Source organism: Pongo pygmaeus, chromosome 6, assembly GCF_028885625.2.
Source record: "Pongo pygmaeus isolate AG05252 chromosome 6, NHGRI_mPonPyg2-v2.0_pri, whole genome shotgun sequence".
Classification (NCBI taxonomy): domain Eukaryota; kingdom Metazoa; phylum Chordata; class Mammalia; order Primates; family Hominidae; genus Pongo; species Pongo pygmaeus.
The window spans coordinates 111,489,697-111,747,703 of record NC_072379.2 but is presented as its reverse complement, the minus strand read 5'-3'; the positions used below and the strand labels follow the sequence as shown (position 1 = coordinate 111,747,703).

Here is a 258,007-nt window from a genome sequence, read left to right as displayed (position 1 = left end):
ACAAATTATGGGACAATGCGATAAGTGCCATAAAGAAGATATGTGAGATAAGTGTTAAAGGAACTCTTGTGTCAAGGTAGTTCCAACTTCTAAAATAATAGCTGCTATCTTCCTCCCATGCCAGCTTGGTGTTTTCTGTGGTCTCAGTAAACATAGCTTCTATTTAATTACCTTACGCAGTCAAGAAAAGCATGTCAGCCTGGATGTTAGGCAGTGAGCTGCTGATCAGCTACAGGGCAAGGTCAATTCACTTGACCTCTTAGTCCCTTCAACTGTATAATGAAGGGGTTGATCTCTAAAATTCCACTGGCTTGAAAAAAATCTATGATTTGCCCATCTGGGTCACTGATATTCCCCGGATATAAGTGACATGGCTACTCTGAATCAACATAGCTTCCCACAGCTAACACTGGTCCACTGAAAGCCACTTCCTATGTATAGTACTCCAGCTAACTAGGTTTCTACCTAAGCAGTTGTACGCCCAAAGTGATCCCTGCTTGTTGATATCAGCACTGGAGAATATCTACAGCACATTAAAATATTCTTTCACTGGTATTCTGCTTTATTCATGTGCCAACTTCATAACAGAGCTTTTAATTTTAATAAGACAGACTTGATGCTCTGCTTCCATTTCAGATGACTAAATTATGGATATTTGTGCCCCATTATTTCTTTGTATTCTATTCCTTGTATTTTTTTATGTTCTATCTCCAATTATAAATATGTTATAAATAGTTCATGGATTTCTTTTAGAGGGTAGCAAACCTGTTTCAAGATTCTGTTTCAAACATACAAACCATAAAATTTAGGAATATGTTTTAATATCACCACAGTTTTCGATTACAGAAGGACCTATTTTTGAATGGATACTTATTAGGCACTTACTATATACAAGGAGTTCTACAGGGTTGTTAATAAATCATTTGATCAAACCTGCTACTGGCTTGGGTTTTAGTCTTAGAGACTTGCAAACTGAACATAAATCTAGTTTTCTTTTTATAGACTTTTTTGCTATGCCTAACATGCATTAAAAATGGCTTTTAAATTTAACCCAGTGCAAAAGTGTATACTATTTTTAATTACACACAAGGTTTAGATTTAAATGTCTATAATTAATAGTACATTTTTATTGACACTTTCTGATTTATACTTTAAAATGATTTATTGTGAAACATCCTTTTTATATTTTGAATCCAGTGGCTTGCTGACTTTTAATTAGAAAAGATAGTCTTATCATGGTAGTAACTTTTTAGCTACTATTAAAAATAAGGAAGTTGGTAGGTAATATAGTAGAGAAAATAGTCATGCATCCTAGAATTTATAATTCAAAGAAACAAGTGTTCCTATTTTTAGATGGTCCTGATACACCCACAGAGCATTGGAAATTTGGAACAATAATTGCCATCAATGTTTCTAGATAAAATGCAACTGAGTTTCTCGATGCAGAAAGAACCTGTATTCTTCTCTGTGGTGCTATTATTTGTTATGCCTGGAAGGTCTTGAGCATTTTCTGTAGTACATGAGCTCCAGTGCTTTGTGTTTCCATCATGGGCATAAAAAACTGTCATTTTCAGGAAAAAAAAAAAAGAAGAGAGAAACACATTTTCTACTGTAGTGAGTCTTACTGAGAAAGATTTGCTCTCTGTTACAATTTTAAAACCAATTTAAATTGTATGTACATGAAAAAATAGATTCTTATAAATATTCAACTGAGAAACATTCTATTTTAAACCAACTAAAACTATACTTATATTGATAATCATGATCAATTATAATGTGTTCATCATAAGGATGAGGAGGAATATAATAAAGGAAATAGGAGACCCAGCTTCTTGCCTTAGATGCTTCTCCATGACAGAAGGCAGAAAAACATAGTTAAATGTATTTCACCATTAGCAGCAGAAACCAGGATGTACCACATACATAATCACCAAAGAGAAGCTACATAAGGAAATAAGAGAATGGTAGGAACCAGTGACACTTGAAAAAAAATTATGAGTAGGAAAGTTTGAAAAGTTTGAAAGTAATTTTTAACAAAGGATGAGGCCAATTTTTTAAGTGGTTTAGAATTTGACCCCACTGTTTAAGAACCTTCAATGTCTCTCTATTATATATCTGGGACCAAATTCAAGGCCCATTGGTAAGATCCTTTATGATACAGCTTTATTTTCATCTATCCAGATCATTCTCTCATTCTTTTCTGTTTTCCATTCTTTATCACCATTCCATAAATACACATACACACACACACACACACACACACACACACACCTCTATCGGCATACAAATACATACTTCTCCTTCTCTCCCAAGCTATCCAACTCAATCTATAGGCCCATTCGTCTTTAATCACTTTGACCCACAAATTAATTTCTCAATTTTCTGCATGCCAAAATTATATGTAATCAGTATGTGGCTTTACATGATGAGATGGAGTTCTCTAATTGCTTCAGATTTCTCTAGTAAGATTGTAAGCTCACGGGCCTTGTCTTCTACCTATTTTCTATTCCCACAAAGTATACTAGCTTAATACTAAGAAATAAGTAAATGTTTAATAAGGAGAAATATTATTTACATATGATAGAAGAGAAAAAATACTACTTCAAAAAATTGTCCTATCTTTCTATCTCTTTTACTAGCACTCTCTTTGTCCTTGTCCCAGTTGGGATGCTAATTCAAATATTATGTCCAGAACAGGTGAGGTCAGTAAAGGAGGAGAGAGAAGGAGAGAAAATCTGTAATTACAATCTACATAAGCCTCCCCTCTCCCCTTTATAAATGAATATACTATAATATTTTAATGAAAAATGAACTTTAAAGTTTTCTTTAATGATGATGAATTCTGAACTATTCATACTTTGTCACCTCACTCCCTTATGATTGGTTTCTGACAAATGGCCTACAGAATCAGAAAGGCTATATGACATTTTCTTTATAGCTGCAATTTTCATATAAACACACTAAGCAATATTGAAGCAATATGTTCAACTTTTAAAAGACATATTTTTATTTTAGAACATTTTTCACATTGAACGATATTCACAGATGGGGCACATTTTATTAATCAAGGATATCTCTTAATCTGTGCTTCAATAAGGACCTAAATTAGACTCTATTTAATAGATAATTCATTGCAACTTCAAAAATGTCATCATTTAGAAATCAGTTAAGCTGTAGTAGAAATTTTTTAAACCACACTAGCACATTTAGATTACTGAGAACAAGATCAAGAACAAGAGTTAATGCTTATCAAGTATAAAATACTGCCTTAAGATCCATATATGTTCCCAATAATTGAAATAAATTTGTAAAATGTATTATAGAATAACCCAATTTTTATCAGATGTTTCAAATAGAGTGATTGAAAAATCCCTCTGAAACATCATTAAGAATATGAGCCCATAATTTCATATTCCATTTCATGTGCTAAGAATATTAACCTAATAGCAACTGAATTTTTAATAAATATCTAAGCATACTTTAGAATAATTTTGTTTCATCTCAAATAGATTACAGGCTGTTAACATAAATGCTGCTGAGTTTGGTGTATAATGGCACTTGTTATTTTTATTGAATTATTGTTATCATGATCATAGTTATTTTAAGTCATAATAAATGGGGACAATTTGGGTGTCAGTTGGACATAGGAGTAAGGCTTATAATCTCAGTTTATCTGAGACATGAACACCCTGGGTATTTATCAGTGATAAAACCGGATATTTGAGTTTCTTGATTTCATAATTATTTTTTTCAAAAGCAAATGTTCTAAGTTCTAGGTGGACATAAGCCCATTTTTAAAGCTAATGCCTTTTTTATACTAAAACCTTCCATTTAAAATTTCTTCAGATAATTAAATAATTGTTAGAGCCAGGGACAAGTAATTACAACCTTTTATTTTGTTAAAGGGTTATAAACTCAATGTCTTTCTCTATTCAGTTAGCTGAACTTGGCTGTGGTTTGGAATACTGAAGAAGGGATCATAAAGAAGATTTTTCAATTGTTGTAAATCACTTTTCATTCATTCATTCAACAAATATTTACGCACCACCTACATATGTATCTTATATTATACATATTAACCTGGACAGCTGATTATCTCAACTCCAAAAACAATTTTACCTTTTTAAAAAGTATTTTTGTAACTAATGTTCCAACTCTCACTTTCAGATTTTAATCATTAAAGAAGATAAAAATCATCCTACATATTCATACCTAAAACACCTTGTTTCTCAAATCAGGAAAGCAAGTGCTCTATTCTATTAAAAATGACTGGATTCTGGGCATCTTAACTTAAGCAAAAGACCAGTTATATCATAAAAGTGCATTTTACAGAAAAATGTAAATAGGGGAAAAAGACCTTTGGTTTCTAAGCCTACAGCGGTTTCCAACGACGTGGGGATGTGGTTTTGTGCAGTGATACAATGAAGTGATTTGGCTGACCAGCTCCCCAAGCTTCCAGATAGAAGTCAAGTTTCAGCAACATAGCAAGAGTATTCATCTATTAGGACTGTGTTATTTGGTATATTCCAAATTTGGTAAAAAGAAAATGAATTATTATTGATTTGATTTGCATTGGTTTTTAAATCACAAGGAAAGGTCCCAAAAAACGGACAGCAGGGATTTATTTTTTAGCTTAGGAATACCTACCCTGAAGCTAAAGCCACATTTTCCATAAATACAGTCAGTGCTGGAGAAGCATATGAGAAGAGCAGACTTGTGGCTGGACTGGATTCTTGTGCTGGTCACTGAGCATAGTACAACACTGTGGATCCAGGAGGACTGAGAGTCACCCACTGGTAGCATCAATCCCCTTCAATAGTCAAGTAACTTTTAAGTTTTGCAACTTTAACAAGCTGACACTGAAGTAGAGATAAGATGAGAGACAGATTGGGCTCATTGGAAAGCAGAAGAAATTTATGAACACCTTTTATTTCTCTGGGGCTACTTCTATCTCTCCGGACCGCAATTCACCTGCCTTCCTTTTATAAAAGGGCTAAAGGCTAATATCAGCCTACCTCCATCATGTCACTGCCAAACACATCAGCAATTGTTTTTTAGGTCAAGAGATTCAAATGGCTGTTTTGAATGACCATTGCCAATATAAGCATTTCTCTACTGAATTTACTTTAAACTATTCTTCTGTTTTGCACAAATTGATACTGCTTTTACTTTGAATTTCTGTATTTCAAAACTTTTCATGAACATCTTTTTTTAAGAAATTCAGCTCCAATTACACTGCATTCACTTTTGAAGAAGGCACATTGAAAAAATGCAATTTCCTATTTCTTTTTCTTTGTCACCATTATACAGACTTGAAATTGTTAGGCGCCTCTTCTTTGTAAAGAATTTACCATAAAATTAAGATTTTTCCAGGCTATTGTGGCATAAGGGATTTAGATAAATCCATGTGTGAATGGAAGCCCACAGAAGGGCACATCAGTGGCCACAAAAGCAAGGCCACCCACCCCACACGGCCCTCAGGAACTCAATGACTAGGTCTCACACATCACCCAAAGTAACAGAAGAGAAAACACAAAATGAAGGTTATGATTCTTGTTGATGAAATAAATGGCACCATGGGAAGAATAATAAAAACAGCTCTTTTAACTCTATCAAAATAGAAAGTAATTTCTAAGGTATAAATGCCACAATAGGGATGAGTTAATAGGAAAATGGAGTCTGAAAGGCTCTGAAGAGAATGGACTTAATCGTGTCTAAGCTTATGAATCTGATGAATATTCCTATGCAATAATATCACAACAGATTGAATTCTTAATATAGAACATCACATTGGTTCAGTAAAATAAAAGGAATTACAAAGTCATTACATAGAGTGAAATTTCAGGAGCACACAAGTATTGTTTTCCTAGCCATCCTGAAAGCCTTCTCTGAAAGTATTTACGTCTCCCAGTTTCTATATGTTACTAATTAATGGGTCACTTTGGTTTGTTTATTAGCATGGAACAAATAAGTTCCATGGGGGAAAAAAATGTTATTTAAACTCTTCGTAGGTTTTGTGTGTCCAAAAATGTATGTGTATTATTTATATTTTTACTTTTAAATGGATTACACCAGTGATATGGTTTGGCTGTGTACCCACACAAATCTCATTTTGAATGCCTACATATTGTGGGAGGGACCTAGTGGGACGTAATTGAATCATAGGGGCAGGTCTTTCCTGTGCTGTTCTCGTGATAGCAAATAAGTCTCCCGAGGTCTGATGGTTTTATAAAGAGGAGTTCCCGTGCACAAGCTCTCTCTCTTTGCCTGCTGCCATCCATGTAAGACAGGACTTGCTCCTCCTTGCCTTCCACCATGATTGTGAGGCTTCTCCAGCCATGTGGAACTATAAGTACAATTAAACCTCTTTCCTTTATCAATTACCCAGTCTCAGGTATATCTTATCAGCAGCATGAAAATGGACTAATACAACTGGCATATTTTAGAAATATGTCTTTTCACATATCATAACAGGACAAAGAATACAGTTCTATCCAAGAGCCAGAAGACCTGAATTCTAATTCTGATGCTGCCGCTAACTCACTGAGTGACCCTGCCAATGTCAGCTAATCTTTCAGGACCTCAGTTTCATTATTCTCAAAATAACCTCTGAGAAAAACTCTCCTCTCATCCTCAGCCAGTTTCTTTCATTGTTTCAATTACGCCTTTTAAATCTAAGATTAATATAATGAAATTTTCATTTATATTCACTGCACAATTTCTTTTAACTAGATTTTTAATGGACCCATATAATAACAATAATCCCTACTTTCATTAATAGTTTGAAAAAATGGTCTGAATAAAGTTACAGAAGTTCTAAATGTGTATAAAGGACCTACTTTATGTACAGAAAGCCTTCATTGTATGGGAAGCAACTTTAAACAAGTGTGTGTGTGTGTGTGTGTGTGTGTATGTGTGTGTATGTGTACTTAAATATGTTCATATATCCTGAAAGCTATACAAGACATAAAATGATTAAAGAGAATTTTTTTTCATTGGGAATAAAAATAATGAATCACGTAATTATTTTAAGAGAGTTAAAGAATGACTGAAATAACAAATTAGATGGATGGAATATGTGATGCTTCCAGATTCAGACCCAATGGGGACTTCGGAAGAAGAAGCCACATATTGTTTTATTTATGGTTATAGGAATCAAATACCTATAGAGACAGAAACTAAAAGCTAACAGCATAAAATAAAAGCAAGGAAAACTTTGATAATGTAGAAATAATTACAGCTTTATAAGACTTGCACCTCAAAACCTATCATCTCTAGCAAAAAGGTACGTTCTTGATCTAGGCATAGAGAGTAGAACCATTACAGGTAAGGGGTCAGCTTGTAATATGGACAACTGCTAGTTAAGGCTAACCTTAAAAAGAGTAGATAACCACCTGCAGTGTATTACTTGAAGGACCATAAAATTCTTTCTCCTAAAATATATATTACCTCCTATATGGCCTGAAATTCCTGTCCAGCAAGAGAAGTAACCTCCAGACGGACACTGTGAAATCGTATATGTGTAACATCACCGATTTGAGAAGGTCCCACTGCCCAACTCATCCTCTTTCAAACTACAGAGAGACCTTGTCCTATCAATTGTCCCCACCCCACTCCTGGAAGTTGAACCCCTCCTCTTCTGCTGGCTTTTGCTTTCTTGTATTTGGCATTTGAACATGTTCATGATTCTCTTGCCTCAAATAAACGATGAAAAACTCCTCAATCCTACATCTCCCTCCAGCTGTAATGCCTTCTCACCTCTTCCCAGTCAAGCAGCATCTTCTAGTCACTCTTCCATCCATGGCAGCCCTGTTTCCTTCACCACTTCTATTTCAAAGGTCACCAAGAATATCAGGGCTGGTAAATCTAATGACACTTCTTTTTTTTGAGATGGAGTTTCGCTCTTGTTGCCCAGGCTGGAGTGCAATGGCACGATGTCGGCTCACTGCAACCTCCACCTCCTGGATTCAAGCGATTCTCCTGCTTCAGCTTCCCAAGTAGCTGGGATTACAGGCACCCACCACCACACCCAACTAATTTTTCATATTTTTAGTAGAGATGGAGTTTCACCATGTTGGCCAGGCTAGTCTTGAACTCCTGACCTCAGCTGATCCACCCACCTTGACCTCCCAAAATGCTGGGATTACAGGTGTGAGCCACGGTGACAGGCCTCCTCCTTTCTTTCCTGAAAATGTGAATTTGTGTGCTCACTTTCTTTCTTTCTCCCTCCCTGTCTCTCTTTGTTCAGTTTGATTAGAGGTTTATCAATGATACTGGTATTTTCAAAGAACCAGCTTTCAGTTTCATTGGCTTTCTTTATTGTTCTTCTGTTTCCTACTTCATTGATTCCTACTCCTATCTTTATTAGTTCGTTACTTCTGCTTACTTTGGGTTTAATTTGTTCTTCTTTTTTAAATTTTCTTTAGGTAGAGGTTTACATAACTGATTGTGACCTTTCTTCTTTACTAATATAAGAATTTAATGTATACTTTTACCCATAAGCACTTGAAAAAATATATTCTTCTAATTTTGGGGATAGGCTGGGCTGTCTTTGCCATTCACCATATAATCCCTAAAATCCAGCACAGTGCTTGGCACAGAGTCCATTCACATTTGTTGAACAAATGAATAAATGAATGCATGAATGATTGCAGATTTCCTCCCCTTCTCTGGCTCATGCCATTTCATTGCTCACTTGAATCACTGCAGAAGCCTTCTAACTGAAGGGACTGTGTCTGCTGTTGCCCTCCTTCCAAACTGTTTTATGTACTTCCTCCAGATGAGCTTTCTGAAACCAAACTTGATGATGTTTCTGCCCAATTAAAAATCCTTGAACTAGCTGGGCGCAGTGACTTATGCCTGTAATCCCAGCACTTTGGGAGGCCAAGGTGGGTGGATCAACTGAGGTCAGGAGTTCGAGACCAGGCTGGCCAACATGGTGAAACCCCATCTCTACTAAAAGTATGAAAAATTAGCTGGGCGTGGTAGCAGGCACCTGTAATCCCAGTTACTTGGAAGGCTGAGGCACGAGAATTGCTTGAACCCAGGAGGCAGAGGTTGCAGTGAGCCGAGATCGCTCCACTGTACTCCAGCCTGGGCAACAGAGTGAGACTCAGTCTCAAAAAAAAAAAAAAAAACAAACAAACAAAAAAAACAAAAAAACTTGAATGGCTTTCTAATGTTCTTAGGATAAAATCTAAACTCCTTGATATTGCTTATAAAACTACTTGTAACCTGGGCGCTGTGTACTTCTGTCACCTAATCTATTTTCAATCCCTGTTTATACTCCATTCTCCAGCCATGCTAAATGTTTCCCATTACCGTGAACAAGTGATGCCCTTCCCTCACTGAGAGCTTTTGTACTTGCTTTGGTCTGGAAGACTGACTTCCAACCACCTGTTTCTCTAGGTTAAGACATAGCTCTTCCAGGAAGCCATTCCTAACCCCTCAATTCTGGATTCTGGTGCACATCCTATGTTCTTTCCCTGCCATAGAAATTATTAGCATACAGTACTTCATTAGTCTACATCTTCTCTTCACTGTAAGGCCTCTGGAGACAAACGCCGCATCCATCTCATTCATCACTGATTTCCACAAAAACTGTTACAGTGCCTGGCAACTTGTACGTCCTCAGAATACACTGGTTGGATAAATATTCTCTAGCATTTTCCCATCCACTTAGAACACTTTCATTGTCACGTTGGATGGCATAGGAACTTGGACTTGAAAGAAGAAAATAGGGGAGAAATAAGTTTGGAAGATGGGGTTGAGTGTTAAAGGCAAAAAGTTCTGCACTAAAATTAGTGAATTAGGTTCACGTGGAGAGGAAAAGCTCAGGAGTTCAGTGGCCTTAGGATATGACACCAGTAACCATAACAGGACAGGGAAGACTGAAAATTTCTGGGACTTTAAGCTTGCTCAATGAGAGTCAGGAGTCTTTCAAGACAGGCTTGACTGTCAGTTCTGAGAATCCAACACACAGAAGTCAAGGAAAGGATGACAACAGCTAACTACATATATATATATGTATGTATATAGTTAGATATATATATGTATGTATATAGTTAGATATATATATGTATGTATATAGTTAGATATATATAGTTAGATATATATGTATATAGTTAGGTATATATATCTGCACTCATTCATCCATCAACTTATATATGAAATAAATATATATAATTATATATAATAAATAATACATAAATAATTTTTATATATAATTATATATAATAAATAAGTGGATGGATGAATGAGTGCAGAATTATATATAAAAATATATTATTATATATAAAATATTATTTATTTATTATATAAAAATATGTATTTATTTTATATATAATAAATAAGTTGACGGATGAATGAGTGCAGATTTCCTCCAATTCTCCAATAGTGCACTTGGCTTCTGGGAGGTTCGCAAGTTCTGCTGGAAGAGCAGACAATGGCAGTGAAGAATCCAGAGGGAGGCAATATAGTGCAGTGTGAACTTGCCTTCTTCCTTCCTCTCCCCAGATATACCATAAAGTTCCAAGTGAGTTAAAGCTATTATCTCACTAAATCCTCTGTGAAGAAAGCACTATTATTAATCTCATTTGGCAGAGGAAAACATCAAGGCTCTGAAAAGAAAATAACTCGTTAATGATAGATGGTGTCAGGATTCAAATATATGTCTGCCTGCCTGGTAAGCCCAAGCTCCTGCTCACCATGCTGTCCGGCCTCACCCCATAATAAACATCATATTTTGGTGCTTACTCTCTGCCAAATTAGTTGCATTAATTACCTAAATTATCCACTCCCTACTCTAAGATACATAAACTGAGACTTAGAAAGGAAAAGTATTTTGCCTACTGTCAGGCAGATAATAAGAATTGAAGCTGGATTTTAAACCTAGATCTGCCCGTCTCCAAAGCCCAAATGCATATCCTCTGGATTGTTACCTCTGTTTTGAAAAATTAATTTTTATTAAAAGAGGGGTCTTTGGTTAGGGCCACATGATTAGTCAGGGTCAACTGGGGCTAGAGTCTGCCAACACTGAGCTAGAAGAAAAGGGCTTGAATCCTGCCTGGAGACAGCTCTGACCATGATGCATCTTAATGTAACCCAGTCAGGTTGGGATAAGTGATGAAGGCGTGAGGGAGAGGCCTAGGAAAAGAAAGGACAGGAAGTTGAGGCAATCTGGACAGAGCCTGTCCAGAGGACCAAATGGTTCCAATAACGCAGAATTGAGAACAAGTCTGGCTAAGATATCAAGCCAAGAATGAGTGGCTGTTGATAGAAATAATTCAGGGGAAAGCAGGGATAACAAACCTATATTAACCACTTAAAATTTGTCTAGCAAAAGCTCTGGCTATAAACCAAGACACATTTCCATACTTATGCATATTTCCCTTTCTGTTCATTTTACATCCTATAGTTTGGTCATTCTGCAATGTTGCAATGAGACAGAATTTTTACTGCTCTAATCATTAATATAGAGCATTTCTTTTAGGTTATAGAGACACTGCTGTATATGCTACCATACCACCTAAATGAGGAAACTAGAGGAATGTCTTTTTTCAATCCAGGAAAGTAGCCACAATATGGAGTGATCTAGAAGAGATCAACAGTGTGATAACTGTGACAGATTTTTTTCTTTCTCTCAGTTTGCCTTAATTGTTTTTGCCAATGTTTGTAATGCAATTGAATTATATTAAAAATAATGACTGTTAATTAGAATATTTAAATTAGGCTGCAAATATTTTTCCTTTCTAATATGCTAATTGCCAAAGAAGAAAGTCTATGTAGAAACCCAAGTAGAGGATCTACCAAATAAGGAAGAGCTGCTTTAGATGCAAAAGTGCCAACGGCAGCTAATTTCTTTGTTTGTTTGTTTGTTTCACAAGTTCATACGTGGAGGTGGTGGGTAGTTAACAAATGATATGTTAACAGATGATATTTGTTAAGAGTCTGACAATACAGTGTGATGGCACCAGTGATAAAGTCAAGAATCTGGAGTCAGGTTGTACATGTCCCATTAATTAGCCTCGCAGCTTTAGGCAAATTTCCCTTCTGTAGGCTTCTTTTGTCTCATTTGTAAAAACAAGGTATTGGGGATACAGGGTTGTTAAGATCCCTTTCTATTCTAAGATACAGTGATGCTAAGTGAATTGATTCTAACAGCTCTAGTAGTTTAAGTAGCTGAGTATTAAAATCCTGATGGTGAGCCTAGCAACATGACAGTAACAGTTAATAGTAGTAATTCATATCACAGGAATTCCCATCTGGTGGTCATTCACCCCTCTTCCTTCAACCCCTAGTCCTTAGCTGTTTCCAAACAAAAAAATAAGTCTAGAATGGAAATGGGAGCCAAATTCCCTGCAGCACCCTGAGAGTAGTCCTGTAGCACCTGCTTCTCTATTCTGTCCATTAAAATAAAAAATAAAACCTCCTATGTCCATCTGGCATCATTCAAAGGTTGCCAACCTGGCTTCATTCATGGGTACTAAATCCACTGACTCTTATCTAATACAAATTTTATACTTCCTATTCATAGACCCAGCATGAATGGAATCAGCAGATTGTGCTATAACTAGTTAGCTGCATTTAATTCCAATAAGCAAACCACAAATTTCATGTAACCAATTTTGCTCTATGTGCTTCAAAACAGATTTAAGAAAGCAATTTAAATTATTGTAGAAGATAAGACAATTCCAGCAGTGCCTAGAGTTTATTTTAAAATAACTAATAATTTGAAATCTAAGGTCATGTTAAATGACAGAAAATAATAGATAAGTATTCAATAACAAAAATGGAAATTATCATTTAATTGGATATACATAAATATAATTCTATAAAATAATGGCTATTAATCTTTTTAAAATAAAAAGTGACTGAGCTATTTACACAACCTTGGGAAAGTTTGCAATTAAAGAGGCAATAAGGAAACAGGAAAACACTGCACATGCATTCCATAAAAATAGTACCATAAGTATGAGGGGACTTCAAAAAGTTTGTGGAAAAATTGAATTAAAATACAAAAACAAGAATATAAGCTTTACTTCTCAACATAAGCTCCATCATGTTTAAGACACTTATAAGTTATTATATCAGCCATGTAGTCCATTTTGAAAGAACTGTGGGTCCTGGGAAGTTAATCATGTCAATAAAGTCTTTTTTACATTATTAACTGAAAAAAATGGGTGTCCTTTAAAGATTTTTTAGTACTAGAAAACAAAAGGAAGTCAGAAGGAGCCATATCAGGATGGTAAGGTGGATGCTAATGATTGAAACTCTTGCGAAATTGTCCTTATTTGACAAGGAGAATGAGCAGGAGCATTGTTGGACGTGGAAACTTCCTAGCGAAGCTTTACTGGGTGTTTTTCTGCTAAAATTTTAGCTGTGTCAACACATTCTCATAATAAGCAGATAACATCATTCTTTATCCCTCCAGAAAGTCAACCAGCAAAATGCCTTGAGTATCCCCAAAAAACTGTTGTCATTACCTTTGCTCTTGACCAGCCTGCTTTTGCTTTGCCTGGACCACCTTCACCTCTTGGTAGACATTGCTTTGATTGTGCTCTATCTTCAGAATCATACTGGTAAAGCCATGTTTCATTTCCTGTTACGATTCTTTGAAGAAAGGCTTCAGGCTCTTGATGCCACTTGTTTGAAACTTCCCTGGAAAGCTCCGCTCTTGTCTGCAGCTGATCCAGGCACCATGGCCTTGGCACCCATCAAATGGAAAGTTTCCTCAACTGTGATTTTGCAGTCAGGATCGTGTAAGCTGAACCAAATGAGATATCTACGGTGTTGACTGCCGTTTGTGCTGTTAATCATCAGTCTGCTTCAAACTGGACACAAATTAGATTCATTTTCTCTTCCCAAATTGATGTGGATGATCAGCCACTACAGGCTACATCTTTAATGTCATCTCATCTCTTCCTAAAATGAGTTATCCATTTGTAAACTGCTGACTTCACTGGGGCATTGTCCTCACAAAATTTTTGTAAAGCATCAATGATTTTGCCATTTTTACATCCAAGCTTCACCATAAATGTAATGTTTGTTCTTGCCTCAATTTTAGCATAATAATGTTGCTCTGATAGGGGGCTCTTTTCAAACTGATGTCTTATTTACCTTAGTGCCTCAAACTCGATTCTGTTCAGATACGGTATAATACATTATAAGAGTAAGAGTTTATTTTGATGCAAGAAAATGAAACCTATGCCTAGTTTTTTCATAACATGCATTTTCTATGAACTTTGTGAAGACATCTCATATACATAAACAACCTAATGGTCTAATGAAATTTCTGTTTGTTATGAAAATATCAAATATCCATTTTGGCTCTTTTCCATAATATTTTGCTGGAAAGTAAAAGTGAAATAAGTCACTAAATCTTTTGATGCTAAGTTATAAATATATAAAGGTAAAAACTGAAGAGTTGGCCAATTGGACAAAAATAAATTCTGGTCTTCTGCTGTTTTTCTTTCTAGTTTATGTACATTATCATTTTAGGATACATAATTATGCAAAGACCATAAAGGTATGTCATATTCCTTAGCCAAGGACAAGACGCTTTAATGGCAATTTTTGCATTTATTCTTCCTAATCTTGTAAGAACTGTCAAAGCCAAGAAAAAGTGTTACCATACTTCACTCTGACCACTTGCTTGAGCTTAATTTCCACTCTGTTACATATGAACTCTTGAAGCACTTTATGTAACTAAATGAGGGTATTACAGCAAAACAGGAGAAAGGACGATCAACCAGTAGCTATAAGAAGGTGATAGAGATTTGGAGAGAGCTGAGATTGTTGAAACTAAATGGTATGATGCACTGACAGAGGATAAGGTAAAATGAGGGAGAACATGTGGTCTGGGTTCTAGCCTTAACTCCAGTTCACCTCTAATGAGGCTCAAAATCTGTTGAAGACATTTGGACCCTCTTACCCCCGGTTTCAATAATGTATCTGGCTGTCTTACCCATTCACCTCCCCAGCTCTCTCCTCCTCACTGCTGAGCTCACTGGACACTCATCTGCAGTCTCAGCTTCTGAGATTCATCTCACTTAGGTGATTTGGCACTAATTCATTCTGGCACAGTGGTTCTAAATGTAGGCTGAATAATAGAGACTTCTAGGTAAGCCCCACACCCAGCTTACACCCCAGACAGACTAAATCTGAATCTGGGGTGGGAATCTGAACTTACGGGTGTCAAAGCTTCCCATGTGATTCCAATTTGCATCCAAGATTGGGAAACACAGGAGCTACCTCCTGATTCTGATCACAAAATTTTTACCCTAATAATAAATTTGCATCAGTAACTGGGTTTCTGAAAAATTTCTAAAGACAAATTTTACCCATTTGTACTCTAGCTGCAGTAACTAGTTGTATGCCTCATCCTGTGGACTAGAGTTCCTGCTTTAATATTCTGTCCAGTAATGCAGCTCTTCTAAGATGAGGTTCTTCTCTTCTCTAGTTAGCACCATCAAAGCTGGACTCCAACACAGCTGCCACAAAACTTCTGATATTCCAGAAGCCTTTTTTTTTTTTTTTTTTTTTGAGATGGAGTTTCACTCTTGTTACCCAGGCTGGAGTGCAATGGCATGATCTGGGCTCACTGCCACCTCTGCCTCCGGCGTTAAAGTGATTCTCCTGCCTCAGCACCTGAGTAGCTGGGATTACAGGCCCCCACCACCACATCTGGCTAATTTTTGGTATTTTTTCGTAGAGATGAGGTTTCACCATGTTGGTCAGGCTGGTCTCAAACTCCCTACATCAGGTGATCTAACCACCTCGGCCTCCCAATGTGTTGGTATTACAGGCATGAGCCACTGCACCCTGCCCAGAAGCCTCTTCTTATGTTTCACTTTCCACGAAACTATTCATAACCTTTCTATTTAAAAATATGTTTTTATTATTAGAGGTAATACTTATCTATTGTCTAAGAAAATACTTAATAAGCCACTTAAAGAAGATGAGATCTGAAGTTGGGTCAATCCTACTCAAATAGAGAAAGAGAGAGAGAGGTAAACTGTTCTACATTAGGGGGCAAAAAAGAAATTTTGTAAACAAAAGTGAATGAGCCACAAAGAAAGAGAGGGAGAAAGAAACCAGGGTGACACGTGCAGCAAAAGCATTGTATAGTCTGAAATATCCCACAGGGTAGGGTAAGTGAAGACTTTGAATAACAGGGATACATAATATATATGATGTTTGCTTTGAATTTATTTATGCTACAGACCATATTATGTACATAATTTTCATAAACTAGTGTATACTTGTATGTGTATATATTCAGGGACAGAGTAAGAATTCAAACAATACAAGAGTATAAAATAAAAAGTAAAATTCTCTTTTTTAGCCAAACCCCAATGGAAATCATTCTTAAGAGTTTCTTGGTTACCTTTCAAACATTTTCTGTACATATATAAGAATATATATGGATAGTATTTGTTTTTAAATGATTAATTACACATAGGTTCAAACAGTGGTTTTTAAAAAGATATGCCATTTAAATTAACATAACACGACGATCTGATAATTTTAATGTATTTTATGATATTTATCCAGTGCTTGGTAAGGACTTGGAGCCCAACCTTTCTTGTCAGATTCCTTGGATAATGAGTTGAGGTTTGGAGGCCACATTCTACTCCTATAAAACGTGATGGGAAGTTCTATTGGAAAGCTGGGTTTTTGAAATTCCGTTCCAAAATCATATCTACTTGAGATATGTTCAAACCATGGCAGGTACAGCAGGTGTGACTAGAAGGCCCAGAAGAGAACAAAGGTATTTTTAATTTGGTTTACCCCCACGCTGGGTAATTTGAAACTATACCCCTTACCCCAAAATCTTTCAAATTTTGTTCTCAATTCCTCTATGTCTTTAATCACAAAACCTTTTACCAGGCTGAGACTTCTTTTGGCCTTCAGATTCTGACTTTTAATCTGTATAAAACTCTATAGTGCCCCCTTAAGTGATTTGAAGAATAGTTGTCCTGCAAAAACTTTATTTCTAACAAATGAAAAAGAAAATCTTCTCCTGAAAATTTTATAGAGTCAATCACCTCATAAAACAGATTAGGGTACCTGAGATTTTTCTCAAGAGAGTTACTAAGTAGCTCTTCTCCTCTTCCAAGGAGGTAAGCCTATGATGATGCCCAATCCTGAGTGGAACCAAGGCTTTGGTGTGGGAGAAATTATATTTTTCTTTGTCCTGAACTTTATAGTTGATGCTGTTTCTGTGTGTGGCACTAAAGTTAGTTTTTTCTCAGCATTAATATCCTGGGGAGATAGAAGACAAAAAGACAGTGGAAAATTGGCAAGTTGTATAAGAACTGCTAAGAACACAAAGATTTTTGTCCCCTCCCCACTCTACTTGCAGTGGCCATGAAACTCAAAAGCACATCCCCATCTTCCCAAAGAAAGCATCTTCCAAAAGTAAGTTGGAGTTGGAGGGCAAAGTGGTGGAGGAGACATTGGGTAAGCTTGGTTCATAGCTATGAACCGTCGCTATTATGAAAATAGACTTTATGGTCAATTAAAATTGCAGTATTTAAATGAAAATTGTTATCATATGTTCCCTATGTAGAAGCAAAATAATATCCACCAATTGTTAAGCACCAACTATGTCCCAGGCACTGTGCTGTGTGCTTTACATACACAATTTTATCTAAAACTCCCAACAACCCCCCTGTAAAACAAATGTTATTGTCTCCTTTTTAAAGATAAGAAAATTGAAGTTGAGAGAGGTTGATCAATTTGCTCAAAGTCACTGGGGATAAATGGTGGAACCAGAATTCAAATTTAGGTTTCTGGAATTCAAAAAGCACATGCTGTATTCATTAACAACAGAAGTCGTTATCATGTCAACAATGTATGGCTCGAAGACTACAAAAAAATAAAAAGTATTACAACCCAAACAAACTTCTTCATAGGTCCTCTAATTCCATCTTTCAACCCAGTTAGGCAGCAAGAATAAGAGAGAAGTTATAAGCAGAAGGATTAAAAGACATAAGGAGAGCTAGGATGAAGTGGGGAGAGGTACACTAGCAATTCTCAGGCCTACCTCAGAAAAGATACTTAAAGCAGTAGATACAGCAGCCATTACTGTGTTTTAAAAAAAGTAGAACAGAATGCTAAGCATGAATCTCTTTTTGCGTTCCCAAGTGACAGCATTTTATGCATTGTTGCTTTTTTGAGGTTACAGAACAGAGAAGTACAGAATTTATCCTCCTGGCTTTGTATTTGCATTTTTCAGAATTATGGGAGCGCATCTAGATGCAGACAGAATAAAGGCAAAGAATGCCTACACTGAAAATCGTCTGGGAAACAATAAATGGTATTCAGAGTAAATCTACAAAACGTATCCTAGAAAAACACATCAAAAGAGTACACACTTTTGGCAGATTTGTGCACCTTTACTCACCTACATACAGAGAAAGACACAGACCTGTTTTCTCATTTATCCTCAAAATTTTCCTTTGAATTAGGAAATCCTTTACAGTAAGGAAAACTAAAGCACAATAGTTATAAAATGTTGAGCTGCATGCGTTAGATTCCATAGTGTTTTTGTGTTTGCTTGGTTTGGGTTTGGGTTTTGCTTTGTTTTAAAAGATTATTCTATCATCTCTTTTTTTAAAAATGACATTTCAATGCTGAGATTACTATGCTTAAATATCTCCAGATACCTGAATGAAAAATTAAGTATGCACATACTTATTTGGCTATAATTACTCAAAAGTCATTCTAAAATTATTTATTTATTTAACCCATTTATTTTATATCTATTATATATAAGGAACATAGAAGAATAGGAGATAGAAAGAATAATAAGATTGTATGCCTTCCACAAAGAAGCTTAGAATCAATTAACATAGCAAAGGTGAATGTGTACATTATAATAATAATATAATTGTTATAGTACTTACAGGAACTATGTCATAAAAGTGAAAAAAAATTACAACCAGCCAGGAGATCAGGAGTAGCTTGATGGAAAAGTAGCATTTGAGTTGGGTCTAGGAAATTATTTGATATAGGCAAAATTGGGAGTAAAAAATAGCAGCATTCCGAAGAATGAAATAGTAGAGGCATGAAGCTGGGAAAATTTAAAGCATATTTGGGGTATGGCTTATATTCTACTTAAATTGTAGTCCAATATATATGTTGAAAATATTTTCAGAAAAGTAAATTTGGGTTCAAATTTGAAGGCTTGCAAGGGCTGACTGCATAGATAATTATAAGGAATACAAAGAGTAGAGGTGGGGTTTTTTTGTTGTTGTTGTTGTGGAAGGAATGCAATGATTTCCATCTTTAGACACTAAGGGCACTATGTCATGTAGGCTCAATTTCACCAGTCTGGAAGAAAAAATAATCTACCAGGACCTAAGTCATATTTGGTAGACAGGAAAACAGAACTGAATAGAAATGCCATAACAGCTCTGCAATAGCAAGGGCCCAGCTGAGACTGATAACATGAGAGGATATGGGATCCAACAGTGCCATTTTGTCACTTTATTCAACAAAGTTGGAACAGAGAAATAGGCAATGTGATTAAAGTTATCATTAATTAAAACATGTCACAAAGTCAAGACTGCAAAGAATTTTAGGATGCCACAAAAAAATATTGAAGAGACATACCAAGAAGTCTGGCATGGTTAAGAATGCAAGTGAATGCACAAAGTCACATAACACAAGTCACATGGATGGCCTAGAGAACAGTGGGAAGTCTATGACTTGGAGATCATGAAAGAGAGGAACAGAAGCAGTAGGCATGAGGGAAAAGAAGAAAGTGGAGAAAGACCCTCCAGACCCACAGAACATTATTTCATGCTAATGGATTTCAAAATATATATATTCCAATAGTGAGGATAAAAATGCCAGTATTTATTTAAAGTGGAAAAAGCAGAAGAAATACTCAGAGAAGATTGAAGGGCTTTTGCAAAGTATAATGCAGAAACTCGCAGAGAACAAGAAGGAGAAGTAATAGGATAGAGCAGGTGTGGAAAGAGCTGAAGTGGCATAAATACAGGTACCATAAGAGGAAGAGGAGGTACCAAGTGTCACAGGCAAGAGAGAAGCTGAAAATTCCAATCAGGGAGCTGTTATGTGGGTGAATTTTTCTTAATTAAAAGGTTTGGAGACTTGATTAGTCCTGGTGGACCAACTGAAATGGGGGTCATTGAAATTAGGTCATATAACAAAGGATCACAAACTGGGTGGCTTAAATAAAAGCAAGGTATTATCTCACTGGTCTAGAGCATATAAGTCTGACAGATCAAGGTGTTGGCCAGGTTGGTTTCTTCTAAAAACTGTGAGGGAAAGGCTGTTCCACACTTCTTGCCTAGCTTCTGGTGGTCTATTGGCAATCTTTGGCATTCTTTGTCCTGTAAAAGCATTACCCCATCTCTGCCTCTGCCTTCATCTTCACATGGTGTTCTCCGTGTGTGTGTGTGTGTGTGTGTGTGTGTGTGTGTGTGTGTGTGTGGCGTGTGTGTCCAAATTTCCCCATTTTATAAGGACATGAGTCATATTAGAGCTCCACCCTATCCCACCATGACCTCATCTCAACTAGTTACATCTGCAAGGACACTTTTTCCAAATAAGGTCATATTGTGAAGTACTGGGGTACTTCAACATACAAACCTTGAGAGAATATGCTTCAATCTATAACAGTTCCCGCATAATGTTGGTGGACTGGAGCTATGAGATTCAGTCTCCCTAAGAACTGTGTGGTCTTGATATTGCCTCACAGTTTCAAACACTGGGGAAGAAGTAGTAATGGTGAACTACTGCATGTTTGGCCTCATGCAGACAAAGCCTCTGGATAACTGACTGCAGTTTTTGTATTTTGTATGGATGCTTAGGCATTCATATATGCATAAATACAACCTGTGTGCATATAACTGTCTGCTAAAATGACCGTATACAAGTCACTCAAGTGTGAAGTGTAGAAGTGGGAATAATGCAAAGGAAGGCAAATTTGTAATATGACAATCCACAAGACAAGTATTACCATTCCATGCTGAATTCCTGAGATCTTCTCTCTGCAAGGCTGATAGAGGAGTTCAGCCTTAGACCATAAGACAATCAATGCAAGGTTGATGAACTGCAATTAAAACATGTCAAGATCTAAAAGTTATTGAAGACAAATGGTTCTTTATTGAAGACGTTTCTCAAAGATAGGATATGTGATAGTCCTAGGAGACAAGAAATCAGTTCTAGAAAAGTCTTCACCTAATAATCCTTCAAGAAAAGTTGACAACATTCAAAATGTCAAGGTTTTTAACAATCCAGAAAAATACTCACCGTTTATGCCTTTGATTTTCCAAAGAAGTCCTCAAAATAAGTTCTAAGAATTTAATGATAAAAAGACTTGCCCTTTAGAATACCACAAAATAATAAAAATGTGATAGATAAAACTCCCATCACCCTAGGACACAGCACCTGGGGGAAGGGGTGGCTGTGGGTACAGCTTCAGCAGAGTTAAACGTTCCTGCCTGCTGGCTCTGAAGAGAGTAGCAGATCTCCCAGCGCAGCACTTGAGCTCTGCTAAGGGACAGACTGCCTCCTCAAATGGGTCCCTGATCCCTGTGCCTCCTGACTGGGAGACAGCTCCAAGCAGGGGTCGACAGACACCTCATACAGGAGAGCTCTGGCTTGCATCTGGCAGGTGCCCTGCTGGGACAAAGCTTCCAGAGGAAGGAACAGCCAGCAATCTTTGCTGTTCTGAAGCCTCCGCTGGTGATACCCAGTCAAACAGGGTCTGGAGTGGACCACCAGCAAACTGCAGCAGATCTGCAGCAGAGGGGCCTGACTGTTAGAAGGAAAACTAACAAACAGAAAGGAATAGCATCAACATCAACAAAAAGGATATCCACACAAAAACCCCATCCAAAAGTCAACTACATCAAAGACCAAAGGTAAATAAATCCACGAAGATGAGGAAAAACCAGCACAAAAAGGCTGAAAATTCCAAAAACCAGAATGCCTCTTCTCCAAAGGATCACAACTCCTCCCCAGCAAGGAACAAAACTGGACAAAGAGTGAATTTGATGAATTGACAGAAGTAGGCTTCAGAAGGTGGGTAATAACAAACTCCTCCGAGCGAAAGGAGCATGTTCTAACCCAATGCAAGGAAGCTAAGAACCTTGAAAAAAGGTTAGAGGAATTGCTAACTAGAATAACCAGTTTAAAGAAGAACATAAATGACCTGGTGAAGCTGAAAAACACAGCACGAGAAATTTGTGAAGCACACACAAGTATCAATAGCTGAACTGATCAAGCGGAAGAAAGGATACCAGAGATTGAAGATCAACTTAATGATATAAAGCATGAAAACAAGGTTAGAGAAAAAAGAATGAAAAGGAACAAACAAAGCCTCCAAGAAACATAGGACTGTGTGAAAAGACCAAACCTACGTTTGATTGCTGCACCTGAAAGTGATGGGGAGAATGGAACCAAGTTGGAAAACACTCTTTGGGATATTATCCAGAACTTCCCCAACCTAGCAAGACAGGCCAACATCCAAATTCAGGAAATACAGAGAACACCACAAAGATACTCCTCAAGAAGAGTAACACCAAGACACATAATTATCAGATTCACCAAGGTTGAAATGAAGGAAAAAATGTTAAGGGCAGCCAGAGAGAAAGGTCGAGTTACCCACAAAGGGAAGCCCATCAGACTAACAGTGAGTATCTCTGCAGAAACCCTATAAGCCAGAAGAGAGTGAGGGACAATATTCAACATTCTTAAGGAAAAGATTTAACCCAGAATTTCATATCCAGTCAAACTAAGCTTCATAAGCAAAAGAGAAATAAAATCCTTTACAGACAAGCAAATGCTGAGACATTTTGTCACCACCAGGCCTGCCTTACAAGAGCTCTTGAAGGAAGCACTAAATATGGAAAGGAAAAACCGGTACCAACCACTGCAAAAACATACCAAATTGTAAAGACCATCGACACTATAAAGAAACTGCATCGACTAACCGGCAAAATAACCAGCTAGCATCAAATTGACGGGATCAAATTCACACATAACAATACTAACCTTAAATGTAAACAGGCTAAATGACCCAATTAAAAAATACAGACTGGCAAATTGGATAAAGAGTCAAGACCCATCATTGTGCTATATTCAAGAGACCCATCTCACATGCAAAGACACACATAAACTCAAAATAAAGGGATGAAGGAAAATTTACCAAGCAAATGGAAAGCAAAAAAAAAGCTGGGTTTGCAATCCTAGTCTCTGATAAAACAGATTTTAAACCAACAAAGATCAAAAAAGACAAGAAGGGCATTACATAATGGTAAAGTGACCAATGCAACAGGAAGAGCTAACTATCCTAAATATATATGCATCCAGTACAGGAGCACCCAGATTCATAAATCAAGTTCTTAGACAAAGAGATTTAGACTCCCACACAATAATAGTGGGAGACTTTAACACCCCACTGTCAATATTAGACAGATCAACAAGACAGAAAATTAGCAAGGATATTCAGGACTTGAACTCAGCTTGGGACCAAGAGGACCTAATAGACATCTACAGAACTCTCCACCTCAAATCAACAGAATATACATTCTTCTCAGCACCACATCACACTTTTTCTAAAATTGAACACATAATTGAAAGTAAAACACTCCTCAGCAAATGCAAAAGAATGAAAATCATAACAAACAGTCTCTCAGACCACAGTGTAATCAAATTAGAACTCAGGATTAAGAAACTCACTCAAAACTGCACAACTAGATGGAAACTGAATGACCTGCTCCTGGATGACTACTGGGTACATAACGAAATGAAGGCAGAAATAAATAAGTTATTTGAAACCAATGAGAACAAAGACACAACATACTAGAATCTCTGGGACACAGGTAACGCAGTGTTTAGAGGGAAATTTATAGCACTAAATGCCCACTGGAGAAAGTAGGAAGGATCTAAAATTGACCCCCTAACATTGCAATTAAAAGAACTAGAGAAGCAAGAGCAAACAAATTCAAAAGTTAGCAGAAGACAAGAAATCACTAAGATCAGAGCAGCACTGAAAGAAATAGAGACACGAAAAACCCTTCAAAAAATCAATGAATCCAGGAGGTGGGTTTTTGAAAAGATTAACAAAATAGATAGACCACTAGCCAGACTAATAAAGAAGAAAAGAGAGAAGAATCAAATAGCCACAATAAAAAATAATAAAGGAGATTTCACCACTGATCCCACATAAATACAAACTACCATCAGAGAATATTATAATCACCTCTATGCAAACAAACTAGAAAATCTAGAAGAAATGGATAATTCCTGGACACCTACACCATCCCAAGACTAAACCAGGAAGAAGCTGAGTCACTGAGTAGACCAATAACAAGTTCTGAAATTGAGGCAGTAATTAATAGCCTACCACCCAAAAAAAGCCCAAGACCAGACGAATTCACAGCCGAATTCTACCAGAGGTACAAAGAGGAGCTGGTACCATTCCTTCTGAAACTATTCCAAACAATAGAAAAAGAGGGACTCCTCCCTAACTCATTTTATGAGGCCAGCATCATCCTGATACCAAAATCTGGCAGAGACACAACGACCAAGGAAAATTTCAGGCCAATATCCCTGATGAACATTGATGTGAAAATCCTCAATAAAATACTGGCAAACCGAATCCAGCAGCACGTCAAAAAGCTTATCCACCACAATCAAGTCGGCTTCATCCCTGGGATGCAAGGCTGGTTCAAAATATGCAAACCAAGAAATGTAATCCATCAAATTAACAGAACCAATGACAAAAACCACATGTTTATCTCCATAGATGCAGAAAAGGCCTTCAATAAAATTCAACACCCCTTCATGCTAAAAACTCTCAATAAACTAGGTAGTGATGGAACATATCTCAAAATAATAAGAGCTATTTATGACAAACCCACAGCCAATATGACACCGAATGGGCAAAAACTGGAAACATTCCCTTTGAAAACCAGCACAAGAAAAGGATGCCCTCTCTCACCACTCCTATTTAACATAGTATTGGAAGTTCTGGCCAGGGCAACTGGGCAAGAGAAAGAAATAAAGAGTATTCAAGTAGGAAAAGAGGAAGTCAAACTGTCTCTGTTTGCAGATGACATGATCCTATATCTAGAAAACCCCATCATCTCAGCCCAAGAAAAGCTTCTTAAGCTGCTAAGCAACTTCAGCAAAGTCTCAGGATACAAAATCAATGTACAAAAATCACAAGCATTCCTGTACACCAATAACAGACAGAGAGCCAAATCATGAGTGAAAGCCCATTCACAATTTCTACAAACAGAATAAAATACCTAGGAATACAACTTACAAGGGATGTGAAGAATCTCTTCAAGGAGAACTACAAATCACTGCTCAAGGAAATAAGAGAGGACACAAATAAATGGGAAAACTTTCCATGCTCATGGATAGGAAGAATCAATATTGTGAAAATGGCCATACTGCCCAAAGTAATTTGTAGATTCAACGCTATCCCTATAAAGCTACCATTGACTTTCTTCACAGAATTAGAAAGTACTACTTTAAATTTCATATGGAACCAAAAAAAGAGCCTGTATAGCCAAGATAATCCTAAGGAAAAAGAACAAAGCTGGAGGCATCATGCTACCTGATTTCAAACTATACTACAAGGCTACAGTAACAAAACCAGCATGGTACTGATACCAAAACAGATATATAGACCAATGGAACAGAACAGAGCCCTCAGAAATAATGCCACACATCTACAGCCATCTGATCTTTGACACAGCTGACAAAAACAAGAAATGGGGAAAGGATTCCCTATTTAATAAGTGGTGTTGGGGAAACTGGCTAGCCATAGGCAGAAAACTGAAACTGGACCCCTTCCTTACATCTTATACAAAAATTAGCTCAAGATGGATTAAAGACTTAAACATAAGACCTAAAACCACAAAAACTCTAGAAGAAAACCTAGGAAATACCATTCAGGACATAGGCATAGGCAAAGACTTCATGACTAAAAAAAAACACTAAAAGCAATGGCAACAAAAGCCAAAATTGACAAATTGGATCTAATTATACTAAAGAGCTTCTGCACAGCAAAAGAAACTATCATCAGAGTGAACAGGCAACCTACAGAATGGGAGAAAATTTTTGCAATCTATCCATCTGACAAAGGGCTAATACCCAGAATCTACAAGGAACTTAAACAAATTTACAAGAAAAAAACAACCCCATCAAAAAGTGGGCAAAGGATATCAACAGACACTTCTCAAAAGAAGGCATTTATGCAGCCAACAAACATATGGAAAAAAGCTCATCATCACTGGTCATTAGAGAAACGCAAATCACAACCACAATAAGATACCATCTCACCCCAGTTAGAATGGCGATCATCAAAATGTCAGGAAACAACAGGTGCTGGAGAGGATGTGGAGAAATAGGAATGCTTTTACACTGTTGGTGGGAGTGTAAATTGGTTCAGCCATTGTGGAAGACAGTGTGGTGACTCCTCAAGGATCTAGAATCAGAAATACCATTTGACCCAGCAATCCCATTACTGGGTATATACCCAAAGGATTATAAAGCATGCTGCTGTAAAGACACATGCACACATATGTTTATTACAGCACCATTCACAATAGCAAAGACTTGCAACCAACCCAAATGCCCATCAATGATAGACTGGATAAAGAAAATGTGGCACATATTTGCCATGGAATACTATGCAGCCATAAAAAAGGATGAGTTCATGTCCTTTGCAGGGACATGGATGAAGCTGGAAACCATCATTCTCAGCAAACTAACACAGGAACAGAAAACCAAACACTGCATGTTCTCACTCATAAGTGGGAGTTGAACAATGAGAACACATGGACACATGGAAGGGAACATCACACACTGGGACCTGCTGGTAGCTGGGGGGATAGGGAAGGGATAGTATTAGGAGAAATACCTAATGTAGATGATGGGTTGATGGGTGCAGCAAATGACCATGGCACGTGTATACCTATGTAACAAACCTGCATGTTCTGCACATGTATCCCAGAACTTAAAGTATAATTAAAAAAACAAAAAGATTAAAGTAAATATTAGACATAAAATATCATCACCTTTGAAACTATTGCTACAAGTACAATAGAGGGTGATATGAAAAATTTTATTTTTACTTTCATTTTAGTAAATAATTTTTCATTTTGCCATCTTCGTGGTAATTTGAAAGGTGCTCCTTACATGGCATTCAGTAAAAGAGATTATTAAGTCCAAGCACAATGAGCCTAAAATGCTCTCCCTCACTTCTCACCTACTCACCTTCATGTTTGAGCTAACTTCCCACTACCACCTTTGCACCCAATTTATGTAGGGTTCCTGGAACTTTCAAACTATCACACTTCTGACCCACATATGTATTTGTAAAAATTGTTTAATTCCTGCTTCTCTGCATTAGACTCTAATGTTCACCATAGCAAGTGAAGGGGAAAATGTCTTTTTTGTTCACCATTGCATCCCCAGTGCAAATAGGTATTCCACAAATATTTATGGAAAAACGTGAATAAACAAAGACTTTAAGGCAGAAGGACTAAATAGCAAACCGTATTCACTCTAAGCTGCTTGATTAGTTCCAATAAGAAAAAGGAAGATAATGTATATCTATTTTATAATATTCTGTGTAGATCTATTTTTTCTTAAATCTCCCACCATTTCCAGGCCTTTGGTTTCTACAGGAAATGTTGGAGTCAATACCAGGACTTCAAAAAGAACACTTTGGCACCATAATCACTCCATCAGTAGGATCCAAGGATCCCGCTCAAGCAGCCAATTGCATGCTTTTCACACAACCGCAGAATGTTGCAATCCCCCATTAGAGGACCAAAGTGGGAGAAAAAATCTCTTTTCCCAGATTTTAGCACCTAATTATATCAAAACAAGCTGCCCACTCTGTGAATACACAGAGATGGTATTCACCAACAGTTAGAGTAATGAAAAACACGCTTTTACTCCACTATTTTGGAATATCAATTAGAAAATACTCTCTTAACAGGTTCCTGTCTGGATAGGTTTTTGACTTGTAAAATGCCTTTCACTGTAATTGAAATGAATCATTCATTTCCTATGGAAATGTTCTACACTTGAGATTGCATACAACAGTGAATTGCAAAAATTTATTTCCCCTGAAGAGGGAAATTTAATATTTATATACATGTGCACACACACACACACATACACACACACCCTTGTTTTCTGTCCAGTGAAATTTGGAAACTTACGAAAACATTTTTCTGCATCACATTTCTGTTATAAACTTTCCCTGTGCACGATGAAAACCACTTTCCCCTGGTTTATCCCTGAGGAGAAAAGCAAATGTTTAAGGGACATATCTGCTCTAGGGTAAGCAGTCTATGTGCAAAGGAGGCATACAGAACCTTTGTAACTCAAGCACACCAATCTATGGTGATGATGGTGGCCAGTGAGAAGTGGGGAGAGAGAATGATCTAATATGTAAAATGAAACAGTATTAACCAAAGATCTATAGCAATATTTGCATTCAAACAATGAACAAGTTAGTTGAAATTATAGATGGGTCATATTTGACAAGGCATTTGTAAGATTCTCTATGACAGCTTAAATTATCACTTGTAATATATACTCCATTTAATTGTCAAAAGATTTAGGACAGCTTACAATAAAAGTAGATCATAAGCAAACAGGTGATTAAATATGAAAATAGAGATCACAACCATGAAATAGAAAGATATTTGCAGGATAGTGGTTGAAAAATAAGATAATTACTAAAAATTGAGCACTGAATTTGACTCTGAGTGTCCTCATAGACAATGCAAAAATGGAAACTTAATGGATGTTTGGCTCTTCTTGATTAAAAAATCTCATGTCAATTGCACGAGGGGGAAAAATCTTTTTCTCATCCTAAATTCCATGAGAAATTTTCTACATGCCTTCTTATACAAATGAGAGATTAGATAATAACATAATAGACCCGTGCAAAGTGATTCTGAAAAAATGTAAAAATGTTTTTCATTAACTATTTTTCATTTCACCCCTCTTATAAATTGGATATTAAAGCATAATTCATTGAAGATATTTCTCAGGGTAGCTAAATTAATACAGTCCAAATATTTACTCCGGAGTGATCCAAGTAACTGCAAGGAACAGAACTGATAGACCATAGAAAACTGTCATTCAAACCGCTTTAAGCCAGGGAAAACTATCCCAGCTTACTGAGAAACTAGACATGTAAAACATAAAAGTACAGCTGCTCTGACTAAAGATGGGACAGGGGAAGTCTGAGACCCTACGTTTCAGTTCCCCTCTTTACTTTACTCCTCCACCCGTCTCTGGTCAGCTCCAAGGATCTAGTAGACCTCAGACTGGAGTATAGATGCACTGTGTATTACAAAAGAGAAACTCACATGCATGGTACATACAATAAAGGAGCAGGGCGTTCCCTTGAAAGTTATTACTAACAGGCTGCCAAATAAAAGTGTGTTTCTGAAGAGTGCCCTGCATAAAACAAAATAAATCAGTATCAAAGCAATTTCTATATGAGTTCTCATGCGTTTAAGAGAGAGTTTTTAAAAAATAAAATATACAGGCTTTTCCCCTAGATTTATAAGACATTGCTAATTATTGCTGAAAACGTAGAAGATTCAGAGACCACAAAAATTAAAATGATATATAACCCTACTTCTCAGAGAAAACCAATAACATTTTATTACATTTTCTTTTTTGTATGCACTCATACATACTTTGAAAAAATAGATTAGGATGAATACACTTCTTGGAAACCTGTTATTTCTACATATTATAAGTATTTTTCTACTTTATTAAGTATTCTTCCAAAGTATCATTTTTCATGTCCTCATGGTGATTGTATGGTTGAAACAATCTTGCCAATATCCAACATCTGGCCACCTAAGTTATCTGTACAGTTAATCAACTGTGCTACAATGAACATTCTAGGATATATAATGTATAATCAACTGTGCTACAATGAATTTTCTAGGAGATACATCTTTGCTTTTTTTCATAACGAATTTTTTAGAACCGCATTGCTGAATCAAACGGCAAGCTATGTCTAAGTATTTTGATGCCCATAACTATTGCTGAATCAAACGGCAAGCTATGTCTAAGTATTTTGATGCCCATAACTAGTTTGCCCTCAAAACAAAACAAGAAAGTTGTAGAAATTTACAATTGTAGCAGATTTGCTTCCTTAGGCAGCAAATTCTGAAATGGAAGTTAGTGTAGTAGATGTTTATTAAAGAGAGCTCTTAGAATCAACTTCTGTGGAAGGAAGGATTGAGCAGAGGCACCAGTGGAGCCACAATGAAAGCTCAACAATAATTCTCAGCTGACTCCATGGGGAGCTCTGAAACTAGACTGGTTCTTCAGAATTGTCCTGAATTGGGCTGAAACGACTAGGGATTTATACATCCCCATTTCTTCCACTGAGGCCATCCCTGAATCCCTGCAGATAAGACAGTTCCAGCAGCTAGCTCAACAAGTGCTCCGTTGAACAAGGACATGGGCCATATATCACAATGTGGCCATACACTAATATCCCCAGCACTGTATGAGCAGGTCTGGTTCCCCTCACTTTGACACCACACTAATATGACACCTTTTGGTATCATTAACTATTTCACTCCTGTCGTTTGAAAAGTGAGTAACGGTGTCTTGTTTTTGACAATTTGGGATTTTTGGGAAAAAGTTGCTTATTCTTGATTTTTGTCCATTTTCCTATTAGAATGATTTGCTTGGTTGGGGCGGGGGTTTGATTTTTTCTTTTTTAAAAAGCTCTTTACGTACTAACAATATTAACCCTCTTGTAAACAATGCAAACATTCTTTATCAGCCTATATGTATATCCAAAGTTTTTACAATATTTGATGGCAGAAACTTTCAGTTTATATGGTTAAATCTTTTTATCTTCTTCTTTATGATTTCTGACTTGGGAATCATGGTAATTGTGGTTAGAAAGTTCTTTGTCACCCCAAGATTGTATCAATAGTGACTTGTATTTTTATTTATGTATAATGTTTATTTTATCAGGAAACTCTTGCCATAAATAAGGTAAAGAAATAACATTTCCCCAAATAGTCAATTATCTCAACACCATTTATCAAATTATTTATACTTTCTCTGATATTTTGAAATATCAATTTCATCAGGTTCTAAATTCTTATTATACTAACATCCAATGAATTTCTAATCTATTTTCAAGTCCCTATTGAAAAATGATTCATGAATAGTGTGCTTCAATGTGTCACACTGCACAGGATGCCTTGTATACACATTTTACCCAAAGTTTCCTAGTATCTCTCAAAAAGACTAATTTGACATAAAAAAACTAAATTAAATATTAACTATGAACATAACTTTCAATTCTGAATGGAGACTTTTAATTATGTCCAGCAACTGCTTTACCTATAGAATGCTAATATTATTTAGAATCGTTATACATCAGTTAGGTACCTTCTGTTTAAATAGCCAAGATGATTCTTTCTATTACTCTAAACCCAAGAGATTTAATCCTATTAAAAGTAATTCACATTAGCATCATTAAGAAGATAATCCTATCTGGCCTACATGCAGTTCCTTCCTTCCTTCCTTCCTTTCTTCCTTTTTCTCTTTCTTTCTCTCTTCTCTTTTTTTTTTCTCTAAACAATACAACTTAGCTGTGTGTTTCTTTTGCCTACAAGAGAAAGAAACAGAAAGATAGAGGGGCCAATTTGGACAATGCTATCTCTACAGCTCTTTCTGCCTTTACATCAAGCAGTCAATCTCTATACAATAAATTGATAATAAAATAGCAGTTACACACATTTAATAAAATTATTTAGTTGCTGAAATTCTGCCCCATGAAGGGCACCACACTCTGCCTTTTACCTAAATAAATATGGTCAGTCATCTTTTCCGTTGCTGGGAGAAATTAGTCTGGTTCAACTTCAAGCCCTGGGTCACCTAGAGGAGTCTGAGACATGTCATCAGTCTCTCAAATGTCTGATGGTTACTCAGTGAAAAAAGAAATTACTCCGACCCACTCTACTAAAATATTAACTCTTTAGCTGGTTCAATATTAATGCTCTTTCCCCTACATAAAACATAATTCCCAATGCAATAAATTCTTCAAAATAAAATGTAAAGGATGCTTCAGGTATGCCTGCTTAATACTTTTCCTCCCAAGAAAATATGCAGAATAATTATGTCCATATTTTGCTGTGTATTATACCAGCTTCCTGATTACATTATCACATGCTAAGGCTATGTGACTAAAATCATGGCAGAATCTCCACAAAAGGTTCTTTATATCATTCCAGTGGTGAGGATGAGGAAGAAAAGAACTCAATCAATTACTTCCCAGTAAATTGAAATGTCTTTGTTCACATCATAGAAGTATAGTGACACCTAGTAAAGACACAAGGTGAGATTATGAGCTCTGAACTCAGGTATCTTCTGTTTCCATTCCCCACCCTTCAGACTCCCTGAAAATGTACTTCCACCACACACATTCTTGTTTTCTTTGTTCTGCATCAAAATGAAAAAGCCAGTTCCTACAAAAGGCTCTCCCTTCCCCCTTGTGCTCTCCTTGTTGGGACCTTGCTCCAACAATTAGCCCCTCTTTCCTCCCAACTCCCTCCCCTTGGGCTCCCTGTTTATGGCCTGTAATACTCATGCCACATCTTAAAATTCACCTCCCTTCTTCCTGTTTATCACATCTTATTTCTCTCCCTCAAACTTCTAGAAGAGTTGTCTGTATTCTGACTTCATTTTCTCACCTACTTTTCCTTCAATTTACTAAAATCTGTGTCTTGCTCTGGCACACCACTGAAACTATTCTTGTTAAAGATCTAATACCAAGCCCAATAAATTATTTTCAACTCTTTTAGTACCCGATCTCTCTGTAACATTTCGCACTGTCCACTCCACACTTCCTGGCATTTCCTCCAACCCTGCTGCAGTGGCTCTCATCCCCGATTGTTTGGCTTCACTCGCCATCCAGTTGACTCTTCTTCTCCCACCTGCCATTCATACAGCAGTGTCACTGGGATTCTCTACCAGGCACTATTTATTCCCACACACTTTCCTGGGAGGTATCACTTATGCCATGGCCTCAAGCAGCTAGACATTTATAAATCTCAACTCTCAATGTTCAATCCAAATCTGTCTCCTAAGTCTTAAACTACCAAATAGTTTTACCCAGATGTCTCATTATTTACAAATATATCTGCAAGAGAATTGATTACCTGCTCTTTTGAGGTTAAGAAAAGACATAAAAACTTTCTCTTCTCATTAGCACCTATTTTTACCAACCTTCATGACAACTTCCAAATTTTCTTTCAATTAATTCTATCCCTTCAAGAGCCGCCTTTAGTGTGGAGAGACATCTCAGACAATACCCAACAGGAATGTCATTGGTGGGACAGAGGTGTATCGGGGAGGATCCCTGATGAAAATTCCTAATTAGCTCTTGACCTACTCATAACTCCATCCTGTTTTTCTTGATCCTTATTCAGCTCCTAGTTTAAGGGGTTGTTTCTTTGTGTTCACATCACTGTGCACAAAACAATCACCTGGAAAGCTTGCACAAATGTGGATTCCAAGACTCATTCCCAGATATTCTGACTCAGGAGGTGTGAGTGAGGCCCAGAAATTTGCTCTTTAACAAGTACCCCAGGTGATGATACTGCAAGTGGTCCATGGTCCCCACTTTGATTCTTCAGATTTTCACCTTCTGCAGTCCTACTAGTTTGATGTGACAGTGAATTTATTTCTCTGATTCTTGACTATCCCTTTACTGAGAGTTCCTGGTAGATACATTTTTTTAATGGTAGGGCAGAGAAAGAGATCAGTAAATCCTTCAAAAGAGTAGCTTTTTGCAAAAACTGTAGCAGATTGCAGGGTTTGGAAAATGATGTGGACACGGGGGAATGAAAACCCCAAGACATTGCTTCTTTTCACTCAAAGTGTCTGACAAAAATAATGCAAATAATTACAATGAAGCTTTGTGGAGGCAATAAGATATTAAGTAGAAAGAATGGGGCAAAGAGAGAGGGCCATGCCACATAGACAGCATAACTTGAAAATGCTAGAGAGAAGAGAGAATGATTGAAAGAACACAATTTTGAAGCAAGTGGGATGAAACACAGGCAAGAACTTTTGTGATGCTCACCTCCTCCTCCTAAATCTCATTTGTTGGATTCCAATCAAAAGTTTCAAGTGTATTTTCTACACGTATAGATAAATGAGTTTAGTGGTCATTAATACCTTTGACCACGCAAGATTTCTCTTACCTTCTTTTGGAAACAGTGGCGCTTGCCTCCCTTAGGGAGCTTTCCTTCTTCCTCCCGTTCTGATTCTAAGACATACTCCAAAAAGAAGCTGCCCTGTTTTTACATAATCCTCTTGTGCAGCCTATCACAGATGGGTACCCTGCCACAAGTGGGTACTCTTCCTAAGATGAGCCATTCAGGATTTCTCTTCTGGATTTTTTTCTAATTAAACTAAGGCGATAACTTCTTTTCTGGGACAAAACATGTAAGATAGGAAGCCAAGAGGCATAAGAAGCCATAGGATCCTGCCTTCTGGGATATGTCAAATTGCAACAGGAGAAGCTAAAATGGAAAGACAGACAAACAATATAATCAACACCTGCCTTTGAGCCTCTGGTTCCATTCATCCACAAAGCCTTTCATAGTTGGCTTTTGTAAACAATAAATTCCCCATTTGTGCTTAAGCTACAATAGTGATGATTTTATTACTTGAAATACAAAAATTTCTGACCAATGAAATTATCCCTTCCATTGGTCCTAAACAAAGAGCAAAGGGGGGAATTAGAGAACACTAAGTTTATAGGAGATGGGACAACATTATAGAGAACCCTGTAGGTCATGACAAGGAATTTGAAATTAGCAATGGGAAGCAAATTTGTAGGATTTGACCAGAGATGCTATAATATAATTTGCACTCTAAAAGATGAATCATATTGCTGTGTGCAAAACAGATTATAGATGACTGAGAAAGTGCGGCAAGTATGAAACACTTGAGACTCTTTAGGAAATGCTTACAGTGGTTCTGGTGAGAGAGGTTGGTAGCTTACACTACTAAAGTGAGAGGAGTGAAGATAGTGAGAAGTGGTTGGAAGCTGGAGTTTTTGCAGTAAAGCCAACAGGGCTTGTTGAAGGAATAGAGTATTTCCTTAGGATAAATTCCTAGGGGGGATATTACGGGGTCAGAAGATAAAAATAACTTTCTTATGTCTTTTTTAAAGTAAGTATAACAATTTGCAGATCCTCATTAGAAGGGACTCATTTCTCCCCGTGCTTAAACAAACACTGAATATTCTCATGGGTTTTTAGAAAATCTTTGCTAATTAGATAAGCAAACAAAAAATAGTATTGCATTATAATCTTAATGACACTTGTAACATTGAAAAAAATTTATGCATGGATTATTTTCTTTGTGGGAAAATGATCATTTCTTATTTTTTGTCCCTTATGTATCAGGTTCTTTGTATATGTCTTATAGATTTATATGAAGTCATATAAATACCTTTTGTTAAAAATATTGATCTTTTGTTCTATTTGTTGTATTTTCTTATGTTACTGTTTGCCTTGTGGTTTTAGTTATATCCTTTTTATCATTTGTAATGTTTCAGTTATTAATGAATTATCATCTATCCAACTTGTATTAACTAATTTCTTCTTGATCAATTGCCTTTAAGCTTAGAAAGTTCACTTAGCCCAATCAGGAAATCTTATAGAAATCTATGCTTTTGGTGGTGGTGGTGGTGGTGGTGGTAGTAATTTTTGGTTTAACTTTTTTCTCTACATTTAACTGATTGAATCCTCCTAAATTTTATTTTGTTTGTGCTATGAAGGATCACAATTCACTGTTTTCCCAATTGTCTCAAACCATTTATTAGTTAACCAGAGAAATATTATTAGAGAATAACAAAAAGTATGGAGGTATGCAATATAATAAAATCACAGTGCTTGCTAACCAGCTAAGGGTAGTGAAAGAAATAGCATTAAGATTGCATACTCTAGAGCAACATTTTCCTAATTGGTATGCCTCAGAACATCAATCTTCTGAGCCAATTCCTGAAATAAAGGTATTATTTGAATAAGTTTGGGGTACCCTACTATATCCCCCTCCCACATGGAAGAATAGTGGGGCACATTTGTATCAAAAATTTGAAAAGTCTTACTGCAATTTGTTTAACTCTACTAACTTAGTGTTTCCCAAATCATTTTTAATAAAAACCCTTGCTTCAAATAACTCTGCTATAGACTGAACGTTTGTGTTACTCCCAAAATTTGGATGTTGAAAGCCTAAATGCCAATGTGAAGGTATTTGGAGATGGGGCCTTTAGGAGGTAATTAGGTTAAGAGTGTGAAGCCCTCTTGAATGGAATTCGTGCCCTTATAAGAAGACACAGGAGAGCTTGCTTCTCTGCTCTTTGTCATATGAAGATATAGTGAGAAGACAGCCATTTTCAGACCAAGAAGGAGGCCCTTTAGAGAACCTGACCATGCTGGCTCCTTGATCTAGGACTTCCCAGCCTCCAGAATCAGGAAAAATAAATGTCTATTGTTTAAGCCACCCAGTTTATAGTACTTTGTTATAGCAGTCATAACTGACAAACACCAGAAACAACCAAAGGCATTGGTGCACCATGGAACACACATGAGGTCATAACAGTAATGATTTCAAGATGCATTCAGACCAGTGTGCCACCTTCTGCAACATGATTTACTGTGTTGAGATTCTATTTCTATCTGCATGTTATACCAAATAAGTAGCTGTTTACATACAAAATCATACCTAATTTTGTAATATGGTAACTATTTTTTAAAATCTTTGCAGTTTTAACTCCATAATATACAGGATTCAAAATAAATGCATATAATTCATGTCATTTAATATATAATGCTGTATTAGTCCATTCTCACACTGCTATGAAGAAATACCTAAGACTGGGTAACTTATAAAGGAAAGAGGTTTAATTCATTCACAGTTCTACAGAGTTGGGGAGGCCTCAGGACACTTACAATCATGGTGGAAGGGGAAGCAAACATGTCCTTCTTCATGTGGCAGCAGAAGAGAAAAGTGTAAAGCAAAGGGGGAAAAAAAGCCCTTTATAAAACCATCAGATCTCATGAGAACTCACTATCATAGCATGGGAGAACCGCCCCCATGATCTAATCACCTCCCACCAGGTCCCTCCCCCAACACATGGGGATTACAATTCAGATGACAATACAAGATGAGATTTGGGTGGGGACACAGAACCAGACTATATCAAATACTAATGTGTGTATTTCTATAACTGGAAAAAATGCTTCACCCACTCTGAAAAAGAGACTTTTTTTTTTAACTCCAGCTAATATCATTCAGTTACTCTGATTAAGATAAATGAACTCCTATTCAACATAGTGTTGGAAATTCTGGCCAGGGTAATTAGAGAGGAGCAGGAAATAAAGGGTATTCAATTAGGAAAAGAGGAGGTCAAATTGTCCCTGTTTGCAGATGACATGATAGTATATCTAGAAAACCCCATTGTCTCAGCCCAAAATCTCCTTAAGCTGATAAGCAACTTCAGCAAAGTCTCAGGATACAAAATCAATGTACAAAAATCACAAGCATTCTTATACACCAATAACAGACAAACAGAGAGCCAAATCATGAGTGAACTCCCATTCACAATTGCTTCAAAGAGAATAAAATACCTAGAAATCCAACTTACAAGGGACGTGAAGGACCTCTTCAAGGAGAACTACAAACCACTGCTCAAGGAAATAAAAGAGGATACAAACAAATGGAAGAACATTCCATGCTCATGGGTAGGAAGAATCAATATCGTGAAAATGGCCATACTGCCCAAGGTAATTTATAGATTCAATGCCATCCCCATCAAGCTACTATTGACTTTCTTCACAGAATTGGAAAAAAACTACTTTAAAGTTCATAGGGAACCAAAAAACAGCCTGCATCACCAAGTCAATCCTAAGCCAAAAGAACAAAGCTGGAGGCATCACACTACCTGACTTCAAACTATACTACAAGGCTACAGTAACCAAAACAGCATGGTACTGGTACCAAAACAGAGATATAGATCAATGGAACAGAACAGAGCCGTCAGAAATAACGCCACATATCTACAACTATCTGATCTTTGACAAACCTGAGAAAAACAAGCAATGGGGAAAGGATTCCCTATTTAATAAATGGTGCTGGGAAAACTGGCTAGCCATATGTAGAAAGCTGAAACTGGATCCCTTCCTTACACCTTATACAAAAATTAATTCAAGATGGATTAAAGACTTAAATGTTAGACCTAGAACCATAAAAACCCTAGAAGAAAACCTAGGCATTACCATTCAGGACATAGGCATGGGCAAGAACTTCATGTCTAAAACACCAAAAGCAATGGCAACAAAAGCCAAAATTGACAAATGGGATCTAATTAAACTAAAGAGCTTCTGCACAGCAAAAGAAAGTACCATCAGAGTGAACAGGCAACCTACAAAATGGGAGAAAATTTTCGCAACCTACTCATCTGACAAAGGGCTAATATCCAGAATCTACAATGAACTCAAACAAATTTACAAGAAAAAAACAAACAACCCCATCAAAAAGTGGGCGAAGGACATGAACAGACACTTCTCAAAAGAAGACATTTATGCAACCAAAAAACACATGACAAAATGCTCACCATCACTGGCCATCAGACAAATGCAAATCAAAACCACAGTGAGATACCATCTCACACCAGTTAGAATGGCAATCATTAAAAAGTCAGGAAACAACAGGTGCTGGAGAGGATGTGGAGAAATAGGAACACTTTTACACTGTTGGTGGGACTGGAAACTAGTTCAACTATTGTGGAAGTCAGTGTGGTGATTCCTCAGGAATCTAGAACTAGAAATACCATTTGACCCAGCCATCCCATTACTGGGTATATACCCAAAGGATTATAAATCATGCTGCTATAAAGACACATGCACACGTATGTTTATTGCGGCACCATTCACAATAGCAAAGACTTGGAACCAACCCAAATGTCCAACAATGATAGACTGGATTAACAAAATGTGGCACATATACACCATGGAATACTATGCAGCCATAAAAAATGATGAGTTCATGTCCTTTGTAGGGACATGGATGAAATTGGAAATCATCATTCTCAGTAAACTATCACACGGACAAAAAACCAAACAACGCATGTTCTCACTCATAGGTGGGAATTGAACAATGAGAACACTTGGACACAGGAAGGGGAACATCACACTCTGGGGACTGTTGTGGGGTGGGGGGAGGGGGGAGGGATAGCATTAGGAGATATCGCTAATGCTAAATGACGAGTTAATGGGTGCAGCACACCAGCATGGCACATGTATACATATGTAACTAACCTGCACATTGTGCACATGTACCCTAAAACTTAAAGTATAATAATAAAATTTAAAAAATACATAATCTTCAAATAAAGACAATAGTAAGGTCATTAAAAAAAAAGAAACAAATGGTGAAGTGAGGTAATACCTAAAATTTAATAATTCAAGATAATTTTTCATCCAGATACATTAGATAGGAACTTGCATTTGCATATTTTTCCAATTGCTATTGTCATCTTTTTTAAATTGATAGGGTCATCTACACTATCCCTGATAATAATACACTATGTCTTTAATGTATGTTAATATAAGTATTTGAACTAGTAAAAATGTCACCAAAAGACCAGAATCTGTCTTAACAATAACATGGCTTCAGATGACTTCATTCTCTAAAAATAACCACACACAACAGTATTTGTTGCAACAAACATTTATATACAATGTTCCACAAATATATCATGCAGGAGTCTAGAATGTTGACGCCTTCTTAGTATAAATAAAGGCTGAGTAATTTCTAGGCAGCATTTTTTAGGTCAAACTGAAAATGGTACTAGCAGGAAGATGCTAGAAGCATTCAAATTAAAAAGCATTCAAGTTTTTTTAAAATGCAGATTTTGAATGGGGCATTATTCTCAGTGAATTAATTCAAATGTGCTTGCTTTGACTATATAATTATTATGATTTTTCTACTAGAACCTCACTATAATATTATCTGCTGTCACATGTCAGCAAATCTTAGTGGCTCTTCTTTCAAAATATATACAGAATTTAACTATTGCTCACCCCTTCCTCCATTACCACCTTAGAAGAAGCCACAGAAATCTCTCTCTGACCTAGGCTATTGTGATAGCTTATTAAATGATTTCCCTGTTTGTGCCCTTGCCAGCTCTACAGTATATTCTCCACACAGCAGTACAAGTATCTTTGGAAAATGTAAATTATGTCACTCTTCTGCTCAAAACCCTCACTTAGAATAGATACAAAGTCCTTACAACAGCCTAGAAGAGCCTACACGATCTGTGCCCCTCCTCACCCCACCCATACCACCTCCTGGGCTCCATTCCCCTAAAACTCCCTCCCTAGATCCCTGGGTTTCAGCCTCATTGACTTATTTGCTTTTCCTCTGACACACCAAGGGCTTGTTCTCTGAAGAGCTTTGTCTTTATCTAGAATGCTCTTTCCCCAGATATAGCTAAATCTTTATACTTCCTACATCTCTGTAAAAACCAAGGTTCAAATCCACCTGCCACCAGTTCTGTGGCTGCCATAGTTACCTATTCTTTCTTCTTCCTCAATCTCTTCTGTAGAAATGGAAATAATACCACATGCTCAGGCCTTTGCTCTCTTTGCTGGATAACCACTATCCTGAGATTTCTGCTTAGGTCTGCCTCATTTCCCTCAGGTCTCTGCTTATAGCTTATATGGTCTTTTTATCAGAAATCTTCCCTGATCACCCATATAAAATAGCACACACAACACCACTCTGTCCTCCTTCTCCCTTTAACCTGCTTTATTTTTTTCACAGCAGTTTTTACTACCTAATATATAGTCGTTTGTTCCCATCTGTCTTCCTCCACTAAAACAAAAGTTCCTTCTATGTTAAATTTTTCTTTACTATTTTTTTAATAGACAAGGTCTCACTTTGTCATCCAGGCTGGAGTGCAGTGGCTCAGTCATAGCTCACTGCAACCTTCAACTCTGGGGCCAAGTGATTCTCCCACAACCTGAGCCTCCTGAGAACTACAGGCACACACCACCACGCCCAGCGTTTTTGTTTTTGTTTTTGTTTTCCCTTTGAAGAGATGGAGTCTCACTGTGCTGCCCAGGCAGGTCTTGAATTTGTGACCTCAAACAATCCTCCCACTTTAGGCCTCCCGAAAAAGCTTCTTTTTAATAGAGACTTGTGACTATTTTGTTCATTGCTGTACTCCACCATCTAGAATTGTGGCAAATATCTGGCAAATACACATAGCTTATCAAATAACATATTTGTTGAATAAATTAAAGAAGAAATTAGTATGCATTTTACTTAATAAGGTGAATTCATTTTGAAAGTTAGTAAGAGAGCTTATTACTTAAATAATACATGGATTTCAATATAACCCAAGGCTTGCCTGTTTCACACAATATATACCTGGAGAATAGTAGTCTTCAGTTCAGCATGATTTACACTGTGTAGAATCACAAGGTAAATTAGGGATGTAACAAAATAAATACCAGTCTAGATAATTCTGGCCTTCAGAGTAATTATATAGTGGTTCAAAATATACATTTTAATAATCTATAATAACAAAATTATCTAATAGCCTTTTGAAACCTCTACTCCCTGTACATGTGTGAAGAGTTGGGCCATTAAATCCAAACTGAAGAATATCAGATCTGATTATCAAAGTGCAGATCCATATTTATTGGCTCAAGGAACTCTGTTAGCAGAGTTCCCATGCTAATACCAGTTTAATTTACTGTCAATAGTACACATTGTCTTCCATAAAGAAGCCCTAAGAGGTTGCATACCTATAGTAACAGATTCATTTTAATGAACCTTTTTCCATATTTAAAATGATCCTATGACATATATTTTCCACAAAAAGCAAACGAAATTTAATCATCTCCAATATTATTTGCAAATTTTTATGTTGGAGATTCTATTTTATACTAGAAATATATCCTTCTTTGAGTTAGAAGATAAAATCTAGGACCTCTCTTTGGAGACTATTTCCTTGGCTAAAACAATATGTATTCCCTAGCTTCTTTCTCTAGCAGCTAATCTATAAAGCTCAAATTAAGTAGTGTAAAAAGGGCCAACTTTATTAGATTGTTAAAATAGATAACTTCAAAAATAGAATTTCTGGGAAAGTGCTAAAGAAAATCCCTTAATATTCAAAACAGACACCTTGTCAATTAACCAAATCTATTAGCTGGCACAAATTAAATTTTTACCACCTTGTTTTTTCTATCTAACTTTCTAAAATATTCATAATGCATTGCAAGATTCTGAAGAGGAGCATCTTGGGGTTGGGTATTTTACAAGAGGCTCAATTTGTAAAGAAAATATAAGAAAAAATGATTTTTGTATTCATATAAAAAGAAGCAGATGGCTACTAGTTGTAATTCTGTTATATTAATATACACACACTGTTTTGTAACTGCTATGTCTGTGTATAATGTTGGCTTTTACAAAGTGAATTAATTGTCAAACAAATCACTTTCATGCTGAAGATAGTGGAGAGAAAATAAATCAAGTCCAAATCCAATGAAGCTTTATTCCATTCTTTCCCTCCATGAATATCAGAATTCATTTAACTATCCATTTGTCCTAATGTAATTTTCTGTTGTACACACAATACAGGTGAGTCAAGCAGCATTCTCAATTTCATCTGCTTTCACAAACCAACAAACTACCAGAGTAGGATGGCAGAAAGTACTGCAGACCCAGTTCCAGTCCTGGCTCCTCTTTCGATTATGTGGCTCAATTCAGTTTCCTCATATGAAACACACAGGAGGTAAACCGTAGGGCTTCAAACATCTCTTGTTGGTATATTTTCTCCTTTTTAAAACACATATCTCTAAAAGGGTCAGGAAGAGAGATAGTTTGTTTCTTCAACAATGATTACAGCTCTCACATTTTTCTAAAGCCACAGAAGAGAATTTTAGAACTAATGAGACCTAGAGATTATTATCGAAGTGGGAGATTTGATGCTGTTGATTACCCCCTGCTTCTGGAACTTTTACCCAAGTTTTCTTTATAAAATCTGATCATGTCACCTCTGGTTAAAAGCTTTTGTTTCTCCACTTGCTCACAGGTTGATTTGGCCATCTTTCAATGGCACTACAGAGAAAAAATCCATATAATTGAGCCCACAGAACCACCGCTGCTCCATTTCCTGTCACGCCTCTCTCTCCTTACACATTTCAGCAGACAATATCCTTAAAAGGCTCTGCATTTATCTGCATACTGTTCCTTCCACTTGCAGTGTCCTTATTCTCGTCTTTCCTTGGCAAACTTATACCTGTAGGGCACCCTCTATTGAGAACTTAATAGTTATCTATTTGTATTTCTATCATAGCCTTTATTACACTGTTATGTAACTTCTCTATTAAAGACAATCTACTCACTAAAGTATTACTTTTGAGGGGTAAGGGAAGAGATTCTGTCTCACTTATATTTGGGTTGCCAGTATCTGGTACATAGTAAGTGTTCCATAAATATTTGCTTTATGTGGAACTGTAGATAGGTTTAGGCAATAAACAAGATCTGCTATGAGCCAGCTCCAGCCTCAGTTGCTGCCTGGTGCTGTTAGTTACCTAAAAAGTTATGGAAACATCCCTAGGATACATAAAGTACCTCCTCATAGTAAATCAAGTTTTGACAGTTTAAAGATGAAAAAATACTCCTTTGATAGATTTATCAGTCACAGAAAGATTAGCACATCCTTCACTAAGCATTTTTTTAAAATAGAGCAAAGAGTAGATATAGACAGAAACTCATTTATAAACACTTTTTATTGTCCTCAGTGGATGAAACGACTCTACAGAGCATGCTTAGTAATAAAAACGTGGAAAGTTCGGGAGGTCAGTTTTTCTCAAAAAAAAAAAAAAAATGCTTCAAGACATCCTTTGTCACCTGCAAGCGCCTTTGAGCATCATCATTTGCTTGCCAGCGCTGAGATGAAAATATAACAGGAAAGGATCTCTCCCCAAAGTCAATGAACTCAACTCAAGTAAGGACAGACTTATGATTAGAAAATGTAAATCTGTATGTTGAAATTTATTGACACAAACTGTTAATCCACAAACTGTTAATCATTACAGCAGTAGAAGTAGTGCCAAACTATTTTAAGGAAGAGTCTCCAAAAAGTTCTTGCCCTGAAGTGGGTCTGCAAAATCAAAATGAATTCTTAATTCAGGCTCCTTGGTCACTTCCTATACCAAGGTGGAAAATTATGTATATGATAAAGGGCAGCTTCTTATGGTCTTTTCAATATCAGAATTGATTTAACCTGCCAGAAATAAAATCCAGCAAATATTTTCTTAGAAAAAAAGCTCCTAAACTACCTATGTTACATTGTACATAATACATGTTCCATCTGATAACTTATATTTATTAAGTACATACCATGTGCCAGGCTTAATTGCTTATCATGTAATCATTCAATTAATCATTACAATCCCTTGAGGGAGAAATCGTTATTTTCATGTTTTAGTTGAGAAAACTGAGGCACAAAAAGCCTACATAATTTTTTACCTAACTTGGCTGGTCTGGATCAGAGCTGTGTTACAAATCTAAAGAGCCTGACTCCAACACTCTCAATCACCCTACCTCATTCTTCAACATTGACTATGTTATCCTCCACACAAGAGCAAATTTTTAAAATAAATAGCTTTAATCGGCAGTTTTTTTCTGATAACAGAAGTGAGCCATGTTCATTGTAAAACATTTTTGCAATCAAAAAATAAAATTATATTTAAAAAGAAAGGACACAGACCTCAAAGAGCTTATAAAGAGTGCAAACTGCAACAGTGTGGCAACAGAATTAACTGTGGAACTTTGAAACCCACAGAAAAAGAGAAGACCTCATTATCAATTTGTGAATCATGCCCTGTTCTTATAGATGATACTCTTCTTGAGTAGAAAGCAGCAACCACCTCTACCATCTGATAGTTTATATATAGGCTCAGCTCCAACATCAAAAAATAGGGCATCAGTGGTCAGAAACAACTCTGGATAGTTATTACTCTCTGCTGTGATTCTTAAGATAAGTGCTTGACATAATCAAAGACATTTTTGTGCCAGCAAGGCATATAATGACTTTTTCTAGTATATTTCTCAATGGCTTTATTTTGTTTAAGGAAAACATGGAAGAAATTAGAGTAACCTCAAGAAAGCTCAAAGCTTTTCCTATATCTTTTAAGAAAATGAACCTTTTTAAAAAACATGTCTGGAATAAAATGAATAAAAATCACTGATGCCATGACTAAGAAAAATAGCTGTTCTAATTACATGTTTATCTTTTTAAAATTCAGATATATCATATATCAAAACCATACAGAAATTTCTAAACTTTTCCTGTGAGTTCTTCGTATGTTGATCTAACATGAAATACAGGTTCACCCTAGAATACTAACAGGCTTCTCCATGAAGCACTAAAAATTGCAAAGAGCAAAGTTTTAAAATTCTAAAGTATTTCATATTAACCATATATAATTTACAATATCAATTGTATGTTCCTAGTGGCCTCAACAACTTAGGTAACTGTTTTCTGAAAAAACAAAATTACAGAAGATACAGGTTTGTTCTTTTTGTTTTAAAATACAAAAATAGAAAAGTATATGTTACAAATTCATCCAGCTAACCATATACAATCAGCCCTCCATAACCATGAGTTCTACATTAGTGGATTCAACTGACAGAAATCAAAAATATTTGGAAAAAAATTTCCAGAAAGTTGCAAAAAAACAAAACTTGAATTTGCCGTGTGCTGAGTACCACATCGAATTCACATGAATGAAGTGAGGTGTAGGCATTGTATTAGGTATCATAAGTAATCTAAGATTATTTAAAGTATAAGGTGGATGTACATAGGTTATATGCAAATACTACTCCATTTTATATCAGGGACTTGAGCATTCTCAGATTTTGGTATCATATCTTTGAGGGCCTCTAGAACCAATCCTCCAGGAATATCAAAGGACAACTATAATGTTGAAGGCAATGACCGCCAGACTGTTAACATTTAGCAAGATATAGGTGCAAGATAAATATTACATACTCAAAGTAGATTTTCCAAAACCAACACTCTCTTTTTATATTTTTTATTTTTTTAAGAGAGAGTCTTGCTCTGTTGCACATGCTGGAGGTTAGTAGTGTCATCATAGTTCTCTGCAGGCTTGAACTTCTGGTCTCAAGTGATCCTCCCCTCTCAGCCTCCTGAGTAGCTAGGACTACAGGCAGGCACCACCACAGCTGGCTAATTTTTTTTTTTTAAAGAGATGGAGGTCTTACTGCATTGCCCAACCCAGTTTCAAACTCCTAGCGTCAGGCGATCCTCCTGCCTCAGCCTCCCAAAGCTCTGGGATTACAGGTGTGAGCCACTGCACCCAACCATAGCACTTTCATTATTCTTCATCATTAAGGTTAAAATGAGACAACAGACATTGGCATGTGTGATATTTTCAATAATCTAAAATAAATTAGAATTGATTGAATACATCAAAGTGACAATTTAGTTTGGCTCTGTTTCCAGACTAAATTAGGATGAAATCTACATCTAAATCTATTTAATACATCCTGTATTAGAAATGACACAGTGGGCATGCAGTAATAAATCTGGTTAGTATTTCTGGGCCCTATTATTAAAAACACAAAATTCAAGCTGACCCTTTTATCAAAGTAGACTTTAATCCATCATACGTGATGGATTTTAGTTATTAGTTATGATTAGAGTTATTATAATACTTAACAGAAAAATTTTCACATATCAAGACAATAATTCCACTTGATTTTTGTTGGCGTCTTTTAATTAATTTGAAATCGACACAGTGCTATCAATTATATTTTTGTGCAAAAATAATTACAGAATGTGTCTCATCTTCAGAAAGCCTGCTACCTACCTTGTTTCATCAACCTCACCACATCAATGATGGAGAATGTAATTCTAGATATATCCAAAAATAGTTATATAGAAATAGGTATTTTATAGATTTGTACCTTTACCTTTAGATTTATTAAAAACTGGTGCCAAAATACACAAACTCTGCGTTATTTCTGAGACTTTCCTAGTTACGTTTTCTGGAGTTTATGTAAAAGAAGTTATTAATCTTTTAGGAATTATTAATCTATTTAAAATCTCATGATAGTTATCACAGTTTCCTTTTAAAATGTACATATTCACAGTTTATACCCAATTTCAGGACATCTACAGATCCCAAGTAAAGAACGTGTTCTACAATGAATATTTATAAATACATCCCTTTTCCAGAAAGGATGACACTAAAAATGTATGATAATGCATTGGACTTCTCAAGAGAAAAATGGATCAGTGAGTTTATTGATGGAGAGCTGACATTTGAGGGGCTGATTACATATGGCAATGGAAGGGAAGTTAATCTGTCTAATGACAAATATATTTCACTTCCATAAGTGAATACTTTTATAGCAACAAAAGGCCTATTCATCTCTTCGACAAGTTGTCTTCACCAAGTTTCTCATAATTCCCAACTCAAGTGGCTCAGAGTTGCCAGTGCAAGCAAAATGGTTCCTCTTCCCCACATCCATTAATACATTAACCAGATATTTATTGAGTATCTACTATATGTTAGAATCCTTCCTGAACAATACTAGGTGATATGGTTTGGCTGTGTCCCCACCCAAATCTCATCTTGAATTCCCACGTTGTGGAAGGGACCCGGTGAGAGGAAACTGAATCATGGGGGCAGGTCTTTGATGATTTCATAAGAAGGAGTTTCCTTTCTCTTGTCTGCCGCCATGTGAGACATGCCTTTCACCTTCTGCCATGATTGTGAGGCCTCCCCAGCCATGTGGAACTGTAAGTCCATTAAACCTCTTCCTTTTGTAAATTGCCCAGTCTCAGGTATGTCTTTATCAGCAGCATGAAAATGGACTAATACACTAGTCTTTGAAGATACAGACACAAACAAGAGATATAGTGTCTCTATACTCATCGAGTTTGAGTTCTAGTGAAAAGGAAGAGGGGCAATAAGCAAATAACCAAGATAATTTCAGAAAGTAATCAGTGCTATGAAAATTATAAAAGAAGGCCATCCAATGAGTGACTGAGGCAGGGGCAAAGAATCTGTAGAATGTGATATTGATCTGAAATCTCAAAGGATGAGAAAGAGTCAGCTGTAGAAAGATTCGGACATAGTATGTAGCAGAAGGAACATAAAATAAAAGATTGTGTGGTGACAGCTAACCTGGCATGTTCAAGGCACATAAATATGACTGGCATGGCTAGAGTACACGAAAGGTAAGATGAAGTAAGATAGGTAGGCTGGGTGCAGATTACGTGGGACTTTACATGGCATGAAAAGGAGTTTGGACTTCATTCCATATGTGACAAGAAGCCATTAGAGAGTTTTAATCAGGGAAGTGGGCCACAACTAAATGTTTGTTTTAAAAAAAATTATTATGTCTGCTATGACCTTAGATCCAAGAGTAGCCACGATAAAAGATGCAGTAGTTTCCATTCAGGGTAGATATATGGAAATTTCCACTGCTGAAACTCAACAAAGCAAGTTGTGATCTTATGACTAACAATATAATTTTTAAAATATTTGCTATTAACAATTTTATCATAATGTGAGATTTCAAAAGTCTTTATTTATACTTATGAAAGCTCTAACCCTCTCTCCGATTAACAAATAATTATCAAACAACATCTATATAATAGGTACTGTTCTAGTCGAGTACTTTTCAAACTATCTGTGGTGAAGAACACATAAGAAGTATCTTATGTCTTATGACTAACAATATAATTTTTAAACTATTTGCTATTAACAATTTTGTAATAATATGAGATTTCAAAAATCTTTAATTATACTTATGAAAGCTCTAACCCTCTCTCCAATTAACAAATAATTATTGAACAACTTCTATATAATAGGTAGTGTTCTAGCCCAGTACTTTTCAAACTATCTATGGTGAAGAATCAGTTTTTTGTTTTCTTTTTTTTTCTTGCTTTTCTTTCCCAATTTATTGTGGACTAATATTTTTATAAAATATAATTAAAAATAAGCCATTAGAAAATGAATTTTAACATATTATTAAATTCAAGATACATAAAATTACATTTCAGTACATATAATCAGAAAAAACATAAAGAGGACAGAATAATTATAATAAATTGCAAAATTGTATGCGTTATTTATTAAAAGAAATTTAAAAGTATGCACAGGCAATTGATATAGAGACTTTCTAATACACTTGTAACTTTTTGTCATTCCACAATGATAACTAAAGAGTATGTAGAGAAATAGCAATTGCCCATATTAAATGCCAATTCATACACTTTGAACAAACACTGATATATCAATATTTAAAGTTTTTAGTGCAATAAATGGGCTTGCATCTTGCTTGTTAAATTATCTAATCAAGGTTGGATTGACAACAATGCTACTTGAAGGAAATAATGAGTTCTAAACACTTTCTGTTTTGTTTTAATAACAAACGGTAAAGAAACCAGTCTCACAAAGGTATATTAATAGAAATAAAAGAGATTTTAAAGCAATTTTGGCAATTGCTTTAAATATTCATTTTTACCTTTTATACAAAATGAGGCAAATTATATATTTTCATCTTCAATCCTTCAACATAGCCAATTCTTAACAACTTATCCCATAAAAATATTGTAAAATCCAAACTAGTCTATTCTTTGTTCAGTGAGCACTGGCCACAGTATATAGACCTATCATATGAGTTTACTAATTATGAACACGGATGTCATAAAAATGTCAAATTGCTATGAAAGCTTCTAAATACTTGCTTCAATTTTTACATGTCTCATCACAGAACAGTTATAAACAATTATTAGACCCACACCAGTTTGTAAACCATAGTTTGAGGAGTACTATTCTAGACTACCTTTTCTACAAACAAAAAAGCTATATGTTTTTAAAATTATTAAATTCACTGTAGAAGGATGCTTTCTACTCATCTCTCTTATAGATGGCAAATATTAGAATTAGTAGCAATAAAACTCAGTGTTAACCAGGAAGTATTGCTGTCCAGATGAAAAAGGAATTTGGGATAATTTGTGTCTCTGACTACCTGGCACTATTTTCAATATCTGGGACTTGTTCTAATACATACTTTCCTACAATGATTATCTATTTATAAGTACTCAGATCATTCTCTTGGGCTACTCCTCTCAAAAAAAAAGAAAAGAAAAAGATATTAAAGTAGTGTATTGTAAAATCTAATAAGACTTTTTAAAAGTCTTATTCGCTTAAACAATTTTATAATTTCAGCTTTTATTAGGTCAAATGACTGTAACTATAAATGGAATTGTAACCAGTGGTGGGCTGGAGCTGGCTCATACTAGTCTGAGTTGAACCAATTGTGTTCATCTCTTCCCACTCAGCATTCAATAATTTCAGGTTGGCAGCTGAAATCGTGCTTGACAGAAGTATTTACACCATGGAAGTCAGCAAACACTACTAATCAAGGCTTTTTTCCCCCAGAGATCTTGTTATTAAACATTTGCTGATTGTAATTAATGTTAATTTCAAATTTCTTTAAAGAGGGATTGACAAGATGGCATTATAAAATTTGAAACATTTTAGGAACTATTTTTAAGACAGTCTCATTCACCATCTTTTAGCACTAGGCTAGGAACAAGAAAATATCCTCCCGGACTATATCATAAAATCTATCATTCAGTAAATGTATATTATTGTTTATGTTTGTCCATATAGACATATGGGCACAAGGTCACAAGTAGGAGTAGCCATGATGCAATAGGTATACAAGAAGAAGAGTATATTATGTATATATATACAAAATTTTTTTCAAACGTGAGGTAATAATTATAATTCTATTGGCCAGAATATACTTGCAAAACTCCACTAATTTCTTCTAGGCAACAACAAAAACTAGATCTGTTGAACATTTTTTTGAAAGAGTAAGAGAAAGAAAAATCACTGTCTCAGGTAAAATGTAGCAGTGTTGGAAGTAGAACCCATGGTTTGCATCAACAAAGAAAGAGCAGAGTGCACTAAAACAACTCAAATTCATCACTGAGAAATTATATTTTTAAAAAATTATTTTTTGGTTGGACATAGTGGCTCATACCTGTAATCCCAACACATTGTCAGGCCAAGGCAGGTGGGATCATTTGAGGTCAGGGGTTCGAGACCAGCCTGACCAACATGGTGAAACCCCATCTCTACTAAAAAAATACAAAACAATTAGCCAGGCATGATGGTGCGTGCCTATAGTCCCAGCTACCCGGGAGGCTGAGGCAGGAAAATCACTTGAGCCCGGGAGATGGAGGTTGCAGTGAGCTGAGATCACACCATTGCACTCCAGCCTGGTTGACAGAGCGAGGCTGTCTCAAAAAAAAATTGTTTTTAATCGGAAGAGAACAGATGTTAAGGAATTAATAAACGTTGGGTAGATGGGTAGATAAGTGGCAAAAAAAAAAAATGAAAGAAATGAGCAAGTTGCCTTGCTGATTAGAGTGGGATTCCAAGAAGGTTAGGAGTCACGTCAGGTCCCTCTAATCTGTGATCCTTGACTGAACACAGTCTGACTGTTGCTCTTGAAAATGCATGCCTACAGACACAGCAGAAAGCCAGCAAATTCAGTGGCTCACCATTACAAGCATCCTAATTCAGTGGACATGAATCTTGGGGACAGTGAGGCAGTAAGTAACCCCAGCTTTTGATACCAGGGGTTTCATAAATCAGTAACATCTAGCTCATTATATTCATTTATTCTCCTAATCAAGCAAAAGTGCAGTGAAAACCAAAATTAGAAATAAGAGTAATTCCAAACCTTAGGATAAACTTTTTCAAATATTGTGAAATAAAATATGTTTACAGAAAAAATGTTTAACACATTAGCTTCACCTCCACCTTGTAACATTATCTGCTCAAAAGAAATCTTCTTAAGGAATGCTATATTTTCCCTTGAATAGTTATCTTTTTATGCTATTTGAATCTGAGTTGATTTTCTCAGCACAGAAAAAATAGGATCTTATGGAGAGATAAATGCTACTTAAAATAATGAAATACAGAATTAAGAAGATATTATAATAATTTACCCTTCCCATTTTGCAAAGATTTTCTTATATTGAAAGATATCTTTTTAGGAATTAAAAGTCCTCTGCTTTTTAAGCTATACAAAAGGATAATCTCTCTTTTCTCAGTTTCTTGCTCTTTTCTTGTTAAGAGAGGAAAAAGGCCACATCACAGTGGTGCTCACAAGCTACTTAACATTCTTCTTTTTCTAAGTGAGTTGTTGGTTCCCTGACACCTGCAGCCCTTTAATCACTATCATGATAGCTTAGTGATTGCTTAGCAACCTGTGGTTTTAACAACTATACGTATATTGTCCTTATATTTCTTAGTTTCAAAGACAAAATAAGGCTTATGTCAATATTAACTTCAACATAGTTTAGCAGCTACAAAATCATCTTTACAAAAATGTAAACAATGTGCCAAAATGTTATCAGTGTAGAAATAGAAGCAAAACTAGATGCCCATTCCATTTTCTGATCTTTCTGTTATTGATTCACAAATTTTACAAATTAAAGATTATAATGAAAAATATGATAGTGTTTTGGTGATTTTTCAAAGGCTGCATAATTGCAGCCAATATAATAATAATGTCTTCATTTGAGATAGTTTTCTTATCACAGGATATGAACACACTAACTACTAAATAATAGTATTAAATAAGATGAATGAGTAATAAAAATCCTTTGCACTAAAGTTTCAAGAGGCATACTCCCAGATATAATTATGTATTCACAAGTCATCAACTTAACCTCATCTATTTCTTTACATTTAGGAAAATAACAAAAGAATCACCACACATTTAATTTAGAAATGACTGTATTTTTCCTGAATTGTCACATATAATCCTCATGCAAAGAATTAACTGTTAACAAAAAATAAAAATCAATAAAATAAACTACCTCACCAGAGAAAATCATCTTCACTAGAGGAAGACAGGAATGAAAGAAAGAAGGAAGAGAAGATCACAAAACAACCAGAAAACTTATAACAAAATGGCAGGAGTAACTTCTTACTTATTAATAATAACAATGAATATAAATAAACTAAACCCTTCAATCAGAAGACATAGACTGGCTGAACAAATGAAAAAACAAGAGCCTTCAAGAAACTTCACCTATAAAGACACACATAGACAGAAAATAACAGGACGGAAAAAGATATTCCCCGACAATGGAAACCAAAAAGAGCAGGAGTCACTATACTTATACCAAACAAAATAGATTTCAAAACAAAAACTATAAGAAAAGACAAAGAAGGTCATTATATACTAATAAGGGGGTCAATTAATCAAGAGGATATAACAATTTTAAATATATATGCACCCAACATGGGAGCACCCCAATATATAAAGCAAAAATTTTTAGAGCTAAAGAGAGAGATAGGCCCCAATAAAATAATAACTGGAGATTTCACCCCAATTTCAGCATTGGCAGATCTTCCATCCAGAAAATCAATAAAGAAACATCAGACTTAGTCTGCACTATAGACCAAATGGATCTAATAGGTATTTACAGACATTTCATCTAAGAGCTGCAGAATACACATTCTTTTCCTCAGCACATAGATGATTCTCAAGGATAGACCATATGTTAGGACACAAAACAAATCTTAAAGCACTCAGAAAATTGAAATAATATCAAGCACCTTATCAGACCACAACAGAATGAAACTAGAAATCCAATACAGAAGGAATTTTGGAAACTATACAAGCACATGGAAACTAAACAATATGCTTTTGAATGATCAGTCAATTAAGAAATTTAGAAGGAAACTGAAAATTTTATTGAAACAACTGATAACAGATGCACAACATACCAAAACCTATAGGATACAGCAAAAGTGGCCAGGTACGGTGGCTCACGCCTGCAATCCCAGCACTTTGGGAGGCTGAGGCAGGCGGGTCATGAGGTCAGGAGATTGAGACCATCCTGGCTAACACAGTGAAACCCCGCCTCTACTAAAAATACAAAAAAAATTAGCCGGGCGTGGTGGCGGGCGCCTGTAGTCCCAGCTACTCAGGAGACTGAGGCAGGAGAATGGTGTGAACCTGGGAGGCAGAGCTTGCAGTGAGCAGAGACTGCGCCACTGCACTCCAGCCTGGGCAACAGAGCAAGACTCTCTCAAACAAAAAAAAGAATACAGCAAAAGCAGTACTCAGAGAGAAGTTTATAACTTTATAGGCACTTTATAAGTACCTATATCAAAAAGGAAGAAAAATTTTAAATAAACACGTAAAAGAGGAAAAACTTTAAATAAACAATCTAACTATGCATCTTTAAAACTAGAAAAGCAAGAGTAAATCAACCCTAAAATTAGTATAATAAAAGAAATTAAAAAGATAGGAGCAGAAATAAATGAAATTAAAATAAAAAAACTACAAAAGATCAATGAAACAAAAAGCTGATTTTTGAAAATCTAGACAAAATTGACAAGCCATTAATTAGCCAAACTAAGAAAAAAAAGAGAAGATCTAAATAAATAAAATCAAAAAGGAGATGGTATAACTGATAGTACAGAAATTCAAAGGAACATTAGTGGCTACTATGCGTAACTATATGCCAATAAATTGGAAAATCTAGAAGAAATGGACAAATTCTTAGATACATACAACCTACCAAGATTGAACCAGAAGAAATTCAAAACCTGAACAGACCAAAAACAAGTAATGAGATTGAAGCTGTGATAAAAAGCCTTCCAGTAAAGAAAATCTCAGGACGAATTCTATCAAATATTTACAGAAGAACTAATACGAATTCTACTCAAACTCTTCCAAAAAACACAGGAGGAGGGAATACTTACCAACTCATTCTATGAGGCCAGTATTATCCTGATACCAAAATCAAAGACACATCAAAAAAGAAAACTACAGTCCAATATTTCCGATGAATATTAATGCAAAAATCCTCAAGAAACAGAATTCAAAAAATGCATTAGAAGCATTGTTCATCATGACCAAGTGGAATTTATCTCTGGAATGCAAGAATGGCTCAATATATGCAAATCAATCAACATGATACCTCAGAGCAACAGAATGAAGGACCAAAACCATGTGATCAATTCAGTTGGCTGAAAAAATATTTGATAAAATTTAACATCCCTTCATGATAAAAACCCTTTAAAAACTGGGCATAGTAGGAATATACCTCAACATAATAAAAGCCGTATATCACAGACCACAGCTAGTAACAAACTGCACAGGGAAAACTGAAAGCTTTTCTTCTAAGATCTTACAAACAAGAATGCCCACTGTCACAACTGTTATTCAACATAGTACTGAAAATCCTAACTAGAGCAATCAGACAAGAGAACAATATAAAAGGCATCATAATTGGAAAAGAAGAATTCAAATTATCCCTGTTTGCTGAAGATATGATCTTATATTTGGAAAAAACTAAAGATTCCATAAAAAATTTATTAGAACTAACAAATTCAATAGTTTCAGGATAAAAAAATCAACATAAAAAAATCAGTATCATTTGTATATGCCAACAGTAAAAAATGCGAATAAGAAATTTTTTAAGTAATCCCCTTTACAATAACCACACATAAAATTACATACCTAGGAATGAACTTAACCAAAGAAGTGAAGGACCTCTACAGTGAAAACTACAAAACACTGATAAAGAAAATTAAAGAGAACACCAAAAAATGGAAAAATATTTCATGTTCATGAATTGGAAGAATCAATATTGTTAAAATGTCTATACTACCAAAACAATCTACAGATTCAATGCAATTCCTATCAAAATGCCAATGACATTCTTCACAGAAATAGAAAAAACAATCCTAAAATGTATATGGAACCACAAAAGACCCAGAATAGCCAAAGTTAGTCTAAGAAAAAAGAACAAAACTAGAGAAATCACATTACCTGACTTCAAATTGTACTACAGAGCTGTAGTAACCAAAACAGCATGGTACTGGCATAGAAATAGACACATACACCAATGGAACAGAACAGAGAACCCAGAAACAAATCCACACACCTACAGTGAATTCATTTGTGACAAAAGTGCCAAGAACATACACTGGAGAAAAGAGTCTGTTCAATAAATGGTGCTGGGAAAACTGGATATCTATATGCAAATGAATGAAACTACATCCCTATATTTCTCCATATACAAAGTTAAAATCAAAATGGATTAAAGACTTAAGTCTAAGACCTCAAACTATGAAACTAGTACAAGAAAACTTTGAGGAAAATCTCCGGGACATTGGTCTGGGCAAAGAATTATTGAGTAATACCCCATAAGCACAGGCAACCAAAACAAAAATGGACAAATGGGATCACATCAAGTTAAAAAGCTTCCACACAGCAAAGGATACAATCAAAAAAAGTGGAGGGACAACCCATGGAGAAAATATATGCAAACTACCCCTCTGACAAGGGATTAATAATCAGAATATATAAGGAGCTCAAACAACTCTTTAGGAAAAAAATCTAATAATCTGATCAAAGATGGACAAAAGATTTGAAAACACACCTCTCAAAAGAAGACATACAAATGGCAAACAGACATATAAAAAGGTGCTCAACATCATTGATCATCAGAGAAACACAAATCAAAATTACAATGAAATATAATCTCACCCCAACTAAAATGGCTTATATCCAAAAGACAGAAAATAACAAATGCTGCTGAGGATGTGGACAAAGGGAACCCTTGTATGCTACCACTGAGAATGTAAATGAGTACAACCACTATGGAGAATACTTAGTTTAGAGGTTCCCCAAAAAACTAAAAATCGACCTACCATATGATCCAGGAATTCCACTGCTGAGTATATACCAAAAAGGAAGAAAATCAGTATATCAAAGAGATATCTGCACTGCTATGTTTGTTGCCACACTGTTTACAATGGCTAGTATTTGGAAGCAACCTAACTGTCCATCAACAGATGAATGGATAAAGAAAATGTGGTACTTATACAAAATGGAGTACTATTCAGCCATAAAAAAGAATGAGATCCAGTCATTTGCAACAACATGGATGAAACTGAAGATCATAATGTTAAGTGAAATAAGCCAGGCACAGAAAGACAAACATTACATGTTCTCACTTATTTATGGGATCTAAAAATCAAATCGATTGAACTCATGGACATAGAGAGTAGAAGGATGGTTACCAGAGGCTGAAAAGGGTAGTAGAGGGTTGGGTGGGGGGCAGGTGGAGATGGTTAACAGGTACCAAAAAATTAGAAAGAATGAATAAGACCTACCATTTGACAGCACAATAGGGTAACTATAGACAATAACAACTTAATTGTATATTTTTAAATAACTTAAAGAGTGTAATAGGATTGTAACTCAAAAGGATAAATGCTTGAGGGGATGGATATCCCATTCTCCATATGTGCTTATTTTACATTGCATGCCTGTATCAAAATATCTCATGTACCCCATAAATATATACACCTACAATATACCCACACAAATTTTAAAAGGTAAAAGTAAATAAAAAGAATTAGCTATTGTCGTATTTCCATTTCGTGAATAAAGCAATGGGAGCAGAGGACAAATGAAATTAAACTATACTTATTCAATGCCACACATTTTATACATGATAGAGATGCTAAATCAAACCTGACTTAAAAACCCAGGTTCTTCATCACCAGGGTGCATTGCTTCCTTTAGGTAACTCACAGGAAGTTTTGTAACTAACTCTTTTTGTTGGGTGCTTTAAGAAATCATCACATTATCTGACTTCAAACTATGCTGCAAGGCTACAGTGACCAAAACAGCATGGCATTGGTACAAAACAGACATATATAGACCAATGGAACAGAAAAGAGAGCCCAGAAATAATGCTGCACACCTACAACCATCTGATCTTCAACAAAGTTGACAAAAACAAGCAATGGGGAAAGGGCTCCCTGTTCAATAAATAGTGCTGAGATAACTGGCTAGCCACATGCAGAAGATTGCAACTGGACCCCTTCCTTACACCACATACAAAAATCAACTCAAGATGGATAAAAGACTTAAATGTAAAACCTAAAACTGTAAAAACTCTAGAAGTTAACCTAGAAAATACCTTTCTTGACATAGGACTGGCAAAGATTTCATGATGAAGATGCCAAAAGCAATTGCAACAAAAACACAAATTAACAAATGGGACCTAATTAAACTAAAGAGCTTCTGCACAGCAAAAGAAACTATCAACTGAGTAAACAGACAATCTAAAGAATGAGAGAACATATTTGCAAACTATGCATTTGATACAGGTCTAATATCCAGCATCTACAAGGAACCTAAACAAATTAACAACCAAACACAAACAATCCTATTAAAAGGAGGGCAAAGGACATGAACAGACACTTTGCAAAACGAGACACACATATAGCCAACAAGCATAAGAAAAAATGTTCAACATCACTGATCATTAGAGAAATGCAAATCAAAACCACAATAAGATACATCTCACACCAGTCAGAATGGCTATTACTAAAAAATAACATACTGGTGAGGTTGTGGAGAAAAGGGAATGCTTACACACTGCTGGTGGGAATGTACATAAACTCCGCCATGTGAAAAGCAGTGTGGTGATTTCTCAAAGAACTTAAAACATAATTATTATTTGACCCAGCAATTCCATTATGGGATACATACCCAAAGAAATATAAATTGTTATACCATAAAGAAACACGCACACGGATATTCACTGCCGCACTACTCACAATAGCAAAGACATGGAATCAACCTAAATGCTTCTCAATGGTAGAACTGATAAGATGTGGTGTATATTTTATATACACCATGGAATACTATGCAGCTGTAAAAAAAATGAGATCATGTCCTTTGCAGCAACAAGGATGGAGGTGAAGGCTATTATCCTAAGTGAACTAACACAAGAACAGAAAACCAAATACTGCGTGTTCTCATTTATAAGTGGGAGCTAAATATTGAGTACATATAAACATAAAGAAGGGAACAACAGACATTAAGGCCTACTTGAGGGTGGAGGCTGTGAGGAGGGTGAGGATCAAAAAACTACCTATTGGGTACTACTATGCTTAGTAACTGGGTGATGAAACAATCTGTACACCAAACCTCCGTGGCATGCAATTTACCTATCTAACAAACTTGCACATGTACTGAACCTAAAATAAAAGTAAAAAAAGGAATCAATATAAATGCAATGTTTTTGAAACTCATAGAAAACAATCAGAGCTCATATGAATAATGATAATTTACATGTGTATAATCATTTACTAAACTTTCCTGCACATTCTTTCTTTGAAACATCATTGTATGAAACTCAGAGTTTACAATCTGCGTGTTATTTTTAAGCTTCCTCAAAGTTAACACACCCAGAAAAGTGTTTAGGTTAAATTCTACAGAGCAAGTCCAGGGCTTTTCACTGGGAACTATGTTGCGCTAACAACATGTACTTCACATAACCTCCAACTGGTAACCACACACCATCATGAGCATACTCTTAAAGGACTAATCAGAAGCTTCTAATTTTGAGCCCAGGGAAGTTTAATTGTAGAAAGTTTATTGTGACCTCATTACTTACCTACTAAGATTTCAGAAGTTTGACTATAGATGGATAATTGCCAGCCCAATACTTCGTTTCCTCTTACGTGAATTTGGCCATTTTAAGAACAGGAATAGCTGGTTGCAGTGGCTTACGCCTGTAATCTCAGCACTTTGGGAGGCCAAGGTGGGCGGATCACCTGAGGTCATGAGTTCGAGACCAGCCTGGCTAACATCTACAAAATTAGCGGGGCATGGTGGTGCACACCTGTAGTCCCAGTTACTCAGGAGACTGAGGCAAGAGAATTGCTTGAACCTGGGAGGTGGAGGTTACAGTAAGCTGAGATCACACCACTGCACTCCAGCCTGGGTGAAAAGAGCGAGACTCTATCTCAAAAAAAAAAAAAAAAAACAAAAACTCCAGGAATAAAAACCAAAAGTTGTCATTGCTTCCTACAGAAGGATCAGGTAAGTTCAGGCATTCACCCACTTATCCTGTGTCCGGAATTGGTGGGTTCTTGGTCTCACAGACTTCAAGAATGAAGCCGCGGACCCTCGCAGTGTGTTACAGTTCTTAAAGGCGGCGTGTCCGGAGTTTGTTCCTCTGATGTTCAGATGTGTTTGGAGTTTCTTCCTTCTGGTGAGTTTGTGGTCTCGCTGGCTCAGGAGTGAAGCTGCAGGCCTTCGCGGTGAATGTTACAGCTCTTAGGGAGGCGCGTCTGGAGTTGTTGGTTCCTCCCAGTGGGCTCCTGGTCTCGCTGGCTTCAGGAGTGTAGCTGCAGACCTTTGCCGTGAGTGTTACAGCTCATAAAAGCAGTGTGGACCCAAAGAGTGAGCAGTAGCAAGATTTATTGCAAACAGCGAAAGAACAAAGCTTCCACAGGGTGGAAGGGAACCTGAGCCGGTTGCCACTGCGAGTTAGGGCAGCCTGCTTTTATTCTCTTATCTGGCCCCACCCACATCCTGCTGATTGGTAGAGCCCAGTGGTCTGTTTTGACAGGGCGCTGATTGGTGCCTTTACAATCCCTGAGCTAGACACAAAGGTTCTCCACCTCCCCACTAGATTGGCTAGATATAGAGTGATGACACAAAGGTTCTCCAAGTCCCCACCAGAGTAGCTAGATACAGAATGTCCATTGGTGCAGTCACAAACCCTGAGCTAGACACAGGGTGCTGACTGGTGTGTTTACAAACCTTGAGCTAGATACAGAGTGCCGATTGGTGTATTTACAATCCCTGAGCTAGACATAAAAGTTCTCCAAGGCCCCACCAGAGTAGCTAGATACAGAATGTCCATTGGTGCATTCACAAACCCTGAGCTAGAGGCTGGGTGCTGATTGGTGTATTTACAATCCCTGAGCTAGACATAAAGGTTCTCCACGTCCCCATCAGACTCAGGAGCCCAGCCGGCTTCACCCAGTGGATCCCGCACTGGGGCTGCAGGTGGAGCTGCCTGCCAGTCCCGCGCCGTGCGCCGGCACTCCTCAGCCCTTGGGTGGTCGATGATGGGACTGGGTGCCATGGAGCAGGGGGCGGGGCTCATCGGGGAGGCTCCGGCCGATCGGGAGCCCACGGAGGGGGTGGGAGGCTCAGGCATGGCGGGCTGCAGGTCCCGAGCCCTGTCCCGAGCCCTGCCCCGCGGGAAGGCAGCTAAGGCCCAGCGAGAAATCGAGCACAGTGCCGGTAGGCTGGCACTGCTGGGGGACCCAGTACACCCTCCGCAGACGCTGGCCCGGGTGCTAAGCCCCTCATTGCCCGGGCGGCAGGGCCGGCCGGCTGCTCCGAGTGCCGAGCCCGCCAAGCCCACGCCCACCTGGAACTCCAGCTGGCCCGCAGGCGCCACGCGCAGCCCCGGTTCCCGCTCGCGCCTCTCCCTCCACACCTCCCCGCAAGCTTAAGGAGCCGGCTCCGGCCTTGGCCAGCCCAGAAAGGGGCTCCCACGGTGCAGCGGTGGGCTGAAGGGCTCCTCAAGTGCCGCCAAAGTGGGAGCCCAGGCAGAGGAGGCGCCGAGAGCGAGCGAGGGCTGTGAGGACTGCCAGCATGCTGTCACCTCTCAATCCCATCCTCAACAAATGTGTATGTAACCTTACTTTTTTTTGCAAACAGGGGAAGGAATATCTTGACATTATTCTTTGTATCTAAGGAAACGCAAATAATTGGTGTTTTTAGTTTGATGTGGCAATCTAATTGGAAGGGCTTCAACTAAATGTTTACAGTTATATTTTCTTTGGGTGCTTACTATTTTGTATCTTATACCTAATATACTGTAACAAAATTATCCATCAATGTCTAAGGTCATTCTAAATGATCAGTGAAATCAATGGCATGCATGTAGGTCAATCAAAAAATTGACTGGGCCATCTACTTATAATTTGATTGCACTGTACTTGACTAGCTGTATCTGAAATAACCTACATGATACAAAATAATCATATCAGTAATTCAGTACTTATTGGGCCAAAGTTAAAAAAAAAAGCAGGTTTATTTTATGTCACGTTCAAGTTACTTGCTTGCAACTAGACTTTAAAATATAATTTTAAAACACTTTATTTAATAGAAGTATACTTTCCACTGTAATGAATACATCTTGTAAAAATTCAGACAATACAAAAGCACATAAAGTATCAAGTCATCTCATAATACTAACTTTGTTTCTAGTTTCCTAGGCAAATCTCACTTTAACCTTGTAAAGTTTGCCTTTTTAAAGCATCTTCTTTTAAAGTTCTTAAACAATTATATAATCTCAAAATTGTAAATGTAAAAATCAGTAAATTGTTATCTCTGGATGCAGCAATACTTGTCCAGAGGGGGAAAAAAATAAATTCTCCTCTCATTTAACAATAAGTAAATATTGTTTACTCTTGCCTCTCAAACACATGTGTTTATTATTTATAAATTCAATTATTGTATGACTATTTGATATTACAAAAAGTTATTCTTTTTAAGCATTCTTTTCCATGATCATTCACTTACATTTTTAAATTTAATAATAAATTTTTAAAAATTTACCCATAAGAAAATAACTGCTGTAATAAAATATAGAAAGTACATGTTCCAACTCTCTTAAGTTGCTGGACTTACTTTCAAGAGATTATCAGTGGTTCTCAAACTTTAAGTGTGAATTAGAATCACTTGTCAAAACACAGACTGCTGGGCTCCACTCCTGATCTTTCTGAATTAGTAGGTCTGGACTGAGACTCACAAATTCATATTTTGAACAAGTTCCAGGTAATCATGGTGGGTCTGATCCAGTGATCACATTTTGAAAACCACTATATAAAAAAGCATAAATATCACTTCAGAACTCATCTTTCTAACTGTTACTGAATCTTGATTTTAATGGACAATTTAGTGCTATGTATATAGAAGGTTTCTGTAAATGCTGTTAACTAATCAGTTCTAAAACTAGATGTAAAGCAAACTGGAGTACAAACCTACCAGCTACTAAATAATTCACCTTGTCCCCTAGTATGCCAATTGAGAAAATCTTGGCCTGGGTTTCAGAGAGCACAGGTGCATAAAATAGCCTTTGTTATTTTATTTTATTTACTGACAATAGCAATTTCAGTCATCCTGATACAAGCAATATAACGGTAAAATAAAATATGCTTAATGAAACATGAATGAACTTGTTGATTCCAGGATTTTTAAAGCAATGTTTTGATAATAGTAGATTGTTATTTTTAAAACAAACGAAATCACAGCTTGATTTTTTAGTTTCATCATAACATTAAGCTTATTTGCTAAAATCTGGAATGTGTATATTAGGTTGTTTTGACAATTATCTTTCACCCTGCGTTACTAATTTAAGCAACATGTTTCTTCTATTTTTCACCCAACACTATGATTAATGTAATCAATTAATTAATTAAAGGAGATGTTTAAGTTCTTTCCCGTAGTTGCACCAGTTCTACCGAATTCTGAATGCTACTTAAAATATCAATAGACTGGAAGAAAGTAGTTAATAATAATTCTTTTCCTTTGATAATATGTTATGGTATTCATATGACTCCCTCTGGTGGCAAATGTAGCATGGAATGTTAATCTTTTTCAAGGAATATGCGTGTATATCTTTCCTTTCATATAAAGCCAGTGATTCTTTCCTTCCTGTTGTCTTCTCTATATTAATGCTCTCAAAATCTGATGTGACCACTGGAAGCTGTCAAAAATGCCCAATTCAGTCAATATGGAGGTAGACTAAATTTCTGTCAAAAATCATCCTGGAAAATTGTGTCAAATAGCTTATGCATCCTTTTAACAATAAAACCAATACTAAAACACTTAATTAAAGAAAATGACTTCCCAAAATCAAATCTCAAACCCTCTAACTATAGTTAATTCATAGTCACATATAAACTTAGTCTAAGAAAACCTAAGTGTCTGCATCAAAAAATATCCTCAGAGTTTCAGACAAATAAAAGTCAATCAGAGATAAATTTGAATTTTGCCTCTGCCACCTGGTGGATGGGTAACCTAAGTCATATTATCTAACCTTTGTGAGATATGATTTTCATATCCATAAAATTGGATAATGCCTACTTTATGAACTTATTATAATGATTAAACAAGACAATGTTTTTAAAGGCCCATCACTGTGTCTAACATTTAGTGAAACACTCACTATTATTATAGTTATTACTTTAATTAACAAATTGAAGCAAAGGGAATTAGAAAAAAGAGTTAGGAAATTGAGACCTTCCAAGCTCACCCCACTACCAGGCCAGCCCCCATGGACTCAGGGTTCAAGAACCACCCCTGTACCATGTCAGCCTCCATATCTTCAGGGATCCAGGCTTCAGACAGCTCCTGTGGACACGAGTTTCAGGCCCACCCCATGGGCCCAGGAGATATGACTAACCCAGTGGACCCCAGAACCAGGTTAGCTGCTATGGACCCAGGAGCCAGACCTGCCCTAGTAAAAGGCTCCAAGCACACCCCAGTAGACAAGCTCCAGGCCTGACCCCACAGACTCAGGCACCAGGCCAGCTCCTGTGGACCCAAGCTCCAGGTCCACCCACCTGGATCAGCTGATCTGTATCAGATCAGCCTGCCCAAAACACTAGCTGCATAAAGCCCATGGACCCAACCCATAGACTCTGCCAGACAGTCTTTCCCAGAACCTCTGGATAAGATGACTAGTGAAGGGCTTTACCTGCCAAAGCCAGTCTACAAAGATTGAAATAGGTCTCTACTTGTTCAAATATGCAGACACCAACATATGGCCAAAAGGATCATGAGTAATCAGGGAAACATGACGCCACCAAGGGAATAAATTAAAGCATCAGTAGCTGGCCCTAAAGAAATGTAGATCTATGAATTTGAACTGCCTAACAAAAAACTCAAAACTCAAAATAATTGTGAAGAAGCTCAGAACGCTACAAGAAAACAGTTCAAAGCTAAATGAAATCAGGAAAACAATGCATGAACAATACATGAAATAAGTTCATCAGAGATAGAAGCCATAAAAAGAACAAAACAGAAATTCTGAAGCTGAAGAACACAATGACTAAACTGACACATTCCATGGAGAGTTTCAACAGCAGGCTCGGTCACACAAAAGAAAGAATCAGTGAACTCGAAGACTTGGCATTTGAAATTGCCCAGACTGGGGGAGAAAGAATGAAAGAAGAGAGAGGAAAGCCTACAAGATTTATAGGACACCATCAAGCAAAACAATATATGAGCAAAGAAAGGGGCAAAAAGCTTACTCATTTATTTTTTAAAAATAGACAGATAAAGTTATATGTATTTTTGTGTACAATATGTTTTGAAGTATATTTACATTGTGGAATGACTAAATTTAGCTAATTAGCATATGGATTACCTCAGAGAGTTCATCATTTTCATGATGAGAACACAATACAGTTACTCTCTTAGCATTTTTCAAGAATACAATGTATTATTAACAATAGTCACTGAATTAGTTCATTTTCATGCTGCTGATAAAGATATACCCAGGACTGGGCAATTTACAAAAGAAAGAGGTTTACTGGACTTACAGCTCCACATGGCTGAGGAGGCCTAACAATCGTAGTGGTAGGCAAGGGGGAGCAAGTCACATCTTACGTGGATGGCAGCAGGCAAAGAGAGAGCTTATGCAGGGAAACTCCCGTTTTTAAAACCATCAGATCTCGTGAGGCCCATTCACTATCATGAGAACAGCGCGGGAAAGACCAAACTCCATGATTCAGTCATCTCCCACCAGGTCACTCCTACAACATGTGGGAATTATGGGAGCTACAAAATGAGATTTGTCTGGGGACACAGAGCTAAACCATATCAGTCACCATGTTTTATAACAGATACCTTGAATTTATTCCTCCCGTGTAAATAAAATTTTTTGTCCTTTGACCAATATCTCCAACACTTTTATCTCCCAACCACAAAAGCCTCTGGTAACCATCATTCTACTCTGTACTTCCATAAGAGCAACTCTTTTAATTCCATATATGAGTGAGATTATTCACTGTTAGTCTTTCTGTGGTTGGCTTATTTCACTTTGCATCATGTCCTCCATGTTCACCCATGTGGTAACAAAAGGCAAGATTTCCTTATTTTTTTACAGCTGAATAGTATTCCATGTGTATATATACCACATTTTATTCATTCTTCCATTGATGAACACTTAGGTTGATGATTCCATATCTTGGCTATTGTAAATAATGCTGCAATAAACATGAGAGTGCAGATATGTCTTCAACTTACTGATTTCATTTCCTTTGGAAATATATCCAGAAGTGGGATTGCTAAATCATATGGTAGTTCTATTTTTAATTTTTTGAGGAACCTCCATACTGTTTCCTTAATGGCTGCACTAATTTACATTCCCACCAGCAGTGTACAAGTGCTTTCTTTTCTCCACATCTTCACCAGCACTTATTTTTTAAATCATTTTGATAATAGTCATTTTAATAGCTATGAGGTGACATCTCCTTGCAGCTTAAAGTTGTATTTCTCTGTGACATTGAACATTTTCTCACATATCAGTTGCCCATTTGCACGTCTTCATCTGAAAAATATCTTTTCAGGTCCTTTGCCCTTTTTTATTTGTTTGTTTTTTGAGATAGAGTCTCACTCTGTCTCCCAGGCTGGAATGCAGTGGCATGCTCTCGGCTCACCGCAACCTCCGCCTCCTGAGTTCAAGCGATTCTCCTGCCTCAGCCTCCTGAGTAGTTGGGACTACCGGCGCCCGCCACCACACCTGGTTAATTTTTGTATTTTTAGTATAGATGGGGTTTCACCATATTGACCAGGCTGGTCTTGAACTCCTGACCTTGTGATCCACCCGCCTCAGCCTCCCAGAGTCCTGGGATCACAGGAGTGAGCCACCACACCCGGCCTTGCCTATTTTTTAAATCAGGTTACTTGTGTTCTTGCTATTGAGTTGTTTGTGAGTTCCTTATATATTTAGTACATTAACCCCTTATCAGATGTACAGTTTATAAATATTTCCTCCCATTCTGTATAGAGTCTTTTCATTCTGTCGATTGCTTCCTTTGCTGTACAAAAGATACTTAGTTTGAGGTAATCTCATTAGTCTATTTCTGCTTTTGTTGTCTGTGTTTTTGGAGGTCATAAACATAAAGTCATTGTCCATACCAACGTCATGGGGTCTTTCCACTGTGTTTTCTTCTATTAGTTTTGTATTCTCAGGTCTTACATTTAAGTCTTTAATCTATTTTGAGTTGATTTTTGTATTCAGTGTGAGATAAGGTTCTAATTTCATTCTTCTGCATGTGGATATCTAGTTTTCCAAACACAATTTACATAAAAAATATAGGCAAAATTTGTCAATTAATAAATAAATTTTTCACTAAAAAAAAAAAAGAAAATTGAGACTTCTGTCTGATTTTTGTCTGAACCTTTCAGAGCAACTACTTTAGATCAGGTAAATGTGTGAGGTTCAGGTCAGAGTAAGCCCACAAAAGTGAAGAATGGCATTCTTGAATCAACTTCCCAAGTGATTTCCCAAGTGTAGTTTCATAAACATATGAAGCTAATCTGTTGTTTAAGTGTGTGGTGTTTTAATACATTAACAAAGCACATCTAACTGCAACAGTGGAATATCAGAGTTCTCTCCTTTCATTCAACTTGCCTATAATTCTATAGTTAAGTCAATATGTGCATGCTTGTTTCTGAGCTAAGAGGTAATAATTGATTTTTTATCAATTCACTTTTTATTGATTGACTGTGATGTCTGTGTGCACATCTTGATTTATGATGTCTGTGTGCACATCTGTGTTAACAGTTTTGATTGGTTAGTTAAAATAAGCTACTTGGCCTGCCTCATTTCTCTGTTGTTTTGTGAACATGTTAATTTTTTGAGAGTTAATGGAATATATGCATGGCCACAAATGTGTATGTTTAAGGATTTTTTTAGTTGTCACGAACTTCATTTAGTAAGGTAGACATTTTACATTGTGAATTATTTAACCTTTCTTCCAAGAAAAAGTGATGCTAATATAGATTGGTCAGGGACAAGAGCATTATAGTTGGGCCATAGTGCTAAGGACATGATCTGTCTTTCATCTGGGATTCTGTTTCTGCTTCTGAATGTCACTTTGTCTTTTTGGATGCCTTCCAATGCAGCTGAAGTAAGAGGGACCAGGCTGCCCCATTACCTCTTGAGCTATTATCATCACTCCTTCCCCTAGCACTGGCTTTTTTTGTTTTTGTGTAAGAGGGACCGGGCTGCCCCATTACCTCTTGAGCTATTATCATCACTCCTTCCGCTAGCACTGGCTTTTTTTGTTTTTGTGTCTTTATTTGTTGTGTTTTGTCTTGTTTTGCCATCAAAGAAGTACAATCCAATATATAAATATGAATTTAGAGGGAAGAAAGCTACTTGGCTTGCTTTGTCTCCTGCTCAGATTAAAACCAAGATGTCAGCCAGTAATGCAAGTGTCCTTTGCCTGACCATGGCTCTGTGCAGATATTCTTATTGACAAACTTGAGGGGAGAATTGGAATGTATTCCTGGGCTTCTGTGTACAAATTAAAAAAAGAAATTAAGAAAGAATGAGAAGAAATAGCACTCTGTGCTTTTCAACCAATATAAGTAAATTATCTAACAGTATAAAGTAACTTCACAGTAATACAGTCAGCTTCCCAAAGTTAATCATTTCTGGACCTAGCCAAAATTGATAGTCCACTGGCCAAAAAAATCAGCAAAAGAACATTACCAGGGGTGCTTTACATCTTTTACATATATTCAATGACAGAATTATTTTTTATTCCTCCACTCCATTGCTCTACATATATATTCACCAAGCCCTCTTGCCTTGCCTGTCTTCAAAACACCTCTCAAATGTATTCCACATAGGAATTATCATCAACAATTTCTCCCTTTCCTGTACTCTGTCTCACATAGAATAATTAAAATTAAAAAGTCAAATATTTTCATCCTAATTTCCAGACTCCCCACAATCTACCTGACATTACCCAATCACTCTCAACTCATATTCTACCTTCTTCAATATCTGTCCTCTCTTTTTCATGAACTTATCTGCCCAACTGTTTTTCTTCCCTACTAAGGAAGTTAAAGTCCTTATTCCTACTTCATCCCCTCTCCTAAAAATTGGTTAGAATGTAGGCATTACATTCTACTCTCAAGAAAGAGGAGGGCTACTTCTCAATTATAGTACAAGGGGTAAAGTATTTAAAAGGATTGAAAAATTACACAAATATGAAGATAGTTCTTTTGGGATTTCTTCTTACCGGGAGACAGGGAAAGTGAAGGCTCCAACCTGTCCCTCTGTTTCCACACAGCTAGGAAGATAGGCATGAAAATCTTTTCCCTCCCCAACACTACACCTGAGCATTGAGGCAAATTCTTTGCCTCTTACACACTCTGCTGTTTCTTTCTTTTTAAAAAAATTTTGGAGAAGCCAAGATGGCAGACTAGAAATAGCTGTGATGGGAGGCTCCCACCAAGAAGAATGAAAACAGTGAATGAATTCTGCACCTTCAGCTGAGGAATCCAGGTTCTCCTATTTTGACTGACTAGGTGGTTGGCATGACCCATGGAAAGTGAGGTAAAGCCCAGGAGCCACGTGGGGCAAGGGGAGCTCCTCCCTGAACCAAGGGAGGTGGTGAATGATTGTGCTATCCCTCCCAGGAAACCATGCTTTTTCCATGGATCTGTGCAATCTGTGGATCAGGTTATCCCCTCGTGAGCCCATGCCACCAGGGCCTTGGGTCCCAAGAACAGAGCTGTGCAGATTCTTAGTAGCCACTTGGCTGGAGACTGCCTAAGACTACCAAGATCCTGGAGGAAGGGGTGGCTGCCATTACTGCTGCCACCTGCTGCCTGAGATGACTGAGCTCCGGGGAGGAGGGGCAACAGCCATCAGTGCAGTGCCAATCTGACCAATAATGAGTTCTGAAATTAAGGTAGTAATAAATAGCCTACCAAGCAAAAAAAAAAAGCCCAGGACCAGACAGATTTATAGCTGAATTCTACCAGAGGTACAAAGAGGAGCTGGTACCATTTCTTCGAGACTATTCAAACAACTGAAAAAGAAGAACTCCTCCCTGACTCACTTTATGAGGCCAGTATCATCCTGATACCAAAACCTGGCAGAGATACAACAAAAAAAGAAAGCTTCAGGCCAATATCCCTGATGAACAACTATGTAAAAATCCTCAATAAAATATTGGTGAACTGAATCCAGCAGCATATCATGAGGCTTATCCATGATGATCAAGTCAGCTTCATTCCTGGGATGCAAGGCTTGTTCAACATACACAAATCAATAAATGTAATTTATCACATAAAGAGAAGGACAAAAAACACATGATCATCTCAATAAATGCAGAAAAGGCCTTCAATAAAATTCAACATCCCTTCATATTAAAGACTCTCAATAAACTAGGTATTGATGGAACATACCTCAAAATAATATGAGCCATTTATGACAAACCCACAGCCAATATCACACTGAATGGGCAAAAATTGGAAGCATTCCCCCTGAGAACCAGCACAAGACAAAGATGCCCTTTCTCAACACTCCTGTTCAACATGGTATTGGAAGTTCTGGCAAGCACAATCAGGCAAGAGAAAGAAATAAAGGGTATTCAAATAGGAATAGAGGAAGTCAAACTGTCTCTGTTTGCAGATGACATGATCCTATATCTAGAAAACCCCATCGTCTTAGGCCAAGAAAAGCTTTTTAAGCTGATAAGCAATTTCAGCAAAGTCTCAGGATATGAAATCGATGTGCAAAAATCACAAGCATTCATATACACCAACAACAGACAAGCAGAGAGCCAAATCACGAATGAATTCCTATTAACAATTGCTACAAAGAGAATAAAATACCAAGGAATACATCTAACAAGGGAAGTAAAGGAACTCTTCAAGGAGAGCTACAAACTACTACTCAAGGAAATCAGAGAGGACACAAACAAATAGAAAAACATTCCATGCTCATGGATAGGAAGAATCAATATTGTGAAAATGGCCATACTGCTCAAAGTAATTTATAGATTCAGTGCTATTCCCATTATATTACCATCGATATTCTTCACAGAATTAGAAAAAACTAGTTTAAAACTCATATGGAAACAAAAAAGAGTCCATATTAGCCAAGACAAACCTAAGCAAAAAGAACAAAGTGGGAGGTATCAGGCTACCCAACTTCAAACTATACTACAAGGCTACTGTAACCAAAACAGCATGGTACTGGTACAAAAATAGACACACAGACCAATGGAACAGAATAGAGAGCTCAGAAATAAGACTGCACATCTACAATTCAAGAAACCTGACAACAACAAGCAATGGGGAAAGGATTCCCCATTTAATAAATGGTGCTGGAGAACTGGCTAGCCATATGCAGAGAATTGAAACTGTACCCCTTCCTTATATCTTATACAAAAATTAACTCAAAATGGATTAAAGACTTAAATGTAAAACCCAAAACTATAAAAGCCCTAGAAGAAAATCTAGGCAAGACCATTCAAGACTTAGGCACAAACAAAGATTTCATGATGAAAACGTCAAAAGCAATTGCAACAAAAGCCAAAATTGACAAATGGTATCTAATTAAACTAAAGAGCTTCTGCACAGCAAAAGAAACTAATATCAGAGTGAAAAGACAACCTATAGAATGGGAGAAAGTTTTTGGAATCTATCCATCTGACCAAGGTTTAATATCCAGAATCCACAATGAACTTAAACAAATATACAAGAAAAAAACAACCTCATTAAAGAGTGGGCAAAGGATATGAACAGACACTTCTCAAAAAAAAAGACATTTATGCAGCCAACAAACATGATAATAAGCTGATCTTTAGAGAAACGCAAATCAAAACCACAGTAAGATGCCATCTCATACCAGTCAGAATGGTGATTATTAAAAAATCAAGAAACAACAGATGCTGGCGAGGCTGTGGAGAAATAGGAATGCTTTGACACTGTTGGTGGGAACGTAAAGTAGTTCAATCGTTGTGGAAAGAGTGTGGAAATTTCTCAAAGACCTAGAACCAGAAATACCATTTGACCCAGAAATCCCATTTCTGGGTATATACCCAAAGGAATATAAATCATGCCATTATAAAGATACATGCAGACATATGTTTATTGAAGCACTATTCACAATAGCAAAGACATGGAACCAACACAAATGCCCATCAATGATAGCCTGGATAAAGAAAATGTGGTACATATACACCATGAAATACTATGCAGCCATAAAAAGGAACAAGATCATATCCTTCACAGGGACATGGATGGAGCTGGAGGCCACCATCCTTAGCAAACTAATGCAGGAACAGAAAACCAAACACTGCATATTCTCACTTATAAGTGGGAGTTGAACAATGAGAACACATGGACACAGGGAGGGGAACAACACACACAGGGGCCTGTCGGGGGTGGGGAGCGGGGGAAGGGAGAGCATCAGGAAAAATAGCTAATACTTGCTGGGCTTAATACCTGAATGATGGGCTGATAGGTACAGCAAACCACCATGGCACATGTTTACCTATATAACAAACCTGCACATTCTGCACATGTATCCCAGAACGTAAAATAAAATTTTAAATTCAGAGGGACCTGTGCAGGTTTGTCATATAGGTAAACTGTGTGTCGCAGAGGTTTGGTGTACAGATTGTTTCAACACCCAGGTAACATGCATAGTACCCTACAGGTGGTTTTTTGATCCTCACCCTCCTCCCACCGTTCACCCTCAAGTAGGCCCTGGTGTCTGCTGTTCCCTTCTTTGTGTCCATATGTACTCAATGTTTAGTTCCCGCTTATAAATGAGAACATGTGGTGTTTGACTTTCTGTTCTTGTGTTAGTTTGTTTAGGATAATGGCCTCCAACTCCATCCATGCTGCTGCAAAGGACATGATCTCATTCTTTTTATGGCTGTGTAGTATCCTGTGGCGTCCATATACCACATTTTCTTTATCAATTCTACCATTGATGGGCATTTCGGTTGATTCCATGTCTTTACTAATGTGAATAGTCACTCTGCTGTTCCCTGCTGGCACACAACCACACTAGAGTTGTAGATAATCTTAGAGTCCAGCCTCCCAGGGTGTAGCTCACTGGATTTCTATATTGGGGATTAATGTTAAAGCCTCCGCTTATCAAGGTCAGCCTGCTTTACTTCTGTTGACCAATCTTTGATTGCTCCCTTGAAGATCTTGAGGGTGAGGTGGTTTGAAGTAGGATTCAGATATACCTTTGTACTAAAAAAAATATTTTTTTAGTTTTTTAAGTTGTTACTGTTTTCATTTTTAATGTTTAATTATTTTAAAAATATCATGTGTACATGGTAAAAAAATTCAACAGGTAAGTGTTCCTCCTTCCCAAGTCCTGTCTCCAGAAATGTCTGCTAACTATATTTTACTATCACAATAATACTGTCTCTCTGTCTATGAATGGGGCTGTCATCACAGCCTAATCTGATGGCGGATAACAGATGGGAAGACAGGCAGGTGGCCTCAAACAGATTATCACAGGTAGCAAATGTCCAGCTCTAATTTTGGAAAGGGCTTTAAGTTCTAGAAAACCTGAAAGTGAGATATAAGGCTGACAGCCCAAAGATAAGCAGGACACAAGGAGAGCTTGGTAACAAAGCAAAAGACAGATAACAGTTATCAGAGGAAGGGGCCAAAACTAGACCAACCACACAGATGGGCTGACCCTGAACCCCTCTGCTACCAGCCAAGTACTCCTTAAATTCCCCTACAGCATAAATACGATTGTTTCCACACCAAGGATGGAGGCTAAGAAAGCTAAGTCTCAGAGATTAGAGAATCACAGTAGAAGGAAAACAGGCAGAGCATTATGGGAAGAGTCATTTCTGTATTAACACATGGCTCCTACACATTTCCTTTTTGTGTGATTTGCCTTATCTATCAATTCAACTATGAAGTCCTTGAAGATAAATACCGAGGTTTTTTCCTACGTTTGTACACAATAATAAATTATTAAATTTACTTATCTTCTGTGTACAGTCCACTGTTTTGAGTGATGTGAGAATTTCACATATCGAAAAAAAAAGTTTATTTTCTTACCTTTCCATTAGAAGTTTGTTGGCCTTCTGAAGTGGGATAATTCCCCATGGAAGATAAAAGTGTTCCTGAAAAGTAAAATTAAATTATATTTCTGGCATATGCACATTTTACCTACAAGTTGCCAAAAGCAATCAGATTATTTGGACTTAAGCATCAGAATCAAACTGAACTCCTTATTTTGACCTTAGACCAAAATGCTAATAGTATGATTAAGTGATTGTTTAGAATAAAACATAGTCAATTCTGGGAAGTTCAGTATGATTAATATCTGATTGCTCTTTGCAATTTTGAATCCTTTTCTGGGGTTTTTATGTATAGTGTGATTGGATACACAAGAACAATCAGAAAACACCCAGTCCGATATCAACCTCCAGGGAACCAATTGGAACACACACACACACACACACACACACAAAGTTCCATGGAGCCTAAATACCCTCCAAGTGTACTGCATCCTTCAGAGGTATATGGGCTTTACTGCCTAAATTATTAGGACTGTTGCTCAGCGAAGCAGTCTTGCTACTGTATCCCTTTCTGATCTCATCTCCTATTATTCTCCCATCTGGCTCATTCCACTCCTACCTCAAACAGGCCAGACATACTACTAACCCCTTAAGCTGTGGCATTGCCTTTTCCCTCTATCAGAGCACTCTTCCTTCAGATATCCTCATGGCTCATTCTGTCAAGTTCACTTCCTTTGTGCACTTGCTTGGAGCCATGACCACAGAGCAATCTATTATTTTCTTTTATAACATGTATGACAATTTGTATATTTAATTTGTATATGTGATTGTATTTATTATTTAATTTTTTGTTGAATGGAAAATTTTGTGAAGGAAGACACTTTGTTTTATTCCCCACTGTCCATTTAACAAATAGCCATTAAGTCTAACTATGTACCAAGTACCATTATAATGGACACAGTTGTGAAGAGAGAATTTACAATCTAGAAGAGTGAGAGGTACATAGATAACACACAAAAATAATAACATGTTATTTCAAATGGTAATCAAGGCTTTGAGGAATGTAGAACATGGACGTATGATAAACAGTGACTAATGGTTGAAGGGCTCATTAAAATTGGCTGGTCAGGGAAGGCCTCTCTCATTGGGTTGAGATAGGAATTATATGGTGGAGTCCATCGTGAGAGGATCTGGTGGCTGAACACTCCAAAAAGAGGAAATAGAAAGTGCAAAGGACCAACACTAGGAAAAGTTTTAACATAAGGTGTCACAAAGAAATTCATTGTGTCCAGGGGTTTGTGAATGACAGGGATGACATTGAATGGCAATGACAGAAAGGGGCCAGATCATACAGAGCCTTGTAGATCATGCTAAAGCATTAGATTACTTTGCCTTTTATGTGTAGAATAGTTTATAGGAGAGCAAGAGTGGAGGCAGCTGGGAGGTTTGCCCTGATATAAGAGATGATGATGACTGGAATCAGGGTGGTTGTAGCCAGAGAGAAGTGGGGAAAAGTCAAAATACAGATTAAAGGTGAAATTGACAAGACTTTTCAATGGATTGGATATATGCAGTAAGGGGAAAAAGGGAATCAGGGATGACTCCTTGTCTTGAACTGGACCTATTTAGTTGGCAGATGTCAATTCCATTTACTAAGGCATATATTCAGTGCTTTGCACAAAGAAGTGCTCAATAGCTATTGAATACATGAATCAACACTGAGGTTCTGGGTAAAATTTTGTTTTAATAAAACAGTTCCTCTGATAAAAACAGAGGTTGGAAACTACAGCAATTAGAGGGATCTGGAGTTTTACATGCAGCTTTTTATCTCATTTGAGTGAGTTGAGGTAATGACTCTACTATTTTACTTGGCAGTTCTTCACAGATATAATCCCCATAATGGAACAGTGGGTATATGTACACACAGAGCTGGCTTCTGGTAGGACCAGGGTAATGCCAGGCTTGATATGGACAGTCCTGGAGAACTTTGAAGATTACCTCTAGGAATCTGGGGCAGCTTGGTTGTGAGTAAGTTTGCAGTTGCAAAACAATGGCTTGGTCAAATATGGTAGTTCAGACTGAGCTTGCACAGCATCAGAAGAGGGAAACTTGGTCAGGTAGGTTGGCAGTAATACTGAGAATTAGGAACTGAAGACCCTTCTTAGAGAGCTCCCTTGAACAGGACAGGAGCACAGGCTAGAAGGAAGTCAGAGATCCCCCTCTAGAACCCAACTCAGACAGCAGAAGTCAGAAGAGAGAAGAGGTTTATGTTGATTAACAAAAAATCATAAACACTAGAGAAACAAAGAGTGAGTCGAAGTTTGAGTTTCATCAAGAAAAGATGATTGTGCCCCCCAATTTTTTTCAATCCTTTTCCACAGAGTAATTTGATGTTTTCTAGACATGCCAAGTTTACAGGATGTGAACTACTGGAAATTGAATGGGGAGCGAGTGTGTGAGGCAAGGTATAGCAGAATCCTTTAGCTGAGGGCCTTGTAAATCACACCATATAAGCAATGACTTTCATTGACTATGTGCAAGGCCACCCTTAGGTCTGATTAGTTGAATACATTGATCACAGCATGGAAAGGTTATCCACCTTTAGAACTGCTGGGAAGAAAGTGAGGAGCAGGATCAAGAACAGATGCTTTATCTCCCATTAGGTTGCACAAACCTGGAAAATCTAGAAATCTGCTGCCACTCCCAGCACCTCAGACAGCTAACAGGAACCAGTGACAGATTACCCAGAATAAAAACTCCAAGGGGCATCTGAAGTTAAAGGTTATAGATGTCAGCTGATGTGGCCTCTTGGGAAAGCTAGTGCTCTATTTCAATAGGATTATGAGGTTTAATTGATTAGTGCTGCTTAAGTGTGTACCATCCAGTCATAGAGTTTGTAGTCTTAGCTTCATAGATTTGAGTTAATTTCCTCCCAAGGGAGGCATTTGCAATTTTTCTTAAGTGATAGATTTAACCTAATACCCACAGTGGTTAAAATCTTGATAGTTAAAAAGTAAAAGTTAATGGGTTTCAAACAAGCTGTTCCCAATATCTACACAATTTGTTCTCTTTTTTATGAATATTCCCAGGTTGAGGGTGAATTGGATGAAATAGAAGAAATGCAAATCTCTTCTTCAGATTGGGTTTCTGAGGCGACATCAAGTGCCAAGCAAGGGAAATTTCCATTTTCATTAAAAACAAATTTCCATTTTATTGAAAAATACTATCATTTTTGAACTGTAAGGATTAACAGTACTGAATTAAAATTCTACCACTTATTAACTATGCAAATTCGAACAAGTTAATTTCCCTAAGTCTCAGTTTCCTCACCTGTAAAATAGTGGTAACAGTAACGGTGACTATTAAATGAGATAATGCAAAATATAAGACGACACTTGCTTGGCAGATATATTCCACCTATTTATTGCTGTTATACTAAATGTTTTGAGAATTGGTTTATCCTCTAATTAAGTAACTATGGATTTGGGTATTTAATTTATAGAACTAAACTTGAACTCGAAAGCTTGAGCAAAGCGAACATTTTAAATGGTTTTTCAAATTATTTTTCTATTACTTCTCTGTGTCAAATCTGAGTCTAATTTACCAGAAAGATGACACTCAAAACTGAGGTGATTATTGTACTGACAACTCCAATTATCCAGTCTTTTAAGGATCCTAATATGCATATATTATTCACTATAATCTTTTAATTTTTCAATGCTATCAGTTGGGTAAAGCACAGCTTGTTTGAGAAGATATTTCTTCATCTGTATTTACAGAAAGAAAGGGTACATGCTACTGTGCTGTTTTATTGAGTGAAATAACCCATGGAAAAATCCTAATCTTACTGCTAGGATACTCTTAAAAAACAACAATCTACTTGAATTCAACTCTAAGCAGTATGTGCAAGGCACTAGGATACAATAATTAGTCATTAAGAAACAAGAGAAGCAGCTGCATTTCCTGTACAGTTTGTCTGTACCAGAAGCTGGAGAGCCTGAGAGAAATCTGTTTTAACAATTAAGAGAGATTTCTTAATCTCTATATGAACTATTAAGTAAGAAGAGTGAATACATGAATATATATTGAGAACACACCACCATAAAAAAAATCCAAATCTACGTGTAAGGCTACATGTAAGAAAAGAGTTTTAAAGCCACAAAATGTGTGTTTAATCTTAAAGTTGTGTTAAGTTCTACTTTTGACCACACTTAACCAGGACTGAGCCATCCTCTGCCACAAACATCAGAAAATGCAGATGAATATGCTCCCCAGCAACAGAGTAAATTCAAAATATCTGTTGGTAGGAGAGGCAAGTTGTGTTTATCCTTTGGGCCATTGAGCAAATTTGGAATCATAGAAACTGTTTTTTTCTTACAAATACTCAGACTAGGAAATTAAAACAACAAACAGCACTTAAAATGGTAGCATTGTGCATATGAGACTTTGAGTATTATAACGAAAATCATTTTTTTTTAAATTTATGAATTGCTTATTTCTGGAATTTTCCATTTAATATTTTTGGACTGTGGTTGAAATCACAGAAAATGAAACCCTGGATAAAATGGGGATTACTTGTGTTTCTTTTTAAAAAAACAACTTTTATTTTAGGTTCAGAAGTACATGTGCAGGTGTGTAATATAGGTAAACTCATGTCATGGGGGGTTGCTATACAGATTATTTCATCATCCAGGAGCTAAGCCTAGTACCCAATAGTTATTTTTTCTGATCCTTTCCTCCCTCCCACCCTGCACCCTCAGGTAGGTCCCGGTGTCTGTTGTTCTCTATGTATCCATGTGTTTTCATCATTTAGCTCCAACTTATAAGTGAGAATATGTGGTATTTGGTTTACTGATCCTGCATTAGTTTGCCGAGGATAATGGGCTCCAGCTCCATCCATGTTCCTGCAAAAGACATAATCTCCTTTTTTATGGCCACATAGTATTCCATGGTGTATAAGTACCACATTTTCTTTATCCAGTCCACCTTTGATGGGCATTTAGGTTGATTCCATGTCTTTACTCTTGTGAATAGTATTGTGAATGGTGCTGCAATGAACATTTGCATGCACGTGTCTTTATGGTAGACTGATTTCTATTCCTTGAGTATACACCCAGTAATAGGATTGCTGGGTCAAATGGTAGTACTATTTTTAGCTCTTTGAGGAATCACCACACTGCTTTCCACAATGGCTGAACTAATTTACACTCCCACCAATAGTGTATAAGTTTTCCATTTCCACCACAACCTCTCCAGCATCTGTTATTTTTTGACTTTTTAACAATAGCCATTCTGGGCTGGGTGTGGTGGCTCACGCCTGTAATCCCAGCACTTTGGGAGGCCAAGGTGGGTGGATCATGAGGTCAGGAGATCAAGACCATCCTGGCTAACACGGTGAAACCCCGCCTCTACTAAAAATACAAAAAATTAGCCGGGCGTGGTGGCGGGCACCTGTAGTCCCAGCTACTCGGGAGGCTGAGGCAGGAGAATGGTGTGAATCCGGGAGGCAGAGCTTGCAGTGAGTCAAGATTGTGCCACTGCACTCCAGCCTGGGTGAAAGAGCAAGACTCCGTCTCAAAAAAAAAAAAAAAAAACAGTAGCCATTCTGACTGGTGTGAAATGATATCTCATTAAAGTTTTCATTGGCATTTCTCTAATGGTCAGTGATACCGAGCTTTTTTTCATATGCTTGTTGGCCGAATGTATGTCTTCTTTAGAAAAGTGTCCGTTCATGTCCTTTGCCCACATTTTAATAGGGTTGTTTGGCTTTTTCTTGTAAATTTGTTTAAGTTCCTTATATATGCTGGATATTAGACCTTTGTCAGATGGATAGATCGCAAAAATTTTCTCCCATTCTGTACGCTGTCTGTTTACTCTGTTGATAGTTTCTTTTGCTGTACAGAAGCTCTTCAGCTCAATTAGATCCTATTTGTAAATTTGTGCTTTTGTTGTGATTGCCTGTTATGTCTTTGTCATGAAATCTATGCCTGTTCCTATGTCCAAAATGGAATTGCCTAAGCTATCTTCCAGGGTTTTTTTACATTGAAGTCTTTAATCCACCCTGAGTTGATTTTCATGTATGGTATAAGTAAGGGTTCCGGTTTCAGTCTACTGCCTCTGGCTGGCCAGTTCTCCCAGCACCTTTTACTTAACAGGGAGTCTTTTACCCATTGCTTGTTTATGTCAGCTTTGTCAAAGATTAGATGGTTGTAGGTATGTGACCTTACTTCTGGGCTCTCTATTCTGTCCCATTGGTCTATGTGTCTGTTTTTGTACCATTACCATGCTGTGAAAAGCATTTTTAAATACCACAAAATTGACATTCACAGTTAATCTCCAACCTCTTTTACCAATTATTACTTCCTTTTCAAAGAACATCATTACTTATGCTAAATTATTTAGTATATTAATGAGCAGAGTTTTATCTATAAAGAAATAAGTAATATATTTAGTAATTTTTATAGATTCTGACCTACACATACATCAGAATCATAATCAAAATGTGCTGCTTTTATTAAAAAGCAGTAAGCTCACTTGCAAGTTAACAAGTTCGCCTGGCACACTTCCGTGGATACTGATAGAAGAGCCTCCTGAATCAGAAACAAAGGACCATTCATTATTCAGAGCAATAACAGTAGCCAGAGTAACATTTGCAATTGCACCAGAGCCCCAATTCCCATAGGGTTATGTTGCAAGAGTGGAACCGTGAGCTTAGGCGATCCAAATCTTTTATAACAGGCAGTAAGAGTATCTGCCTATTGCTCCAGAGGGAGAGACTATCTCTATGTCCCAAAGCCATAAGCAACCCTATCCTTTCTCTGGAAAGAGACAACATCTCTATCTTCCAGATATTTTCTCTTAGCAAACATCCTTGAAAAGATGGTGGAGAACAAAGGGTACTCAGTGCCTGCTTTGCAAGATGTGCAGAAGCCCGTAGATAATTGCTGCTTAACAATACTAAGCAGTGATTTCTGAGGGAGAGTTTAGAGGAAAGAGAGAATCCTCTCCTGGTGAGTTTTCTGGTGCTTAGGGAGAAGAGTCCCCTTCATGCTGGGTAGGAGAGTTTGGGGAGAGTGTCCAGTTACTTGTGCCGTCAAGGAAGAAAATTTCACCTCCTATTCTTCCTTTTTTTCTGTTCCAATCTCTCAATTTCTTGGACCTTGTTATAGTTGAGGTCTTGGCATTCGAAGACTTGACTTGAAAAACAATTGCCTTAAACATAATTTATAATGGGTGTCAGATTCCCTGACTATTCCTCTCACTGTCTCCCCAAAGGCCCTATTAACCCATAATGTATCTGATTTATAGAGCATTCAGTTTCAAATGCATTGTAAATTAAATAAAGTTGGCAGGCTAGCTAGAGACCATAACCACCACTTACGGAGTGTCTTATGTGGGAAAATGTGTTCTTATTAATGAATCTATTTAACTAATGGCTTTATGAACCATGCCTTTTATTAGATTGCATCTTTTTATTTAATAATCACATTTTTAGAATGTTATTAGAGGAGGTTTACTTTTGCAACTGTCTATGAAAGATGGCACTATTTTCTGCAGCAGCAAAAAAAAAAAAAAAAAAAAAGGTAATCCCAAGTCAAAAGCCTGGAGAAAAAGTAAAAAGTAAAAGGGGATTAAAGCTAAGGGTGTATAAAACAACATGCTCTCAGATTATCATAATTCTCTCCCTAGAGAAGCATCATGGCCAGAAAACAAGTAGTAAAAGAAAAAAATTAACAATATTTCACAAAACTCTCAAAAATTAGTTTGTAATATGTCAGGAAGGAAAAAAACAGAATTATCTCTCTCACTAGAAAAGAATTCTAGTTTTGAGAACATCGCTGAGTATTCCCAGTTTACATTCAAATTCTCTTATGAAATGGGGGCTCTTGTTATACAATAGAACATTACCATTTGTCATCACCATAAAAATGTTCTCTGGTATTCCACTTTCAAGTTTGTTTTTGCTTAATTTTGCCCTATTTCACATAGCTGTAAAAATCTTTTACTATGTCTTTTCTTATCTGTTTTCCCATTTAGAACTTATCAAACATTTTTAGCATTTCAGCATTTTTATATCATACTTATTTTTAGAATTTATGCTCCACCTTTTTTTGCTGGTTGAAAATTATCCAGTTAGTTATATTTTTCCCATATGGAGAGACAGAAATCAACTAGCAAAGCCAAGTGGAATCTTTCCATGTTGTAGTGAAAGGGGCAATCACTATTTCTGTGCTCTAACAGATTGCTGACATTTTTTGTTTATCAAAGTGAGGTTTTCGGTAACTCTGCCACCTTTAACTGTCCTTTATTTTGCTGTTTTCATGAGATCTTATTTCATGTTGATCTTGGGGGAGAATACCTCCTGGTTCTTCTGTAACTGTGGTTCTCCATCTCTTCTCTATCTTATTGTTGAATTTGTGACTTTTTTTCCGTATATCTGGGGCATATTCTTGAAATGTTTCAAAATGTTATTATAAAATATCAAGTTACTAAATTACTCTAGGAAGTAATTTCGAATATTATAGTAAAGCTCATATTAATTAACACCCAAAACTTAAAAATCTAAGTGAACATTATCTTCTTCAACATAACTGCCTTAAGAATTTCTACTTTAGTCCATTGATCTTGCCATCAATTAAAAACACTTTCAGGGATTCCTCTTAAAGGTTTGCATTTAGAACCTGCTGCTTTGTTTCAAATGAACCCAGTAGCAGCAAATCCTAATTTTTTAAGTGTAGACTTTAATTTTTGGATAGAGATAATTGTCATCAGTAGTCTGGTGAATTGATTAATGATCCAACTAGAGGACTATTTGGAAGAAAAAGTATCTGATTATAGGGAATCAGAGTAGTAGTCCTGCCTGACTAAACTGGCTCTGAAAGACAACTTCAGAAAGAACATCCAGAAAGTTTTGAGGCTTCTCAGGGGCCATTGGCTGCCCACATGCCTCGGCTCCTTTACAAATCCCTGGTTCAGCTGGTGGTTGTGATGTGTCACATAGTTCCTGGCATGCCATTGTCCTGAATTCACCTACTAATTTTACCCTCAGAGAAACAGAGAGTCTTTGGAGAGTTGTGAGGAGATGAGTGACATAAACTGGCATGTTCTGAAAGAATCACCCTGGATGCTGTGTGGAGAAAACACTGAAAAGGTAAAAGTAGAAAATGGAGTAGATACCAGGAGTCTGATTAGGAAACTACTGCAATAATCCAGGCAAGAGATGATGGTGGCATGACAAAGAGAGAAAATGGAAGTGGTGCGAGTAGTTGAATTCTGAACATATTTTGAAGATACAGCCAATAGATTTCCCAACCTTTGTCTAGACTGGGTCTCAACCAGAAGCAATTTTACCCCTCAAGGGGCATTTAGCAATGTGTACAGGTATTTTTGATTATCAAAATGAAACATGCTACAGTCGTCTAGTGGGTAGAGACCAGGGTTGCTGCCAAGCATCCTATATTGCATAGAACAGCCTCTCACAACAAGATTTATCTGGTCCAAAATGTCAATTATGCTGCTGAGACTGAAAAACAGTGCTCAAAATGCACTTTGGGCATCCTACTGTATGCTTAGGAGTGCTATAAATTTTTTTCCCAGTATATTTTTTATTTTTTCTGTTTTCCTTTTTTTAACTGATAAATAAAATTGTATATATTTATAGTATACAACATGATGTTTTGAACTATGTATACCTTGTGGAATGGCTAAATAAAGCTAATTAACATATGCGTCACCTTGCATACTTATCATTTTTTGGTGAGAACTTATCTATTCCCTCAGCAATTTTTAATTATACATTATTATTATTGACTATAGTCATCATGCTTAACAATAGATCTCCACCACTTACTCATCCTGTCTAACTTTGGCCAATATGTCCCCATTCCCACACCACCACTCCCCACGGACATTGGCAACTATCATTCTACTCTGCTTCTGTGTGCTCAACATTTTTTACTTCACACAAAAGTGAGATCACACAGTATTTGTAATTCTGTTTCTGACTTATTTTACTTAACATAATGTCCTCCAGGCTCATCTACATTGTCAAAAATGGCAGGATTTTCTCCTTTTTAAAGGCTGAATAGTATTCTAATGTGTATATATGTATATAAAGGGACAAAATTAGAAAGAATATATATAACACTTTATTTGCCAATGGACATTTAGGTTGATTCCATATTTTGGCTATTGTGAATAATGCTACAACGTATCTATGAATACGTTGTAGCATTATTCTATACATTCTATTCAATGTATTCTTATCACAGTATTCTATTGTGTGTCTATATAAAGCCAAAATTAGAAAGAATATATATATAACACTTTATCTGCTGATGGACATTTAGGTTGATTCCATATTTTGGCTATTGTGAATAATGCTACAATGAACATAGGAGTGCAGATATTGCTTCAGCATACTGACTTGATTTTCTTTGGATATATACTCAGAAGTGAAATTGCTGGATCATATGGTAGTTCTATTTTTAACTTTTGAGGAACCACCATACTGTTTTCCATATTGGCTGTACTAATTTACATTCCTACCAACAGCGTACGAGAGCTCCCTTTTCTCCACATTTATCTTTCATATTTTTTATCATAGCCATTCTGACAGGTACATAAGGTAATATTTCTTTGTGGATTTTATTTGCATTTCCTTATTGATAGTGATGTTGAACATTTTTTCATTTACTTATTGGCCATTTGCATATATTGTTGTTTTGTTTTTTTGAGATGGAGTCTCGTTCTGTCACCCAGGCTGGAGTGCAGTGGTGCAATCTCCGCTTACTGCAAGCTCTGCCTCCCAGGTTCATGCCATTCTCCTGCCTCAGCCTCCCGAGTAGCTGGGACTACAGGCACCCACCACCACGCCCGGCTAATTTTTTTTTTTTTTTTCAGTAGAGACAGGGTTTCAGTATGTTGGCCAGGATGGTCTCAATCTCCTGACCTCGTGATCTGCCCGCCTTGGCCTCCCAAAGTGCTGGGATTACAGGCGTGAGCCACCACACCTGGCCCATATGTTCTTTTAAGAAATGTCTATTCAGGTCCTTTGCCAAGTTTTTAATCACGTGTTTTATGTTCTTGCTATTGAGTTATTTGAGTTCCTTGTACATTTTGGGCATTCATCCTTTATCAGGTGTATGGCTGGCAAATTTTTCTCCCATTCCATAGGTTGTCTCTTCACTCTATTGATTGTTTCCTTTCCTGCACAGAAGCCTTTCAGGTTGATGCGATACCATTTGTCTATATTTGCTTTTGTTGCCTGTGCTTTTGGAGTCATATCAAAAAAATCATTGCTCAGACCAATGTTGTGCAGTTTTCTCCCTATGTTTTCTTCTAGTAGTTTTTACAGTTTCAGGCTTTATGTTTAAGTCTTTAATCCATTATGAGTTGACTTTTGTATATGGTGTCAGATAAACATCCAATTTTATTTTTCTGCATATAGGTATCTTGTTTTACAACACCATTTACTGAAAGACTGTTTTTTCCCATTGTGTGTTCTTGGCACCATTGTCAAAAATCCATTGACTATAAATGGGTGGATTTATTTCTGGACTCTCTATTTTGTTTTATTGGCCTATATGTCTGTTTTTATGCCAGCACCATGCTGTTTGTAGTATATTTTGAAATCAGGCATTGTGATACCCCCAGTTTTGTTCGTTTTGCTCAAGATTGCTTTGGCTATTTGGGGTCTTTGTAGTTCCATGTGAACTTTAGGATTGTTTTTTCTGTTTCAGTGGACAATATTATTGGAATTTTGATAGAGGTTGCATTGAATCTGTAGATTTTTGGGGGTAGTATGGACATTTCAACAATATTAATTTTCCAATAAATTAATGAAACATGGTATCTTTCCATTCATTTGTGTCTTTTTTTATTTCTTTTATTAATGTTTTATAGTTCTTAGAGTACAGATCTTTCAGGTCCTTAGTTAAATGTATTCCTATGTATTTATTTTTGTAGCTATTGTAATTGGAATTGTTTTATTGGTTTCCTTTTTTGGATAGTTCATTGTTAGTACACAGTTCATTGTTAGTACATGCTACTGATTTTTATGTTGTTTTTCATCCTGCACCTTTACAATATGAAAATATTCTGTCAGAATATTTATTAGTTCTGACAGTTTTTTGGTGGAGACTTTAGAGTCTTCCACATATAAGGTAATGTCACCTGCAAACAGGAAAAATTGAACTTCTTCCTTTCCAATTTGGATGCCTTTTATTTATTTTTCTTACCTAATTGCTCTGGCTAGGACTTCCTACTGTATGCATTAGGGGAGCTCACTATAAAGATTTTGTTGATAAGCTAAATCTATTGTTCAAATGTCCATAGGAGAGGATAGACTAGTAAAATCCATTCATCCAATGGACTCAAAGCCAAAATTAGAAAGAAGCTTCCCAGTGGACCTACTGCAGGACTAATGAGTACATCTGTTCAGATATGGTTTGATCCGCTAATGAATCCAGAAGGAGGTCAACTAAAATCAGGACTTTTGCTCAGACACCCAACATCTGGCCTCCATATCAGCCACTGACATACACCTGCATGCAGGTTCCTTCTGATTTCCCTGAGATTGAGCAACAAATAAAGATAAATCTTTATGAGCCCAAGTGAAGCCTGCCTCACAAGTTTTCCAGTCTCACTACGCCAGAGGAAGTAATCTGTTGTCCACCACACCAGGGAAATCACTGTACATATTTGCCATTTTAAGGATTCATCTACTTGGGGTTTCCTCACTCCATAAAGACATACCAAGCTCTGTGATATGCGCCAAATAATGGTAACTTAGAGCACTACTCTATGAATGTAGGCCTTCTTTTACTTTTAGAAACATTTGGTTTGAGAAAATGATAATCAAGATTCTAAATCCCAATTCTAGGAGAAGGGGCTACTAGGTTGGGGCAAATATCAAAGTATCATGGGTGTTTCTGTTGTCAATAACACATTAGAAAGGGCAAAGCCATAAGACTCTTTCCCAGTCTCAATTGACAGTAAAATTAGACAGGTCTTTCTTGTTATCAAGACAGGTCTTTCTTGTTATTATTCAAGTCCTCAAACTTATAAGGTTTCATAGGCAGGCAGATGTATTATGATATAAAAATATATGTTAAGGAAGTGACCACACGTGATATTAGTTTATACTCAAAAATTCATTCCTGCTTCACAATAGCTCTTATCCTATGCATCATTTTCATATCTTTGCCATTTTCTTACAAAAATTATGGCACGTTATAATTATCAGTGAAACTGAAAATCTTGCAAAAGATGCAGACTTTGATGAAGTCCATAAAAGTGAAATTGGAAAACAACTCAAACCATTTCAAACCATTGAAAAATAAAGACTTGATGACAAAGTAAATCCTTCAAAAGAGGGTTCGAAGACGCCCTTGAATATTTTGCAAAGATAACCTTCTTTATAAGCATGCCACAAAAGTCAAGTGAGAAGTGAAGGATGCCCTGTTGTGCTATTCTATAATTTTGTTAGAAAAATTAACCCCTCAAAAAGCCTTTCATTTATTTTTTGTGCATCCTAAGAATTAGCACAATTATATGCAAAGTCTAACCTAGATGCTGTTAATTAGGAAATAAAATTAGCACCCTGTTATAATTTATAGACTAAATTAAAATCCTAGCTTTTCTCTTCAACATAAAAATAAACAGAAATTTTCCCCCAATTCCCTTATTCCCTGACATTCCACCACTCACATTACAAATTCAGTCGTTTCTTAAAGCTATGGTTTGCCTCTACCTGTTTATTAAAGCGTGACATGTATCCTCCACCCCCCAGCTAGGACAACTTCCTTTTCTTTTCAGTGGTTAACTACTGGCTGGATTACACACTTCCAGTAGCTGGACACTTAACTCCAGTGAGCTACAAGTACACCTGGCCCAACCTCTCAAACAGGCCTTGGTCCTGACCTAACCCATCCTGTTCAGTTAGGTCAGGACCAAGGCCCATTTGAGAAATTAATCCCCTAAACAAATGGATGGTCCTTACAAAAAGCCAGAGGGTCCTGAGTTCAGAGCAGCCCCCAAAATGGCAAAACAGTTTGAAACTCAACATTTCAAACAAATGTCTAAACTTTAGCTGATTCTAACTTGGTCTATAATTGAACAGTTCCCCTGTCACCTTCAGAGCCAAACAAAACTCTTGTTGTGCTTCAGAAGGGGTTCTTCCTCTTTTAAACTTTACAGATTGACCTGGCTGCAGAATGGCTTTATCCCAGTTTGCTGACCTGCCCCTTCAATTCAGGCCTAGCTCCTGTGAGCCTCCATTTTACAAATGGAATATGCAGGTATAGAAGGATTAAGTGTTGCTCAAGGTCATGAAATGAATAAGTAGCAGAGCTGAGATTTGAACCCTGGCAGCTTGATTCCAGAGCCTACCCACATCACCATACTGCAATATTGACTCAATTAGCATAAGAATATCAAGCAAAACCTAGAAAGAAGGCTAGTACTCTAGCAAGCCACTTAGAGAGAAACTGAATATTGATGGAAATTTCATGGTGAAACTTGGATCATACCAGGAGCAACTGCCTGCAGCCCCTACACATGAGGATGGACTCACCCATGTAGGAATTAATAAATTTAAATCCCTAGAAATTTCTTCCAAAACAAAGCTGCTAGAAATCTTATATTATAAAAAAGAACGTTGTCTGGTGTTTAAAACTGGACTAAAATTTGAAACAAAAATAAACCAACGATATCTAACATACTGATTCTAATTCTTGCATTCAGTATACCAATCCTTGGGAGAGTCAGGGAATCTCTGTGCTTCTGTATGCTCATCTTAAACATATAACAACACAGGTAATAATGCCTGGCTACACTCTCTCAATGATTTTTAAATGTCAGTATTTTCTGAGACCATCAGTAAAAGGGTATCACATAAATTCAACATGACTCATCTTTTGCTTACTTTTAGCCACTCCTGCCATTTTTACATTCACTTTATTACACTCTAATCTCTCTTACTTGATCATTGAAAGTCACTGCCTATACTTTGTACCATGTGAGTGTACAGCTACATAAAGAAGCATATCCATCATTACTCATTTATCATTAAATTGGTTTTATCATCAAACAACTGAAAAGGTTCCATCAAGAAGCCAATCCACAGAAAACTAGATCATTTTTTAAAATCAGATACAATTGCCCTTGTATTATATTAAAGACACATCAATTATTTTATCCTCTGTTATATCATTTTTAGTGTAACAAAACATAAATTTCTTTCCTCTTTCATTATTGCTGTAACATTTGTGTAGTCTTATCGGGATATCAGCATTTAATTTTTTTTACATAATTCAATTGATTTTTTTTACATAATTCAATTTGAAGTGTTTTTCTTTTCCACTGAATATTTTTATTTGTGTCTCATTTTCCTTATCAGGTATTATTTTTGGTGATAGTGGACTAAATATCATTCACAATCTCCAAAATGGTTTCATCTAGCCCTTTTTTTAAATTTCTTTGTGTGTGTGTGTGTGTGTGTGTGTGTGTGTGTGTGTGTGTGTGTGTGTCTGTGTGTCTGTGTGTGTGTCTGTGTGAAGCATAATGGCACTATTCATTTGAAGTTCCCTTTTAGGGGGCTATGTTAATTGGACAGCATGAGAGTCTTAATTAACCATGTAAAGCTTCGACATTATTATTACATTTAAGCAAACAAGGCTTTCACAAGTTAAGATTTTTAAGATTTAGGCTCTCTTTTGCTGCTACAAAAGTTTCATTATAATGGTGGTTCCCAGGACCAGTGACATCAACATCGTCTGGGAACGTTTTCGAAATTTTTGCTCCCCGTTCCCATACCCACAGAATCAGAAAGTATAAGGGTAAGGCCCAACAACCTGTGCTTTAACAAGCCTTCCATGTGATTCTGATGTACACCAAAGTCTGAAAGCCACTGCATCATAAGAGATTATTTTTAATGTCCTTGAGAGCAGGAATGATGTATTTTCTTGTTTGTATCACTCACCTGAGTGTCCAGCACTGTAACTGGCACATGATATAGGTGCCTATTAAATAGTCTTGGTGTGCATAAATTCATTGATCAATTAATCGTTTCTAGGATAAATTTGGCATTGTTCTCTCCTGACTTCTGTCTTCTTCACACTTGTCATCCATAAAATTGAGATGATTCTGTGAAGAGGCGTTAAGTATGAAAAAACATGACTCACATTAGGCTCTGTCACTGTCTTCTCAGCACAATACTCTCACAGTGGCCAGTGTTACTTTTAAGTCCTCCATGATGAGTGGTTTTTCAGGACACTTAGAAGTAACTTGCATATCAAGCAGGAAGAGCACAAAGAAACTGCAGGATATTGAACTCTGCAGAGCGCTACGTTACGCTTATATCATCACATCATTTTATTTCCCTCCATAATGCAAGAGAGGAAGTCTATCATCAGATAAGCATTTAGCTTAAACACAGTTTCTGCTACATTGTTCCCAAAATATAAAGCCAAGAAGATTAACCATGGTATCTGAAACTGTAGGTATAATTCTATGCTCCAGAAGTAGTGTTTGCCTGACCTGAGAATTATATAAGAAACACAGGGTTTTTTTTCCCCCATCAGAGAAAAAAGTGTCTTTATGAAGCTTTATGAAAAATGCTGCACACATTTCTGTATTTCATGAAATATTTATGGATAATGACAGGTTTGCCAAAATTATGTAATCAGCCATTTCTAAATTTGTGCTGTTATAATTAATGTTTATTTGAAAGTCCTCAGAGAGGAACAGAAGATACATCTCCAGTTTTGTAATGATCTGAGGTTATTCTCCTGGCTGCTCTTCCAAACACCTGGGCTAACACCTATGTAAATCAGATAATGCTAATGAGCACATATTAATGAAGGTCAAGCTTTACTGTTCGCATAGCTAATTTTTTTTAAAAAACTAATTTCCTCCTTTGGACAGTATTATTATCAGCAGATTCTTACCTGCAGATCAAACTACATTAAAAACTAGAAACCTCCCCCATCAGGCTTCAAGCCCCTCATCTCCCCTATTTTAAGATCCTCTTGCTTGCTGTTTCTAATAGTTTTGTCTGATATATTGTGAAGTCTACTGTTGTAGGAGGAGACTTGTATTTGGATTTTGAAAACTTGGATTTCAATTCTTTAGCTACCATTGAAGGCAATCATTTCTCCTTTGAACTGCAATTTCCACGTCTGTAAAGGAAAAATGATAGCTTGGCGAAAGTGACCTTTAAAAAGTCAGTTACTACAGCTGCTATCAAAAGGAAAAAAACAAACAAACAAACATAAAATAAGTGCTGGTGAGGATGTGAAAAAATTGGAACCCTTGTACACTGCTGGTAGGAATGTAAAATGGTGCAGCCACTACAGAAAACAGTATGACTGTCCCTTAAAATAATTAAAAATGGAATTACCACATGATCCAGCAATTTTACTTCAGATCTTATACTCAAAATAATTGAAAGCAGGGTTTTAAAGAAATGTTTGTATACCCATGTTCATAGCAGCATTGTTCACAATAACCAAAAAGTGGAAGCAACCCGTGTCCATTGATAATGGATAAACAAAATGTAGTATATACATATAATGGAATAATAGCCTTAAAGAGTAAGGAAATTCTAACATATGCTATAAAATGGATGAACGCTTTATGAGAATATTATGGTAAATGAAATAAGCCAGTCACAAAAATGCAAATACTGCATGACTTCACTTATACAGGGTATTAAGAGTAATCAAACTCATAGACACAGCAGGTAGAATGGTGGTTGTCAGGAGCTGAGGAAGAGGAAAATGGAGAGGTTGTTACTTAGTGGGTATAAAGTTTTAGTTTTGCAAGATGAAAAAGTTCTGAAGATCGGTTGCACAACAACATGAAAATGCTTAACATAACTGTACATTTTTAAATGATTAACATAGTAAGTTTTATGTTATGTGTATTTTATCACAATTAAAAAATAAAAAGAAAATCATTTGCTATACAAAATTTAACTTCTCCTTATAATCTCCTTCCTTTGTCTTAGAATTCTAGAGTGAAAGTTTCATGAATATAAGAAGCAAGACAAGGAAGTGGCTTATGCTTAAGGCCTTAAAGGCAGCCACTGTGACAATCCAACCATTCTCTGGAGAATTCAGCAGAAAGCCAGTTGGAAGTAATGTTTTCTGTTTGTTTTTCTCTTTTTTGCCCTCCTGGCTATAATGAGAAACCCAAGAAAGTAAGTCTTTCCATTGGAGGACAGCTAAATTGTACAAGCATTCAAATTTCTCCCCTTTGACTCATACTCTGTCATCTCTATTTTGGCTTCCACTTTTGGAGAAGGTCTCCACCCACTACCCTGGCCCTCTCCTCACTGCCCCATACTTTGAGTGCAAACACTCCAGATTTTCAACCTTCCCTGCTCCATTTCCCACTTCTCTTTCCGAAGAATCAAAGCTTTTTCTGTAATAAATCTCTCAGATTGATGACAAATCAACTAAACTGCTATACAGATTTACATTAGGTTTTGATTGTTGATTATGGCTTATTCCAAAAATAATTTCCATTTTAGAAGAGCATTCAATGCCCGAACACAAAAGTATTCATAAACCTAAGGTAAGAATTTCATGCACTGTATTTTATCCACTAGATTAAGGAACCAAGCAGTCCTTTTTGCCTTTCAAATCATTCCAAGTAATCAGCTGCTTCTTCTGCTATATAAAGAACTATCTCTGCTCTTTAAACTATCTCTGCTCTTTAAACTCATGCAGTTATTCATTCAATAACTACTTACTAAGCCTGAGCCACATACAGAGTACTGGCCCGGGAACTGTCAACATTTCTTCAACAGCCCAGCAGGCAGCCTTTCCCTACTTCTCACTAAAATACCAATAAAAACACAGAAAGAAGAACGGAGCTCACTGCAGCACCGACAATCAAGATGGAAGCCAGCCTACCTCTGGCTGTGGGAAAGATTGATGATTCTAAAGCAGAGAGAGACATCTTCTCAGATATAAGCACATAGCATTTCCCACCTTCAATCTACAAAAAAAGATGTCCTGAGAGAAAGAGGAGGAAGAAGCAATAAATAGTGTGTTGGCATAGATCCTAACACAGAGTTTAGAGTACGGTACAGATTTTATACAAGAAAGTATGATTCATGATAGAAAGTGTTTTTTCTGGGAGGCTGAGGCAGGAGAATGGCGTGAACCCAGGAGGCAGAGGTTGCAGTGAGCTGAGATTACGCCACTGCACTCTAGCCTGGGCGACAGAACAAGAATCCGTCTCAAAAAAAAAGTGTTTTTTCTCCATTTAGTGTTCCCTTTGTCTCCACATGAGCCTGGTTCTTCAGGCTTCTGCAGAGTTCATGTATCTCTGGGTTTAAAATACAGTGCTATAATTGAACAGGCTTTACTTTCTCTGTTTTAAAATTATTCTGTGTATTTAACCTTTTAAAATAAAACAATATGTTGAACACATTGTTGCCAAATTTGCATGGATAATTGACTCATTTATGCATTTTGTTTTTGGATAATAGCATTCTGTGCCTTTAAACCATGCTGCATTAAAAGTATACTAACATTCCCCAGAGCTCACACAGTTATTTTTTAATATTAACATTGAAAATCTATTCCTATTACTGATTTTCATTGGTTTCTTCCAGTCCTCGATTTTTAAAATAGTATCTGAAGTGTAGAGCAGTTGAACAATCAATATAATTCCAGTGAAATTTTTACAGGGAAAGCATCTCAAAAGTGTGATATAAGTGAAAAACAAAAACTGACCTCCACTCTCAAGCAAATTCTAAAAAAAAATTAAAAAAAAATATCTTTACCTAGTTGTATTTGAAACAAATTAACAATTACTGGAGATGACAGTAAGCTGGCATGAAAAATACTTGAATTGTTCTATCTGGAGGAAAGAAAACTCATGGTAGACAAAAATAATTTTAGTATACAATGGAGTATTTTTAAATGTATGCCAAATAACAACTCATCCAAAAATTAATCCCCATTTATAGATGAGGAAACTGAAGTATTCCTTAATTATTGATAAATATATAGAGAGGAATAGAAAGCTTTCTAAATTTGAGGTTATTTTTTATTTGTTTTGAGTCTTATGCTCTAACCAATATTCCACTTTTTAATCTTTCAAACCTATTACCAAATAAACAGAATGCAGAGAAAAGGACATGAAAAGCCTCAAGCTTAAAATGGCATACAAACAAGACAGGAACATATAAATTAGTAACTTAGGCAGAACCGTGTTTGCAAGCAAAAATTTTGTAGGAAATTATAAATTATGATGTGGGTATAATGAAATAAAATTGTAATAATGTTCAATAGCTGATTTTCTTTAAAATAATGTTATGAGAAACTTTCATTTTATGGCACTTACTTTCTTTATTAAATATTATATGTCATAGCTCAGATGTAAATCTGATCTACCTTTTTTCACAAGATAGCTCGTGAGAATGCTTGAAAAGCTAAATGTCAGGATTATGCAGAGCCAAAATTAGCCAAGCATGGATAAAAATCAGAAAAGATATACCACAAATTGATAACCGTGGTTGCCGCTACAGAATGGATTTGGAGTTGGGGAAAGAGGGGGATTATTCTCTTGTGTCATGTATTTTGTTTAAATTATTTTGTTTAAATTAGTTATAATTATCACATATTACTTTTATGATTTAAAAAATTAAGCATTGAAACTTCTGATCAGATGTCAAATAATGCTGCTTCTGAGCTCAAGCAGTTTCTGACTTAGGGGAACAATATCTACTAATGATCCATAATTTAATTTCCACATCTCCACACACACGAACAAGACTCAGAACTATTGCCAGTTGAGGTATGGGAGGGTGGAGAAAGGGAGGAGTACAGGTAGATGGAATTTTTTGACAATCCATGCATCCAAAAGTGTGAGTGAGGGTAGTTGTGGACAGGATGAACAGACTGTGAATCCAGATTCCCAAACAGGGCTCTTGCCCAAGTAAAATACTTCCTGAATTATTATTATTATTATTTGTACTTCAGTCGTTACACCCCATAAAATTCTACCAAAAAGATTATCCTTTGGTTTACATCTTTCTTAAAATGCAAATACTTCTGGAAAGGGTAAAGTGCTATCCACTATACACATATTAGTAAATGTTAGTTTAATTTCATGTCCTCGTAACAGCCAGCTGAAATTAGCTTTTCTGAGGAAAGAAAAGTCAGACTGTTTGTAACCTTCTTCTTTTTTCTGTTGTTGTTGTTGTTGTTTGTTTGTTTGAGATGGAGTTTCACTCTTGTTGCCCAGGCTGGAGTGCAGTGGCATGATTTTGGCTCACTGCAACCTCTACCTCCCAGGTTCAAGCGATTCTCCTGCCTCAGCCTCCTGAGTAGCTGAGATTACAGGTGCCCACCACCACGCCCAACTAATTTTTTGTATTTTTAGTAGAGGCAGGGTTCCATCATGTTGGCCAGGCTGGTCTTGAACTCCTGACCTCAGGTGATCCATCTGCCTCAGCCCCCCGAAGTGCTGGGATTATAGGCGTGAGCTACCATGGCCAGCCCCATTTGTAACCTTCTGATTGGCAGCAGGAGACCAAGATGCTGAACAGAACAGGATTTGGTACAGCAGAGAGCATGCAACTCTGGGAACTATGGAAAAGGATTCCAGGCATCATAAAGGAAGAAAGGCCAGAAAAGAAGGTGGTGGATACCAAAAATTCTGTGGACTACCTAAAAAAGCACCCAGTAAGAAAGAAAAAAAAAAGGATTTTTTTCTTTTACCTTTTTCCTTTTACCTTTTCTTACTTCTCCTTTCTTCTTTTTTACTTCAAATATTAAAGCAAGTATTAGTACTACAGTTGATTTATATATAATGATCTAAACAAACCAGTTGAAGCATCCCTCTTCCACCCTATCCTCCACCCCCTATGACTTCCCCACCACCTCCCACAGCCTAAACACACATAAAGGTTTTATAATAATAACAAGAATAATGATTTCATAAGAATAATGCACAAAAAAATTTACTTAAGAATCAATGAGATTAAATTATCAGTGTAAAAACTGGAGGGAAAAGAGGAACAGAGAAACTTCATTTCCTGTTAACCAAATGAATTTTAGTCTAGCATTGTATTAACTAATGAAAATTACTTTCCACTCATTTGTATAACTATAGCAAGGAGAGTGCAAACTTGAAAAGATTTCTGGTCTTGCATAACTTTAGGTTCAGCTATACTTAGAGACTGAAATAGGAATAAATGGGGACACATGATAAACACCACTCAATGAGAAAATAACAATTTTTAACACTAGAAAAATCGCTAATTTTACCTGAAAGTTTAATATTCAACATAGAAGTGAAATAGAACCTAACGCCTGCAGATAAAATGGGGTAAGGAGGCGGCAGTGGTGGAAGAAAAACTGATATTGGACAATTACCATGTAATGTCACTTGGCGAAAGAAAACCAAAGAATGAGTGCTAATGGTAACTTGATATTGCAGTTGGAGGAAAACAAAATCAGATAGGAAAAATTGGGAGGTACGTGAGCAATTGCTGAAAGAAAGCTACGGGTTAGGAGTATGAAGTTGCTTTTAAAAAGCATCAGAAATTCTCCAAACCTCAATTGCTAAGCATTGCTTAACAACTACTTAAGATGGAATAATACTGCTATTTTTAGCATTATCTAGGGAATAGAAAAATAATCTGCCTGGGTTGAAAAATAATTCGCAATAAATGGAATGTCTGAAGACAGTGTTTAGGGTGAATCAACCTCTTCATAAAATAGACCAAGATTTCTTTTTATTGGTTTTCATTTGCACATTTTATTTGGTTATGACAGATTTCAAAAATTATTTGAAGAGTATATCCAAGTGGGTCTTTGAAAATTGTAAGATCTACTCAGTTCTTTATATATATATATATATTATTGTACTTTAAGTTCTAGGGTACATGTGCACAACATGCAGGTTTGTTACATATGTATACATGTGCCATGTTGGTGTGCTGCACCCATTAACTCGTCATTTACATTAGGTATATCTCCTAATGCTATCCCTCCCACTCCCCCCACCCCACAACAGGCCCCGGTGTGTGCTGTTCCCCTTCCTGTGTCTAAGTGTTCTCGTTGTTCAATTCCCACCTATGAGTGAGAACATGCGGTGTTTAGTTTTTTGTCCTTGCAATAATTTGCTGAGAATGATGGTTTCCAGCTTCTTTCATGTCCCTGCAAAGGACATGAACTCACCCTTTTTTATAACTGCATAGTATTCCATGGTGTATATGTGCCACATTTTCTTAATCCAGTCTATCATTGTTGGGCATTTGGATTGGTTCCAAGTCTTTGCTATTGTGAGTAGTGCTGCAATAAACATACATGTGCATGTGTCTTTATAGCAGCGTGATTTATATTCCTTTGAGTATATACCCAGTAATGGGATGGCTGGGTCAAATGGTATTTCTAGTTCTAGATCCTTGAGGAATTGCCACACTGTCTTCCACAATGGTTGAATTAGTTTACAGTCCCATCAACAGTGTAAAAGTGTTCCTGTTTCTCCACATCCTCTCTAGCACCTGTTGTTTCCTGACTTTTTAATGATCACCATTCTAACTGGTGTGAGATGATATTTCATTGTGGTTTTGATTTGCATTTCTCTGATGGCCAGTGATGATGAGCATTTTTTCGTGTGTCTGTTGGCTGCATAAATGAATAGACTAAGATTTCAGTGATTGAGTCTCATGGCATGTGATAAAGAGTTAGTGATAAAGATTTAAATGGCACATAACATCATCCCAATTGAATGCATCAGGGGGTCATGATGCTGTGTGGTTAGTAAGATATACTCAGTGTGCCTATAACCCAGATTGGCTTCTGTGCTGGCCTTGTTGGTTGACATTAACCTCAGTAATGTCCATAGTGCTTCCACCCCTCTCTCATCCTCGAAGATCTTCTCACCACTAATATAGCAGCAAAGAGGGATAGTCTCTGCAACTTCAGGCTTTCTTGCTGTCCCCAAAGACAAACACGCAGAACTTTTGATTTTAAGGGGATGGCAAAACCAAAATGCATGGGGAAATTACAAAATTTAAGTAGTTTTATGATGTTGTTATGACTATGTTCCTTGATCTGTGGTAGCTGACTTCTGAGTAGTCATTGAAGGAATCACTTCTGATCTCTAAGATTTAGTCTTGAATATGAGTTTTTCAGCCTTCCTTTGTCCATGCCATCCCCAGCCCCAGTCTCTTGGAATAATAACAATCCCCATTCAAGAGGAATCCTCCTGCAGGCCTGAGGGCCCAATTCGTGAAGACAAAGTGTTTGCTTTTTCTTACAATGAGTGACAATCAATATATCTCACAAGAATGTTTTCTTTGGATCCTTTCCTTACAAGGATTTCTGCTACCATTTATCACCAATTTAAAAGGAACATATTAGAATATATGCTATTGCAAGATTTGTTAATTTTAAAACACAAAATGGTGAAAATAATTAGATATAGTTAAGTTTAAATTGTCTACACTGTGCTCCAAACTCCAAATTGAATTAAATTAATTTTTGCTTTAGGGTTTGAAATGGAAATTACAAGCGCAATATTACAAAAGTGTGGATTTTAGTTACAATGTCTCTATGAGAAAGTCTAAAAGTTAAACATAAGCAAAACAACAAAAACATCTAAATACCAGGTTAGTTTTCTCTTAATCTCATATTTTTGTTTTAAATGTACACATTTCTGAACTACTTACCAATACTTCTTTTGTCTTTAATTTTTACCTCTTTTAATGTATCACCATCAATTTGATCACCATCAATTTGTTTTCATTAGATGATTATCTAATCAAAGTGGGTATGGAAGATGATTATTTGCGAAAATAGGCTTCTTGAGGGCAGATTTTATGTTTAATGCTTCCTTTTATCCCTAGGAAAAAAATGTTTTAAATGTAATACCTTAGACTTTAAATTTTTCTACTTTTGCATTTTTGTAATTCTTTTCATCTGTGCTTGAGTTTATAGAATCCTTAAAAATGGTTTCCCACCTTAAATGAGTAGCACTGACCTTATTCACAAAGGGTGTTTACTCCGAGATAATTAACAGCGGAATTACATTTATAATGATTCAAGGCCCAAAGTACCAGGTGAACAAATTTGCATTTTCTGCAGTTCATTATGGAGTTTGGGAGGAACATGCAAAATTTTTCTCTAAGACAGTGGATAAAATAAGTAGAAAAAATAATTAATAATACCATGGGTTCGTTATATCCTGTGGTTTATAATTTTATTCTGAGCCAACTATTTTGAATTTTTAAACTTTCATTATTACTTTTATTTGGTGTAAATCAAATTCATCGGTCCAAATTAAGATATTAATATGGTAAGAAATTTTAGTAATCAGTCTTTGGTGTATTGTAGCCATCAAATCATTTATCCATGAATAATTAAAACAATTCAAAAGAACCATATCTTTCAGCCATACATTTCCCAAATATGTTTGTTGAGAAATAGAAGTAATTATCCTACTATTCTACTAATAATATTCTACTAACATTATTTTATATTTACATAAGTAGACTTTACATCAAATTGTCATTCATTTTTATTTTTTTCCTTTTTCATCAAAAAAAGGATCAAAATGCACTTTCAGTCACCTGAATTCATAGCCAGACTTTTTTTAATAGGTCAGTTAATTGACGAATCCATATATTACTTGAGATCACCATCAATTTGTTTTCATTAGATGATTCTCTCATCAAAGTGGGTATGGAAGATGATTATTTGCAAAAATAGGCTTCTTGAGGGCGGATTTTATGTTTAATGTTTCCTTTTATCCCTAGGAAAAAAAATAAATACCACATGCAGAAAAATCACTTACATGATAATTGTTTATAAAACAATAAAATGCAAATCTAGTGTTTTAAATCCTACTAAGAAGTAGTATGAAATATCAAAATGTATGACTAGAATGTATCCTTTTATAAGAAAGTTCTGCTAGACTTAAATATCTATCCCATACCGGGACTTCGTATTTTACAAGTTGAGGTTCTCCCAAAGCTACGCAGCCAACAAGCTTTCATCTTTCATCTTCTATAATGAACACATTATATCCATGGAACCCAGGTCAGAGAAGATTAATGTGTACTGAACAGGGAAGGACAATTCAAGCAGGTACAATTTTTAAGGTGATTATGATCCATGCTATCCTGAGGGCATGGAAGGAAGAGGAGGTTTCCAGGGGCACAAAACCAACTCACTGGGCACGTACAACTCCTCAGATGCTTTATAATACCACTGAGTGCATGAGGGCACACACAGAGGAGCATATACAGAGGGTGCAGTGATGTATGTGCAAGAGCTCATTGGCTGTTGCCATGGAGGCAGCCAGTAATGGTGTATAGGGAACAAATAGAAGGACATAAAAAGAGATGACTGCCACATATACTGAGAAAGAAACCTGCTAAATCCTCTCCTCTCATTGGTCATCGCTATGGAGACAGCCTTTAAAAGCCCATAGGAGATGGAAATTAGATTCTAGTTTAAACACTCACACACACACACACACACAGACACACACACACACGACACACACCCCTTCTAGATGTTAGCATCCACATGAACAATATTTAAAGTCAATTTCATTATCTGTTTTCAGGAGTCAATAACATACAGCAAGGAGAATCCCCCTAGATACACAGAAAATATCGGCATTATTTAATAATGTTGAAAAACATCTTTTTTCCTACCCTGGTATTCATTTCAAAAAATTATCCAATTCATCCAGTTTTATCTCTAGGTTATATGTCAGATTCCAATACCACTGGATCCCATTAACAGGTCATCCTTTCAAATAATAAACACAATCCCCTGCTGCACAGAAAGTGCTTAAAGATCTTGAAGCCCTGATGCTTGGCAAGTAGACATTTCAAGTTTTTTCAATTGTTTACACCTTGGATAAATGTTTTTCAGTGATGCATTAATAACAAGGTTCCCCAGTACCCCATTATGTTAAAAAAAAATCAGTTGAGCTTTAACCTGCTGCTCACAAGGCATAAAGGAAATGGTCATTTCTTAAATTAGCTTTTTCTGTTTCTTTTAACATTATAATAGTTTGCACCAACTCAATTACCAATATAAGGATCATCTCTTGAATTATTTTCAGTTTTTCATTTGCTCTAACATCCTGCAGTAAGTAGTAGCTAAGCAATCTAAAACTTAGATTTATCCTGGTTCCAAAATAATACATGGCAATATACAACTTGGTCTAAGGAAGATGTATATTGTAGGAAAAACATATTAAAATGATGCCTTCTGAGAATATGGAAAGTAGTCACCACTTTTTATTTACTAGGAAAAGACCCAGCAAATAGAAGAGTTGAATAACTTAGTTTTATGTGTTATAAAGAATTTTTTTCTTCCTTGTGTGATACGAATTTGTTAGGTAATAAACTAGGAAAGAGTATATGTTTGAACTTTCTCGATACTACATATTGAGGTGGAATTTCACTGTGGCTAGATTCTTTAGGAGATATGAAACAGACGTGATAAAGTGTACATTTGAAGTGACCTGGAGGTGGGAAGCATAGGTACTTATTACTCTTTGCAAGGACGATTCTAGCTATGAAAAGGAACTGGAGAGAGGGAAGAGAGAGTCACAGGTAGCTCCTGGATTTATTCCTGGAAATTTACTTTTAAAGAGCAAATAAGAAATTGTACAACCAAGGAAGGCACATGCTTTTGTTGCAAAAGTCTAACTATCAATAGGGGCCACTAATTGCTGTGGAATGTTCTGGGCCACTTTTCTAGCTGAGGGGAAGGATTATGTCTTCTGCTTAAAAAATAGAGAGCTAGAGACAGGTCAAAATAAAGATAGACTGTCCACCAACCCAATGCAACCAAATATTTAACATAAACCCTTCTGCCCTCCAAAGGTCAGAGCCAAACAAGCTACACTCTATGGGAACTTAACTGAGTTTTCATTATGTCAGTATGGCCTAGAATCATAGATTTTCTTGACTGGAGATCAGCCCGTATTTGGAAACGATAAAGCTCTATCTATGCACTTGATGTCAGAAGTAATCCTGAACCCAATGTACCTTAACATTTATGGAATACATCTGCCACAAGCTGTCTACACAACAGCGTGACAGATGAAAAGAAACACCAGAACTATGCAGAGGATGGACTGGATCTTATCAGTGAGACTGAAACATGTGCTTATGTGGATTCTAAAACGCTCCGCGGTGTCTAACTTTTATTTCTTTGACACCTAAAACGGGATGCAACCTTCAAGCATGACCAATCTGTTATTTTTAAACAGAGGGGAAAATCTGGCAATGTAAATAGAAAGTATCATTGTTTACATAGGTTTTTTAGAATTTGATCTGAAATTTTAGCAAGTTGCAGAATGGGCTGTGAAGCACAACATTTCATCTCTTTGATTCTAGACACTATCCTCAGAAATTTGATTTGAAAAATGAGCTTCATTTTCAAAGAACATATTGTAAGTAATAATAATAATAGTATTGACTTATTTAAATCAGTCATAATGATATAAAAAATCTTAGAAAATTGTTTAATTTTCCTGGGAATCTAATACTCTTATTTTAGGTTATTACACACAGAGATTGTTAATGTAGTTTTAAGTTAATTGATTTTTCATGCTGTAACTTTCGTTGCCACTATACAGATTTTCAATTGCAAGGAAAGCTCTCTAGGGGTTATTTCCCCTTAATTTCTTTGTATTATTTAATTTGTATTTTAACTCCTTTTACTATCATTCTTAATCCTCTTAATTATAAACCTGAAATTTCTGTAATTGCCAACCAATGAATGGGAGTGCTTGGACTGTGACCTCCACATCCAAGCAGTCTGACTTGTCATGGGCACAGTTACTATGTGATGAAACTATAGCATTTACTTATACTCAAATATATAAATATATATCATATATTATATATGATATAAATGTATATCATATATAAATAAATGTAACATTTATTTATACTCAATTATGTTATTTTCTTTTTTTATTATACTTTAAGTTCTGGGTTATATGTGCAGAATATGCAGTTTTGGTACACAGGTATACACGTGCTTTGGTGGTTTGCTGCACCCATCAACCTATCACCTACATTAGGTATTTCTCCTAATGTTATCCCTCCCCTAGCCCCCAACCCCCCGACAGGTCCCGGTGTGTGATATTCCCCTCCCTGGGTCCATGTGTTCTCATCATTCAACTCCCACTTATGAGTGAGAACATGCGGTGTTTCATTTTCTCATCTCGCGATAGTTTGCTGAAAATGATGGTTTCCAGCTTCATCCATGTCCCTGCAAAAGACATGAACTCATTGTTTTTTATGGCTGCATAGTATTCCATGGTGCCACATTTGCTAAATCCAGTCTATCATTGATGGACATTTGGATTGATTCCAAGTCTTTGCTACTGTGAATAGTGCTGCAATAAATATATGTGTGCAGGTATCTTTATTGTATAATGATTTATAATCCTTTGGGTATGTGCCCAGTAATGGGATTGCTGGATCAAATGGTATTTCTGGTTCTAGATCCTTGAGGAATCACCACACCGTCTTCTAAAACATGTATTCATATTAGGATATTTCAGCAGGAATAATAACAAAGTTTCCCCATTCCTACAAATCTGTTTATCAAATCATTAAAAAAAAAAAAAGACATAAAAACCACAATAGATAGTTGAGAAATAACTTGAATGAATCAACAGGTCACAAAAAAGCTGATTGAAAAAATATGCAACCTCGCCAGAATTCAAATATACAAAATAAAATTTAAAAATATTTTAGTATGTTATAAACTGTCCTAAATAAATAATCATATACTTTTATATTATAAAATTTGTAGCAAATGATAATATGAAAATGATATATTTTAAAGATTAGGTAACTTTGAGCAAAGTTTAAAAGACCACAAATATTTGGGTAAAATAAGAGAGCATCTTCATTAACCTGTAACAATTATGAATCTTAATTCTTCTGTTCCTTACAGATTTAAACAGACGGTTTTTTCTCTCAAGTTTTTTTTCAGAGTTCCTCAACTGTTGGAGTTAAAAATGTTACTGTACCCTTTCTCATTTTAATAGTTATCTATGATCTCAGCTTACCTTTAACTTAGCTAGTAAAGTAATTTCCCAGAGGGTTAACTCATTTCTTCAGAGTTCTAACTTTTCCTTTCTTATGGGATTTGACAGAAAGAGACTATGGTTGTATAGGTCCTGCATTTCCCAGAATAACTTCTGTGTGACAGAATTTTTCAAATCAGCAGAAAAATTTCCTCTTCTGACCATATTTCTTTTTCATACCTATTCTTCTCCCTTTTTGTAACCAGAACTTATTTAAATCCAAATTCCCACAGCACACTTGGGCTCACATCGCGTTTTCCCTTTAAAGCCATAGGAGACTTTAGCTCACTTATAAGTCTACTTCTTGTTATTTAAGAAGACAAGTCCTTTCATTTTAAAACAGATTATAAAATACATTTAAACAGATATGTAAAATTGTTTCTCTATACCAACTAATTTATCCTCATAGTTGCACAAAAGAACAGATTTAATCTATTACTGCATTCTTCTAATTCAGTGCTCCCAGAGAATAAATTATGATATTCAGAAATGTCATATTTCTTAGTAATATCATTAATTTAAACTTTTGATAAAACAATGCTACATATTTGAAAACAGATAAATATTTCTGATCTCACATTACTGACAAGATACTTTCAGTGATTACAAATAAACTCTGTATTTTTAGTAGCTCAGTTATTTTTTTAAATTCCCATTATTTCAGAAACCACCTAAGAGTAAAACTAAAGATTCTAAAAATAGTAAAGTTGAAATATTCTTCTGTATTTTTCATTGAAATATTTTATGTCTATAATTTCTTTTAATTAGGAAAAAAATTCTAATTTTCTTACAACAGAAAAAAACTACAACTCCAGTCTCATTTTCTGTTAACCCTTCCCTGCCCATTATTATATCTAGCTGCCTGAAATGCCTCTGGGTTTTCCTTTGCATTTTACAGATTCTTAATCATTTTTCAAGATCAACTCAAAGTCCAATATAGAGCTATCATTAACAACCAGATCTGAATCATTCATTGCACTATCTGTGTTCCTCTAGGTCTTTATTCATACTACTTTCTACACATTTAGTATCTTTTCTTGAAGTTTATCTCACATACATTTATATCTCTTTTCAGTTTGTCAGATTCTTAAGGGCAAACATAATGTCATCTTTTACCTTTATATTTGCAAAGTCTGGCAAAGTTGCTGGTACAAAATAGATGCCACATGAACATTTAACGAAAAGATAAATCAGTGTTAAGATTAGGAACATAGAGCAGTAAGACCTAGACAGGAAGCAAAATACTTCAGCCGAGACGGGAGGAAAGGTTGTAAATACACAGTATTGCTCCTTCATAAAGAAGCTTTCACCATTTCAAGGGTGAGTGAAAAAAATCTTGGGAAGAAAATTCATCAAATAATTATGAATTTGTTTTCAAAGCATTCATACTTCTGGTTTGGCCAAACTACAAATGGCTATGAATTGATTTCACAACATATCCTCTAAGGAATCAGGAAGAAACCAAGAAAAGCACGATTCAGAAAATTAGAGAATAGTTCAATGGGGTCATTAACATCTTATCTATTATCAGATCAGGCTGTCGTTAGAAAGAACAAATGCAGCTTAATCCTATTTTAGGACCAGAGGTGGGAAACAAGAAGCCTATGAAACCTTTAATATCTTTTGTATTAGCCAGAGTTCTTCAGAGAAACAGAACATATATATATGTGTGTGTATATATATATATATATACACACACACACTATCTTATAAATATATAAACATTTATATGATACAAATATATCCTATTATTATAGGAATTTGTTATCTCAATTATGGAGGGTGACAAGTCCCACAGTCTGCCATCTGCAAGATGGAGAACAAGGTAAGTCAGTGGTATATTTCACTGTAAGTCCAAAGCCCTGATAAACAAGACCATCAGTTTCCAAAGCCTGGAGAATATAGATGCCCCAGCTCAAGAAGAGGGAGCAAATTTATTCTTCCTCTGCCTTTTTGTTCTATTCAGTCCCTCAGTGAATTGAATGAGGCTCACCCACATTGGGGAAGGAAATCTTCTTTACTCAGTCTACCAATTCAAATGTTAAGGATCCATAAAGACCCTCATTTGACATGCCCAGAAATAATATTTACCAGCTATCTGGGCATCCCTTAGCCTAGTCAAGTTGACACATAAAATTAACCACCACAGTCTACAATATCCAAATAGACATATATCTTCTTCCTCAAGGGCACTAAGTAAAGTCTTTCTTTAGTTGAAACATGTGAGTGGGCTAGGAATATTTTAGGTAAACTAGTTCTTATACCTCAAGCTAGTCAGAAGCTGTTCTCCAGTGCAAGCAGTTGTAAGACTTTGAATGTATTCTGGTCAGAGTAAGCAGAATGTGAAAGTAAACACTTGAAAATTCTTGCCCATGTTCCCCTTCTCCAAACTCCTGTAGCCTTTCCCTCTTCTGTAAACCAGTCTGTCTTCATATATATGTTAACATCATTATTAGATTCTAGTTCCTTTCACATTTAATCATATTTCAAACATATTTCTAGGCCTTATTCTTCCAAATTTGATGAAAAAAAATACATAGATTTGATAATTTCATAAATTACATGAAGGTTTTAGTAATTTAACTCTTAAAATTTAACCTTATTTTTCTAGTTCTGAGATAATCTTGTGCTAGCCTTCAGTACACTACCTCTAAATCTCAGTGGGTTACACTAATTTTATCTGTACATGTCTAATATTATAAGCCTTTGTGAAAACTACAACTCGACAAAAATAAGGTCCTTAGGCAACTCCTGTAACCATTATTCACAGACAGTCAACTCTACTCTTGTTGAAGTGGAAGATTTTTGCAAAAACTTGACATTGTCCAAACTAAGCAGCTTGTTTGGACCCTGAAGTGTAGATACACAGTCATCATTAATTGAGAAGTCTTCTGAAATTTTTGTTGTTGTTGTTCAACTTTGACTTTCTAATCTTTAGAATTTTCTAATGACTCAGAGAGACACTATTTTCTGGGGCTTCAAATAAGGTAGCAAGCTTTTATAATATATTGGCTGTAAGAGCTATAAAGATAAGTTCTTTTAAAAACGCCCTACATCATTTCCCCAGAAGCCATACTTGATCTTCTTTCTCTCACAGCCCACATTCAAACCTCTTAGGAAATCCTGATTGCTCTGCCGTCAAAATATATCCATAATCTGAATACTCCTCCCTCCCTACCCCAAGTGCTACCACTGGTCTAGATCGTTGTATTAGTCCGTTCTCAAGCTGCTAATAAAGACATACCCAAGACTGGGTAACTTAAAAAGGAAACAGGTTTCATTGACTCACAGTTCAGCATGGCTGGGGAACCCTCAGGAAATTTATGATCATGGCAGTAGGCAAAGGGGGAGCAAGGCTCTTTCTTCACAAGAAGGCAGGAAGGAGAAGTGCAAGCAGGAGAAATGCCACACGTTTATAAAACCATCAAATCTTGCGAGACTCACTCATTATCATGAGAAAAGCATGAGGGGAACCGCCACCGTGATTCCATTGCCCTTGACACATGGGGACTATGGGGATTACAATTCACCGTGAGATTTGTGTGGGGACACAGAGCCAAACCGTATCAACCCTCATGAATTACTACACCCTGAATTAATATAATTACCTCCCAAAAACTGCTTTGTTTTTATCCTTTCTTCCCTGTAGTCAACACAGAAACCAAAGAGATCACTTTCAAACATTGATTTGTTCTCTTCTGCTCAAAACTCTATAGTGGCTCCCTATTTCAGAGTAAAAGCAGAGATCCTTACAGTGGCCTACAAGGCTCTGCATGGTCTACTCCTCCATCCCATCCCCTGCATTACCTCTCTGGTCTCTTTCCCTGTCTCTCTCCACCTAAAACACATAGGCCTCCTTGTTCTTCTTCAAATATATCAGCCACTTGGCCACTTAAGACATACACATTGGTTGTGTCATTCATCTGCAATTATCCTTTACCTCTTTCAAGTCTATATTCAATATCATCTCTTCAATGGGGCTACATGACCACCTGATTTAAAATGGCAACTTTATCCTCTCTCTGGCACTATTGATCTCTCTTATCCTGCTCTATCGTCTCTTTCTCATAACACATCATCTTCTAATAAACTAAATAATTAGTTTCTTTATTGTTGACCACCATCTCTACAATATAAGCTTCTTGAGAGCAGATATTTATCTGTTTTGTGCAGTGACATATCCCAACTACCTAGAACAGTACCTGGCTCATAGCAAGTGTTCAATACATATTTATGAAATGAAAGGATGAATGAAAATGTTCCTATTATCAGCTAAACCAGTTATGAATTTAGAGTTCTTTTGCATGTAACAAAAACATGATTGCTCTGGTTTATATAGGAGTTATTTTTTCTCATGTAGACAGTCCCAGTTTTAGTACCAGATTTCTTATCTTTAGACCCCATCACCCTTAGTATGGGGTTCCTTCCTTAGGTCCTTATGAGGGCTGCTGTACTTACAGACACTGTCCACTAGCTGAGTCTGTGCCTATTGTGGATTCTTAGTCTAATGACTTCTGATTACATCTCATTGGCCAGGACAGGAGCAATGGCATTCATAGCTGCAAGGAAAATTGTGGAGTGTCTATATTTTTTAATGGACATGTTGCATCCCGTAACAGAAGATTAGAGTTAACACATGTAAATGCTTAGAACAATACACAACATAGAATAAATGGGGCATGTACATGTTAGCCATTACCATCATCTTTGTCTTTTATTTTTTTAATTCTGAAAGTGTTCTGTGAATATTTAGCCAATGAGAAAATTATAATGACTACATTGAATTAATAACATTAATATACTAAAGCTTTTAATTTATAAATAAAAGAATGATTAAAGTAGTTAAAATTCATTTGCTATAAAGAACAAAATTAACAATAAGATCTGAGAGTTTAATTTTATGGAAAATCTACACATTAAATGCTACTTTGCTTTGAATCAGGTTAAGTGCACACAGATAAAGTCATACTTACGTATGTTTTCTCAAATATTACTGATTTATTTATGTGCAAATGCCTATTATGCATCAAGAATTGTTCTAGGAACTACTCTATATTCTGTGGCCAAAACAGTAAAACCAAAAATGTCTTTCCAGAATTTACATTCTAATCATAATAATGGTATGGAATTTATATTTTAAAAAACTCTATCTATAATCCCAACTCTCCAAATAACTTTCTAAATTAATTTACCTAATTCCTGAATATTAGAAAACTTCTAAAATAAACAACTTATTTAAAAATATGTTCCCCTGAGTTTGAGGCTGCAGTGAGCCATGATCATGCCACTGCACTCCAGCCAAGGCAACAGAGCAAGGCCCTGTCAAAAAATAAATAAATAAATAAATAAATCCTCTGTATCATAAGTCTTAGATAAGAATATCATGCAAAGTGTATTTTCTTTCTCCATGTTACAGGATAAGCAGTCTATTTCTTCCAAATTTTATAAATAACTAGAGTTTATTTTGTATATGCATAGTGTACTTGCACATGTACACTAACATTTCATTTTGTTTTATTTTTAGCCTTGGTGTGCTATTCTTAACAAATTTATTTTGTTTAATTCATGTCTGTAAACATTTTATGTGTAAAGAACCTATTGATCTAGACCTAGAGAAATCATTTATTTGTAAAATTATTTTGCAGAGTCACAAATATTAAATAACATTCCTTTAAGTTACTCACAAATATATAGGATGAGTTTATGAGTGGGGAGAAATGGAAAAAGGTAATTACATTTAAAAACCCATCATTTGGAATGAGCTGTTAGCTGAAACCGATCTGAAACTATTTTATATCTTATGTTAGGTCAATTCTAAAATAGGGAACAATCATTTGGGAAAGAAATAAGCAACACAACTCAGAAATCCTATGAGAGAATTTTCAATAAAAAATTTATTTCAAATTACAGTATTTCTGTATTGTGGTGGGGAATCATCCTTACTAAGGTTATTTCTGGCTGTCAGGGACTCGGGCTCACTTCCTAGACCCCACTTGTACCCCAGGCTCCCTGTGCATCACTCCTAACACAGCAACCTTGGGCTCAGTCCCTTCACTTCTGAAAATTGCTGTTCTCATTATAGACCTATTTGGTGGAGATTGAAGGAGCTATCTCAGCCCTCTTTTCAGCGATCAACTAGTACTTGCAGTTTCTGCTCACTTTTTGTTTTCTTCCCAGTCTTTGCTCATGATAGAAGCAAAGAGGTCAAAAAACAGCTCAATCGAAAACCTAGAATAAGGCAATAGCCCAATTAGATTATGTTGTCAGACTTACAGCTTGGAATAATATGTCATAAAGTCTGAAGAATTGGTTAACCTATTACCTTTTCCCCAAACTGTTCACAAAATTGCAGTGTTTCAATCACAGGTATAAATCCTGGCTCTTTCAGACAAAGAGTTCAACCACAGTAACGATGCTTTAAATAACCACCGTTTTTTTTTTTTCTGTTTTATTTAATACGGTCATTGACTACGTAACATATATGTATTTAGTATGGATGTCCATTCTGCTTGAGGTGAAAATAAATTTTTGCAAAATACTTTACCCTTTTGGCACTGAATTTTGTGGAGATTCAGTACATAACACATATGTTCATGTCTCTACTGACTATTTCCAATTAGGACAATTCAGAGTACTTCTTTTTGCCAAAGCCTTTTAAATAACCTTTCTGGTTCTTTATTTCTGCTAAAAATAATGTGCATGTGTCTGTGTGTGTGTGTGTGTGTGTGTGTTTAAGGTTAACTGAAAACTATTGGAAATAATAAGCATATTTAAAAAGTCATAGGTTACATAATTAACATTAAATATCAATAGCTTTCTAATATTTAATCAGTAGCCATATAGAAAATCTAATGGGAGAAATAATCCCATTTGTAAGAAAGATTAAAATATAAAATACCTGTAACCTATAAACTTATAGGAAATATACATAATCCATATGTCTAAAACTTGCAAACTATACTAAGGAATTTTTTTAAAAGACCTAAATAAATCATAATACACACTATGTAATTCTACACTATGAAGATAAAAGTGTAAAGATGTCATTTCTCCCCTAAATTATTCAATAAGTTAAATGCAGTAACAATTAAAATACCAAAAGGATTTCTTTTTCAACTAGACAAAATTATATAAGAATAATCTAGAAAAATAAACATGTAAGGATATTAAGAAAATTCTAAAATTGAAGAGTGAAAGTGAGTAGCCCGACTAGTTCTTAAGATGCCATGTAGCTTCAGTAATTAAACAGTTTAGTACTTGAGAAGAACAGATTATTAAAGTCAAGAAGTAGACCAAAATACATATAGATATTACCTTTATGTCAACATTGTGTTTCAAATCAATGTGGAAAAACTTCTGTTTAATGAAAACTAAAATTATAACCATAAACAGAGTCAAACAACACACAAGAAAAAAAATTTTTTTTTTTTTTTTTGAGACAGAGTCTTGCTCTGTCACCCAGGCTGGAGTGCAGTGGCACAATCTCGGCTTACTGCAAGCTCCACCTCCCAGGTTTATGCCATTCTCCTACCTCAGCCTCCCGTGTAGCTGGGACTACAGGCACCTGCCACCACCCCCGGCTAATTTTTTTGTATTTTTTTAAGTAGAGACGGGATTTCACCATGTTAGCCAGGATGGTCTCGATCTCCTGACCTTGTGATCCGCCTGTCTCGGCCTCCCAAAGTGCTGGGATTACAGGCGTGAGCCACCGTGCCCGGCAGAAAAAGATATTTTCAACATGCAAAAAAAGATTAGTTTCATTAATTTACAAAGAAATCATACATAAGAATCAGTAAGGAAAAGATGAAAAAAATCAAAGTGGACAATGGTAAAGATATGCTTGAGTGTTTCAATAGACAAGAAATACAAATTGCCAATTAGCAAGTAAAATTTTCAATCTCAAGTTAACAATTTAAGAAATACAAATCTAAAAAAATTTTACAAATAATATTGACAAAAATGTAGAAGTCTAACAATATCCAATGCGGGTAAAGATTTGAGACAAGGACACTCTTACATACTGGTTATAGAGGTACAAATTGATTTAAGCTTTCAGGAGGGTATTTGGCAATATCGATCCAAATTTTAAAACCACATACTTTTTGGCCAGAAATTTCTCTGCTAGGCATTTACCCAGTGGAATGTTTGCAAAAGTGCAACAGGATATATGTGCTAGAATCTCTGTGGGAGATTGGTTTAAAATATTAAGCTACAATCATATAATGGAATATGCAGTCATTTATAAAGAATGAGGGAGATTTATATATGCTGATAAGGATATAATTCTAAAATATAAAATTCTTAAGTGAATTTTCAGATGAGGAACTATATGTATGAGTGTATTTATATTACATATAAATATTATATATAATATTTTGTGAGAGAGAAAGAGAGAGGAATCTTTTCTTTTTCTGGAAGAAAGAAAGAAAAACGTGCCTGTGATTACTTAGACAAAAAGTACCGAGGTTGTAAGTGAAGGTATTTGGAAGGAGATAGAAAAGGAAAGCTTTCCCCTTTCAGTTTGTATCTTTCTATACCACATAGATTTTCCTTATCACATTCAAATATTTATTTAACATGTCAATGCATTACCTAGGTGACAAAATGTTAGGCCAGTATTTACTTTCATTATTGTATTTATCTAAATTAAAAATAAAACAAAAATTAATGCTATTGTAACATTTCAAATAAATTGCTTTACATTGTCTATAATTCACTCTAAAATACTTCAGTATAGACAATATGATAGATTAGTTTCAGTTTAATCTTGCCCTAGGTAATTATCATTTGAAATATACTAATCAGGAAGATCTACTTCAGGGGCAGTTAGTTAGCATTGACCCAAACCTGCAATCCAGAAGCTGCTACACCAGGCTCTCAAGTACGGTATTTTATCTCTGGTCAACACCAAAGGCTTTAGATGTTAAAAGTGATTTTCACTGGTGAAATGAATGATGCTCAGATGCATGCATTGGTTAGAAATAATGTACAGATTTTCCCACCTTTGAATGAATATCTTAGTATCTAGGCAACTAATGTCCTAACACTTCTGAATAAAGCCCCAGCTTATGATTATAAATAAATAATTTGACTGCCTGATGGAGGATTTTTGTCACCTGACTCTGTTAAAAGGTTAGCTGTATTTGACACTGAAATATACATTTGTCTCTATTGATGTTTGTATGCAAGTTTCTGTTAGAGTGACTAAAATGATACAGTTTGCAGAACAGGTTTTATGATTTTTTTTCAATAAACATTGCTATGAAATCTTTGTATGTGCAGCAAATTTGGTCTGAGACTCATTTTCATTGTAACATATCATCTCACAGTGAAGTTATGGAGGAGGAAACCTACAGCCCTCACCTAAATTTGAATTATGGGAAGTCGCTTCACATATCAACCCCAAAAAGATGAGTTATTGTGAATGACCAAATTATTTTAGATGAGCGTGCAACAAATTTATAATACAAGTCTTAAGGGTAGTAGCTACAAGAAGGGCGCTTAGAAACAATCACAGCATGGTATACTCCCTCTTAGTTATCATACCCTATCTCCAGAAATACAGACATGGAATTAGAAATTTAAGATTTGATTATGGCACCTTTATATTTCTTTATTAAGCTTATAGAATTGTCTATTCCCCCCAACTTTCCTGTGTCATTTGAGATCACTATCATATTTCCAATTCTCCACCCCACTGAGCATTTTTGCCTGGCATGTTGGCAACTTTTCTCTGCAAATATGAAAGTATTCTGCTGGTTTCTCAATAAGCAATGCCCAAGGACTTGTTTAGGGCCTTTCATCATTCTGCCGAAAGCCATGATAAAATCTGCTGACTGCAAAAAATCCTGAATTCACAGTCAAAATATAGTCCTTCATAACATAAATTTCTGTTTTGATTCCAATTATCTTCATTTAGCGTTGCCAGGATACCCACATTACCTGAAATAACAGTTGGATTTTTTGGACAAAGTTTATTTTCTCACCAGTTTTACTCTTTGGGCATGTGCCACTTTTTAATTCCTATCCAAAAACTTAAATCATCTAATCATTTATTAATTAACTTTTAGAATTTCATCCCATTTAGGTCTGTTTTAAAAGATGTTCATTCTTTAAATATAATATAGTTCCAAGAGTAGTTAAAATAAGTTTGAATATCTTGCCTTTGCAAATCTAAATCTTCTGTGTGCTTCCCGGGTAGTTTATGTTGGTATACCACTTTGGCATTATCAATTTAAGTTATATTTAGAGCTCCTCAGTCTCATAATATCCTCCCCTATGTCCCTTAACACAATTCTGACTGAGAATATTAAATATATATTATTTAATCCTCAAACAAGACATCATCATCTATATTACAAATTAACTCCTTGATTGGGAAAAATTACGTGAGACTATTTTATTCTTCTCATCTGGAAATGAAACTGCACATCTTGCCATGAATTTTACACTGTGCCCTCAGATCACCTGATACCTGTGAAAACAGTTCTAATTACTAGAAACACAAAATCTGCGAAAGATCTCAGGGACAGTCTGGTTCAGTACAGTTATTTTACAGGAAAAATTGTGTTTCTCAGAGAGGTTTAACAGGTTGCTCAGGGTTATTTAGCATGTCGGTGACAAAGGGAAACCAGAACCCAATTTCCTGACTCTAGCCCATTTCCCCCAAGGATATCACACCACTTTCTTCTTCAATTAAGTGATTAACTAAGGTTTTTTTCATGAACAGTCTGGAAAAGCCAACATGTCAGCAATGAAGAGTATGGTGAAATTGAAATAAAATCCATATGGAAATTTCAAACTCCATTATTTAGATCTAGATAGATACCCTGAAGAATAGCAACGTTAATTCCTTATCACCTTTAACAACAACAAAAATAATATCTGTTTTATGCTTTGTCCTTCATATTCCCAGATGAAGGGAGGTGTGAAATTGATGGTGTTATTCCTTTTTTATTTCTTTGTAGTCATCATATAAAATTAGAAACCCTTAAAATATTTCTCTGATTGAGCTCCCCTGAAGCATCCTTTTCGTTTCATTCTTTGTGTTTCACATTTCATTCTTCATTTTGCTTCTAACCCTAAAACTGTCAACTTCTTTCCCTGTCCTTTTCTCAATGTTAAATTAACAAATAATGGGCAAATAGGTTCATAAATAGGTGAAATTATAAAGTACGCTCTTTCACTCTGAAGCCAAGATAAATTTTCAGTTATATACATTTAATGCTTTCTAGTAATTGGCAAAGAATCTGAATGGTGCTTCATTCAAATGAATAAATGACTCCACAGCATGAAATAGTATGGTAATAATATGGGATGTGCTACCCAGAAAAAGTAAGGATTTTATATCTACCAAATTATGGACAAAATCTAACATCTGTTACAATCATGAAAGGTGTGGGTTAAAAGTTTTTTTAAAAATTAACTAAGATATACAATGTCTTAGAAATGCCTAAATATTGTTGAATATTGCCAATTAATTTTTTTTTAATTTAGCTTGGCATTTTCTCATTTCCTTTGACAACATGTTTTGTACCGAGCTTTTTGTACCCTTCTTTTAAAAACTCAAGGTACTTTTACCATCTACTCTGCAATGTCAACGCACTCTCATTTCTCATTCTGTAGTTCTCATTTCTCATTCTCATGGTGTGGTTCTTTGTTTTTTTCTTCAAGTACCAAATTTGCAAGTAGAAAGATCTGTGTTTCTAAATGCATGGGCCATGATACACTTGGAGCAGTGACTACCAAAGAGGCATGTTTATAACTGAATTCAGACACAGGGGAATGAAAGACATTGTCAATTTTTATTTATTTTTTATTCTTTGAGGAACTATCTCTGTGGTCACCTTCTATGAACGATAGTTTCCTTATCCATACAACAAAGATCCAAAATACATCATCTAAGTTCTAATTATAGGAAATTAAAGCAGCTACTTCAATGTCTATCCTATAACATAGCATAGTAACATAATTAGGTAATGTTATTCAGCAATTTGTTAGCCCACAACACTCCCCTTTCCTGTTGCCTGCCTGAACTCAGGCTTGGAATAAACATACATTTCCAAAAAGCCCATAAAGATGTAATTATGAGATTTTCTACTCTGGTAGCAGGTCGACAGATAATGAAGTCATAGTCTTTTTAATTGTAAAACCACAACACATGATATGATAGGCACTGTGATAAGCTTAACACCTTACTATATTCAGGATTTGGAAGATGAAATTAAGTAGATACTCTTTGAAATTGCTGTTGCCCAATACATTTAAATGTACCTTCTCCCCGTTGGATTTTTAACTATTTCCTTTATATGGCTATAAAAGAATAAAAACTGACAGATTTGTATTATGCTACAACATATAGTAGAACTCTGAGTAAGACATCATATATTAGAATTATATAATTATAAAATTGGGTTATAGACCCTTGTGATGAGGTATTTATTTTACTTACCAACACTGGCATCCAGTCATAGGAACTGAACTGTAAAGTAAAAGTGACCCTCCTTGACAAGAGTAAACACAAGGAATTAAGATGAAAGATGCCTTAGTTTATGTAATGTTTGGATTCCAGTGATTATTATTCTGAAAATAATCTTGAGTGGCACATTTGACATTTTCTGAAGCCAAAGTAAGTTTGATGTTAGATATTGAAATGCAATGATTGAGATAGTTCATTGTCAGGTTTTCTATTTTTTCTAGAAAATTTTAGAGTTATTTAAGAAATCTTAAGAATCAGTTCCCTTAGATGTGATTCTAAGGCTACCTGTCTTATTTGTGAATACAGATGATTTTAAAACAAAGAGGAAAAGGGAGAAGATGGAAAAACTTAAGAAAAAAATAGTATTATCTAGTTAAAGAATCTTAAATAGCCATTAGTTATAAATCCTAAAAATTAACGCCATTACTTTAATAATGAATAATCAAGAAGATTTAAAACTTGGTATATTAGTCTACTCAGGCTCCCATAAGAAAATACCACAAACTGGTGGTTTAAACAATAAAATTTATTTTCTCTCAGAAGTCTGTGATCAAGATGCTAGTAAATTCAGTTTCTGGTGAGGGCTCTCTTCTTGGCTTGCAGATAGCTGCCTTCTCAAAATGTCCTCAACATGGTCTTTCCACTATGCATGTGTATATATAGAGAAAAAGCTCTTGCATCTCTTTGTCTTCTTATAAGGACATCAGTCCTATGAGATTAGGGTTCTACCCTTGTGACCTCATTTAACCTTAATGATTTTTTTAAAGGCTCTTCTCCAAATACATTGGGATTGGGCAGCACAAAATGCATTTGGGGGAGGGGAGAACACAATTCCATTCATAACATGTATCTTTTGGAATACCCCCAAAATATTGGCTTTTCTACTTCAGGTCAAGCATTTCGTGATAATTGTTATAAAATGTTTACTAATTGTGATAATTACAGACAGTTAATTTTTAATTCACAAGACCATCTCAATATTATATTATAAGAATTTTATGCTTTTCCCCCAAGAAAAACAATGCAGAAAGATTGTAGCACAATATAGTTAGCAAATTTATGTTGAAAGGAGAATGTAAATGTCTCTGCTCCCTTCTTTAAGTAAGCTCAGTCCCCCTTTTTGGGACCATGCCTTTCATAATTCTTGATATGTTATAAAGAAGGATTACAAGATGGGCTCACATATACGGAAATTTCTCCTTATAATAATGGTAACAGTACAGGAATAGCAGAGTAGCTAGTATCAGACTAAACCTCTTGTAGACATTAATTACAAACTCTTGTAGACATTAATTACAAATTACAAGAAAAAAATACAAACACATACACAACTATTTGAAAGCATTATAAAGTGATCAAAAGCAGGTAGGAACTGAAAAGGAATTCGATTCTTGAAAGGAGAAAACGGCACTCAATAAGACCCATATTTATATATATATATTCCCCTAAGGCCATAGAGCAATTAGAACACAAACAGAAAGCCACAATTTTGTTGGCTTAAGTATCAGAGGACAGAATTTGAGGATGCTGGTAATTGGAAACTTTGTAAATAAATCCACAAAGGAGGGTGCCATAGAGAGGCAAGACTTAAAATCTTGATATAGACTACTTTTAAACTTTTGGATAACCCCAAACTGCACATGTCTAGGTCAGAGTCCAAGGAGGACAGGGAATGGCAACTGAAGTAAGGTTTTAAAAGCTAGGCAAGTAATCTAGCTGTTGACTACATCATAGAAAATGGAGTCTGAAGTTTGTCTTTAGTCCAGTTGAAGGGGCTTGGTAAATGCCTAGAGCTTTCCATTGAAATACCAGAACAATCATAATTTTTTATTCTAAAAATAGTCTACTTTCTAAGATTGAATTATATATCCTAAGACTAAGAGCAAAGCTAAACGCTAAGATTATGGGTAAAACCTTCTAGGGAAGTATAACAAAGTATAAAATTCAAGCCTTGACATGTTCAAGGTGATCAGCTAGTAACTTCACTGACTGGGCACATAAAAATTAACACTTCTCAGGAGATATTTAAAAACCCTGAGTCTCTATAATGCATCATTCACAGTTTGCACTCAAAAAGTACTAGACATGCCAAGAAATAAAAGAGTAAAACCCCTAGTCAAAAGAAAAAAGAATCAATAGAAAAAGGTCTCCAATTGGCCTGGATGTTAAAATTAGCAGGCAAGGACTTTAAAAGAAATAATCATAAAGATGTTCATGACTTAAAGAAAAAGATTATCAAAATGAGTGAACAGATGGGCAAATCTCAGCAGAGAGACAAAATTATATAAAAGAACCAAATAGCAATTCTATGACTTTATTAGTCATCAGGGAAGTGCAAATTACAAACACCATGAAATACCATTTCACACCCTTAGAATAGCTACAATTTAAAAGGTAACAACACCAAGTGTTGGCAAGAATGTATAGCAACCAGAACTTTCATATATTGCTAGGAAGAGTAAAAAAGATAAAGCCACTTTGGAAACAAGTTTTGCCACTTTCTTATAAAGTAAAATATATAAAGTAAAAAATATAAAAACATTTCCATTCTTAGGTATTTATTAAAAAACAAATAAAAAATATGTCTACATAAATATTGCAAACAAATGTTAACAGAAACAACTCAAATGTTCATTAGCGGGTTATTAGATAACTAATTATGATCTATTTATACAATGTAATACTACCCAGCAATAGAAAAAGAATGTACTATTGTGCAACAACACAAATAAATATGAAAGACATCATGTTATTTGAAAGAAGCCAGATGCAAAGGAGCACCCTGTATCCTTCCTTTTATAAGAAGTTCAACAATAAACAAAATATCCCTATACTGACTCAATCAGAATATTGATTGCATATGGGGAGCAGAGATTGATTGGAAGGGACATAGTGTAAACTCCTGGAATGATTAAAAAATGTTCTATATCTTGTTTAAATTGATGCTTACATGGCTGTATTCATCTTTTGAAACTAACCACCATGTATGTATATTTTATCTGAATTTTAAACATGGTATTAGAAAGCATCTGCAGACTATATATTCACTTATAAAATTTAAATTCCTCAAGACCATTAGAGAATATGAACCCACTGCATTTAATTATTCTCCATGAAAAATCATTGCTGTATATAGTTGTCCATGTGATCAAACATAAATACTAAATATAGAAAGCAATATGAATACAAAAAAAGAAAAAGGAACAAGAAATTTTCCAGTCTTACAAAATGCTGCTTACTTGGGAAAGGGAAACTACAGATATTTTCTGTTCCTTGTTAAAATTATTTTTGCCTTCAGAAATTTACATTATAAGTGGGAGAGAATTCAAATTGCTCCACTACTTTGGAATGGGTTCTGGGTCCAGCTAAGCAGAGTAAATTATTATAACATAGCATTTTAAATGGCATATTCACTGTATCCTAAAATCTTGTAAAAAAAAAAAAGTGACAAATTGAAAGTTAACTCACTTATATTCTGATTTTTAAAAAGTTGTCACTAGAGGTACATGATTTTTTAAAAAGACAATAAGGAGTGGGTGATTCTTAAGCAACTGTTCTCAACCCTAGTTATACGATAGAATCACCTGGCCAGATTATAAAATACTATATACCAGGACTTGAGCCTTATTAATTAAAGCAGAATCTTTATGAGGAAAGACTTTTTTTTCTATTTTATTTACTGTTACATCCCCAGAGCTTAGAACAGTGCCTGGCACATAGTAGGCTCAATGAATATTTGATGAATGAATGAATGAATGATAAACAAGTTTTTGAAAGCTAAGGAATCATTTTGGTCTTATACATAATGGCAGAATTCCTTTAGATGATGTAGAATGAAGGAATGCCAAGCTGTTATTTTATTAAAATGTTTGATAATTTGTGTTAACTTTAGCTGAAAATTATTAAGTTTTTATTGAAATTTCCTATGGATCAGGTATCATGCTAGAGTAAGGTTTATAAATGTGAAAAGACGTGATCCTGCATTTGGGAAATTCCCAGTCTATTATGGATTAGTGGCAAAGAGAAAGTCTAGCATATAAGCATTCACCCATTAATCCATTGATTAGCACTTATTTATTAAGTGCTTATTATGTGCCATACACATATGTGCTATGATACACTGTGGCAAACAAGACAAATATAATACCTGTCCTCAAGGAGCTTACTGTTTAGTAAAGGAGAAAGATAATAAATGAGGGAACAAATAATAAAATTTGTGATGAATTTGATGACCTAAATGAGTATAATGGTGTTATGTATTAACAGAATTTTGGTCAGGTGGAGAGCACTATTTTATATTGGATAGTCAGAAAATACCTCTCTAGGGAGGAAACATTTGTGTGGAGACATTCATGATGAAAAGAAGCCAACAAAGCAAAGTGCTAAGGGGAGAGAGTTTCTAGCAGAAGAAAAAACATGTTCAAAATAGTTGAAGTAGAAAAGAACTTGGCATGTTCAAGGACCTGAGAGAATCCAATTGCTGGAACATAAATAGAAAGTAGAACAAGTTGAAAGTGGAATAAAAGGTGGGGTTATAAAATGCACAGCCTGGTAGGCCATGGTAGACGGTTTGAATTTTATTAAGTAAAACGTGAATCTATTAAATAGTTTTAGGCAAAGAAATGGCATGTTGCAATTTGTGTACTTAAAAGATTATTTCTTTTTCCATATGTAGAATAGACTCAAGTGTGGACAAAAGTGGAAGCCTGTAGACTAGTTAGGAAGCCTTTGCAGAAGTCCAGGTGAGAGGTGATAGAAGCAATACATTGCTGCAATCACCGTGTCACAGGGGAAAAGTGAGCAGCTCGGAATATATTTGGAAGGAATTGTTAGGACTCGGTGAGGGATTGAGTGGATGAAAGAGAAAGAAGAATCAACATGAACCCCAGAGTTCTGGCTTATACAAATGGAAGTATTGAGGAAATATCTGCATAGATGAGAAAAAATCGGTCAACTCCACCATTTAAAATTTGGATAGAAAAGGAACCAACTAGGAGTAACCAGGGAGGGAGGGAAAAAAAAACCCTAGAGCATGAGGAATCTCAGAATCTAAAAATCTCCCTTAACAACTAGAGTATTTCAAGAAGGAAGAAGTGATCAAATATGCTCAGTGGTGCTAAGCAGCTAAGATAAGAACAGAAAAGAATCCACTGAATATGGCAAAATGAAGATTATTGGTAATCCTAACTGAAGCAATTTCAGTAGAGTGAGTGAAATAAAATTCAGATAGGAGTAGGCTGAAAAGTGAATGGGAAGCAAGGCAGTTGAAGAAGCTGAAGTAGACAACTCTTTCAAGTTTAGTTTTGAAGGGAAGCAGAAAAGTGAAATGAGAGCTTGAGGAAACTTACTGAAGAGGAGATACCAGAGAATATTTGTGCATTGATGGGAATGCTCTAGTATAGACAAAAAGATTGATGATTCAGGGAAAGAGGGACTGTCAATTAAGAAGTCAAAGAGAAGAGCATAGTAAATTAGGGTGTTCTCAAAAGAATGTGACACCAACCCACACCAGTCAGAATGGCTACTATTCTCCCCACCCCACCCCACCCTGAGACGGAGTCTTGCTCTGTCACCCAGGCTGGAGTGCAGTGGCATGATCTTGGCTCACAGCAACCTCTCCCTCCCGGGTTCAAGCGATTCTCTTGCCTCAGCCTCCCGAGTAGCTGGGATTATAGGTGCCCGCCACCACGCCTTGCTAATTTTTGTTATTTTTAGTAGAGTTTCAAATAACAGAGGTCTACATGGGCGAACTTAACAATAAAAAATAAATAAATAATAAAATTAAGGGGGCTGTTCAATAAAAAGGTACAGGTATACTATAGAATCCAAGAGTGGGAATAAAATGACAACCTGAGAAGAGGCTAGAATATTGCCAGTACTTTGTCAATAATTTATCCTTTTCTTTCCCAGTCTGTTTCCTTCTTCTCCATTCCACATATTATAATGTGGCAACTACATAACACATAATTATATTCTTTATAGGGGGAGAATAATTGACTCCATTCAAGTGTTCGCTCCTGTTTCAATCAACTATGGCTGAAGAGTGAGGAGACATTTGGAATAAATATGGCTTCTGGGGGCCCATTCCTATGGATCAGCAGCTGGCTTCTGGAGGCCCATTCCTGTGGACCGTCGATCTCATAGAAGATAATATTGTTAGAAGGTAGGCAGGCAGTTCTCACACTGTGAAGCTATTGGAAAGTGTTTTTGTTTTAAGCATGGCATGGAAGGAACATGCTCAAATCCATCATTTAAAAAAGAGAACTCCAGCAGCAATATGAATAACAGATTGGAAGTGAGATTAACCAGATTCAAAGAGGTAAGCCCAATGAGAAAACCATTAAGAAAAGTTACAAGCAAAAAATAAGAGAGTATTTTTTGTAACGGGAGAGTAATAGTAGCAATGGAAAGGCATGGGCAGATACTGAACACATTTCAGAGGTTGAATGGACCATATTTGAATATAAGTAGTGAGGAAAGGTGTAAAGGAAATGAATACTTCAAGATTCCTAGCTTGGGCAATAGGATAGATAGGATTGCTGAGAATTGAGACAAGGAAAACAAGAAAAGGAAATACAAGGTTGGAGAGGGCAATCTTGAGCCTGAAAAGTTACAGTGCATTCAATGTCAGATCCAAAGCTTAAGAATGTTGAGTAATCAGTACTTGAGAGATACATAGGTAATAGTTGGCGCTTCAGGATCACATAAGATCATTCAGAAAATTCATGTAGAATGAGAAAAGAGAGTAGTTTGCTCAGAAAATTCCAGCAGAAGAGATGGTACTAAAAGAAAGATAAAGAGCAAACAGAGACACATGGGAAGAATAAGAGCTGCATCTTAGAAGCCAAGAAGGAGTTTTAAGAGGAAGGAAATGATAAACAATCAAATTCTGCAGAAAAAAAAAGTAGGATGAGAGCTGAAAGAGGCTAACATATTTGACAATCACATCATTGCTGACCTTTCTCGAAGCAATTTCCGCAGAGTTGCGGGGGTGAAAACCAGATTGCAGTGGGCTGAAATTAGACTGAGAGACAAGGAAGTAGAAGCAATGCCTATGACCTGCTCTTTCCAAAACTGTGTGTCAACTGAAGTATATACTGCCAGATAATGGTTTATTCTGTTAAAATTTATTTTATCACTATATTGTTTGGACTAAAACTAGATCATTAACAAAGCTCGAATTGAACCATGGACTCCTGAATTCCACATTTCTAGAAGTCATCTTACCTGCAGGCAAATTAATTCTATAGCCTTCTGTAGACGTAGTTCCAATAATATATCTCATCCTTATTTTCAGTGGTATTCATGGTATTTATTTTCAGTGGTATTCATCGTATTTTCTCCCACCATCTTTCCCTTTTACTCCATCTCAGCTCTCAGACACATGACCTTTTTGCCAATCTCGTTACAGCTTGTGCTCATTTTCAGTTTCCTATCAACTGGGGTAATTGCTTCCTACAAAACCCACTCTCCTATTAACTGGCTCATTACCTTGAGTTAAAAGTTCAGAAACTTCTTCAAAGTGAAAACACTGTAGAGTCCTGAAAAGAAACTACTTTTGAAGATGCTGACACATGTGTATGCCAAGACAATTCTTGGGTTGTATTCAATGATTTACAGACCCAACCCATTCCGTGTTAAGTTTCTATCAGCATTAATTTTCCTCCTTCACTATAATGGTACATTTATTACTCTCCAAGTCATAATAGCAGACATATAGAGTAGAAGAAGACAAAATCAGTTAATGTGTTGATCACAGCTCTATGTTGATAGAGCTAATGTGGTTCAGAAAAGAAATACTATTAAAGTTCCTCTAGTTCTCTCTCCAGCTGAAGACAATTAGCTTAATAAACATTTATACTCATTATTTCCATGCTAACTAGTTTTATCTTTGCATTTTTTAGGCTTACCTCAATGATGCTGAACATCCTAAAAAGCTTCTGCTGCTTTGAGTCAGCGAAAAAGACCAAGAAACATGAATTTAAAAAAAAAATTTCAAATGTTATAAAATAAATAATATGAACTCATTATACCTACAATGAATAATTTAAATTCTTCTTTGGTAGTCCAGGTAAATATCTTCTCAAATAGATTTTTTTAAGCATCTGTATAAGTTCAAGATGTACATCACTTCATGTAGAATAACATCTCCTAAAAAGAACTAAAATGCCTCAGTATACAACCAGCTGACCCGGCTATCAAACACTTATTTAGCACATATTACATGATGGACACTTTGATGTAGATATGGACCTTGGGTTGTGTCCTCAAGGATCATACAGTGGGTTGAGGAGATAGGATATGCTATCCATAGGAAAGTAAATAATAATATGACAGCTTATTTTCAATGAGAAGTGAATAGTACAAAGAATAAGAGCTGCCAGATTTCAAAAGGAAAGAGCTATCACACAGAGGCAGAACAATTAGAAATTTTTCATGAAGGAAGTGTTCTTTGTGCTGGACCTTGGAGAAAGTATAGAATGTAGATTAGCAAAAAGGCATGGAAAAGGCATTATAGGTAGGAGAGACAAGTTAGGCAAAGGTCCATTAGAATTGCTCAAGATATAATAGACCAACTTGGCCTGAAAAAGGCCTGGAAGTGTCCTCTTTTGTGCTCTGTGAGAAGTTTGCCATCATGTAAAAAGTCTAACTACCCTAAGGCTACCATGCACTGAGAAGCCCAGCCTATCCAGGTGGAGAGGTCCTGTAGAGAATTGAGGCCACTGGCCCTGAGCTCCCAGTTGAAATAGACAATATCAACATGTCAGCAGGGTGAATGAGACCATCTTGGAAGTGGGTCCTCCAAGAGTAGTTGAGCCATCCTGCCTAAATTTCAGCATTTTGAGCAAATAAATGATTTATACCATTTTAAATCACTATATTTTTGAGTGAATCACTGACTTTTTTCTTAATTAAGCATGGGTTTTAAAACTATGAAAACCCTAGAAGAAAAACTAGGCAATGCCATTCAGGACATAGGCACGGACAAAGATTTCATGACGAAGACGCCAAAAACAACTGCAACGAAAGCAAAAATTGACAGATGGGATCTCATTAAACTGAAGAGCTTCCATACAGCAAAAGAAACTACCATGGGAGTGAACAGACAACCTACAGAATGGGAGAAAAATTTTTGCAATCTGTTCATCTGACAAAGGTCTAATATCCAGCATCTACAAGGAACTTAAATAAATTTACAAGAAAAAAACAAACAAACCCATTAGAAAATGGGCAACGGACATGAAAAGATACTTCTCAAAAGACATACATGTGGCCAACAATCATACAAAAAAAAACTCAACATCACTAACGATTAGAAAAATGCTAATCAAAACCACAACAAGATACCATCTCATAACCTGTCAGAATGGCTATGAATAAAAAGTTAAAAAACAACAGATGCTGGTGAGGATGTGGAGAAAAAGGAATGCTGTTACACTGTTCGTGGGAGTGTAAATTAGTTCAACCATTGTGGGAGACAGTGTGGCATTTCCTCAAAGACCTAGAGGCAGAAATACCATTTGACTCAGCAATCACATTACTGGGTATATACCCAAAGGAATATAAATCATTCTATTATAAAGATACATGCATGCACATGTTCACTGCAGCATTATTCACAATAGCAAAGACATGGAATCAACCCAAATGCCCATCAATAATACACTAGATAAAGAAAATGTGGTACATATACACCATGGAATACTATTCAGCCATAAAAAGGAATGAGATCAAGTCCTTTGCAGGGACATGGATGAAGCTGAAGGCCATTATCTTCAGCAAACTAACACAGGAACAGAAAATAAAATACCACTATTCTCACTTACAACTGTGAGCTGAATGATGAGAACATATGGACACATATAGGGGCACAACACACACTGGGGCCTGTTGGAGGGTGCTGGGGGGAGAAGGGAGAGCATCAGGAAGAATAGCTAATGGATTCTGGGCTTAATACCTAAGTGATGAGATGATCTGTGCAGCAAACTACCATGGCACATGTTTACCTATGTAACAAACCTGTACATCCTGCACATGTACCCCTGAACCTTAAAAAAGTGTGTTTAAATTGTGAGATAAGGAATCAAGAGGGCCTGTTGCTTCACTATTGTTCACTTTCCTAGCTTTAAGTTTTCTCTTCTATTTATCATAAGTATTTATCCTTAAATGCCATGTCAAATGATGACTGGTTAATTAATTATTATTATTTTTTAGTTCAAAGGGTCCCTTCTAATGTTATTTATCTTTTAACAAGGGAAGACAGGAATATTTTCAAGATCCAAGTATTTAAAAAGGTGGAGGTGGGGTAGGATTGGGGTATGTAATGAAGTAGAAAGAAAAGGAAACATGTAAAATCACCATGTAGGAGACCAACATATCCAATATAAGCTATACTGCTTTGGGTTATCTAGCTCATAATTTTTCTTTGCCTAATTTCTCTACTTAGAAATACCATGTCACTTACAGTGTGTTTTTAATTGAGAAAAGTTAATTACTAATTATTGTTTTGTAAAACTCATATGCCAATTTATTCTAGGCTAAAATCAACTTGGCAGATAATTATTTTTAAATAACAAACAAAAGACTTTTCCTATCTGATGCTTTTCCCAAAACATACAATATAAACCAAAGAGTAGAACAAAATAATGTGTTACACTTCCTTCAACTAGTCTACCATCACTTCTGTTTAACTGGTTTGATACATTCATGAAAAATTTCCATTAAAAGACATATTCTTCTAAAACTAATTTAAAACAAAACTCTTATTAATATTTTCAGTTCCTACCACTATCAATTATTTGGAATTAGACCAGGTTAAGAATTTAAAACTTTGCCTATCATTTTCTATTTTAAAGTCATGGGTATTGACAGGTACGCTGAGCCTTTGCTATTTTCACAATAAACTGATTACTTGGTTGATTTAGGTAGCAAAAAAGATAATGAACCTGTATCAAATTTCTACTTACATTATTTTATGCATAGTAAATAAAAATTTCATTGCTGCGCATCCTCTTGCTAGTAACTACAAATTTTATAGAAATACAATTTTTTATTATTTTGCCACTGAAGCTGCAATGACTAGCAGAATGTCTGGCATATAACAAGTGCAGAATTATTTTTAATAGATTTATTGAGGTATATTAATATACAATAAAATGCACACATTTAAATTGTTTTGACATTTTGACAATTGTTTTGACACACGAAATAAGTTTTGACACATGTACAGACTCATAAAGCCCTCACCAAAATCAAGGTAATCAACATATTCATTACTCCCAAAAGTTTCCTCATGCTTTCTTTGTAATCTCGCCCAACAATCACCCTGCACCCCATCCCCATGCAACCAGTGATCTGTTTTCTGTCACCATAGATTAGTTTGCATTTTCTAGAATTTGATATAAGTGAAATCGAACAGTATATATTGTTTTCTGCCTGGCTTCTTTCACTCAGTTTAATTATTTTGAGATTCATTTGTTATGTGCGAAACCATAGCTTATTTATTTTTATTCGTTTTGTTGACTAGTATTCTATTGTATGGCTGTACTACAGTTTGTTTATCCATTCATCTGTTGATGAACATTTGAGTCATTCCCAGTTTTCGGCTTTTACAGATTAAGCTACTGTGAGATGGGAACATACGTCTTTATATAGACATACTTTGATTTTTCTTGGGTGATACTTCAGAGTAGGATGGCTGGATCATATGGTAGGTGTATGTTTGACTTTTTAACAGACTGCCAAACTGTTCTCCAAAGTGATTCTACTATTTAACATTTTCATCTGCATTGTATAGCATTCTCCCTTCCTCTCACTGTTGGTATGGTCAGTCTTTTGAATTTTAGCCACTCTCATAGGTATACAGTGGTATCTCATTGTGGTTTTGCTTTTCCCTAATGTTTAATGATGTTTAGCATTCATGCATTTTTTTTTTTTTTTGCCATCTGTTCATCATTTTTAGTGAAGTGTCTTCATGTCTTTTTCCCATTTGGTATAGGAAGGGAGTTGGTTGTTTTCTCATTACTTAGCTTTAAAAGCTCTTTGTATATTCTGGATATTAGTCCTTTATGAGACATACGATTTCAAATATTTTCTCCCATTCAGTGGCTTATCTTTTCGGTCCTTTAACAGTGTCTTTCAAAGAGCAGAAGTTTATGATTTTGCTGAAGTCCAAATTATCAATTTTATATGGATTGTATTTTGAGTCAACCCTAAAAAAAAAATTGCCTGACTGAAGGTCATAAAGATTTTCTCCTATATTTTCTTCTAGAAGTTTTATAGTTTTAGGTTTTATATTTAGGTCTGTGTTCCATTTTGAGTTAATTTGAAGGGTTTTTTTGCATATGGATGTCCGATTGTTTCAGCATTATTTGTTGAAAATATGACTCTTTCTCCACTGACTTGCTTTTGCGTCTTTGTGGAAAATTCAGTTATTTATACACATGTGGGTCTGTTTCTGAACTCTGTCTCCTGTTCCATTGATCTATCTGTTATTTATGCCAATACCACACTGTCTTGATTACTGTGGTTATATACTACTCTTAAAATATTCAACTTTCTTCTGTGTTTTCAAAATTGTTTCAGATCTTCTAGTTTCTTTGTTTTTCCATATGAACTTTAGAATCAGCTTATCTTTTTTTGTTTGTTTGTTTGTTTTTTGAGAGAGAGCCTCACTCTGTCACCCAGGCTGGAATGCAGTGCCAATGATCACGGCTCACCACAGCCTCAACCTCCTGGGCTCAGGTGATCCTCCCACCTCAGCCTCCTGAATAGCTGGAACTATAGGCACACACCACCACGTCCAACTAATTTTTGCAGTTTTTGTAGAGACAGGGCTTTGCCATGTTGCCCAGGCTTGTCTCAAACTCCTGGGCTCAAGCAATCCTCCCACGTCCACTTCCCAAAGTGCCAGGATTACAGGCATGAGCCACCATGCCTGTCCCAGCTTATCAATTTCTACCAAAAAAAATTATTACCAGAATTTTGCTTGAGACTTTTTTTATTCTTTAGGTCAATCCAAGGAAAATCGACGTATTATAACCGTATTGAGACTTCTGACTCATGGCTCAATATATTTTTATTAAATAAAAGAAGAATTTTTGAAACTTGGGTTTCGGAATAATTTTCAGAAGCTCTAGGAAAAATAGAAATATCATGTTTAACTGCTGAAAGAAATCATAGATGACACAAACAAATGGAAACACATCTCATGCTCAGGGTGGGGGGAGGAAATCAATGTTGTGAAAATTACCATACTGCCCAAAGCAATCTACAGATTCAGTGCAATTCCTATGAAAATACCATCATCATTCTTCACAGAACTAGAAAAAAAATCCTAAAATTCATATGGAACCTGCATAGCCAAAGCAATACAAAGCAAAAAGAACAAATCTGGAGGCATCACATCACCCAACTTCGAACTATACTACAAGGTTATCGTTACCAAAACAGCATGGTACTTGTATAAAAATAGGCACATAGACCAATGGAACAGAATAGAGAACTCAGAAATAAAGACAAATACTTATAGCCAACTGATCTTTGACAAAGCAAACAAAAACATAAAGTGGGGAAAGGACACCCTATTCAACAAATGGTGCTGGGATAATTGGCAAGCCACATGTAGGATAATGAAACTGGATCCTCATCTCTTACCTTATACAAAAACCAACCAAGATGGATCAACGACTTAAATCTAAGGCCTGAAACCATAAAAATTCTAGAAGACAACATCAGAAAAGCCCTTCTAGACATTGGCTTAGGCAAAGAATTCATGACCAAGAACCCAAAGCAAATGCAACGAAAACAAAAATAAATGGGACACAAACCAAAAAGCTCTGTACAGCAAAAGAAAGAATCAGCAGAGTTAACAGATAACCCACAGAGTAGGAGAAAATATTCATGAAGCATGCATCTGAGAGAGGACTAATATCCAGAATCTACAAGGAATTCAAACAAATTAGCAAGAAAACAAATAAATAATCCCATCAAAAAGTGGGCAAAGAACATGAATAAATAATTCTCAAAAAAGATATATCAACAGCCAACAAATATATGAAAACATGCTCAACATCACTAATTATCAGGGAAATGCAAATTAAAATTACAATGAGATACCACCTTACTTCTGCAAGAATGGCCATAATATGAAAAAGACACTTGCACATGCATGTTTATAGCAGCAAAATTCATAATTGCAAAAATATGGAACCAACATACCTGCCCATCAACCAATGAGTGGATAAAGAAAATGTGGTGTATATACACCATGGAATGTGGTATATATACACTCAGCCATACAAAGAAATAAGATAATGTATGTTGCACCAACTTGGATGTAGCTGGAGGCCATTATTCTAAGTGAAGTAACCCTCAGGAATGAAAAACCAAATAATGTATGTTCTCACTTATAAGTAAGAGCTAAGCTGTGACAATGCAAAGGCTTAAGAACGATATTGTGGGCTTTGGAGACTTGTAGGGAAGGATGGGAGGGGGTTGAGAAATAAAAGACTACACACTGGGTACAGTGTACACTGCTCAGGTGACAGGTGCACCAAAATCTCAGAAATCACCACTAAAGAGCTTATCACTGTAACCAAAAACCACCTGTTCACCAAAAGCTATTGAAATTTTAAAAAGAAATAAAATAAAAATGCATAATTTAAAAATGTACATAGTATTCATATGGTTCAAAACTCCAAAATTATAAAAGAATAGAGTATCCCTCCCATTCTTGCCTCCCAGGAACCCAATTCTTATCCTCCATGATCTGCACATTAAAAGTTTCCTCATTCATTTTTATGGCCCTGGATGTAGGGCCATAAAATGGCCTGTAAGGATGTTCCATAATTTATTTAATCAGTGTCTTAGTGAGGGACATTTAGATTATTTCCAATTCTTTGCCACTACAAAAATTCCACAATAAATAACCTTGTACAATCATAATTTCCTACATGTATGTACATAGCCGCAGAATAAATTCTTTAAAATGGGATTGACACCTCAAAGGGTATAGATATTTATACTTTTGATAGTTATTGCCAAATTGCCATCCAAAGGCAATAGAAAAATGTATATTCTCAATTTTTAGATCTTTGTAAATCTCATAGATGAAAAATGTCATCGGAGCGCAGTTTTTTATTTCTTTTACTATGAATGAGGCAAGTATATTTTGATATATTTAAGAACAATTTATATTTCTTTGTATGAACTACTTAAATGTTCTTACTTTAGTTACTTCATTTGTACCTCAGTTTCTTCATAGGGTTGTTGTAAAGATAAAATAATTCTTAAGCAGAAATATCAAGGACAGTGCCTAGAACATAATAAGCACCATGTAAGTGGTTACTCTTATTGCCATCATCATCATTTGTTCATATCCTTTATCCATTTTTCTACTGGGTTGTTGATCTGTCCTCCTATTTTTGTAGAAATTACTGAAGTGTAACAAGGCTGGCCACATATCACACATCTCAGTTTGTCTGAGAGAGTCCCAATGTATGCCTATTGTCTTAGCATAATAATTAATAATGCCCCTGTACACTTTCAAATGGTAGTGATTTGAATGATATGGTCACTTTCAAATGGTAGTGATTTGAATTATATGGTAAAGTAAATTAAAACTGCATCTGAAATCTCAAAAAAAAAGACAAATACATAGAAACAGAGAGTGGAATGGTGGTTACTATAGGTGGGGATTGGGAACACACAAAGGGGATGGGGAGATGGAGGTAAAAGGGTACAAAGTTGTAGTTGTATGTAGGATGAAAAAGTCTAGAGAGTAAGACTAAAGATCCAATGTATAGCATGAGGACTACAGTTAATAGTGTTGCATTGCATGCTGGAAATTTGCTGAGAGAATAGATTTCAGGTGCTTTTAACACACAAAGAGGGAAAGGTAACTGTGAGAAGATGTGTATATTAACTTTCTTGACTGCAGTAACCATTCCACTGTGTATATCAAAACATCATGTGGTCAGGAACAATGACTCATGCCTGTAATCCCATTGCTTTAGGGAAGGCAAGGCAGGGAGGATCCCTTGAGAGCAGAAGTTCAAGACCAGCCTGGGCAACATAGTGAGACCCCCATCTCTAAAAAAGAAAAAAAAATCAATTAGCCAGGCATGGTGACACACACCTGTGGTCCTAGCTACTCAGGAGGCTGAGGGGGGACAATCACTTCAGCCCAGCAGCTTGAGGTTACAGTGAGCTGTGATTGTGCTACTGCACTCCAGCCTGGACAACACAGCAAGGCCCTATCTCTAAAAAGAAAATTTTAAAAAAAATAATTAAATATATATAATTTTTAAAAAAGAAATATCATGTTTATTAAAATATGGTAGTAAATTTTGATCTGGATTTTCATAAAACATTTATTCTAATTATCTTACAGAAACTTTGGGGGAGAGATAACAGTCAACTTTAGGAATTATATGGAATTATATGGTGATAACTTCATACTTTGACATATAAAACCTTGTAATTTCAGAGCTAATATGGGAATATGTTCTACCTTCAGGAAAAGAAAAAAATGGGAAGTCAGTGACAAACTATTAAAGTCTAAAGAGAGACTGATGTACATTTAATAAAAGAAGTGTAAATTTAGCTTCCTGCATTTAGAAAAATTTCACTTTTTCTAGCCCCTTAGAAACAATTTACATCTATACCATTTATTCACATTCGTACTTTTTTAACTTTTTGAAACACTTTCAGTCCATAATTTCTTTTTATTCACACAACTTTGTGAGGTAGAAATGGTAAGTCGTCATCATCTGACAGGTGAGGAAACCAAGGAACCTAGCAGATAGCAGATCACTTCAAATCACAGAGAAAGCTAGCGAACACTGCTTCTCGATCACCTAATTCTCTTCCAGAATGTCTCAGCACTAGCCACCTCTGTGCAATAAAAAAATAGAACTCGCTTCAGCGAGTTCAAATAGAAAAGGCATCCCAGATCTCCAGAAGGATCAGAGAGGCAGACTTGGAGACTACACAGCCCAGATCCCCACATAAGTCGACCCAGCAACTACTCTGGGAAAGACCCATTGCCCCTATTATTTGGCTTATAAAGCAAATGTTAGACACTGGAAGGTAGACCCTCAGGCTTGGTGATCCTAAAAGAACTACACCTCCACTCTCCCTCAACAGGCCAAAAGATTCCCTATAGCTTCTACTTTGTCATTTTGCTCTCTTCCAAATAGACATTTCATTCAGAGACTATGGTTAGCAGAGCCTAGGTCACTTCTCTGAGCCTGCATTCAGAATGTAAGAAATCTCCCCAGGTAAAAATGATGTTTGAAAGGACTGAGTAGACTCAACATGGCAAGGTACATCTCATAAAGCTTTCTCAAAATCAATATGAGTCATAGAATTACTGTGGTTTGGGGACTGATAGGGATCTTTCCAATTGCCAGTATTTTATAAATTTTAGGCTGTGATTCATTAGAGGGCCATAAAATCAACGTAGTGTACCCTATAGTTTTAAAAAACTAAAAATAGAATGGAAAATACCACCATGCACTGCATTAATGAAGATAAGTATTGCTTGGTGAAACTTTTGTCCTCATTATATATATGGGTATAAATTTATATATATATATATATGTAGAGTATATGCCTCAGTGTCCTGTGCTCCCAGGTAAAATGTATTTCTTACTAGAGTCACAGTAAAAAAAATAAAATGGAAAAACACTAGTCAAATCCAACCTCTTCATTTTATATTTGACAGAGGATAAATAAGGCTCAGAGAACCTTGCTCTGTTGGTTAATGCAAGGCTGGAATTAGGACACAGAAAATTTTAGTCTTACATTTCATTGTAAGGACATTATCTATCACTTAGAAGAAGTGTACTTCTTTTTTATGTAGATCTATTCCTACATTAGCCCTGTTATGATTATCAAATATATTTCATTAATTAGTATATCACAAAATAGTATGTTTTATAATTGTATTTTGAGGTAAGCATTAATTAATGATTGTCACTTGGTTAACAGCAGTCTATTAACTTTTGAAAGATAACAAATTTGTGTGTTATTTTGAATACTTTTAATGTTCGCAGTTATGAATTGCAGGGAAGTCATTGAAATAGTAGTTAAAGATATAAATTTCTAAAGAAAATAACCCTATTTTTAATAAATAGAAGGATTTTTAAGTTGTAATCTGCCATATTGAATAGAAATATATCACTAAAAATATTTTTCTTGTTAGTTCTCCACTGTTTGTTTCTATCAAAACATTAAATATGGAATTTTCCAAAGAAAGTTTCTATGATTTCAAATAAAATATGAAAAACAAAAGGCTTAACAATTCTCTACAATGTGCTCAACTAAAGATATATCTACTTTTTAAAATTCTGAATACAACAAATCATTTAAACTTCATGGATATTTTTATATTCATGGGTAAGAATTTTGGAAAGAATGGTAAATATTTTCAAAATAATATAGATTTTACTTTTCCAGTCCTCATTTTAATTGAATTCCTAAAGATTCTATTTCTAAATAGCCATGAACCAAAGATTTGTCCAGCTTGGAATACAGCCGTATCTTCAATAATAAAGCTGATCAAGTCTTTTTGCACAATTGACATACACTGTTGTTTGAACATTTTTATGTTTTAGAAACAGAAGTTTAATATTAATACTTTTATTATGCAACATTAACATCTAATTGCTTTTATGATTTTTATAACAAAGACGGCCAAAGCAAAGTAGATAATACCAAGTCACTGAAGAATAAAAATAAATAATGCTTTAGATCATTCAAAGAAGCCCAATTTCTTTTTTTTCTTTCTTTCCTTTTTTTTATTTGAGACAGGGTCCCACTCTGTCACCCAGGCTGGAGTACAGCGGCAAGGTCATGGCTCACTGCAGCCTTGACTTTCTGGTCTCAAGCGATACTCCCACCTCAGGCTCCCGAATAGCTGGGACTATAGCTGTGCACCACAACACCCTCCTAATTTTTGTATTTTATGTAGAGATAGGGTTTCGCTCTGTTGCCCAGGCTGGTCTTCAACTTCTGGGCTCAAGTGATCGTCCCACCTCAGCCTCCCAAAGTGACCTGGATTACAGGTGTGAGCCACCAAATTTGGCCAGGAACCCCAATTTCTATTATGCAGTCTTCTCACTTCTATAGGAATACTCAAGAGGGTCAGAATGAAATGTACAACACTTTTACAAAGTACACCCAGAATCTACTGGTTAACTCAGGGCCTCATCCCAGATTTTGATATGGATTTTTAAGTTTACTTTTCATCACCCATTAATTTTTTCAAACTCCCACTGAGAATAGAACATATTTTATTACTGCAATATGTTGACTCTTTACATCCTTTGTAGGAATTTGTGTTACTTACAAAGAATATAACTGTAAACAAAGATGACAAGGTATTTTTCTCCCCAAAAACATTTTTTCTGTACTGAGTGGTTCTTGAACAAAAGAAGCTTACTTGACCTACCTAATGTGTAAGGAATTAGGTACAGAAGCTGGTTAGGTAAGGCAAAGAATGAGGATGAGAAATTTACTTATCAGGGGTTTAGAGCAGTCATTAGAAAAGCCTCTTCTTCCCAGACTGGTTTGTCCTGCTCAGTGAAGAGTGTTTTATTCCAACATCCTCTTTCTCTAACAGGCATTTAAAATAATGAGAGAATTTTTTAAAAACAAGATATTTACAGTAAATAAAAACCTGTCACCACAAAGTGGGGAAAGTTGCTGACATTTTCCTGGGCATAGGATATGCTCATTGAATATGGCACCAAGCCTGCTTCCTTCAGTGAATCCATTTTATCAGCAATTAGGACAGTTGTTTCCCTTAAATGGAGAATTCCATTACAATTCCTCAGCAACCTTAACAGATAGAAAGCTTTTTGTAATCTTACTAACTACACAGGAGGAAAGTAGTTATAAATTCCCTTTTGTGCTGTGGTGGATAGTCAGCTGAAAAAAAATCACCTTAAAATGTTTCTCAGGACATGTTGGCCTATACCTCATTTGAATTCATGCATCTTTAAAATAAAATCTGTGCCTGGTGCCATGGCTCGCACCTGTAATCCCAGCACTTTGGTAGGCCGAGGTGGGTGGATCACCTGAGGTCGGGAGTTTGAGACCGGCCTGATCAACATGGAGATACCCCGTCTCTACTATAAATACAGAATTAGCCGGGCATGGTGGCACATGCCTGTAATCCCAGCTACTTGGGAGGCTGAGGCAGGAGAATCGTTTGAACCCAGGAGGCGGAGGTTGCAGTGAGCCGAGAATGTGCCACTGCACTCCAGCCTGGGCAACAAGAGCGAAACTCCATCTCAAAATAAAATAAAATAAAATAAAATAAATCTTATTTTTATTTTTTAAATAAAATCTTTATAACAAAAAATTTAAATAAATTTTAAAAATTTAAAATTTTTTAAGTGAAAATTTTAAAAATTTAAAATTTTTTAAATGAAAATTTTAAATAAATTTTCTAAATAAAAAATTTAAAGAAAATAAAAAGATTTTATTTTCTGTAAAATAAAATCTGGCTGTCCAATTGTTATTTCTTTGGTTGCTTTTCAAGAAAGTGTGAAGTCAAAAAGTAATTTTAAAAGGTAGGACTCTTCAATCTGCTTGAACAACGACAACTAGATAGTCTTAAATAAGTTCCTTTTATTTATTCTTACGTTGGTATTTTAAGTTAAATATTATACCAATAAGAATAGCTAGTTATGAAACAGCAGGAAATTCCACATATTTATTAAAAATAGACATGTTTTTAAAATCTCATTAATGACTTTGTAAATTGTAATACCTACCTTTGGTAAGGGTGCAATGAAGTAAACATCCATAGGTACTACTGGACATGGCATAAACTGCTACTATCTTTCAGAAAAGGCAATTTCATAATATACATCAAAACCCTAACATGTTTGACCCTTTGCTTCAGAAATTGAACTTTTAGGAGTTTAGCCTGATGGAATGTATAATTAAAGAAATGGACAAATACTTGTGTGCAAATGTGTTTGTCATGACATTATCCGTAATACAAAAAAGCTGGAGAAAACATACATCTACAATAACTGGGAATTGGTTAATGAAATAGTAGGCTATTCATACAATAGATTGCCACATAGGCATCAAGAAATATCCTATTTGAAATTAGTATATACAAACAAAGAAGAAATGTTAACAGTTGTTATCTCTCAGTCCAGATGATTTATTTTCTTTACTCTTTTCTGTATTTTCCAAATTTCCTTCAGTGAACATCTCCATTTAAGAGGACTTAAAGGTTCATTTGCTAGTGTTATGCTGAAAAGTTCCTTAAAAAAAAAAAAAAACTACAGTTCAGCACAAGTGAAATTTAATGCTCTTTTTACTATCATTGTACCTTTCGAATATCTGCACCATTATTTGCCTTCCATATGTATTAAAATACGGAAAGAGCCAAAAGAGATATGTAATTCAAGCTCCCCTTTCTTCCCAAATGAAATTCCCCCAAATAAGACCACCATATTTTCAATTTATTAGGCACTTCCGCTTAACTTCTCTTCATAATTATAAGGAATTCTTTTGAAGTTTATTTGTCCCTGTCTTTGTGTTTCATCTGTCTCTTCACTGTGCTGTAGGGACACATCTTCCGCCTTCAAATTCCATCAATCTCCCTTCACCTCCTGCTTCTCCTGTGTCCTAGACAGTGTGTATAATTCTTTGCTCTTCAGCGTATTCAATATAAAGAAGGTAGCATATAAAACAGTTACATAATGCAAGCTTTATTTGTAGTTAGAAAATCATTATCAAAATGTTCCCATTGCAGTCATTTCCATAGGCTGTCACGTAACCAACACCTGCAATGGGGAAGTGGTACACAATCCAACACAACTCATTAGGGGCTCTCAGTCTATTGAATCTCTGACACTCCAGCAGCCTCAGTACCACTTCAGGAGCCAATGCAGTCTACCTCTCTCCAGAGAGCAGTGTTCCACCTTTCTGTGACAGAAGTCAACAATCGCGTTCCCCAAAAGAAGGAGAAGAAGTGGAGGAGGGTGAACAGGTTACCAAACCCACTTAGATACACTCCGCATAGACTAACTCTCCAAATTAAAGGACAGGAGGTCACCTGAGCTGACCATAAAAGCTCAGAGTGCTGATGCGAATAAGATCAGGGCAGACTGCTTATTAATACCGTGGTCACTACAAAAGTTCTTGAGGGCATCTGCTGTGAGTTTTCCATCGTTCCTTATTGTCCTCCTGCATCTCCTGTTGCTTTTCTTGGCCCTCTCCTTTTCGCATTTTCTATGTCCTTTGCCCAGTAGTAGTACTGCAGGCATTAACCATTGTCGACCTGAGAAATTAGCATTTGGTAGCCAGACCTCTCCTTGAGCCTTAGAAAGCTTGTGGGCTTGAGTTCTCTGAAGTGTAACGTCATCTCAAAGCGCAAGTAACTAAAGGGAACCTACATGTGACAAGGTGCAGCGGAGGTTCAAGCAGAGGACCCTGGCCGCATCGCAACAGATTATAAAGCGTAGGGGGTGGAAATGATGGAAGACATCAGAAGGCCAGGATGTAAAAAAACCCAAACTAAGCAAACTAAGACGCGCACGCGCGTTGCTCACAGCTCGTCTCCCGAGGCCGGACCACAGCGCCTGCGCACAGAATCCGAGGAGGGTGGGGAAAAGATGAGCACCCAGGCCTAGAGCTCCCACTGCCTCAGCCTCCCTATCCCCGCAAGCTCCGCCTCCTCCAGCTGCTCGCCTTCCCAAACAACCGGGTTCGCCGCCGGCGCTTTCTGCCCATTGGCCCTTAGCCTTTTCCGTTTCCGCCCAGCCCTCAAAATCCACCAATCAGCTTGCATTTTTGGGTGAGGGTCCACCTCCAAGGCTGTCGCTCCGGCCCCTCAGCCTCCTCCGGCTGCTGCCTCCGCAGCTCACTCCTCCTACCCCACCTCCTCCATCTGGGGAGCGTCTGCGGGGGCCTGAGGGGCGGCGGCGGCGGCGGCGGCTGCGATATGGAGCCAGGAGCCGGCGGCCGAAATACTGCTCGTGGGCAGAGGGCCGGGTCCCCGAACACTCCGCCGCCCCGGGAGCAGGAGCGGAAACTGGAGCAGGAGAAGCTCTCCGGTGTGGTAAAGAGCGTCCACCGGCGGCTCCGCAAGAAGTACCGAGAAGGTAAACAGCGCGCTGAGTGAGGGGGGAAGGGGAGGCCTCATCACCCCCAACCCCTTGTCACCTCTTCCCTCCTCCAAAGAGGCCACCATTAAAACCTAAAGGATCTGCACGTCCCCCCAGCCGCTGCTGCTTTCCCGGGCCTGGTCTGAGCCCCCTAGTCGGCATCAGACGCGCTCCTCCCCGCCCCCTTTTCTTCGAGGGCCCTTCGGGAGAGTTCTAGGCCTGTAAAGGAATTGAGTCCCCACCCCCTCCAAGCCCCTGTCCCCAGCCGGGGTGCTGAGGTTGTTGTCACGACACACACAAACACATACAGGCTCACAGAGGAGGTGGGGGTCGCTTTTTGCAAGAGACGCCGAGGTAAAACAAGACAGGTAAAATCCATTTGTAAAAGACGGAAAGAAACCTGAGTTGTCCCTCCTTTACGCTTGACCTACCGGCTGTACAGTTTGCTTCCTTATCAGACCCCCTTCCTAGTACTTCATTCCTACAACCCTGCCGAGCCTTCCTCGCGTTGGCTTCCAGGGCTGGGAAGCCAGCAGGCCTTTTAGCTGACTGGACTTCACATTGTTAAAAGTGGGCGGGCTACACTCGTGGCCCCCACTCCCATTTCTTAAATACTTGGTCTTACTGTTAATTTAGGCGGGTGAGGAAGAGATCTGGGCAGGTTCTGAAAATACCGTTTGGATTGGAAGCCTCCTAAAGACACATGCCGATGAAGCCCACCCTCGGCTTCCATGGATGGGGTTCCGGTGAGAACCCCCTCTGTGGAAGCTCATAGGGGAAGAAGCCTTAGTGGCTTTTGCCTGTGCCTGAAGAGTGTTTATAGTTGGAGTCTACAGTTATCCTTGATATCTTTAAATATAGGCTTTTGTACACAGCTGTTTTATAAGATTTTGACAGTGAAAATTCTGTTTTCATAGGCTTGGGAGAGAGACTTCTCCTGAGTATCGAAATGAGGAAAGCTTTCCACTGGTTCTCATTTTAGCTTAATTGCAAACTGAAAAGTCAGCAGCCTTCTGGTGTTAGTCCTATACTTAGTTAATAATTTAGGATTAGAAGGAAAATTGTGGCAGTAAAGGAATACAGACAGGTAAGATCATGTTACTGTTGATTTATACACACGTTTCAACTACTCTAGAAAGTTAAAACTAAGTATCCTTTGTTCTTTTGAATGTAGTTGATATGTTTCATTTGTCAAACTTTAAAGGTTTCTTTCCTTAGCAAATCAAGCTTAGCTTTTAATAGAGGCTGCTTAATCATCCCCAAATGGGGCTTGTAGTTATTGTTTAACAGATAGCTACAGAAAGAGTCTTATCAGACCTACTTAGGATGTTGAAATATGTTTTTTGAAAGAATGCTACCCAAACCCACAATTTAGTCAATAAAATGAGTAGTTACCATAGCAACAACTGCATCATTCTTGATATTCAAAGAATGCTCTTACATAATGGCATTCACTGTAGATTTTATGTTATTTGGAGAAATTAGGAAATAAATGGACACATTTTCCTGCAATTTATCCTGCTATTTTGTACAAATTTAAGTGCATCTTTTTAAAGAGAAAAATGACTAGCATAGAATTCCATTTCTATTTTTACCTTTTAATAATTTCATTATTCATTATTCATTTATTCATAAATGAATAGGTTCCACTCAAATTAACACACTAATGTGGCATCTCTTCAAGTGCTGTTTATATGTGCTTAGTTCCCACATGTTTAACCATGTTTTAAGCCTGAGTATTAACCACAGGAACCCTTGTTGATGAGAATTGGAAGTTACCAGATCTAGAATAGATACATGGAGTTCATAAGTGAATGATCTAGTATGCTTCTGGGGAGTTAAAGTCCTGGCAGTTTAAACATTTGAATGAGACTATTCTTTAGGCGTTTTAATACCCTGAATTTCACCAGTGATCTAGACTTGTCTAGGCTTTGCTTGAATGATATACAAAGCCCTATCAGTGAATTAGCAGAATAAGTGATCCTAATGAGCATGCTCCTTCTACCTTTATTTCTGACATATAGGCTAAATATTAGTAGTAAAAAAGCCATCTGTGAAAAACTCTGTGCACATAATAATACTAAGGAAATAATTTTTAGTGTTTTACTTTGAGGACTTAGTATTGTGCTGATGGTCCCCAGTCTGTAAACATATTTTACAAGTTCATTTGCAAGTCAGCTGTTATCGTAATCTGAAGATTGCTTAAGTGTTAGATCAGTCTGCAAAGGCCCATTGAATCAGTAACATACCTGAACTATAGCACCAATAACTATGGAAACTGTACTCCTTTTATCACAATTTTTCTACCAGCAAATGCAGTGAAAATTCCAGCTTAGGATCTTGGAGTTTTAGACTAGAAGGAACCTCTTAGCATTTAGCAGTGATTCCCAAACATAGCTGATCAGCAGATTCAACTGGGTGCCTCTTAGAAAATTCCTGTATTCTACCTCAGATCTATAGTTTAAGATCCCTATTATTAGGAACTGGAAATTGTCAGCCAGATATTAGAGTGGTGATCTAATAGCTTCTTCATTTTACAGATAAGTGAGTTGAGTCCTAAAAAGATTAAAATAACTTTCTTGACGCTTTGGTAGTTCATTATTAATACTATACATATTTTATGGGAATAATATAGGTTCCCCACCCCCAACTCCAAACCTAATATTAGTGACTCCAAATGTTAGAATAGGAGGGAAAATGAGAAGCAGGAACTGGCCCTAGAATTTGCATTAGGTGAAAAGATATAAATTGATGGGAATGGATGATCCATAGGAAAGGTATGATTAGCTGAGTTGGGGCTATACGAGGTGAGGATTTTTTGGGGAGAGATGGCAGTGAAGGAAATAAGTTAGGGTAGAATAAGGAGGCAAAACAGCCATTGAATATTAAGGACAGGAGTGAGGACTAGATAATGACTGGGAGGTTGGAGAACAGAGCCTTCTTTTCCCTTATCTCTATTAGTGGAATTGAAAATAAAACAGGAAAAACAATGAAAATAAGTTGTGTTGTTCTTTTTTGCTGTGATAAGAAAAGATTTTTTTCCACTATTCTCCAGCCATTTGCCCAACTGATGCTGGTTGATGGTGATGAACAGGCTTGGAGTGGGGAAGGGTGAACAGGGTTGTAAAGAGTAGCAGGTAGGCTTAATGCACTCTTTTCGTTTACCACTTTTTCCTTCCCCAGTTTATGGCCTGCCCTGTGTCACCACTTAAGAGATTCTGTGCCAATTTGTCTAAAGGTAAAGTGAGAACTGGAGATAAAGGTGTGTTCCAGGCAGCACTCGTATCTGAAGCAGTTACTAAAAAGAAATGGTAGGGAGATGCCTAACAGTGGTGATGCGAAGGGGTATTTCTGGTGTCTGCCATTGATAGTTAAGAGACAGTCTTTTAAAGTGAGGTTATATAAATGGAAATATGCTTGCACATATAGGAGTTTTCTGTCTTTGCCATACATAATTTTTAAAATATGACCTCCATGTAAACCAAAAATATTTTAAATGTATAAGAGTTATAGACAGCTTTTTAATAAAAAAACTAGTTTCGCTTTTCAAATAGGGACTTCATTATTTAATTAGATGAGCTTGACAAATATGTATCAAATCAAGAACTGAAGTAGAGCCATGTGTGTTTTTGGTTGTCTTTGTATGATTTTTTTTTCCATAATCGTATTCACATGAACCCATTCCTATAATGATTGCTTTTATGCCTGGCATTTCTCTTTCTAAACTTAAAGCGTTTATATAAAAATTCCAAGAAAATGTAAAAGACTGCAGTTGTCAGGAGTAAAAGTACACTTTTCATTCCATTTCGTTTTTATTTTTTTAACCTATCTTATGAATATCTTTGGGACATTTTATCAAATTATTGAATCCCTGAATTTACTTGTTCTGCATACCAAACAGATTTAAAACAGTTTATCACATAAACACCTGCAGCTTATAAATCAATCACAGAAAAAGTAAAAGTATGTACTAAACTGTTAAAAGAGGTATTCTTAAGGTCATGGAATTAGGGGGTGATCTTAACAGGTGAATTCGCATGGCAGTGTAGGATAAGCTGAAAAATATATTTGTGATTGACTATTCTTCAGCAAATACTTAAAATGAGAATTGTGGGGGAAGGGGAAAAACTTTTGTATTAAAATAATTTTAAACCAAGAAGTCTAAAAATAAGAGAATGAATGTAATGTTGGTGTTTTTCCAGAAACAAAGTTTTGAAGTTGTTTTAAAAATTAGAATGAGACTCCTTTTAATTGAACTTTTCTTATTTTTTTTCCTCAGTGGACTTTAAATACAGCTGCTTTAAAATTTTGACCAAGTCCAAGACCTTAAGACACTTTGAACAGATTCTTTTCTCAAGTGAGGTTTTGCTGTTTTCTTTTTGTGTTCTTCTTATACTTATTCTGATATTTCTGATATAGAATCAGAAAGCTTTTTGTGATAGAATATTTGCCTGATCAATGAAATAAATAAGGTGAAGGTTGTCCACAGAAGGTCCTGTTAAGTTTGCACTAGGAGAGTTTGAACTGCCATTCCCAACAGAAGAAAAAATAATGAAAAGAGTTCAGTAATCAGTAATACTAAAAGATAAAGGGACCATTTATATAGTCAGTTCAATGAAGGGCATGTAGGTATACAATGTACATTAGTATTTAGCTATTTGATTTTGTTATTATTAGTGTTCTTTGTGACAAGGTATCATTTAGGGGCTTTTTGCAGTTGAAAAGATACACTAGAAACCAAAAGCATTGTTGCAGATTCCTTGATTGTTTAATGGAAAATAAACCCACTAATATAGCGGTTCTTAGCCTTGGTTCCACATCAGTATAATCTTTGGAACTTTGTGGAACACAGACATCTGTATATTTAAAAGCTCCCAGAGTACACGGTGGACAAAGAGGTTGAGAAATACGGCTATTGTAGTAGGAGGACTCTAGGAGAAAGGAGTCTTTTATACTAAACTGATCTAAAGTTAATAAAAGCTTAAATAACAGTAGTGATGATGAAAATAGAAGAAGACAGACTTTGAAGATCAGAATAGGCACTTTCAGTGAAAATAAAGAAGGGTCAAAGATGATGCCAATATTTCTTTCCTGGGAAAATGTAGATAGCTATTAGCATACACTTTGGAAATGGTAGGGGTTGGGGGCAAGAGGAACAGGGTAGTCAGGCAGATTGGCTTGTTATAGGGATAATGGTAATGATTTAGTTTGCAATCTATCCTTTGGAAGTTTAGGATTTGGAAGCCCTCTGTGGAGGCTGAAGCTTTGAGGCAAGTAAACTGCACAGTGGGGTTTTAATATAGAACTGAGGACAGATCCTTGGAAGACACCAGTAGTTAGAGTTTGGAAGAAGAAAGTGGAACCATCACAGAACACAGGGAGTACTCCCAGGGATCGGGTGTCTGCTGTGCTGGGTACCAACACAGTAGTAGAACTATATCTTCCGCCATTTATGCTTCATTTACAGTAGAGTGAAGGTGTTCATAGTGACAGCCTAAAGTCCTCAAGAAAAGGTAAAATTATGTTTACTATAATATTTCTTAAGAAAATATTGATTTGCTTCAACTTTCAAAGAGTCCCAGTCTTTCAAGATTAAACAAATCAGTATTTTCAGTTGGTTTTGGTGCATTTGTTTTCTTTAATAAGTATATATCATGTTTGCAGCTTTAAAGTGTCTAAGGCAATGGTTCTTAAAACGTTAGTTGGCTCCAGAATCTTCCAGTGAACTTTTTAAAATGCTGATTCTTAGGTCCCCAGAAAGCAATTTGGTGGATCTCAGATTTGGGGCCCAGGAATCTGCATATTTAATGTCCCTCATGTGATTCTAATTCAGGTGATCATTAGAACACTTTTTGAGAAAACATTTAACTAAGATTTTTCTGTTGCAAAGAAAAGCAGAGTGCTTTACTAAAGGATGTGCTCGTCCTGGGAGTTCAAATTGTTTTTCACATTCATTCCTTCCTCATATGTGTCTATGAAATATTTATTTCTGTCATAAAAATACAGTATACAGAGTGAAACATCAGTTGAGATAACTGAATGAGTTAATGATTTTTCAGTAATAGGTAGTCTCGCTACACCACTGTGTAAAGAGCTACTTGTTTTTAAGGCATACTTTAAGAAGTTGTCTTTAAATTTCTTCATTGATAGTTTTGACACATTTTTATATTAGTTTTCCATCTTTTGGTAGCCATTTCTATACTGTCTAAATAAGTCAGGCACATTTGTCACATAGTTCCTGTTATAATCATCTCTTCTTCAGTATTTTTGTTAATTTACTAGGGCAATCTCATAGATTGTTCACATTTGACAATTATAAGTTGAGACTTTTCTGTTTTATCATTCAATAAATTTCAAGTTTATCAGTACTTTTGGAGCTCCTGTTTTTACTAGTCCTTGCTAATTAGCAAAAGCAGCAGGATCCCTACCCTCTTCAAGTAACAAAAATAATAGAGATGTTAACCATAGCTATTCTGTCTTTATGTCTTCAAGGTAGCATTAAGGATTGGACGGCTCCTGGGCATTATCCCTGCCCCTCTTCCTTCCCCCACCAATTCAAGTAAAATTTTCTAAAATGTTCCTCTTTAAATCAGAAATAATGATGTACTGGAAGTTTAGCAGCATAATGTTTTTAACAACTTTAAATCTAGATTATTAAGGATCATGGCTTAGAGTCCGATCTTCAGGCCTCTTTTGAAATGACCTCTTCGTGGTTGGTCTTTTAGGCCAGTTTGTTGTAATGTAAACTCTTGAAACAAAGATCTGGGTTTTTATTAATCATCACAACCCCATCCCCACAAACACAGTTGTGTACAGCATCTAGCACAGAATCCTACATAAGTGCCTCTACCTAAGTGTCCCTCTTACCTTGTGCTTCCGTAGCATGATTGTGCCTACCTTTGTGGTGTTTATAACTTACCAGTTCATTTGTCTGTTTTATCTACTAAACTTAGTTCCTTGAGTAAAACTCTGCCTTTTATTTCTGTAGCCTTAGTACGTAACACCAGGCCTTGTAGATTTAAGGCACACGCACAAACGAAGCTAATGTAAATATTTCCAGATAGTTGAGTTTTATCTTTTCATATTCATAATTTTAAAATTTTAACTTGTGGATACCCATCTTTTCTAATTTATGCTCATGTCTTTTTTTTTTATTACTATAAGTTTTAGGGTACATGTGCATAATGTGCAGGTTAGTTACATATGTATACATGTGCCATGCTGGTGTGCTACACCTATTAACTCGCCATTAGCATTAGGTATATCTCCTAATGCTATCCCTCCCCCCTCCCCCCACCCCACAACAGTCCCCAGAGTGTGATGTTCCCCTTCCTGTGTCCATGTGTTCTCATTGTTCAATTCCCATCTATGAGTGAGAACATGCGGTGTTTGGTTTTTTGTCCTTGCGATAGTTTACTGAGAATGATGATTTCCAATTTCATCCATGTCCCTACAAAGGACATGAACTCATTTTTTATGGCTGCATAGTATTCCATGGTGTATATGTGCCACATTTTCTGAATCCAGTCTGTCATTGTTGGACATTTGGGTTGGTTCCAAGTCTTTGCTATCGTGAATAGTGCCGCAATGAACATACGTGTGCATGTGTCTTTATAGCAGCATGATTTATAGTCCTTTGAGTATATACCCAGTAATGGGATGGCTGGGTCAAATGGTATTTCTAGTTCTAGATCGCTGAGGAATCGCCACACTGACTTCCACAATGGTTGAACTAGTTTACAGTCCCACCAACAGTGTAAAAGTGTCATGTCTTCTTAAATTGAGTGTATTAGATTAATTTTACCTTTTTTTTAAATGGTCCAAGTTATTCTGAATAGCATTCTATTTTTCTATAAATATGATGGTAAATATATCCTTACACTCATTATGATATCTTTATTTGTTCTCATAAGGATGTTGTAGTGGGTATAATGTATGTCTCTCTATATGTTGGTAATAAAAATGGTAATAGTGAGCCGGGTGCGGTGGCTCATGCCTGTAATCACAGCACTTTGGGAGGCCAAGGCAGGTGGATCATGAGGTCAAGAGATAGAGACCATCCTGGTTAACTCGGTGAAACCCCGTCTCTACTAAAAATACAAAAAATTAGCCGAGTGTGGTGGCATGTGCCTGTAGTCCCAGCTACTTGTGAGGCTGAGGTAGGAGAATCACTTGAACCTGGAAGGTGGAGGTTGCAGTGAGCTGAGATTGCACCACTGCACTCCAGCCTGGGTGACAGAATGAGACTCCATCCCGAAAAAAGAAAAAAAAAAGTGGTAGTTTCGTGTATTTGTTTATATTTATAGATAAAAATTTTGCAACCCTAATATATCAGTCTCTTAAATTTGAAGTGAAATTTATACTGGTTACAAAATGTAACATCTGACAACCACTAGACTATACTGACTTATTGTGCTTTAAGTGTAGATACACTAATACCTATTGCTGTGTTTATTTTAGAATAGGTGCTTAATCTTCATGCATTTAGAGCAGCATGTGAGTATCCATTTCCATTTATATAGAAATTAGTATAAGACTTTTTAATTGAACATATGAGAATTAAGTTCCAAAAGGCTGTTCATAAATCCTTTTGTTTGAAAGTTAAAAGTTAAACTAAGCAAGTGCTGTGTGTTGTCATAGACCCATTGTGAAGTTCACTTTCATAAGGGAATAACATGTTGGTGACATTGGTTATGATTTTTCTTGATTTCTTTCCATCTCCCTTATAGGATGTGTTCAGAGACTTGCATTTTGGAGTAAGTATTTTTATCATTGATATGTTTATAATAAAAGGCTGTTCCAAGAACAGAAGATACACCGTGAGCCAATGTTTGTAGATATTAAGTTTAATCCATGCATTGTTTTGTTTTGTTGTGGTTTTTTTGTTAATTAAATTGGACTCTTAAGGTTGTCCCAACCCCCCTGCTCTCTATATTATTTTGCCAGGCTTTTAAGCTCACAACCTTGCTATACACCATTGGTTTTAAGCCATAGCTACACATTGGATTCATCTGGGGAGTGTTAAAATAAATGACCAGTTGCCACTCCAGACCAGTTAAATGAAACTTCTGGGTGATTCCAATGTGCAGCCAGAATTGGCAGCCAGAGTTGAGAGCCACTGCCAGAAATCTAACAAATAATGCAGTTGCAGAGACTAAATAACTGCATTTGACTGACAAAAGACCATTTGTTTGTGGTTAGTAGAGTCTGTGTACTTTCCTCTATTGCAAAGCTATGCTCATATCCATGAAAGTTCATGAATTAAAAACTTATGAAGAGAAGCAGAGTTTGTGGTTAGGAGCATGACTTTAGCTTTTGACTGCCAGGTTTGTTGTGTAACCTTGGAAAAGTTACTTAATCGCTCTACTTCAGTTTCCACGTCTATAAAGTAAAATATCTGCCTCAATGGATTGGTATTATAATTAAATAAGTGAATATTTGAAAAGCACTTAAAACAACATTTGGCATATACGAAACACACTAAGCTTGTAAAATACAGAAATTTAAAAATAACAGCTCTTTTATCTGTAGCTATACTGCTTCAATGCATTTAAGGACTATGACGTTAAAGACTGGATGGCTCCTGGAATTTTTACCTAGACTGTTCTGTAGTCTTCTCAGTATTAAAATGACTTTTTCTTTTTCTTTTTTTTTTGCCCCTTTTGCTGTTTGTGTTTCTAAGTTTTTATATGAAAAGTCCAACCTTTTTAGCATGTCAGAATATTGGTGGTGTTTTCTTCCCACATTAGAGAAATGACTATTCATAACATGTTGGCTATAAGATGCAGGTTTTCAAACTTTTTGTTTTCTGGTTACTTTTTGGCTCTTCATTACCAAACACCTTGGATGTTTTTTATCCCACTTTTAGATGTGTCACTGTATCAGATGCTCAAGAGCTGAGAAGACTGGTCTGTGTATGGCTTAACTATGTGAGACAATCTGAATTCTGAACATTTTGTTTTAATGCCTTGAAATGGTAGCTGAACTTGTTTGCACTTAGTCATGAGTTTCTTTACTTACCTTGTGTTAGAGAAAATGACCGTTAAAGGTACTTTGAACTTGAATTTGGTAGTCTGGTCATCTACAGATAAGACATCTTAGGGCCCGTATTTGGCAATATGCCTAAGTCAGAATCAAATAAATTGTTCTGAATTTCTAAAAGTTTAAGACTTTTGATACTCATGTATTTTTTTGCTTTTTTAGAGAATTTGATGGCCCTCAAATTTAATGAAATATAATCTTAATGTTGTAACATACACCATGCTTGTGGCACATCATTTTTAAAAATTAAATTTATTGAGGTATGATTCATGTACAGTAAATTGTGTCTTTTTAAAGTATATAATTCCGTAAGTTTTGACAATGCATGCATCTCTGTAAAACCATTACAACAATAAGGTATAGAACATTTTCATCACTGCCAGAATTTCCTCATACTTCTTTGCAGTCAGTCTCTCTATACTCTCAGTCTCACATGTCTTTTCACTATAGATTCACCTCCATTTATTTTCGTTTCTCAGCTGTTGTGAGTAATGCTGCAATGATTATAGGATTGCAGATAACTCTTTGACATACTGATTTTGTTTCCTTTGGATAAATACCCAGAAGTGGGATTGCTGAATCATATAGTAGTTTTATTTTTAATTTTTTTAGGAACCTCCATACTGTTTTGGCTGTACTAATTTACATACCCAACATAAGTATACAGGATTCACTTTTCTTCACATCCTTACCAACGCTTGTTATCTCTGGTCTTTTTGATAATAGCCATCCTAACAGATGGGAGGTAGTATCTTATTGTGGTTTTAATTTGCATTTTCCTGATGATTAGTTTTGTTGAGCACCCTTTTATATACCCATTGGCCATTTTTTGTGTTGTCTTTGGAAAAATATCTATTCAGGTCATTGCCCATTTTTTAGTCAGATTATTTGTTTTTTTGCTGTTCAGTTATATGAGTTTTTTAATATATCTTTTGGATATTAACCCCTTATCAGGTATATGGTTTGTAAATATATTTTTATCTTAAAATGGCATCACATGTATACTTGCTAACTTATTTTCTGTGCTTTGTATGTTTTAAAAAGGAGAATTAGGATAGAGTTATTGAGAAAAAATATTATTTTTATATACATCAAGTATATAAAAATCAAGTGGTCCTGGCATGTAAAAATGCATGAACCTTAGCACCACCTGTTCATTTTTTTCACATGTAAGTAATTCTTTATCTATTTGGTGCTGTTACTGTTCATTTCTCCTTGAGCTAATAAATTTTTTGAAAAGATCTGTGTACTGCTATTAAAGAACTTAATGGATATGACTGGACTGTCAGCTGCAAGTTTTTCTTTTGACAATAACACAAAATGAAAAAGCCTTTTTAATAAGCTTAAAACAATGGTCTCTAGAAAAATGACATTGAAATTATTGCTTTTCTGACCTTGGAACTCTTACTTTGAAAACAGTAACTATTGTGAAAAATTTAAATTCTGCTTTTGAGTCACTACTATGTATTGACAGCCATCATCTGTAGTTTGAATTTTATCTTAGCAACTAATTTGATTTGTTTATACTTTTCATGTTTATTTTTTGAGCATGATGAAAATTTAAATATTTTGTCCTCCATTGACTGAGCACCCTAATTAACTTCTCTAATTTATACAAATTATAAATCAAAAGTAGTCTTTGCTTTTCCATTTGTACTTTCTATTGGGAAAATCTCACCTGGTTTTAATAGACAATATGTATAAATGAATGACAAAGTGCCGTAAGGATGGCAGATGGGGGAGGTGTAAGATGATAAAGTGGGAGGCAGATAAACCTCTTGAGGAAAATATGAATTCAGTTACATTTTGAAGGAAAAAAAATGCTGTACCAGATGGCAGGAGAGAGGTTAATTCATAAAGAAAGAATAATATCAACTCTAAATAAATAATTTAGGGATTCCATTGGTTCACTTTAGTTTGGAACTGTTTTAGAGCTGCGCTTCTGGATGTTACGTAGAGCAAAAATACTTTTAAACCCATTTCCTTGTACTTGTTTTTTTACAAAGGCAGTTGCATTGTAATAATATGTTAATCACAAAGTTATTAAAAATGGAACTCTTTTTAAATTAATGAATGTGCTATTCTTTTCTAGTTGTCACTGTCCTTTTATTAGTAGCTCCTAATTTATTTTTTAGTTGTGACATATAATGTTTTTGAAGGTGAGTTTAGTCAATGCAGTAGTTATGGTATTATCTTGATATAAGATTCAAAATAATTTGGTTCATTGATTATCATATTGAACATGGTTTGGCAACTTTAAGTTGGCATCACTCGTTTAAAATTATGAATTTGTTTTTTAAAATGGGTGTTTAAAAAAATTTAAATATTATGGGATAACAATAAATAGAAGTCATGTTAATGTGAACTTTGTTCTAGAATTTTTTAAGACAATTTAAGCTGTAGAGCATATATTTTTAAATTATGCTTTCTAAAAATAATTTGTGAATTCTCTGTAGTTGGTCAAAGTAAAATGTGTGTACCCATTGCAGGTTTTGTTCTCCACGCCTCCCTTTCCCCTTGTACCTGTCTCTTTCTCTCTCTTTTTCTCTCTGTCTCACTTTTACTTTAAGACACATGTATTTTTTCTAGAATGCCTATAAGAAATTGGTAAGAAAATGGGTTATTAATTACAACACTTTTGAGTCATTCACAGATGCCATTATATTAAAATAAATCGTAAGGCTAATTATTAATTCATTGAGAGTTCTGATAGAACTTGAAGACCTAAATGTTTCTTATACTGTGTTGACTAGACTTTTCATGCAAACTTCAAGAAGTTCTAGCTCCTGATTTACCTTTTAATAATGAAAAAATGTTGTCCTTTTAAATAGTATATCTTTTAATTATTAGTTGATCTAATAACTGATAAAAAAATCTTAAAATTGAGTTTTAATATATTATTTGTGTATGCAGTTTGAGTTGGTAGAGGAGTTTTAAATATGTATACTGGGCACTGGTGGACCCTAACATTTTTTGGATTTTAGAACCTGAATCATAGATTACTTTGAAAAACTTTGCTCAAAATTTAAATACCATTATTTTAAATACTATAAAAACAAAAAATGGGCTATTATGAAAATACTTAATTTTTCTCATTCCGTTTTAATAATTTCATTTATTTTTAAAATTACCTTAAGCTTTCAGAGGTATTTTGGGAAGTGGAATTTTCTCATAACTAAAGGCTAGCTATGTTTTTTGTTCAATTTTGTAACCACCAGACTTTTAACAAAATGTATACACAGTAGTCAGAGTTTGAAACATTTTTGTTTTATAAATATATGAAATAAAAGTTTTGGGTCCAGGATGCCTTACATAGGATATAGGGAACCCGTCAGGTTCATATCTCTTTTATAGCATTTCCACATTTTCTTTACATGTCTTCTCCCCTTTTTTTGATACCAATGCCTGCTCATTAACTTTATTTTCTGTAGCATTTAATATGGAGTATTTTTAAAAGAAAATCTGTTGAAAGAAGGAAAAATATATACAATTGCATCATCTACTGTCAGTTATATATTTAAGTATAGTTCACTTTATGAATCACATCAATTTTCAGTGTCAACACTTTGTTAGAGTCTGCAGACTCCTCAATGTTAATGAAATCGTTAAATTGAAGTTGTTTGGTTAATCTGAGTTGCATTAGCCTACAAAGTTTGAATTCTTCCTTAGAACTTCAGTGAGGTAGATAGCCATAAAATTTCATTAGGTGGTATTTCAGAGAGTTTTGAGTATGAAAAACTAGAGGTCTTCTAAAAAGTTGTAGGGTAGTAGGTTTCTGTATATTTTCAGTTCTTTGCATCTTATAGCTAGTAGAATAATTATAGAGTAAATTGAGTTTCAAAGTATATAGTGACATGGCAAGGACTCTAAGAATTTCTAACAGATGCCTTTGTTGCCTCACATAGCACACCCTTTGTCCTCACCCATGGTAGATAGACACTTTTAGCTCAGATTCACTAGCCCTTACATAGACCCACTTTAAATGAGTGCTGCTTTTTTGTGTTCTGCCTTTCTCCCACACTGCTGGAGCCCAATGAGATTGTCCTCTTATTCAGTGGCTAAGCGCAGACTAGCAGTGCAGATTGTTAATAATTCTCAGTTAATGGGGATAAGAACTTAGAGATAAATGCCGTGGCCTCCCATTCTTTAGGTGCACAATTCTGGACACATTCGGTATGCTTTTCAGTTTGCCAACAGCAGCAACCTCAGTAAAGCATCCTTGTATTAGTTTTTTCTCCTTCCCATCTTTCTCTCCACTTCCTTACTCCTATTTCCTAGGATTCTCACCCAGTTAAACTACGTGGACCCAGTTCTTTGTCTTAAGTTGTACTTTTTTTTTTTTTTTTTTTTGAGACAGAGTTTGGCTCTTGTCACCCAGGTTGGAGTGCAATGGCATGAACTCGGCTCACTGCAACCTCCACCTCCCAGGTTCAAGCGATTCTCCTGCCTCAGCCTCCCGAATAGTTGGGATTACAGGCATGCGCCACCACACCCGGCTAATTTTGTATTTTGTAGTAGACGCGGGGTTTTACCATGTTTGTCAGGCTGGTCTCAAACTCCTGACCCCAGCTAATCTGCCCGCCTTGGCCTCCCAAAGTGCTGGGATTACAGGCATGAGCCACCACACCCAGCCAAGTTGTACATTCTATAGACTCTAAGAAGTCTTGCAGAAAGGAAAAGAAAATATGTTTGTTTTAAGCATAGCTTTTCCCAGGTATATGTTATCATAGAACTTTTGTTTGAATGACTCCTATTAACAGCACATATAATTTAGTTATAATGTGTAGATTCTATAGGACAGTGAAACTTAAAAGTTCAAAAAAAGGCCTTCTAGACTTGATGATCCACCTTTAAAATTATACAATACCTTAATGAATGATTTAGTTTCAAATTTGGTGGATAAAGTCAGAAATAGTGTTATGAACCATCATGGGTTTATGAAAGTGTCATTAATTAAAATATTGTTTCAAACGCCTCACTTTCTGAAGTTCTATTTAGAGACTTGATAAATAACTACATCTGAAAGATGTTGCTAAAACTGAGGAAAGCAGTAGTGTGTTTAAATTAATATTCCAATACAGCAGGCAGGCCCTCAAACTGTATCTCTTAAATGAACTTCGGTATGTGGTATTCTCACAGGAGCATTTGTGTATACCTTCTACTTCAATATTGAATCTGCCTCAAACTTCACCCTTTTTTCTTTTTCCTTGGACTTGTGTTTTATCAATAGTTATTTTATCACAGAAGGTCATTTTTAAATGAAACTGCTGGAAAAAAACATTAATAGGAATTCAGATCAAACTGCTAAAAAAAAAGAACGTTGGCCATTGTTTTACAATAAATCATAATTTATTATGATTTAACATGATTGAACTTGAATACCTTAGCATTTCTAAAACTGAGGAATTTTTATTTGAGAATCTAGAAAACTTTTGCCTGCTTTTAAGTTAATAGTTATTGCCAGCCTGATATGTAACAAATTGAGAGTCCAGTCACTACCCAAATGTTAGTGATTAATGGAAATACTTGTATATGAGTACATAGCCCCTCAAAAATAATTCTCTCAGGTTTAAAATCAGTATTCAGACCAAGACTCAGACTGATATATAGTCATCTTAACAATGTGTGAGAGGGTTTGTTTGTATCCTTACTCTTCTTTCTTGATCAAATTAGAGGGCTAATAGTTTGGTTTTCAACTCAGTACTTATTAGACTGTAGACCCTAAAATACCCAGTAACTGGGATTAACTGAAAGCTTTTCAAATTTGAATAGTTAAGTATTGGTCGTTACATTTGAACTATTATAATTCCTTTTCTGTTTAATAAAAAACCTCTTAAATGTAAGAATTCAATAATCTTAAGTGGAGGAAGAATTTTAGTATAATTATCTCCCGCATTTGGCTGTTCTATTTATAGTTTTAAGTTTATTCTGTCCCCAAATAATGGCCTACATTTCATTATGGGGCGTGAGAACCTAAGTCCTATGTCCAAGGACAGTGAATGAAACTACCCTGTAAATTTTGTTTACTCTATTACCATTACAGTTGCATTAATGTCCTTTATTTAGCAATAGCATTCTCCTACCTTTATTAGTCATCACAGTGATGTTTTCAATTTCATATTGTGATGACTGATTTAATTTTATTTAAAAAAAGTGGTAGCTGAATGGATAATGTAGTCAGCTTATAGTTTTTATATAGGACATTTTTTAAGGCTTACAAACTTTGGAGAGGCTTCCAAAGTAATTTCCTTCAAGGCAATTTTTGACATTTTTGACCTAGAATTATAAATTTTTAAACTACATTATGCCTAGAGCAAGTCCAGGTGTGTAAATAGAAATATTTACTTCATTGCTTAATTTACATTCTCATCTTACCTACCAACCGCTTTTTAATAAATGTAGAAATACAAGAAGATAACAGTCAATAGAAACACAAGAAAATAAGTCAAGAAGCAGTTTTATGTGTTTGTACTCAGCTCCTGCAAAGTCATATTGCCCAACAGTAACAGGAAAATTAATTCTCGAGTACTCAGCTGTAATTGTTTCTTACCAGCATGTCTTTGGATTATTAACTGATAACTCATATATGCAGTATCTGCATATATTTTGTCAGTTTTTCCAGCTTCACAAATCTGTTGTCAAACATTCATTTATTAAATAATAATAATTAAAATGATGCATCCCTTTACATAAAGGAACTTATTTAAACATATTTTTAGTTTTATTTAAATGTATTTATTTAAATGTGTAAACATTTAAACATTTTAAGTATGTTTAAAATTTTATGAAGTTTTACTTTATAATTTTGCTTATATTTATCTTTAAATAATTTCAGATTGTGCTAAAACTTATTTCAAGAGTCTGACATGTTTCAGTGTAAACTTCATTCATTTATCTCTTTGTTTTTAGTGGGAGATTTTGATAAGATCTGGCGAGAACACTGTGAGGATGAAGAAACTCTTTGTGAATATGCTGTTGCAATGAAAAATTTGGCAGATAATCATTGGGCAAAAACTTGTGAGGGCGAAGGTCGTATTGAATGGTGTTGTAGGTAAGTACTTTTATGAATTAACGTTTTTGGTTTCAAATGTATTGTTGTAACTTTTTTTTCTTTTTTCTGAGACGGAGTCTTGCTCTGTCCCCCAGGCTGGAGTGCGTGGCGTGATCTCGGCTCACTGCAGCCTCCACCTCCCAGGTTAAATCAATTCTTCTGCCTCAGCCTCCCAAGTGGCTGGGATTATAGGCACCCACCACCGTGCCCGGCTAATTTTTGTATTTTTAGTAGAGATGGGGTTTCACCATCTTGGCCAGGCTGGTCTCAAACTCCTGACCTCGTGACCTGCCCGCCTCAGCCTCCCAAAGTGCTGGGATTACAGACGTGAGCCACTGCACCTGGCCAAAACTCTTAAATCTAAGTGATGCTGTGTATAATTCATAGTGCCAAAATAGAATACCAGAAATACTGTGAAAGAGATCATGTCTTTTAAAACAACTTTTCTCCCTTTTGCTTCACTTTCTGTAGGTCTGTTTCATTCACCTTTTTAAATAAAAATGCTTTTGACACACTTGTTTTGTTTTAACTTTTAAAAAATATGGCTTTAAATGCATTTAATACATACAATACATTTAAATATAATGATTTAATACTTGACTCATTAATAAGTTATGGTATAAAAATTTCTTTAGATAATTATTTAGATTCAAGTAAAAGTGAGTTCTGTAAAGTCTTAAAACATCTTAAAATTTTTAAAATCTTGAATTTTCGATGTACGATTCAGGGTATTCCAGCATTTTTATTGACTTTGGATAATGTTTATTTTCTCATGATATAGATTCTAATGTTAAAAATATCAGAAAATGAAATAATGCTGATACTAGTTCTCTCAATGTGGTAAAATTATAAGAAAGGATAAGTATATTGACTGAACTTAAACATGAATTCCCTGAAAAACTCCCGATTGGGTACTATGCTTATTGCCCGGGTTGTGAAATAATCTGTATACCAAACCCCTGTGACATGCAATTTACCTATATAACAAACCTGCAAAAGTAACCCTGGACCAAAAAAAAAAAAAAAAACCTAGAGACTAAATAAATAAACATGAATTCCCAAAAATAAAGCATTGTCTTTCTCATGGACAGTAAGTTTATGATGACTTCTGGTTTACATTTTCTTTCCATTTTTATTCAAAAATTTTTACATCTCATTTTAAAACTGTAATAATGCATATTTCATTCATTCAACAAATAATTCAGAGAAAGATATGTATTTAACTTAGTTCTTTTATTTAATAAATAATATGTAGTGATTGTCTACTTTGTACCAGTCATATTATAGGCACTAGGAGTACAATAAAACTCACAAAATCCTTGCTCTCATAGAGCTTACATGCTAGTTGGGGTGAGTGGCCAGAAACAATATGTTGGTTAAATTTATACTAGTTCAGACAATGGTGAGCGCCATGAGAAAAATAAAGCAAGAAAAACTAAAACAATTTTAAGTAAGGTAGGGGAAGAGGGTTTCACTGTTGTGATGTGTGCCAGTGATATAAAGGAAATGAGAGAGTAAGCCAGCCCTACCAAGTCTAAAGACCTTGAAGAAGAGGCATGCTGGCATGTTTCGGAAACAGCCAGGAGACCAGTGTGGCCAGAGCAAAATGACAGAGGGAGAGAGGTAGAAAATAAGGTAATGAACAGCTAGATTTTGTAGGGTCTTGTGGACCATTTTAAAGACATTGATTTTTACTCTGACATGGGAAGTCACATGGCTGTTTTGACAAAAGAAGTGACAGGATTTTATTAACCTTTTGCAAGGTGTCAAGAATTCTTAAGAATTAATCTGTGTTAAGAATAGACTATAAGAAGGGCAAGGGTGTCAGTAAGGGAACCCAGTTAGAAAACTACTTCAATAATCATGGCACGAAATTATAGTTAAACAGTTGGTGAATGAGATAGGGAGTTGACAGGACAGTGTACTAGGATTAATGCTCAAATAAGTATAATGACTCAGAGGAGCCAGGGAGGTGATGGGGCACACATTTTAGTGATTATGATGATATGTAAGGGAATTGAAAATATAAGGTATAGTGAGAAAGTGGTACCATCAGGGGATTGTGCAGTCAAAGAACAATGGAGTTAAGGAACTAAAGAAAGGTGCCAGAATAATAGGAGATGGGATGGTTGGATTTAAATGTTTTTATTTGCATTTCTAGAGAGAAAATGGTTATAAATCTGACTGTTTTACAGCATATACATTTTCTCCCTCAAGTTAAGAAACACAAAATGAGGCATACTACTGAACCAAATAGTTCCCCTGTAACAGAAAGTCAGGAAATCAGTACTATTGCTGTTTAAGACTATCATTGTTGGATTTTAGCGTAGTGCTTTTAAATTACTATTACAGTACAGCAGGCAGGCCCTCAAACTATATCTCTTAAATCAACTTTAATAGGTAGTATTCTCATAGGAGCATTTGCTTTTAGCTTCTACTTGAACAATGAATGTGCCTCAAACTTCAGTCTTCTTCCTTTTTCCTTGGATTTTTGTTTTATCAATCATTATATTATCACATGAGGTCATTTTTTATGTAAACTGCTGAAAAAATCATTAGGAATTTAGGTCATACTGTTAAAAAAAGAACAGTGGCAAGATATGGTTAAATTTCTTAATTTTTTTTTTTACTATCAGAAGTAATATTAAGAGAAGTTATGTAACGTCTTTAAACATAAAACTAGGTTTGGGAAAAGACTTTGAAACAATATTATGTTTTGAAACTTGAGTTATATATAATTATGAGCTGTATGCAGTTTTTTTCTCTTTTTGATAATTCTAAAAGCAATGTCAATTTGAAAGCTAAAGTGGGCTTTAAAAAGGGTTGGACAAAAGTTTGCTTCTTGTTATACTTAAAACTTATGGGAATATGTTATATGCAGTAAGCCTTACTGACATTATCCTGCTAAGGACAGAATAATAAAATTTTATGTGTGATATGAAGAATTAAAAGCCAGGAAAAAAAATGCAATATACAGGTATAGCTATACCTTCAATAAAGGAATTTGCCTTTTTTAGCTCTTTAAATATGGAGAAACATATACTATAAACACACTATTTCCTGAACTATTTGAAAGTAAATTGCAGATGACATTACATTTTATCCCTAAATCTATTAGCACACATCTCCTAAGAATTAAGAAATTTTTCTACATAACCACAACACCATCATCATATTAAGACAGTTAACAGTAATCTAATTTTCTAAAATACTTAGTTCATAAGTTCAGATTTTTCTTACTGTCTTCAAAATATATTTTAAAATTTATATATATTTATTTTTTTTTCTAAATCCAATCAAGTCTCATACATTGCATTTGGTGGTTACAATTCTTTATGTTCTTGGTTTTTTTGTTTGTTTCATAACATTGAGTTTTTAGACAAATGTCAGTTAATTTGTAGAATATCCCACATTCTGCATTTTGCAATTGTTGGTTCAAGCTGGTTAATAGTGTTGTTCAAGTATTCTGTATATCTTTACTGATTTTTCTTTCTTGGCTTTTTTTATCTATCATTAACCAATAAAGATGTTTTTAAGATACCATTTTTCTCAGTTTTTCTATAATAGTTACTTGGCTCTTTAGAGATTTAATTTTTCTGTTGAAGTTCTCTGTTTTTATCCATTTGGGTTGTCTTTTTCTCTATTTAAAAAAAATAAATTTAAAAGTTATTTTAAAGTTTTTGTCTGCTTCTTCTAACATATCTTATCTGTGGGTCTGTTTCTTTTGGCTATTTTTTCTTTTGGTTATGGGTCATTTTTTCCTGCTTTATGTGTGGTAATTCTGTTTTTATACTGGCATTGTGTTTAGAAGAGATTGGCATAAATACCCTTTTTCTCCAGAGAGACATGGTTTTTTTGCTCTGAAAGGCAGCTAGAATGAAAGACTGAACACTTTGATACCATCAGGAGTTGAGCTGTATTGGAGCTGGATGACCTCTTTAGGTGGTTTCAATTCACTTCTGGTCTCAAGTGCTTTGGCAGTGAATGAATCCTGTTCTGTGTATATTACAGGTGCAACTCTCTTGCAGGACATAAGCCTAATCTTTTTGTGCTTTTTGGTCCCACTCGCAGCCACCAGTGCTGTTGCTGCCTTCACAAACTCATAAATAGACCTGTGGAGGGAATCAGGAGGAGAATGGGGAGAATTATCTCTACATTTGAGTTTCTTAAAGATATCAATCTGTCACACAGCCAAGCAGTTGTTAAAAGCTCTGCCATTTCCCTTTAATCCAGCAGAGTATTTTACCCTAGAAGGCTTGATTCTCTGCAGCCCAGGTACCATTTCAGCAAATGCCCCAGTGCCTGTGATCCCTTCTCATTTTGGAAGGACTTGTGCTTGTCTGTAATTTATTTCCTTTAGACCCCTTTGCATTCTCATCTCTCATGATTTCTTTTTAATATGTTGTTTTTTAAATTGTATCATATGAGCTGTTCTGATAATCTGTATCCTAATTCCAAACTAGTTTTGTGTTCTACATGCAGGATTATCTGATTGTTTTCTCATGGTACCAATTATTTATTTCCTCAATCTCATTTATTTCCTGTAAACTGAAAGTTGGGTCTAAAGGATTGATTCAGGTCAGGTATTTTTGCAAAAATATCTATTAGGTGAAGCTTCATACATCATTTTGTGTCATATTAGTAGGTTTTTATTGTGAGGTGTACCGCCATTAGAGATACTAAATGTTGTCATTTGGTTAAGGTGGTATGTACTCAATCTTTCCATTGTAAACTTATGTTATCCCTTTATAATTAAGTAATATGTAGAGTGATATGTTGGCTTGTGGATCAGTCCTCTTTCCTAACAGTCTTTCAACAAACAGTTTTACTTCCATTTATTAAATAATATTTGGGGTTACAAAATAATTATTTTTAAAATTGTATTATTTCTTGACATTTATTAGCTGGCATTCTTTTGTAAATAAAAGAATTTTCCTTTATAAATGGTGAATGATGATTACATGTTATCCAGAAAATCAGATTAAAAAATATGTAATTCTGTTTAATTACCAATTTTCACAAAAGCAATTGGTATAATAGTCAATTACAGTAAGGACAACTGGGTTGTGGGGTTTTTTTTTTTTTTTTTGGGAATGTCACAGTACATCTTGGATTTTTATTTATTCCATTTTTCATTATTAGTCTTTTTTTGGGGGGTGGGGTGTTCAAATAATTTCATATTAGGCAGCAGGAGCCCAGTCAAAGTTTACTTCTGTGTTTTACATCACTTGTGAGCACGTTCTTGCTCTGTAGTACAAAGATGAGTCTTTGCTTCCCCTCGTCGAGACCTGGAATCAGACTGTTTCTTCAGGGAGTCCTAGTTTCATTTAGTGGGAAATGGCATTTGAAAAGTAACATGTGGGCACTAGATGTGCACAGGGTGTGCTTTATTCTGCATCTTTTTGGTAAAGAGAATTAGAAAATTATATATGTTATTATATAGTGTTATATATAAATAATCAAATTCCTAATTGATATTTTCCACTCCAGTTTAATATTATAAGATTTTTGCTTAACAACTTTGTTTCATATTTATATTGATTTTTGCTTAACTTCTCTGTTTTTTATTTCTCTTCTGGTACACCGAAGGACTTGGTTCTGAATTACATTAATACATTAGCCTTTTCCTACAATTTACATAAAATGATTTAAAAATTGCAATACTGATTTTCTAAAAATAAAATAACTGAAATGTAAGATTTCTTTGCAGTTCTTTTGTCTTTAGAACATATCCCACCAAGGATCAGAATATATGCTTAAAAGTTGCTTGAAACAGTTATTTTCTGTATGGTTGTAATACCAATTTGCTATACAGTTGATTTCACTTTATTTTCAGTTTGGGGCATTTTTTGTTGTTATTTTAATTTTGGAGAATATAAAACATTTACATGGTTCAAAAGTCAAACCTTATAAAAAGGTATACTCAAAAAAAGACTCCCTTTTATTTTCTTCATTTACACCTGCCTCTGTTACCAACAAAGCTGGTTCCCCAAAAGATGGGGTCTTTCCCTGTTCATTGTCACGAAACCAGTACACAAAACCAGAAGTGTGAGTATCAAGCAGTGCAAGCTTTAGTTGATGGCCATGGAATTGAGAAGCAGGAGCATGGCTCACAATTCAACTTCTCCACTAGTGAGAGGCTGGGGGGTTAAAATACAGGGTTTTCTAATGAAGGCATTGGACATGAAAAGCAAGAGGATTAATATTCATGTCTTTTCTAGAAACGGGCAGTGAACTTTCTAGAACTTGAGTGCCACCATCCTTTTGTCCTTTTATGGCTTCTTCCAGTTGTTATGGTCATTTGCCAACTGTCATGGAACTGGTGGGAGTACCATTTCATTTAGCATGGAAATGAGATTATAATGAAACGTGAGGTCTTTTCATTAGGTCAGCTATCTTGGTTCTAACCAGTCTCAGCTGGTCTCGTTATTTCAAAGGGAACTTTTTATTACAGGTATCCTGTTTCTTAAAGATAAGCAGAGTTGGGGCAGGATCAGAATTCAACTGTCATATGGGCATTACACCGGGTAACACCTCCTATGGGTAACCATTTTCGTTTGTTTCGTTTTTATCCTACCAGTGTTTGTTTTTGCAAAAATAAACAAATTCATATCCATGTACATATGCATATGTACATATATCTACCCTTTCTTATCCTTGTAGGTGGTAGTGTGTTGTATACTGTTATATACTCTGTACCTTTCTTTTTTACTTAATACGAGAATTACTGTATTTGGTATTGGTCAGGAGTCTTCAGAGAAACAGAAGCAATAGGATGTGTCTGTGTGTATAGTAAGATTTATTATAAAGAATTAATGCATATGATTATCGAGTTTGACAACTCCTAAGATCTACAAGGTGAGTGGGCAAGGTGGCAATCCGTGAGAGCTGAAGGTATAGATCCAGTCTAAAGGCCAGCAGCCTCTAGACCCACTTCGAGTCTGAAGGCAGGAAAAAGCTGGTGTCCCAGTTCAAAGGCAGTCAGGCAGGAGGAATTCTCTTTAATTATTCACGAGAGAGTCAGCTTTTTTGTTCTATTCAGGCATCAACTGACTGAATGAGGCCCACTCACATTAAGGAAAGGCAATCTGCTTTATTTAGTGTACCAATGTAAATGTTAATATCATCCAAAAACATCCTCAAAGAAACACCTAAGATAATGTTTGATAATTGATACCTAAAATTAACCATCGCAGGTATACAGATATATTCCTCATTTTCATGAGTTGTTTACAAGCTTTTGCTATTACAAATAGTGCTGTAATGAATAACCTTGTGTATGTGCATTTTGTATTTTTGTCATTGTATATTTGTAGATTCCTAGGTGTGGAACTGCAGGAATGGAGACTAAATGCATATGTGATTTTATTAGATGTTGCTGCCAAATTGCCCTGTGTAGAGGTTATATCATTTTTCAGTTTCACCAGCAAATAAATAAATAAATAAATAAGAATACCCATTTATCTATAACTTCACCAACATAGTATGTGGCTCAGCTATTGAATTTTTCTCTGATAGATTGGAATTGGTATCTCTAGCTTGAGTTTATTTTACATTTCTCTTATGAATGAGGTAAAGTACCTTTTTATATATTTAGGAGTCATTTGCCTTTTTTTCTGTGAATTATGTGATCATGTTTTTGATAGTTTTTTTTTCTGTTGACTTTTGGTCTCTAATTTTTCTTGATTTTTTTAGAGCTCTTTATATCATTTATAAATATTTGTGCCCTTTGTCTTTGACTATATCTTTTGCCGTACAGAAAGTTTTTGCTTTTATGTAGTTAGATGTATCAGTCTTTTGTTTTATTGCTTCCCGATTTTTATTGTCTTAGAAAAGCTTTCCTAATTACCAGACTGTAGGAATTCAAATAACAATTTGTTATTCACTCATGTTTTCTTCTAGTACTTAGGGGATTTCTCATTTATTACGTTAAATCTCTGACCTGTTTAAAAGTCAAATTTGGTATTTCTTGTGACGTATTGATCTAATTTTTTTCTACCAAAGTTATCCATTTCCCCAACATTTATTAAAGACTTTACCTTTTCTTCAGTAATGTGATATGACACTTACATGATGTACTAAGTTTCCCCACATAGTTGGTTTTGTTTTAGCTTTTCTGTCATATTCCATTGTGTGTATCATTGATCCATGCCTACTACTACTATTTTAATCATAAAGACTTACAATGCTGTTCTGTAGCATCTTCTCCCCATACCCCCATCTCACACTATTCTTTTTCAGGGTTTTCTTGGTTTTTCTTGCTTTTGCTTTTTTCCACATGTACTTTAGGATCAACTGGTCCAACTACATTTTAAAAATTACTTTTATTGAGATTGCATTAATTTTTCATAAATTGGGAACAACAGATATCTCAATAATGTTGAATCATCCTATCCATTAAAAAGATATATCGGCCGGGCATGGTGGCTCATGCCTATAATCCCAGCACTTTGGGAGGCTAAGGCGGGTAGATCACGAGGTCAAGGGATTGAGACCATCCTGGCCAACATGGTGAATCCCTGTCCCTACTAAAAATACAAAAATTATCTGGGCATGGTGGTGTGTGCCCGTAGTCCCAGCTACTTAGGGGGCTGAGGCAGAAGAATCACTTGAACCCAGGAGGCGGAGGAGGTTGCAGTGAGCCAAGATCGCACCACTGCACTCCAGCCTGGTGACAGAGCAAGACTCCGTCTCAAAAAAAAAAAAAAAAAGATATGTCTTTCCATTTGTTCTAGTCTACTTTAGTCAAAAGTAGCAGACTACTTTGCAAAGTAGTGTTTTAAGGTTTTCTGTATAGTGGTTATGCACATTTCTTGTTGTGCTTACTCCTAGGTATTTTGTCATTTTTATTGCTGTTGTAAATGTCCCCTTCCCTTCTGGTATACAGCTATGCACTGCATAATGACATCTCCATCAACAGTGGAAATATATGGACTATATACAATGGTAGTCCCATAAGATTATAATATTGTACTTTTACTATACCTTTTCTATGTTTAGATACACAAATACTTAACCATTGTGTTACAGTGGCCTACAGTATTCAGTATGGTAACATGCTGTAGACGTGTAGTAGGCTATACCATCTAGATTTAAGTATACTCGGGTGATTTCACAATAATGAAGTCATATTAATGATGCATTTCTTGGAACATATCCCAATTGTTAAGCAACACATGACTATGTTCTAACAGGCTATTGTTGTGTGTGTACATATATATATATATATATATATGGATGATTTTCATTGTTTAGTGTTTTACATCCTACCATTTTAATGAATTTTCTTTCTGTTTATATGAGTTTATGATTGATTCTCTTGGGTTGTCAAGGTATGTCTGTTATGTCATCTATAAATACACAAAGTTTTATTTCTTCCTCTCATTCATTCGACTAAATCTTTTTCTCATGTCTATTACATAGCTGTGCTTTATTCATTTTGCAGTAATGTATGTGGTGTATCTTCATTAAGTTGCTGGCTTTTTGGCTGATATATATATATATATATATTTCGAATATTTAGGAAGTGTTTACCAACTTGTATTTTATTGAGTGTTTATATTAGGAATGGGTTTGAATTTTGTTGAATGACCCTTCAACATCTATGGAGAAGAATAAATGTGTTTTCTTCTTAGATTTATGAATATAGTGAATTATATTAGTGGATTTTCTTATGCTGAACCATCCTTGCATTCCTGAAATACATATCACTTGGTCATATTTAATTCTGTTTGTTAAAATTTAATCTCATATTTTTATTCATATTTATAAGTGATATTGGTCTTTATTTTTGTAGTCTTTATGAGATCAGGTAAGTATCATTGTAATTTTGCTCCCTGAAAATGAATTTGGAAAAATGTTTTTGTTTCTATGGTTTGGAACAGTTTAAGTACTTTTGGGGTTGTCTCACATGTATCAGTGGAATTTTAATTTATAGAGGTGACTGAGGGAAAACATGGAGTGATCAATGCCATTGAAATAATTATTTATTACTTATATTTTCTGAGAGAAGGGGACATACCGCACCATGCAGGGCTACAAAGGAAGCACCAGATTTTGTCAGGAGTCAGAAGCAGGAGCTAAAGGAAAGCCTAGACCAGAGCTGTTATCGACCTTTTTATGGAAAAGCCAAGGCAGGGCAGAGTAAACGGTTTAGGACTGGCTAGGTTGAATAATTTCAGTAGGCTTTGGGGACTAGAGGCTGTCCATTGTTGTCTGGTATATGGTCTTGAGTTGATTTAGTAGTGGGGAATTATTGGTCTATGTGTAAAAGTTAGATAGCGGTTGGCTTGCATATGAGAAATGTTTTCCCAATTAAGTTTACCGCCTTAAGGAATTAGCTGGTCCTGAGAGGGGCAGTCTCTCTCTGGATATATAAGCACACCCTCCAACACACCTCCCAAAATATCAAAATATGAAAGATAAAAAACATGATTAATACAGAGGTTATCTGGTTTTTGAAGGCTTATACTGGTGCTTTTTGGTAAGATTAACTCTGATAACTATTTCATCTTTGGATTTTTGTTTTGTTTAAACTTTTTATTTCTACTGAGTCAAGTTTAAGAAATTTTTCTATTCTATATATTTGGTATATTTTTCTAGAAAAAAGTTGTGCAAGTTTTTGTGTATTTGTTGGCACTCTTCCTTTCTTTTGCTTTATTTTCTAATCCTTTGAGTTCAATGTTTATTTCATTTGATTTTCTTCTTTTGTTTGTATTGAAATAAGCATTAAAGCGTCTCAATTTTCATCAGATTGCTATTTTAGTTGCATTCCTTAGCTTCTGGCTTGTAATGCTTTCATTAATTTTTTTTAGATATTCCGTGATTTTATTAGTATTTGCCCTCTGACCCAAGTTATTTACTTCGTAAAAAAAATAGCAGATAGAATGGATTTCTTGTTTTTGGTTAATTCTAGTTTTATTGCATTGCAATTGTATAATTTTGTCTGTATTTTTTCATTATGGTTTTTACTATGGTTTTCTTCATGACTTAATACACATATATGGTAATTTTTGTGACTATTCCATGTATAACTAAAAAGCTATTCTCTCTGAATGCAGAGTTCATCTTCTAGCAATAAGGTAAACTTTATTATGTTTTTTAGGGCTTCTGTAACCTTTTCATTCTCTTGATTGAAAGTGGAATGTTCCCTGTTGTTGGTGTTTGTCTGTTTCTCCATACATCTCATGGAATTTCTTCTTTGTAAAGATGGCTGCTATGATAAGTGATACATAACTATTTATAATAGTTATGTCTTCACTAGGAATTGAAGTGAATTGAATTAGCATTTTAAAGTACCCGCTATTTTTTTTAAGTGATTTAATGCTTTTTATTCCCTACTTCACCAACATTTCTTAATCATCTCATAGGTGAAGTTTATCTTCCAGTAGATTCTTTAAAAACAACTTGGAATTATGATGTTCTCTGAGTTCACCCATCTTACAAACTGGTTTTGTATAATTTTGTTACAAGATAAGTAGTTTGGATGGATATAAAATCCTTGACTCACACTTTCTTTCCTCCAGCTTCTGAAAAAATGTTACTCTACTTAGTCTTACTTTTGTATCTTGTTCCTCTTTCTCCTCTGGGTCCTTTTTCTCTCTTGCTCTCTGCTGAACCTTTTGAGAGTCAGTTACGGAAATTACCAGACTTTTATTCCTAAATACTTCGATGTGTATCATGTAAGAACATTCTTCTATGTAATCATAATACAACTATCACACTCCAGAAATTTAGCATTAATATGATGCTAACTAATAATGTAATCCATAATCAAATTTCCCCAGTTTTCACAATAGTGTCCTTTATACCTGTATTTTTTTTTTTTTTTTCAATCCAGAATCCCATCAGGGATAACTCATTGCACTTAGTTGTGAAGCCTTTTTGGTCTTTAATCTAGAAAAATTCTTCATCATTTTTTTTCTTTTCTTTTTTGTCTTTTTATGATACGACTTTTTTTTTTTTGAGACAGTTTCGCTGTTGTTGCCCAGGCTGGAGTGCAGTGATACGATCTTGGCTCACTGCAGCCTCCGCTTCCTGGGTTCAAGCAATTCTCCTGCCTCAGCCACCCGAGTAGCTGGGATTACAGGCACCCGCCACCACACCCAGCTAATTTTTATATTTTAGAATTTATATTTAGGTGGGGTTTTACTATGTTGGTCAGGCGGGTCTTGAACTCCTGACCTCAGGTGATCTGCCTGCCTCGGCCTCCCAAAGTGCTGGGATTACAGGCATGAGCCACTATGCCTGGCCTATGCGGCCATTTTTTAAAAGTCAGCATTTTATAGATTGCCTCTCAATTGGATATGTGTAGTTTATTTGTGATTAGATATAAGTTAAGTGTATCGTTAGCAAGGGTTTTGCATAGGTGGTGATGTGTCCCTCTCAGTTTAATACACCAGGAGATACATGATATATTTATCCCAAGATTGGTTTGTTTTGTCTTTTAAGTAGACTTTATTTTTTAGAGCAGTGGGTTTACAACACAATTGACCAGAAACCCACAATAAAATTGACCAGAAAGTACAGAAAGTTCCCATATACAACCCACTCCATCCCAAACATGCATAGCCTCCCCCACTGTCAACATCCAGCACTAGAGTGGTACATTTGTTAAAGTTGTTAAACTTACACTGATAGATCATTATCACCCAAAGTCCATAGTTTACCATAGGGTTCATTCTTGATGTTGTACATTCTGTGGTTATTGAAAAATGTATAATGACATGTATCCTCCATTATAGTATTATACAGAATAGTTTAACTGCCCTAAAAATCCTTTCTGCCGGCCTTTTCACCCATCTGCAACCACCAACTTTTTTGGGTTGTTTTTTTTTTTTTTTTTTTTGAGACAGAGTTTTGCTCTTGTTGCCCAGGCTGGAGTGCAATGCCGCGATCTCAGCTCACCGCAACCTCCGTCCACTGCAGCCTCCACCTCCCAGTTCAAGCAATTTTCCTGCCTCAGCCTCCCGAGTAGCTGCGCCACCATGCCTGGCTAATTTTGTATTTTTAGTAGACACAGGTTTCTCCATGTAGGTCAGGCTGGTCTCAAACTCCTGACCTCAGGTGATCCACCCACCTCGGCCTCCCAAAGTGCTGGGATTACAGGCATGAGCCACCACGCCCGGCCTGCAACCACCAACTTTTTTGCTGACTTCATAGATTGTCTTTTCCAGAATGTCATATTGTTGGAATTATAAAGTTTGTAGCTTTTTCTGATTGGCTTCTTTTACTTAGTAATTAGCATTTAAGGTTCTTCTGTGTCTTTTTATGGCTTGATATCTCATTTCTTTATAGTGCTGAATAATACTCTGTTGTCTAGATGTATCACAGTTTATCCATCCACCTATGGAAGGATATCTTGGTTGCTTCTAAGTTTTGATAATTATGAATAAAGCTGCTGTAAAAAGTGTAACATTTTGCATTCTCATCAGCACTTGGTAAGCATTCTTGTTGCTTCCACTCTGTGTATCTTCTTTGATGAGATGTCTGTTCAGGTCTTTTACCTGGTTTTTAAATTTATTTACTTTCTTACAGAGTTTTAAGAGTTCTTTCTATATTTTAAATAACAGGTCTTCATTGTATCTGTCAGCAGTCCTCAACTTTTCTGGCACTAGGGACTGGTTTTGTGGAAGACAATTTTTCCCTTGAATGGAGTGGAAGCAGGTGGTTTCGGGGTGATTCAAGTGCATTACATTTGTTGTGCACTTTATTTATATTATTATTACATTGTAATATATAATGAAATAATTGTACAACTCATCATAATGTAGAATCAGTGAGAGCCCTGAGCTTGTTTTCCTGCAATTAGACGGTCCCATCTGGAGGTTATATGGGATACAGTGACAGATCATCAGGCTTTAGATTCTCATAAGGAGCGTGTAGCCTAGATCCCTCACATGCACATTTCACAATAAGGGTTTGTGCTTCTATGAGAATCTAGTGCCGCCACTGATCTGACAGGGTGCAGAGCTTAGGCAGTAATGCGAGCGATGGGGAGCAGCTGTAAATCAGACGAAGCTTCAGTCACTCACCTGCCACTTACCTCCTGCTGTGCAGCCCAGTTCCTAACAGGCCACGGACCAGTACTGGGGGTTGGGGACCCCTGATATGTATGATTTGCAAATATTTTCTCAGTGTCTGTGGCTTCTCTTTTCATTCTCTTGACAATGTCTTTCACAAAGCAGAAAATGTTAATTTAGTGACATTCAGCTTATCAATTTTTGCTTTTACAGATCATGCCTTTGATGTCATGTCTAAAAAGTCATCACCATACCCAATGCCATCTAGGTTTTCTCCTATGTTACCTTTTAGACAGTTTATAGTTTTGCATTTTGCATTTATGATGCATTTCAAGATAATTTTTGTCAAAGGTATAAGGTCTATGTCTAGATTTACTTTTTTTCTTTTTTTGCATGTGGATGTCTAGTTCTAGCATGACATTGAAAAAATTATCTTTTTTCTCCATTTTATTGCCTTTGCTCCTTTTTCAAAGATCTGTTAACTGTATTTTTGTGGGTATATTTTTGCACTCTCTATTGTGTTCCATTGATGTATTTGTCTTTTCTTTCACCATTACCACACTGTCTTGATTACTGTAGCTTTATAGTAAGTCTTGAAGTTGGTAGTGTTAGTCCTGCAGTTTGTTTTTCTCTGTCAATATTGTGTTGCCTATGTTAATTTTAGGTATTACGGAATATTATTCACAACTTTACTGATTCATAAGGTACGCAGATATTTGGCCGAACATTATTTCTGGGTGTGTCTGCAAGGGTGTTTCCAAATGAGATTGACATTTGAATCTGTAGACTGAGTAAAGCAGATTGCCCTCTCTATTGTGGGTGAGTAGGCCTCTTTTGAGGCCTTCCCTCTAGCTGGAACCTACACCATTGACACTTCTGGTTCTTAGGCCTTTGAACTTAGACTACAACTTATAAAATGGTTCTCAAGCCTTTTTGGACTTGGACCAGAACTTATAAAATAGTTCTCAAGCCTTCGGACTTGGATTGGAGCTTTCCTGGTTTTACAGCTTAGGCATAGCAGATTGTGGGACATTTCAGTCTGCATAATCACATGAGCCAATTCCTTATTACAAATCTCTTTTTAGATATCTATTTATATGTATATATATGTACAGATATAATAAATTTGTCCTATTGGGTTTTTTCCTCTGAATATGTGAATAGTTTATGCACTACAATTACAGTATTAGAATATTCTGAATTTAACTATGTACGTACCTTTACCAGTGAGTTTTATATTATACTTTCAGATGATTTCTTATTATGTGTTAGCATCCTTTTCTTTCAAGTTGAAAAATTCTCTTTAGCATTTCTGGTAAGGTAGGTCTGGTATGAAGTCCTTCATCTTTGTCTGTCTACATATTTCTCCTTTGTGTTTGAAGAATAGCTTTGCTGGGTACAGTATTCTCAGTTGAAAGTTGTTTCCTTTTTTTTTTTTTTTTTTTCCTTCAGCACATTGAATATGTCATCTCATTCCCTCTTGGCCTGTAAGGTTTCCACTGAAAAGTGTGCTGCCAGATGTATTGGAGTTCCTTCATTTGTTACCTGTTTCTTTTCTCTTACTGCTTTTAGGATCCTTTCTTTGTCCTTAACCTGTAAGAGTTTGATTTTATGCCTTGAAGGTAGTCTTATTTGGGGTGAAGCTGCTTGGTGTTCTTTGATCTTATAACTGCATATTTGTATCTCTAGGTTTGGAAAACTGTTATTATTCCTTTGAATAAACTTTCTACCCCAGTCTCTGTACTTCCTCTTTATGGCCAATAACTCTTACATTTGCCCTTTTGAGGCTATTTTCCAGACTTGTGAGCATACTTCATTCTTTTTTACTCCTTTTTTCTTTTTCTCCCCTGATTCTATATTTTGAAATAGCCTGTCTTTAAGCTCACTAATTCTTTCGTCTGCTTGATCAATTCTGTTTAGGTAGTAATAAATATTTTTGTTCATTAATTGAATATTTCAGCTCCAGGATTTTTGTTGGATTCTTTAAATTATTTTAATCTCTTTGTTAAATTTCCCTGAAAGATTTATGAATTCCTTCTCTGTTTTTTTGAAGTTCGTTGAGATTCCTCAAAAAGCTATTTGGAATTCCCTGAGAAGTCATGTATCTGTACTACTCCAGGATTGGTCACTGGTGCCTCATTTAGTCTGTTTGGTGAGGTCATATTTTCCTGACTGTTCTTGATGCTTGTGGATGTTTTTCAGTGTCTGGGCATAGAAGAGTTAGATATTTATTCCAGTCTTTGTAGTCTGGACTTGTTAGTATCCATCCTTTTTCAGAGGGCCTTCTAAGCATTCAGAGTTAAAGTATTATCTAAGCCTGTGGTCACTGTAACCATTTCAGCACTAGAGGGCACTCTAAGCCCAGGTACGCTGCAACTTCTGCAGATTGCTGAATTCCCAGCCCTAATGGACTTGAAGATAAGGGAGAAGTTGCTGGGTTCCCAGGCAAAATCCCTCTTCTTCCCCCAGGTGGAATGAGTGTCTCTTTATGCTGGTCTGACCGGAGTTGGGGAAGAGGTGACACAGCCACTCTTGTGGCCACCACAGCTGGCCTCATGCTGGGTCATATTTGAACTGTCATTGATGTTTACTGAAGGTCCAAGGCCACTTTAGTCAGCAGGTGATGAATCCTGCAGGGACTTGGGGTCCATCCCCCCAGGGCAGAGGATTCCCTTCCGTCCCAGGGTGGGTCTAGAAGTGCCATGTGGGAACAACAGCCTGGAATCAGGGGCTTTAGGATTCTGCCTGGTGTTTTGTTTTACTGTGGCTGGGCTGGTACCTGGGTTGCAAGGCAAAGTCTCCTGTACTCTTCTCCTTCCCCCAAGTGGAAGAAGTCTCTACACTGCACTGCCTAGAATTGGGGGAGGGGTGATGCAGGCATTCCCATGGCCACCACAGCTGGTGTCACACTTGGTTGTAGTACCCCGGGCCCACAGCCTCTGCTGAGACCAGCACAGCACTGGGGCTCACCCAAAGACTACAGTTGCCATGGTCTGGCTGCCACTGACATTTATTGGGAGCCCAAAGCCACTTTATTCAGCCAGTAGTGAAGCAGACTAGGACTAAGATTCCTCCCACTAGGGCAGCAGACTTCTTTCTGTCTGTTCAAGGATGGTCTAAATGCCCCCTGTGGGCACCAGTGGATTTCTGTCCAGTGCTGTGTTCCACTGTGACAGGGCAACGTGGAGTTCCAGTGTGAAGTCCCATAGTTATTTCACTCTCCCTCCCCAAAGCACAAAGATTATCTCTCTGGGGTGTACTGCCTGGGCTTGGGAGAGGGATGGTATAGACAGTTCAAGACTGTCCTTCCTACCCTCTTCGATGCATCTTTTCTTGTTAGGCTAAAACCAGGAACTGTGATCTCTTAACTTAGTTCTTATGAAGGTGCTTTTTTGCGTGGATAGTTACTCAATTTGATATTCTTGCAGGTCTAGGGGGTGATTGCTGGAAGATTCTGTTTGGCCACCTTTTCATACATTTCTCTCTTTTATGCAGTCCTCATCTGACTCTGTACTTTGAGTGGCCTCCAAAGCCAACTCGGTCTCAGATTTTTATTTTTTCCATAACAGGTAAAATGAAGTGTTATTTTTTATTTCCTTGTTATGCCATAGGTATGAATGGTAAGTGCTTTTATTTGCTCTCTTTATTGATCTGTATGTTTTTTTGAGGGTATATGGGGATATTGGAATTTAGATGGTTGTCATTATTCTATGAGAACCTAGAATTTTAGCCCTTTAAGTATTTTACTGTCTTAGTAGCTGTTAGGTTAGACCACATAAAATTGCAATTTTTATAGCTCAAGAACTTTTGAATATCACCAGTTTTATATGGTTCTACCTGATAGAAACATAAGCAAGCTTTTTAGTATTAATTTCAAGTTGATAAAGTCTACATTTTTATCAACCTTACTGAGGTATAATTTATATACACTAAAATGCACCCATCTAGTGTACAGTTAGTGGGTATTTACAATTGTTTACACTTATGTAACCACCGCCACTATCAAGATATAGAACATTTTTCTCCAGAAAGCTCCCTTGTACCCCTTTGCGCTCATCCCCACACACTACCCCAGGCAACCTCTGAACTGCTCTCTCTCATTAGATTAGATTTGTAAAGACCACATTTTAAAATTGACCTGTGGATCTTGCGTGATTTGAAGCTTGCATACCTTGGCTGTCCTTCCTCTCTATATGTGCGCTAGGCTCAGGGTTTTTTCATTTGAGAATAGGTCCACTCATTTTCTGCCCAGTACTTTAAACTTCATGTATCTTGAACTGAGGTACATCTCTGAAGACTCATTCTGCTTTTCTCTTTCATGTCTTTGCTTATGCTGTCCTTTCTGCCTAGAAAGTTTCCACTCTACTTTACTTTCCTTGTTTATTCCTACTTATCTTTCTAAAATCCATTTATATTGCTGATTTTAGATTGGGTTAGGTACTTTATAGAAATAACTATCTTTGTTTATCTGTTTATCAATCATGTTTTTTATTGTTATATATAATAATTATTTGTGTCCTTTACTGAGTTAACAGTAGCTTCTTGAGGGTAACAACTATGCCTTCTGCAATTTGGCCATCATAAGGCACCTTTACACATGATGCATACTTAATAAATGTTTAATTCATGCTGAATAAGTTTCAACTTCTGTGTATAGAGTTAAAACTAAATCTACATAGTATAAGTTAAAGAAGTCTTACATAATAAGAACTAAGAAAAACTGAAGTTGAACTAATGGGATCCTGTAAGCATGAAGGAGAAATGGGCATAGTTCCCTTGGACCATAGTTGTACTTGCTGAAACCAGTTTTGTGTGAATTCTTTGCTCTTCGAGTCTTCTCTTGCCATATATTTTTGGAACTTCACCAAGCAATGCCTGTGGAGAATGATAAAGTAGCTTTGTTTAAAATGTGAGCTATAGGTAGTAAATTAAGTGCAAATAAGAAAAATGAGCTCGCTCGCTCTCTCTATATATATACACAGATATATACACATATATATACACATACATACAAACACACACACACACACACACACACACCCTGACTTTGTTATCATAAACCAAGAGGGACCTCAAGAACAGCTATTGAGTTATCTGTCTACTGCTAGTAAAGCCAGCTCGAAATTAACTGCGACTACTATTCCTTCTGGATGTTGTCACTGCATAGTAGAGTTATGTAAGCTTTGCTGGAGGAAGTTTTAGTCAAGAGAGAAGTTCAGTAAAGTATATACAAACACATCTGTAATCCTGAAAAAACATATTTTTTATTTACTAAACATAATTTGTGATCATTCTTTATTGTATAGTAATTTTTAAAAATTTGAAAGTGCTACTCAGTTTGACATTTTCAGTTTTATCTCAGTTTGACATTTTCAAATTTGTCTCAATTTGACATTTTCAAAGCAGAAATCTTAAATTTGAAAGTTTCCCATCTTGATTAATAAAAGCCAATTTTTTCCGTCTTATTTTATAGTCATACACAGTATGTTAAAATACAACTTTATTTTTACTTGTAGTGTATGCAGAGAATATTTCCAAAATGGTGGGAAGAGAAAAGCGCTTGAGAAAGATGAAAAAAGAGCTGTACTTGCCACTAAGACCACTCCAGCCTTAAATATGCATGAGTCTTCTAAACTTGAAGGTCATTTAACCAACCTCAGCTTTACAAACCCTGAATTTATAACTGAGTAAGTATACTTTTTCTACTTTGATTATCCTGGATAACTGTATTAATGTGAAATAATGCAGTGGTTCATACTAAACAGTGAGCAGTTTACTTGCTCCTCCAGTGGTTACATGATAGACTGAGAAATGCAGATAGGTAATATTATTAGATTAAAAACTAGCAGAAAATTGTAAGAGCTATCTGGAAAACTAGTGGTTCTGTAGCATGTGTTGTTCTAACTGAAAATGAGGAAGAATCATTCATTAAATACGATTATATAATTATACATTATGTTACATAATTATATATATTACATATATGTTATGGCTATATGTGTATATATAACATATATAATTGTTATATAATAGTATATAGTTATAATGTACAGTGTAATATATAATTATATAACAATATGTAATTCTTATGTAATTATCAAAACAAAGAATCAAAACAGCAAAATACAATTAAACTGTTTAAAGTGGCTATCCACTAAGAATTTACAAATAAGGAAAAATAATGGAAGGTTATTAATAGAACCAATTGCCATTGTTTTATTGTTGGTAAGAAAATCTGCCTGCTAGTAAGATTATATGCATATAGGCATAAGTTTTATAAGTACATGACTATTATAATCCAATTAATTATTAGTACAGGCATACCTCATTTATTGCGCTTTGCTTTATTGTACTTCACAGATACTACATTTTTTACAAATTGAAGGTTTGTGGCAACCCTGAGTCAAGCAAGTCTATAGGCACCATTTTCCCAATAGCATGTACTCACTGTGGCTCTGTGATATGATTTCATTGTGTCCCCACCCAAATCTCATCTTGAGTTGTAGCTCCAATAATTCTCATGTGTTGTGGGAAGGACCCTGTGGGAAATAATTGAATCATGGGGGCGGTTTCCCCCATACTGTTCTCATGGTAGTGAGTAAGTCTCACGAGATCTGATGGTTTTATAAGGAGTTTCCCCTGTAGCTTGGCTCTCATTCTCTCTTGCCTGCCACCATGTAAGTAAGATACGCCTTTCGCCTTCCACCATGATTGTGAGGCCTCCCCGGCAACATGGAGCTGTGAGTCCATTAAACCTCTTTTTCTTTATAAATTACCCAGGCTCAGGGATGTCTTTATCAGCAGCATGAAAACGCACTAATACACTGTCACATTTTAGTAATTCTCACAATATTTCAAACTTTTTCATTATTATGATGTCTGTTTTGGTGATCTGTGATCAGTGATCTTTGATGTTACCATTAAGATTGTTTAGGGGCACCATATAAGACAGTGAACTTATTATCAACCATATAAGGCAGTGAACTTATTCAATAAATGTCACGTATGTTCTAACTGCTCCACAGATCCACTGTTCCCCAGTCTCTCTCCCCTCCCCTCTCTCCCCTCTTTTCCCTCTCCCCCTCCCCATCTTCTCTCTCTCTTCCCCCTCACCCCCAGGCCTCTCTATTCCATAAGACACTAGGGAAATTTGGCTAGTTAATAAACCTACAATAGCCTTTAAGTATTCAAGTAAAAAGAGGCACTTCTCTGACTAAATCAAAAGCTAGAAGTGATTAAACTTAGTGAGGTAGGCATGTCGAAAGCCGATATAGGCTGAAAGCTAGGCCTTTTCTACCAAAGAGTTAACCAAGTTGTGAATTCAAAGGAAAAGTCATTTATTTTATTTTATCTTATTTTATTTTTGAGATGGAGTCTCGCTCTGTCGCCCAGGCTGGAGTGCAGTGGCACGCTTTCGGCTCGCTGCAAGCTCCGCCTCCCAGGTTCATGCCATTCTTCTGCCTCAGCTTCCCAAGTAGCTGGGACTACAGGTGCATGCCACCGTGCCAAGCCAATTTTTGTGTTTTTAGTAGAGACGGGGTTTCACCATGTTGGCCAGGATGGTCTGGATCTCTTGACCTCGTGATCCACCTACCGCGGCCTTCCAAAGTGAAGGAAAAGTTATTTTTAAAATTGAAAGTGCTATTCAGTGAACACGGAAATGAGAAGAAAGTAAAAAAACTTCATTGCGGATGTGGAGAAAGTTTGAGTGGTCTGGATACAAGATGAAACCAACCACAGCATTCCCTTAAGCCAATACCTAATCCAGAGCAAGGTTCTAACTCTCTTCAATTGAAGGCTAAGGGAGGTGAGGAACCTTCAGAAGAAAGTTTGAAACTTAACAGAGGTTGGTTCATGAGGTCTAAGAAACCATCTCCATGACATAAAGTGCAAGGTGAAGCAGCCAGTGATGATTTAAAAGCTGCAGCAAGTTATCCAGAAGATCTACCAAAGACCATTCATGAAGGTGGCTACAGTAAACAACTGATTTTTAATGTAGATTTAAAAGCCTTCTATTGGAAGAAGAAGATTCCTTTTAGGAGTTTCTTGGCTAGAGATCAGAAGTCAATACCTGGCTTCAGAGCTTCAGAGGACAGGCAGCCTCTCTTGTTAGGGGCTAATGCAGCTGGTGACTTTACGTTGAAGCCAGTGTTCATTTACCATTTGAAAATCCTAGGGCCCTTAAGAATTATGCTGAATCTACTCTGTCTGTGCTCTGTAAATGGAACAAAGCCTAGATGACAGCACATCTGTTTAAAAAATAGTTTATGGAATATTTAAAGCCTACTGTTGAGACCTGCTGTTCAGAAAAAAATATTCCTTTCAAAATATTACTGCCTGTTGATAATGTACCAGGTCACCCAAGAGCTCTGATAGATATGTACGAGGAGATGAATGTTGTTTTCATGCCTGCTAATACAACATCCATTCTGCAGCCCATGGATCAAGGAGTAATGTAGACTTTCAGGTCATATTATTATTATTATTATTTATTTTTTTTTTTTTTGGAGATAGGGGTCTCACTCTTTTGCCCAGGCTGGAGTGGAGTGGAGTGGCATGATCACAGCTCGCAGGAGCCTTGACCTCCTGGGCTCAAGTGACCCTCCCACCTCAGCCTCCCCAGTAGCTGGCACCACAAGCATGTACCACCATGCCCAGCTAACTTTTTTTTTATTTTTTGTAGAGATAGAATCTCCCTATGTTGCCCAGGCAGGTCTCAAATTTCTGGGCTCAAGCAATCCTCCCGTCTCAGCCTCCGGAAGTGCTAGGATTACAGGCATGAGTCACTGAGCCTGGCTCAAGTCATGTTATTTAAGAAATACATTTTGTAAGGCTGTAGTTGTCATGGCGATTTCTCTGATGGATCTGGGCAAAGTCCATTAAAACCTTCTGGAAAGGACTCACCATTCTAGATGCCATTAAGAACATGTGTGATTCATGGGAGCAGGTCAGAATATTAACATGAATATGAGTTTGGAAGGAGTTTATTCCAAGCCTCGTGGATGAAATAACTGCAGATGTGGTGGGGAAAAAAAGTAATAGAACTAGAATTAGAAGTGGAGCCTGAAGATGGGACTGAATTGCTGCAATTTCATGATAAAACTTGAATGGATGAGGAGTTGTTTCTTATGGATGAGCAAAGGAAGTGTCTTTTTGGGATGGCATCTACTGGTGAAGATGCTGTGAACATTGTTAGAGTGACAAAGGACTTAGAATATTATATAAAACTTAGTTGATAAAGCAGTGGTTGGGTTTGAGAGAACTGACCAATTTTAAAAGAAATTCTGTGAGTAAAATGCTGTCAAGCAGCATCACATGCTGATGCTGCAGAGAAATCATTCTTGATAGGTACAGTCAATGTATGTGGCAAACTTTAGTGTTGTCTTATTTTTAGAAATTCTGATAGCACCCCAGCTTTCAGCAACCATCATGCTGATCAGTCAGCAGCCATGAGTATCAAGGCAAAGCTTCCACCAGTAAAAAGATGACAACTTGCTGGAGGCTCAAATGATCACTAGAATTTTTTAGCCATAAAGTATTTTCAAATTAAGATCTGTACATTGTTTTTCAGACAGTGCTATTGCACACTTCATAGACTATGGTGTAGTGGAACATAACTTATATGCACTGGAAAACCAAAAAAATTTTGTAACTTGCTTTACTGCAGTAGTCTGGAACCAAAGCTGTAGTATCTCTGAGGTATTTCGCTGTAATATTAAAATTGTTCCTATACTCTTTTACCCTGTTGGTTTGTGGTATCAAGTGTATTTTGTTAATTACTTGAAAATGCTAAACTTGAATAGTTTTAGAAATATTCTTGATAGACACAGAAAATAATTATGAAAGTAAAATACTCCTAAGCAGTTCCAAAACTATAGATAACAACAAGCATTACTTTTGGTTACTATGATTTTAAATCATGTTGAAAATATTACCTAGTTCTAAGCAATTAACGTTTAAAAATCAAAATATCTTTGATTACTTAAGTAGGGAAGCATAAGTCATCTTTATTCAAAGGTTACTACAAAGCTTATAATGCATAATGACTTACTAAACATCCTTTAACTCATGTGTTATGGACATTCTTAAATATTAATATTTTAAGTGTTGGCTAGTTAAAGAATTTATATAGTTATACTTCTATCAAACACAGATATGTATGGAAAATATCAACTTTAGATTTCTATATATTTATTTTTTATAGCTCTGTTATATTGTTGAGATTCCCTTATTTATTGAGTCATTGTTACTGCATTTTCCTTTGATTCTTTAAGCATGATTTCCTTAAATTTGTTGAATATTTTTATGGCTGGGCACATTGGCTCATGCCTGTAATCCCAGCACTTTGGGAGGCCAAGACAGGTGGATTGCTTGAGTCCAGGAGTTCAGGACCAGCCTGGACAACACAACAAAACCTGTCTCTACAAAAAAATAACAAAAAAGCCAGGTGTGGTGTCATGTGCCTGTGGTCCCAGCTACTCGGGAGGCTAAAGCGAAAGGATCACTTGAGCCTGGAAGGTGGAGGTTGCAGTGAGTAGAGATCACACCACTCACTGTACTCCAGCCTGAGTGACAGAGTGAGACCCTGTCTTAAAAAAAAAAAAAAAAAAGTATTTATATATGTATGTATGTATACTTTTTTATTTTTATAATATATATATATATTTTGTAATCACTGCCTTAAAGTTTTTGTCTGTTTAATCCAACATTTGGGCTCATTCAAGAGTCCATTTACTACTTTTTTTCCCCTGAGTATGGACTATGCTTTTCTGGGTTTTTTTGCATGTCTCATAATTTTTGGTTAAAAAGTATAGAAACTGTCATGGATTTTTTCCCCTGCAAGGGTTGGTAGTAGTGGTTGTTTCTCAGTAATTTGCTTAGACTTAATCTGTGGAATCTGTCTCCCTTATTATGCTTAGTTTTTTTTTCAAAGGTGGAGGGGGTTGTTATTTTTTATTTTTTAGGCTGATTTCCTAGGGGTTGCACCAGTATCTGCATAATTTAGTAGCCAAACAGTCATAGGTCAGAGGTTGCACTCAAACACCTCCATCAGTAAGGCTTCCACCCTCTTCCAGTAGAGTGCGTCTTGATTGGGGAGTGCATTAAACATTTAGGCGCTTTTCAAATCTGCCTCACCTTTTACTTTCTTCTAGGCCCTCTTGGGTTTTCTCTGCATATTCACATAGCCTCCCCGTCAGCCATGGCTTTATGGGGAGCTTATCTAACTCCTCTGTACCTATCTCATTTCCAGGATTTTTGTTAAATTTCTGATTAGTCCTCCATTCTGCAGCTCAACCCAACCACAACTACAGCCTGAGACTAGCATAGCTGCTGAGTTTCCATGCTTGTTTCTTCCAAGTTTGCTGCTTTTACTGACACTGCTCTGTGTAGGTTTTTTACCCTTTGCTCCAAATCAAGTTAGCCGCCTCTAGCAGTGAAGCTGCTATTTTTTAACGAGTCCTGTCCTGGAGTAAGTTTCTTACCAGCTAAGCAGGGGTTGGGGGTGGTGAGAGCAGCTCCAGGCAAAGATAGGACAGATCCTCACTGTTCCTAAACTAGGTTCACCTGGTTTTCATCTTATTTGTCTTTGTTTGAGCCCTAAAGTAGTTGTTTTTGATGATCTTACCCAGGATAGTTTTATAGTTGTTTCTTGAATCGTGGAAGGGATTAACTTAGTATTGAAATTTAGCATTAAAATGATTTAGCCCTGGATGGCTTGGTTTAGATTTTGTTCATTCTAAAATCTCTGAACTCCTTAATATAGCATCAGTCCCCATTGTGTGTGTGTGTGTTCTCATTCTTCCTTCTCCTCCCACTATTCTTGCAGCCTGTATTCTGGTCACATGGACCTATTTTAAATTCCTCTAGTGTGGTACATGCTTGTTCTCACTTTCTGGCAATTGCAAATGGGATACATTCTAATTCTGATAAACTATTGCTGTATTTTATATTAGACTATATTTGAAGCATGTTCTCTTCCAGAACTTTCTCAGAACTTCCCAAAAGAATTGATACTCTTTGATACCAGTATTGAACTTTCTTTATAACTCTGTTGTGGTATTTATATTGTGTTAAAATTCACTGTTGAACATTTTTCTAACTACAAATGAAATTGAGGTATGAAAAATTTGCCATAGAACAGATATTATAGACATAGAAAAAAAGTCACTCAATCCTGGTTACATTTAGGTACATTTCTTTCTAGTCTTTTTACTAGGCATTGTTGTTTACACAAAAGAGGCTATGTTGCATAAAGTATTTTGTAAACTTCTCTTCCCATGCCGCTAGAATGCTGTTTTGCATAATATTTCGTCATGAAAATCTACCACTTTTGTGTCTAAATATAAAATGATCCGAAATACCAAATAATACTCCAGTTTCCCAAAGAGAAATCTTTCTCTCTCTCAAGCATACGTACCTCACATACCACTTTTAAATATATAGATGAAATAAAGGTCAGATATTTACTGGTTTAGTCACAGATATTATATAGGAAGATATGTATCCTTTACTATCAAAAACTATTCAACTTTTTAGTTTAGATAGCAAGTTCGGATAGCAAGAGTTATCTTTTTCTCAGGCTTATCTCCAAATATCTTTCAAGTCATTTGATATCTGGGTTCAGATAGCAAGGGTTCACATAGTAAAGATATATTTTTTTGTACTTAGATTTCATGCATACCCAATTTTTGTTACTACTGGAGTCACCTTTAAGTCATCTATATCTCGGAATTTAGATATGGCACTTTTTGAATGTGTGTATAACATGATTACTGGAAATTTTATCCCAAACCCCAATTACCCATTCCCCTAACACTAGGAAAGCTGTGTGTCTACCTCTCCTTCATTGTGTACACATATATTTGTAATTATCACAAAATACTTTACTTTGCTGACTTTTTTAAAACATTTATGATTTTTCAAAATATTCACCAAGTATGCTACCATATTTGGCCATAAAACACATCTTAACCAATTTAAAAAGATAGATCATTATACAGAGTATGCCTTCTCTCACACTACAACAGAATTAAACTAGAAATCAGTAACAGAGAACTGAAGAGTCCCAAAATATTTGTAGATCTAACATCACACCTCCAAATAGCACAAGGGTCAGATAAGTCTCAAAAGAATTAGAAAATTTTTTGAACTAACTGAAAATGAAAATACACCTCATCAAATTTGTAGTATGTTGTGACAGCAGTACTTAGAGGGAAATATGTAGCATTGAATGCACATGTTAGAAAAGAAGGTGTAAAATCAATAATATAAGCATCTATCTTTGGAAACTAGAAAAGTAAGAGCAAATTAAATCTAAATAAGCAGAAGAAAAGAAAAATTAGAACAGAAATTAATAAAATTGAAAACAGGAAAACAATAGAGAAAATCAGTGAAACCAAAAGGTTTCATTTGAAAAGATCAACAAAATTAATAGACCTGTAGCCAAGCTAACCAACAAAAAAAAAGAGATAAGATACAAATTACTAATACCAAAAATGAAAGAGAGCCCATCATTACTGATTCCATCAATAGCAAAAGAATAAAAAGGAATATTATGAACAATTCTACGACTACATATTTGATAACTTGGATGAAATAGACTGGTTCCTTGAAAGATGCAATCTACTAAAACTCAGACAAGGAGATATAGATAATATGGAAAGCCTATATCTATTACAGAAATTGAAGAAATAATTAACTGCCTTTTAAAACAGGAAGCACCAGGCTCAGATGGTTTCACTGGTGAAATATACCAGACATTTAAGGAAGGAAGAGTACCAATTCTCTGCAATCTGTTCCTGAAAACAGAATCAGAGGGAACACTTTCTAACTCATTCTGTGAGGCCAGGAGAATGAAGTTTAAGACACTGAACCAGTTTTCCCATTTCCAAATGTGAATTAACATTTTCTTGTTCCTGACTGATTGTATAAACATGATTATTAGATAATGACTGAATCTGTATTTGGGGGTTAAGTTACACTTTGGCTGCTGGTGATGGAAACAAACCTAAGACCAGTAGGAAATTGGAGAATTTATCTAGTTTCCTGATGATACGGCTGTTTAATACGATCTTTTTAAAAATGAATAATATGATCTTATATTTTTTATTTATTTATTTATTTTGAGATGGAGTCTCGCTCTGTAGCCCAGGCTGGAGTATAGTGGCACATTCTAGGCTTATGGCAACCTCTGCCTCCCAGGTCCTGGTTCAAGCAATTCTTCTGCCTCAGTCTCCCAAGTAGCTGGGATTACAGGCACACGCCACCATGCCCAGCTAATTTTTTGTATTTTTAGTAGAAATGGGGTTTCACCATGTTGGCCCAGGCTAGTCTTGAACTCCTGACCTCGTGATCTGCCTTCCTCGGCCTCCAAAGTGCTGGGATTACAGGAGTGAGCCGCTGCACCCGGCCCAGTATGATCTTTTAAAGGAAACCTCCAATAATTGCCATTGGAAAGCTGTACTTCAATGTATAATTACCAAATTGGTACTAAATTTCTTTGCCTCTGTGCGGGGGCAGGGAGATATGGTGGAACCAAGTTTATCAAGTGATTTCTTACCAGGTAAGTAACCAAGCTACACTGTGTGAAGTCCTTTCAGGCCAGTGTTAGTTTTCCCCAAAATGGTCTTTATTGTTCAAAGTAAAAAAATTGAGAGGGCTGAATAGCATAGAGACTTTGTAGGGCTCAAACATAAGCTGATGCTCTCTTTTTTGAAGGACAGTATGGTAGAAAGAATCTTGCTTTATATGAATTGTTCTTTCATTGGACATTTAGGTTGTCTCCTTTCTCACAGCTGTTTTATTTCAGCAATAAATCTTTGTGCTTGAGTTTTCATGTCTTTGGGATGGATTCCCAGAAGTGGAGTTTTAGGTTGAAGAGTGTAAATGGGCTCTTGTACATGTTACTGAATTCCTTTCCAGAAAGATAATACTAATTCCATTATCTCTAGCAGTATAAATGCCCATTTTGCCAAAACTCACTAGCATTAAGTATTTTCATTTTTTCACTCTTTATTAACATGATGGAATAAAATGGCATCCCATCTGATATGGTTTGGCTGTGTCCTCACCCAAATGTCATCTTGAATTGTAGTTCCCATAATCCCCACATGTCATACAAGGGACCTGGTGGGAGGTAATTAAATCATGGGGGTGGTTACCCCCATGCCGTTGTTTTCATGATACCAAGTGAGATTTCACAAAATCTCATAGTTTTATAAGGGGCTTTTCCCCCTTTTGCTCAGCACTTCTCCTTGTTGCCACCAGGTGAGGAAGGACATGTTTGCTTTCCCTTCCACCATGATTCTAAGTTTCCTGAGGCTTTCCCAGCCATGCTGAACTGTGAGTCAATTAAACCTCTTTCTTTTATAAGTTACCCAGTCTTGGGTATGTCTTTATTAGTAGTATGATAATGGACTAATACAGTAAATTGGTACCACAGAAAGTGGGGTGTTGCTATAAAGATACCCAAAAATGTTGGAGCAACTTTGGAACTGGGTAACAGGCAGACGTCGGAACAGTTTGGAGGGCTCAGAAGAAGACAGTAAAATGTGGGAATGCTTGGAACTTCCAAGAGACTTGGAGGGCTCAGAAGATAGGAAGATGTGGGAAAATTTGGAACTTCCTAGAGACTTGTCAAATGGTTTTGACCAAAATGCTGGTGGTGATATGGACAATGAAGTCCAGGCTGAGGCTGAGGTGGTCTCAGATGGAGATGGGGAACTTGTTGGGAACTGGAGTAAGGGTCATTCATCCTATGCAAAGAGACTGGCAGCATTTTGCTCCTGCCCCAGAGATCTGTGGAACTTTGAACTTGAGAGAGATGATTTAAGATATCTGGTGGAAGAAATTTCTAAGTGGCAAAGTGCTCAAGAGGAAGCAGAGCATAAAAGTTTGGAAAATTTGCAGCCTGATGATGCGATAGAAAAGAAAAACCCGTTTTCTGGGGAGAAATTCAAGCTGGCTGCAGAAATTTGCATAGGTAACAAGGAGCCAAATGTGAATCACCAAGACAGTGGGAAAAATGCCTCCAGGGCACATCAGAGATCTTCACAGCAGCCCCTCTCATCACAGGCCTAGAAGCCTAGGAGGGAAAAATGGTTTCATGGGCTGATCCCAGGGCCCCCCTGCCCTGTGCAGCCTTGAGACATGGTACCCTGCATCCCAGCTGCTTCAGCTCCAGCTGTGGCTAAAAGGGGCCAAGGTACAGCTCAGGCCATTGCTTCAGAGGGTGCAAGTCCCAAGACTTGAAGGCTTCCACGTGGTGTTGAGCCTGTGGGTGCATACAAAGTGTGTGAACAGAAGAATTGAGGTTTGGGAATCTCTGCCTAGATTTCAGAGGATGTATGAAACATCTGAATATCCAGGCAGAAGTTTGCTGCAGGGGTGGAACCCTCATGGAGAACCTCTGTTAGGGCAGTATGGAAGGGAAATGTGGTCTTGGAACCCCCACACAGAGTCCCTACTGGGGCACTGCCTAGCGGAGTTATAGGAAGAGAGCCACCATCCTCCAGATCCTGGAATGGTTAGATCCACCAGCAGCTTGCACTGTGCACCTGGAAAAGCCACAGACACTCAACACCAGCCCGTGAAAGCAGCCAGGAGAGGGGCTGTACCCTGCAAAGCCACAGGGGTGGAGCTGCCCAAGGCCATGAGAGGCCACCTCTTGCATCAGCATGACCTGGATGTGAGACATGGAGTCCAAGGAGATCATTTTGGAACTTGGAGGTTTAATGACTGCCCTGTTGGATTTTGGCCTTATATGGAACCTGTAGCCCCTTTGTTTTGGCCAATTTCTCCCATTTGGAATGGGTGTATTTACCCAGTGCCTGTATCCCCATTGTATCTAGGAAGTAACTAACTTGCTTTTAATTTTACAGGCTTGTAGGCAGAAGGGACTTGCCTTGTCTCAGATGAGACTTTGGACTTGGACTTTTGGGTTAATAACAGAATGAGTTAAGACTTCGAGGAACTGTAGGGAAGGCATGATGGTGTCTTGAAATGTGAGGACATGACATTTGGGAGGGGCTGGTGTAAAATGATGTGGTCTGGCATTGTCCCCACCCAAATCTCATCTTGAATTCTAGTTCCCATAATCCCCACGTGTTGTGGGAAGGACCCGGTGGAAGGTAATTGAATAATGGGGCAATTACCCCCATGCTGCTGTTCTCAGGATAGTGAGTGAGTTCTCACAAGATCTGATGGTTTTATTAATGGGCTTATAAAACTCCTTGCTCTGCACTTCTCCTTGCTGCCGCCATGTGAAGAAGGACATGTTTGCTTCTCCTTCTATCATGATTGTGTTTCCTGAGGCCTCCCCAGCCATGCTGAATTGTGAGTCAAACCTATTTTCTTTATAAATTGACCCATCTGGGGTATGTCTTTATTAGCAGCATGAGAACAGACTAATACACCATTGTATTACTGTGCATTTCTAATAGATACATAAAATACAACAAAGAAAAGCAAATTTGTAAAATAGAAGGAAAATAGTGGGAAATCAGGAAAGTAAAATGCATTCTGCGAAATTCTAGTACTTGCCATGGCAGAAGTATGGCATGCATGTCATCATCATACTTTCCAAAACCTATGATAAACATAGGTAATTTATCATAGGATCATTCCTACAGAGCCTGGACTTGGCCTCAGAATGCTTTATGCACAGCACTCTAAGAAGCATTACCAGTAGTCAGTTTGAGAAAAGAAACTCATCCTCATCTGCCGTTTATGTCCATTACCCTTGCTATAAATAGGAATACAGTTTTGACTTTAAGCTTCTTGGCAACTAAGACATAGCTGTGAATGGGATCATTTCCTTATTTCCTTTTTTGCTATTGTTTTTTAGAATTATCTGTTTTGAGATATTAAGTATTTACCAATTTGAGTTCTTTACTACTCAAGATATACTTGATATATGTAGTTATTGAAGGAGGGGCTTTAACACATGCTTCTCAGGTGAAAAAATTGAAGAGACAGACAAAGAAGGATGGAAAGGATGGAAGGACATATTTAGAATAGCAGGGTCATGTTTTTATAACAATCTACTTGAGATTGTTAACTGGAAAAAAGGAAGAGGGGAAGGAGTAGTGGCAGTCAGCCGAAGGCAAGAGTACGAAACATTAGATGGCCACTGCCAATCCAGGAGTCTTACTATAGGCCTTGTCTCCATTCTGCCTTAAGATATAAAATATTGGACATATTCTTAAAAGATTTGTGACAAAGAGTAGTATAATGCATGACAATAGGAAATTATCTAATAAAAAGGACTGAAGTAAATAATAATGCTTTTTTTGCTAGTTCAGTTTATAACAGTTTAAACATAATTTTTTAATATCCTCTTTAATGTTTTCTGGTTTAGGAGTTTTTGTTTTAAGTTAGCAGTTCATTTCTGTTCAGTTTTCACATTCTTTTTATTTTCTTGGACTTTTTAATATTGGAGGTGATCCTAGTGAGCAAAAGATGTTACAGTAGTAAAGGAGGAAGTTAAATGTCCTTTTCTTTAAAAAAAAAAAAAAAAAAGATGTTACAGTAGTAAAGGAGGAAGTTAAATTTTTTGTTGTTGTTGGTTGGTTGGTTGGTTGTTTTTCAAGATGGAGTCTTGCTCTGTTGCCAGGCTGGAGTGCAGTGGCGTGATCTCGGCTCACTGCAACCTCCGACTCCCTGATTCAGGTGATTCTCCTGCCTCAGCCTCCCAAGTAGCTGGGATTACAGGCATGTGCCACCATGCCCAGCTAATCTTTTTATATTTAGTAGAGATGGGGTTCCACCATGTTGGCCAGGATGGTCTCGATCTCCTGACTTCATAATTCTCCTGCCTTGGCCTCCCAAAGTGCTGGGATTACAGGTGTGAGTCACGGCACCTGGCAGTTAAATGTCTTTAACATAATGTCTTTGGATCCTTAGGGTGTCACTTTTCCAGCCAGAAATTCCTATAGCTGGTGGTGCCTTTGCCCAAGTTTTGCTTGAGCCCACTGGGCTCATTCTGCCGACTCAGCCTGGCAAGTTGTTATCAGCTTGTGCTACCAGCCCAGATCCCATGCCTGTCAAGGGCAAGCCAGGTGCAGAGTGGCAAGGGGTGCGTGAGTGAGCATGGGGTCCGGCCACTGCACACAGCCAGGCATGCCAGCTGCTGTGGTGGCGCAGGCAGCTCCAGACAAGCCTGCTGCTGGATCCAGTGTACCACAGGCAGCTTCCACTGTGGGCATCCACGTCTGAACAAGGGGAATGCAGTGGTGCCTGGAAGCATGGAGACACCAGAAACCACAGAGCCCCAAAGAGGGTTTCACAGCCTTGGCTCAGGGAGCCAATTGGTGTGGGCTCCCCAAAGGGCTGCAGCTCTTCCCTCCTTCTTGTTGCCACAATGTGTCAAGCGGGGTAGGGTGCCATTTCAGCCCCCTGTTTTGTTCAGCTCTTTCAGTCCTGTCATTGGGTGGGTCCCTAGTTGTTTTCCCGTATCCAGAAAAAATGAGGTACATAGACAGCTGGAGGGTGGGCAAGGTGGAGAGGAGCTTTATTGAGTGACAGAACAGCTCTCAGGAGACCCAAAGTGGTAGCTTCTCTGCAGGCAGGTTGTCCTGACAAATGTCCGGCTCTCAGCGGAGAGGAGACCCAGAGTTGGTAACTTGTTTCTGTAGGCAGGCAGTCCTGAGCGTAACCCTCCATGGAGGGGAGACCCGGAGTGAGTAGCTCTTATTTGCAGGCATGTCATCCCGATGAGTCGAGGAGACCTGAATTGGGTAGCTCCTTACTGCAGCTGGTAGTCCCAATGTCTGTTTGAGTCTGGCTGAGTCAAGGGTTTTTATGGACTCAGAAGGGAGGAAGTGGGTGCTGTGACTGGGCCATTGGCAGGCCCAGAAGAAGCACCATAAGCTCTCATTCTGGGTGGTAGACTCCATCTGGAACTGACAACTCAGCCCCCTGGCTGAGTCTTCAAGCTGTCCCTGGCTTGAAGGTGGGGCTTCATGTCATCCACGGCACCCAGGCTATTCATGCCAAGGGGTGCCTGCACCAGGCTACCCTTACACTGCCCTTGGCCTCCCTCCTATGCTCGTCAGTGCCCAAAGTCTGGAGGGGGCTGGAGTGTCAGCACTATACATGCACACCCAGCCAGGTTACAACAACGCCTGGACTCGGCCCACAACTTTGCTCTGAAATTGGAGTGGGTGGCAGGAGCAGGCACTTCTAAGCCTGCGGGGCAGTGGAGCTTCCCAGGCCCCCAAGAGCACAGGGATGCCCGGGTCTGCAGCCGCAGCTGAGCAGCTGCGCTCAGGAGGGTGGGGCTCTTTCCCTTCCAACTTGGGAGGGGAAGGGTCTTCTACCTGTTCCCAGATCCTGCCGGCTTCATGGAGCGTGTAGCTCTGGCCACACCTCCCCTGCTGCAGCCAGTGTCTTTGCAGCAGCCACTCCAGACAGGCTGCCGCTGCCATCAATAATATACACATACAAAATTGTAAGTATTTCAGTGATGGTTTTTAATAGTTTTGCTTCTAGTTGGAAATCCATTATATATTAATCAAATATATGTACAAATATATTGAAACCTGAAAGTTAAATCCTCATGTATTTTGCTGAAATCTTAATTGGATAAGTTTATAATTACAAATACCAGATGTCTCTAGAGGCTTAGTATTTAAGATATTAAGTCCTGTGTAAAAAATGCATAATCTAGTTTTTAAAGCTATTTATGCAGAAAGAATGCTTAGTATCAATTTCAAAATTAAGTTTCCCTCCTTAGATTTTCTAGACTTAAAAAATTATATTGAAGTTTATTAATAAATGGAATGCAAATGATCTATGCTTATCAGTTGCTTCTTTACAGTTTCTTACCTAATTTTTAGCACTGGCTCAGGGAATAACTTTGGGGAAATATCTAACATTCTGGGTCTCTTTTTCTTCTATTAAAAAAATACTGTATGATCGTCTAGCTCGTTTTTTGGGGGGAGTTACTATGTTTAAAAACCCTAAAGCTCTACGTTTTCTGATCATGACCCAAAGCTCTAGGCATTGAGAATGAAAATAGTGATGATTATAAGGTTCAAATCATTTGAGTAACAGTTCAATTGGCAAATTGTTTTTAGAAGAATGTCATGATCCAGGTTTCTATAATGTGACTGTATAAATGAAAATGATGATTGCGGAATATTTTCTACTGAAAGAAATTGTCTGGAAGAATTCATAAAGTAAATGTGTTTCCTTAGTCATAGGTACAGCATTCAAAAAATTTATTCTGTTAACCTGTTTATAATATTCTTAATGCAGTTCTGTATATTATGTCCCTAACTAGTAAAGATTTACTATCTAAAACAAGTTGTTTATTATTTCAGTAACTAGAATTGAATCTAATTTAATTAAAAAGGTTAACTAGACTTATATGTAAAATTGTAGAAAGATAATTTAGAGAATTGAGTCTTCACTGTTTAGTTTTAACTAACAAATGACTATTTTCAGATGAGTTTTAAGCTAAAACCCTTACCAGAGCAAATATCTATGAATATTACTCATTTTATGGACATGGCAGATGCATGTTCTACAGATTGAGCATTCCAAATCTGAAAATTCAGAATCAAAAATGCCCCAAAATCTCAAACTCTTGAAGCTCCAATATGTTACTTGAAGGAAGTGTTCATTGGAGCATTTCAGGTAAATATAATGCAAGTATTCCAGAACCCAAAACACTTCTGGTCCTAAGTGTTTCAGATAAGTACTCAGCCTGTATTAGCTTATTTTGTGGCAATAATGGCAATTTAGTAGTTAACGACAGTCAACTTCTGTATTCTCCTTCCTATCTTTCTTCTGTCACTGCAATGTTATCTTCTTTTAAAAATCCGCATCTTAATTCTTGTGCTATAAAAACCTGTTTTTTAAAAATAAGTCCGTCTACTTGTTTCGTAATAACAGTATTTTCCCTTTCTCTGTGTTTCTCTTAATTGTTGGTCCTTGATTCTCTACTCTTCACACTCAGCATATGGCAGCTGCACATGGTGGCTTGATTAACTCTTATAGCTTTATTTCCACATATATGCTAATTATTCCAAATCTCTGTCTTCAGTTCAGACCTCTGACTTGACCTCCATATATCTAGTTGCCCACTAGACCTCTCTGTTTATTTTTGTGCCAGTGAGATATCCTTGTGTCATAAGCGAGCTAATTTTCTCTCCTTTCCTACCTCCTGAACGACTCAAATTGATTCCTCTTCCAGAGTTCCCTATTTCTAATTAAATCCATATACATATCCAAGCCAGAAACTTTTAAGATTTATTTTTGACCCCTTCTGCTGTTTTACTTCCCACATCTGGTTAATCACCAAGTCCTACTATCAATTCTAAATTCTCAATTTTGTGTTAGTCTGTCTACCTCTCTCATCTCTTACTAAGTAGTCTCTTTTTCCAGTTTTACTCCAGTCTGTTTTTCACAATTCAACTTGAGAGTTTCTTTGAAATACAAACCCAATAATGCCAGCTCTTTTACTAAAACTTTTTAGTGATGTCACTTTGCCTTTGAGATAAAATTCAAGTTTCTTAATATAACATAAAAAGTCCTTTATGATAGACCTTTGCCTCCCTCATTTCTCAGTACATTTTTAACTATATAACCCAGTAATATTGAACTTCATTTTGCTCCTGCAAAATTCCAGCTCATGCCTAGTGTTGCCCTTCTGCCTAGAACATCCTTTTACAACCCATTACTTATTCCCTTCACCAGGATAATTTCCTGTTTGTCCTTAGATATAGTGTTAAATATTAAACTTTCTGATAGAGAACTTCCTTTACTCCTAGAGTTATCAACAGGGTGCATACTTCTCTAGCACAGCAAATCCCAGCGTGCTCTGTGGATCCCTAGGAGTCTCAGAAGCCCTTTCATAGAGTGGAGGGAGGAAGAGAATGGTCTGTGAATTCAAAGAATTTTAATATTCATACTAAAACATTATTTGCCTTTTTTATTGTGTTGCAATTTGTACTGATAGTTCAAAAGCAACAGTGGATAAAACTGCTGGCACCTTGGCACAAATCAAGGCAGTGGCACCAAACTATAGTAATAGTCATTGCATTCTTCATACATTAGCAATTTCTTTTAAAGCCAGTTTTACTTAAAAATGTCATGGATGAAGCAGTAAAAATTAATTTTATTAAACTAAACTCTTGAGTAATTGTGTTTGTGTTACATGATGATGAAATGGGAAGCACAGAAAAAGTACTTCTGCTACATGCTAAAACATGATGGCATGACAGTTATCCAGCCATTTTCTGTTTAGCCATTGTGTTAGGCTGTTCTCACATTGCTATCTATAACCTGGGACCGGGTAATTTACAAGAAAAGAGGTTTAATTGGCTTATGGTTCTGCAGGCTATATAAGAAGCATAACATCAACATTGCTCAGCTTCTGGGAAGGCCTCAGGAAGCTATTATTCACAGCGGAAGGCGAAGCAGGAACTTGCGTGTCACATGGTAAAAGCAGGAGCAAGTTTGGGGGACTTCGGGGAGTTGCCACACACTTAAACAACCAGGTCTCACAAGAACTCACTATTGCAGTGATAGCATTAATCCATGAGGGGTCTGCCCCCATGATCTAGACACCTCCTACCAGGCCCCACCTCCAGCATTGGGGGTTACAATTCAACGTAAGATTTGGATGGGGACAAATATCCAAACTATACCAGCCATACACTAGAAATTTACAAAAAATATGAATGCCATTCTTATTGATAAATTTTTTGTTTTGAAAACCATGGTTCTTTTACAGAAATTATTTATGTTCACATATGATGGTTTTATCATTGCTATTTTCAATGAGTTAATACATTTTTTAAAAGTATTTCACCTATACATTCTAATATGGTAAATAGCAATACATTTAGCCCACATAAACAAATGCTCTTTTTGGGCATTTGGCAATTTTTAAGAGTACAAAAGGGTTCTGAGACCAAAACGTTTGAAAACCCCTGCTATAACACATTTTATTTTTATTCTAACTTTTCTTACATTTTACTATAATTATTTATGGTCTGTCTTTCCTGTTAGAACACATTGTAAACTCTGGAGGTAAGGTCCACATCTGCTTTGTGGATAACTTAGCTCCTAGAAAACTGGCAGCACATACTAGGCCCTCAGTAAATGCTTGTTAAATTAGTTCAGCAAGCATGTGCTGTTAACATAGGTTAGTCATAAAGGGTTACAAAGATAAATAGAGCATGTTTCTTACTCTTTTGCACCCTCTTAACATTTACAGTGATCTCATAGTCCAGTGGACCATGAATGTAACTAGCAAGAGAGTGTTATAAATGGAGTAAAAGGGAATGTGCTGTGAAGGCAGAGGAATTAATGATAATTTTTATGGGAAGATTTGATGAATTTATCTCAGAGCTAATATTTGGTGTGAGCCTTGAAGGATGACTCGCAAAGGAATGAGGGCTTAACAGTGAGAAGAAAAAGATTAACAAAGACGTATACGTACATTGTATTTTCAGAAAACAGTGACTAGTACAGCTGACTGAGTTTTAAATAATAAAGAGCTTTGAATATTATGCCAAGCAATTCATCCTGTGTTTCTGTAGTAGAGGTGAAGCCATCTTAACATCTTAAGAAACAATATATTTTTAAGAGGAGGTCTCTGTGTTATATGGGTTGAAAGATACTCTTTAATGGAGAAACCAATTACAGTAGTAATAGATGAGACTGTGAACTCTGGGTAGAGCCAGAGAGAAGATAAGTACAAGAGATTTTACAGAGTTGTAATACCTGGTTGAGGTAGGGAAATACAAAGGTTGTGCTGAACTTAGCATTATTTCACAGAGTAGAAGACATATTATGGAGTAGAGAACATATTATGGGGTAAAAAATGAGAGAAAGAGTTAAGGAATGGGAAGTTTAGTATGGTTTGGGATAAATTGAATTTGTACGTATTTCCAGGACTCCTTTGCCAAAATATTTATCTTGCATGTTGTTGAAAATATGAGGCTGGACCTAAGAAACAGGTTCAAAAATCAGAAAATAGATACAGAAGTCTCAACTGCAGTCCAGGTGCAGTGGTGCATGCCTGTAATTCTAGCACTTTGGAAGGTTGAGACAGGCAGATCGCTTGAGGCCAGGAGTTTGAGACCAGCCAGGACAGCATGGCAAAACCTCACCTTTAAAAAAGATACAAAAAATAGCCAAGCGTGGTGGCATGTGCTTGTAGTCCCAGTTACTTCGGACGCTGAGGTGGGAGGATCACTTGAGCTCAGGAGGCGGAGGCTGTGGTGAGCTAAGATTGCACCACTGCACTCCAGCCTGAGTGACAGAGCGAGACCCTGTTTCAAAAAAAAAAAAAGTCTCTACTACATTTCGCATTATTTTGATTGGTGGAACCACATGTCATCTGTAACATAACCTGAATCAGTCTGAAGAAAGATGATAGAATAGAAAGAGAGAAACTTCAATTGTGGAACTTTAGAGAAGGCTTACATATAACAATGATGAAGCCATAGTGAACATAACAGTTCAGAAGACAATCATCAGTGGGATACAGATTAAGAGGATGTTCTTGGATTTAATGGTTAAGTCATCATTGACCTTGAGAGGGATTTGTGCAATGTTAAGGGTGACATCTAAATTTCAATGATTTGAAGTTCAAGTGGGAGATTTATAGAGTAATGATACTCTTAAGAGAAGTGTGATAGGGAAAGGTTAAGGGGTAATGCCTTGAGGGAAATTCAGATCAGTTCTACCTAACTTGACTATAGCACATATTATTTTGTACCTGTAAATCTATAGTGAAAAATATTAATCTTTTGAATATCTAAGATGAATTCATTTTTAATGCTAATACACAGTATTAACAAAATTAGGGGATGGAGAGAGCTTAGAAGAAGAGAAAAGGTAGAGACTATTGGAATTGAAAAGCTATTCAGTCTGAAAAGCTATAATTGAAAGCAGAAAAATTTTCTGCTTTATCCATGACAGTATCAAGTAGCCTCAAGCAACCAGAATGTTACACAACTGGTGGGTTTGATCACTTGCTGGTTATCAACCCAGTGACCACAACTAAAGATCAAGGGAATTTTATTACTTATTACAAGTAAGGAGAACACCAGGAAGAGTTCCCAAAGCAGTGCCTCTCTGAGCTGGGGGCTGGGTCAGGTTTTATAACCACAGGGTAATGAGGTGAGATGTGATTGGATCTTGCAGTCAGGTGATGCCAGAGGCATCATCTGACTGAATCCTGCAATGGGTGATACCAGAGTTCAGTCGGATTGGATCACGGATACTGCCATGCAGCATCCACTTCTTTCCTTAGTCTAAGCACTTAGCACTTAGATTCCCCCTGTGATTGCATGCTTGGTTGATCTGGGGTTATCAGGTTATGTGACCTCAGGGTCCATGGGAACTGAAAAATAGCTCACAGCTTTTTTACATAAAAGTTGAACCAGATTGGTTTTATGTGGTTATGACAGCACATAGAATGATATATTTTCAGTCATTCAAAAAAATATTTGCTTAGTGTTACTGTATTTCTAACTAGGTAACATGGAAAGTAATAAAAGAAGGGTAAGGTTTTTTTAAACATCAAGATTAAGACAGATAAATATATGTAAAGTTACAGGTGGCTAAGTTTAATTCAACGTATTTCTGTATTATTACTCTTGGTTGCTTTATTTTTAGATTCAAGGGGTACTTGTTACAAGGATGTGTTGCATGATGCTGAGGTTTAGGCTTCTGTTGATACCATCACTCAGATAGTGAATAGAGTACCTAATGAGAAGTTTCTTATCCCTTACCCTCCTACCTCCCTCCTCTACGTTTGGAGTCCCCCAGTGCCTTGTTCTCATCTTTATGTCCCTATGTACCCAGTGTTTAGCTCCCACTTAGAAGTGAGAACATGCCTCCAGCTGCATCATGTTGCTGCAGAGGACATGATTTTGTTCTTTTTTATGGCTGCATAGTATTCTATGGTACATATGTATCACATTTTCTTTAGTCCACTATTGATGGACACCTAGGTTGATTTTGTGTCTGCTATTGTAGATAGTGCTGTAATAAACATAAGAGTACAGCTGTCTTTTTGGTAGAACAGTTTATTTTCCTTTGGGTATATACTCAGTAATGGGATTGCTGGGTCAAGTGGTAGTTCTAGTTTTAGTTTTCTGAGAAACTCCAAACCACTTTTCATGTGGGCTAAACTAATTTACATTCCCACCAACAATGTATGTGTTCCCTTTTCTCTGTATCCCTGCCAACATCTGTTTTTTGGCTTTTTGATAATAGCCATTCTGACTGATATGAGACGGTGTCTCATTGTGGTTTTGATTTGCATTTCTGATGATTAGTGACATGGAACATTTTTTTTCAACGTTTGTTAGCCACAGGTATGTCTTCTATTAAATATCTGTTCACGTCCTTAGCCCACTTTTTAATGGGGTAATTTGTTTTTTGCTTGTTAAGTTTCTTATAGATTCTAGATACTACAGCTATGTCAGATCCATAGTTTGCAAATATTTTCTCCCATTCTCTAAGTTGTCTGTTTATTGATAGTTTCTTTTGCTGTGCAGAAGCTCTTTAGTTTAATTAGGTTCCACTTGTCAGTTTTTGTTTTTGTAGCAATTGCTTTGTAGGATTTAGTCATATATTCTTTTTCTAGGCCAATGTCCACTACAGTATTTCCTAGATTTTATTCTAGCATTTTTATAGTTTGTGGTCTTCACATAAGCCTTTAACCCATCTTGCATTAATTTTTCTATATGCTGAGAGGTAAGGGTCCAGTTTCATTCTTCTGCATGTGGGTAGCCAGATTCCCCAGTGCCATTTATTAAATAGGGACTTCTTTCCCCATTGCTTATTTTTGTTGACTTTTTTGAAAATCAGCTCCTTGTGTGTGGCTTTATTTCTGGGTTCTTTATTCTGTTCCATTAGTCTATGTATCTGTGTTTGTACCAGTTCCATTCTATTTTGAATACTGTAGCCTTGTAGTTTGCAATTGGGTAATGTGATGTTTCCAGCTTTTTAACTTTGGCTTAGGATTGCTTTGGCTATTTGGGCTCCTTTTTGGTTCCGTGTGGATTTTAGAATAGTTTTTTTTTTTTTTAATTCTGTGAAAAATAACATTGGTGATTTAATAGGAAGAGCATTGAATCTGTACATTGCCTTGGGCAGTATGGACATTTTAACAATACTGATTCATCCAGTTCATGAACATGGGATGTTTTTCCATTTGTTTGTGTCACCTATGATTTTTTTTTTTTTTTAGCAGAGTTTTGTAGTTCTCTTTGTCAGAGATCTTTCACCTCCTTGGTTGGCTATATTCCTAGGTATTTGTGTGTGTGTGTGCACGCGCGCGCGTGCAGCTACTGTAAATAGGACTGCATTCTTGATTTGGTTCTTAGCTTGAGTGTTACTGGTGTAGAATGGCCATTATAAATAGTATAGAAATGCTACTGATTTTTTAAATTTCTTTTTATTTGTTTACTACTGATTTTTATACATTGATTTTGTATCCTGAAACTTCACTGACTGTTTAGGAGCCTTTTGGTGGAGTCTTTAGAATTTTTTGAAGAATAGAATCATACCATCAGTGAAGAGAGATAATTGACTTCCTCTCTTCCTATTTGGATGCCTTTTATTTCTCTTTCTTGATTGCTCTGGCTAGGACTTCATTATAATTTTATGTTCAACTATGTTGAATAGGAGTGATGAAAGCGGACATTCTTGTCTTGTTGCAATTCTTAGGTAGAATGCTACCAGCATTTGCCAGTTTGGCATGATGTTGGATGTGGGTTTGTCATCGGTGGCTCTTATTATTTTGAGGTATATTCTTTAGATGCCTAGTTTGTTGAGGATTTTTATCATGAAAGAATGCTGGATTTTTCTATTGCTTTTTCTGTAGTGAGATGATCATATGGTTTTTAATTCTGTTTATGTGGTGAATGACTTTATTGATTTGTATGTGTTGAATCAATCTTGCAACCTAGGAATAAGGCCTACTTAATCATGAATTTACTTTTTGATGTGCTGCTGGATTTGGTTTGCTAGTATTTTACTGAGGATTTTTTCATCCGTGTTCATCAAGGATATTGGCCTGTAGTTTATTGTTGTTGTTTTTTCATTGTGTCTTTGCTAGATTTGGCATCAGGGTGATACTGGTTTCATAGAATGAGTTAGGAACAAATTCCTCCTCCTCGATTTTTTTGGGGGGATAGTTCCAGGGTTGTGCTTCTGGTAGAATTATCCAGGGGATAGTTCCAGGATAGTTCCAGGGTTGTGCTTCTGGTAGAATTCAGCTATGAATTCCTCTGGTCTGGGTTTTATTAATTACTGATTCATTTTCGGAACACATTGGTCTCTTTAGGGTTTCAATTTCTTCCCAATTTAATCTTTGGACATTGTGTGTTTTTAGGAATTTTCTCTAGAATTTCTATTTTGTGAGCATAGAGGTGTTCGTAGTAGTCTGTAGGGATCTCTTGTATTTCTTTGGGATTGGTATCATGTCACCTTGTCATTTCTGATTTTGCTTATTTGAATATTCTGGTTGTTTGTTTAACTAGTCGTCTATCTTTGTTTAACTAGTGGTCTATCAATCTTGTTTATGCTATTAACATTGATCATTTGTATGGTTTTTTGTTCTTGATTTCATTTACTTCTGCTCTAATTTTAGTTATTTTTTTCTTCTGCTAGCATTGGAATCAGTTTGTGTTTTTCCAGTTTCTTTAGGTACAATAGTAGATTGTTAATTTGAGATCTTCCTATCTTCTTGGTGTGGCATTTAGCACTACAAACTTTTCTCTTAATGCTGCTTTTGCTGCATTGTAGAGGTTTGGCATGTTGTGTTTATATTTTTGTTTGTTTCAAATAGTTTTTTGATTTATGCCTTAATTTCATTGTTTACCCAAAAGTCATTCAGGAGCAAGTTATTTAGTTTCCATGTAATTGTGTGGTATTGAGAGTTCCTCTTGATATTGATTTCTATTTTTATTCCTCTGTGATATGAGAATATGCTTGATATGACTTTGACCTTTTTAAAATTTATTGAGACTTGCTTTATAACTGAGCATGTGGTCCATCTTAGACTATGTTCTGTGTATAGATGACAGACAAATGTGTTTTATGTGGTTGTTGGGTGAACTTGTCTGTAGATGTCTGTTAGGTCCAATTGGTCAAGTGTCAAATTTAAGTTCAGAATTTTAGTTTTTTGTCTCAATGATCTAAGCTGTGAATGGGGTGAAGTCCCCCACTATTACCCTGTGGCTGTCCGAGTCTTTTCCTGACTATAGAAGTAATTATTTTATGAATCTGCATGCTCCAACATTGGGTGCTATATTATTTAGGGTAGTTCAATCTTCTCATGGAATTGAGCTCTTTATCATTATGTAGTGCCCTTCTCTGTGCTTTGTTACTATTGGTTTAAATTCTGTTTTATCTGATACAAGAAGAGTGACCCCTGTTTTTTTTTTTATATTCATTTATGCAATAGATCTTTCTCTATCCCTTTACTTTGAGACTATGTGTTACATGTGAGATGGGTCTCTTAAAGACAGAAGATGGGTGGGTTTTTTTTTCTTTTATTATTATTATTATTATTATTATTATTATTATTATTATTATACTTTAGGTTTTATGGTACATGTGCGCAATGTGCAGGTAAGTTACATATGTATACATGTGCCATGCTGGTGCGCTGCACCCACCAACTCGTCATCTAGCATTAGGTATATCTCCCACTGCTATCCCTCCCCCCTCCCCTCACCCCACAACAGTCCCCGAAGTGTGATGTTCCCCTTCCTGTGTCCATGTGTTCTCATTGTTCAGTTCCCACCTATGAGTGAGAATATGCGGTGTTTGGTTTTTTGTTCTTGCAATAGTTTACTGAGAATGATGATTTCCAATTTCATCCATGTCCCTACAAAGGACATGAACTCATCATTTTTTATGGCTGCATAGTATTCCATGGTGTATATGTGCCACATTTTCTTAATCCAGTCTATCATTGTTGGACATTTGGGTTGGTTCCAAGTCTTTGCTATTGTGAATAATGCCGCAATAAACATACGTGTGCATGTGTCTTTATAGCAGCATGATTTATAGTCCTTTGGGTATATACCCAGTAATGGGATGGCTGGGTCTAATGGAATTTCTAGTTCTAGATCCCTGAGGAATCGCCACACTGACTTCCACAAGGGTTGAACTAGTTTACAGTCCCACCAACAGTGTAAAAGTGTTCCTATTTCTCCACATCCTCTCCAGCACCTGTTGTTTCCTGACTTTTTAATGATTGCCATTCTAACTGGTGTGAGATGGTATCTCATTGTGGTTTTGATTTGCATTTGTCTGATGGCCAGTGATGGTGAGCATTTTTTCATGTGTTTTTTGGCTGCATAAATGTCTTCTTTTGAGAAGTGTCTGTTCATGTCCTTTGCCCACTTTTTGATGGGGTTGTTTGTTTTTTTTCTTGTAAATTTGTTGGAGTTCATTGTAGATTCTGGATATTAGCCGTTTGTCAGATGAGTAGGTTGCGAAAATTTTCTCCCATTTTGTAGGTTGCCTGTTCGCTCTGATGGTAGTTTCCTTTGCTGTGCAGAAGCTCTTTAGTTTAATTAGATCTCATTTGTCAATTTTGGCTTTTGTTGCCATTGCTTTTGGTGTTTTAGACATGAAGTCCTTGCCCATGCCTATGTCCTGAATGATAATGCCTAGGTTTTCTTCTAGGGTTTTTATGGTTTTAGGTCTAACATTTAAGTCTTTAATCCATCTTGAATTGATTTTTGTATAAGGTGTAAGGAAGGGATCCAGTTTCAGCTTTCTACATATGGCTAGCCAGTTTTCCCAGCACCATTTATTAAATAGGGAATCCTTTCCCCATTTCTTGTTTTTGTCAGGTTTGTCAAAGATCAGATACTTGTAGATATGTGGCATTATTTCTGACGGCTCTGTTCTGTTCCATTGATCTATATCTCTGTTTTGGTACCAGTACCATGCTGTTTTGGTTACTGTAGCCTTGTAGTATAGTTTGAAGTCAGGTAGTGTGATGCCTCCAGCTTTGTTCTTTTGGCTTAGGATTGACTTGGCCATGCGGGCTCTTTTTTGGTTCCATATGAACTTTAAAGTAGTTTTTTCCAATTCTGTGAAGAAAGTCATTGGTAGCTTGATGGGGATGGCATTGAATCTGTAAATTACCTTGGGAAGGATGGCCATTTTCATGATATTGATTCTTCCTACCCATGAGCATGGAATGTTCTTCCATTTGTTTGTATCCTCTTTTATTTCATTGAGCAGTGGTTTGTAGTTCTCCTTGAAGAGGTCTTTCACATCCCTTGTAAGTTGGATTCCTAGGTATTTTATTCTCTTTGAAGCAATTGTGAATGGGAGTTCACTCATGATTTGGCTCTCTGTTTGTCTGTTATTGATGTATAAGAATGCTTGTGATTTTTGCACATTGATTTTGTATCCTGAGACTTTGCTGAAGTCGCTTATCAGCTTAAGGAGACTTTGGGCTGAGACAATGGGGTTTTCTAGATATACTATCATGTCATCTGCAAACAGGGACAATTTGACTTCCTCTTTTCCTAATTGAATACCCTTGATTTCCTTCTCCTGCCTAATTGCCCTGGCCAGAACTTCCAACACTATGTTGAATAGAAGTGGTGAGAGAGGGCATCCCTGTCTTGTGCCAGTTTTCAAAGGGAATGCTTCCAGTTTTTGCCCATTCTGTATGATATTGGCTGTGGGTTTGTCATAAATAGCTCTTATTATTTTGAGATACGTCCCATCAATTCCTAATTTATTGAGAGTTTTTAGCATGAAGGGTTGTTGAATTTTGTCAAAGGCCTTTTCTGCATCTATTGAGATAATCATGTGGTTTTTGTCTTTGGTTCTGTTTATATGCTGGATTACATTTATTGATTTGCGTATATTGAACCAGCCTTGCATCCCAGGGATGAAGCCCACTTGATCATGGTGGATAAGCTTTTTGATGTGCTGCTGGATTCTGTTTGCCAGTATTTTATTGAGGATTTTTGCATCAATGTTCATCAAGGATATTGGTCTAAAATTCTCTTTTTTTGTTGTGTCTCTGCCAGGCTTTGGTATCAGGATGATGCTGGCCTCATAAAATGAGTTAGGGAGGATTCCCTCTTTTTCTATTGATTGGAATAGTTTCAGAAGGAATGGTACCAGCTCCTCCTTGTACCTCTGGTAGAATTCGGCTGTGAACCCATCTGGTCCTGGACTTTTTTTGGTTGGTAAGCTATTGATTATTGCCACAATTTCAGCTCCTGTTATTGGTCTATTCAGAGATTCAACTTCTTCCTGGTTTAGTCTTGGGAGGGTGTATGTGTTGAGGAATTTATCCATTTCTTCTAGATTTTCTAGTTTATTTGCATAGAGGTGTTTGTAATATTCTCTGATGGTAGTTTGTATTTCTGTGGGATCGGTGGTGATATCCCCTTTATCATTTTTTATTGCATCTATTTGATTCTTCTCTCTTTTTTTCTTTATTAATCTTGCTAGTGGTCTATCAATTTTGTTGATTCTTTCAAAAAACCAGCTCCTGGATTCATTTATTTTTTGAAGGGTTTTTTGTGTCTCTATTTCCTTCAATTCTGCTCTGATTTTAGTTATTTCTTGCCTTCTGCTAGCTTTTGAATGTGTTTGCTCTTGCTTTTCTAGTTCTTTTAATTGTGATGTTAGGGTGTCAATTTTGGATCTTTCCTGCTTTCTCTTGTGGGCATTTAGTGCTATAAATTTACCTCTACACACTGCTTTGAATGCATCCCAGAGATTCTGGTATGTTGTGTCTTGGTTCTCGTTGGTTTCAAAGAACATCTTTATTTCTGCCTTCATTTCATTATGTACCCAGTAGTCATTCAGGAGCAGGTTGTTCAGTTTCCATGTAGTTGAGCGGTTTTGAGTGAGATTCTTAATCCTGAGTTCTAGCTTGATTGCACTGTGATCTGAGAGACAGTTTGTTACAATTTCTGTTCTTTTACATTTATTGAGGAGAGCTTTACTTCCAAGTATATGGTCAATTTTGGAATAGATGTGGTGTGGTGCTGAAAACAATGTATATTCTGTTGATTTGGGGTGGAGAGTTCTGTAGATGTCTATTAGGTCCGCTTGTTGCAGAGCTGAGTTCAATTCCTGGGTATCCTTGTTGACTTTCTGTCTCGTTGATCTGTCTAATGTTGACAGTGGGGTGTTAAAGTCTCCCATTATTAATGTGTGGGAGTCTAAGTCTCTTTGTAGGTCACTCAGGACTTGCTTTATGAATCTGGGTGCTCCTGTATTGGGTGCATATATATTTAGGATAGTTAGCTCTTCTTGTTGAATTAATCCCTTTACCATTATGTAATGGCCTTCTTTGTCTCTTTTGATCTTTGTTGGTTTAAAGTCTGTTTTATCAGAGACTAGGATTGCAACCCCTGCCTTTTTTTGTTTTCCATTTGCTTGGTAGATCTTCCTCCATCCTTTTATTTTGAGCCTATGTGTGTCTCTGCACGTGAGATGGGTTTCCTGAATACAGCACACTGATGGGTCTTGAGTCTTTATCCAATTTGCTAGTCTGTGTCTTTTAGTTGGAGCATTTAGTCCATTTACATTTAAAGTTAATATTGTTATGTGTGAATTTGATCCTGTCATTATGATGTTAGCTGGATATTTTGCTCGTTAGTTGATGCAGTCTCTTCCTAGTCTCGATGGTCTTTACATTTTGGCATGATTTTGCAGTGGCTGGTACCGGTTGTGCCTTTCCATGTTTAGCGCTTCCTTCAGGAGCTCTTTTAGGGCAGGCCTGGTGGTGACAAAATCTCTCAGCATTTGCTTGTCTGTAAAGTATTTTATTTCTCCTTCACTTATGAAGCTTAGTTTGGCAGGATATGAAATTCTGGGTTGAAAATTCTTTTCTTTAAGAATGTTGAATATTGGCCCCCACTCTCTTCTGGCTTGTAGGGTTTCTGCCGAGAGATCCGCTGTTTTTTTTAATCCAATTTCCAACTTATGTCTTTCTAATGGAGCATTTAGGTCAGTTACATTCAAGGTTAATATTGATATGAGAGGCTGTGTTTCTTTCATAGTGTTATTAGTTGCTTTGTAGTCTCAATTACGTAGTTGCTTTATAGGATCTGTGAGCTGTGTGTTTATGTATGCTTTTGTAGTAGTGAATATTGTTCTTTTTCTTTGTTTAGAACTCCCTTAAGTATCTCTTGTAGGGCCTATCTGTGATGGCAGTGAATTCTCTTAGCGACTGCTTGTCTGAAAAATACTTTATTTCTCCTTCATATATGAAGCTTAGTTTGGTGGGATATGAAATTCTTCGCTGGCATTTCCTTTCTTTTAAGAATGTTGTTTTAAAAAGGCAGGGAGCGGGAGCCCAATCTCTTATGGCTTGTAAGATTTCTCCTCAGAAATCTATTGTTAGCCAGATGGGTTTCCCTTTATAGGTAATCTAGCTGCCTTTGAGATTTTTTCTTTTGCTTTGACCTTGGATAGTCTAGTGACTATGTGCCTTGGGGATGGTCATTTTGTCTAGTATCTCACAGGACTTCTCTGGATTTCTCCATCTGTATGTCAACCTCTCTACTAAGGTGGGGGAAATTTTCATGAATTATGTCCTCACGTATGTTTTCTAAGTTGCTTGTTTTCTCTTCTTCTCTCTCAGGAATGCCAGTAAGTTGTACATTTCATTGCTTTACGTAATCCCTTATTTCCCCAAGGCTTTGTTTGTGTTCTTTTCTTATTATTATTTTTATTTGACAGGGTTGATTTGAAGAACCAGTCTTTGAGCTCTGAAATTCTTTCTTCTGCTTTGTCTAGTCTGTTAAGGCTTCCAACTGTATTTTGAAATTCCTGTAGTGAATTTTTTAATTCCAGATGTTCTGGTTGGTTCTTTCTTAATATGGTTATATTATCTTTCAACTCCTGGATCATTTTTCTGTTTTCTGTTGAATTTCAACTTTCTCTTGAATCTTGTTGAGTTTTCTTGCCATCCATATTCTGAATTCTGTATCATTTCAGTCATTTTATTCTGATTAGGATCCATCGCTAGGGAGCTCATGTGATCCTTTGGAGGTGATGGAACACTGGATTTCTATAATTGCCGAAGTTCTTGTGCTTGTTCCTTCTCATCCAAGGAAACTGGTGCTGCTTTTTTTGAATTTGCTATCATTGGGATTTTTTTTTTAATTTTTATGCTTTATTTCTTGGAGTATATGACTGGTGTATGTTGAATATGATCATTTGACTTCATTTCTGGGTGCATTCATGTGTTATGGGTTCCTTGGTTGCAGATAGTTTCTACAGTGGCTTTCTCAGATATTGCTTGGTGTAGAGATGTATTCTTGTTTGGTGGTGTAATTCAGGCTGCAGTCCCGTAGATGGCGCTTACGAGTAAGAGCCAGCAGGAGGCGACAGAGGCAAAACAAGCACCCTTTCCCCGCCAGTGCCACTGGTCTTCAGCGGGAGTGGAGCTGCTGGAGAGGCCTGCACAGCACCTCTCTCAGCCCACACTTTCTGGTCCCCAGCGTGTAGAGCTGCTGCCGCATCCGTCCCAATGCACTAATAAGTGGAGCTGGGGGCGAGAGATTACTCCCCTCTCCGAGTTCATTCCTTGGCTTTGCTGTTGCCGCCTTCAGTGGCTTGTGCTTCACTTTTGTTTCCTTTGACCCAAGGAAGGCTTTGGCAGGCCACATTCCTCCTTCTGTTGGGGCAGTCCACACTGAAGGTTAAATCTCCAGGGGACTGGAGACTGCTTCCCTCCCTGTCTTTGGACTGGTGGGCTACTCTCCCACAACCAACCAAGGTAGCAGCCCGGGACACCCAGCAGTGACCCATGCAGTCTTGTTCCAAGTCACAAAGCTGTCCCTGGCTGCAAGTCAAACCACATAGGAGAAATACCAGCTTCAGCAACTCTCCTTCCACTCCGGTCTTGCAACAGGAGAGAGCCTAATTCCAGCAACTACTGCTGGGGCATTCTCCACACTCACTGCTTGATTCTGGCTGTGGGGGCCCTTTCCCTGCTCCAGAGCAAGCACTCCAATCTCTGGCTGATACTAAAATGTCTGCAGTGGCTGCTGTTGCCAGGTGGCCAAACAGTGACTGACTTTGTGTGAGCCTGAATTTGAAATGGTGTCCTCCTCTCAGTCCTAGGTCTGGAAGAATGCCTGCAGCTTCCTGGTGTCTTTCCCTCTCTCTCTCTTAGCCTTTCCACACATTACCTCCCAGTTTTGGGAGAAACAGGGCGCTCTCCCTTTGCCTGGGTTATACAGATAACTAGCAGAAAGGTGAGACACACAGGAAGACAGACTGCCCCTTTCACATACTGGGGCTTTCATTCATGTAACCAGCCAAACACCTTCATGAGGACTGCTGGCTTGCCTTCTCCTCCCCAGGGTCTAGGGTGTCCTTCACTAGTCTGGTGAATTCCCATTTTCCTTCTTGAATTAAAGTTACAGATTGATCTTTACGCATTATTTTTGCTGTTTCCAAGTGGATGGGGAATGCTGAAAGCCTCTAATCCACCATTTTCAGGGAAAAAAAACAAACTCTTGGTTGCTTAATTGTAGACTTAGTAGTTTGCAAGTGTAAGGCGTTCTCGAGCAGCAGTCCCTAACCCTTTTGGCACCAGAGACCAGTTTCGTGGAAGACAATTTTTCCATGGACAGGGGTGAAGGATGGTTTCGGAATGAAACTGTTCCACCTCAGATCATCAGGCATTAGATTCTCATAAGGAGCACACCACCTAGATCCTTTGCATGTGCATTTCACGGTAGGGTTCATGCTCCTATGAGAATCTAATGCTGCTGCTGATCTAACAGAAGGCAGAGCTCAGGTGGTAATGTTCACTGGCCGCTCACCTCCTGCTGTGCAGCCCGGTTCCTAACAGGCCACGGACCAATACCAGTTTGCAGCCCAGAGGTTGGGGACCCCTGTTCTAAAGCAAAGCCATAATTTTTCATGTTTTGCTTTTAAATATTAACTGTATTTGGTAAACAAGCTGATAGGCATTTTATTTAAATATAGTTCTTTTCTGCAGAGTTTAGAAAAGGTCTTGTGCTTTTTAGAATATTATTCCATGTTTTATGATTTATCCATTCAGGAACATTATCCAAAAGTTTTGACACATGCAAAATCCTATCCTATTACTATAGTAAGAAAATAATTTTACCTAGACTGTCAGCATACTAAGTGGCATTGTACCTATAGACACCATAACTTCTTCATGTACGGGTAGTTTTGTATCATAAAGAATTCCTGAAAATTTTTATAAGAGTAATATGAAATTCAGAAGTTGGACAGTTATAAGAAGCCTTTTAATTCCATTTCCTTGAGAAATAGAAAATTCTTAATTATGCCTCATGCTTTGAACAGAATTAGTAACAATATATTTTCAGTAGTTATACATGTTCTTTAATATTCATAAAATTGAGTACACGATTGAATTTTTAGCTTTTCAATTACATGTCCAGTGATTACGAAATTGAGAGGTTGAAAATTCACTGTTTTAAGCAATCTGAATGAATTTTATCTTTGTCTCAATTGTATTAAGATTGACACTAAGCGTCTTATCCCTGGCACTATTTTAATTTTCATTTCATTTGGGTTACGATCCATTGCTAGGGAGCTAGTGCAGTCATTTGGAGATGTTGAAACGTTTTGGCTGTATTGTGTTTCAGTTTTCCAGTAATTTGTATCAAATGATGGACATTACAAAAAAGTAGAATTGACAATGGCATATGCAGGGGAAAGCAGAGCCCAATTTTTAAAATCCTTCATCTGGTATTTAATGTCTTCCCCACTTTGTTTGTAATTGCATTCTTTTGAGAAAGTATAGCAATAACATTGTTTGAAAGCATCTTGAGAGGAGAAAAAACAAACAGGTGAGAAAAGCAGGGATTAGTATGAAGTCTGCTGCTAATTGGAAAACAAAGGAAATTTTTAAACACTTTTCGAGATCTAGTATTCAGGCCTGGGCAGAGTCTATGTTTGGGACCTATAGTGGAGAGTGGAGGTTGAGTCTTTTGGCTTTCTAAACCTTCTACCATGAAGTTTATGGGGCAGCTACTATTTAAAGAGGTACAACAGAAACTGAAACTCTATAAAAGAGCCCTCTTCTTGGGTTGCACCCTACTGCCTTCCTGACTTCTTTCGTTTTACCAGGCAACAGCTGTGTAGCCACAGGCAGGTGGCCACTAGAACTCACGCCCTTCCTTCCCTGGCTGTTTTTCACTCTCCCTGTTTCACTTGGCCTGGGGAGATTACCTAGCTGTTCGTCGGCCAAAGGCAGAGGTGGCTTCTTTAGTTGTAATGTTGCACAGAATTCTGAGATGTTTCCCTATTCCAGGTTTTATAATATATTCCATTGTAAGCTTATTCTTACTATGTGGATTATAGCCAAATTCCTGGTATTGAGCAACTGTATATGGAAAAATATATAGACATTTAATCTCAAATCTTATTCTTTGTTTTTTAAATTACAGTCCTCATGTAGTATTATACATTTATTATATTGTGTATGGTTCACATTCTTACTCAGTTCAGCTCTCTCTATAGAAAAGCATGTAAAAATAATTCATAAAGCATTTTATTTATATAGCAATTACCTAAATTATATTTTAGCTGTGTGTATTTAAGGATAATAGCTTTGTCTTCTTTATCACTGTATTATTGAAACCTGTGGAATGCCTGGCATGTAAATACTTAGTATATAGTTGAATAATATAGAATATTAGAGCATAATTGCTTTGTTTCTGGAGAATATCATGAGTTTTTTAGGTACTTTGTTTTAAGAGACAGGGTCTCGCTGTGTTGCTCAGGCTGGAGTGAAGTGGTGCAATCATAGCTCGTCATAGTGGACTCCTGGGCTCACGCAGTCCTTCCCCTCAACCTCCCAAGTAGCAAATATATGTATATAAATAAATATATATATATATATGAATGAATATATATATATGAAAAAATATATATATGAACATATGTATATATATGAATGAGACAGGGCACCAGGCATGGTGGTTCATGCCTGCAATCCCAGCACTTTGGGAGGCCTAGGCGGGCAGATCACATGTTCAGGAGATTGAGACCATCCTGGCCAACATGGCGAAACCCTGTCTTCACTAAAAATACAAAAATTAGCTGGGTGTGATGGTGTGTGCCTGTAATCCCAGCTACTTGGGAGGCTGAGGCACGAGAATCCCTTGAACCCAGGAGGCAGAGGTTGCAGTGAGCTGAGATTGCACCACTGCACTCCAGCCTGGTGACAGAGAGAGACTCCGTCTCAAAAAAAAGAGAGAGATGGGGGAGTCTCGCTGTGTTGCCTAGGTTGATCTCGAACTCCTGGCCTCAAGTGATCCTCCCATATTAGCCACCCAAAGTGCTGGGATTACAGGCATGAGCCACTGTGCCCAACTGAGAATGCCAATTTTAAAATTTTGAAATTAAGAGTATAGCGTTAATTTTAAATCTAACCAAAGATGAAATGTGAACTACAGGTGGAAGCCATCTTTGAAATATAGAAATTTTGGGGCCAGGACTGGTGGCTCACACCTGTAATCCCAGCAGTTTTAGAGGTCAAGGGAAGCAGATCACTTGAGTCCAGGAGTTTGAGACCAGCCTGGACAACATGGCAAAACCCCATCTCTACAAAAAATATAAAAATTAGTGGGGCACGGTGCTACGCACCTCTGTCCTAGCTACTTGGGAGACTGAGGCAGGAGGATCACTTAAGACCGAGGTCAAGGTTGCAGTCAGCTGTGATTGTGCCACTGCACTCGAGCCTAGGTGACAGAGAGAGACCCTGTCTCAAAAGAGAAAAAGAAATATATAAATTTTTGAAGAACTTTAGCCATCTGGATTATTTTCCCACCTCAGTTCTCCAAAGCAGTGGTTTTGGACTCCAAAGAAATATTGTTACCTGTGTTAATTTGATAGTGGTTAAAACACAGAACTTTCAGCTGTATATATGAGTGTAGAGTGGTCAAGTACTTCAAAGTGAAGTACTCACTCACTCCCTAAGCCTTTAAGCAGTGTTTGTTTAAGAATCATTCTTGAGGAAAAGCCTACCCCCTCAAAGATCTTTGTACTGTTATGGATTAACTCCAGGTTGAATACAAATAGAATTCACAGTATCCTGTCATTAAACTTTATCATAAAAACACAGGCGAACCCATGTCCAAATGCCAGATTTTTTTTTTAACTTTTAAATTCAGGGGTACAAGTGCAGGTTTGTTACATAGGTAAACTTGTGTCATGTGGGTTTGTTGTACAGATTATTTCATCACCCAGGTATTAAGCCTAGTAGCCATTAGTTATTTTTCCTGATCCTCTCCCTTTTCCCACCCTCCAATAGGCTTCAGTGTGGGTTGTCCCCCTCTGTGTCCATGTTTTCTCATTATTTAGCTCCCACCTATAAGTGAGAACATGTGGTATCTGGTTTTCTGTTCCTGCGTTAGTTTGCTAAGGATAATGGCCACCATGGCCATTGTCCCTGCAAAGGATATGATCTCATTTTTTTTATAGCTGCATAGTATTCCATGGTGTATATATATCATATTTTCTTAATCCAGTCTACTGTTGACAGGCATTTAGGTTGATTCCATGTCTTTGCTATTGTGAATAGTGCTGCAGTGAAGGTACATGTGCATGTGTCTTTACAATAGAATGATTTATATTTCTTTGGGTATATGCCCAGTAATGGGATGGAAAGTTATTTCTGTTGTTCATTGAGGAATCACCACACTGTCTTCTACAATGGTTAAACTAGTTTACACTCCCACCAGGAGTGTATAAGCATTCCTTTTTCTCCACAACCTTGCTAGCATCAGTTATTTTTTGACTTTTTAATAATACCTATTCTGACCGACGTGAGATGGTATCTCATTGTGGTTTTCATTTGCATTTCTCTAATGATAAGTGATATCGAGCTTTTCTTCCAATGATTCTTGGCTGTATGTATGTCATCTTTAGAAAAGTGTTCATGTCCTTTGCCCACTTTTTAATGGGGTGGTTTTTTTTTTTTGTAAATTTGTTTAAGTTCCTTGTAGATGCTGGATACTAGACCTTTGTCAGATACATAACTTACAAAAATTTTCTCCCATTCTGTAGGTTGTCTGTTCACTCTGTTGATAGTTTCTTTTGCTGTGCAGAAGCTCTTTATTTTAATTAGATTTCATTTGTCAATTTTTGCTTTTGTGCAACTGCTTTTAGCATCTTCATCATGAAATCTTTGCCTTTGCTTATGTCCTGAATGGTATTGCCAAGGTTGTCTTTCAGGGATTTATAGTTTTGAGTTTTATCTGTAAGTCTTTAATCCATCTTGAGTTTATTTTTGTATATGGCTTAAGGAGGGGATGCAGTTTCAAACTTCTGAATGTATCTAATCAGTTATCCTGGCACCATTTATTGAATAGAGAATCCTTTCTCCATTACTTGTTTCTTTGAGCTTTGTTGAAGATCAGATGCTTGTAGGTGTGCGATCTTATTTCAGAGTTCTCTATTCTGTTCCATTGGCCTATATATATGTATTTTTTTAAGCCAATGCCATGCTGTTTTGGGTACTGTAGCCCTGTAGTATAGTTTGAAGTCAAGTAGTGTGATGCCAGATTTTCATCATCTGTCATAGTGGCTGAGAACTTAAGAAAGGGTTAGAGAATTCTAGCCCCCTTTTTTTTTTTTTTTTTTTTTTTTGGAGTCTCACGCTGTCACCCAGGCTGGAGTACAGTGGCATGATCTCAGCTCACTACAACCTCCACCTCCTGGGTTCAAGCGATTCTCCTGCCTCAGCCTCCAGAGTAGCTGGGATTACAGGTATCTGCCACCACACCCTGCTAATTTTTGTATCTTTAGTAGAGACAGGGTTTCACCATGTCGGCCAGGCTGGTCTGAAACTCCTGACCTCAGGTGATCCACCCACCTCAGCCTCCCAGAGTGCTGGGATTACAGGCATGAGCCACCATATCCAGCCCGGGTTAGAGAATTCTAAAACCATTAATTCTTCACTTAATAACTGGCCCAAGGAGCATTTTAATTTTCCATACCATTGTATTAGATTGTAAAGCTCCATGAAAACATGTTAGAACTATATTATTTTCTATGTCTCAAGGCCTGGCACCAGTAGCCTTGCATGCAATCCAATAATTGAGTGAATGAATAAATTCTCTGTGAGAAGGGACCATAGAGTTAATTTTAATCCAAATGTCCAGTAGTGCCAATCTCATGATTAAGTTAACTGTAACGTTATAATATGGAGATGACAACATTGAGGTTAGAAACAGGGAAAATTAATAATCCTCTGTTTTCTTTTTACCCCTAGATCAAGATCTCTTCCATGTTTTGTTTGTCTCAAAACAAAAAACAGTCTCACTGCTGTCGCCCAGGCTGGAGTGCAGTGGCGTGATCCTAGCTCACCACAACCTCCACCTGCTGGGCTCAAACAATTCTCCTGCCTCAGCCTCCCAAGTAGCTTGAACTACAGGCATGTGCCACCATGCCAACCTAATTTTTTGTTTTTTGTAGAGACAGGGATTCACCAATGTTGCCCAGCCTGGTCTGGAACTCCTGAGCTCAAATGATCCACCCTGCCTCAGCCTCCCAAAGTTATTGGATTAAAGGCCTGAGCCGCTGTACCTGGCCTCTTTTCAATTGTTTACCATTTAGTGCAATGATGTGACCCAAAGTATTTAGAATAGGATGGAATCATAAATACAACAGATGAAAACATTATGGATGATCCCAAGGAGAAAAACAAAGGATTAAAATGTTAGGGAGTAGACTATTCAGGAAAAGGTTTTTTTTAAAAGGGGACTTTATATCTTCAGGAGATGTTGGTAATCTAATGGCTGTACTATTTAGTTCCTTACCCTAGTTTGCATCAGACAGTAGGTCCACTTTCAGCTGACTTACATTTAATGAAGAGGAGAGAATTTTTCAAGCATAGCAGATTAGAAACCTCAAGAAGACAGAAGAAGGATCAGATTTATTAATAACAAAATGTGACAGTGAGTCACAGGACCAACTGTTTTAGAGAAAAGCAATAAATAATTCCAAAAACAGGCATATTTATTGTAGAAGCCGAGTCCTATATGTCTATAAAAATCACTAATGGTCATGATGAATACTCCTATTATCAAGAAATTCTGTTGTCTTGGGATGGGGTCTGACAGTATTGACCAGGCTGGGCTCAAGCAATCTTCCCACCTCAGCCTCTCAAGTAACTGGGACTACAGGTGCATGCCACCACACTCAGCTCACTAAGTCATTTTTAAGAAGACTGATAAGTCTGTATTAAATAAGAAATTTCTATTAAATATAAAATGTATTCTTAAGCACTAGATACTTCCCCTTTGTTAAAGAAACATGTCCTACCACAAAATTTAGTTGTCAAAAACTACTGCAGTATAGGTTGCCAACAAGTTATTTGTGCTATAAATAAGAGATGAAATAACTGAAGGAAATAATATTTTAAAATATTATTATAACTCCCCTGTGTTGTAAACCCATATCTCAAGACAATCACTTAGGGCAATGTCATGAGCAAATGTAAATCTGTATTTACGTTAGCCTTTTTAATAATTTTTTCCAACTTTTGTCAGGATCTGATTTAGTCATTTTTTGCTTCACTATTGCAAAGAGTGTTTTTACTAGGAAGAGAAGTATCAAATCTGTTGACTTTTTTTTTTTTTTTGAGACAGAGTCTTGCTCTGTCACCCCAGGCTGGAGTGCAGTGGCGCAATCTCGGCTCACTGCAAGCTCCGCCTCCCGGGTTCACGCCATTCTCCTGTCTCAGCCTCCCGAGTAGCTGGGACTACAAGCGCCCGCCACCATGCCCGGCTAATTTTTTAATATTTTTTTAGTAGAGACGGGGTTTCACCATGTTAGCCTGGATGGTCTCGATCTCCTGACTCCTGACCTCGTGATCCACCCGCCTCGGCCTCCCAAAGTGCTGGGATTACAGGCGTGAGCCATGGCACCTGGCAAATCTGTTGACTTTTTTTTCTTGCATTTGCATTAGTTTTCGTTTTTTTTGCAAAGAATCTTGATGAGCTACTCCTTTGTGAGACTTAGTTTAATTAAGTCAATAATTCACTGTATGCACTTAACTAAGAGCAGGAAAACTCAGTACAGTCGCAGGACGCAATAAGGGAACAAATAGCAGGGATGCCATTGTTACTCCTCCTTAACAAACAGAAAGCTCAGCCATCAGATAACAGGGTTGTTTGTGTAGGGTTGTGTATTAGGGTTCTCCAGAGGAACAGAACAGAATAGAATGGGTATATATATATATATATATATATATATATATATATATATATAGCCATGTGTCACTTAACAACAGGGATGCATTCTGAGATATGTGTCATTAGTCAATCGTTGTGTGAACATAGAGTGTACTTTCACAAACCTAGATGGTATAGCCTATACATACCTGTAGGCTATATGGTATAGTCATTTGCTTCTAGGCTACAAACCTGCAAAGCATGTTTTGTACTGAATACTGAAGGCAGTTGTAACAATGGTATTTGTGTATCTAAACATAGAAAAGGCACCATAGAAATATGATTATAAAAGATTAAAAATGGTATACCTGTATAGTGCACTTACCACGAATGGAACTTACGGGACTAGAAGTTGCTCTGGGTGAGAGTGAGTGAGTGGTGAGTGAATGTGAAGGCCTATAACATTACTCTATACTACGGTAGACTTTATAAACACTGTGTACTTAAGCTATACTATATTTACTTTTTAAGTTTTGTTTTCAATAAAATCAATCGTAGCTTACTCTGTTTTGCTTTATAAATTTTTTAATATTTTTAACTTTTTGACTCCTTTGCAGTAACACTTAGCTGAAAACACACATTGTAAAAAATAATTTCTTCCTTTATATTCTTATTCTATAAGCTTTTAAATTTTGGTTTTTTTACTCTTTAAACTTTTTTGGTAAAAGCTAAGACACAAACACATTTGTTAGTCTAGACCTACACAGGGTCGGGACCATTAATATCACTGTCTTCCACTTCCAAATTTTGTCCCACTGGCAGGTCATTAGTGGCAAAGGAGCTCTTATCTCCCATGGCAACAATACTTCTGGAATACCTCCTGAGGGACCTGCCTGAAGGAATACACTCTAATATAACAAAAGTGTAGTAAATACATAACCAATAGTTATTATCAGTATCAGGTATTATGTACTGTACGCAATTCTATGTACTTTACTTTTCCAAGACTAGCAATGCAGAATTGTTTACATCAGCAACTCCACAAATGTGAGTAATGCATTGCACTACAACATCACTAGGCAATAGGAAGTTTTCAGCTCCATTATGTTTATGAGACCACCATCATATATGCCATCCATTATTGACTGAAAACGTTATGTGGCTCATAACTGTATATATAGAGATAGAAACTTATTTTAAGGAACTGATGCACATGAATCTTGGGGCTGGCAGGTCCAAAATCTGTAGGGCAGGCTAGTAGGCTGGACACCCATGGAAAAGTTGATATTGTAGCTTGAATCTGGAGGCTGAATTTCCTCTCCTGGGAGCAAACTCAGTCTTTTTCTATTAAGGCCTTCAACTGATTGGATGAGGCCCACCCACATTGTAGAGAGTAGTCTGCTTTACTCAAAGTCTGCTAATTTAAAGTTAATTTCATCTAAGTGCCTTCACAACGATATCTAAACAGGTATTTGATCAAATATCTGGGTACTATGGCCTAGTCAGGTTGATGCATAATATTAATCATCACAGGGTCTCAAGTGTCATTTCATGTATTAAATATCAATACAGCTTCATTTCTTTCAGAAATTAAAATCACAGATAAATAGAAGTTCTGATACTGGCTTCCCACATTTGTAAGTGATATTATATTCTCTACTTTTAGGAACATAGTAGTGGACACCCTGTACAAATAGCCTTGTTAAAACTCAAAAGCTGAATGTTTCATTAAGTATATACACTTTGACAAGTAAATCACTGACGTATATTAAAATCACATTAGTTTGAATTTGTGATTAACATCAAATCAAAAATTTATCTTTGCTAACTGGAAAAAGGATTTTTAACAAATAAATATTTAAGCATTTAAGAATAACAACTTGATTTTTATTTTAAAAATTATAGACATTTAAAAAATATTCTGTAATGATTTTACTATCTCGGAATTACTGTTATCTTTTATTTTCTTATATATTTTTACATTGCTGCTTTCAAAATCGGTATATTATTTTATATTCTGTTTTTACTGTCAGGGTAAACATTCTGTATCTAGAGTGGTCTTCATGTTTATTTTTAATGGCTGTATAATCAAGTTCATGCTTCATGTCTTTGTTTCTATCATGTTGTCCTTAAGAGAAAATTTATAGTGACATTGCAGTTCAAAGACTATGAATATTTCATAGTTCTTACTAAATATTTTCATTTTGATTTAAAAGTAATTTGAAAGGTTGCCACTAATAGTATTCAGACTCCACACCACACAAGTTAGCCACATCCAAGGAGTAAGCCATTCACATGGGTAGATGTTTATACTGACTTAAATAAGAACAAATGGTGGTCCTGCCTCCTAACCCAGCCCTGGAGCAACAAAAAAGACCATCATCATTTATTACCCAAATACTCATAGCATTGCTTCCTCTTTCCCAGCCATATTGTGCATCCCAGGGGACACCTCCCTGACCTACTTGCTGCTCTAGGAGGCCCAGTGTTTGCTCACCTCACGCTCTGACCCTGACAAGCTCATCTCACTGAGATGTCATAGGTTGCTGGCAGTGTGTGCACTTACAGGTTCAGGGTATGTGTGACACACACATTTGCACAGCCAGGTTGCTTCTTCATGGGCTCTGGAAAGCCTCTCTGGGCAGGCAACTTGGGCCGTTGCATACAGTTCTTTAGTTTGTACAGAATAGACTAACTTAACATTTTTATTTGAAGAAGCTGGGGGGACCTTTTCTTCTAAATTCTTCTTCTGTGATGCAAAGACACAATATAGATCAGCACAGCTCTGAAACTTTTTCATTTTGTCACTAGTGTGTGATGAGTGTATATATATAAATTTTATAGTTTTTGCAATTTATAACTTTAGATACATGTTTGTATTTGTTTTGTGATTTCTAATATAGATTAGTATTAATGGCTTTCAGTTTGTTTTTTACTTTCTTATTGTGTTTATATTTTTATTCAAACCATTGTTTTGTGGGTTTTAGTGCTGTAAAGATTAAAAGAACATTTTACTGCTGACTTCATTATTTTTTTTCTTTAGCATAAACTCTGTATATTAAATATTTTGCGTTCAGATTATATGTAACTCAATACCAATTTACCTGAGGTTTATGTGTATATGTGATTTAGGGAATGAATGAACCTAACTTATCAGATAAGTTTATAGATGGAGCTGAAGCTGTCTGTATTCTGTTCCTTTGTTCAGTTTTATTTACTATATAGTTTTGAATATTGTTTAATTTCTGATTTTTCCTCATTTTTTTTAGTTCAAAAAGAATTGTTTTAGGAGATACTCATTTAAATTGAATTAAATATGTAAATACATTTGGACAATAAATATTTTTACATCACTTAGTTTTCTTGTACAGGAACATTATTTGAGATAATCGAAATATTAATATTCCCTTCTGTTTTCTATCTGTTATTTCCAAAAGTTGTTAATTTTGAATGCAACTTTTTCAAACACTTCAAAACTATAGCAAAAAAGATATGCAGAGGTCAGTGCTGCTAAGCTGGTATTTGCTTCTTTACATCCTCAAAGAAGTAAATAAGTAATCCCAGCACTTTGGGAGGCCGAGGCAGGTAGATCATCTGAGCTCAGGATTTCAAGACCAGCCTGGCCAATAAGGTGAAACCCCATCTCTACTAAAAATACAAAAATTAGCTGGGCGTGGTGGCTCACGCCAGTAGTTCCAGCTACTCAGGTGGCTGAGGCATCACAACTGCTTGAACCTGGGAGGCAGAGGTTGCAATGAGCCAAAATCATACCACTGCACCCCAGCCTGGGCAACAGAGTGACACTTGGTCTCAAAAAAAAAAAAAATTAAATAAAAATAATAAACTTTTCTTTTTTAAAAAGTCTGTAATTCAGGTATTAATTTCTACTGCCATTGTGATTTTTCTTCATTTTGTAACAGTCCAGTCAAAATGACATTCATTTAACTGAATTTCCGAGTTAGTTGTATACTCGTTTATATTCATGGCTTCAAAGAAACAACATAAAGTTCCGCGTTTTTTATTAGCAAATGTATGCACGTGTATAGACACATGAAACACTTAAGTCTCAGTCTTTCCATGTCACTCTCTAACCACAGAAGTAAAAATTCTGAATAAACTTCTAAAACTATTCGTGGCTAATAGAAAGTAAAAGTTTTTTTTTTTTAATCTCCCCCAAGCATGGTGAGGTAGGCAGGATTCTGAAGATGCCCCGGCTTCCAAAATTGTTATTCCTTGTTAATTCAGTCAAATGCTAATCTAGGTACTGCCGAAATGATTTTGCAGAATCAATTTACTTGAAATAGATTATCTGGGTAAACTTCATCTAATCACCTAAGTCCTTAAAAACCAAGAACTTTCTTCAGATTTAGCAGAAGAGGAGGGGAAAAGAGGGTGTCAGGGAGATTTGAAGCATAAGGAGGATTCCACGTGCTATTGGCTTTGAAAATGGAGGGGGCAGTGATCTAAGAAATATGGGTGGCCTCCAGAAGCTGAGAATGACTCCCAGCAGACAGCCAGCAAGGAAACAGGGACCTCAGTCCTACATCCTCGCAAAACTAGATTCTGCCAAAAACCTGAATGAGACTTGAAGTAGATTCTATCCCACATAGTCCCTAGATAAGAGCCCAGACCAGCTGACACCTTGGTTTCAGCTTTATTAGAGTCTAAAAAGAGTACCAGCCATGCCTGCCTGCACTTTTGACCTATGGAATTGGGTGTCGTTTTAAAGTTAAGTTTGTGGTAGTTTGTTACCCAGCAATAAAAACCTAATACCTAGGGTTGTTTCCAAAGTGAAGTATAACATTCATAGTATATATTTCCATTGCATATTAATCTTATGCATGGAAAATGATTAAGATGTATCCAAACTGCCATTTCCTTCTATATTAGATATAGAAAGCATAAGTATTAAAAGCTCAGGCTGCTAAATATTTTAATCCCATCTGAAATCACTTATTAGCTATATGACCTTTGATGTATTAAGACTTAGTCTCCTCATCTATAAAATGAGAGTAGTAGTACCTACTGATAAGAACTTTGCATTGCTGCTGCAGTGGCCGCTGTCATTGTTATATGGTAATGATATTCATGATGATAGCAACACAAAGAATATTGTCAATAAGAGCAGGAATCTGGACATTTACAGGAAAAAAAGCCATGGCTAAGATCTTTTTACTTAATTCTTTATACCTTTCTCTGAGCTCTGTATAGGGAGTTTCTGGGTTATCCTTTTGTTTTTTCCAGATATTTTACTTAGAAACCAGATATACTTGCCTTTGTTAAGCCTCTATTCTCAGATCTCTGGTCTCAATTTTCCAGAAAAGGTCTGTAAGATAGTAATATGTTCTTGAAAAGGGAGTTTGTCAGCAAAATAAATTTGGGGAAACATTGGACTAAAGAAATTGAGTTCCTTAACCATACAGCTATTAGATGGTTACATCTTTGTGTAGCTTTTCAGAAAGAGAATACATTTCCTACATTCATTGACCTATTGACTAAAGAGCTTCTTGCAAGACTATTTCATGGAATGCTCTTTGAGAAAAACTTTTTTCAGATACAAATCATTAATTCTATGAGCCAATACCTTGTTCCTTTCTTTTCTTATTAAAGCTTAAGTATGGTATGATAGGCAGAATTTTTTTCATCTACTTTGTGCAGGTTGTTTAGCCCATAAGTAACCTTTGATCACCACACTTACCTCTTGCAATGAATTTTTTATTTCCTAATCACCAAAATACAGAGGAGAAGCTGTTTTCTGGCTGTTACACATTGCAATCAAAACCAATAATCTTTAACCAGTCAGTATTTCAGGGATTTTTTATGCATACAGAAATGAAATGGATTATATGAAAAATGCTAAGGGTAAGTTGCCAAATAAATGAAAATAAGCCTAGTCTCATGCAGAGTCAGGAATTTTCCAACTGGTTTTTTCTGCTGTTCCTTAAATGACTGAGACAAGAGGAACTAATGATTTTATGTTATCTCAGTTATCTAGTAATAAATTTTACCCACTTCTCATCTAACAGCCCCAAAAGTGGACATTAGAAAAATTTCTCATGTGTATGATGTCATCAATTCAAGAAGTGACAATGCTATTTACAAACTGACTCTCAACGCATTTTCTTTTTGAATTTTCCCTGCTCTAAAAGATATGAGATAGAAACCTATTTTTCTCATTCCCCTACTTCAAAGCAGCAGAGATGATAAATAAGGCCTAGATCATTGATTTCAAAGTATTTTAACCATAGAACCTTTATTCAGAAGAAACCTTTTATGGAAGCCCACCATATGAATCAAAATTGCTGTTCTGGTTGAAGGTTATAAAAGTTATAGCCTCCAGGTATCTCCCATATCTGCCTTTGCTGGCCCTGGCCCTTCACTGACTCTAGAGAATACCTCCAGCTCTGTAGAGAGCACTTTGAAAAAACAACAAAAAAGCTACTGTAAACTGCATACTTGGGTAAATATTGCCAGGTTTTCTTACGTAATAAGCAAAAAAAGCTTACTTAGAATTACAGCTCTTTCTTAACATGTCTTGAGTAGTTCGAAATGCTGTTGTCAACACTGGCCACACACCAAACAAAATTATGTAGGAAATAAAAATCCTATATTTCCTTATTAAAATACATAACCAGCAGGGTGGGAATCAAGGGGGAGAGAGTAAAGAAATATGATCTTGAACTCTGTTTTGGAAAAGAAAAGACAACATTGAGTTAAAAACTGCATATGAAATTTAAATTTAAGTAGAAAATTATAATTTGAACAGCTTATATACATCATTATATATACCAAGGGTTTTTCCTCAATTCTTTTCCGCTGAATAAAGGAAAAAATGTCAAATGAAGTTATAAGGGCTTTAAATTCTTAAGTTATAAAAATATTTTTAAGTAATGCAGTTTTAAGATTATCTGCATAAATTTGTCTAAAGAATCAGAAGTGAAAATTTAAGGAATATAAATGAACATTTCAAAGTAGCATTAAAATGTAGAGGCAGCATAACAGAAATAAACTTTTTAGCCAAGCTTTGTTTTGCAATCAGTATGTTTTATCACTTTACAAAATGTAAATGAAATGTAGGGCAGATATGCTGAAAAGAGAAACCAGCCTAACATCATTTTAGTTCGTTGTCCTTTAGAGTCTTTTGCTTCTAGGTGACAGAGTCTCTTTACACTCTTGATTCCATGTTGAGGCAGTGAAAGAAACTCTGGTTCATTATCATTGGATCTGACAGTGCCAGGATTACACCAGTTGTTATTCTATATATGACATACTGAGAAAGGTTCTTGTTAGAGCTTTGCTGCTGTTAGATGTATATTAACATGACAAATTAGATTTTCATGAAATGTGGTTCCTAATTTACTAGATAGTAATTTTTAAATAATTTACAGCTGCAAGTTGATATAGAAAAACTAGAATTGGGCAAGAGAGTGGTACTTTATTCTGTCAAGGACTGACCAAAAATTTTATAATTATTTTTTACTTTTTTCTTATTATTTGAATAGATTTGGGGAGTACAAATGCATTTTTGTTACATGGATACATTGCATAGTGATGTCTGGGCTTTTAGTGTAAATGGTACCCAGTAAGTAGTTTTCCATCGCTCACTCCCCTCCCACCTTTTGGAGTCTCCAATGTCTATTAGTTCACTCTGTTTGCCACATTGACAAACAGTGTCAATGTGTTTGTCACATTGCTTAGCTCCCACTTACAGGTTAGAACATGTATTTGGCTTTCTGAGTCATTATACTTAAGGTCATGGCCTCCAGTTCCATTCATAGTGCTGCAAAAGACATAATTTCATTTTTTATGGCTGCGTAGAATTCCATGATGTGTATGTATATATATACACCACATTTTCTGTATTTAGCCATTTATTGATGGACACAAGTTGATTCCATGACTTTGCTATTGTAGATAGTGCTGTGATCAACATACAAGGGCAGGTGTCTTTATATATAATTTCTTTTCCTTTGGGTAGATACCTAGTAGTGGGATTGCTAGATTGAATGGTAGTTACATTTTTAGTTCACCATTTTCCATAGAGGTGGCACTAATTTACATTCCTACCAATTGTGTGGTGGGAATCCTTGCCAACATCTGTTGTTATTTGACTTTTTAATAATGGCCTTTCTAACTGGTGTTAGATGATATCTCATTGTGATTTCACATGATTAGAGTTGTTGAACATTTTTTCATATATTTGTTGGAAACTTGTATGTCTTCTTTGGAAGAATGTCTGTTCATGTCCTTTGCCCACTTTTTAAATGGGATTGTTATTTTTCTTGTTAGGTTGTTTGAATTCCCTTTAAATTCTGCATATTAGCCCTTTGTAGGATGCACAGTTGGCAAATATTTTCTCCCATTCTGTAGGATGTGTGTTTACTCTGTTGATTACTTCTTTTGCTGTGCAGAAGCTTTTAAGTCCCATTTGTCTGTTTTTGTTGCTTGTGCTTTTGAATTCGTGCCTAGACCGATATCCAGAAGAGTTTTCCCTGGATTTTCTTCTAGGGTTTTTATAGTTTCAGGTCTTATATTTAAGTCTTTAATCAATCTTCAGTTAATTTTTGTATATGGCAAGAGATATGAGTTCAGTGTCATTCTTTTGTATATGGCTATCCAATTTTCCCAGCATTATTGACTGAGTATATTTTTGTTGACTTTGTCAAACATCAGTTGGTTGTAGGTATGTAGCTTTATTTCTGAGTTCTGTTTTGTTCCACTGATCTATATGTCTATTTCATACTAATACCACACTGTTTTTGTTATTATAGCCTTGTGGTGTAATTTGAAGTCGAATAATATGATGATTCCAGCTTTGTTCTTTTTGCTTAGGATTGCTTTGGCTAGTTGAGCTCCTTTTGGGTTCCATATTAATTTTAGACTTGGTGAAAAATGTTGTTGATAATTTAATAGTGATTGAGATTGCTTTGGGCTGTATAGTCATCTTAACAACATTGATTCTTCCAGTCCATAAGCATGGGATGTTTTTCCATTTGTTTGTGTCATCATCTACATTTTCTTTCACCAGTGTTTTGTAGTTCTCCTTGTAGAGAGCTTTCACCTCCTTGGTTAAGTGTACTCCTAGATTTTTTTTTTTTTCTTTTTTTTTTTTCTTATATTATTATTATTATTATTATTATTATTATACTTTAGGTTTTATGGTACATGTGCGCAATGTGCAGGTAAGTTACATATGTATACATGTGCCATGCTGGTAACTATTGGAAATGGGATTGAGTTCTTGATTTGCTTCTTCGTCAGATCATTATTGGTGGATAGAATTGCTACTGACTTTGGTATGTTGATTTTGACTTTACTGAAGTCACTTATTAAACAAAAGTTTCTTTGAAAAGATAAAATTGATAGACTGCTAGCTAGATTAACTGAGGGGAAAAAAGGTGATTCACATAAGCAAGAGTTAGAAATGACAAAGGTGGCATTACACGTGATACTGCAGAAATACAAAAGATCATCAGAGACGCCTTGAGTCTTGCACAAACTACATGCACAAACTAGACACCCTAGAGGAAATGGATAAATTCTTGGAAACATCCAGCGCCCTGCAACATTGAACCAGGAAGAATCAGAAATCCTCAACAGAACAATAACTAATAGTGAAATTGAATCAGTAATAAAAACTCTCCCAACAACAATAACAAAAAGCCAAGGACCAAGTTCACAGCCAGCTCTACCAGATGCACAAAGAACTGGTACCAATCTTACTGAAACTGTTCCCAAAAATTGAGGTGTAGTGAATTCTTTGTAACTAATTTATGTGAAGCCAATATCACCCGGATTCCAAAGCCAGGCAAGAACGCACACAAAAAAAGACTGCAGGCCAGTATCCATGGTGAACATAGATGCAGAAATCCTTAACAAAATACTAGCACACCAAATCCAACACATGTCAAAAATATAATATACCATGAATAAGTGAGTTTTATTCCAGGGATGCAAAGATCGTTTATTTTTTGTTGTTGTTGTTTTGAGACGGAGTTTCACTCTTGTTACCCAGGCTGGAGTGCAATGGCGCTATCTTGGCTCACCGCAACCTCCACCTCCCAGGTCCAAGTGATTCTCTCAGCCTCCCAAGTAGCTGCGATTACAGACATGCACCACCACACCCGGCTAATTTTGTATTTTTAGTAGAAACGGGGTTTCTCCACGTTGATCAGGCTGGTCTTAAACTTCAGACCTCAGGTGATCCCCCCATCTTGGCCTCCCAAAGTGCTGGGATTACAGGTGTGAGCCACCATGCCCAGCTGCAAAGATGGTTTAACATATGCAATCAATAAATGTCATTCGTATAAAAAGAATTAAAAACAAAAACCATATGATCACTTCAATAGACACAGAAAAAGCATTTTATAAAATCCAGCATTCTTTCATAAAACCCCTCAACGAACTAGGCATTGCAGGAACATACCTCAAAATAATAAAAGCCGTCTATAACAAACCCACCACCAATTCATACTAAATGGGGAAAAGTTGAAAACACTCCCCCTAAGAACTGGAACAAGACAAAGATGCCCACTTTCACTGCTACTATTCAACATAGTACTGGAAGTCCTAGCCAGAGCAATCGGGCAACAGAAAGAAATAAAGGGCATCCAAATTGGAAAAGAAGTCAAATTTTCTCTGTTCGCTGATGAAATTATATCTAGAAAACCCTAAAGAGTCCTCTAAAATTGTATAGTTAGAATGGTCTTTGGAGGTCATCTACTTCTACCCCTTCATTTCATGGATGAAGAAACTGAGACCTAAAGAAGATAAGTAAAATTTCTAAGGTCACATACTAGTAAAGTGTGGGTAAAGATAGAGAGAGCTCTGTTGATTATCTGTCTCCAGAGCCTTTTTTTTACTGTACCAAACTATTTTCTATTTCTGTGAAGGGAAATTACATTGTGTTTTTTTATATTAAAGCATAAGTTCGTTTGAAAACTGCTGCCATATACATATGTGTGTTTATTTGTGGTAGCAGAATTGGATTTAATAATCTTGCAGAAACCAATGAAAGAACCATTTAAGATATTTTCTTTTTAAAAAATGTTTAAAATCAAAGTTTTAAAGCAGTGTTAAGGGTAGGGGAAAAAAGTAGTACTGGATAATTTTTTGTTCCGTTTTTTTTTTAGACGGAGTCTCGCTCTGTCGCCCAGGCTGGAGTGCAGTGACACAATCTCAGATCACTGCAACTTCCGCCTCCCAGGTTCAAGCAATTCTCTTGCCTCAGCATCCCGAGTAGCGGGGATTACAGGCGTGTACCACCATGCCCAGCTAATTTTGGTATGTTTAGTAGAGACGGGGTTTCACCATGTTGATCAGGCTGGTCTCGAACTCCTGACCTCGTGATCGCCTGCCTTGGCCTCCTGCATTGGAGAATTTTTAAAGAAATATAATATAGTGAAATAAGTGACTGCACAACATTTCAAAAGGCACTTTTATAATGAGATTCAGAGAGTCTGTGGAAAGTCCATACCTACTTAGAAACATACACCTTTTCAGTTAACTGTGCTTTCTGACTAGAATGATAGTCATTCACCTCAACAGTCTTCTCCTTTACTCTCCACCATCCCCCTCCATTTGATCCTGGGAAAACCTTGCTTCTTCTGCAGGCTCCAGCGCTCTGAGTTTCTCTTCCCTTCCGTGAGTGTTCTACTCCCATAAGATTTTGTATACTCGTCTACCTAATGCAAACATTGCACTGTTTACACGTGTGTCTTCTTCACTGGACTAATTTCTTGAGTATCTGGACTCTCTTACTCAGCTTTATATCTCAAGCTCTGAAACAGGCTAACAGATAGAATAGAGGTATTCAATAATGTTTGTCAAATTATAGGTATGTATACATGTAAAGTATTTTTAATGATGCTAAAGGTACTTGAATTTTTATAGATTTGAAACACTTTTTCACTAAATTTCAAATGAAAATGATTTCTAAACTGAGAAAGTTTTAATAGCTATGTATTTATAATTATAGCTACTTAATATAAGCCTCTATTATTTATTATCTTTCAGAAGAAAATTTTTTTAAGATACAGAGTCTCACTCTGTTGCCCAGGCTGAAGCTCAGTAGCATGATCATAGCTCAGTATAACCTCTAATTCCTGAGCTCAAGCGATCCTCCCACCTCAGCCTCTTGAGTAGCTAGGGCTACAGGCATCCACTACCATGACCTGTAACGCTGATTTTTTTCTTTTTTAATTTTTTTGAAGAGACAGTGACTAGCTATGTGGTCTGGGCTGGTCTTGAACTTCTGGTCTCAAGCAGTCCTCCTGTCCTAGCCTCCCAAAAGCACTAGGATTACAGGCATGAGCCACAGCACCTGGCCTATACTCATATTTCTGTTTTTAGAACTTGGGCTTCTAGGTTGACAGTCCTTATAGTTGTAATATTTTCTTTCTTTTTTTTTTTTTTTTTTTTTTTTTGAGACAGAGTTTCACTCTTGTTCCCCAGGCTGGAGTGCAGTGGCGCAATCTTGGCTCACCGCAACCTCCGCCTCCCGCGTTCAAGCAATTCTCCTGCCTCAGCCTCCTGAGTAGCTAAGATTACAGGCATGTGCCACCATGCCCAGCTAATTTTGTATTTTTAGTAGAGACAGGGTTTCTCCACATTGGTCAGGCTGGTCTCGAACTCCCAACCTCAGGTGATCCGCCCGCCTCGGCTTCCCAAAGTTGTGGGATTACAGGCATGAGCCACCATGCCCGGCCTATAGTTGTAATATTTTCCACATCAAAAATTACAAATTATGATCTGACACAGGTTTATCTTATGTATGTTTGGTGGGTAGTACTCTGTGAATAAAAGGTAATCTGAAATAGTGTTTGGATAACAAAATACTGGAATTTCCAGGTCCTTTAATTGTAGTAAGAAAGAATAGTTAGGATTATCAAGAAAAATAAAGATCCTGTTGTACTATTTATTTCTGCTGTTAAATCATTTATTCTTAATTTGCTAAGGCAATTTTTTTTGAAATCCAGATATCTAACCACAAACTTTGCCATTTAACTTGCAAATAAGATTTTTCCACTAAGTAAAGTTATGCTGTGAGAATTTGCATAAGGATTAGTGCTGGAATTTAGTCTTTATCAATGTTGTTGATTCCATACATAAAAGTTATCTTGATGTGAAAGTAGTTCTTATAGAATGATTTATTTTGGACTACATGATTACAAATCCTGTAAGAACTTACCAAGAGTAAATCTAAGAGAAACCAGGGTAGCTATACATAGCATTAATGTAAAAGAATTCTCTCTTGAGAAACAATTATAAGCAGTAATTAAAATGGGAAAAATGAGTAATTCAGTTTAATTTTATTCATATTTATATTAGGTATTAACTATTTAATTTGCAGAAAATTTCTAGAATGCTCATATTCCAAAAAGGATACGGTGGCTTATAAAAACAGATACAGTTTTTTAAATGAGGAAAATAAAATGTATGAATATGGAACCAGAAGTGAGATTAATATAAACCAATGAAAATGCTGGTGTACTCGTTAGAAGTTGGCCACATATTTAGCTCGACATCACCGTAGGTTCCCTAGAAAGTTCCTCCATTCCTTTAAAATAATTTTTATTTGACAGCCTTTTCTGTGTGAAATGAACCTGTCCAGGTTTACTTTATTTGACACTTAACCCTTTATGGGGTCCATGAACAACAAGAGAAAAATCTTTTTCATTCACCTCTTTTTAACTTATATTTTAGGCTCAGGAGTACACGTGCAGGTTTGTTATATAGATAAACTCATGTCACAGATGACTTTGCCACTCAGGTACTAAGCCTAATATCCAATAGTTATTTTTTCTGATCTTCTTCCTCCTCCCAACCTCTACCCTCAAGTAGGCCCCAGTGTCTGTTGTTTCCCTCTTTATATCCCTATGTTCTCATCACTTATAAGTGAGAACATGCACTATTTGGTTTTCTGTTTCTGCATTAGTTTGCTAAGTATGATTACAAATCCTGTAAGAACTTGTAAATTGGAGAGAAACCAGGATAGCTATACATAGCATTAATGTAAAAGAATTCTTTCTCTCTTGCAAAAAAAAAAAAAAAAATTGTACAGATTATTTTGTTACCCAGGTACTAAACCTAGTACCCAACAGTTATTTTTTCTGACCTTCTCCCTCCTCCTGACCTCTGCCCTCAAAGTAGGCCCCAGTGTCTGTTGTTTTTCTCTTTATGTCCATGTGTTCTTATCACTTATAAGTGAAAACATGCACTATTTGGTTTTCTGTTCCTGCAGTAGTTTGCTAAGTATGATGGCCTCCAGCTCCATCCATGTTCCTGCAATGGACATTATATTGTTCTTTTTTATGGCTGCAATACTATTCCATTTTCTTTATCCAGTCTACCATGGGCATTTAGGTTGATTCCATGTCTTTGCTACTGTCAATAGTGCTGCAGTGAACATAGGTGTGCATGTGTCTTTATGGTAAAATGATTTGTATTCCTTTGGGTATACAGCCAGTGATAGGATTGCTAGGTCAAGTGGTATTTCTGCTTTAGCTATTTGAGGAATCGCCACACTGCTTTCCACAATGGTTGAACTAATTTACACTCCCACCAGCAGTGTATCAGCATTTTCTTTTCTACACAAACTTACCAGCATCTGTTATTGACTTTTTAATAATAACCATTATGACTTGTGTGAGATGATATCTCATTGTGGTTTTTATTTGCATTTCTCTAATGATCAGTGATATTGACCTTTTTTTAATATACTTGTTGGCCACGTGTATGTATTCTGTTGAGAAGTGTCTGTTATAATACTTTTTATATTGGGGTTGTTTTTTCTTGTAAATTTGTTTAGGTTCCTTATAGACACTGGATATTGGACCTTTGTCAATGCATAGTTTGTAAATATTTTCTCCCATTCTATAGCTAGTCTGTTTACTCTGTTGGTAGTTTCTTTTGCTGTGCAGAAGCTTTTAAGTTTAATTAGATCCCATTTGTCAAATTTTGCTTTTGTTGCGATTGCTTTTGGCATCTTGGTCATGAAACCTTTGCATATTCCTATGTCCAGAATGGTGTTGCCCAGGTTGTCTTCCAAAGTTTTTATCGTTTTAAGTTTTACTTTTAAGTCTTCTGTCCATCTTGAGTTGATTTTTGTATATGGTGTAAAGAAGGGGTCTAGTTTCAATCTTCTGCATAGGGCCAGCCACTGATCCCAGCACCATTTATTCAGTGTCCTTTCCCCATTGCTTGTTTTTGTCAGCTTTGTCAAAAATCAGATGGTCATAGGTGGGCAGCTTTATTCTGGGCTCTCTATTCTGTCCCATTGGTCTATGCGTCTGTCTACCAGTACCATGCTGTTTTGTTTACTGTAGCAGCTTTGTAGTATCATTTGAAGTTGGATAATGTGATGACTCCAGCTTTGTTCTTTTTGCTTAGGATTGCCTTGGCAATTTGGGTACTTTTCTGGGGTTCCATATGAATTTTAAAATAGTTTTTCTAGTTCTGTGAAGAATGTCATTGGTAGTTTGATAGGAATAGCACTGACTCTGTAAATTGCTTTGGGCAATAAGGCCATTTTAACAATATTGATTCTTCCTATCCATGAGCATGGAATGTTTTTCCATTTGTTTGTGTTGTCTCTGATTTCTTTGAGCAGTAGTTCTCATTCTAGAGATCATCCACCTTCTGGGTTAGCCATATTCCTAGGTATTTCATTCTTTTTATGCCAATTGTGAATGGGATTGCCTTCCTGGTGTATAGAAATGCTAGTGATACCTGTACATTGATTTTTGTGTCCTGAAACTTTGCTGGAGTTGTTTATCAGCAGAAGGTGCTTTTGGGCCAAAACCATGATGTTTTCTAAATACAGGATCATCATATCATCAGCAAATAGGGATGGTTTGACTTCCTCTCTATTATATTTGGATGCCCTTTATTTCTTTCTCTTATCCGATTGCTCTGAACAGGACTCCCAGTGCTATGTTGAATAGGAGTGGTGAGAGGGCATCCTTGTCATGTGCTGGTTTTCAAGGGGAGTGCTTCCAGCTTTTGCCTATTCAGTATAATGTTGGCTGTGAGTATCTCATAGATGACTCATTATTTTGAGGTATATTCCTTCAATGCCTAGTTTATTGAGAGTTTTTAACATGAAGAGATGTTGGACTTTATCAGAAGCCTTTTCTGCATCTATTGAGATGATCATGTGGTTTTTGTCTTTAGTTCTGTTTATGTGATGAGTCACATTTATTGATTTGCATATGTTGAACCAACCTGGCTTCCTGGGGATAAAGCCTACTTGACTGTGGTGGATTGGCTTTTCAATGTGCTGCTGGATTTGGTTTGCAAGTATTTTGTTGAGGATTTTTGCATGAGTGTTCATCAAGGATATTTCTTTTTTTGTTTTCTTTGCCAGGTTTGGTATCAGAATGATGCTGGCTTCATAGAATGAGTTGGGGAGGAGTCCCTCCTCCTCAGTCTTTTGGAATAGTTTCAGTAGGAATGGTACCAGCTCTTTGTAGAATTCCACAGCTGTAGAATTCTGTGAATCCATCTGGTCCTGGGCATTTTTTGTTTGGTAGGCTACTTATTACTGATTCAACTGTAGAGCTCATTATTGGTCTGTTCAGGAAATCAATTTCTTCCTGGTTCGGTCTTGGAAGGGGATATGTGTTCAGGAATTTATCTCTCTCTCCTAGGTTTTCTAGTTTCACTCCAATTAAAATTTAGCAAAACTGTAATCCCAGCACTTTGGGAGGCCGAGACGGGTGGATCACAAGGTCAGGAGATCGAGACCACTCTGGCTAACACGGTGAAACCTCGTCTCTACTAAAAATACAAAAAATTAGCCGGGCGTGGTGGCGGGTGCCTATAGTCCCAGCTACTCAGGAGGCTGAGGCAGGAGAATGGCGTGAACCTGGGAGGCGGAGCTTGCAGTGAGCCGAGATCGCGCCACTGCATTCCAGCCTGCGGGACAGAGCAAGACTCCGTCTCAAAAAAAAAAAAAACAAAAAAACTAGTATCTATGACTTTATTACTTAGAGAAATTACAGATGTTTATCATATTGTAGTTATATATATCAGAATACTTATTCTCATCACTACTTTGAAATTGTGGTAGTCATTACATTGCTGAATCCTCATTATTTAATGTTACTAAAGAAACACTTGTTACTATATCATAGCTTTCTTTTTCTTGTAATAGTATAACTATTTCAGGATAACTAATTTTGTGATTTGATTTAGTCATGCATTTCTGAAAGCATTTTGAAAAGGAATCTGTCTTCAAACTGCTTAAAGGGGTTGAAGGTCCAAAAATTATTTTAAAACCTTTGACTTAGAGGAAGAAGGTACACATGGTTGTATGATACAATCTTTCAAGACTCAGATTTATTCATTAGATGATTTAAATATTTGCTGAATTTAAGTTATAATTGGCAAAGAAGTTTTATTTGTTTGAAAACATTTAAGCAACTGAACATGCATTTTCAGGTAGTTCCTCTTGTGTTATAACAAAGCACTTCTCTGTAGTTTTAGTTTTTTAATAATTTAATGAGGGATTGATTCTCAAGTTAGGTTCTCCTGCTATGTGCATTGCATATATTAATGTGGAAGTAAAGTGTATCAGTTAAGATCACTTAAGATTGGCCCTCTAGCCTTTTTTGATGAAGAAAGTACAGTCTTTTAATAGATATTCAAAGTCTATTGTCTTTAGCATACTTAGTGTATTCATGTAATACAGTACTTTCACATCAATGAACAGTAACAAAACACTACTACTGTTTATTTACATACACTTTCATAACTATTGACTGTGTTGTCACAAACTGATTTTATGCTGACTACTTAGACTAAGATAATTTTATCTGTTTACATATTTTACTTTAAAAGTTAAGCTGGAATATGATTATCTAGATATTCTAATCAATCTCCCAAACTGAAAACTTTTTTAAAATGATGGATAAATCTTCTTAGGTAAGAACTGATAAGGCCAAAATCCAAATGATGGCAGGAAGCCAGAAAAGTAAGCAAAGCACAAAGCTTCTGTTGAGCTGAGAGCATTGGTCCAAACTGGCAAACTTGAGCTTTGGTTTTTACACTCCTCTTATAGAATTGAATCTCCAAACAGCTGCTTTCTCAATTTAGTGAACCAGAAGTAAATCTGTTCCTTCATCCAAAGCAGACAGACCCTGAACAGGTTGAAACCATAGTATATCCCAAGCACTAATTCATAGTTCAAAATTCATACCTGCAAAGTGGGTCCACAAACTTTAAACCTTGTGTTTATTTAGTTGAAAGTGGTCCTAAACTGGTGGTGCTCCAGGTAGCTTGACATAGCAAAGAGACTTCTACTCAAAGAATTTTCATAAATAATTTTTCAGGAAATGTAAATTGCTTATAGTAAAAATCATTACTAAGCATGTATGAAAACAAGGTATGACCTAAAGTCAGCAGAGGCAGCAAGAACAGACCTATAAAGGCTTTGTATATTAGAATCATGAATCACAATTTATAAAACAAGCTATTTTATGGTTTTAGGTCTTGAGTTTAAGTCTTTAATCCATCTTGAGTTAATTTTTGTATAAGGTGTAAGGAAGGTGTCCAGTTTCAGTTTTTTGCATATGACTAGCCAGTTTTCCCAACACCATTTATTAAATAGGAAATCCTTTCCCCATTGCTTGTTTTTGTCAGGTTTGTCAAAGATCAGATGGTTGTAGATGGGTGGTGTTATTTCTGAGGCCTCTATTCTGTTCCATTGGTCTATATCTCTGTTTTGGTACCACTACCATGCTGTTTTGGTTACTGTAGCCTTGTAGTATAGTTTGAAGTTAGGTAGTGTGATGCCTCCAGCTTTGTTCTTTTTGTTTAGGATTGTCTTGGCTGTACGGGCTCTTTTTTGGTTCCATATGAAATTTAAAGTAGTTTTTTCTAATTCTGTGAAGAAAGTCAATAGTAGCTTGATGGGGATAGCATTGAATCTATAAATTTGGGCAGTATGGCCGTTTTCATGATATTGATTCTTCCTATCCATGAGGATAGAATGTTTTTCCATTTGTTTGTGTCCTCTTATTTCCTTGAGCAGTGGTTTGTAGTTCTCCTTGAAGAGGTCCTTCACATCCCTTGTAAGTTGTATCCCTAGGTATTTTATTTTCTTTGTAGCAGTTGTGAATGGGAGTTCACTCATGATTTGGCTCTCTGTTTGTCTATTATTGGTGTATAGGAATGCTTGTGATTTTTGCCCATTGATTTTGTATCCTGAGACTTTGCTGAAGTTGCTTATCAGCTTAAGGAGATTTTGGTCCGAGACTATGGGATTTTCTAAATATACAATTGTGTCATCTGCAAAAAGACAATTTAGCTTCCTCTTTTCCTATTTGAATACCCTTTATTTCTTTCTCTTTCCTGATTGCCTTGGCCAGAACTTCCAATACTATGTTGATTAGGAGTCGTGAGAGGGGGCATCCTTGTCATGTGCCGGTTTTCAGAGGGAATGCTTCCAGTTTTTGCCTATTCAGTATGATATTGGCTGTGGGTTTGTCATAAATAGCTCTTATGATTTTGATATATGTTCCACCAATATCTAGTTTATTGAGAGTTTTTAGCATGAAGGGGTGTTGAATTTTATTGAAGGCCTTTTCTGCATCTATTGAAATAATCATGTGGTTCTGTTAATGTGATGGATTACATTTATTGATTTGCATTATGTTGAGCCAGCCTTGCATCCCAGGGATGATGCTATTTTAGAGAAAAGAATTGCTTGAAAATTTCTACGGGAAATAGAAACTTTAAAGACTAGCCATTTGGAAAGCCAAAATTATTCAAAATAAACTCAGTATATGGAATGAATTGAAGAGGAATTATCAAACTAGGAAACATTATCATCCAGATAACATTATTATCTTGTCTTGCCTCACACAGACAAGAAAATGTAAAATAAAAAAAAAATGGTTAAAGACAGAAGATAAAAATGAAGTATAACTTACATCTTTATCGGAGTTGCAGAAGGAGAGGCGAGAATGGGAAAGCCAAACCTCACTTAAAAGAAATTCTAAAGCTATCTTTCAGGCAGAAAAAAAGTGATCCCAAATAGAAAGTCTAAACAGATATACACCAGTAATAATAATAGAATTGAAATACACAAAATGACTAATTTGTGTGGTTAACAGAATTTTAAGTGTTCTCAAGGTTTTGTATGGTCTGGGTGAAGACAAAGGCAATGTAAAATTTTCAAATTAGCAAAATCAAAAACATGGAATTATTAAAATTTAAAAAGGAAAAATCTAAAACCAGTTCTCAACTTTAGCTATACAATACATTCACCTAGGGAGCTCTTGAAAATCATAATGCCCAGACTCCATTGTACCCCCCAATTAAATCAGAATCTCTGGGTGTTGTTAAAACTTCCAGCGTGATTCCAAAGAAAGTAATAGAGTGTGAGAAAAGAAACATACAATAGGTAGAGCAGAAAGAAAGTGCAAAAGTAATATAATAGATCAAAATATTCCAATTAAAACATAGATTGTCAGACTCTGCATATAAAAATCCAATTTATGCTCTTATGAGAGATATCCAAAACATGAGGCTTTAGAGTATCATTGCTAGAGATAAAGGAGACATTTTTCGTGATAAAAGGTATGATTTAGTAGGAAAATATAGCAATTTTTAATTTGTGCCTAATATCGCATGCATATATGAAACAAATATTGAATAAATAATGAAATTTATTAACACTTCATATATATAATGAAAATTGACAGACAAATCTATAGTTGTTTTGGGGAGATTTATTTTTGATGGTTGTTTGATCCGGGATTCATCAAAGATTACGTATAGAATCTAGTTAAATATCTCTTGGACTGCATTAATATAGAAAACTCCCTGTGATTACATTAATGTTTCTGGTAAGCATGCTACATAGGTGATATTGGGTTCTCAGGGCATCACTCAGGGACAAATGTCAATTTGTCCCATTTTCAGTGATGTTTGATCTTTTGACTAAGGTGATGTCTACCAGATTCCTCCCAAGTACCTTTAATCTGTAATTTGTGGAGTGAATTATATACATAAACACCAAGTGAAGTTTCTGTTTCCACCAGTGGCTTTAGCATCCATTAGTGGTCTTGCTTAAATCAAGTTGTTTTTATTACAGTGGTTGCAAAATGGTGATTAATTTCTATCTTGCTCAAATATATTGGTTGGCATTCTTTTGTAAAAACATCTTTCCCTTCTCCCCCTTTCTTATTTAAGTACCTGTAGACTCAGATTTTAAATCATTGTGTTAAAGTTCATTCTTATGATGGTGAAATCATCCCAAATTAGGCCAATGGAAATGCCTTTAAAGTAGTTACTTTTACCTTTTCATAGTGTTTGAGCAGTGCTTTACTTTCTTGTACAATAAGATCATCCAGGCTTACCATATACTTTCTCTCCTTCAACCCTGGCATAAGCTGTTCCTCTAAGTAGTACAGGTTCCTTTTAGTGAGAGAACAGTATTTAGAAACCAAATTCTGAGTATTAGATATGCTTTTTGTTACTGTGGTGTCACTGCTTTGACATCCTTTCTTATGAAACCTCTAATTCTAATCCATCACTGGCAGGGTTTTTTCCCTCCGTTCCCTCATTCTGAGTTTGTATCTCTCAGCAACTTTAGTTTATTTGTCATTTGCTCAGCTCTTCAAGACACACAAAATAATTTCAGAATGACTATATCAGCACCACCACAACCACAAACATTAAAATTCAGGATATTTTTGCAGTTTTTTTTTTGTCCTTAGAATATTACCCATCAAGATTATTGTCTTCAGAATAGTATGCTCAAGTGGTATTGAATTATTGGTTTTCCTTCTGTGTTATTTAACTAGATTCATTAGTTTATAGTGGTTTTATTTTTTGAATATGTAAAACATTAACAACTTTCAAAATTCAAAACTACAATGAAAGGTATACTCAGACATCCCATCTCATACTTAAAGCATCCACCTTGTTCCAAATCTTCTGAGGTTTTATTAGTTTCTGGTTTATCCTTTCTAGGTTTCTTTTTTGCAAAAATAAACATATAGATGAAAATAACAAAATAACTTTAAATCAATTTGCATAGATTATTCTGTTTTTTTTTCTTAATGGTGGAAGATTGAGGAAACATTCAAAAAGTAAGACTATCAAATATTTGAACAACATGATTAACAAACTTGCCCACTTATAAACATAGATGTAAAATCCTGAAAATACCTACACACAGTCGATTCTCATTTGTAAATTCCCTGTCTGTGAATTACCTAACTTACTAAAACTTACTTAATTGTAACCCTACAATCAATACTTGTGGCAAAAAATTTGACTCATTCTACACACAAATTTCCCAACTGAGGTCCAACAAGGTGAGCTATGCCTTGTTTCCGCTGTCTCACACAAACACCCTTTTCACAGCCTATTTGGTGTTACATTTTTTGTTTGTGCTTTTTGTTGATGACTTTGCTTTTAAAACAACCCCCACATATGGTGTTGAAGTCTAGTGTTCCTGAGCACAGGAATGCTGTATTGTGCCTTACAAAGAAAATACATGTGTTATGTAAGCTTCCTTCAGGCATGAGTTATAGTGCTGTTGGCCACGAGTTCAATGTTAATGCATCAACAATATGTATTAAATACAGTGCTTTTAAACAGAAACACATAAATTCAAGGTATGTGTTGATGAAAATGTTGTGACCAGAGACCTAATCCTGTAGTTTCCATAAGAGCCATTGTTCAGCATTCACTAATTCAACATTCATCGTCACTTTATAGAACCAAATAACCACAAGTAGCCAGAATTTACTGTATATACACACAGACATATAAAACAAATCCTTAGATTATGAAAAGAATAATATATAGAAACCAAATTAGGACCTTCCGAAGAATGCAAGATTGATTTGACACTATACAATTAATGAATTTTTTCTACCACATAAACAGATTAGTCATATCTGCACAAATATATAGACTGCATTTGATAAAATTCCACATGGATTTGTGTCAAAAAAAGAAAAACCACCCTAGCTAAGCATAAAAATGATTTCATGAAGTCCTGGCCAGAACAACCAGGCAAAAGAGAAATAGAAGGAACAAATAGAAGCGGAGAAGTCCAACTATCTCTGTTTGCAGATGACATGATTCTATATCTATAAAACCCCATAGTCTCTGCTAAAAGCTCCTAGATCTGATGATCAACTTCAGCAAAGTTTCAGGATACAAAATAAATGTACAAAAATCAGTGGCATTCCTATACATCAACAACATTCAAGCTGAGAGCCAAATCAAGAACACAATCCCATCCACAATTGCCACAAAAAGAATAAAATACCTAGAATACAGCTAATCAGGGAGGTGAAACATCTCTGCAACAAGAATTGCAAAACAATGCTCAAATCAGAGATGACACAAACAAATGGAAAACATTTCATGCTCATGGATAGGAAGAATCATTATTGTTGAAATGGCCATACTGTCAAAGCAATTTACAGATCCAGTGCTATTTTCATCAAACTACCAATGACATTCTTCACAGAATTAAGAAAAACTAGTTTAAAATTCATATGGAACCAGAAGAGAGCCCAAATCACCAAGGCAATTCCTAGCAAAAATAACAAAGCTGGAGGCATCACATGTTACCCAACTTCAAGTGATACTACAAGGCTACAGTAAACAAAACTGCATGGTACTGGTACCAAAACAGACACACAGACCAATGGACAGAATAGAGAACCCAGAAATAAAACCTACAACCATCTGATCTTTGATAAAGTTGACAAAAGCAATGGGGACAGGACTCACTATTCAATAAATGGTGCTGGGATAACTAGCCATAATCAGAAGATTGAAACTGGACCTCTTTGTTACACCATACACAAAAATAAACTCAAGATCAGTTAAAAAGACTTAAATGTAAAACTAGAAAAACCTTGGAAGATAACCTAGGAAATACCATTCTGGACATAAAACCTGGGAAAGATTATGACAAAGATGCCAAAAGTAATTTTAACAAAAACATTGACAAGTGGGACCTACTTAAACTAAAGAGCTTCTGCACAGCAACAGAAACTATCAACAGAATAAACAGACAACCTACAGAATGGGAGAAAATATAACCATGCATCTGACAAAGGTCCAATATCCAGCAACTATAAGGAACTTAAACAAATTTGCAGGCAGAAAACAACCCCATTAAAAAGTAGGCAAAGGACATGAACAGACACTTCTCAAAAGAAGACAAACGTGTCCAACAGGTATATGAAAAAATGCTCAACATCACTAAACGTTAGAGAAATGCAAATCAAAACCACAATGAGATACCATCTCACAGGCATCAGAATGGCTATTATTAAAAAGTCAAAAAATAACAGCTGCTGGCAAGGTTGTGGAGGAAGGGGAATGCTAATACACTGCTGGTGGCAATGTAAATGAGTTCAGCCATTGTGGAAAGCAGTGTAGCAATTCCTCAAAGAACTTAAAATTACCACTAGACTCAGCAATCCCCTATTATTGGGTATACACCCAAGGGACTATAAATCATTCTACAGTAAAGACACATGCACACATATGTTCATCACAGCACAGTTCACAATAGCAAAGACATGGAATCAACCTAAATGCCCAACAGCAGTAGACTGGATAAAGAAAACGTGGTACATATACACTATAGAATACTATGCAGCCATAAAAAAGAATGAAATCATGTCCTTTGTAGCAACATGGATGGAGCTGGACGTCATTATCCTAATTATCCTAAGCAAACTAATTCAGGAACAGAAAACCACATACCTCATGTTCTCACTTGTTAGTGGGAGCTAAATGATGAGAACACATGGACCCAAAGAGGGAAACAACATACACTGGGGATTACTTAAGGGTGGAGACAGAGAAGAGAGAGAATTAAAAAAAACTACCTATTGGGAACCATCTTTATTACCTGGGTGACAAAATAAATCAGTACACCAAACTCCCTAAACACCAAACTCCTGAGACACGTAGTTTACCTGTGTAACCTGTACATGTACCCCTGGACCTAAAATAAAAGTTTATAAAAAAGGAAATTCAACTTTATCAAGGGTAGTATATAAAACCTATACCAGTTATTACATTTAATGGTGAAACACTGGAAAATTCCTTCTGATGTAAGATTAATAGAAGTGGGCAAGTGGATGGACACTATCTACCAACATATTGGAAGTCCTCAGCCGAGTGGTAAGGGGGTAAAAAATGGATGGGTAGGTGGGTGATAGGAGAGGATGAAACACAAGTGTCATTTTTCACAGATTAGGAACTTATGTACCTAGAGTACACAAAATAATATACAGATAATCGAGATAAATTTCGTAAAGCTGCTGGATCTAAAAAAATAATACATAGTAGCCACCCCTTCTTCACAGAGAATACATGCCGACACCCCCCATGGAGGCCTAAAACCACAGACATTACTGAATCCTATACATACTATGTTTTTATATATACATACCCATGATAAAGTTTAATTTGTAAGTTAGGCACAATAAGAATAACAATAAAATAGAACAATTATAACAAAATACTATAAAAATTATGTGAGTATGGTATCTCAAAGTATCTTATTGTACTTCACTTACCCAAATACTATAAAAATTATGTGAGTATGGTATCTCAAAGTGTTTTATTGTACTTCACTTACCCTTATGATGTGAGATGATAAAATGCCTATACAATGGGATGGAGTGAGGTGAATAACATAGGTATTGTGACTTAGCATTAGGCTACTGTTGACCTTCTGACCATACATCAGGAGGAGGAGGATCATCTGCTTTCAGTAATCCTAGATCATGAAGCCATGCCTATGTCAGTTGTTAGATATCAGGATCATAAGATATCCTGTTAATGACTAATGCAAAAAGCTTGGATGCTTTGGACAAATGGATGTGATCCGTGTCCTGGGTCTGACGGTGTGAGAATTTACCATGCTACTCAGAATGTCACGCAATTTAAATCTCATGAATTGGTTTATTTCTGGAATTTTCTGTTGAGCATTTTCAGACCATGGTTAACTGCGGGTAACTGAAACCACAAAAGGTGAAACACCAGATAAGGGGGGACTGTTGTATCCAAGTAAATTGCATCCATGTAACCAACAATAAAAAATGAAATAAAAAAAAAACAGTAAAGTGTATCCATGGGAAAAAAGATAATAAAAGCATCAAAAACTAGGAAATACCAAGGAATATAACTCCAACGAAAGATGTGAGGGAACTTTTTAGAGAAAATGATCAAAACTATTGACAGTTTTTTAAGTAAATGGATAACTATTCGTGTTCCTGAATTTGAAGATTGAATATTATAAAGATGTTAATTCTCCTTAAGTGATCTTTAGACTTAATGCCATACTAATAAAAGTCTTAAGTGTACTACTGTACAGCATAAAAGTGAATTATAGAAGCACAAACAACTCAAAAACATGTCAAATGAAAGCAGCAAGTTACAAAATGTAGTGTAAAACTAAGCTGTAGACATTCAGTCGTAGGTACTTAAGACTATAAAAGGAAATCAAGGGAATAAATAAGGATAAGTGACTAAAATAGGGATAGTGACTACCTAAAATGAGGATAGTGACTACCATTTTGGAAAGGTGTGGGGGATGTCATCAGGGAGGGTCATGTTTCCAGGATGCAGTCATTATGTCTTGACCTGAGTGGTAATTACATGGTCACTCACTGAGTGACTGTTCTTTAAACTGTGTATGTTTTATGCAAATAAAAAATTAAGGAGCGAAGCCAAATAATTTGAAATAGGCGAAGTATATTACTGAGAATTGATCAGTTATTAAGCTAATCCATGATATGATTAAGTTATTGGTGACTGTTCCATAATGTTGAAGTAACTTGAATGGTTTAGGATACTTCATTGAGAAAGAAAATTCAATTTATAGGAAGTATATATTTTTTAAGACTCTCAGAAATGTTTTGCTACTCAGTTTACTAGAATCTATACTACAGAATTTAGCATATAGCAAATTCTGCTTTTACTAGGGAAGATCATTAGTGGAAGAAATACAAATTTTTTATATAACATGGTAATAGTGAGCAATGATATCTACCACCTTTTGAGCACTTACCATGTGCTAGGCATAGGGTCAAGTATTAAATGTATTATTAATTCTGGGAAAAAGTCTAAGGGTAAATACCACTATTATCCCCATATTACATGTTAAGGGTCAGAGTCAGGTTATCGTCTTAGCCTTTCTGATTCAAGAACTCCTTAACCATAGCCCAATAAGGGTAAGAATGACTAGTAGTGTGTATAGTATTACATATTGTTACAGATTCTCATTTGTTTTTTACTCTCACTCTATCATGAGTGTAGAGTGGAGTTTTCCAGAGACTACATACATAGCATGTGATATTGCAACAGCCTGAATGCAAAAGCAGATATTAGAATTCATTCATCTTCAATTAAGCCAGACATTAGAGACTTGAAAAAATATATTTTTAAAAAATGGGGGTTGGGGGTGGGGGAGCCAGGCTCAGTGGCTCACGCCTCTAATCCCGGTACTTTGGGAGCTGAGGCTGGAGGATCACTTGAGCTCAGGAGTTCAAGACCAGCCTGGGCAATACAGCAAGACCTTGTCTCAATTTTTAAAAAATTAAGTAAATATATATAAAACAAAGCCGTACTTTTTTACTATCCTTTTTAAGTCTAATAAATGAATATTTTTAAGACTTGTTCATCTTAACTTCAAATATGATCATTATTAATAGATATAACTCACAGAAATGAAAGCTCATTGGGGCCCTCAGTAATTTTTAAATGTGTAAAAGGGTCCTGAGACCAAAAAGTTAAAGAACCGATAATCTATGTGATTTTTTATATTCTCATATTTGATTTTGTTTTTATAAAATATCTGTTTTTAGGTTGCTACAAGCCTCAGGAAAAATCAGATTACTTGATGTTGGCAGCTGCTTTAATCCATTTCTGAAGTTTGAAGAATTTCTGACTGTTGGCATAGATATTGTACCTGCTGTAGAGGTATGCATAGTTTTGTTTTCAGACTTCAATATTTTACATGTATATTTACAAAAGAAAAGCACTGTCTTTGCATCCGTAAAATAGCAAATGTATTTCCTATGTACCCATTGAGGGGAGATTTCAAAATTAAATACATTTTGTGAAAAATTGAGCATTTAACCAAATATTGTCTTTATTTTCTTTATCATCTAAATAGCCATAATTTAAAACTATGTTAGAGCAAAATCATTGCAATTAAGAAACTTCAACTGGGCATGGTGGATCACTCCTGTAATCGCAACACTTTAGGAGGCCAAGATGGGTGGATCACCTGAGGTCAGGAGTTTGAGACCAGCCTGGCCAACATGGTGAAACCCCGTCTCTACTAAAAAATAAAATAAATTAGCTTGGCGTGGTGGTGGGTGCCTGTAATCCCAGCTACTCAGGAGGCTGAGGCAGGAGAATCGCTTGAACCCAGGAGGCGGAGGTGGCAGTGAGCCGAGGTCACGCCACTGCACTCCAGCCTGGGTGACACAGTGAGACTCCGTCTAAAAAAAAAAAAAACAAAAAAACAAAAACTTCAGTAGATTACAGAATTCCACATAGCTATAGTGTTTGGGTTTTGCATTTTGTTGTATTTGGTTTATTATTTTCTTTTAATGCATCTCTTTCTGAAATATACAGTGTTGTAGAGCCATTATGGAATAGTAGAAAGAGGCAAGGGCTTTGGCATCAGCCAGAACTTTATTAAATCCAGCTTGTTTGTACTTGAGTCAATGAAACTACTTAACACTTGGCCTGGTACATTATAGGAACTCAATAAATGATAGATACTATCCTTTGAGAACATTTCCTATGGGTCAGTTATGACACTATCATTTCAATTCAGTGAAGCAGTATCACCTCCTTATCAGCTTGAACTTTTTTTTAAGATGGAGTTTCGCTCTTGTTGCCCAGGCTTGAGTGCAGTGGCGTGATCACTCACTGCAACCTGTGCCTCCTGGGTTCCAGCGATTCTCCTGCCTCAGCCTCTCAAATAGCTGGATTACAGGCATGCACCACCATGCCCAGCTAACTTTGTATTTTTGGTAGAAACAGGGTTTCACCATGTTGGTCAGGCTGGTCTCAAACTCCTGACCTCAGGTGATCCACCTGCCTCAACCTCCCAAAGTGCTGGGATTGCAGGCATGAGCTACTGCACCCAGCCAGCTTGAACTTTCTTTTACCTTAATCACGTGATGCCAAGAGTTTGTGTTAAAGGTATTTTTTGAAGATAGATGACTCTAAAGTAGGCACAGTATTTATATCAGAAAAAGATTTTTTCCAGAATAACATTAATTCATTATGTTTACCATTTTACTCTTGATAGAACTCTAGACACAAAAATTTTTACAAAATGCATTTAAATATTTACAAAATGCATTTTAATGTTATTTTTAAAGCAAGGATTAGAGTATTAATATATTAGTTATTAGGGATTTTTTTCCCTCTACTGCTGTCTTCCCAATACCTAGAAGAGTACCTAGTATATTTAATACTTTTTTAAATAAAAGAATAGAATCATGTTTCCAGCCTAGGTTTGAACCTCCCCATCACCATTTTCTAGTCTCTGATCCTCAGTTTTCTCATCTGTGTAATGGGGTTAGTAGTAGACCACATTTCATAGGATGTTGTAAAGTTTTCTTGAAAAAAAAAAAAAAAGTATTTAAAGCACCAAGCATAGTAGCTCTTATACAGTGCCTGCTAAATAAATGTTTGTTCTTACTACTGGTAAGTTCCTGCATGAAGATTTAACTTTCATATGAAACTTTGATTATGAATCATTTTGATGAGCATGATTAAATCTGTATAACACCAAGGAACAAGCAAGTCCTAAAACCATTACTGTTATTTCTACTTTCGTTTTCTCTATTATAAAATCACTGTTCTTAGCTTACCACTGCAGAGAATTTCTGTGCCATCAGGAACTAGTTTTAAAGCCCAAGTGGCTTCATGCATGGATTATCTTCCCTTCCTTCCTCAAAATATGCATGAAAGATGTTCTTTAGGGACTGTTGAGACATCATGACCATTTGATCTGATCCTTAAGCTTAATATTAAATCTATTTATGGATAGGGTTATAAACACTAAATTGTATAGTCACCAGGGAAGACAAAAGACGGCTATACATAAGTAGTAGAATCAGAGTTTCACAGTTCAGAATCCTATAACTAATTTTAAAACAGTAAAGGGACTTACTCTTCCAGACAAGATGAGATAAGATAGACCAGCTTTATCCTCTTCCACTTGAAGCAACAAAATATTTGAAATAATCTTGACACTGCACATCAGGTAATGAAGGACAGTGATTCCTGAGAGATGGAAAACAAGCCCTACAATTACTCTAGGATATTGCCTTGAGAGAGTTTCCAGAATATAGCACAGGGAGAAACCCAAGCAGACAGAGTTCAGGTGATTCCGTGAATTGTGAAGACAGAGTTGCGAGTCCTAGGAGACCGAGGCAACTAGAGTTTCTAGAATGGTCTACTGAAAATAAGAAAGCCATAGAGGGAAAACTCCAGAGGCCTGCAAAAGGTCCCCTTTGAATACTCAGCTGAGTACAGATCAGCACACATGTATATGAGAAAACTACATGAGACTATATGAGAAAACTACATGAGACTATATGAGAAAACTACATGAGACTGGATAAGGTACTGTCCGAAAGGCTTAGAGATTACAGTGGCCAGCACTCACACAGAGAAGTATTAATATTGTTCCTGTTCCCATCAGCCATACTGGAGCACTCAAGATTCACAGACATTTAATAGACTACACAGAGAAGGGTCTTACCTCAATATTGGAGAATAATTTGCCTTAGACTAAACACTAGTGCTCTAGTCCCACGTAACAAATCTTAAAAGTAAGACCCAAAAAGTTCAGATTGTCTCTAGGTATCTTAACTACATCCCAGAACACAGTTCAGGAATATTTATAGCAATCCATAGTTATGTAGAATCCACCAAGGTAAAATTCACCATGTCTAGCATCCAAAAAAAATTACAGCCATGCAAAGCAGCAAGAAAATAGGACCCACAGTAAGGAGATAAATCAGCCAACAACGACCAACCCTGAACTGACACAGAAACAGGGACATTAAAATAGAGATAATACCAATTTGGGAAAATTACTTAAGCTAAACATTTGCACAGTTTATATTCTTTCCTTATGTTATGCTACAATACAGTTTTATTATTTAAAAAAATCAAAACTGTATAAAAAGCTAAGTAGAAACAGGAAGATATTTTAAAATACCACATCTATCTTCTAGAGACAGATACTATAATGTGTGATGTGAAGATGCATACTGGATAGGATTAATGCATATTAGATGTTGCAGAAGGAAAGGGAAATTGAAGATATAACAATAGCAGCTATCCAAAATGAAACAGAAAATTTTTAAAATAGAAGAGCATCAGTGATACAAATCTAAGCAACTAAATATAAGCATAATTGGAATCCCCCAAAAGGTGGGGGATTTGAAAAAATGGCCAAAAACTTTCCAATTTAATTAAAGCTTTAAACTCAAATTCAAAGAAGCCCAACAAACCCCAAACAAAAGAAACATCAAGAAAATTACACCAAGGAACATCAAATCAAACTTCTAAAACTAGTGATAAAATCTTAAAAGCTCCCAGAAATTGTAAAGACACCTTAAAGTACTGAAAGAAAAAGTCACCTAGAATTTTATACCCAGCCAAAATGTCTTTCAAAAATGAAGATGAAATCGATTTTCTTCAGATATGTAAAAGCTGAAATAATTCAATATTAGCAAGCTTGTATTATAAGAAATGTTAAGGTGGAAGTGCTTTAGCCAGGTAGAAATATGGCTCTACACAAAGGAATGAAGAATACTAGAAGTGATAACTATACAGCTAAAAAGATTTTCTCTTGTTTAAACTCTTCAAAGATAATTTACCATTGTTTTGGGTTGAATTGTTCAACCTAAAACAGATATGTTGGAGTTCTAACTCTAAAGATGTGACTTTATTTGAAGATAGGAGCTTTACAGAGGTAATCAAATTAAACAGGGGTGATTACAGTGGCCCCTAGTCCAATACGACTCTGGTATCCTTATAAAAAGGAGAAATTTTAACTCAGAAACAAGCACACAGGGAGAACGTCACATGAAGATGAACACAGAGATTGGAGAGATGCATCTATAAACCAAAGACCACCAAAGATTGCCAGCAAACCACTAGAGGCAAGGCAAGAGGCATTGATTAGATTCTGCCTCACAGCCCTCAAAAGGAAGAAATCTTCCCAAAATCTGGACCTCAGACTTCTAAGCCTCCAGAACTATGAGAAAATTTATATTGTTTAAGCCACCCAGTTCATGGTACTTTGTTACAACAGCACTAGCAAACTAATACAACAACTTAAGCAAAAATAATGATATAGAGTGGGGTTTTTAATATAGATAAAATGAAAATTTATGATAGTAGCATAAAGGGTGAGATGAGAGAATCAGAAATAAACTTGGCCCTCCATATACTTGGATTCCACATCTGTGGATGCAGTCAACCACAGATCAAAAATATTTGCGGCAGGGCATGGTGGCTTACACTTGTAATATCCCAGCACTTTGGGAGGCCAATGCAGAAGGATTGCTTGAGCCAGGAGCTTGAGACCAGCCTATGCAACACAGCAAGACCCCATCTCTACAAAAAATAAGAAAGCCACACATAGTGCACTTGTAGTCCCAGCTGCTCAGGAGACAGATGGGAGGATCGCTTGAGCCCTGGAGGTTGAGGCTGCAGTGATCCAAGATTGTGCCACTGCACTCCAGCCTGGGCAACAGAGGGAGACCCTGTCTCAATAAATAAAAATAACAATACAACGATAAAAATAATATAGCATAACAACTATTTACATAACATTACATTGTATTACGTATTATAAGGAATCTAGAGATGACTTAAAATATATGGGAGGATATGCATAGGGTGTATGCAAATATACCATTTTATATAAAGGACTTCAACATCTGTGGATTTTGGTATGTACAGTGGTTCCTGGAACCAGTCCACTGTGATAATATTAGTACTTTGAGGTTCTTATACATTAAGTGGTGTAATATCGCTTGAAGGTAGACTGATAAGTTAAAGCAACTGCTGAAATAAGAGTTATACCTAATCAGCCAACAAGGCTAATAAAATCATTAAAAAATTAGTTAATTCAAAAGATCAAGGAAGAGGTGGAAGGGAACAACAATCAAGTGAGACAAGTAGAAAATAAATAGCAAGATTATAGATTTAAAACATAATCACATCAGTCAACACATTAAATAGAAATGGCCTAAATGCCCCAATTGAAAGGCAGAGACTGGCAGATTGGGGGAAAAAAGCCAAGACCCAAATATATGTGGCCCATAAGAAATGTACTTCAATTATTAAGACACAGAGTGAAAGCAATAAGATGGAGAAAAGAAAGCTGGCATGGCTACATTAAAATTAGACAAAGTATATTTCAGAGCAAAGAATATGATCAGGGATAAAAATGACCATTCCATAATGATAAAAGGGTCAGTTCATCAAGAGTACATAACAATCCTAAACCAAACTTGGTCTATGCACCTAATAACAAAGCTTCCAAATACGTAAACCAAAAACTGATAAACTGTCAAGGAAACATAGACATTGATAAAATTATAGAGATTTCAACACCCCTCTAAATAATTCCTAGAACAGGTATACTGAACACTTGACGAAGAATTCACAATGGAAATTAGAACTTTTTTGAAATAAAAATACAAGATATCAAAATGCATAGATGTCACTAAAGTCACAAAAGTAGTACTTAGGGGAAAATTATAGCACTAAACACCTTTATTAGATAACAGTCTCAAAGCAATGACATCAACTTTTCAACTAGAAGAAAAAAGAAGAGCATTAAATCCAAAGTACAAGAAAGAAAATAACCATGAGAGCAGAAATCAAATGAAATAGAAAACTTTCAGAAAAATAGGGAAAATTAATGAAAGCAAAAGCTAGTTCTTTGAGTAGATCAATAAAATTTATAAACTCTAGCCTACTGATCAGAAGTAAAGAGAAAAAGGTGACATCATGACAGATTTTACCAACATTGAAAGGATAAGAAAATATTTTGAACAACTTTATGCCAATAAATTCGACAATTCAAATGGACCAATTCCTTGAAAGACATAACCACCAAAGCTTATTCATGAAGAAACAGATAAGATGAATGGCCCTAAATCTATTAAACAAATTACGAATCGGCAGTTTAAAACCTTCCCACAAAGAAAATTCCAGGCACTAATGCCTGCATGTTAAAATTTACCAAATAGTTACAGAAGAAATAATACCAATTATATATATTCTCTTCCATAAAATTGAAATGGATGGAATACTTCCCAACTCATTCTATGAGGCCATTACTCTGGTATCAAAATCAGACAAATGTTACAAAACAAAACTACAGATCCATATCCCTTATGAATATAGATACAGATGTTTATACAAAATTTTAGCAAATTGAATCCAACAAGGTATTTTAAAAGGATAATATATAATGGCCAAGTTTGGTTTATCTCAGGAATGCAGGATTGGTTTAAAATTCAAAAACAATCTATCATATTAACTCAAAAAGGAAAAGTCATTTGATCATTTCAGTAGGCACAGAAAAAGCATTTGACAAAGCTTTGACAAAATTTAACATCTGGACTTTCCTAATTAAAAAAAAAACAAAACTCAGAAATTTAAGGCAATTTCTTGAACCTGATAAAAGGGTATCTGAAAAATCTCCAGCTAACATCATCCTTAATGGTGAAAGAAAAATGCTTTTCTCACAAGAACAAGGTAAGGATGTTTACTCTTACAGCTTCTATTTAGCATTTGTACTAGAGATTCTAACAATTCAATAAAGAAAGAAAAAGCAATAAACAGCATCCACATTGGAAAGAAGTAAAACTGTATTCACAGGTGTCATCGATCATCTATTTGATTGTTCGGTGTAATCTTCAAAGAAGCTCCTAAAACTAACAAATGAGTTTAGCAAGGTTGTAAGAGACAAGATAATATACAGAAATTTGTGTGTATATACTAGCAGCAACCAATCAGAAATTTTAATTAAAAACAGTACCATTTACTCTGGCATCAAAAATATGAAATATTTATTTTATATGTGAGCATATATGAAATATGTAGCTCATAAATTTGACAAAAGTAGAAAAATCCACATGCTGCAAATCACAAATTAGGAGAAAGTAAAGATGACCTAGGCTGGGTGCAGTGGCTCACACCTGTAACCGCAGCATTTTGGGAGGCCTAGGCAAGTGGATTGCTGGAGTCCAAAAGTTCGAGACCATCCTGGGCAATGTGGCAAAAACCTGTCTCTACAAAAAAAATAGAAAAAATTAGGCAGATGTGGTGGCACTCGCCTGTGGTCCCAGCTACTCAGGAGCCTGAGGTGGGAAGATTGCTTGAGCCCAGAGGGTGGAGGTTGCAGTGAGCTAAGATCACACCACTGTACTCCAGCCTAGGTGACAGAGTGAGACCCTCTCTGTATAGAATCAGTGCAGTCCTCATCAAAACTCTTGGGGGCTTTTTTGTAGAAATTGAAAAACTTATTCTAAAATTTGTGTGGAAATTCAAAGGACCTAGAATAATAGCTCAAAATAACTTTGAAAAAGGACAGTGTTGGAGAGTAACACTACCTGATTTCAAAATTATAAAACTACAGTATTCAAGACAGCATGGTATTGATGTTCAGGAATATCAGTGAAATATAATAGATGGTTCACAAATAGGCCCAAACTTAGATACGTGATTTTTGCCCAAGATGGAAAGCATAGTCTTTTCCACAATGGAGTTGAAACAAAGGGGTATCCATATACAAAAGAAGAAACTTCAGACCATACCACACTCCATATAAAAAAAATGACCTTGGCTGGGTGTGGTGGATCATGCCTGTAATCCCAGCACTTTGGGAGGCCAAGGTGGGCGGATCACAAGGTCAGGAGTTCAAGACCAGCCTGGCCAATATGGTGAAACCCCGTCTCTACAAAAAACACAAAAATTAGCCAGGCATGGTGGTGCGTGCCTGTAGTCCCAGCTACTCAGGAGTCTGAGGCAGGAGAATCACTTGAACCCAGGAGGCGGAGGTTGCAGTGAGCCAAGATCACGCTACTGCACTCCAGCCTGGGCAACAGAGACTCCATCTCAAAAAAAAAAAAAAAAAAAAAAAAACACTCAAAATGTATCATAGACCTAAATGAAAAAGCCATAAACTCTAAAACTACTAAAGGAAAACATTTTTTAAAAAAGTCTTTATGACCTTGGGATAGGAAAAGACTTCTTAGACCTGACTTTGAAAGCAACATCTAAGAAAGAACAAATTGATAAATTAGTCTTCATGAAAATTAAAAACTTCAGCTCTTCAAAGGACACTGTTAAAAGAATGAAAAGATAAGGCACATGATACTAAGAAAATATTTTCAAGTCATATATCATAAAAGACTTGAATCAAAAATAAATAAAGAACTCCCAAAACCCAGTAAGAAAATACTTAAAATTTAAAGCAACCCAATTATTTTTAAATGGGCAAAATATTTGAACAGACACTTTAACATAGAAGATATCTGGATGGCAAATAAGTCTGGGAAAAGATGATAAACAACACTAACTCATTAGGAAAATGCAGATTAAAACTGCAATACCACTACACATCTATTACAATTACTAAAATGAAATAGACTAGCTATACCAAGAGTTGATAAGGATTTGGAGGAACTGGAACTCACATACTCCTGGTGGGAACATGAAACTACATAACCACTTTTGAAATCAGTTGGGAGTTATTTAAAAATTAAACCTACTACACCACCTACTGTATGATCTAGCCACCCAAGATATTTCCCCAAGACAAATTAAAGAATGTTGATTCAAACATATGTATGGGAATACTCACAGCAGCTTGAATTGTAATAACCAAAAACTTAGAAACAACCCAGATGTCCATAAACAGGTGTATATGGATAAACCAACTGTGGTACATCCTTGATACAATGGGATACCATTCTGCAATTTAAAAAGGAATAAACTATTAATACCTGCAAGAAAAATCTCAAAATGATTATTTATATAAAATTCTAGGAAATACAAACTTCAATGGTTGCCTGCTGGCAGGGGAAGAGAAGGAAGGGACTATAAAGGGGAATAAGGAAAATTATGGGGTGTTGGATCTGTTCATTAACTTGACCATTCCAGTGGTTTCATGAGTGTAAAAATACATCACAACTTATCAGACTTATGCTTTTGTGTCACTTACACATCAATAAAGCTGCCTTTAAGAAAAAGGGAAGAAGAAAAGCATCTTTTTTTCGGGTACTAGAACATTGCATATCACTTTTCCTAATAAACAGTCCAGATGACTATGTGGCCGGCTTGTATATACACTAACATGAGTGAGGGATTAAGGTATTAGGTCATATCTTTGTTAATAATTATTGGTATATGATAGAGTAATTTTTGTCTAATTTTAAAATTGCTTTCTTATTCTGATTCATTTCCATAGTTTTAAGATTTTTATTCTGATTCATTTCCATAGTTTTAAGATTTAGCAAATTATATAATGTTGTTTATTCCTTTGTTATATTGTTTCCCATGGTCATTTGTCTAACTAAATTTAGTTTGTTCCAAACCAGGGATTAACTTTTTAATAGAATAAAAGTAATATTGAGGGTTACTTTTTAAATGGTTAAAGTTAACGGTTTCAAAGAACTTAAGTTTTGGAATCATTCTGCTTGCACAAATTTTATAATGCCTCTTTCATTATCCTCTTTATTTGATTCATCTTTATTTCATGGTATTTCTTGTTTAGTGTTTTTATATTAGTTTGTTTTTGGTAACTGTAAATGTTAAAGTGAATGTAAATAGAAATGTCATTCCTTTAAACTCCTACCCAAATTAAAATTCATGTAAGTCCCAACCCAAAATACACACTTAAATTATTTCCCATTTTAAATTGTTAGGCAAAAAATATATATTTAAATGATGATTAGCAGGTCTTTGGACTTAATTACTTTGAGATTTTTGTAAAAGTTGTGGTTGAATAAATCTGTTCAAGTTTAATAATTTAAAAGGAAAAATGTATAATCAGTGCTGGAATTACTATGATATGTGAAATGGTTTGCTGAAAAGTCTATGTATTAAAGTGGAAATAATCTTGAAGTTCTTAATATGCCTTGTTTTCTGTTTCTGCAGAGTGTCTATAAATGTGATTTCCTGAACTTACAGCTTCAGCAACCACTCCAGCTTGCACAGGATGCTATAGATGCTTTTTTGAAGCAGCTGAAAAACCCTATTGATTCTCTTCCTGGAGAGCTTTTCCATGTGGTTGTTTTCTCTCTCCTTCTTTCTTATTTTCCATCTCCTTACCAGCGATGGATTTGCTGCAAGAAAGCCCATGAACTGTTAGTCTTAAATGGTTTATTACTAATCATCACACCAGATTCCTCCCATCAGAACCGTCATGCTATGATGATGAAAAGCTGGAAGATTGCTATAGAGTCCCTGGGCTTTAAACGCTTCAAGTACTCAAAATTTTCACATATGCATCTGATGGCATTTAGGAAAATCTCTCTAAAAACCACAAGTGACTTGGTTAGTAGGAACTACCCAGGAATGTTATATATTCCTCAAGATTTCAACAGTATAGAAGATGAGGAATATTCTAACCCTTCCTGCTATGTTCGATCAGATATAGAAGATGAACAACTAGCATATGGTTTCACAGAACTCCCTGATGCGCCATATGACTCAGATTCTGGAGAAAGTCAAGCCAGCTCTATTCCTTTCTATGAGCTAGAGGACCCCATATTACTTTTAAGTTAATATAGAAGCAAAAAGGCCCTTTCAGTCCAGGCTCCTAAACTAATTGCTTACACCAATTGGAAATACTAACATGAACTCAGTACTGAAAACCTGGTTTGCATAAAAGAAATGCAGAGGTTTACAGAGTTTGCTATTTTTTTCTACTTCTCAATTTTAAAATTTATTCTTATATAGAAAGCTTAAAGTTTCATGCAGAGTGACTCATGTCATAGCAGAAACTACTGTTACTTTAGCATTTAGCACTATCATAGAAAGGTACCTTTTTCTCTTTAGTGCTATTGTGAAAACAAGCATAATTTGCTATATGTTTTCCTTTTCAACTTTTCAATGTTGACTATAAACCATTGAATGGAAAACTTAAGATGTAGAAAGCTGTAGATTGCACTTTGATGACTCACAAGTTAAATGTGATACAGAAAAATAGATTGGTTAGTTTTGTGATGCACTTATCTTTTTCTTTTTTCTAACTAAAATTGTGATGTTACAGAAAGTCATTTTATGTTCCTTTTTTGTCTGATGATCCAATATTTACTGAACTTTTTGTAACTGGTGATAATTCTTTTTCTTTCTTCCTTCTATTAAAAGCTCATTTGACAGCATCAGACATTGGGGGAGAGATTTCCCCCAAAGTGTGTATTCTAATTTTATTAGCCCTATCCAATAAACACCATTGCCAAAGTAGTATTTTCATAACTTTCTTGTTGATTTGGGCCTTGGTGTGAAGTATATTTACCTGAGAGTTCACTTTTACTTTTCTTAAACTTAGGCTTCATTTACAAAATTTTTTACTTAAGGAAGGAACAATGTAATACTCAATAATGACCTAAAACACCTTTTTGAAAGGGATTGCACTTGGAAGAGAGTTTATGTTCTGTTGAAACCAACTTTGATAGGGTCCTCACCTTTCCGTTAAGGAGGTGCCGCACTACAAGTTTCAAATTATATGGAGAAACCTAAAATTAACCCTCTGTTGGTGATCTCATAAAATGGTTTTGACCTTTTGGTATCTTAATTTCTATCTAAACTTTATCAGAAAATTTTCTTTGAATATATCAATTAGTTGGCTGTGGGAATTTTCCCTTTCCACATTAATAAATGCCTTTCTGTGTTTCTGAATCAGAAGCAAATGATTAGGGAAAAATATATGTCCAAACAAGACAAGATTAGTTTGAACAGTTAAGAACATTTAGTCCACATTGTCTTGTCAGCCAGCAGTTGTCATGGAAGCTATCATTTTTAAGAGTGCCACTGTGTGGATTTTTTTTTTCAAGTGGTTATTACATTAAAATTACCTCATACTGAGGTTTTTGCACTGAAATATCACAGTTTCAGATTTCATGGTTAATGTTGTGCGTATGTTTGTATGTTTTTAAAGGAAACTTGCATTTTCAATAGTTGATCCTAAATTTCATAAACTGCACTTCTTTACTCTGGTAAAGCTGATGTTTTTGTGCTTATTGTGAATTGCCGTAGTACCTTTGAATGTCAAACTTTATTTAGAAATATAAAACTTATCCTTTATGATATAAATGGTGGAGTGTATGTACCCAGTATTTCTAATTAAATTTCACATGCTAAATTAATGAAAGTAACAAGATTGTAATTTTTTAGTCAGTTGATTAAATGCAATAAATATTGGTTGCTCAAATATGCCACAAGTAACTCGAAATTTTTCATTTACTTTCAATAGCATAAGATTCTTTAATATTTAGGATTGACTGTTCTTTCCAGTTAAGCACTACAGGATTATGTCTTGTAGCTTCCCCAAGAGAAGGGGAAGAAAAAAAAAAGCACTGTGTTGAGGATAATACAGAACTATTTTGAACTATTTTGGTAGTACCTTTTACCATACTGTTTGCTTTTTGATTTGGGTAAATATTTTAAGAGCAAAGAAAACAATACACCAAATGAAAATGCTTTGAAAGTAAATGAAAACAGCGCTTTTGAAAGGCTGGTGTAGTATGACCCTGGAGTCAGCCTTTGTGTTACAGCGAAAATGTTGGTGCTATAAATTCTGATTGTTTACAGATGTTGATTCTGCTTATGCTCCAAAGTGTGCATGATATATTTTATGTAGTACTCTGAGGAAGTCTCTTTATAAAACCTACTACCACTTAGTATAAATTTGTTTGAATTTATATCATTTGTTACTGTATATTCAGCTTATTCCAATTAGGTTGGCACAGATTTAAACTGATACACATTCCACCAAAGCCAATTCAGTATATAAGTATTGAAGTATAAGCAGTCATTGCAGCTTGATGCCAGATCATGTATGTAATAACAAGTGGAAGTTAATAGGGCCTTCTAATACTGTATGGGTACTCCTAAGAATTATTTCATTTTGGATATAAAGAAGTTATGAGGCCTCCTGTCACATTCACAGCTGGTTCTCCAAAATAATTTGGTTGTTTCAAAAGCAAATGGTAATCATTTGGTTGGATTCTTCAGTATCATGACTAGATCATGTGGTTTTACCATAGTTGCCAAGTGGTGGGAGGTAGCATACCTAAAAATGTACGTGTGTGTTTGTTGTATTTTTTCACATTTTGTGAACAAAGCACATTTATTAAAAGTTTTAAATTTTCTAGTATTCTTTGTCTGTTACTTGTAAACCAAAAGTTCTGTGGTCTTTGATGTATCTCACTAAGTGATTTCAGCATTGGGAAGCAATTTAGAACTTGAGTGACTTGTACAATTTTCCCACTGGGTTTCATTTTTGTTAAATCCCTTAATGTCATAAATTTATTCACTGAGATCCAGAGAACTCAGGTGATTTCCCATTGTCATGTTTTGTCATGTTTATGGCAGAAGCAGGGCAACAGCATAAATTCTACTTTATTGTATGTCAACCATATCATTTTTTTTTTAAGTAAGCTACATAATTTATCAGTTCTTTCAGGACAGCAGATGTCTTTCTTGTGATATGAAAGGTTTTTTGTTGTTGTTTATTAAACAATTGTTTGAATTCTGCCATGTGCTATATGCTGGGAAAGCAGCAAGGATTGGAGTGATCATTGTCCCCTGCTCTCATGGAGCTTATGA

General features: G+C 36.3%; 1 protein-coding gene and 1 long non-coding RNA gene across 2 annotated transcripts; both read left to right on the top strand.

Moving 5' to 3' along the window:
- The first annotated feature begins 83,189 nt into the window (after positions 1 to 83,189).
- LOC129040017 (uncharacterized) lies at positions 83,190 to 124,733 on the top strand. Its single transcript, XR_008503528.1, has 6 exons — positions 83,190 to 83,265; positions 92,125 to 92,253; positions 98,636 to 98,754; positions 105,974 to 106,041; positions 122,677 to 122,857; positions 124,599 to 124,733. It is a non-coding gene; the product is annotated as an uncharacterized LOC129040017 (long non-coding RNA).
- Positions 124,734 to 139,526: 14,793 nt separating this feature from the next.
- Positions 139,527 to 257,555, top strand: BMT2 (base methyltransferase of 25S rRNA 2 homolog). Its single transcript, XM_054494302.2, has 5 exons — positions 139,527 to 139,829; positions 156,783 to 156,924; positions 176,462 to 176,632; positions 243,976 to 244,090; positions 254,333 to 257,555. Exons 1-5 carry the CDS (start codon positions 139,670 to 139,672, stop codon positions 254,960 to 254,962), a joined length of 1,218 nt encoding a protein of 405 aa, XP_054350277.1. The 5' UTR covers positions 139,527 to 139,669; the 3' UTR covers positions 254,963 to 257,555.
- Positions 257,556 to 258,007: the final 452 nt, after the last annotated feature.

Bases quoted from the DNA above. Each gene is read 5' to 3' on its own strand.
- BMT2 (XM_054494302.2), top strand. From the start codon at position 139,670: ATGGAGCCAGGAGCCGGCGGCCGAAATACTGCTCGTGGGCAGAGGGCC. The intron at 139,830-156,782 runs GTAAACAGCGCG...CTTTGTTTTTAG, and splicing joins CCGCAAGAAGTACCGAGAAG to TGGGAGATTTTGATAAGATC. The intron at 156,925-176,461 runs GTAAGTACTTTT...TTTTACTTGTAG, and splicing joins CGTATTGAATGGTGTTGTAG to TGTATGCAGAGAATATTTCC.